We start from the raw sequence: 285,885 nt of genomic DNA on the forward strand, positions 1-285,885 counted from the left end.
GCATAGCCCTCATCCGGACGCGCATCTGACATTTAAGATGTGTTCACATGTAGAGCGTGTGCATGCGTGTGCACCTGTATGTGTGTGAGAGAACATGGGAATTTAAACATGTCTGAGTACATGTCTGTGTCTACATGAAAGGCATGATCAGAGGTTTTTCTTCTTACCATCTCCCTGAACGGGATATCAGAGTGATGAGGGCACTTAGTGTGTTGGTTAGTTTGCTGGGTCTGGATAAAAGAGATGCAACCGACAACATTCACTTCCTCTGAGTTAATTTTCAATTCTTGCTTACACTAACACACACCCACACACATCCCTACAAAAGCTCCTTTTCTGTGTTTCCTTTCACTCATTTTTATCTGCTTCTGTTAAAACTGATGACTATATGGTTCGGTATCCTTGTCTGGGTATTTTCTTCTGACTAAGTGCTGTGTCAGTAAGACTTGAGTGTGTGTCTGTGGGTGTTTTTCAGAGGAGTGGTGAGAGGGGTAGATCTACTCACTATTTCCTGTGTTTTAAAACAAGGTTGCAAGATAAGATCATGTTGCCATTTCATATAAATGCTTGTACCATTCATAGTTTATTATTAGACCTTAGGTTTTGGGAAAACAGTGTTCCTTAGGCATTCATTTTCTACTACTTATGCTGTTGTTATCTGCTGATGACACAACTGCAGGTGCAGCTTGGGTAACACTTAGTGTCTAGCCAATATATTTCAAGGTCTGCTAACATTCAAAAAATATTTTTGTATTTGGTAGCTGAAAACACGGTGAAAGCGTCCTCTACCCCCTTGAATAGTTTCATTCTGATTGTGTGGTTTTGAATTACAAAGGAGGATATTGACGGTCTTCACAGTCCAAGGAGTCCATTTTACGATAGTTATCGTTTAGACTGGAAGAGAGAAAGTTCTATAATGGGGATGTACAGCTGCCTGACTCCATTATGGCGTTTAGGAGAGGGAAAGTTTTCCAATTGGACTCCTATTGTTTGTGCTATGAAATATGACGTGCCTTATGTACCATTTTCATGGTTGTGTAAGTAATTGGTAGTTTTGTAAGTCCTTGATTTCTCTTTTAACAATCTCCTTCATGTTGCTGTTCCAGGGCACAGAGTGAAGATAGAAGATTCCCAGAAGATGCAGTTCTCGGACAGGCTGTCAGAGATTGAGCGCTACCAGCGCAGTATGCGAATAGGCCCTGTAAACAACCAACCCCGTCCCATTCATCAAACCCACCTCAGCACAACACAAGGTGAGGCACCCTGACACTTAAAACCACAAACAACCAACATTCCACTTAACCAAACAACCACAACACTGTCCAATCAGCTCTCATTAACCCCCATTTCTAGAAGTAAACTATTTGAACTAAACAAACATATTCTTGCTCATTGAACAGAGGATGAGTTATCTCTAATACAAATCAACATGCCCTTCACCCAGATTTAAAAACAAGTCAAGAGCTCTTCATGTGGATTTCCAGAGCTGGGGGCGCTTTCCAATTTTGTTCTACTAATCAGGGGGCTCTTATGTGTTGGCAATCCAATGGGTAGCTCATGTCATATCTGTCCCTGCATAACCTGCGTTGGCGGGTCCAGGCCTCACAGTGTGCAGGGTTGAGTCTGTGGCCAGGTGGCATGGTTGGTACTGCCAACCCAGCTTGGCCTGGATGCTGAAGCTGGCCTCCGCACACCGCACACTACACAACCGTAGGAATTTAACAGCCGCCTGTTACCTTGGCAATCACGTCACTCTCAGGCGCGTTGAATGTGCAGAGCGAGGGGGGGCGACAGACTGAGGTGTGTGTATGCTGTGGACAGCTGCGTGGGTGATGGCTATAGTGAGGATGAGTGTTCAATCTCCGTCATATGTCAGAGCCTTTTTAACAGGATGCCATGTCTGGAAGCACGCAGACTAAACACACACACACACACACACACACACACACACACACACACACACACACACACACATGCTCGCGCACGCACGCACACACACAAACACACACACACACACACACACCACAACATACACAAATAGACAAACACATTGTGTGCCCCCCTCTCCAACCCGCTCTCTAGTTCTCATGCTAACTAATGAATGTCATTACCTTTGTATCAGCATGTTTCTGGGTACAGGAGGGCTTGTTTAGAGATCTGGGATGTGTGTGGGTGGAACTCAGTGTGTCTCACTGCCATTCTCTTGTGTTTGGCCTTGTGCTTAGCTTAGCCAGCACTGAGTGAGTCACCAGTTTGGGCCTATCTAACAGCTGACTGTGGAAAACACAGCGTCTTTTACCCTGTTTCCCCATGTTTTACTTACTGTTAATATTGATTTTCACTTGCACAGCTTGTACCGCAGAAAGAACAAGACAGCCATTTTTAAAACATTACAGACTGGTTCTGCTGAAAATAAACACAATACAGTCACTGTGAGAAAAAAACTTCTGATGTTTTAAAGGGGCGATTTTAGTTGTATAGGTTGTTTGTGAATGAAAAAACAGTGCCTAAGTTTCTTTTGGGAGCTGTAGGTTTTCTGAGGGCAGACTTGGATAACGGTTACAGAGAGATCCCGGGAGAGGTGTGCAGACTTGGTCCAGACGGCAGAAGAGCAGCTCTTTGCTCTGCTCCCCTCTGCCTTGCACAGGATTAGGGCAGGAATTAGGACGTCATAGACTTGTCAGGCATCAAAGGGCTGTGATGTTGCAACACACACACGTACAGTACATACTACCTGAGCAGACACAACACATTAACATCAGTTGGATCTGTCAGAGACAGTGAAGGCCCGCAGCTTCACGTTACAGCCGCCAGTGTCTGGAGGCCGTCTATAAGAAGTGTGTGAGTGAGACAGACGAGGGGAAGGGCTGTAAAAACCACACACCTTAATCTGTGGTATTACCATCATGACGGCATACCGCAGGGCAAGAGTGGTAAAATAATTAAATAACAGAGCAGAGGGCCTTCCTCCCTCCCACTTCATCTATCAGTTGTAGTGTCTCAGCAGCAGACTGGAAATGTATGTGGCGGCGGACATCACACACAGCACTCCTGTATCTGTAGGATCACACAAAGACAGCAACACTACAGATTTACAAGGAAAGCTCAAACAAAAATAGACTTGATGTAATAAATCCCATTCAGAGACACAGGGAGCTGTTTACATATCAACAGCACACTCGCTCTGCTTTGGCAGCCATGCCAGACACTGTTGTATTTTGTAGATACTTTAAATCCCAGGGCCTGTTTGTTTGAGAATTACTGGGTGATGGATCGCCCATCAGCACGTTATAATTAAATGGATTCCCGTCTCGCTGTTACAAAAGATGTTTTCCATTATCCACGTCTGTAACCTTGCATTTTGCTTCTTGAAGACGACTAAATAAGAAGAGAAGTGTCATCTCCTACTAAAGCCTCCTTGCTTCATTTGTTGTCTGTGCTATGAAATACTGTCTCAGTTTTTCTTGTCAACAAAACGCGTCTCCAGACATCTGCTTCAGGTTCCTCTGGATTTTGAAGTCACACAGACATACAAACATGCATTCGATTGCACCATAGGCACATTGAAATACAAGACACACATACACAACTCAGCTAGTGTTGTAAGTTCTCTGTTAGTGCCCCAGACAGACAGGATAATTAAGAGCTCATTACAGTGCATGCAGTGACAGGATTCCTGCATGCTGGCAGACACTGCATTCGCTGCTTGTTTTTGTTCTTTTGTGGCCACAGGTAAGCCTGCTAGACATGTGGAATGATTCTTAGCAAGGGCGGAGGGAGTTTGTGTCTGTTTCTGTGTGTGTGTGTGTGTGTGTGTGTGTTGATGTGTGTGCAAGCGTGCGTGTGTGAAAACACATGGTTCAACTAGTACAGTCAAGCAAATCTGACACTCAAACAAGCAAGTACTAAATTGTTATTCTGGTTTTCAAAACCTCAAGTGAGGAACGTGTACATTATCGGTGTCTGTGTGTGGCAGTTTTTTTGTGTCTATCTAATGCAAGAAGTGGTTAATACTTAAAAATTTTGATAATGCATTTATGTTACATGTGCAGTTATTTTTACTCTTAAGAAAAGCAGACCTTGAACTTTTGATTTCCTAAAATGCATGATAGAAAACAGATCAAGTTCTACCTGTGCTCGACTTGAAATGTAGACAAAACTCAACAAGCCCCTGGCACAGCCTCTGACAGCCGAGACGAAAGCAGCTTTTTTGATCTTAAATGTGTTTTAACAGTAAGAAAGGGAAAAAGAACTACAGAAGCAACTTAATCATCCAAAAATGAGTCAAGGGCACTTTTGAGGTGGTATCATTCAACATGTTATTTCTTCCAACACCTGTGTGTTCTTCTTCTGAAGATGAATATGAGATAGTAGCATAACGTTCCACCATCAAGTCAAGTGCTCAACGCTTTGATGAGGGCCCAAAAGTGTGTGTGTGGCTGTGTGAGAGTGTGCCTGTCTGTGTGAATGTGTGGCCATAGTGGTTATGTTATTGAAAACATAAGAATAATCTCACAGAAATTATATATTACATACTTAACTATTTAAATATACTCAGCATTCATCCGGCAAAATTCATTAAAAAAAACAAAAAAACACTTCTATTAATGAGACTTTTACAAAAGTTGTTACCTCAGGCTTCCTCCCGCACGACTGACACACATTTGCTGCAGCTGTGCTTTGGCCCTTTTGCTCAGTATGTTTAGGCTGCGGCCGCTGGACTGGACTTAACTTGAGAAAGTCTTGTTTGATGGAGGACCAACCTAATGCAGCGGTGCCCCTCCCACCTTCTCCACAGTAACCACACTGTTTACTCCACATAAACAAGCCGGCTGCCCCCCCAGGTTTTAGGCTGAACATCGCAACTGCCACGGCATACTAATTCACACATCAAGAATGACATGATCAGCCAATTAGAAGCAAGAGCGAGACAGGAAATTAGCACCGTCAGGTAGCTGTGGTGTGGACCTTTGAGTATAACCGTCACGCTGGTTGGGTTTCATGCTGATTCTGCCAAACCCAAGCAGGAAGCCGGCCCTCTGAGGCCAATACAACCAAATGAGCAGGAATTTGAACCACTTTTTCAGACACTCTGTTTTACTCCTTCGCTGCACTATTTACATAATATGTCAATGGCCACCACATAGTTTATTTGTTATGGTGCCTGAAAGTTTCACTTGTGGTTACACTTTTCTATTGACCCTGAGATGATTAATTCAAACTGAAAATGTTTTTGTTCTTCAACAAAAAAAAAAAATCTTTTGAAGCTGACTCCTAGGTAAGAAAAAGGAATGAAAAAGAGAAGTTAGAGTAGTTTTTTTTTTTTTTTCCAGACTCAACTGTTTGTGTAAGTTTTAATTTCACATCAGAGTCTGGCTGAGTTTTACTTTTCAGCAATTACAGAAACGACATGTGTGCCATGAACAGTCTCTATTGAATGTGGGGAAAGGGTGGAGTGGACGGACGACGAGCTCTCAAAGAGAACATGGGATTTTTCAGTCCATGTGTTTGTTTTTGCTCACGTTATAAGTGAGGGCTCAAAAGACGTATCAAATGTCCCACATCGCTGAGCCAAGGCCATGTTCCTCCCCTCTCTAACACGCTCTTTCTCCCTTCTTCCCTCGCTGGCGTCTTTCTTTCTCTCTTGCTTGCTCTCTTACATTCTCTCCCCATTGCGACGCCTAAGGCCTAAGCGAAACAGGAAGCCAGCACAAGGACCAGCATTCACTGTGTCTCAATGACACGCTTCATTTCGGCAGGCGCATTACATGTCTCAGAGGCGTTGCTGGATCCGGAGTCACGAGGATAGATGCCATTTTGGCTCAAACATCTTTTCAGCTACCCCTTTCATCTACTCATTCAGTTCAAACGCAGTGCATGTGTTTATTTGTGTCCTCCCCAAAACTACACTGGCACCACCCCAAAGCTCTTACTAGTAATGCAGTCGCTGCTTCTTCCCGTTTCGACCCCGGCCTTACCCACTCCTCAGCTCCGCCCAGGGGGCTGTACCCCTTATTAACAGGGGTAATCTGTGCCTCTGGTATTGACGTTGTCTGCAGGCCAATCAAAATATTTGAAGGAAATGTTTATTTTCTTGAGCGAATCGCACCAGCTGCTTGGAAGCCTCTCTGAATAAGGCCATTTATGTGTAAGAATTTGCCATTGTGAGGCATAGTGCAGGACCTCTTGGTGACTGAGTGCTGATTTGGGCCTTTGCACTGGAAGTGGAGGAGCTCCAGGGGAAGCACAGATCTTACACATGCTGGGTCCACTGCGGCTATAGGTGAACAGCCCAGCCCACCCCCTCTTTGATTCTGGCATCAGTCTTAGTCCTAATTGCCACTGCAGGAGGTTTGGAGTTAAGTATATTGTGGAATCCAAACAGCAGGGCGCAGAGTCCTAGTGATACTACATGGTCGACTGCTGCTATCATTAGAGGCAGAGCGTCATAAGAAAAAAAAATTCAAGGGGTTGTATAATATTAGCATAATTCTGTCCTTCACAGAAATTAAAATATTGTTTCGCGTACATCTGAGGAAAAACAGTACTCTTCCCAGTACTTCTGTACAACCAATGTGCTGAGACTGCCCATGTCAACAGAGCTCCGTGCAAGATGTCTTGTAACAACTGCATCATCTCAGACCCAGAGCAAACAGCCCCTGTCTGTGTCAGCCCTCCTGCGGTGTGGTTGATGAGTGTGAAGCAGGGTCCCACGCGTTGGGCCAGTATGTCCCCGACCCTCCTTCGCTTCCTGACAGCTTGGCTGGACAGGCTTGCAAGTGTCCTGCACTTCACAGGTCTGTGCTGCCCCTGCAGTGTCTCGCCTGAAGGACCCAAAAATATCTCCCTTGCACCCATCAAGCATGTTTTTCCAATACTGGTCTCACTCTGGTGAGAAAACCACCCCTCCTCTTCCCAGTCTGTAGTGCTCAGTCAGCAGAGGCCAACCTGTGACAGGAAGGTATCTCAAATCTGCCAGATGTCAAGACATGTTGACAAGTTTTTAGACCATGCCTAAGATTTCTCTGACACAGTCAGTGACTTTCTCACAAATACAACCCAAACCTTACCATGCGCTAGATAAAGACTTAAATGTTGCATTCCTACAAACGGAATTTCTCCACTGGCTTTGTTCGTATATATATTCTCGTATTGACCTTTTGTTTTTGTTTTTTTACTCTAGCCCTGTGGCAGGAGCAAATGGACACCCCGGCTTTAAAGACATGCAAGGTGGAGGAGGACTTAAGACCATGGCCAGGTGAGACATTGCAATGTCAATCTTCCCTACTGTTGAACTACAGAATCAACTTCTGTGTAATGTTTTGGTTTTTAAGACTTTCTATAATTCTCTTACTTTAAGCTTAGCTCCAGGCCGACCCCTAATTCAATATGAATTTGAAGAAAGAACTTACTTTGTGTGTGAATAAGAATGTTTTTTTTTTAGATCAAGATAATCTGGCTCTCATGACTGCCAAAGACAGATCACACCTTTCAAATGGGTTTATAGTTTGATAATATCCCAGAATGAACTGAAGAGTTACAAACAAACTGATTTTCATTTGACACACTGAAATTATAACATCCAAAACTTAATACTGAAGAGGAGAAGCGGGTAATATGCATAAAGCTCAGGGTATGCCAATTGCGTTGTGACAATTATGGAGTCTGTTTCGTGTTGCCTGTAGGGCCCTCCAACACCCCAGAACATTCCTTGAACATCACCACCCTGCCTTCAGACTTCTCCTTCCATTCCTCCCACCAACTCTCCCTTTCATTTATGTTTTTGGCAATTTGGATCTTTGCTGCTGCCCAACAGCCCCCTCAGTCTCATATCCTTCCCTGACCCAAAAACCATCACACCACACCACACCACACCACACCAGACATGCTGAGTCATCCACTCATACTGTGATGAGGACAAACATTCAGACACACAGTAGAACTAGAGAGTGAAAGTGGTGTTAAAAAAAGAAAATCCAGACCATAAAGAACATTTACAAGAGTCAATGTTATACATGATGATGCTTTGTGGACTCTAAGCTTTATCCTTACCATAACAGTTCACACGGTGTAGGGTCAGCAGAGAACAGAACACATCGTTGACTTCATAAGGAAGTATCATATCTCTAATAGAATGGATTTACTTAGCAAACTTATTCATCATGGCACCTATTGTGTTGATGCATTAGGAAAATCTCAGTTTTTTTGTTATCACAAACTTCCTTTAACCTTGATCGAACACATGTTGGGGACATGCAAAATCCTCTGTGCTCACTTGATGATATGCCTAACATGGATGAGGCTTTGGGGCTGTTGACCATGATGCCACAGTACAGAGGTGATTATTATTTGCATTCAACATGATGCTCAGGCCTCAAAGCCTTGTCGCCTAAAAAAACACCTGGAGATCATTTGTGTTCATTTGGGTCTCCTATTCTTTCGCCTGCATCACAGCAGATCTGCTCGGGCATTATGTGTTGCTTTGTCAACATCAACCTGTTATCAGCAACTGCTCGTCCCGATGGCATCCTGTGCTCGGGATACCAAAACCAGTCAGCAAATTAAAACAAGCTCTCTACAATCATTTCAGTGCAGCTCTGCTTCTTTAGGTATGATATAAAGGGAGAAGATAAGAAAATATATTTCACTTCACCACATGTCTTTATGAAGCTGGTCAACGCACCAGGGTTTGCACTCTCTCTTTTCCTTCCCTCCACTTATTTGCCTGAGACACCATTCCCTCAGCGCTGGCAGTCACGGTTTGCATCAAGCCTGAATAAACATTTCACAGGTGAGCGCCTGGATTTGCATCTCCCCATCACCAGTCACCACATGTGGACACAAACACATACACACACATAACGCTGAACACAATTACACACACAGACGTGACCGCCTCAAACTTGTCCTTATGTTAACAACCAAAATCAGTTTCTCCCATATGCAAATAAAGCAAACCTCCTGTCATATCTGGGTTACACGCTTGACTGTGGACTAGTGGACTTCTTGAGCTTAGCAGAAATGAGGGGGAGGTCTCCACCATTGGTGTTGCTGAATTAAATAAGTGTGTGGAGCTATGCTTCAAAGCTAGAGGAGAAAGGAGACTGCTGGAACACTATGTTCTCTATAAAAGCCCTGATTCTCAGCTACCCGCTTCATAGACTGGGAACTTCACAGACAGCAGACTTTGCCAGCTAGCCCTCTGGGGTCCATCCCCTCTCCTGTCCCTGCAATTTAGTCAACACATTTCAGATGAGCCTAATGGAGATCATGTGTGGTTTTGGGCCGCAGAGGTTACAGGCAGCTACTACAAGGCTCAGTTAGGAAGACCCTCTCTGCCAAAGATACACCACAGTTACCACAGCCACAACAGCAAAGCCTGTACTTATACTGGGTGGGGGAGGGTGGGGATAGAGTAAGGTATGCAACATGGTTAAAAAGTAAAAAAAGCAGACTCCAAAGCTTAACTTCTAAATTACAAAGCAGTTTGTTCAGCCCTCTCCTCCAGAGGGAGCTACTGTTCTGTACAGAATTTAAGGTGGCAGCAGGCTCCTCCTGGCTTAGAGCCAAGAGCTTGATGTTGCACAAGCCCATTAAGGTGTTGTGATAAGTGTCCAGTCGAGTTTCCCCTGACAGAACACAGGAGTCGATCCCCACCGCAGTTTGGACGACACATTTCCACCAACTTAAATTAAATCGAGATCATATGCAGGGTGGGCTGCCGCAGCCAGAGCCCTCAAGTCCCCACGCCACACATCCCCTCCCCAACTTCACCCTGAGGCCTAAATTTAGCACGGACCAGAGAGGAAAGGACAAACAGAGAGAGAGAGAGAGAGAGAGAGAGAGAGAGAGAGAGAGAGAAAGCAAAGCTTTTTGGGAGTCCAGTAGGTATTAGTGGGCCAACTCCACTTCACCCGAATCAACAGCAGCTGAGAGCTTGGATTTTCCTCGCGTGAAATCAGATATGCAGCCCGACTCCGGTGCCTGGTAGACTCTGGAAAAAGAAACACCCTCCCCCCTACCCTCCAAAACCCCCTCATCCCAAAAAGATGAGAGGAAATTCAACTGCAGAAATGTGTTGTTGAAAAAAATGTAGCATAGCAGGGGCCATGGAAATAGCAAAAGGAGACTTTTTTGTAGTTGAAAATGGACCCTGTCCTCCAGACATAGGGAAAAGACATTTGAACAAGACTGTGGCACGCAAGCTTGGCATTCTCCCCCCTCAGGGCTGTGGCGTGCAAACGCTTGCTATTTCTCAAATACAAGCCCTCTTTTCTCTGCCATCCAAATCCCCATTTTACACTTCCAGTCATGTGGGCACACATGCGGACAAACAAATAACCCTGGAATGAGATGTGAGTGTATGGATATGTGTACAAGCAGCAGGTGTGCAGAGCATACTGTATGTTGACATTACAGTAGGTGTGATGAACAGACATTGTGCTGTACCACCAGGTGAAGGGCGTTTACAGCTACAGAGTATATCAGTTTGGCTACTGGCCACCTTACCTTCTTACAAAATATGTGTCATGAGTGCAGAGTCTTGACATGCTTAACCTGCCAGGCAAGGATTTCATTTTCACACCTCTGAAGGACAATTACTCTTACCAACAAATTCTATATTGTTTAACAAACATAATACAGCTATGGGCTGAATAGACTTATATCTGAAGCTCAGGATATATAAGCCACCTATAATACTTTTAAGGGTAGGGGGCAATATGGTGTTTGACTTAGCAGCCCAGCTTGGTGACAGTACAGGCCCCCAATATCAGAGAAGCAAACTGCCAAGTCAAGCCCTCAAGCAATATTTCTATTTCCTCTATGCCAGCTGCTTAAATTAGAAAGTGCGCAGTGAAATTGAAGTCCTTACAGCTGCGTTCACACTGCTCTGTTACCTGTGAGAGTACTCTGTGTGGTTCACTCTGACAGGTCCTAAACTGTGATTCACATTACTTTTAAGGGATACTCTCATAAAAAAACATAGTTTTCCTTTGTTTTTCTTTCTTCCCTCCCTCCCTCCCTCCATTCTCCTTCTCTGTCTACCTCTGATTGTGACCGTCTACTTCTGTCACATAAGTATGACTTGTGATGAGTTGCACAACAGCACAACAAGCCATCACTGTTTATATAAAGCACCCCTCAGCACCTACAATGACTCTTTTCATTGCGCCGCAAAAAGATAGAATAAGTAAGTCGCCCTTCTTTAGAAGGGAGGTGAAAAAGCCATGGCAAGGGGGCCTCTTCATAACTTCAGTCCTGTGCATGGGGCTGTGGGTTGATGTGCTGTCAGTGTTCGATGACTGTTTTAAGGAAAGAAAGTCTCAGTTCATTATTTTGAGAAAACATTTCCATGGCCAGGCATATCATGGGAAATCTGAACTCAGAATTGTGGGTTTGGTGGAGTTTTTCTGTCCATGAAGTCGTTTTTCAAAATGAAAGAACATGATAAATCTCTGGGCTCCTTGTTTCATTTTCACAGCAGTTTGTTTTTTTTATCAGTGTCCAAAATCTTGATATCTCTTCAAAACTTTGTTTCTTCTTTCTGCCAACAGGGACTACAGACCTCTTCCAACAAAGGACCAGCTTTCCATCTCTCTCACCACTGACCGACCCACGCTTCTCAGACCCCCGCATGCACTATCCCGGGGCCTTTCCCTACTCCACCAACACCTCCAGCACAGGCATCAGCGGCCTCAGCATGTCAGCATCTTCTAGATACCACACCTACCTGCCACCCCCCTACTCAAACAACCAAAGCCAGAACTTCCAGTCCAACTCCTACCTGTATTACGGCACAGGCTCAGGGTCTTACCAGTTCTCCATGGTGGCACCTGGAAACACCGGGGGAGAGCGCTCCCCCACCCGACTGCTGTCCTGCTCAGGGGCTGGGGGCACAGGGACCAACAGCCTGATGAACCCGGGCCTGAACAACCAGAACGAGGGGGTGGAGGCTGACGGGAGCCACAGCAACTCCCCCACTGCTATGAGCGCTTCAGGCCGTTTGGATGAGTCCGTCTGGAGGCCTTACTGACTGACAGACAACTAGACAATTGAAGGGTTCAGGAGAAGTGAGGGAGGAAAAGTAATGAGAATGATGAACAAAAAAGGTGATCATTAAAAGAAAAGAAAAACAAACAGACATAGAGAAAATGTTGCATGTTTGACTTTTATTTCTCTGGCACTCGCTTTAAAGACTTTCTACATTTTACCAACTCTCTCAAGACTTCTGCGTATTTTGTAAATATTGAGTAAGTTCCTGCACTGTGCTACCTGTACTCTTAAATGACTATAATAGCCATAAAAGTTGAGATTATGTTCATCCTCACCTGTCTGGTGTAAACAGGTATGCATTAAAGACAAAAGACAATGGCTGTATGATCAATCCAATGGCCAATGAATGGGGGGAAAAAACACAACAGACATTCTTCAGACAGACTCTTCAGACTGATCCAACTCACTTGGTACCTGGAGAGGAGCAGCTGCTCACTGAATGATCAAGTGACACCGACATCTTTCCAAAGCATGGCTCTACTGCTGAAGCTATTGTGCCTTTTAAGCTTTAATTTCTGTAAAAACATGAAATATAGACAAAATAGTGTTTTTGTCATCAGCTGATTACAGGGCAGTTTTAGGTGCTTTAAGTACTTTCTGTACCTATTGCCTAATTTATTAACCAAATGAAAACATCAGCCTTTGGTGCTATGGTAGGCAGTGGATGTTTCAATGCCAGTGCTGCATGTTTGAAAGAGAAGCATTGAATCTGTCAGAACGTACACGTTTAAGGAGTTCCTTCTCCATTTCTGTGTCCTCAGTGTATTGAGTTTCAACAGGACAAGAGCTGATGGTTTGAGGAATGTAAAAGCCTAACACAGTGGGTTGATTATTGGGTCTTCCTCGCAGGAATATTTCAATCCTGTTTCGTCATCTTTTTACTTCCTCTTTATTCTTCTTTATTTAAGCCCTTTTTTTGAAAGAAAAGTCCTTATATGGCATTCTGTAACTGGATGACAGTTTACTTATATTTATTTGAGCCAAATTGTGAGGGAATGTGTGCATATACCCACAATCCTAAAGCATTTCTCTCTACCCTTCCTTTTAATATACATTTACAGTATATATACCATATTTTGTTGTTGAGCATAAATTTGGATTTTGTGTAATATATTGCTTCTAAATTATAAAAAAAATAAGTTTTAATGTAATTATATTGTCTTCCAATGTAGCTTTGATGCACTAAAAACCTGTATTTCTAATGAACCATGCCAAACAATTTCTGTTTAAAAGATTGAGGATCTAGAGCTGTAATCTTTGAAACTATTTCCAAAATTGCCTCCATTTCTAAATAAGCCATTTGCTTAATTTTTGCACTATGATTGAACATATTCTTTGTCTTCTGTTTGGTTTTGTATTAACAGTTATTAGAAAACGTTCCATACTTAATAGTCAAAATGCCTTCAAATGTATGGCCAAAACACACTTAGTGTGTCCTTTAAGTGTCCCTGATAAATTCTCCACCATAAGGTTTATATTTCCTGATTAGGCACACGCCATTTCATCTGTATTAATATGCAAAACATGTTTAAAATGATGAGACCTGCATTCCCACACCACAGGTGTGTATATTCCTGCTGTCTGGAGGGCCTTTTCTCTGCAGCTACACATGTGAGCCCTGGAGGAGGAAGAGTATGAGGATGAAGGGATGGCAGAAAGAGGAGGGGTTAAAGTGATATCTTCTTACAACACCAAGGGCAATTACAAAAAAAACCCTCCCCTTGTTGTTCACGGGCTCCTTTGTTCTGGATAATCAGTGAGTGCTTTGAAGTTTTTATAGCCCTGGTTCTGTCTTTTCAACTTTAATATACTGATCATCAGTGCCAAGGGCCAAGGCTCTGCCACTAATTCATACATCTGCAATGATAACCTGGGTATAGGAGATTTAAAAGGCAGTGACAGCCGGTATTAATGGTCTTTGACAAGAAGAAAGTAAGATTCTACTACAAAAGTGAATAGTGATCCAAAAAGGCTTGCATTTACAGCTCAGGTACAAATAAATATGCAAAGTGTTTTGTAGATCTTACATACATACAGGCCTTATCTCCCTGTTTCAACAATGTGTATCAGCGTCTCGTTCCTCTTTACATGTTGTTTTAGAGGAAAAGCATGTTTCTCTGGAGCCTTTATAAGGTAGAGGTATGAGGTACTTTATTATAGGCATAAAAAAAAAACATGCAGCTAGAGGAACCACATGTGTACTGATATCTGTGTGGTTCCTTTAAAAGAAAACCAAAGAACTGCCTGTAATACTGTCAGAATGTTAATGCTGGGAACGATGTGAGGTACATAACTCCTGTCTTGACTGATCTCTGAAAATCATTCTTTATGCAAAACTAGGAACCCAAATGTACAACTAAGTTTCATTTAATTGTATACTGGATTCAAGAGCACAATGTTACTTTTTTCCTCCATGTTTCTCTTTACAGTATGCCTTTTTTTTCCTTTTCATATACCAAAATGTTGATGTGTCTTGTTCCTTTGATTTCACTTATGCTCAAAGCATGTACACCTGATACTGATATGTTAATTTAAAAATCTCATCTATGTATGAAATGATATTGTTAATTCTTCCATATTGAGTGCTTGTAAAGTTTGCGGATAATGTAGTTTTTAATCATTTTAATTAAAAAAAAAAAATTGTCTCACTTTTGTCCTCATAACAGCTTTTCATTCAAAGAGATATTAGTAAATGAGCTTCCAGGAAAGAGTTAAAGAAATGCATGATTTTTCTTTCAGGTAAAAAATAATGTGCCCTCTGCGCTATTCTGAAAATCCCACTATTATCAGATTTTAGGATCATCATTCATAGACCATACTCAATTTTCTATAACAACAATTGCATATCATGGGAGTTCTCTAATTTTGAGACTAAATGCTTGGAGGTCTGGATACGTGGTATTTCATAGTTTAACATGGGTAGGGGGTAGAGAAAGAAAACAATTAACATGGAGGTGAAGGGTATGATTCACCTCCTGAGAGCCACCATCACATCAGCTGATAGACATTGGGAAATCACTGGACCTTATTTCACGCCATCACATCCTGATACAGCAATTTTTGTTTTCCTAACTTCTTCTTCAGCCTCATACAGAAAACGCTGTCAATACCAGTGCCTCCATCACGCAACCCCAGCAGTGTGTTGGTAGTTTCCCTAGCTTCAAAAATGCCTCAGCTGTCAACATGGTGGTACCCAGAGCGTAAATAAAGCACAGCTCAGGAATCCAACACCACCCTGACAGCCTCCATGTTAGCGCACGTCTGCAAGTTGTCACTTGTTAAAAACAATGAAGGACAAGTTTGGAATGTCAGACGTCTTTTTACCAGCTATGTGGTTGTTAATTTATTCAGCTCTAATGAAAACTGTTTGGCTCATTTGAAGCTAAGATCACAATTCAACACTTGAGGTGGTACCTTGTAGGGTGGTCTGAATTCAGATGTCTTGTGTGGTTAACCTGAAATTGAATACCAACAATTATTTTCTCCTAAACTAATGCCACCTGTTGATGTACCATGAAAGGGCTTTCACTTCTTAATGTTTTGATGTTTCTCCTTTTAGTTGATCACTGCTTTATTTCTGTGGTTAAACTCTCTTGTATTTTTACTCGTTTCTTGTCTCTTTTATCCTTTCTTCTCTTTCACTTCCATTCTTTGTTTCTGTCTGGATGGCTGCTGCTGTGTCTGCATCAGGCCTTCTATGGGGGCAGTTTTGGCAGAACAACAAAAGCCTCAGGTTGCACACACAGCCTTGATACACACTGTATTCAATTAAATCAGTGCACTCAAAGCATTTCCACACACGCACAAGGAACTCCCACACGCACAATCCCCCTGCTGACAGAACTCACACCATCCTCCACCTACCAATCCTGAGCACCACTTCACAGCGTGAGCATGTGACGGATCAGCATCGTATTAAACATTCCCTAACTCTTCCAGGTCTCATCAGAGAGCAGCTCTATGAACCTCTCCTCGCTGATCCCCTATCGCTCAGGAAGCACAAAGAAAAGATGATAAGCTTTCAATTAGACCGGGCTCAGGGGAATTTTCCAGCTGTCTTCACACACTCTGAGAGACCCGCTCTCTAGTTCACATGTGGGGAGCAGAGAAGCGCTCATCTGGTATTCTGGTGTCTTTGTCATGGACATACATGATCCGAGCTGAGGTTTTTTTCATCTTCTCTCTGCTCTGTTATAATGTTCCTCTTCAGAAAATTGTAACTCTCCTGGAAAGAGGGGGGGGGGGGGACTTTTTCCTAGATGAGGCTGCCTGTCTGGATTTCATTGTAGTCAAAGGCATAAAGAATTGGTTTACAAGACAACAGAGAAAATTGCTTTTTAAGTGGATGAAATATAAAGAGAACTGGAAGAATGGCCGTGGATGTCACTGAAAAAGAAAAATCTAAAAACAATGAAAATCATTGAAGACAAATACTTTGTTGGGTAAATCATTTGCTCTGATGAACAGCAGATCTGGATCTGATGTTCTTTTCTTGCAATCGAGCATTGTCTGAACTTTATCTGAAGATCTTAAGATTAAAGCACTATTTATAAATTCAAATGAGAGTCAGACAGAGAAAGAGAGAGAGAGAGAAAAAGAGAAAGAGAGAGAGAGAGAGAGAGATGCAGGAAACAGAGAGAAGCAGTAAAAGAGAGGGTAGAGAGGGAGTGTTTTGGAAAGAGCTCAGAATCATTAAAAACCTCTCATTTCTCATGAGCACAGTATCCCGTGTCGCCTCTGTGGTACCTGCATAAGAAACGCATTAGGGCCTCCACTACAGCCGCTGACCTCTCCTACCCTGAACCCGTGAGAAGAAGCGGGCTAGAACCGGCTTGGTTTGGGTGCCTGGTACATGACCAGAAGTCTATTTTCTAACCAAGCTGGTGGTGGGAACAGAGGCTGCCGTCCAAAATCAGGGTTCCCACAGATTGACCGAGAAATACAGGGGCCAGGGGCTAAGAAACCGCGAGAGCTGTGATGCAACTGTTCTCACACTGATGACTGGTGCTGAATTGGAGACAGAGAGTGGGATACTGAGCGAAAGATAAAGAGAGGGAGAGCGAAAGAGGGCTCTTCCAGTAAAAACGGGATCCCAGTGAAGGTAGTTTCTCATCCATGTTCGGTCTTGAGAGACCTCTCTGTGTTGCGATACTCCAGGCAGATCTCAGTTCCCACAGTGGACTACCTCTCCACGGGGCTTAGACTCTGTTCCCATTCAGACCCAGAGGATAACTGAAAGCCAAAAAGAGGCACTTTCAGAAACAGTATCACTATCAGATCGATCTATAAAGCTGCCACCATAAATTTAAGGTCAAAATCGTGTGTGTGGGAGAGTTGCTGAGCGATCCCACATCTCAGGTGATCTGAAAATACCTGATGAAAAGATGAAGATTGAAAGAACGGCATGATTCGTTATTTACTCCTGTGATCTCAAAGATTATTATTTTTTTACTGACTGCACTTAGACCTGACCTGTAAAGACTAACAGTCCCGTTGGTAGTGTGTGGTGATCTGAACAGTTTGGAAACTCTTTAATTAGCTCAAGAAAAATAGTTTTGATCATTGTCATAATCAGTTATTTTATGGGTTCAGCTTCTCAGTTGTTAGGTTTTCTGCTTTGTGTTAGTTATCTGAACATGTATTGTTTTTGGACGGTTACTGGGACAGACAAACAAAACACATTTTAAGATCTTACCGTGGATCCCAGGAAGTGTGAGCTTAATTTTTCACTATTTCTGACATGTAATGGTAACATAATCATTAACAAACTGGTTGACAGGCAAATAATGAAATGAAATTGATGAAAAAAAAAAAGTGATTGTATCAAAGTAAAAAAGATATGGTTTACAATTTTGAGAAATGCTGAATAATTAGCATGAATACAGCTCCACTTTTGAGAAGTCTGATTTAATTAGAATAGAAGACAACACCCAAATGTACATATCGGATTACATGCAAGGATACTTCCTGATAGATATGATAAGCAGAGTATAACGCCATGAACAATAGCTTCAGTTGGGCCAAGTCTCCTAGTCTGAAGAAACCTAGACGTGCAAGTGAGTCAGAAGAGGGCAGGGATGTATTCATAAAAAATAAAAATAAAAAACACCACTGGTGGCCCTGTGGCTAAGACTTTGGTTAAAGGGTTTAATGTCGCTACGGCCACAGCACCCAACGTTTATTAAGACGCCTGAATGGCTTATTGAGATCCTTTTTTATTGCATAATGAACACAGCTTTCTCTCTTCTGATCAGTTACTAGTGAAAGACAGCAGAGTATTTGATTTGAGGGGATACACATTTGAAATGTTTTAGCTATCATTGCTGGAAAATATGATTCTTTTCAGATTTTGATTGATACATATTCATACACTTTACGAGGATCCCAAAACATGTTTGTAAGACGGTGGGCCAATTTCCCCCAAAACAAGTACTTTTCCCATACAGATTCATGAGAACTGAAACTATTTTTTTTTCTGTTCTTTTTCTCACAGAAAAAAAATCTAAATAACGATCTGTTCATGCAAGCACTACTTCCTCTATAAAACAGGAAATGATCATACACACACACACAGACACACTAACACAAGGAGCTCAAACCCCACACATTGTAGCTCCCTGCCAGGCTCTCCCCCATTACGGTGGGGTCCATAGTGTATGTGCGTGTGTGTGTGTGTGTGTGGGGGGGGGGGGGGGAGAAGGATTCCCTTTGGACCAGGTCTCTGCTCACTTCCTGCTCAAGCAGGGGAACTGTCTAAATTGGCAGTTCACACACACTTTCTATCTTCTTTAACCCTAACTTTCATCCATGTGTGCAAAACTAAACAAGGAGCACTGCTCAAGTCTGTTTTAGATCAAATGGGAACATGAATGATTATCAAAAGCTAGTCATCTCTTCCTCTCTTATTTCCACTCTCTACTTTGGAATCAACAAAATCAGAGTCTCTGTCCATCTAAAGGAATATCATTCTTCAAATGACCAACTGGACAGATGACTTTTTAACCAGAAAGGACTCACAGAGCTGGATCCAAGTCATTGAAAACCTCTGACAAAGCCTCCTCTAACACAGAAGCTGTTAGAGAGAGTGACAACATCAAAAATATCTTTGTTCTTATTCTGCTTTCTTAGAAAAATGTCTCTTTCACCATCATTCTTATATCATCACTCTTTCCTGAACAGTCAGTTTTAGTGTTGTTGCTATTTTGATCACCATCAAGACATCAAAGACGAGTCTGAATAAATCAAACTTCTTCTGACATCCAATAAAGTGTCAGCTATTGTTATTCTTAGACAGGTGAAATTACTTGAAGCCAACATACTCGTGTTCCTGTCTCTGGTCTGCACTGTGTGTGTGTGTGTGTGTGTGTGTGTGTGTGTGTGTGGTAGTGTCACACACCCCCGTGTCTGGCAGTGGCTGCCCCGCAGGCCTCTGCTTAGCAGTTCCCATGATTCCATGGTTCCACTATAGTGACAGTGGACTTCCTCAGGGGACACCTCCCACTCACTGGTTTGTTTTCATCCTTAATGGGGGATCATCTTTCACTCTTAATGGTGTGTGCGTGTGAAGTAAACAATTTGTGTGTGTGTGTGTTTTTCTGTGCATACACCTGCAGGAACAAAGACATATCAAGACATATCACAAGGATGACTTTGTGTATATATAAGTGTGTGTGTGTGTGTGTGTGTGAGAGAGAGAGAGAGAGAGAGAGAGAGAGAGAGAGAGAGAGAAGAAGAAAGACACACACATTCATGCAGCAAAATGTTGCCTGGTTTGCAGACACTAGACACCTTGATTTCGTCTTTGTTTTTGCCCATGAGGCAAAGAGGAAGATGAAGGAAGAAATATAGCTTTGAGTGTCTGGAGACGTCTGTAAGGGAGCATTCATATTAGGAATAATTGCTTTTAAGTGGTGAAATATTACAGACAAATGGCCTGTGGAACAAAGAGGGTTTGTGGGGGAAAGGAAAATGAAGCATTTACATCCAGGGCCTGGTAATGAGGGGGCTTTCCTGAGAGATGACAGCGAGGAGGAGGATCAGAGAGAGAAAGAGCGAGACAGAGGGAGATAGGGGTGAAACAGAGTGATGCATCAGATCAGGGGGGTGGTTATTACAACACTAATACCAGACCAGTGTTTTGGCTGTAAAGAAGGACTCACACTGTGATGCTCTGGCAAAAGCATCATGTGCATTGAAACAAATACTTTTATCCCCCACTCTTTGAAGCCTACAGGTGTTCCTGCTTCATGAGAGGACCTTAACTGTACCTCAGCAGGGGCTGCAGCAGCAGAGCAAGCCAAGGATTTGTAGTCTGGGATGTCTTTGTGTATTCTGCCACTTTAAGAGGTGCAGCGTTCTGGCAGGCCATGGCAGACCTGAACATAAACACAGCCAGTCTTTAAAAGCCATCAATCAAACAGGTTGAACAGGGAGTGAATCCCATCAATCTCACTCACCGAGACAGACACAAAAAGAGATTATCGAGGACACAGAAAGGAATAAAATAGTTTTTTGGGTAGACGTCAACTTGGTAAGGCAGGACTGCCTCTAGAAGTGTTATTTCCATAAAGACAATATTTATTGCGTGGACACAAAACAAGAGATTCCTCCTTGTATTTTATGAGGAGTGTCATTTTACTCTATTCCACAGCCACCCTGTAATTTTCCCAAAGAGTGGCCCTGCAGTTTTCTTTTGTGGTTTTTGGAAATGCCCCCACTTTTCCGGCCCTGCTCCAATTTTCTTTAAATACAACCGTAATTGGGTTGATTTCCTACCTCCGGCCTGGTGTGGAGGGGGTTGGGGTAACAAGCATTGGTGGGAGCTAGTGAGGGCCAGGCAAATGGGACCTCGCCCACGGCAGGCGATCTGCACGCCTGGGTGGCAATATAGTTCTGACTTTTCAGAGCCAGCACCACTATTCCCCAGTTTGAAGGCTGTTTATAGGCAGATCCTGGAAGCGCATTAGTAGAAACTGCCATAAAAGCACACTCAACATCGTGATATACAGAATCTAGTTACTGATACCTGAATGCGACTGAATCATGAGCACTCACACACATCATAACTCTCCCCCCAAAACATTTCATTTTTTGTCTCGCACACATCTAGCACACCCCCGCCAACAAATCTTGTAACATTATCACAAAGGCATTCCAGCCTGCAAATCAAAACCAGTCTCCTACAAAAAAGTCCTTCCTTTGTGATTTCTCTGACGGGCAGACAGAGAGGAGTGTGAGTGTGCCGCTCATCAGGCAGGCGTGAGTAATCAAAAAGGAAATAAGACGTAACGTCTGGTAGAGGGCCTTTACTGATCTGTAGCCAGCTCATTGTTTTGTTCTTCTATTCTTCCCTGCTTGGTTGGCACATCAGGAGGCAGCCAACCAAAGAAACCAGTTTTGATTTTTTTCCTGGTCTTAGAGAAGATCTAATTTGTCCCCCTTGTAACACTCAGGGACAAAAGGTTGATCCGTATAACCTGTGTAGAATAACCACAAGTAGTAAGAAACAGATGTAACGTGATGAAAGTAGGGGAGTAAAAAAAAAATGCATATTGTTAAATCAGGTCTAACTCACCAAGGTATACTGAAATTAAAAACCCAGATTTCAAACCCCTTTAAGGCTAAGCTTAGGGGCCAGAGTGGTTGAGGGGGAAATATTTACTATTTACTAAGTCTCATCCTTGTGTCGAGGAGATGTTGATTTTTTCTGTAGCTAAAAGCAAACCAAGGTCTGGCTAGTTAAAGTGATACCAGGGCCAAATGCAACCTTTTAATATAGATGGAGAGACAGTAGTGGAGTTTGTCTTCTTTATGATCGCTGGAGTAAAACAGACACACTTCCAACCAAAGCAAGATCCTGGCGTTTGTGGTTCAACCACAGGGGGAAAAGACCCAGTAGGCTTCCGTGCATGAGCGCTGGTGCAGAGAGAACACAGGGATGCTTCCAAAAGTGGCTCAAGTGCACGCGCACACACATACACACAACGTGAGGCCTTCCCGGCAAAACGACAGTCATCCCGGTGGAAAATTACTGTAACCCATGCATTAAAATTCAGAGTTTTGAGGGATCGCAGAGACGTCGACATTAAAGACAGACGGACCATCAGGAAACACACCACACAATATGCATAAAGCAGAGGAGTTGGTTTGGCAAAATGAGTCAGTACAGCAGCACACAGACTAGTGGAGGGGAATCATCATATTTGTGTTATCCACAAATATGATGTTTCTTGTGAACGGAATGAAAAAGTTGTGTTATTATACAATAATTTGTATTTTTTGAGTTTATGGAGATATCTGCAACCTGTAATAGCAATATGCCTGTAAAAGTCTACAAACAAATTGTACAAAAAAAATATAGTCGGGTACAACGTTAAAGCCTAGCCCCAAATGAAATAGTGTTCAGCATGGCGTCTTTCTCTGGAAAACAGACTCTAAAAAACTCTCATGAAATAATTTGTCTCTAAACTGACAAGTACAGCCTCCCACCCCGAAAAAAAGGAAAAAACTCTGAATTTCTTGCTGGTTAAGGCCTGCTTATCTGTTGCTGAACAATGCATTATTAACAATACCGAGCCATAGGTCTCTCCTCACTAAGTTAACCTTACAAACATCTAGAACTCCTGGAAAAAATCGTTGCACGTTTGTCAGTTTGAGACAGGGATTTTAAAAGTCTCTGGACATCGCACGTTTACAGGGTGAGTGTGCCACAGCTTTCACTGCTCATTCTATCAAATTCCCCAAAGTACAAGCTAATCCAGCTCAGGGCTTACCAAGACAGCAAAATAATAAAAGCTTAAACTAGCAACATTAAATCAGTCTTTGGCTTTGTGATCTCAACGTGTGTGTTCTTGATGCGCTGACAGGCTGAAGATGTTACACTGATGTCTAATAAATGCTTAAAGCATTTTGACAGAGCCTTTTGTTACTTACTTAAACCACGCTGCTTGCAACAACCTAATGGAGGTCTAAAAGCCATTATGTTAGAGGGCTTCACCAGCACAAACTATGCACACAGGCTATGAAGGAGCAGCTAAGGGCAATCAATATATCTCTCCTCATTCTCCTCCATTGTTAAAGCACAATATGGGAGCATACACAATGGCTGCTAGTGAGTAAATTGGTCGCTGGTTAGTCCGGAGAAAACAACAGGAATTGAAGGCGAGCACCTGTCAGTCGTTTCCTTTTACTCCAACTACAAGTTGATTGCCCATTTGCTCTGTTTCTTTGTGCCATGTTGTATCTAATGTATTCCAGTAATCTTGTTTGTGTACCTCAGCTGCCTCTGACAACTGTTCCAAGAAAAAAACAACAGCCGAAGTCAAAAAAGAGAGGAGCTTCACTGTTAGTAGGGGCACGTAAGCGTCTGATGTCATTTTGCCATGGCGACACGGCAGGGAGGTTCCTGTTGGGGCGTTTCTCTTAGCCAGGCGGACCTCTGCAAAGGCTGGCATGAAAATTATTTTATTTTTTTTTAAAAGCCAATGAGATGGCTGTAAGAATCAAGAGTTCAAAGACCTCCTCTATCCCCCTAGGTGTGCTTTATAGCCCTGAAAGGGAACCTGCTAGTTCACTTTGCACAAAGACAATCACATTTCAAATCACACACACACACACACACACACACACACACACACACACAAACTCACACACCTGGGATGCATACACCTAGAACTTGTTTCCTGAGTAAAAGGAACAGCAATGTGGTTGAATTATGAAAAAACAAACATATATAGACACTTAGTATAACACACATGCACAAAGCAGACGCAGCAATAATTCACCAACTACCAGACAGATATTTGCTGCAGGCTCTGACACACTAACACAACATGAAGTGCAAGGTAAATCTTCCTCTCTGTGGAGCTAAGGTGGGGGTGTGGCTGCTGACAGAGCAAAGTCTTTCATGTCTAATAGTTTTTCCATCACAGACAAAATAAAACAGGCCGCTATTGTAGTCTTATAAAGAGACTAAACAACCTCCACAGAGGCCCCAGGAGGCATAAAATACCTGACGTCACAAAGTGTCTTAAGTACACAGCTGATGAGGACTCGTCTTTTTCTCTTTAAAACCACTTACTTTAAGACCCGCATCTCCCTCTATCCCCTGACTCTTACACACACACACACACACAGGCATACACGCACTCACACAAACACACACACATGCACACACACACACACACACACACACACACACAACCTCTGTTGTGATTCCTGTGAAAAAGTGCTGATCATGAAGAGGAGATAAGAACAAACACCCCAGGATAATAGTTGCAGTCAGATTTGATCCCCTCATGCCGGCTCTCTGTGGCGGAGTACCCTCTAGTGGTAACAATGCAGAATGGCACTTTTCCTACTTGAATTTGTATCCTTAAAACCTCACAGCGCCTCTTTTACCAGCCAACAGCCGCAGTTAACCGCAGCTCTGCCACAGGGTGTGACTGCAGGACCCAAATGGGGTGAGTGGCAAGCATGGGAAGGGGGTGAGGCTGCTTTTTGTGGGACACCCCAGGGGGTCCACCACAGTCCCCTATCTCCCCACCACAGTAGCCACCGAGCCCTGGAGAGAGAAAGCCACCCCACCACACTTTAATGAGGGTTAAAATAAACAATGTGAGCACACAAAACCCACCCTGACTGGTTGACTGCGGGCACAGCACTGGGGCAGATAAGCTGTTCTGTAACTTCGTGGTCTGGGAGCTGATGAAATGGCTGATGCCACAAAGAAATCCACTATGAACTCCTCTTGGTAACATTAGACCATTACAGTGCACAAATAAGCAGTGTCACATGTCACAGAGGCAGTGTGCGTGCATCCACTGGAAGACAGGCGCTTAAGAACTTTAGACACTGAATTGACATTTCTGACCTTCCTTTAATTGATATTCACCACCTTTCAAACTGTGATACCCTCACATGAAGGTTCAGTCCACTTAAATTATAAACTTACCCATTTCCCTCTCATTGTGTATTGAGGCATGTGGACACTGCAGTTTCTTAGCCAAGGTTTAGAGATATCCATCTGAGGTTTCTGCAACAACAAGGTTTTTAAATAATAATAATAATAATAATAATAATAATAATTATTATTATTATTATTATTATTATTTTATTTTATTTATTTATTCAACTGAAATGTACTAATATGCAAAAATAATATTAATGTGTGTGTGTGTGTGTGTGTGTGTGTGTGTGTGTGTCTGTGTGGAAGCTTTTCTTAAGTCAAATGTCTTGAATTGTTATAAATTAAACTTCCCAACAGTAAGAAACAAGTTCACAAATAATATTGGCTCAACCCTGACCTGCTACACCATAAACATTATGGCAACGGTAGGCCTACTTATCCAATAATATTACTGTGTGTCTCCCAGTCTGTATTTCCTACATAATGAGGAGTTAACTTCTGCTTTTGGGCATTAAATTATCATTTTGCTAACATCAAATCACAAAATGTTTGGCTACTGGTAACGGGGTTTTATTTAAATTGTGGTTTGACTATAAGATAAAGTAGTTTTTCCACTCACACTGTGGATTACCTTAAGAAACACAGAGCAATGTTTATAGTTTCTAAACATTGTGAGTACAACAACTTTTGTCACCTGCATTGGATTGGATTGGCAGATGAAATCCTAGACGAGTATTTTGGGGAATTTATTGTAATTTTGATTAACAGCATCTATTGAATTATTACTTATTACTTGTAACCAGGGAACAATTTATTCTAGCATTTGCTTCAAATTAGTTGAAAAACTGCCCAGTTTCAGTGCAATTGAAACCATTTACACACACCAACAAGGGCTATAATATTCTCGTGTTTCATTCTTCCCTGCAGTGTGTCACTCTGCATCACTCAGCATTTGATGTGTTTTTGTTCCAGTTATATGCTGCTATTTATGAGTAACTATAGCCCACCTGACAAAAAAACATATTGCTGCCAAAAACAACGTACAGGATGATGGGTTGATGACAGTTTGCACAAGTTGAAGAAGTCTGGCAAGAGAAACACAACTTGTTGGTGGATCAAAATATCCTCCATGCTCTTGCTAACTGGTTGCAGACGAGGAGTGTTTCAAAAGGCGCCCCAAACTGATGCCAAAGTACTTTCTGAATAAAAGCCAGCGCTGGACTGGGAAGAAAGTTTGGCTCAAACTGGCTCCTTACAACTGGTCGAACAAGACATGACTTTACACCATCCCCATGCCCGCTTTAAAAGGTCTACTACATAATTTCCCCAAACCATTACCAAGCTGAAAAGTAAACGCCAAAGACACAAATGGCAGTGTGTTCACTCTGTTTTGACTGACTCCCATGTGGTCAGAGGTGATTATGGAGGACACACCTTACTCAAGTAAAAGTGAAAAGTACATGATTACTAAAACAATTAAAAATGACATGTGTATAATATTAAATTCACTGTTCAATAAGTACATTTACTGGAATAAAGTCAATAATTTAATTCATTATTTAATTCAATTATTTATTTAATTTTAAATTGAAATACTTTAGGAACAGCTACTCCTACTTAATTACATTTTATGGTACTTTATATTTCTACTCCACTAAATCTCAGACTTACTTAGCCATACTGTCTTCTCTAGGATTATCTGATTTTCCAAATTAATGAACACATGCAAAACCATAAACATCTACAGCAAAAATATACATTTTATTAATGCAGCTTTGATATAAAACTCTCAGGGAACCTTTTACGGTACTTTTAGAAGACCTACTTAAATTACATATAAGCCTATAGTTGACAATAATGACATAGGCCTATTCGTACATAACTAAGGTTTAATAGACTAGGCTACTTTCACATTCACACTGTGTTAACAGTCATTTTCCAACCATCTCTTGTGTGCATAGCAGAGCAACAGATTTAACCTCAGACGGAGTTTTCCTTCAGCCTAATAATGTGTATCATATTATGGTATTCTACAGATCATTTACTCACTGCTTGGCCAGACTATCATTCCCTCATGTTCACTGTTAGCTGACACACACCTCTCCTCCTCCACCTGTTCCTGCATGACAGTGGAGATGAAGAATGGCTCAGGGACTGCAGTCTTTTTTCATTTTTCGGCATCTCCATTATCTTCTTTTGTGTTTGCGCATCAATCCATAATGGATGGATTTGAAACTCATGTCCTCTGTACAGTGTCACTTTCTGAGCAGTAACAAACAGAGTCTGAGAGGGAACAGTGGAGAGACGGCCCTGTAGGAGGCGTGATTGGACCAGCTAACTGTCATTTGAAAGAAAACAATCAATTGTGTGCCACTTGTGTCCAGTGAGTGCTGTGATGTGCTCTAACCAACATCAACACACCTCGTGGTCTGTGTCTGGCGGACAGCTGCTATCTTTTCTCTTTCGGGATCTAACCACAATACAATAATCTGTCAAGGTCTTAAAAATAAAATAATTCAAAAAGGAATATTTGGGGGGAAAAAGTTTCTCTTGCTATGTGTCTGAGATACTGTTTTGTTATAAAGGGTGACTGGGAAGTGAAGGGAACAACTGCCTCATTGTACTTCTTTCAACCCTTGAAAACTTTTTTCTTGGAAAACTCAAAATGCTTCCATTTAAAAATTAAAGATTTTGATGTATTTTCACACTAAATGGAAGACGTTGTTTGTGGCCTTGAGGCCTCAAGGCTTATTGTGGCTTATGTTTTAAATTGATAATGACAGGCCTGTCTTGTTGGCCACAGTGAACTTAGAAAACCTACACTGGAAAGGAAAATCCAAGTTATTCTTGTCTTTTCATATAAAACCTTCAAAAGAGTTTAGGTAATGTGCAATATTGGAGCATTTTGGACAAATAGAAAATAAAAAAACATACCATCACAACATCAAACTTAACTAAGTGCCAATGCCAATATTCATACGAATGTTTTTTCCCCCCCAAATAGATGACAGGGGAAACTGAATACAAAGTAATCTATGCAGCCACTTCACAGGTGCACAGAGTCCATATGCAAAAAAGGTTTTTCACACATTGTAGGCCCAAAACCCAGTTGGGATATCACTGTGTACCCTTGAGTGAGCTACTTTACAAGAGTCAATATTTAGCCAGCTGTATAAATGGGTGTTGTGTAAAACCTACAAACTGAACTGGCATGCAGAGAGAGAGTCAGTGCCAAACAGAAAAGGCTGAGTGGTGAAAGCAACACAGCTAATTGATTTACCTGTTGACATACAGTCAAAACTTGAGTTTAGAGAAACAATACTCAGCCTCATTTTCATTATCCAATTACACTAATACACTCATCCTACTTGTAATGACTGTGGACTGACTGATATCCCATCGTGATATGTCTTTTCCCCACTCATACACAAACACACACTGAACACGCAGTGTCTGAATCTCCTCCCTGTGAATTACAAGTAGAGACTGTGCCTGTGTGATCACTAGTAAGGAAGTAGGGAATGTGTGAGGCTGAAATATGAAACTTTAATGATGTGGAGAGCATCCAAAAACTGCACGCCCCCACACCTTTTTTTTTTCTCCTTCTCTTGCGAAACTTTGGCTGCCATCAGCTCTACAGAATAGACTTGTTTGTGCCTCAGAACAGAAGGGAACTGGCTGAAAAACATCATCAAGCTTTCAGCCAGAGGGTGTCTTTAGGGGGAGGTGGAGCCCACAGTGGGTGGACACCCACATGAGACATTCCATGGAGATGGAGAGCTGTAAACAAACAGGCTTTAGCCGAGCGGTTCCCAAACCTTCCTGTATCAATGGCCTCCAGACAGGTTCAAAACAGAGAGCGAACAAAGATATTCCAATGGTGTTGAGATGTTTTAATACAAATGATATGGTCCATCTATGCAAAGCTTCCCAAAACATTTCTTACAACATTTCCCTGTTTTATGGTATATTACTAGCAGGTTCTAAAGAGAACTTCCTTTTGTATTTATCTGCATGGAAGAACAATCAGATGCTCGATATCTCGGTACCGGACTTGGAAAATACATACTTTCTGACCCAAACTCAAACTATAAATCCTAGATTCAAATGTTACAGTATTAATGGCTTTTCAGAATTTACATTACACCTTTTTGATTGCATCGTGATAATTCCTGTATTCCTGACTTTTGCATTAAATGCAGTGAAGAACTTGGTACCCTATTCTGTGAAGGGAATGTCAAAAGTTCTAGATGTTATAAACTGATAGGCAGTAGGTAGCTCTGTTTTTTAACATATACATTGAAGATGTTTGAGTAAATGTACCAAAGTGCCAACTAATTGATGTAATAATGTAATTTATTTTAAGTGGAAGGATATTGGGTTAAGGTAATGTCTTGCAATCTGGTGTAAGAAAATGTACATTTATAATTAAAGAGTTAGGGTTGAGGAACTTTATAAGCTGTGGACTCCTTTCTTAAATGTTATAAACAAAATAAACAAGATTCTGATCAGGCAAGGGCAAATGACACCACTGACACTTATTATTGAAAACTTGTACGACAGCTAGTCTACAAAAGGTTTCAATAGACCTAGTGATCAGCTGGTTGGTTGCAGTTTATTACATTTTTTTAACTGTACTTTATCTGTTTGTGTATGATTTTATCAATAACATTTATTTGAGATTTTTCTTTTGCCAATGTTGTTGTTTTATTGGGGGATAATGTTTTTAAATGTTTATAAATGTGTTTTTTTGTGGTAATTTGTAAATGAATTTAGTTTGAAAAGTTACATTAGACTGCTCCTTTTAATTCACTACAGATTAAAAAATGACATCTATACTCTGACTCTGATTCATGAAGAATGATGCATTACAGATTCAATTTGAGAATTTGAACACATCACAGTAGGACAGATACAGTACAAGTATATTCGTCAGATTCCTTATGGCTTCAGTTTGAGGAACCTGCTGTTGAGCATGCTGACTGACTGTCACATTGTTCTGACTCACTCAAGATACTTTAATAAAACAGAAGAATGTTTTACTTATGAGTCACCCCAAGAGAAAATGTTTGCAGTGAAGATGGCCCAATGGTCTGGTGGAGTTTCCTCATGTTAGAGGTCAGACTGCATAAATACTGTATGTGCTCATTTAAAACGGCCGTAAGAGAGTAAAATATATCGTTTATTTCAATGACAAGCTTTTCCCTAGTGACTTTAATTGGCTTTTTTTCAGAAAACAAGGGAGGACTCAAAGATTTTTCAAAGCTTTGCAGCTCTCAGGCAGCTCTCATTGAATATTCTTCTCAACACTCTGGTCAAGAAATATTCTACCAGATCATATAAATAGTTTAAGACGGTCAATAAGAGGCTTGATTGTACGGTTTCGAGAGTCAGCTATGACCAGTTTGTCTACTTTTATAGTGATGCAAGATTTTCAAAGATGTTGGGTCTTACAATGTTCCTTTATTTTGAAAGGGTAAAATGGGAAGTTCCTGTTAGCAGTAACCTTTTTGTAGCTCTAGAAGAACACAAGTCAGAGTGCCAATAAGAAGTTTATTTCAATTCAGTCAATATTGTTAAAAAAAAAAAAGCCATGACATAGCTTGGATATCTTCTTTAACACACCAATGCAGTGATGAAATTATCTTAAAAAAAAAAAAAAAAAAAAAAACTCTCCTGCAAAATGTCTGATGAGAAGATCAAGTAAGGCAATGTGAAGATGGTCCATCTAGAATCGAGTCTAAGAAAGTAACGAATGGCCCATTTTCCACTCAATTTTGATATAATGTATAAAATTTACAAAATGAATTCCAAGAAATCCCCCAAAAAATATTCAATATATACACAATTCCTTTTATCAAATTTGTTTGATAACAAACGTGGAAAAGCATGACAATCTGCAGAAATCAAAAACAGGTTGTGCTTTATCTGCACTAAAGCACTTTTGGAGCTACCGTTTCCTAACATACATTCACTAACTTAGAAATCAAGATACATACTGAATTGGACCTTGTATATATATCTCAATGGTACTCCTTTGGAACAGTTTTTTCATAAATATCTTTAGAGTCGCCATGCCTGGTGCCTGGTTGCACATTAGTGCCCTTCATTCTGTATGCTATGGAGACGATTACAGTGAGAACATGTGGTATCTTTTGTTGTTGGTTTACATAGTCAGACTTATTCTATCCACAGTGAGACCAGAATAAATTGCCTCTTTTTGATCCACAAGGTGTAATCCAAACTACCGCTACAGTCAGCATGTCTGAGTGAACACTTTCCTTCATGCGTCATAAGAGAAGAAAGAATCAGCAAGCCTTTCACTCAATGTCTTAGTGTCTTTATGAACACTTTGTATGGCAATGTGGTGATTAAAATATGTACGCGCATCTTCATAAGCTTGAGGATTCGTTAGCTACATACTGTTGAATATATCATAGACCTCAGGTTAGATTATTCCTGAGTTACTTATGCAGCCAATAAAGAACATTTCCTACATTTCTACTGAGCTAAGCTACAAGACCTTTTTTTAAGTTGAGAGAATGAGGAAAATCGTAGCATTAAACCAGGTAGCTTGTCCTGCAGTTACACTTATTTAGATTTATTCTAAACAGCTTAGAAACAAAGCAAAGCATCTCTCATTTGATACCTCAACCACTTTGGATTCACTTCAGCTTCTTCTTAGACCTGAAGCCTAAAACACTGAAGCGTCAACACTGTTTATGATGCCTCTAATTAAGTCAAGACAGGAAAAAAAAAGCGTCTCAGTGTTTGTTTTATAGCAATTCTAGAAAGAGCTATTTCAATAATGAACAGAAAATAAACAACAACATTGTGTGACCTTCTGCCTGCATGCAGACAAAAGGTCAGCTTGAAGGTCACTTATCAGGGAGTGTGTCTGACGTAGCTCCCAACATTGATAAGCTCTGATACACGGATGGGTGCTTATTTGTCACCTCACAAAATAAAAACAAACAAAAGCAATTAACAAAGAAAGAGAAACAAAGTTGACCAGTGCTGAATCAACTAAAAAGGTCTTTGTGTGGGAATGGGAGAAAAAAAAAAAGCTGGCAAGGGTTCATGTGTTTGGGTTTGCTCTAGATGAAGAGAGAAGGAAAAAACAGTCCAGAAATGTTTCTTTCTCATGGATGAGCATGTCAGTCCCGGTGCAGGGAGGGGGAGGTGTAGGGTTGTGTAGAGGTGGAGGTTACAGGGCGGGGGGGAGGGGGGGGGGGGGGGCAGAAAAGCTTATTTGACCAGCCTCTTGGCTACGTCACCGTAAGCTATCTCAATTTCTTTGTCACTGGGGCAAGTGTTGGTGAACTCCTCTCGTGTGTAGGCGTTGTTCAGGTACTTCCAAATGGCAGTCATCTCTTTGGGGATGTCAAAGCCTCTGTACTTCTTGGCCACCACCTGGAGGAAGGAAGTAGAAGTTATATGTCTACCCAACTAAGCTATGAACTGTTAGAAACTCAGAGCACCAACAAAATAGATACTACATTTAACCTTTATAAAGCACTGTAATGCTGCTGAGGCCCCATGTCCACCTAGTGTTGGAAAGAGCTGGCCGTGCGCTCGGGAGCACTGGCATGAAGCGTTTGTGCACTAAGATGAAAAGCGTCTCTATGACAACATTCTTTGGTGACTTCAACAGCTCCTTTCTAAAAAGATAAAAGATCTTCAAATCGAAGCGCAATAAAAAAGCCGCGCAATAAAAAAGCGGAGGACTTGGAAAAACACACTGGGTGCTGTGCTTTTTGTCTGGGCAGCCACCTGCTGTGGCAAACGCACTATACTCTTTGAAAACAATAGAAGAAAGATGCTGGCACTCCAAAAAAAATAAATAAATGGGTGGACACGGGGTCTTATGCTGTTGCTTCATTACCTTACTTTATGACATATCTAATCTAACAAAGATCATTAAACAGGAAAATACAACTTTGAATAAAGAATTATACAAACATTATGTTGGCACAGTAACATCTCAAAACACATCCGATTATTCAGTCATTTTCCAGTAAGTCATTATTGCCTTAAGTTCTGGGTAGTATTTTACTTCTCTCACAATTAGAACTATAGTGAGGGACATAATAATTGTGATTAGGCTTTTTAAAAGAGGGGAAAAGTTGCGATATGAAATTAAAACAACTCTGCAAGAAAAAAAATACCTTTTTAAAAGATAAAAGGTCATTAATATGTAAAAGATCACTTCAAACAGAAACAAAAGGACCATCCTAAAAAAACACTGTCCCCCTCCAACAGCCTTTTATTATTTAATGTAACACAGCATACTATGTATTTATCAAACAGACAACTACTACAAAACTGAAATCATTAAAATTGTATTAATTAAGTTCATCAACAGAAAATAATTGTACAAAGATTTTGATATTGGAGTAATGTTTAAAGCCAACTATTGAAAAAAAAGATAATTTAATCAAGTTAATCAGAGAGCTTTGTTAGTTTGGTTGATTAAAAAAAATGTTCCCTGTTCTATCAATATTACTGTTACCAAAACGACATCCATGTATTTTGCTCACCTTGACTATATGCAACTTGGGCAGCAGGTTACAGTCAGCCAGAGTCATTTCATCACCGTCCAAGAAGTTACGAGTGGAGACCTTGATGTCCTCGATGCTGTTGTGGTCGATCTCATCGGGCAGTGGTGAGCGAAGATACTCGTCCAGCTTCTGCAGTGTCTTCAGAAGGCCGCGCTCAAGAGCTGCAAAGAGAGACAAGAGTTATTAAAACAGCACAACGGTTTTAATGTAGGGTCAATTCAATATCCAGCATGGGCACACAATCAACTTTAAACTGTTTACAGACAGTAGCTGTTCCAGAGGCTTCCCTTTTCAAGCTGCTACACTTATATGCTGATCAACCACATGGGGGCAGCATTTCATCAAAAGCAAACTACTTTTGACCATTATGCACACAGGAAACAGACATTTTATGAACACATGAAAACTCAATCACAAACCATAAAAGTGAAAGTGAAATATAATGCCCTGCTACCTTAATGAAAACCATCTTTGAGAAGCTCATTACCAACGACTAATGTCAATGGACTTTACAGGTGTAGTACATTATCCTTACAATCTTTCCAACTATTCATTAACTATTCCTTCTATTGTGGAGAAATATGACATGAATGTGCTTCATGCTTGATTTGGTAGTCGCATAATAGATTTCTACTGTTCCTTTGGAGAGCACTTATCATCGAAACCATCCGAATCAGCCTCAGACTCTATTGACACAGCCTCGGCTTTCACATCAAGCTCACCATGGTTCAATATTTTCCCAGGGAGGAGAAGAGCCAACTAAAACAAAATCTGGATATCTGTTAAATACCATGAATATCATTCTAGGGAAATAATTCAAAACATCGTTTTATCAAGAATGCAACAGAATCAGTGAGACAATAGACTACATATTTGTAAATGTATGTCATGTATGACATGACCTTTATAGAACCAAGGCTAGATTCAAAATCCATAAGGAAGAGAGCCTGAGTACTAGTTTATTATCTGGTTTAGCTGCTTTGTTGCTTCAGAGAACTCCACCAGGTGAGACGGGAAACAAAAGCTCTGCATTCTGCAGTAAAGGCTGTAATGCACCAATCAGGGCCTTCACTCCCAATGTCACGTAGCAACTAGAGAACTCTCCCTTAAACACCTTAAAGGGTATTCTTGCTGATAACCTGGGTGTTTGTGTGTGTGAGTGCATGCATGCGTGTGTATGACAGACAGAAAGACGTAACTTACCTTCATTTCCATCTGGTTTTGAGTTTTTAATATAAGCTGAAAACTTGGCAAAGATGTCCATACCAGCTGTGTTTGACTCTGGGTGTCTTGCACCAAGCTTGATAAATCTGCAGGGAAACACACATACAGTTTAACACATGACATATGTATTAGAGGTGGGATAAAAAAATTATACAGTATAGTATCGCAATATTTTGGGGGGCAATATTATATTGTCTCATGGCAGCCAAGAATCCATATTTTCAATATGATATTGTAACTGCTGAAGGGGCTGCACAATTCTTTCTGAACAAGCTGCGTTGTTAAGAATTTATGTTATAGTTTGATTAGACTGAACAGACTGAGAATTGTATCTTATTTGACAAAACCCTTCTTGATTTAGTTTAGTGTAGTGGATATAATATGCAGTTAAAAAGCTATAGTATCGTATCACAATATAGTGTATCGCAATTCTCAGCATATCGCAAAATGTAAAAAAAAAAAAATCACAATAGAATCGTATCGTGTCTCGTGATAATATTGTATCATGGGGGATTCCCACCCCTAATATGTATACACCAAAAAGTTAAGCTAACTTGGTAGTCTCTATATTATCCTCACTGTCATTAAATCAACAAATGCACTACTTGCCCTGTTGAATGCTATACTTTAATGTATTCGTGTACATCACAGCGCTGATCAAAACAATTATTTCCCTTAAAAAATTAAGTACATCATTTTTTTTTCCTTCTTGCAGACGGACATATTGTTGATTTTGAGGGATTTTTTTTTAATGGTAATTTTTCAAAATAGCAAACACGCAGTTTAACTTTTATTTTCAAAATAAATCCATACAATGCTGCTGCCCATCATTCAATTCAAATAGAGCTTTTAGAAGCTAACATTGTGCTGATAGCTTTGCTGCAGGGGTTAGGAGCACTAACTTGGGTGGGCAGAGGACATCTTCAAGGAACTCCTCGATCTTGTTGACATCAGTTTTGACCTCCCCGTTGAAAGTGACAAAGGGCGGGTGTGTGCCTGGGGCCAGGTTCTGGAGGTCAGCAGGCTTCCTGAAAGAGAAGTACAGCAACTTTAGTGACTGAAGTGACTAAGCCATATCACCAACTTAAACTTTTTTTATAAGATCTATCTAAATAAAACCGCAGTTCAACCCCGTATTAAGAATGATATGAAAGTACTATAAAAGAAGATTCCTAAGTATATGAGTAATACATTCACTTCAGACAGTTCAAGCAGATTCAAGTGTTTAAGAGGCTCTTGGGCTCTCTGACAGCCTACTGCACTGTAAAGCACTTTTTCTCTTGTACAATAGCTGCACAGTGATCTATCTTTAACCATGTGTGTGTGTTTGGTCTGTCTCCATGAGCGTGTGTGTGTGTGTGTGTGTGTGTGTGTGTGTGTGTGTGTGTGTGTGTGTGTGTGTGTGTGTGTGTGTGTGTGTGTGTGTGTGTGTGTGTGTGTGTGTGTGTGTGTGTGTGTGTCCCTTTCTCCATGCAGTCTTCCAACCAGCACAGATGTCTCTGGCAGGCAGATGCCACTGACACAAAAACAAAAATGAGCATGTGTTGACTGATTTGTGTGAACACAACTGACTTGTGAAATCTGCAGAATCCAGACTGTTAAATCCCATAACACAGCAGTGTCTCCTTGACTGCTGGAGCCGTATTTATTGGTGTTAACCAGCAGACACTGTGAATCAACTTTGATCTAATGCTGCTAGCATCAACAACTGTTAACAAGACTCTTAAACAGTCCAGCTTGACAATGTCAACACTGATCGCTGAATTCTGGGACAAGCCATCTAAGGGCACAAATAAAGGGGAAGTGACTTAATCTCTCCGGCATGCAAAGGGGAAGTGGCACCCTCACCCAATGATATCACTGAGGAGTGGATAATATGTTGCCTTGAGAATAACAGGCTTTTAATGAAGAAATAAATAATAACACAATGGCCCTGAACCAAGAGAGACTCAGTGTTTAAAACACATCGACTTATAGCAGTGTCATGTGACATCCTTTAACAGACACAGCAACATGCACTGCTCTTCCATTTAAATATGACCATAACAGAACCATAAACATGGCAAACCAAGCCTTTATAGAATAGAAAACTCATAGTCTAAAGCACCAAGTAGTCACTCAAGTTGAACAAAGGATTGTTTGAGCACCAAGGGGTAAACAGACACAGTCAAGTAGGCGGACATCCTTCATTGCCTTTTACAGGATATCAGCAAGCTTTGTTTTATGTAACACTCCCTCTGCCAGGCAAACTACATGCAAATAAACTCCAAACTACACCCTCAATCATTTCCAAGCAAAAAATCTCTATTCAAATAGACAGCGCCATCTTTCTGAGCACAGTATTGACCGAGTCTATCCGTCTGCATATCCCAGAGGAGAAGGTTCCAGCTGGAGATCTTCAAGCTCTGGGTCACACACAACGAAGTAAACCATATAAACCAGAGACATCTGACCATGCCTGAAAATAATCTGGCACTTGCACGTCCTGCATAAGTCCAAGTTGGAAAAGAAAAACATGTAGGGGGTATTTAGATGAATCATACGCATAGAAACATATTGGGTTTGGTACAGAGCTTCTGGTATCCACATGTGAACGCTTGTTTTCTTCCAGCTGGAAAATAAAATTGCACTTCAAATTGCAGAGGATCACAGTTTTGTTTTGATGCTAGGATTGAAATAACATGTTCCCTACCAAAATCTAGGCAGGAAGTAAGTGGAGTGAAGAACCTTAAATAGCCTCTCCAGAATATGAAAGTTCAGCTTACTCCAACCTTCCCTAGCCTGGGAACGGGTCATGGGAAAACCAAATGAGCAGTGAAGAGTCAGTGAGCATGTCTGAGGTGATGCTGGATCAAAGCTGTACAGAGGCCTTCGCAGAAACACTCAAGATCTAGCAATCTTCCAAAGGATTTTTTTTTTTTTTGCATCTGGATCAGCAGCCAATGAAAGGAGCTCAAGAAGAGAAGGATATGGAGAAAAGGGAAAAGAGATAAGGAGAGAAGGAAGGGAGAGGAAATGGGAGTTGGACCCACCTCTTGAGGTCCACTGTGGTGACGTTGAAGACGACTCCTTTGAGCCACAGGATCATGAAGAGCCTCTGGGAGAAGGGGCAGTTCCCGATGCTCTCACCATCACTTCCCGCCTTAAATAAACAGACAGATAGTGAGTTAGAAGAGACACAGATTAGCTATCAGAAGTGTACGGCACTAGGCGCCATTCCTGAAGACTGAGTGCACAAATGGCACCTGTTCACATCTTAAGATACCCGTAAGCATTAAGCACAGGGTGGGACCGTCTCACATTAAATGATTACAAGCGTTAAACACAAGAAGACAAAGATCTCAACATTATGAAACAGGTCTATTCCACTGATCGCTCTTGGTCACTAGAGGAGAGTTAAAAGGAAAAAAAAGATCACATCTCTGTTGCACAATTTATGGCCTAGAGCATTTTACTGCAGCCAGTCACAGAGGGCCAAGAGACTATGATTCATTGATACACATTACGGTATTCCCCTCCCTAAATGACTTAAGTAGGAAGGAAAGGAGCAAATCTCCTTGTTTTAAGTACTTCAGCACACTTTCCCTCCATAACAGTGTAGAGCTGCTGTCTAAGAGTAAGAGGAGACCTCTAGAGGGATTCAGAGTAAGTCAGCCTCTTGTTTTCTCTTTTGCTACAATTCACAAACACAAGACTGAATGGTAGCAGCAGTGATGGGATCAATACATTTGGTGTGCTTCTACAACTTCATGCTCAGTGTTTAGAGCCAGAACATGAACATGCTTAGAAAAAAAATGTAACCACAAGTTTAATTATGAAATGAAATATTAACAGAGCAGTCAGGTCCGTCTGCAAAAGGGTAAGAAAAAGGAATGGCAGCTGGATTTTACACACACAGTTTTAAAGAGAAAGGCACTGGGAGGATGCTGCCAACTGTCAGATATCTCATGTCCTCCCTACAACAATTCATCTCTGTCACGCACTCTCTTTATCCAACTCTGAATTATCCTTCAACTCACAGCCTTTTATGGTTTGCAGAAGGTGCAGCAGAGGACAAATATGGTTTGGAGTCTACATCAGAAGCCAGAATAAGCATTTCATTTCATAAACTTAGCTTTGTGCAGTATCTTAATGAAATCAGCCTTTGTACTTTTACATTGAACCCTACATGGGCAAATCCTTGGTGTAGCAGCACGTATTTGTGTGTGTGGAGCTCCCACTGTGTGCACACACACTGTGCCTCTCGCCTTTCTTTTTCGGCGTTCTGCAAAGCTGAATGTGAACTCACACACTGGGACACGAATGGCAAGTTGTTACGGACTACAAAGTCACAGTGATGCCGGAACTTTGTTATGTTAACAGGTGTTATTTTCCTTCTTAAAAGATGTCACCATACATACTGTACATTACAACATGAACATCATAGCTCTGTGTGAGGTCTGTTGAGGTAAGCCATTCTCCGAGAAAGGCAGGCCATAAAAGAATACACCTTATTCATCTATTCACAAGGGCAGGCATTAGGACATTGAAGTATCGTGCCACTGGAATGTCCCTCTTCATTCAGTGTTTTACTGTTGAAAGGCCTCGGTTAAATGCCTAAAAACTGTTCAGTGTTTAGTCAGCCTTCTCTTTCATCAGTCACTCTTTTCCATTAAACTGCAGTTATTGCCTCTGTGTCAGTTTAAATTACTTCATATTTGTCCCCACACAGTCTCTGTTATGTACATTGCTGACAGATTTCTAATGAGTTGTGCATTACAAAAAACAAAAAATCGAATTAATGATCGAATCAGCTCAACAACTGTCTTCCAGATCTGTGCAGTATCAGAGATGCAGGTTGTGAACCGTCTTCAATAGTGGACTTTGTTCTCGAGTGTTCAGCCCGCCTAAAAGCTCCTCGCTGGTGCGTACAGCCTGGCTGCTGTTGTCCTCTGTGTGACGCCCAGTGGGATGGCTCTGTTTGATCTGCCTGCTGGCTCCCATTGTACTGAGCCTGTCCTCTCCCTCTCCCTCTTCCCTCTCTCAATTCAATATCTGAAAGCGTGGATTAGAAAACCACTTTTGTTCAGCTAATGAAAGTCCCCATTTCACCTTACATGATTAATTTCTAAATTAAAGTTTTGCTAAAGAAATGTTGCTGGTATAACGGCCATCACTAGACTAGACTAGCATTAGCCGATTCAGAGAGGATCAGAAGGACCTCAGTGGGATGATAAGTCAATTTTCCCCACAGTGCTTCACCTACAGAGAACCATTCAGTTGTGTTTCAAGAAGGGGGGGGGGGGGGGGTAATGAAGCACAGCAACAGTTCCCATGGCAATGACCAGTCACATATGACATGGAAAGCACCAGTGTGAAGCATTAAGGGGCTTAGACTTCATGATTCTAGCTAAAATGTGAATCCCGATTTTCATCCTGTGTATTGAGGTCATGAATCTCTGATGCGATTCTTATTTTTTCAACGAAAACAATTTTTTGCACTCAAAATAAAAACACGCGCCGTCTAACAGACACAAACAATAATAATAAGTGGGAGTTTAACTTTAAAGTCTCCTAAAAAAACATCTCTTCACCTTTCTCATTTTAGAACACTTAAAGGCACAGTATGTAGATTCCGCCACCAGGGGGCTCTCAATCAATGCAATAACAAAAGATTACTTTGACGCTGGCGGGGAATCTTAGGATTTATCTCTGCTTCTTAAATGCTGGAAAGTTGAATGGCAGAATCATAGGCTAGTCGGTGGCCTGATTAATGAATTCAAAGTATCTTTTGCTTTACGCTGTGTCAATGTGGCTGATAAAGCAACTGGGATAGTTGTGAAGCAGACAAGAGAACACTTGAATTGATCTGAAAGCGAAGGGAAATAAGAGCAAGTGAGTCACAATCATTTAGAAATGAGATCAAATGTATGCATCACTCGAGATTGAGATTTTATTAACGATTAATTGCGCAGCCAGGGATTTACCAATACACAGGTAAACTGTCTGAAATGAACTATTTTTGTACAAAGGAAAATATAAACCACATGAAGCTATAACATTTCTAAATCAAAAAAAAAAGGTGTTTTCTGTTCTCCACAACAAGCTGCTTTAATTTGAGTTCTGGGTCTCAAGTGCACAGCAGCAGCAGCAGCTGAGAAAGACATTTCACACTCTTCTTTCTCTCTCAATCTGTTCCCAGAGTCTTGGCGCTGCACACTGGAGTCTGCAGCAGACTCCTGACTCCTGCACTGCCAAAAGCACTGACAGCCCAGATCTGCTGCGAAAAGAGACGGACCGCTACAGATATTCATATACAGGAAACAGGAGTGAATTGGGCACTTCAGGTAGTGGGACAACAACAAGTGGTAATAGATGCTTTAAGTGGTAGGCTGTGTGCTGCCAGGCATGCTGCTTGATTCTTCTTCTTCTTCTTCCTTTATCCCTCCTCCCTTATCCTGGGCCCCTCTCTGGAGTTACTGGGGGGTTGGGCATTTGGGGAGGAGGGAAGAAACTATTTCAGAAATGTCCTGTAACTCTGTAACTCCATCCACCAAGGAGGGCACTTTGTTTAGTTTCATGACGATGCTGTTGAAGTTGTGTTGCTGCTGCTTGTGGCGTATAAGAAATTGATGTCCTACATTTCAGTAGGTAATCCGGAGGAACCACCCAACAATAAAGTGATACATTGCTGTCAATTCTTTTTTTTTTTTACAATGTTACAATTCACTTACATCACTTACATCAGAGAGTTAAGTACAACACTAATCTATTCATACACCATCACCGAGGCAGTGGGAGCAATGCGGGTGTCTTGCCAAGGGACACTTCAGACATGCTGCTCAGCTGGGAATCGAAGTACGACCCTACCAATTGAGCCACAAGACATTTGTATAAAATATACAGAAAGTGTGTCATTATGACTTTATATACTGTGCAAATCTAATGTTGGCAAACTCAGAACATATAACCCCCTTTAAACTGGATCTGTATATGAAGCCACTGCCATAAAGCTAGTTTGAAAGGTTTAGGTCAACCCTCCAAACGTTGTCGTCCTCCACCCTGTTAATGCTTTCCAAAGTGCTATTATGGTGTGACATTCACAAAAGGGCTTCTGGAAAACCTTCTATACAGCTACAACAACACAAAGTGCTTTTTGTTTGTAGAGTTTCTGGGCCGATACCAGTTTGCACTGGGGAAGAGAAAAAAAAAACACACCAATAAAATCCCACCAGGCAAGCAAGAAATGATTGTGGACCCTTATAAGGTAAGGCATGGCAGTTGAAAAAGACATTTTCCAAGAAGTAAACCAGCAATTTGGTTCCTAACACCAACACCGTTCTCAGCAATGCTTAGCCGTGCCCAGTTTGTGCCTCCTCTGTCTGAAACAGCTCACATGTTTCAGAAGGTCACAACATGAAGAAGTAGAGTAGGGTGTTCTGGCACAACTTCACCAACTACAAAAGGTGCCTTTAGAGTGAAAGGCTTGAAGAGGTCAAAACCCTCCAGCAACACTTGTAGTATAAATATCAACTTTATTAAGTCTATAACGGTCAAAACATGCAGAATTAGTTTCCCCAAATGTGAAGCAGCTTCAATAACGTCGGGGACACGGAAGTAGCAACAGCTGACTACTGCTGACAGACTCTCGAGCTTTATTTAGGCTCATTGGATTGACCATGAGTCAACTCATGCCTGTTTGTTTAATGCCAAACACACACAGCTGCTGTGGAGGGTGTGAATCATGCCCAAGTCGGATGTTATCTACGAGGCGGTGTCCAGGACAGCATGGCCCCGCAGCAGTACAATGAGACCTCAGTCAGCAAAGGAGCAGCGATGTCTAAAACCTTTTCTCTACTCAACACACAGTTCATGGATCTATATCACTTCCCTTATCATCCCTCATCAGACAGTGATGGAACGACCAAAATTACACATTTCAGGAGTAATGACAGCGGTTCTAGGCCTTAACTTTATAGATATAACAAATTGTGACCATGTTCTCAGTTAAAGGTATGTGCACTTTTAACAAGAACAAAAAGGTAAACCTCTTCACAGGTCCATTCCTATTAAAATGTTACTAGCAGGCATATAAAAATCAGGGAGCAATTCATTAAAAGTCTCATCAAGCTCACTGGGCAATTTTCCCCAATTATTATTTTTTTTTACAAAGACTTACAGCCCTCATCAGTATCCAAGACACTTTGTTGCCGGGTGATGTGAGTTTACAGTTACAGTTGTCAGCATTAAGACAATATATCCTGTTCAGGCAGGGCATGGTCCTCTCAGTCTCAGCTCACAGTCTATTTTTAGCAACATAGAGGCCCATTCTACCCTCCCCAACACACTTGATTTTCTAAATTGGGTGGGCTGCACAGCAAGTTCAAGACACACTTTGACCGAATAAGGAACTGACGATAAATTGAGCAGCTTTCCTCCTCCTACTCTGACACACAGCAGGAATGTCCGTTTGAGATTGGGCAGCCATGGAAACCTCGAAGCAACGCCACTCCCTGTTAGCTGGACAAGTACTCAGACTGGGATGGGGTCAGGACTGTGACCACACCAAGCAGTTCAACTCACAGCTGAATGGCTCACTATAAAACTTAGTTGACTTTGCTGGAGTGAGTCAGGTTGAGGGCGGGGGGACTAAGGTTGCTGGAACATATACTGCCATTATGTCCTGCTGCAAAGGCTGGTCAGAGGCTGACACACAGCAGCTCTACAGCTGGGGGGGAAGTGGCTGAGACAGTTTCTAACCTCTGTTCTTAGACATAAAACCCTGAGTTTTCCAAGTATGATGTGAAAAGCCTTTACAGGCCACTGACGATTCACACTGCTGATATATTATCACTGTTAACATGCCAAACAAGTCAATTATTTAGTATTTCAAGCCTCCGGAATAAGGCTACTAGATGTTTGACAACTTCCAGAGCCTGATTTATATTAAACTAAATGAGTAACATTTCTCAAATATTCAAGCAGCTTCAAGTCAAAAACATGCAAAAAAACACACAGTACAAATAAATAATTTGTGAATAAGAGTGTAAAGTCAACCGCGTATCTAATGCCAGCTTTCAGTACACAACAGATTAGATTTCAGTCATTAAGTTTGGCCGCATGTTTGAATGAGCACTACACTGGGTGGGTAATTAGAAATGAGTCTTGACTTGACCAGCCTCAGACAGATGAGTGTACAGAGGAGACCGATTTTGCCGGAACATGGAAATGCCATCACATCCCTGGTGTGGCTCTGACTCACGCTGACATCACTCTGTGGAAACTTCAGGACTTCCAGCCAGACAGAGGCCTACTGTGTTGGAGCCCATGAGGGCTGTCTAAAAGTCTCCTGTTTCTGTGGAAAGTTGGAGAATGAAGCCTAAAAAGAGGCTAACTGTATTACCATGATAAAGCCAAAGAGTCAGCAAATTCAACTTTGTTTAAATGTTTAGCTTAAGTGTAAAAAATTATTTTTACACTTACTTAGTTTAGGTTTCTAAAAATGGGACACGACGGCTGTATGGTGGTGAATAATGCAGATCCAAAGTGATGGAGAAAATAAGCAGACAGTCATGTGGGAGCTCAGCATGAACCAACAGTCACCCTTTGCACTGACTGTTGTTTCAAAGTGTCCAACACAAACTATGAGCCACATACTAAAGTCGGCCGCAGCTCTAACTCTCCACCCACCAACACGCTCATAGACACTGTCACTTCTGTATTTCCCTCACATTTGCATAGGAAATACAAAACTGGTATACTCCACTTCTCTATTAAAGTATCAAAAATATCTAAACTGGGGTTGAAAAATATTTATTTTCAACTCAACGGACCCCCTGCAGCAATTCCCTCTGGACAAATGTTTCAACTTAACAGCTGTGTGACCCAGCCTTTGGCACCAACACAATGCCGGCATGCTATCACAACATATATGACAAATATGCATGGCAGCAAATTCTTGCACGATGGCCACACAAATGACAGCCTCATCAGTAATACTGAGCAGACAGTGTGTGTGTCTCTCTCTCGCCACTCTTTGCTTGCTAATGGCTTTAACCTGTAGGTTCTAGAGCCCGATCTATTAATCGGCCAGCCAATAATATCAGCTGATATTTGCATGTCCAGTACCTATAGGTATCGGCTAATTTTATCACAGATATGCGCTGATATTACTAGATTTATTGACCTGTCAAATAGTGTTTCATTTGTATCATTGAATTACACCAGCAGTCCCCTTCTGGCCGTCAAGAGCCGAGTGTGCGATATGGATTACAACACGCATCATCACCCTCCAGACTGTCAAGCAGTGATGCACGTACAAGCACTGTTACTCTCCAGTTGAGTGACCATCTTTTCTTCATTTTATATATCTTTGCCTTGAGCGTTTGGTAACCGCATTTGAGGAATCAACGCAATAAATGTATATAACTATCTCAATCTTTCTCTACAGATCGAACATAGACATAAGAAAGATATTGGCCGATATATCGGTACTGGATTTTTTGTCTCCCCAATATCGATAGCAGTATCAGCTCCAAAAATTCCATATCTGTTCAGGCCCCAGCAGATTCTGAGCCATTCAGAGACATGCTTCCTTATTCTTTCAAATCATAGAAATCACCGAAAAAACATTAGGATTATTCACACGACACAAGCCAATAAGTTGGTATGAGTATAAACTTGTAAGTATTATACAAGAATAGACAAGTCTAACATTTCATTTTAACATGGAATAACTTCAAGTGGCAGATCAAACCAATTTTTTTCAATGAATTTTGGCTAAAGTTGTAATGATCACAATTTTGATACACGTAAATAATACAAATATTCCAGTCATAAATGTACGATAAATGATCATCTTTCCACTTCTCATTCTCCTGACTTAAATTTGAAGGGCTCAATCATTCTTTAAAGATGAATAAAGCCTGGATTGTGATCTAGGACACTTATGGTCCCCTGTTCGTCTTGAAAGGAGGATGATCATGAGTCAGGAAAAACGCTTCGTCATCCTATTCTCCATAGCACTCCATACACTTATCTGCTGTGCAGAACATAGCTCATGAAACACAAGTAGACTGGATCATGTTGAGAAAGGTTGAGTTACATGTGTAGCAAGCAGGGCATATTCTCCTCCGTTAAGGGGTCACACAGCTCTTCTGACAGGGAAGGTGATGTAACAGAGAGGCAGAGGAGGAGCAATGGGCTTGTATTCCTCTGTATTCTGATCTGGTGGGTTAAAGTTGATGACATAATGTGGATAGCGTTTAGAGTTGAAAAGTAAAAAAATACACAGACCCATGAACTAGGAATCAGTTCTTTAAAGTCTCTGACCTGAGGTAGGCCCAACACCCTGTTCTTGAGCACAGAGGAGAAATATCTCATCAGTAAGTAGCTTCCTGTCTGGGCAGCACTAATGAGGGAAGCTTTTCCTCCATGTGCTACAATGAACAAGGCTTTACTTGGAGATACATTGTTAAAAACATGATTTCATACAGCACAAATACACAGTCAGGTTATATTCTACAGACACAAACATAAGAACGTCTTTAAACACTGTCCCATTAAAATAAAAAGACAGAAAAAAACCCTCTCCAATTTGGTGCATTACACTCCGCCAGGTCGATGAGGCCAGTCAACCAGACATTAACGATGAAGAAGCAGGGTCAGGAAAGGTGCTGAAAAGCAAATTCACTGTGCAGTGATAAAAACATCTCCCAGCAACAGTAGAGCACTCTGCAACAGCAACATCCCATTAATTATTGTTCCCTAACTCGTGATGCTGACTGCAGCATTGCTGTATGATCGGGAAACATAAACTGCCCCATTGATTTTTCTATGAAAAGGCAGTACCTAATTGTCTGGGATATGACCCATGAGGGAGAAACATGATCAAATTTAGAATAAAAAGAAACACGCAAAATCCACTTGAAATGAATGCAAGTTAAGAGCTTGATTACCACCATCCACATGGGTTAACCTTTGGATCAACTTTACTGGTTGAGAGTGATCTTCAACCATGCATGTAAATTCATGAAGCAGCATTGCCTGGACTGTTGAACAAGGTCATTGTGTTTCATAAAACAGCAAATCACAAGGCATAAGTCACATGTTGACGCTGACAGCACAATATGAAATGTGCAGCTTTCTAATAAACCTTTTGTAGGGAGCACATGAAATGGAATATATTTTCTCATGTCCAGAGGAACAAGAGTTAAACCTTCAGGGACATTTCATTGTGTTGATCATTGACTGTTTCTACAGGGTTGTCTGACAATGCATGTGATCATCCCTACAGAGGTGTTCTTTGTTAGCATGTCTCTGGCATGCCCAAAGCTTCGGTTGCCACGGTTCCCATGGGACTGTCCCTAAGGACACACACAAACATAGACGAGTTCCAATGCCAACCAGATTTAAGAACACTTCTGTTGCTGCTGACAGAGTCATGGACGTCTGGCGGTGGCAGAAGGCTCCATAACCAATAGTGCAACCTTGGCACACTTGCAGTTAAAAGAGGCCTATACAAGTAGAGATAAAGCCAGCACGTCTGTGTTTCTTCTTGACTCATGTGTATTCTATTTAACAGCATACAGTCAGGACACACTCTGGTAGTGGATGACTCACTGGTTTATCACCTGAGAGATGTTAGAGGCAGAGCAGCTTTCTCCAATTCAATCAAACAGTGCTGGAAACAATAGAAAGGAATTGAAGGACCTCAGTTAATAAGAGGAAATATTTCAGATACTTTACAATAGGGCTGGGTTGTCAAGAACATCATGGTAAATGTTTGAGCTTGTATTAGCGTGTTCGCACTACTCAAAGCGCTTTTACACCGCCTGTCACACCTACAATTCAGGGTTTGTCTTGACCAAGGACACATCGGACATGTTGATGCTGGAGCTGGGGTTTTTCAATGGGTAGTGAGCGTTCGCAAGCAGAAAGCGGCCATCTGTAGAAAAAGCACAGCGCCCAGCATCTTTTCTTCCGGGCGCTCTGCCATTTTCGCGCGGCCGCTCAAGTAGAAAATCTTGAAACTTTCCAGAAAGGCGCACTGCCCGAGCACACAGCCCACGCTTTTCTGCCCTGAAAAAACACTTGGTGGACACGGGGTCTAAGGCTTTTATTAACAAACGCAATTATGTTGGATAATAAAGCACAATTAATATATATATATGTATGTATGTATACATACAAAAATATCAAAATATAACCTACGCTATTACAAAAACATTACTTCATATGCAGCTGCACTTTTTTAAATTATTTTTTTCATGACAGAATTAAGAACTTCCCAACTATCCAATCACATAAATATGGAAGATTTCCAGTTTCACATTTACACTCTAGCCATATCCTTCATGTTAGTGCAAATTTAAACAGATATGGGTGGATGCATCTTATCACCCTGTACAGCACACAGACTACCACTCATATCAGCAAAACACTATCTAATCTACTGTACTGAGATGAGTTCAAGGGTCCATTCTCACTATTACTAAGCCATCATAGCATTTTAATTTGCAACTGACAGCAATAAAAAGATGGCAATGACAAACTTGAAGTCCACGCCCCTTAAAGATGACCGAGGTTCCAACTTCCCACATAATGTGACAACAAAAACACAAAGTTGCATAATCATCAAATAATCTCTGACCTGGGACAGTCAGCTACTCTAAACGGGTAAACACTGCTCAGTCTGAACATCCAAACACTGTGGAAACTCGTGTTCTAGGAGCACAATTAGTCTGCTTTGATATGTGGCAGAGCCCTAACAGATCTCACACTGTTGTGTGCGGAGAGCACACACAGTTTGTTATCAGCTCTTCCCAGAGGCCTGGCTTGCAGAAGTGTGTCTATAGCAACCTGTGTGTCTTCCATTGTCTCACATGGCTGTGTTAAATACGGCATAGTGAGAACAACGGCATCAATAATAGATGTAGACAAGTCATGTCAGGCACTGGCACAGAACATATAGCCTTGCAGGTTGTTAGCCTATCATGCATGCACAAGGGAAAACTCACAATGGAAGAAATGTCTGGTTGGTAAACAACGGGCTATACAGACAGTCTGAGGAGGGAGGGGCGAAAGAGGAAGAGCTGGCCACATGTGTTAACCTTCCTGGCCAGGGAATGATGTAACCTCTCCAGCAGGCTGTGAGAGGTTGTTAAGAGAAATGGTGCTGCACAGTTTGTTTCCATCTATTGGGCCTCTACAATCAGGGGGCCTGTTCCTTAGCTCCATCCAGACCTTGATAAAGTGTCTTCCCTTTCAGAAGTAGACAGAAACCAAATGTAGGAGAGAAGTTTTTCTCTCAAATATAGGAGAGAAGTTCTTTTATCCACAACATAAAAGTCACCCTTAATTACCAGCAAATGAGTACAACTTTTATAGGCCTGAGTTTGAACGGCAGCCTAAGAAGTGAACATGATACACAATATAACATTTTCAAGATTTCAATAGATGTAGCCTAAACAAAGCAGAGCTGAATATAATCCCCTCTTTAATTAAGCTCACTACAACTCTTACATGCAGGATTTGTCAAGGTTTTTCCGCCAAGTGCTCGCTGTACTGCTCAGTGACAACATGGTACACACCCTCTCCCAGTCGAATGAGGACCCCATTGCTCCCTCCCAGCTCAACGCCCCCCCCCCCCTTTTACTCCTTTCAGCCATTTTCCCGCCCTGAAGCAGAGCAGGCTGAAGAATGGAAAACAGCCATTCACAACCCTCCACCTTCCCCATCGTCACTGCTGAAGCATGGACAATATGACGCATGATTACAGTTTTAGGAAATCATGTAGTTCAATGGTCTTAAAATCCATGAAGAGACCTGATCTGAGGTCCATTCATCAAGCTACCTCATCAATCACAGTATCTCAAAAGGAAATGGTGCATTCAGAAAGCCACACCACCGGTTATATCGAATAACCCCTCCAACAACAGATGACTAAACATACTGTATGTTACTATCCCTCAATTCTATTCCAGTGTATTTTAAATTAAATTGAAAAAATTGCAGAACCACACAACTCTTTCAGGTATATTTGACCTCAGCCTGGGGGAACACAAGGGAGGGAACCCAAAACTTAACTGAAAAATCTATCACAGCATCCAATTATGGGTTGAATTGAATGAAATGAATCCACTCCCAACAAAATCAAGCAGGTTTCGGTGCTGTACTTTTTTTTTTTTTTTTTTAATCAATCTTGACACACGTGAAAAGGCAAGTGTAAGAAGTGGGCAAATGATATAGTGATGAATCTGCTGCTGAGGACCACAATTACGTTACCGAGCTTTTGTTAACGCAGGAAGCATGGCAGTCTCCTCTTCCCTCAACACTGTATCCGCCCTTCTTGTGACACTGCAGGCTCCACATGGCCACAGGAGCCATGAGCGTTTTAAAAAAAATAAAAATGAATCTTTATTTTCTCAAGTTGGAAGAAAATCCTCTATGTATCAAATACAGACAACCCGGCGAGTTTATCGACAACGTGAGCCTTAACAATGGAGCTAGAGAAAAAGAAACTAACCTTAATTCATTTCGAGGATGCTTAATATGACATTTCATTCCCAAATGTGTACTAAAATGTTTAGTAGTTCAGTAAGTCAACATGAAAAACTTTTGCAATGCGGTTTTCTCTGAGGTCTTACCTTCACGAACAGCTCGATAACGGGCTCATTATCCGCCTTCACACCGTTCTGCGGCACCGACAGCGACATACTTGCTGCTAAAATGTAAAGTTTTGCAAACAAAGGTTAGTTTTTTCTTCTGTCCACCACGCCCGGACTCAGCTTGATCCTCTTCTCCACCACTCTTTTTTTTTTTCCCGCACTGAAGCCCAGTAGGCGCTTTTCCCCCCTCTCTCCCCTAAGGAGGACCTGGTGCTGGCAGCAAGAAGAAAAAAAAAAAGTGTGTTTCAGCCCAGCGGACAAGGAGGCTACGGTGAGTGCTGGATACGATTTATATCCTAACTCTAGCTAAGTTACATCCACATTACTGGACTCTGAAGCTCTTTATGCTGGTAGAGTAGTGATGTCAAGAAGGGCTGAGAGAAGCAACGGGAATATTTAATGCTGTGACGTCATCAGAAGCGCAAACATGTAAAATGTGGGAGGGGCTTGAGGAGGGAGTCTCCTGATTGGGAGGAGGCAGAATGAGGATGTCTGAAAGCTGCTTTACAACAAAGAGTAGGCTAAATCTGTGTAGTCCTACAAAGATATTCTGCATTAAATCAAGAAATAAATTAATTAAAAAAACAACTCCAATGTAGATTGTAGTCTTGTTCCGTTATTTACCATTTTGTTTTGTACCTTTTGCACAATTTAGAATTTATTACTGTAAATATTATTTATCTTATTTTACCTCATTTTATTTGATCTATTTTACCTTATTTTGGTTGTATTGCACCATGGGACGGAGACAAACGCAATTTCGATTCCACTCTGGCATGTTTTGAAATTGACAATAAAGTTGACTTTTGGGTCTGTGCGTTTCATTTAAAAATTATATTTCTTTAAATTATATTGACCTCTGCTTTGGTTTTTCTTGAATACTAAAAATGTCTATCAAATATATCACATTAAACTATCAAGGATTTTATAGTGAAGGACATTTAGGTTTAATTAGCTGATGCTTGTGAGCTCAACACATTTGGTTTTATTACACGACTTCCAATCAACATTTCTGTTAAATACTAATCTTTATTTTCTTCACCCACCAACAGAGCATTACCAAGTTTTAGTTTAAAAAAAATCTCATTTAAATCACAAATGACAATCGAAAAATTAGAGAGACACTTCCAATAAAAAAGGTTTTAATTCTGAAAGGATGACAAAACAACAAGAGCCAGGGGTTCTAAATACAAATCAAATAGCAGTCCAACAGAGATTAGCTTGGTGAAGGGTGTGAAAGTAAAGTTAATTTCATATCAATCCATTGGGGAAAAAAATTAAAGCATACTCTGTAACACGAGATTGTTACTGACCATTTCAAAAATCATAAAACATCACGTTAAACAATGCCAAAAAACTTCTAAATTGTTATAGTATGGGACACGACTTTCTGTTACTGCCTTTAAAAGTGCACAGTTGTACAACTGTTCCCACTGATTAAAGGCATGAGTAGAAGTTTTACGTTATGTTGGCTTTTTGTCTACACTCCACAAGATCAGTGGTTCATGCACATCAGAGACTTTCACTGCACATGCAATCATTTCTCAATGGAATCTACTGTAGGCTTTGGAAAACATTTTCTAACCTCCCTAACGCATACCTCTGAGCTTAAACCATTCACCTGCTCAATTTAAAAATATGGACAACACAAGCTTCTTTACAGTATAGATAATACCCCAACTGACAAAGCAAGCTCTTAATGACACACAGTTCAGAATGTATCAAACCAGTAAAAAGGAAACAAAAGACTCAAGATTTAACAATTTTTACATTCTAAAGCTGAACCAGGTTGATGACAAACATCAATATAGAGTTGAAAAACATTATTGAGAGAGAACCCCTCGTTTCAGGACATCTGTGATGGAGACATCTGAGCCTTCCTCATGGAGCGCAGGGCCTTCTCGCGAAGGTGCTTTTCCAGGTCATCCAAGCGGTCTTCTACTTCACTGTCTGATTCCTAAAAGACAAACAGCATGAAATACACATTTTTCCCCATTTAGTTGCTTAAAACAATTACAGAATGATGGTGCTGGGGGAAAAAAGTTTATCAACAAAATCTAAATCTCCACTTCTTGTATACAGCATGTTTCCTGTGAGAAAGCTTGGTAAGTAAAAACACAACAAAAAACAGGGTTAACCTTTCTTGACTCTCCATCCTCCTCAATGCCCTGATTCTCTTGTCCATCTGCAGTCGCAGGGCCACTGCTCTTCTCCTTCTTGTGTTTCTTGTGCTTCTTGTGTTTCTTCTCTTTCTTATGTTTCTTTTCCTTCTTCTTCTTCTTTTTCTTCCCACTTGCATCAACATCCGAGTTCTGTGTAAAAACAGGTCAACATAAGAACTCAGTTGAAATGACGCATAACACCACAGGAACAATGATGGACACATTGTGTTTATGAAACATTTTCTTTTTCAGTAAATGTTTAACAGGCCTCTTTTGTTTATGTAGTTCAGAATATATTGAACGTGATGTTGGAAGACAAGAAAACATTGGGTAATATGGTTATACTATGACCATTCTGGCTTGCTACATAAACAAATGTATATTATTTAAACTGCTACATGACATATTAGAAAAGTTCTATATCATTAAAATGGGGAACTTTGATATCACTTGTAGTCTTCTCAAGTTTACATAGACTCTAATAATTATGACCCTGCTTGTATGCAGTCAATTCAAAATAATCACACTTGTCAATAAGCTGCTGAAATCAAACCTTGCTTGGGGATTGACTGCCTGATCCACTGCTGGGCTTTTTGGCAGGTGGCGGAGAACCACTGGCTGAGTGAGATGGTGAAGGGGAGGCAGATGCTGGGACTGGACGTTTCTGAGCTGCTGGTTGAGGGGAAACAGACCTAGATCTAGAGGATGCTCTTCTCATAGGCTGTGGACTCGGAGATGGCCTGCGGATGACACAAAGGTGACATTAAGTAGGCGGAGATGACACATGTATGAAACTTTTTTTATTCTGACTAAATCATAATTGAGACGAGGATAGCTGCTTTGATTACCTCTGGTTGTTGTGTGGCTCTGGAGTGCGTGACACTCTGCGGATGGGTTTACCACTATGTGAAGGGGACTGCTGTCTCCGCTGGTTTGATGGAGATGTACTGGACGTTTCATAACGTCCCTTTGGACTGGGTGAACCCCTGACAGTGCGACTGCGGTTGGCAGGAGATGGGGAGAGGCGACCGGCTGCTGCAATGGGGGATCGTGTGTCCCTGCTTGGCCTGACAGATTGCAACATTGGGCTTCTCCTGTGTCTGGGTGGAGATGAGGACAATGGAGGTGTCCGTCTTCTTTGAGCAGGAGAACTTCTGCGCTTAGGGGACCTGGAGAACCGTCGCTTGGCCCCTGGAGACGAGCGCTTTGGTGGAGAAATAGACAACCTCCTTTTCAGGGCAGGCACAGGTGAGGGGCTGTAGCGACGCTGAATAGGAGGAGAATAGCGTCTGGGGGATGGAGAACGACGGCGAGGAGGTGGGGAAGGAGACCTGAGGAGCACCAAATTCAAATTTCACACCTCTGAATTTTCAATTACTAATATTAATGACGGACGATTGAATATTCCCATACCTTCGTCTGGGAGGAGAAGGAGATCTGCGACGACGGGGGGGAGAGGGGGAGCGACGTCTGCGTCCAGGGGGTGATGGAGAACGTCTTTTCCTAAAAGAGTAAAAATCCAAAACATTTAACAAAGGAACACTGCCAACAACTTGTATTTTTGTCTATCAAGACAAAACATACAGCGAAAAAAAACCACTGTTTTAAGTGTTTGACCTTGGAGAGGTATCTCTGTGTCGCCTCCGTGGGGATGGCGTACGGCTGCGTCTTCTTCTGACTTCACCATTTCTGGCACCTGGCCCTGCTGTTTGCCTCTTGGGCCCCTCATCATCCGACGACGAAGACCCTGTATCTGAAACGAAACGGACAGAGAACATCAACCACTGTTTTACTCTCGCCTAACTGTCAGGGATGAGGAAAGCACACCAAAGTTAGGGCTGGGGCAAAGCTTCAAAAGTTCATGACACAGTGAGGTCAAGAGGAGATTGACAGAGACGTTGTTAAAGAGTATGGGGGAGAACATGAGGGGATATAAATGCTTATAACCTGAAGAAGACTGACGATTCTGCCTGCGATATTGACGTCGCTGCTGCACGGAATCTGCTGTTGTCCCTTTCTCATTTTTATCCTCCTCTGAAATGTAGAGCATTAAGTGTCTCATCATTGTTTGTAATGCCAGTAAATCAGACTGCCATGAAAAAGTGAGATTTACAGAGAAAATGTATATTTTTATGACTGCTGCTAGAGAACGTCAACACAGCACAGTGCATATGATCTATATGTTTTTACAATGGTGTAAAATGTTAGTTTAAACTGTGTTTCGTCATGTGAGGATAATAAACCAAAATGTAAAGTAGTTTTCAATATGAGAGAACTCAAACAAGGTCTTTGGACATGAATTTACACATTTGGCTTCGCAAACTAGGCATTTTTGTTGCCTTAAATGTTGAGTGACGAAACATCTGTGTCAATTTCTGAAGATTGGAAGTGTTTGGGATCTGGACCATTCATCCCAATTTGTAAGCTGGAGTCCATTATGGTTCTTTGAATAGAATTAATATATTGCTTACCTGACTCAGACCCCTCAGAAGGTCTGGGCTTGGCATTATCAGATGGCGAATCAGCTCTGCCTCCTTGTTTACGCTTGAAACCTGAAAAAAAAAAACAAGGAGCCAAGACTTTTAGATGCACTTCAAATCAATTTAATCATCAATTATAGCTCTGTAAATAAGAGATCAGTCCTCAACTAATGCACAGTAACTACTTGGTTTTCTGTAACCTAACTAACAAGGGAATTTACGCATAAAAAGACTGTCATTTATGGGGCGCTGGTGTCACAGTGGGTATTGCGCACGTCCCATGTATGGAGGCTATAGTCCTTCAAGCGGGCGGACCGGGTTCGGGTCCGACCTGTGGCTTCTTTCCTGCATGTCGTTACCCACTCTCACTCTCTCTCTTTGATTTCCAGCTCTATCCACTGTCCTATCTCTCCAATAAAAGGCACAAAAAGCCCAAAAATAAATCAAAAAAAAAAAGATTGTAATTTAGCAATTTAAATTTCTAAGAACTAACAAGCTTAAGGTGTCATGTGGCTCTGAGTACACAGTTAGACAAAAAAAAATGTGAAAGGACAATGAACATAACATATAGCTCATACCAGAAGATCTGGCAGGTGATGCAGAGCCTCTGCCTCTTCTGGCCCGTGGAGATTGAGACCGTCTGTCCTTCCCTGCAGGGCTATTGGAGGTGTCAGGATGAAGGACCTGTTTTCGGGGTGGTGTGTTGGATATCCTTTTCATTGCTTTTTTTGGTGAGCGAGAGCCAGAGGAGCTGCTGCCAGAGGATGAAGCAGAGCGAGAGCGCCTCCTGTAGGAAACAAACAACATGATTTTGAGAGTATTTACAAAGTATAACTATTTACAAAGTATAACTGGCCACACAATCGTCTGATTCTCAGTAAAATAAGGTAAATAGTATGAAAAGAAGAAACGAAGGAACAATATTTAAATATTATTTCTTTAACCAGTGGGTTACAGTCACTGACCGGCGGACAGGGGAGCGTCTATGGCGGTGTCTGGGGCCAGGGGGACCACGTCTAGGGGGACTCCTTCGGCGAGGAGACATTCTCCTCCTTGGACTCGGTCTTCTACGAGGGGAGTATGATCTGAAACGGCAAAAAGAGAAAGAGAACATAGTAATCTCATTTATTATTTCAAAATAGTTCTAAATTCTCCAAATATCTGACTTCTGAAGAACTAGAAGAGTTTAACTATCTGTACATTGAGAATTACCTAGAACGTGAGCGCCGCCGGCGAGAGCGGGAATGAGAACGAGAACGGTGGTGAGGTCTTTCCCTCCTACTGTCTTTTTCTTTTTCCCGGGACCTGGGCCTTTCTTCTTTCTTGTGAACCTTCTCCGGTGAGGGTTCTTTGACATCAGTCACAGAGTCTGCTTTCACCACCTCCACAACATTGTCACTGCAGACCAGAAAAAAATTTAATAAGTAAGTTTATAATTTTTCATCCATTCAAGCCTATCCAACCTAATCCAAATTCAGATTAAAAACCTAGGATATATATTAGTTTGGATGCAGCCCACTTTCCACCAGTCATGACTGCTACACAAAATGATGCAATTTCAAAGAAGACAAAAGAACGCTTACATGCACTATAATACAAACTGTATTATGGGTTATTATAATACCATACAATTTGAATTAATAAAACACCACTAAGAAATTGGTGGAGTAAGATATTCAAATTAAAAAGAAATATAACCTATAAAAACCTATTGAATTCAATAAAAAATATAAGACTTAGAATATAGCCTTTCACTAACCAAGTGGAAGAAGTTTCTTGGATTACTGGTTCTGGCATAGCTCTTGGTTCTGATGTTTCTGGCTCCACAAGCTGCTCCAAAGGTTTCGTGGGCAGTTGCATCAAGGGCGGAGGGGGTGAACCGCCACCAACTGGGCTGGGTTTACGTCTTGGGGAGCGGGATGCACTGCGTTTCCTTTCTCGCTTCACTGGTGACCTTCGCCGTGGTGACGGTGATCTTGTCTTCCGCCTTGACAGAGATGAAGTAAAGAGAGAATTACTTTTCATGTTCTGTGATAAATACCATCCAACTTCTGTCCACCGATGTCGAGACAATGTCCTTACCTCCTCGGGCTCTTAGACTGAGCCCTCTCTCGGATTTCCTTCTTATCCTCATCAACCTTCTTCAGAGAAGCAAGCTTCTCCTGCTCAATCTTCCAAAAATAAAATAATGGGGGGACAAAGAGATAGTTGTTATAATACTTGTCTCTGTTAAAGCTAACAGAAAAGGTTATTGACTTCTAAAATAAAAGCATTTTACATACAGGTGGTTGAGAGCTCTATTTTACCATGACATTGTCAACTTTATACACTAGTCTTAAACTGCCCGTACTACTAATATTCCTCACTCACAGTCACTTAAACCTCAAATTCATGACCTTCTGATAGCTAACAAAGGTATTTTGCAAAGTTATACCTTTGTGAAAGCTCACCTGTCTCTGTTTAATTTCCTCTTTCTTCTGTTCCAAGAAAGCAGAGGGGATACCAGCAATATTCTCCTGGGCACTCAGCAACAGGGGCCACAGGTCCTTCATGAACTCCCGGGCATTCCTCCCATTCAGGAAACCTGTCAGGTTGATCTGCATCATCTTGCTATCTGGGTGCTGTAACACACACACGAAGGAGGGAGAGAAAAGACCATATGGACATTGAAATAATGGATGGTAAAATATCAGGGGGAGGTAGGATCCCACAATTGGGCCTACCTACCTTCTAGTTCTCACTAACTTTACCTGTGACTATATAGTTAATCACATTAAAAACATGTAAAACTGACTAGGATATTTAAGCATACCTGGGTCCATTAACCTATCAAAATAAAAATGTGATTGATATACTCACAAACTCATGAAACTGAGAATGCGAGCTAACTGAGGGGAGACTTTTCTAGTGGAATACAACTGCATGCAATACTGCCCTTACACCCAATTCTGATTTATTCCTCAGATATAAACTCTATCAAAACAAACTCAAATAACACAAAAATATATCATGTCATATATTCTGTCAATTGCATTACCCACTAGTGTACATATCTATGTCCCTACCCACCCCTCTTTCTTTAGTCTCCCAACAGTCTACACAATCAGGAGTTAAACAAATAGCCACAATACAGAGTGCTTAAAACCCAACACTGCAAGTACAGTTCCGGTGTCTTCAGTGAGTCCCGTGGGATCAGTGGGCACGGAGCTCCCTTGGCTTGCTTCCGCCTCCCTACTGCTTGAGACTCAACCACCTTGAGCTTAATGTTATATCATTTATCTAAATTGCAAGAGACGAACAAGCAATAATGAGTACACAGTTACACAAAAATTGAGTTTATTTTAAACAAATGTTATTGTGAGATACCCTAATCTCAATTAAATTACCCTCTGATACTATAATGCAACAGTTCCCTTTTAACTTAGCTTTAACAACCCACCCTATCCCAAAAAGCTATGGCAAGTAAATAATAAAATGAAAAGCTAAAAAAAAAAAAAAAAAAAACTAGACTGATACTTTTATGTTGCAGTGCTTGTATGAAATATATCACTTTAAACATACAGGGTTTGGAGTATCCTAAGTGAGTTAAGGACAATGATGAAACTTATAGCCATACATACCAACACATGTTTGGAAGTAAACTATGGGATGGATCCTCTTAATAGTCTAATGCAGGGTACTCTGTAAATTATATAGGTTGCACCCCCCCATGTCACAAGTAGTTTTTTAAGAAAAGTCATATATATATAAATAAAGGTAGATAGCCTACAGGGAAAAAAAACAAGTAAAATCTACTTTATACAACAATAATAACTACGTAACATCAGTAGGGCTTGGCACTACAGCGGTGATGGCAGAAAGGATGTTATGGTCAAAAACATGACCAATGTGAAAATTTTAACAAATTGACAGTTTTTAAGAGTAACTTACGTTAAACTATAAGAACACAAGCCACACATCTGACCCCAACTGACAGAGGCGGACAGAGATTCAAAGTAACTGTTAAGAAAAATTTGGGATCTGGTCCAAATCTTGGTTGTTGTTTTTTTTTGTTGCTGTCCTGCAGGGGTTGAGGTTCTCTACTTGCTAGAGTGATGTACAGTAACAACTGGGGGTGAGTTCAAGACCCCCTCACATCACTGTTATGTATGGTTAAAAGTGCAATGGAAAACACTTCTGACCACAACATACAGAGGTCAAAATACTGGTCAGCTTGATGTTAAGTTTATCTAAAGCTAATCTTTAAATGACGTATAGAAGGTTTACGATATTCAAAAAGGCTGCAGCACATTACTGAACGTTCCCGTTTTAAACTATTGTTGCAGTTCGATTAAAAGGCTCTCGGCAGATAAATGATGCAATGTAAATACGTACGGAGAACATAATCATGGCATTGTTTAGGTGTTTCTTTCACTGACATTATATTGGTAATCCCTGCATATAACTCACCTCAAACCACACACTGCATCATGAAGGGAGAGTTGGGCTCAGTGACTTTGGGCTCAGGAGAGAGCTAATTAGGTGTTGGTGCTATACTTCTGATGCAAGGTATAACATCCATATTGGTTCAGGCCTTTTAAATCATAAATCACATCATCATTAGAAGACTGCTGAATAAAGGCACTTTTTCACATAACAGCAAAACATGGTTATGCACAAATCAGTTTTCTACCTATTGTTACTTTAACCCATTCCATTTCAATTTGACTAGGATGTGCAATTATTTGCTGAGGTTCATCCTCACTAACAAATGCCCTCAAATTTATGATAGCTTTGAAAAAAAAAAAAAAACACTCATTAAAGACATTACCTTCTCCTCAAGCTGGTTAAATATGAACTCTATGACGACATCATCCTCAAATCCCAGAATCTCGGTCACTCGTTGAGTAATCCAAGGTTTGATGACTTCTAGGTTCACTTTGGTCATGTCCACCTAAAAGAAAACACAAGCAAATCAAGGACCCCCAATTAAAAAAGAAAAAAGAACATTATGTTGACCACATTGTTTACATGGGAGAATTTAGTTACAAGTGTTTAAGCAGAAGTTTTTGTTTTTGTATGAGGATGATCAAATTACCTTCTTGTCCAGACATTCTGCAAATTTCAGCTGCTTCAACAGTTTCTTCTGCTTGTTGCTGAAACGATTGTCTTGCTCCGCACTTGTGCCCTGAAGAAACATCATCACATTCATGTTAAAAAATATAATAAATTATATTAGAATTAAACTCAGTTAGTAACATTTTGCAAAACTTTGAATTAAAGTTTACTTAATTAAACTCTACCTCTCTCGTAAACATGTGACGTGTATTTAAAAAGATAGTACACATGTGACTACAGCACCGTGAGATATTTACACTGTCAACCTGAACCCGGATGAGCTAGCATTAGTGTAGCTAACAGCCTGGTTAATCCTCCAAGGGAACCCGGAAGGCTGTTACCCACAGCATCCACACTGGTCGGTTAAAGTGCTGACATGACCATACTAACGAAACGGATTTCATTATGGAAGCTAAACACACTTTTGGTCTACTTGTGGTAGGTTGCGTTCGCGTGGTCGTGACACAGACACAGAAACGACGCACCGACCTGGACGCCATCTTTACTGAAGGCTAATAAATTAGCAGAAGCATGCTAGCAGGATCGGCTTGTCTAATTCCTGGAAATGTTTCTATCTACTAGTGAATACAGAAACAGCAACAGTGCGCGTCGAAGAATCATAACAGAAGGCTATGCTGTAAAACAAATCTAATTACTTTGCAAAACCACGTCGTCTCTAGTCGTGTGCAAGTTTAAACACGGCTAATGTCGGAAACCAAGATGTTATTTATCAGCTCATAGACGGAGCCCTAACCGTGCCGTGTCTGGCCCTCCAACTAAATCCATATTGCAAATTAAAGTTCTTACTGCACACAAAAAGTTTCTATCCGACTTGACAGCAAGTTAATAAAGCTTGTAGATAAAATAAAATAACTTACGCGGAAGAATCCCGCGTCCATTATTGGAGATAATGGATATTAACAGGCGCTGTGAGAAGGACGTGCGTCTCCGGTGAAATCTCAGAAGCTCGTCGGGTGAAACGAGCGCCTCTACAGGACGACACCGGCATTACACCCACTGTGTTAGTGAAGCGCAACACCTGACGTGTGTTATACATCAAGTAAACCAGTAACTCCATGTCATGAAATTAAATGAACATCACCAGAATACATGGAAAATCAAGACTTTTTTTTAACACATGAACATTTTTATTATTCAAAGTCTGATTCAAAGTACACAGCATTTTTAAAATAGGCTAAATGTTTTTTTTTTGGAAGTAAGTAATCCACAGTAGCCTAATAAATATTTTTTTTGTTATTCATACTCCTTCATAACCCAAATCACACTGCTGAAAAAATAATAATAAAAGCTACCTTTTAGATGCCACAGCAAGGGTAGTGGGGATGTATACAGTGTGTATTTTCATTATAGAGACTATTATTACTCAAGACTGCTTTTTAAAACAGCCAAATTACATATAGGCTAATAGGTGATTACAGTCCAGAGTAGAAAGACCAGGTTATTCAAGGTGATCCAGAAAGTAAAGCCTATCCAATATTTGTTACTGTAAATGTACAACGGCTCCATATTGTGATGCACATGTTCACAAACAGTGTAACAGAGAATTGTGTCATTGGATGTGATTAACGAGACAGTTCTTAAAACTTAAAGAAAACAAGTACTTTTCTCTTTCATCTGAGGCAACATTGCCATGTGTAAAGTGATGCCTTGACTATAATAACAATTAAAAACAACAAGGATGAAGAGAAGCTCTGACTTTGACAGTATATGATCCCCTGAAAAATACTGAAATGTCTGTTTGAGCTAATACATATTGTGTCATATTTTACACTGTATATCTGAGGTTCTGACTCATGACTCAGAAACCATACTTCACAAACAGTCCCTGGCTCATATTTGTCATATACCAGAGTAACAGATGCTACAGGTTGACAACTTGTGAAAGTGAAGTGGAAAGTAGTATCTTGTTGGGAAAAAAAAGACTGAAGAGAAGTCAGGAATAGGGAATTAATCAAAACAGGTTTTGCTAGCTGACTGGCAAACCCTCATTGGTCCTCTTTTCTCGAATGGAGCGCAGCATGTCTGACACCAGCTCCTCAAGCCCAAAGACTGGTGCCCAGCCCCAATCTCTCCTGGCATTAGAGTCATCAAACCTCACAGGCCAGCTGTCTGCTGCAAAGTGACAAGCAAGATGACCACATTACTTCCATCACATCATTTTAATTAAAGACAGCTATGTCAGAATGAATGTATAACTCAATGTGTCAGGTACATCTGAGAAAAAAAACACAAGTAACTTCACAACCTGACAGATAAAGCTTTAAATGCCACCTATTGATATGTAAACTCTGCTATGACATGAATAAAACATGAACAAATTAAAAGCAAATATTTCTTAGATGTAAGAAAACAGATTTATTTTGAAATAAGGTGCTATAATTTGTAAATGCTAGAATACAATGTCAAATGCATAATAAAGTCAATTTGATTCACAATAATGGTTAGACGAATGGTTATTAACCTCAATTAGTTGTGTTTTTATAGGTCTATAGAGCATGCTCTTTTGGGCTTGTCAGTTGTACACCAATTTGGCAAACTACCATATTCAACACTAAAAGAGGTATCATCCTACATTCATAAATGTTGCACATGTACAGGTATGTGTACTTGTGTACATGTTTCAAGTCGTACCAATGGTCTGGCGGACAGAGTCAGGATTGTAGGTGACCTTGAGGTAAGGCAGATGCTTGCGGATTTCTTGGGCCACCTCTTCCGGAGTGAAGCTCATAGCGGCGATGTTGTAGGTCCTCAGTGAAAGTTGGCACTCTGGAGCCTGCATGAACTCTACTGTCGCACGGTGGCAGTCAGAGATATGCATCATGGGAAGACGGGTGTCAGGGCGCAGGTAACACTCATGGTGACCTGTGCTGAGAGCATCATGGAAGATTTGCACTGCATAGTCTGTGAAGAGAGATAGCATGTATTGTATTGTAGGTAGCTGTAACAAACCATTGTAGTCGTGAATATTTGGGAGATATGCAGATTGACATTGAGTGATGTAATACCTGTAGTTCCCCCTCCAGGCGGTGTGTTGACTGATATAACACCTGGGTAACGTAGGCAGCGAAAGTCCAGACCATATTTGTGATGAAGATACTAGAAAAAAATGCAACAAATGTTGAGATGTAGTCATGTTTTACAAGGTGTATGGGTTTGTGTCAGCATTTTAAGATAACATCAAGATTAACCAACCTCCCCCATCAGTTCTCCATGCACTTTTGACACACCATAGATGGTTCGAGGTCTTTGGACACAGAGGTCAGGGGCTGGATCACGTGGAGAAGAGGGACCAAATGCTCCAATGGTGCTGGGGACAAAGAGGCGTAGGCAGTTCTCTAAGGCCAAGTCAAGCACATTATGGAGGCCTATAGGTGGACAGAAAATGATCCAAAAAGGAAATTTAAAAAAGGGTCAATCCCTATGATAGGCAATACATTTAAATGGTGTTTGTATCCAGCAGACCTGTGATGTTTATCTTGCGTGCCAAAGCCACATTAGCCTCTCCAACAGCGCTGAGCAGAGCGCTGTAGTGGACCAGCCAAGTCACACGATTGTTTACGATCAGTTCTCGAAGATGTTTGTAGTCCAACACGTCAGCGTAAACAAATGGACCTAATGGGAGAAAAGATAAAAGAGGGAAATAAAAAATAATAACAAATGATTTAAAATGGACGGAACAAAATGTGAGTAAATCGCAGCTTAAGAAAAGAGGTTTTGCATACCACTGCTGACAACATGAGGTGGAGGCTTCTTAATGTCCGACAGGATAACATTATCTGTTCCGTACTGTTTCCTAGACATTAATATAGACATGTTATTAAGTTTCTGATACTTCGACAACATTAAACGTCTTAAAGAGTTTTGTATAACCCACCTCAGTATCTGTGCGAGTCCTACACCTAACTGTCCCAGACCACCTGCATACAGAGACAAGTTTCATATTTAGGCTGGTACATGTTTACTTACTAAACAAGATGATGTTTCAAGTTTACTATAAAAAATGAAATTTAAGTTTTTGGTCTTTGAGTTTTTTTTTGTTTGTTCCAAAGCTTAGTCATGGGACTAAAAGTGACTGCAGGCTATTATTCTCCCTGCATCACCCATTTGCTCTTTAAAATCACCAGCACTGTCTGTGCGTGCTCTATTGTGATGAGGCTAAATGGGGTCCTGCTACTGGCGCAGACTGAAAACAAGTAAAACAGAAAAAAACACAGCACATATGGCTACAAATCCTCCATTTTTGTTGATGAAACTCTATAGCTCCTTGCTAAACCACTATTTAATTAAATATAAACATAACATCTGCCTGTAAGGGTGGGAGTAACTCGCACAGCTCCCTTTAACGGTTTTCTATAGGAGGCACTCAACCCCTATTGTAACAGCTCTGCAGTCAACAGTACATAACAGTTAGATTTGAAAGCGGTAGAAAACAATGGTAGCTTGACTAGACTAGTACAGCTCTTGGTTCAGTGAATTTATCCTAACTTTATCCTTAATGGATGAATGTCATGAGGAAGCAGCTATGACATGAGAACTGTGTATTACCTGTGATGAGGACACGGGGGTGTTCCTGAGGAGTGGGGGATGTGCAGGTCTCTTGATTGTTCCACCTGCTCATCTGCCTGGGCAAACAGCTGAAGCTGCGACCTGGCAAACCTCGCACCCTGCTCAGACAACCTCGGCAAAACATGCCCAGCACAGCCATAGTGGGCACACAGACCCGCACACCTGGTTGCATGTCCAGTAGCAGTTCTTTGAAAAGTTAAAACAAATTGAACTAGAAAGAACTGGTTACCCAGAACTTCAATATACTGATAACCTTCATGGCTTTTGTTCAAAGAATACATTTATTTAAATTAAATTACAGGAGGATACAGACAATATTTTTTACCTGTGTGAAAATCCAAAATACCAACAGATGAGTCTCGGTCCAAAACCAGCCGTGCAACTTAGTAAATCCCGAACTATTGCTCTAAACAAAATGACCAACTCTGACTATGAGGTCAGTTTAGTAAACACATTAACTACTGGTTAAATAAGCAGGTGAAGAAAGTCATGCTGGGTTGTGTGGTCCTTGTCCACTTTGTATAATCACCAGCTTGTGGCTCTTGACTAAAACAGACTACAGTCTCCAGCTTGCAAAGCTCCATGTGTGCAAACATGCTGACTTGCTGTGCACAGGGATTTGTATTGTGAAGAGTGTTTAGCTGAGCTTAACAGGACTGGGAGGTGTGTCACATATACAGCTTTCCTCTTTTGATATTTATGAGTGAATATATGACAGAATAAATAACCCAAAGAGGATGATGCAACATTTTGAGAACCTTTTCAGCATTTTTAAAGCACCCAAATATGGTTTGAAAATGCGGCCTCAAAAGACATTTTGAAAGAGTAAAAAAAACCATAATAAATATTTAAATGTGATTGGTTGTAAAAGGAAAAAAAAGCCACAGTAAAAGGCATTGCATATTGGTTACTTTTCTCTTTAAAACATGCTCCACATGTTCAGGCTGAGACTCTTCAATTGTTCAGAATTGTCTGAATGTTCATCAGCTAAGTGCCAGCTTTCCCCACTCAATGACCATGTTTCGTATTTCCTCCTGAGCCTCTTCAAGGTGACGACTCTGCTGGGTCCACCTCAGGAAAAAACCTGAGAATCAGAAATGAGCATAAGTCAGTTTTAACACTTAAAGTCCACGAATGAGTATAAATAGCAAGGCTGTAGGCTTATATCACAAAGTAATTTTTATTTTATTTTATTTTAAAGTAATTTAACCGGGAGAATCTCATTCAATTAGATTAAGAATCTAATTTGTAATTTATAATTTGCAATTTATTTCAAGGATAGCCCCTTGAGATGCATCATCTCATTTTCAAGGGGGTCCTTACAAAACATAAATTAATCATCATAATACAAAATCAAAATAAAAGGTAAATCCAAAACATAATACCAAACATTTAAACACAGAGACACCCACACCACAAACAAACACACACTCACATTCACTCACACTTAATGCTCCCCCAAGCCTAGCCACCCACCAACCAGCCAGTATTACACAATCAGAAAAATTCTCAAGAGAAAAAAATAATAAGAATAATAATAAGAAGAAAAAAAGAAGGAAAACCTCTGCATAAATATATGCATACACACTATACAGTACTTACACACATAGTGTACGCAACATTAAGGCACAAGGTACAGAACAGTACATACATGTAGATGTGAGGTACATGAGTGCAAGCAAGAGGAGAACAGGTCCACACAAACTAAGTTCAACAGAGAAAGAAAATCAAAAGCAAGAGCAGGATGTTTGACAATGAGTAAGTAGAGATGATTTAAAGATGTGATAGATCTAAGTGAGCGAGGTAGGTTATTCCATTCTTTAAATTTAAATGCACTGCGACCAATTTCTTTCCTGATTCTTGGTGTGAGGAAAAATAGATGATCAGTATGCCTTAGACTATACTGTGAACTGAAAGGGATTAGAAATTGTTTCAAGTACGGAGGAAAATTAAAATAGATACATTTAAAAGTAAATAGTGACCAATGAAATGTCCTTCTGGACTTGGGACCCAGCCAATTCAAGGACTCATACATTAGGCAGTGATGGGTCCTATATGGACACCTCAGAACAAATCTACAGAGACTGTTGTGTAAGATACTGAGAGGTCGAAGATTTGTCTCTGAGGTGTTCCCATAGATAACATCAGCATAATCAAGGATTGGCAGCACCAATTGTGTCACGATTCTTCTCCGGACTTGCAGTGAAAAACATTCAACAGAACGATAAAGTGATTTTAGACGACCATATATTTTCTTAGAAATTGAGTTGATATGAGGTTTGAAAGATAACTGGGAATCTAGCCAAAGGCCCAAATATTTAAATTCATCTACTTTTTCTAATGCTGTTCCATCCAGGAAATTAATATGCCACTTTTTTGTTAAGGGCAAAGAATCTGGTCGAGTGCAGAACAACATAAAATATGATTTTTTCTTATTCAGAAGAAGCTTATTGACAGAGAACCATTTTTGGACTAGATTAAAATCAGATTGTATTGAATATTGAATTTGTGAAATGTCCGAACTGGAGGAGTATATTACAGTGTCATCTGCATATAAATGAATTTGACAGTCAGAACAGACTTGTGAGAGGTCATTGATGAAGATGGAGAATAATAGAGGACCTAAAGATGAACCTTGTGGCACACCTTTATCAATAATCTTGAAGTCTGACTGGCTGCCCTGAAAAAAAACACATTGACTTCCATAATGAAGAAAAGAGTTGAAAAACAACAAAGAGTCAGTAGAGAGACCAATAGCATGTAGTTTATATAAAAGGAGATAGTGATCAACAATGGGAAATGGGAAAGATTTGAGGCCACAATGATATTCCCCTACCACCTTTTTACAACTAAAATCAAAGTTGATTCTTGACTCTAAGTGGATGATTGTGTCAAATGTTAATAACATTGGGCTTCATTCACAAACGGTTCTTAAGAAGGAAATTATTTTTAAACGCCATTTTCATGCAATGTTTAATCTGCAAAATGTTGATTCTGAATATAAACTCAGCAGATAGGTAAGAATGTTTCAAACGTATGCTGAAAATAGGCTGCACGGTGGAGCAGTGGTTGGTGCTGTTGCCTCACAGCATAAAGGTTTCAAGTTCTAATGCAATGTATGCCATGTCCATATTCTCCATGTGCATGCATGGGTTCCCTCCAGGTACTTGATCGATAGATTCATTGGTGACTGTAAATTGCCAGTGGGTGTGAGCGTGAAAGTTTGTCTGTCTGACTGCTGACCAGGATGGATGTTGAAAATAGAACACTTACTCCTGATGATAACAATAATCCACCTTTAAACACCAGTAAATTTACAAATCTGTCACATGTTGCATTGTTTTACAGTAGAAGCTTTAAGAATAAATATTAAGTCTAATCATAATGTGTCTCCATGATGATGAGATATGATCATCTTTCAGTCATGTATTTCTCTCAAATTTAAGATCAAACTATTTTATTTCACTTCGCCGGGTGTGTCCTTTTCTGATGTCTTTATTAACTGAACAATTGATATCATAATGTATGTGTCTGTGGTAGACTACTACTGACACTCCTAATATAACATAATAATTGTTTCTCACTTATATTAGCACTGTTTCCATATAAGAACTACCAAAGTTTCTCTCACATTTGCAGTTCAGTGTGAAATCGTAAGATCATAAGATATTAGTTTAGGAATTCCTGACTTCTCTCTTTTTCTTTTCATCAGTGTGAGTTCTGTGTGTTTTTAGTTTAGTTGTTTTTAGTTTTTCAGTTTATTTGAATCAGTGACAGTGTACAACAAAAACATTAGTCTCAGAAGAGAAGGGAGCTTATCCAGTGACTAGAGGTATCAGCTAATTATTTCTCAGATATGGGCCGATATTACAAGATTTATTTACCAGTCAAAGGCCATTTCATTTGAGTTTTATTGTATTACAGCAGTTCTCTTCCTGGCTGTCACCAGCAAAATGTGCTATTAGTTTTAAAGCAAGCGTTATCAATCAAAACATGTGCAGTTACTTTCCAGTTGAGTGACCATCTTGTCTTAATAATACTGCATATCTCTCCCACAGGGGTTTGATCGGCATTTAAGCAATCAACACAATAAATATGTATATCCAGATCTATCTATCTTTACAGATCGAACATAGATCTAAGAAAGATATCAATATCAATATCGGTATCCAGATTGGTGGCGCCATAATTTACATATGCTAATAAGGAAAAACAGGAGGTTATGGCTTCATAAACTCGAGAACACAGGTGCAACTAAGAGCACACTCACTAGGCAATCCGTACCGTGCCCAAGCATGCTTCACCCTAAAGTCCAGTTCCTTTGACCAGTGTGAGTGCTCTGTACCGTGCTCAAGGACGGTACACTTTCCTTGGCCCTGGCATACTTGAAAGAGGCATGCTTCAGAACGGTACAGTTCAATCGTGCAATCGTGCTTAAGCATGGTACTGGACAACTCTGCCAGTGTGAATTATCCTGTTCAATAAACAGGTTCATGATTCTGCATTAGATTTTCATTAGAAACATTATTCAGATTACACATTTGATTAAAATGTACATTTGGCCCATTCCTTTCAGGTGTTTGGTTTCTCAAGTAACTGAGTTGATATATAAACTAAGATATATGATAGGAATATGGGCAGAAAAACATTTTTTCCAGGACATTATGATGTCACAGTGAAGTAGAACTTTTACATTTTTTTGTAAAAAAGCAGCATTATTGAGCATCAATTTTAAAATATGTCCTCCAGGAAATCATTTGATATTGAGTTCTTATGAATAGGTATGACATGAGGTTAGTGACACTGACCTTTGTGTTTAGTTCATCCTTAAGAAAAAGTTGAGTTTTGTGCCAAATAAGAAGACATTTTAAGCGCAACAGAGTAACAGACAACTTCTGGCTGTCACTGGCAAAGTGCATAAAAAATATTTTAAAAAATCATAAAAATAATGAATATACACAACTCTGTATTCATGTTTAAAGTTACCTCTCCAAAGCTGCAGGGACTGAGGGTGAACTGAGGGCCAGATTGCTAGCTCAGTGGGTTCATAGAGCGGGTTAGAGTAGTAGTCTCTCTCCCTGGGCCTCAACAGAGCTTTGAACAAACAGTGAGTCCTTTCCATCACTCCTAGAGCCCACCTGAGAGAGAAGAACGAGGTGTAAGGTAACTATCTAGTCTCAAGAAGAAAAATATATACTTTATTAATCCCGTGAGCGGAAACTCAATCGTTCACTCTGTTGTTGAACATGATACATATACTTGTGCACAAACAGGATCCTATGGACATGCATTAATGGAGAGATGTCAGAGTCAGGGGTCTGCCCACAGCGAGCACTCCTGAGCTGGTGGGGGTTCAGTGCCTTGCTCAGGGGGACCTCTGCAGTGCTCAGGAAGTGAAACTGGCACCTCTCGAGCTACCAGACCAACTTCCGGATTGAGTTTGCACCTGGACTTGAACTGGTCACTCTCCGGTTCCCAACCCAGGTCCCTTCAGACTGAGCTACTGCCGCCCCTAAAACATCAATTCCCATTTCCGGGCCACACAGAGAAGTACCACTGACCTCTCCTGATGGCTGTTGCACAGGAAGGTGCCAAAGTCGGAAGCGTAGGCCTCAGTCGCCAGCCTTAGAAGCAGTGCCTCAGAGAAACCCAGTGCCAAGGGAAACTGACGCCAGAGTTGCCACACACAGTCCAGCAGCAGCAGGAAGACGGGGGACTCCTGCTGGAGACGGGCGTGTGAAAAAGCTGAGTGGGCACATCGCTGCATGAATGGGTGTCCTGCCTGGAGAGAAGAACACTGATTTACATAAACTGCCAAACCTGTCTAGTATCAATGTGTATTTGTGTCAAGCATATCCCTCCAGATCTGTTCAGCCCACTTATAGCTGTTTTTCTTTTTATTTATTTTTTGAGGGGGGGGAGGGGTTCTGATTGGTGTAGCACCCAGTCAAATACTCCAGTCCTGAGGATGCAGTTTGGGACTGAGCTTTCTAAAACTTGGCCAGCTTGATTGTCTGCAGGCAGGGTTTCACACAATTGCAATTGTACCTCTCAAGTTGTTATTGCCAATGCTGTTTCTAAAGATATATAAACTATATCAATTGTCTATCAGAATGTATATGCTGTTACCACGCTAAACAAAATCAAGGCACCAGCTCAGGTACCTTGGACTGGGCAAGCACAGTTCTTATAAGATCACAAACAAATTCCAACATTTTTTCCTTGTTAAACTTAACTAAACAAACATAAACTTCCATAATGTTATGTTTCTGTTGAAGGTAAACATATACAAGGATTATGGTTTAATAATGGACGATTAATGTTTAGCTGTGACTTGTTATGCCGTTTCCCTGAAATCTACATAAAGTTACAATGTACGTGTTAAAATAAATGTTTGGAAGGAGAAGCAGGTTTTGTAAAAATCCATGCCCACCCATGCATTAGACTGAATATGACTTTTTTTTTCTCTCGCAGCATTTCCTTTTCTTGAGGGGTAAACTGTGAAGCAATATCTGTGAAGCAAGATATTTGGTAATAACAGCATGAAGAATAGTGCTTGAAAGAGATCTTCCTTTGGATTTAAAATGTCATCTTTATTGAAATGTTATGCAAGTCTCAAACATTATTTCAGACACAGACTCAGTAAATCTAAAGCTATTCAATATTTTCATAGGTGCATTATAGGGTTTGAAAAACATAATTTAAAATATGTGGTTACCCTGTCCTAATGCTCCTGTGTCTCTATTTCAAGTCCTGTTCATATTTTTTTAAATGTACAGTTCAAATGATACATTATACATTTACATACATTTTAGATTATTAGACACACACATAAATACACTCACCTGTACCCACTCCCTCTCTAGCAGAGCCAGAAAGCCCTCCAGGGAGCGGCAGTGTGGATCCATGATAAGCTGAGCCAGAGTGCTGATGAGCAGAGTGGAGTCCTTCCCTTCAGAGCCATGTACTAGAACTGAGTGTCCGTCCCTGGCCAACACAAATAGACAGCAGTCCTTAACTTAAGTGCTGCTGACAGGTTTTAATTGTTGCATGTCTTTTTTTAAATTATATTTTGTCCTTGCATTTATGTCCAGCCATGCTATTTACATATGTGTCAAGTGTACAAGTGTCTCTTTAGACCTTCTTGATTAAATAATGATGATAATGTGGTTAAGGTATTCCAACTTTCTTGTGCTAAATTGAAGCTTCTTATGTGTTGTGTTAAACATAAATTATTGTTACACATTTGTTCACAAGATGTGTAAGGATCAATTTGATTCATTTTATTGGACCGACGCGTTTCATACCCTGATGAAGGCCACAAACCAAAACGCGTCAGCCTAATAAAGTCAATAAAATTGATCTTCATACGATAAGTGTTGCAGGAGCTTTTTGACCTCTTTCACTCTCCATTCATCTTGGTATAGTTGGTGTAGTTGCCAGAAAATCCTACTCTGCTTTGCATTTTATTTTACAAGTTAGAACTTCCTATTAATTACCCTACTGCCAAATTTCTTAGGGTAAAAAAAAAAAAAACAGATTCACAGAAGGGATCAAACTTTGCAGTTAGACAACAATAGGTGCGCACCATCAGTACCAATAGCACAGACGAACACCTGGTTGGAGTTCCTACCTCTCCACACACTCTGCCAGCAGGCCAGCAGTTGAAAGGGCGGTTTGGACGTAAAACAGCCACTTTGAATTCTCAAGCTTACTAAGCCAACGATCCATATTATTGGACTCGTCACCACAGGCCTCCACCAGCTTAATCAGACTCTCTTGCAGCGCTTTACCTCTGCAGACAACAAAAAAGTGAATGAAGTAAGTTTAAAGAGACAGAACAGCATCCACGACTCCTCAACCGTTTCTCACATACACACACTTTTCCATTTGTCTGTGCAGTCTCTTCCAGCAGCTGTAAGAGGATTTGGACTCAAACCCTCCACCTGTCATCCGTGCCTGCGTCGCCTGCTGACTGGAGCGTGTGTCAATAATATAACCTTTGTCTGAGCCATCAAGCACAGCCTGGAGGAGGTCCTCGTCTTCTTTGCAGCGCTTCCTATTGGCTCCTGGCAGCGGCTGACTGCTGCGCATGATTACCTGCAAAGGTTTTGTTTGAATGTAATCGTTACGTTTTTTTGTATGAATTGTAGGATTTTGGTCAGGGTACATAAATGAGACGCTCACCATGCCATTCTTCCTGTGATAGTAGCAGAGGACAGGGAAGCGTCCCCCCTGTCTGAACTTGGCAACCTTTTTAAGCATGCTATCGTCTATGTTCTTTGGGACGATGACAGCTGGAGGGTAAGAGGGACACACTGAGTAGTCTCTGTTCACAGTGCTCACTCGCCATCGATCATGCTGCAAACAGAGGAGAGAGAGGATCAGGAAGAGAAGTCACAGTTACACATAACCAATGAATGGTGACGGAAAAAGTACACTTTCATGTATTTGTAACCCTTTATAATCTTTGTACACTACCAACTGAAGTTTCACGCTAACCACCCTGTTTTGTGGCTTTATGTCAAAAGATACAAAAGCTCTGCTGTTGAATTAGTTCACCTTCCTCCTATATACATGTAGCACTTGCTTCCTGCTGAATCACAAAATCTGAACTCAGAGGGCAGAGCGACTTTGTTTTTCCACTCTTGATTTACATGACACAAGTGTGACATAAGACTACAAGAGGCCAAAACTAACACAAAAAGTACATTTTCACCCCAAAATGGCAAATTTCTACCTGAGGGCAAAATCATCAGACCATTTCACACCATTTGACTCTTTTATTATCTTTGAAATTTAAAAAAACATGAAAATGGCGACTCAAAAACTATCAAAAAATCAATCCTTCTTCAATAAGACATTACTGCTGATCAACCCAAAGCTTTTTTGAGTTTATTTTTCAGAGCGTAGATTGATTGTTACATCAACATTTTACAAGTGTTCTATTTAGCCTGTTTAAGAAGATTGGATTTGTAACGCTAAAGCTGAATACAAAATATGTTGAATGCAATGTAGTGTATTTGAACAACATATTTCTCCTCTTTGATTAAAAAGGTGCACTGTTAACACATTAAGGCAAATAGTTAGATGAACAGGTCTGACAGAGGAATCTTTTTTTTTAAATCTAGCCCTACATTTGTATTGAATAGGTCTGTAATAAAAATTAAAAAAAAACAGAAGTGAGCATTAGAGGAGCTGGTAGGCTATTTTTCAGAACAATGAATTACCACAATTTAAAATTTGACATGAGACATATAGGCTCCAAACAAGTTCTTCAGAGTGAAGAACAGACATGTAACTACGACTGCAGACATGTACATGTTCTTGGAACATTATGCCTGTAAAAACACACACAACAATGTTGCCCTCAGGGTCGGCCCCTCACCATAGTGACACACTATTTCCCAGAGGAAGGTTCATGTCTATTAGGCACGTATTCAAGCTGTGTGCAGCACATTCTGGAGTTCCGCGAAAACAAATACAAGCAAAGCAACAGGGATATCCTGCCTCCTGACCCATCCTCAGTTTCCTGGTTGGATTGTTGTTATAAAAAACTGTCTGTATTTGTGTGATCATATTATGTTTTTCATTCCTCCACAAGAGAAAGAGACATACGGAAACATTTCTGTTTTGCTTACGAGCTCCTTCATTTGACTGTAGAGCTTTTCAGTGGATGAGAGACCCCACTGGTCCTGCAGGCTGAGATCAGAGGGTCTGTGAAAGAAAGGATACATCTCCGAGGCACAGTCCAGACAGGACAGGGTCTAGAGAAAGAACACTTCATCAGATTTAAAGCCCACAAGAAAGGAATTGTGTATTTAAAGAGAGGACATAAAATGAGAACAAAATACTTATATCCATGTTTGCTATATGTTACAGGCTTAGAAGGTTTAGCATATTTTTTATTATACCTCAATAGAGTGTGCAATATTGAGACACTGCTCCATGCCTGGGATGTCAAGCTGGAGCACACGCAGATCTTTACACTTGATGGTTATTGTCCCTGAAGATCCAGACATCCTGGGGGGGGGAAATTAAGCAGAGCAATTGAAACAATATGACCCTGCCACCCCCAGCTAACCTGTTTTGAGTGTAGCAGTGCAGACAGTGTGACTTGCAGCTGTAAAGGAAGGCAAACCTAGTCAGCTGGGCTGTGTGGGTGGGGACATTTTGCAAAAGAGTTTTTGTTGACCAAAAAACACCATAATAATTGGTTTCAGCGATGCTTAGACTTGAAAAAAGAAGCTGTTAGGAGTTAGCAACACTCAACAGTGTGTGTAGAAGGTGACACGAACATTTGGTTGCTTAAGTCTAAGTGAGCACATTTTATATTTCCATTATCTGTGAGCAGCATGAAGCAGACACATGGCAACACAAAGTATGTCCAACCTTTCACTGTGGCCTGCATTAGAGAAGAGGCCGGAATAGGCCGAAAGGTTTTCCACGCTGGTTGAAAAGATTTGAGGAATAATGGAATTAGACAATCAGAAATAATAGCATTCACTGGAACAGTATACAGACCCCTTTGGTTTTGATAAATGGTGTTATTTGTTTAAACAAGACCGAGTTTTTAACAATAATCCTCACAGAAAACCTTTGTCCTATGAAGATCTTTCGCCCCATATTAAATGCTGTAATTAGTGGTTGTAAGCAATGAAAAGGGTTTCATTATGCAGAGTGATATTTAATTATGTGGAATGGTTATATGGCTGTCATAGCATATATCTTCAGTTTATGATGAAGATAGCCTATAGTTGGTCAATTATGTTCATTGTTGCAGATATGAATAGTCCTTCTCTCTCACCTTTTCTCAATAGCGTCGATGTTCTTGAGGAGCAGCAGAAACTGCCGGGTGCCCGTCTCCTCCCTGTCCGAGAAGAGCAGGTGGTGGCCTGTGATGCACAAGGTGCCTCTGCTCGGAGGGTGTAGCGGCTGTCGGAGGACAACATCCTCCACATTGGCTGTCTTGATGTGTTCAGAAAACTCCATCAGCTCCTCGTCACGAACCAAGTTCCTCTTCAATAGACGTGACCCTGCACTTGGGACGTGAAAACGCAACTTCAAATGTCTTCCTCGCCTCTCGTTAAGAAAAGCAGACTCCGTCCCCTGTTATCTCAGTTGGGTAGCAGCGCACTTGCGCTCTGTTTGTTTAACGATGAAGTTCTTATAAATAGATTCATTTTTTTTCTTCAGATCATAGCCAGACCCCAGTGGCGCTTAAACTTCACTCACACATGGACATGGCTGAACACAAACCGTTTTGCTTGAGATAATAGAAAGCGGAAGTGCACGTTTCCTGAGAAAAAAGCAACTCTGAAATGTGTCACAAATTGCTGGTAAACTATGGGGAGGGGGGGTTTGGGGGGCAGCGGCTTTGGGCTTGTGGTAGAATGATCAATGAGCACTAGATGGCAGCACATTCAAACGTAAACCCTCTTTGAACGCACACCAGACGTGACAAGGTTTTATTTTGGCCCCACTCTGAAGTGGTAAAAGAAGTGCTGGAGTTATTTAAACAAAGACCTACAGCAATAAAGCAGTGCAAACCATAGTTTTATAATGAAGCAAGTATAGCCTCAAACATCAGTTTGTCAAAGTGGTGCATACTAGCCTATTGGTATTACTAGTGTACATAGCCTAAATGTAGGCCTATTGTAACATTAACTGTAAATTGTTCATTATTATTGTTCTTTATGCATCTTTAAGTAACTCGTGAGGAACACTCATGACAACAATACTTTTTTTGGACTGTAAAGGTTGTTGTGGAAGCAGAGAAACTCAAGCTTGTCTCCAAATTGCCAGAAACATTTATTTTTTTGAAGTGATTAAACAGAGTTAACTTTATGCTATTGTTTTTTTTATTATTATTATTATTATTAGAGAGACACCTGGAACGTGAAGATGTTGATTCCGGTTATTTAATAGCACACACTTAAATCCAGCGTTTCTTTTCCTATTCGGGATGGGCGGTCACTGCGTCTCCATATAAAGGAGGTGAAGACCTGTTGGGCTTTTAACCGCCCTGCTGCCAATCCAGAGAAGCGAAGTGAACGCGAAGTCCCAAGCACCGCCGTCATCACTGCGCCAATGGACTTCAAAGAGTTTGGAGGGGACTCCTCCGAGGGGGAGACTGAGGACCTGGACAGCCTAAAAGCACTTACAGAGAAGCTGAAGCTGCAGACCCGCAGACCATCCTATCTGGAGTGGCAGGAGCGGGTACAGAGTCGATCGTGGAAGGAGAGTGATTCCGCAGACAGTCCGGGATCCGAAGGAAAAGCTGTTTCTGTTCCTGCGACTTCGAGTAATGAGAATTCTCAAGTGGTTGTCCGCAACATTTGTGGCTTTGATACTATTGATGATGCTTTGGAGTTCCTAAGAAAGGAGCTGGTAAGTGATGTCACCTTTTTTCACAAAAACAAATATACTAAAAAAAAAGGGAATTTTAATGCACAAGCGTTACCTCTAAAAATAAAAAGGAACTCCAAAGTTTCCCATCCACATGTGTGATATATATAGATGCCAGTCTCCCTATGGTACAGGTGTAAGTTGTCAGCTTTCCATGAATATCTGACTTAACTTAGGACTTCACAGAGTTCTAGTAAAAACAGTTTGTTAAATAATGTGATGATCTTTGTTCCCACTATCTCAGGCTGCAGCCCTTACAGTTCACATGCCAGTTTTATGCACACTTGAATAATAATAATAATAATAATTGATCCTTTATTAATCCCACAAGGGGAAATTCAGTTTTACTGAATAAGATGATAATAAACCTTGGAGCAGAGCAATCCTACTCCAAACTCCCAAGTATTTTTTTTGGTATCTCATTGACTTTATCTTCAACCTCCCTCTCCCTTAACCCCCTCACTCCTGCTCCTCAGAGGGAGATGCAGGTTCAGGACAACCAGCTGGCCCGTCAGCTGATCCGTCTGCGGGGGGAGATTCACCGGCTGAAGGTAGAGCAGGTGTGCGATCGCCACAAGGAGATGCTGGACGATGCAACATACGAACTGGAGGAGTGTGATGAGGAGTCAGACCTGCTGTGTGACATCCCTATGAAGGCGGCCTTCGCTCTGTCCACCCCACTCAAACACCTTGGCCTCACCAAGATGAACATAAACTCCAGACGCTTCTCTCTGTGTTAAAAAGCCCAACCTACTTATCGCTGACTGAGGATATTCTCATCACCTCCTCTGTATTTGTGTAGACATATGAGGCTTATTTTTTTCAGAGGAGTTTTGCCGATAGAATGAAGGGGACCTGCAAGCAAAGTGCTCTGAGTTCAAAAAGAATAACTGCTATGCACCTCGGCTTGACATACAAACGAAAGCCTCCATCTCCAGTCAGCCTTAATACAGACACTTTTTCCTGGACTGAGCCTGAGCCTCTCTACTGCTGCTGACTTCATAGAGCAATGCTCATCACAGTAGTAAGATTGGGCTGAAAAATAAAAGACATGGAATGGGCATTATGTGAAACATCTTACTCCCAACAAATGGCATTGTAAAACAATGTATCATAAGCCTTAAATAAGTGTAAAGTTAGGAGGTTGTTTTAGGAATATGACGACGCTCACTTCAGTCTGCAGGAGCTCTTCAGATAACTACACAGCTAATAAAATTAGATCAAGGGGTCCGAAACAAAGGGTTGGAGCCTCAGGAGATGTTTGCAGGATAAAACCATTTACAAAACAGGAACCAAAAAGTATTTTTCATTTTTCAAGCATATCAAATATTATTAAATCTTTTCAGGCCATTGAAATCCAATGATGAACATCTGGAAACCCCTGTTTTACATTTCCAGTAAACCTTACATACTGTGTGCTCTGGCCTAGTCAGATGAATGTCATTCTCTACTGCAACATACTTCAAACACTGGAGTTTTCACAATAGTACTGTTCCTAACAGTATCCTCAAAAAATGTAGGGTTCACACTCTAGCTTTTTTTTTCAAACCAAAAATATCTCCTGAGCCTTGTCACTGCAGTGACAGGACCCAGGAGGCAATGCCTAATGTATTTTATTTTCCATTACTATGTCGAGATGCTGCAGAGCACAGAGTAGTAACCATATATGGCTGGACAGTGACCAAGTGTATCTTACTATGCAGTGGGCAGTTTAGTTCAAGTTGAATGATATATTTTATAACAGCATTCAAAAAGAAGGAATAAAACACTTTTGAGGAGTGATATATAGATTATAACTGCTATTTTCACTTGTATATACAACACACTATTAAAGAGACTTTGCTATATGTATGTTGCTTGTGAATTTTATTTTTTTATTTTCCAATGTTGTTTTAGACGTGCTGTGGAGTAATTCTTTACATCACTCTTATCTTATTCAGGCTAAATGTCACCCCTATTCCATCAGATCCGTCCTCATTATCCGTTCTCAGTTTTGATGTCACCCTGCATTATAGGATCTTCTTTCTGTCCATGAGACATGCACGACCCGGTGTAAAATCCACACATATGAATGGAGCCCTAGAGGCATGTGTAGAAACACAGACATTGTTGGAGATAATTTGTTTTACAAGAAACCAAATATGTTTCTGCAAAATCTGTTCATTGTGTGAAATGAGAGCACTACTAGAACTGCTGAGATGTTCACAATGTGGCGTACTTCAGGACATGGATGAGGTCATGTGAAGTCAGACTTCAACAGTTAAAATAAGTATCAAATGGGAAATTTCAAGAGGCAGAGTTTTTTTTTTTTTACCTACAGGCTTTATTCAAGGAATGCCTTTCCAGTGAAATGCCACTGACTTATGTTTCTTATGCCACTCAGCTCTGCCCTGCAGATACTTTCCTTTGACCTTTTCCGCATATCATACCACATGTCATATGAGCAGAGGCTGATAGAAGAGTGTACATAAGGAAAATGTATCCCCAGTTTGTTTAAACTCAAGTCAATGTTGGATATGGTTAAATGCTGTACTGTATGATATACATGAGAAGCATAAGCAAAAAAAAAAAAAAAAAAACACAACACACTTGAAGGAGGCCAGCACCTGCATTTTTGAGGTGAGGGTAGGAGGTCTGGAAAACTTTATGCATTTTTGATAGTATCTCTATTTGATTGCGTAACAGAATGTGATTTCCAACCACATTTGGAGGTAGTGACAACTGTAGTTGAGGGGAAACTAGGGATACCCTTAAAAGTTCATAATGCCTGTCAAAAGATGATGTCTAAAGCGGGTAATCATTTTATGATGAATGTGAATTTAAACTGATAAAGTTTTACCTTCTGATGAAATGGAATGGGTGTGAAACTGCATTTTTTCTAGATTTATTGATGTAACATCATGTTACATATATCAATATCAAAATGTAAAAAAGTGATACTTTTGTTTCCCACCCTTCTAGATTTACACTCTCACACTTATATACAGTATATGTTAATGGAAAAGAGAGCGTTAAAGTGGTTTTTATCGCAAGTGACACTTAATCTATGCTGAGGCAGTCTTCTGAGTATACATCTTTGTGCACTTCCTGTAATGTTTGGACTCACTTCCTGCTGGTGCACACTCTGAAGCAGCAGTCGTTCACCACAAGAGAAGCGTTGCAGCCCACAGAGGAGTTTTCAGCAAAGTAGAAGATGCGACAGCACAGGTTTGGAGTTGTCACATATCTGCAAGTCTCGTTTTACTCATGTCTCCACTCAGGGTGAAATGCTGTGGCCCAATTTTAACTGAGAGCTTTGGACATGGTTCATCAACTGATTGACATTTGTTTCCTCTTTGGTTCTAGTTTTGTCTCTTTTTTTTTCATCTTTACTAAGTTGTGAAAACTGGTTTGCTGGCCACAAGCAAGTTAGACCTAAACCACATATGTGATTGATGAAAATAGCCACTCTGCAACCACAAAGCAGCAAAAAAATTCTGTCCCGAATCCTCCAAGAGCTTCTTTAATTTGCATATCTGCAGATATCATACATTATAAATTATTATCTGATGAAATCCTCCCTTGCAGGTTAAGTTCTTCTCAATTAAGGTCACAGACTCACAGATGTTACACACATAAAAAAACATACAAATATAACCTCACCACTGGCTTGGAATTGTATTGGAACATTTGTCTTGGCTTCCACTTTGGGAAAGGTGCTGTCCTGACCCCTTTACAATGGAGCCTATAAAGCTCCCCGTGCTCACACACAGCTGCACGGTGAAGCACCTGTTAAAAGCCTGCAGAGCAACCCTCAACCCTCAACCTCCCAACGACAGGAAACTCACCTCAGCTTCTCTAAGCAGTGTGTACAGTCACACATCGACATTGTTGCATTGAGTTGGCTATGAAAAGAGAAGCAGATGACGATCTTCACAGCCTCTTTTTGAAGAATTTGTATGACATAAAGAACATTTCTATGGCAGCCCTTGAAATCTGATGTTATTGGATGCTTGACGATTCATTTATAAAGAGGTAAGTTTTATACTTCGGTGTGAGGTTTAGAATGTAGAAAAAAAGAACGTTCAGATTGAGAAAAAAACATTTCCTTGTAATATACAAAAGTTTCATTTATAATATGCTATATAAATCAGAGATGTTGTGGGCTGAGATCATTGAACCTTTAAGAGATAATGTTATTTATATTAGAAATGAACATCTTGAAAATTATAACGTCAACATCCAGAACAATTAACAAATCAGCTTGAATACATTTTGTTTCCAAATATGATTAAAAAAAATGCGTACAACTGTCATTTTGTTATGTTGCTGGATTTTTTCATCATCACTGTCCAATTTGTCCAATATTACAAAGAGGACTGGAGCACATGAGGACATTAGGATGCTTACTATAATACAACGTGCTGAAAATGATTCATATTTTTGAGTTCTTTGTCAAAATCGGACGTGAACTTCAAGCTTGTTAGAGTATTGTTTGTATAGTTGGTTTACTCTAAAACATATCTGAATTCAGGAGAAGATGTAGGTGATGACGACGAGTTAAAGTGCAAAGAGACATTGGTATGTGCACATTTTGTGGTGCAATTTCTAGAAAAAATCGAATCTGATTCTCTAATGTAATTCAAAATCTTTTTTTTTTAGATAAGATAAAATAAGATAGGACCTCATTGATACATCAATGCCTTGTGAAATTAATTTAGCCATCCACATACTTCACTGATGATGCCAGCCAGGGAAGTAAAAATGTCAAACGTCCTGTGTCATTATTAAAGACCTCACTTCCACCATCTACATACCAATAATACTCTGCCAAAGATAACAATATTAAGTATTATTTTGGAGAGTCCTTCAGCAGATCATAAAAAGTAGAGGGCAACCCCTCAGTGGAAAATGCTGACTCTGTGTGATTCCCTGAGTGCTGGCCAGTAGGCGTATAGGGGTGACAATCATTGAAAAATAAAGAAAACTCCTCATACCCCAGTGATCATGCTGTGATTGGTTCCTCAGGGTCTCAGTACAGTGGTGGGTTGTTATTGCCGGGTCAGGCGTCCCCAGATTTTTCTCACGGCTTTGAGCCTTTGGGACAGACGGCCGCTGCGATTAGCCCACTGACCCTGTTCCATGAGAGTTCCAGTGGGAGCCAAGTGAGCTTGAGAAAGCTGGTTTGTACAGAGCACCAGAGTAAACCACAATGCAGAACACGTGCAGACATTGGATTACATGAGATTAGTTTTTGTACTGTTTTATATTGAGCCTGCTTTTCACATCAATTCTCATTTTTCAACACGTAAAGGCCTGTGATTTAGTTGCCTGTAACAGTTATGGATTAGATTTATGTGATTTTAAATGACTTTTTTTCCCCCAGGTTTGTAAGGCGTTTAAAAGAGTGTCAAATGAAAGCTTTAACATTTTTGAGCCTCTTAATTTCACCACTGAGCCTCCATTTTGAAGTGAAACCCTGAGACATTTCCGACTAGAGGTTTCAGGAAAATAAAATGTGTTAACTAATTTTGCTGTCACACAAATTTAGCTGGAATTAAAAAAAAAAGAAGCTTTTTTTTAATGTTTGGTCTCATCTTCAGCTAACAGTAGTTGATGTATTCAAATAAAAATGCACGGTGGGATGTTTGAAAACTAGGCTAGACCGCCAGGACAGAAGTTATTCATGTAACATTGTAGCTATTTAAAATGCGCGTAAAAATAATTCCATAAGATGCATTTTGCCATTAAAATGAGAAATCGTTATCAATGTAGCACTTCATACCCATACAATACCCATTACAAATATCTTTGACCTTTACATTGCAGAAAAGATGGGATGTAACTGCAGCTCAGACTATTCAGACAGTGACTGGATCGAGAACTTGGATGAAATCTGTGATCACTGCAACTGTCCCATACCTCCCCAGTCATGCAATCCAGTAAGTGTCAATGTACTTTTTGTACTGTTTGTGTTGGTGTCAGTATATTCACATGGTTGCGTATGGATAGGCGTCTGTGTGTAAGTCAGCTTGGGTTGTTCTTGAGGTTAAATATGGTGGCCAGAGGTGAAAAGGTGTCAACATGACCGTCATGTTGTGTGAATTACAAGAATATTATGCAAAATACAATTGTGTGCTGAAGTCCAGACAAGTTGTATAACTGTGTTGGACATGTGTGTGTGTGCGCGCGCGCGTGTGTGTGTGTGTGTGTGTGTGTGTGTGTGTGTGTGTGATTAAATGGAAGTTTAATTCTTCTCCCAGTGTTGTTGTTTCCTCTCCATGAGTGAGATGATTAGATTAAAAAATAAAAGAGAAAACCACCTGTGTGCACCTCAATACATCTAGACGTTGCGTCTCCGAAAAAAAACCAGACAAAACTATGCTAAGAAATGACGCCTGCCTAAAAAAAACAGCAACGTTCACATCTCACTGTGGATGTCACATGTGTGGTGCCTTGTTTTAACACATACTGTTTTGTTCTTTGGAAAGTAGAATTTCAAACACACTTCTCATCATGTTTTTCTCAACAGTACACTGACCAGCTGATCTCATCACAATATTCACCTCCCATGTCTCCTTTACCAGGTAACAAGAAACAGCGTACCTTTCTGTTTATTTAATTGTTGTTGAAGTGGCTTCAGGCGCATGTGAGACAAGTGTTCGCTTATTGCTTTTGAAAGAGTAGAATTATGTGAGAGAAGACTCAAAGAACTTTTTAACTTATTTCTTATCGGTAATAAATTACAGACACAGATATATTAGATGTGTATTAAATAAACAGATGTTTTTGTTTATTGTCAAAAAACGACAAAACATAGGGAAATATAGAAGACTGCCTTATTATTTTTCTATGGCTTATGTCCAGTCACAATTTATTTTAACATATGGGCATGTATTATGTATTTCACATTTCAATCATTACTGTCTTAGTTTGTATTCCTTAAATTATGAAAGAGTATATAGGATTATATTTATCATTTTGTTTTTTCTTCATGAATTTCTTTGCTTAAATGATATTGTTTCTATGTGGTATTTGCTAATCAAATAACTACAAAAATACATTTTATTTTTACAAAATTTAAATTGGTTACATCATTGTAGGATATAGGTGTGAAGTAATTCACATTTCTAAGTCTGGAGCTTCAATTTGCCTTGTGTTTTGGCTCATCTTTTATATTTTTCTGAATGTAAAATCTAATTTAAATAGCTCCTTTTGGTGTTACACAGTAATCATGAAACAGTTCATTATGGATAGCTGATATGAATGGTCAGCAGAACTGTGCCTTTGATAACATTATCAATAATTACAAGCAACACAAATTCACACGATATGAATGCTTTAGAGAGAATGACGACTCTCCATTCACCATTACCATCAAGCCTTTATCAGTTGCTATTTATCAGCTAACAAAAAGAGAATAACATGAGCCTTTCTAAGGTTTAACTGTAATATTTGCGAAAACTTTAAAAACTCAACTCATTTTGCAGACAACCTTGTGGTGGCCATATACAGTTATGAACCCAAACACGATGGTGACCTGGGCTTTGAGAAAGGCGACAAACTCAAGATCATCAACAAGTAAGCTGCTGATATAAATAAAGCTTGGTTAAAGGAATATGATAAAATAATAGGACCAACCTACCATGCAGTCACCTGAAACTTTAAATAAGTGTGTTGGACTGCCATGAATTCAACAAGATAACCCCTTGAATCCTTTTCTGCTATGATAAATACATTTTATCTGCTTGCACTTGATCTTTATGATGGCCCAGCGGTCTGAAGCACATGTGTATTTTTTGTCTTGGGACTTGTTGCATGTTCATCCTCTAAATCCAGCTCCATGTTTCTAGTCTCTCTCTACTGTTAAATATTGAAAAATGTCAGTAATAACATAAATATTAGCTACATAAAGAGGAAGGCAGTGCACATTTGGGACTAACAATAGCAATAGTAGAAAAAATGTAAAAAATGTATTATTTATTTTTTCAAATTAAAATATGGCTCCAAAAGGTGAACATTTAAAGAATGTAAATGTGATATAATTTTCCAGTGTGACTAGCTGAATTAAAGTTTCATTTTATTCAGTCCATCAAGGCAATGTAAGACCAAACGATCCTGACCTCTGTGATGTATTTAAACATTTTGGAAGCATTTTGATTACATGTTGTGCTTCACACATACAGTATATAGCCTAACTCGTGTTTTTGTGGTTTTATTGTAATACTATATATCAGTATTGTTTAAAAGTTTGTTTGTTTTATGGGAAAATTCATATCAATCATATCTACACACCTGGCACCATATATGACACAGAGAACATGCATTTTAGTGAGGGGTAAAATCGATCACATTTTTACCATTTATAAACTTTCACAAAGTTTGTTTATTGTCATTTATAACTTTCCAGGTAGATGTGGTTTTTCAAGGTGAATTTAGTATTTTGCTTGTAAAATACTGGCTACAGCCCAAATGTACTGTAGATATTAAAATCAGATGAGAATGAAAGTTAAACAGATTATTTATGATGTAGTGTTTTTGTGTGTTGTCTTAACTTTGACTACTGTGAGGCATCACAGCCATGTAAACTCACTCATCTCTTTGGCACCCAGGGACGATCCAGAGTGGTATTTGGCAGAGTCTCTCACCACAGGCCAGCAGGGCTACATCCCATACAACTTTGTTGCAATGACCACAGTGGAGACTGAACCGTACGTCATACAGGAAACATGATCATACTTCTCTCATCTTAATGTCGCTCAACCACAACACCATTTCATACTGTGCATGATGTGTCCCTGAGGGAAGGGAAGTGGTTAGCTCAGAGGGTGAAGCATGTTGTGTGTTTGTGCTGCAGGTGGTTCTTTAAGAACATTTCTAGAAACGAAGCCATGAGGCTCCTCCTTGCTCCTGGGAATACGCAGGGCTCCTTCCTGATTAGAGAGAGTGAGACAACCCCAGGTGAAGTCCTCCTTAAGTCATTTTATACAGTATACACCTAATCAAAGTTTATATGTCACAAGGTTGCTTTCCAGTATGTCTCCAATGGATTTACACATGTTTAAAGGTTTCACATTTCAATAGGCCTATATTTGTTAATGAAATGAGAAACTGCATAAAGAAAGAAAAATACTTTTAATATCTATAAGACCCTCCAACGCCGGTTTCTTCTGGCAGCATATATAAAACAAGACTCATTTCCTCAACACAACCACCTTCCTGTTTCCCAACTCACTTCATCTATGTTTAATTTCACTTCTGCTTATTTGTTGATATGTTCAGACTTGTATCAGCACGCTATGTGTTGCATCAATCAAAGTTTTGGTAGAAAAAATTGCACAGACCAAAATCTGGTCAACACATAATACAATGAGTGTAAGGTTAGAGTTTTCAACTGATCTCGTTTCTTCTCAAGATAAAACAGATTTTTTTTTATTGCATTGGCTCAAAATTCATTATATTTGCACTTATGTTTTGTGAAACCTTCAGCATGTCACATTCAGTTATGTCTCCTCTATGATCCAGGGTCATACTCCTTATCAATCAGGGTCTTGGACCACAACACTGGCGAAGGAGTCAAGCACTACAGAATCCGCAACATGGACAGTGGTGGCTTCTACATCACAGCCAAGATATCCTTCAACTCCCTGAAGGAGCTTGTGCAGCATCACTCACGTGTGTACCGCCTCTTGATCAAGATAAATGATCACAAGTATCTTTCAGACTTATTTTGATCTTGTCTCCTCCTCTCTGCCATCCAGGGGATGAAGATGGCTTGTGCACAAAGCTGGTGAAGCCATGTCAGTCGAGGGCACCGCAGAAGCCCTGGTGGCAGGATGAGTGGGAGATTCCTCGCGAGTCTCTGAAGCTGGAGCGCAGACTTGGAGCAGGACAGTTTGGAGAAGTCTGGATGGGTGGGTGACAGAGAAGATGAACACATTATATAAGATTTAGAGGAGGAAAGGTTATTCATTTAAGTTTAAGAATACTACTATACTTCATTTCTTGAATTCACTACAATCATCAGAGCACTCTGGTATGTCGGAGTCTGACCCTGTTCACAGTAAAAAGCCTAGCTGCTCAGTTACAATGTTGCCTGTACTGCGTGTCTACTAGAAAGTATTTAGACAGGGTTTTTTCTGCAGCGTATGCAGAACAGTTTCCTCTACACAACCCTAATTGTAGCCTTGTATAAAATGGTATACTGGAGATGGATTTATCTCTGTTATCCTACACCCCTCAAACTACAACTTTTCAGCAAGTCACAGATTTAAATTATATATTTACAAAACCTGCAAGAATGACATTTGCCAATGTGGAGCATTTACTTAAACAAGAAGGCATAATATTTTGATGACAGGGGTATCAGTTGAAAAAAATCCATGCCACGACCCCCTTATTATTCAATTGGACGCTTATTTTCCAACCTCGTATCCCAGCACAATTCACCATCCCACAGTATACGAGCTAAATATTGCCAACCACAGAACTTGTCCTCCTTTACATGCTTCTGAGCACTGTTTACAGAACCTTCATGCACATATTTAGGGCACTGTATTTGTTTCTCCAACCTCATACAAACACTGGCTCGAGAGCATACTTGAATAATGGGAGTGACTGTCATTGCTATGAAGTGTTTATTTTGGTTAGTTAACGTGAAAACAAGTGAAAATCCTTAATGGCAGAAAGATTTCCATTGTAGATTAAAAAAAAAAGAAGGAGGAATGCTTTGAATAGTGACCATTTGCTACGCTTCATCCATGGTGTGAAATGTTCCATGCGTGATGTTACTGGATAAGAAACTGGTTGGCTGTGGGTTTTGTTGTCAAAACATACAGCAGAGTAAGTGTACCAGAGCTGGAATGAGATCCTGTTTGAATGACAGTCATGTGAAACTGTTATTAGTTTAGCTCATATTCAATCACAACTCATGACATTGCCACTGTTCTTGTGACCTGAGCAACCTGACATAAAAGCACCTTTGGTTTACTTTCACTTTAAAAAAACATGATATAATTGATTTATAGCATAGCTCTTAGGAGTTCTCTGTTGGTTGTTCCAACAGGTTGGAATATTTTACCATCCAGGACTATTTGGTGGATTGACATTCACACGTATACAGTTTAAATGCCCATGTTCCCCAACGGATGACTTTGGATGTCATCTGCAAATTCTCTCTGGTCCCACCAACAGATAAAAAAGTCTTTATAAAGAACGAAACATGACTTTGATCAACTGACACAATTTCCCTGTCTGAGGTTGATATTGTGGGATTGATTGGAATGTGCCACAACTCCCAACTTAGTCACCTGTATGAATTTAAATATTTTAGTCCTTAACTTTTCCTCTCAAGCCAATAGTATGTCAAATGTATAATCCGCTTAAGCATATACTTCGTCTTTGACTCACAAACTGCAAAACTAAGGATGTTCCCTTCAGCCTCGACTGTCATTTCCATTTAATGCTAATTAGCCATTGTTAGCTGACTTATAATCTAAGTTAGAACGCCATTAATGGTCAACATTATGCAGTCTGCCACCTGCATATGAGCATTGTCCAGATAGTGTTTGCCTTAATACTTAAAACTATTATGCCTCAAAGAGGTGCTAGCAAGGCAGCAGTGTCTTAATTGTATCAGTGCCTCATAGAAATGCAGTAATGTTTGTTTCTTTTCAGGTGTCTACAATAATGAAAGAAGGGTGGCGATTAAGAATATGAAGATGGGCACAATGTCAGTGGAAGCGTTCCTGGCAGAGGCCAACATGATGAAGAACTTGCAGCATGCACGCCTTGTACGCCTCTTTGCTGTTGTTACCCAGGAGCCAATCTATATTGTCACAGAGTACATGGAAAATGGTGGGTAGAACTTCGAAAAGGTCTGTGTCACAACCTTTTTGTCTTTTAATGCTGACGAGCAAAAGAGAATTCCAGATAACACTGAAAGCATCAAAAAGAAAGGAAAACCTGGCCCCCGGGTATTTCCATAAATTTTAATGCTCATTTCGAAAGAACCCTTCTGTTATCATAACTGCTTATTCCAGTTCAGTTTCATCACCAGAAATATGCCCAAACCTGTCGGAAACAATCATTTCCTTAATCTCCCGCTCTGTTACCTTAAACACCAAAGAAAGAATTACGTAAGCTCTGTGCCTGGGGGAAACGCTAAGGCAATGCCAGAGACATTCAGGATCAAACATGTTGATCTGTAATCAGATACTGAGAGCCAGGGCACATGCTTGAACAAAATGCTGGGCTGCCCTATGTGTTTGATCCTTTTCATGACTCATTACGTTTTCAGACTTGGGCTCCACCTCAGCAACTCTGTAGAATTACCCTTGATCACAAAACCACAGCGTCACACTTAATATTTGTGTGATAGAAATACATGATTCACATGGAACTGGAACCATTCAGTATAATCATCTCATGTGATTGTAGATGAATGTGCGGAACACTAAATAAGGGAGCTAAGTCATGAGCCTTGCCTCTCCAAGTATGCTGCTCTGCTGAAGTGGCCTGCCTTCTGATAGGCTATTTTCAGCATCACCTCATGACCCTTCTGTATTCACCGCTCTGCGCTGAAAATTCAAAGCAAACATGAACTCTCACTTCTTTTCCAGGCTTCTGGTGTTTACTCACAGAGGGGAAGTTTCTCCTGGCCGGTCTCAGGCGAGGGGTGTTAGATTAGTAGAAGGTGATTCACCGGTGTATTGTTCACCCCTGATGAGACCTGGCTCCAGCGTCTGTATTACAGACATGCATTCACAGACAATCCCTAACAGATGCACAGTCACATGTACACAAATACCTGAACATTATAAGGTCACAGTAGTGAACAATCTTTAACAATGGCAGTGTGTTCAGCATCTTGCAACTGGATCTTCCTGTCCTCCCCCCCTTCTTAAATAAAGAAATGAAAGTTTTACTACTGCTAATCACGACATATCACAAGTTATTAATGTTGATAATCCAACACCTAAATCAAAATGCATCAGCCACATGAAAGTGACGCAATACAGCTTTCATTTTAGCTTGAAAGGCCTAAAAGTCTTCAGTGAGGTGAACAATCACAAAATGCATAGGGAGAATCTGTCACTAACACAGCAACCAATGTCCAGCTGCAGTGACTGGAGTGCCTTTGTGTAGTCGAGCATGTGTGGCCTGTAAAACACCAGCAGTGGCCCTCCGTGAGGCTGCCTCTTTGTCTGGGATCCACGTGTGGACAGGACACAATTGCAGCCTCTGTTGTCAAGAGAAAGGATGGCTCGGAGTTCCCGTCTTTTCAATTTGTCCTTTTTTTATTACTGAAGACAACAAAGATGGAAAATAACAGGCGTGTCATCCTAGCTTCCTTTTGTGACCTTGACAAAGAGTGTTCCTCTGGCTCTCAGACTTCAAAAGCACTCTTCCGGACTTAAACAGAGGAGCAAAGGCCTTCTCTTTCCTGGCACGGTCATTCCTCTTAAAGTATTTCCTTCAGTTTGACTTGGTTGGCTGGCGTGCAGACGTATTGTTCTTTGTAATCAAACGCAACACAAACTGTCAACTGTCAGAAACCATGCATCATGTTGACTGATGCTTTGTAAACATCCTCACAGTGTCCCCGATTTAATCTGCTATTCTGCTCCAACTCTGTCTATTTATACTTAAAAGCTATAAAAGTGCTAATAACCAAGAGAAATATCATCACGCTCTAGGACAAAGAACTTTTGACTGTTGATTCTCTTCTGCACCTTCAAGTACGAGACAATAAACAAGCATCTCTAATAATCACGAGTCACCCCAACCTATTCTTTATTTGCATTTGGAGTCCACCTTTTGAGGTGCACATGATATGTTAGACATTTGAGCTTGATAGGCTAGTTTATAAATTGTTTGATTTTCTATAGCTTTTTAACATACTTCTTATTTTCACAGGAAGCCTATTGGATTACCTAAAAACAAATGAGGGAAGCAGCTTGCCTATGAACACTCTGATAGACATGGCATCTCAGGCAAGTCACAACTTTCAACTATCATTGTGTGCGTGAATGTATGTTCTACTACTACACGTCTCTGATTCTGCTTCAGTTAATCCACAGCTTCCTGTTTTCTCAGCATGATCCTAAGAGAAAGGAAACATGGTCACAACACTTGTCTTGAAATAACAGAGCTGAATAGGTGTGCATATGACGACAAATGTTTTTACTACTCATCTAGGCGCCTACTCAAAAAAAACCCTCACAGCACACGTTGAACTGTATTCCTTACTGACTATCATTCTGAATTACTCTTGCTGGCTGACATTAAAAGCCAGAAGTTTTAGCATGGGGCTTGATAATACAAGATAACACAAATGTTTAGCATTTTTCTGATGAGAAAAAAAGATACTACTTTCAACATGACTTTTCAATTTAAAGATTAAAAAAGGGAGGGTTAGCTAAAATTAGCACAAAGACATGAAAAAGGGGGACAGTGTAAACTGGTAACACAATCCCCTTTTCAGGAAATCTTCAGCTGACTCATTGACAGATTATATCTGATCTAATGAATACATAGTGTAACTGTGTGTTTTCTAAGTTTAGTAAATGCCTGTTTTTTTCCCTCTGTGCTAAGCAACAACTAAACAAAGAAAGAAAGAAATAGAAAATAATAATCAGATAATAATAAATAAGATACTTTAACTGATCTTAAAGGAGGTTCTGGTAGGTATTGTCTAACCTGGAACAGTGCCAGGACAAGCAAGCCTCCTGCAGTTTCCAGTCTTTACACAGGTAATGGCTCTAATTATATAGCATGCAGAAATGAGAGCAGTACAAATCTTTTTTTTTTACCTGAAAAATACTATTTCCCAAAATGTCAAACTCTTATCATGCCCACTTCTACTGACTCCTTAGAATGTTACAAGTCAGTAGAAGACGTTTGACTTACACAATTTTAAGGTGTGGGAACGGAAAATACAACCACAGGAAGACAGAGTGAAGTTTCAACTTCAAGGCAAGCCAAAAGATACTTTATGCGAAGTTAAGCCTTCTGCATTGCTTCATGCAGTGGCTGAGTTTAGAAGGGGCTTTGCGGTGAACATGTTTAACAGAGTGATGCTTTAAAGTCAGACAAATGCACTGACTTAGCAGTAAAAGTGCTACACTACAAATTTAACTGATCATGTTTTTGACCATAAAAATTCAAGTGATCATATTTCTAATTTCCCAAATACGTATATGTCATGTCTGTGATCAGATGAGTTGAAGTTCAATCAAACCCGATGTCAGCTGGGAGCCTAAAGCTTAAATCTAATGTAACCAAAACAAATAAAGGTTTCTGGTGATTCAACTATAGGAAAATAATTAAACAAAGAGTGAAGAGGCGTAAGTAAGTTCCCTGAGTAGGAAGCCATGACGACGGTGGAAGTTTTTGAAACACAAATGTCATACGAACATCTCACATGTCTGAGAAGACCCCTAGGCAAGTGGGACTTATGTGATAGATTCTTATGTCTGAAACATACACCGGTGACCCAGCAAAACAGAGAGAGTTGTTTGAACACACACAAACACAAACTCAGACACAGACACTGAAGATCCTCACAGCTATGTTTCCTCTGAAGTCTGCCAAAGACAAATTGACTCATGTAATATTTGGTTGAACCAGAGACACAGTCTTTAGAATTATCAGCCAGTCTGCAGTGAGTCAGGGCAGCAGCTCTTAGTTTCAGGAAGTAAAGCATGCACAGTGGTGTACCTGGGTGGAGAATAAGGTCAAAGGAATTGACCTAAGGAAGTGGTTAACTCCCTGGTTTGGTACTCTTTCTCTTCATCTGTCCAAATTTACACAATATTAACACAAGCACAGGTTGCTGACAGTCATGTTTTTCATGCTTTAACACACACACACACACACACACACACACACACACACACACACACACACACACACACACACACACACACACAAATGTAATGCGTGTCTAATAATGTGCTGCCCCCTGCAGGTGGCTGATGGAATGGCCTATATTGAGCAGAAAAATTATATTCATCGAGACCTGAGAGCAGCCAACATCCTGGTGTCTCATGAACTCATCTGTAAGATTGCTGACTTTGGACTGGCAAGGCTGATTGAGGACAATGAATACACAGCAAGAGAGGGTACATAGCAGTTCACTTAAATCCGCTCTCTAGCCCACTCAACCTTTTTTTTTTTTTTGACAGGCTTATGTGATTCTCATGCATTTTCTTATAAGGCATTTGTTTGTTGGATGAATTTATCTTGGTTAAAAAATATTTACTGCAATCAAAACTGATTTCCTTTTTGAGAAAAGTTTCCTCTTTTTTTCAAAGGTGCAAAATTCCCCATCAAATGGACTGCTCCAGAGGCCATTAACTTCGGCACCTTTTCTATAAAATCCGATGTGTGGTCATTTGGGATCCTCCTGACAGAAATTGTGACATATGGACGCATACCTTACCCTGGTAAATTCTCATTCACAGCAACCATACTACTACCTAACCACCAAATTACAAATCCAACACAGATTTAAAATGCTGAAAGAAACATATTCATTGTCTCCTCAACAATTTATCTGTTGTTCAGGTATGTCCAACCCAGAGGTAATCCAGAACCTGGAGAGGGGCTACAGAATGCCAAAGCCAGAAAATAGTTCGGAGGGGCTTTACAACATCATGTGTCTGTGCTGGAGGGAAAGTCCAGAAGACAGGCCCACCTTTGAGTACCTGAGGAGTGTTCTGGACGATTTCTTCACTGCCACAGAGAGGCAGTACCAGGAATAGCCATGACAATGCAGACGGACTTACAGACATGCAATAAATACATTCAAGTTAAAGGCACAGCCTTTGAAGGTGGGTCGAGGATTTTTTTATTTTTTTTGTTGTTGGACATAAGCCTTCATGTTGACAAGATTCAAGCTGAGATCTTCAAAGTAAGAGTACTTTTTTGTGTGAGTCTTTTTTTGAAATGGCCTTATTGAACTTATTCAGTCTTGTGTGGAGCTGTGGAGCTGTGGAGCTGAAACTCTTTCCCAGCTGGATCACAGCAGAGCCACAGCAGACAGAAGAGCTATAATGCTGCTTGGAGAACCGGGGAACTTTATGATGTATTTGAACAAACTCATTCCTAATATGTTTAAACTGTCAAACTGCTGTATTTGTTCATGTTGTTTTTTTTTGTTTTTTTTTACCTCTGCTGTTAAATACAATGTTATCCACTTCATTTACTTCCAATAAAAAATGTTATAATAGTTTTTGTATTAAACGAACTAGAACTCATTGCATTCATTTGAATTTTATGAAATCTATATTAATGCTGCATTCAGGGTACTGTGATCTTTGAAGCTGCGTGCTTTTGATACTATTTTTGATATAGGCCTACCAGAAAATAGGACAACCATTTCAAAGATGCATTTGTTATTGTGCAAATAGTTTTTGAAAAAGTTGAATATGAGGTAGCCTATCTTTTCTTCTCGATAGCACTTCAACTCTTCTAAATATGTGTAAGTGTTTATGTGTAATACTAAGATTCTTATCAAACATGGTGCATTATTATAGAGTTACTAACACACAGTATAGGATTATATAAAAAAGCTAGCCTGCTCATTGACAAGCTGGCTGCTTAGTTAAAATTCTGCTTAATAGATAGATAGATAGATACTTTATTGATCCTGAGGGAAATTCAAAGCATCCAGTAGCAGGTTACAAGACGTACATGGCATGAAACATTTGTTACAAATTAAACCACAAAACCGACGCCCCCCCCTCCCATACATATATATATATACATATATATTAACCCGAAAAAAGATTTAAAGGATACCCCTAGATGAATAAACTGTGCAATTAAAAATAGACTTATACAAGAAATGTACATAACCTGTGCAGGGATAAAAATTTGTAATTTAAACAAGAACCTATGATCAGTTGAGGAAAAAATCTGTAATTAGACCTGAATATAAACAAAATAAAAACGTGTTGACCTTCTGAAGTTGTGTTGTTTGTATATGTACAGCAATGTTTAAAAAAGCAGATAGTGCAGTTATGCAGTTAGGTATGGAAAGGCTAATCCAAAAAGGTCGTAGGCTTACATTGGATGCTATTCTAAACTAACTATTTGACTGTTATACGAGGATTATTTAATATATATAACATAATACATATATATATATAATATAAATCTTAATACAGCAGGCTACTTAAATAATGAAATATACACTCTATATATACTATATACTCTATATATACTCTACACTCATGCACTTTAACTTATGTTAATACTGTCCATTTACAACTCTGTTTTTGCACATTTAATCTTTTATATTTAATTTACAACCATCTACGACTCTGTTTTTGCACATTTACATGTAATCTTCCATATTTAATCTTCCTATTTAAGACAAGTAATGTTAGTTAAATCCTGGTGGTATATAGTCACATTCTTAGTTTTGATATTTTTAGTGCTTATTTACTTTGTATTTAATATTATATTATGTTTAGATTTGCTAACATTGTGTTTTTTACTCATATTGTGTGTTGGACAACCTGCTGCTGTAACACCACAATTTCCCAGTTTGGGATCAATAAAGTAATTCTATTATTTATATATATATATATATATATATATATATATACTATATGCAGAACACGGGCTTTTACATAGGGATATTCATATCAACAATTAAGGGATCTCACTATTTAATCACAACAGTGGAGTTAGTTTGTTCGTCTAAATGTGTGAAAATAATAGACTTTTATTGTGTAGTGTGGGACAAAGGCAGCACATGAAGTATAGCGCCCCCTGTGGAAAGCCCCTCACATTACACCCTCCTGGCAGCACATGAAGTATAGCGCCCCCTGTGGAACGCCCCTCACATTACACCCCGCTGGCAGCACATGAAGTATAGCGCCCCCTGTGGAAAGCCCCTCACATTACACCCCGCTGGCAGCACATGAAGTATAGCGCCCCCTGTGGAAAGCCCCTCACATTACACCCTCCTGGCAGCACATGAAGTATAGCGCCCCCTGTGGAACGCCCCTCACATTACACCCCGCTGGCAGCACATGAAGTATAGCGCCCCCTGTGGAAAGCCCCTCACATTACACCCCGCTGGCAGCACATGAAGTATAGCGCCCCCTGTGGAAAGCCCCTCACATTACACCCTCCTGGCAGCACATGAAGTATAGCGCCCCCTGTGGAACGCCCCTCACATTACACCCCGCTGACTGAAACAAACTCTCCGCCTCTCGTCGCTGTTGTCTCCTGCGGTGTGTGCGCTGAAGCCAGCCAAACAGCACTAAAATGGCGCTTACTTCCCAAGGAACAAAGAAAAAAGTTTGCTACTACTACGACGGTGAGTGCTTTTATGTATCTGTTTGAAAACACGACGGATGCGCTAATGAATGAAACCCCGCGACATTTGCACCCACAAAAAAAAGGGGGTCGCACTTTGTTTCACCTCATGCTAACCTGGCACGTTAGCTAACCTAGCTAGCTTACGTCGCGGGCGGTCGTCTACATCTCAATCTAACATCCTGCCGCTAAGTCCACACAGAGTGTGTGTGTGTGTGTGCCCCACAAATTATGATATCTTATTTAACACACCCAGTGCCTTTGCGGTAGAATTTCGCGCGTTTACCTCTAAAATACTAGTTCTTAAACTAGATTAGTTAAGGTGACTAGCTAGAGCGCTAACAAAGGGGATACGCGTACTTCATTAACGCTACAACAAAGCTAACATTCAAATGGGCCATGTCGCTTACATCTAATGCCTGGTAGTGCTGATATAATAACACTGGGGTCGACTGTGTTCACCACGAGTGATAAAGCGACGTCCTGATCGTGTATCTGTGTACTTTGTGGAGTTTAATGAAGACATAGATGACCGTATATGTTAAGGGTTAATGTCCGTCTGCAGCATCTTTACAGACGAGCTTGATTGTACCTTTGAATGTCTGCACGATCCTGCTCTACACTGATTATGCATGAGGTTTTTTTTTTGTGTGTGTTACATTTGTAGTGATGCATTTAAAAACATTTAACATTACAACCTGTTGTGTTTTCGTTTCCCTCCTTTTCAGGTGATGTTGGAAATTATTACTACGGTCAGGGTCATCCTATGAAGCCCCACAGAATCCGCATGACTCACAACCTGTTGCTTAACTATGGCCTGTACAGAAAGATGGAGATCTATGTAAGTTAAATCAACAGTACAGTGCTTTAAATACTTAAGTTTACATCCTGTTTTTAATGAAACTAAATTGTGTGTTACAGCGTCCACACAAAGCCAGCGGTGAGGAGATGACTAAGTATCACAGTGACGATTACATCAAATTCCTTCGTTCAATTCGACCGGACAACATGTCTGAGTACAGCAAACAAATGCAGAGATGTAAGTATGGGCAAAGAGTTGTGGTTTTTGCGTTCACCCTCATCAAACTCTTGGAGGAGAGCAAAAAAGGGTGATCACGTCTCTGCCCTTGCTTTACAGTTAATGTGGGAGAGGACTGTCCAGTGTTTGATGGCTTGTTTGAGTTCTGCCAGCTCTCAGGAGGGGGCTCCGTCGGTACGTTGTTCCTCTTAAAATTCGTTCCACTCGTGTTTTGTTGGGACAACATTCGTGCCGTCTTCGCTCCCAACAATCTGTTGCGGTGTGTACCAGTTGTAGTTGCTAATGCCCCCCACCTCCCTGTGCTGCAGCCGGTGCCGTCAAGTTGAACAAACAGCAGACCGACATTGCTATCAACTGGGCTGGAGGCCTGCATCACGCCAAGAAGTCTGAGGCCTCAGGCTTTTGCTATGTCAATGACATTGTACTGGCCATTCTGGAGTTACTGAAGTGAGTAAAAAAAAAAAGTCCTATCATAGGATGTTTGCTTGGGAGGGGGTGATTCTTTGTGTGTTTGAACACATTATCTTTAAGTCTGACTTTAAGAAAGAATTATATCACAAACTATACGTCTCATCTCAACAGTTTTTGGACTGAAATTATTATTTCCCCTCTTTCCAGATACCACCAGCGAGTTCTGTATATAGATATTGACATCCATCATGGGGATGGTGTGGAGGAGGCATTCTACACCACAGACCGTGTTATGACAGTTTCCTTCCATAAGTATGGAGAGTATTTCCCTGGCACAGGGGACCTGAGGGTAAGCCTAAAAGAAATATTCAACAGATAAACTATTTTCTTCATTGTCATATAGTGAACTAACTTCTGGCCTGTTCTCTGCAGGACATTGGTGCTGGGAAGGGGAAATATTATGCTGTGAATTACCCACTGAGGGATGGGATTGATGATGAGTCATATGAAGCCATATTCAAACCAGTAAGTTCATGAAGACATGTTGACTGTGATGTTTTTGTAATTCAGATCTCCCTTGATGTATCAATCTGAGTGTGAATATCTTGTTTTCTTGCATAGATAATGGCCAAAGTGATGGAGATGTACCAACCCAGTGCAGTGGTTCTGCAGTGTGGAGCAGATTCTCTGTCAGGAGACAGGCTTGGTTGCTTTAACCTCACCATTAAAGGTCAGTTGACGAAACATAATGGTCCTCTGATAACACTGTAAGCAAAGAGGTTTGCAACAACTGTCTTGACAAGTTGAGAAGAGAGTCCAAAGTATTTTCTCCATGCTCTTTTGCTTAGGTCATGCCAAGTGTGTTGAGTACATGAAGAGTTTCAACCTGCCGTTACTCATGCTCGGTGGAGGAGGCTACACCATCCGCAATGTGGCCCGCTGCTGGACGTATGAGACTGCTGTAGCCCTTGATACCTCCATCCCCAACGGTGAGTCTATAGGTGTATGCTGTATTGGATATAACCAGCTTGATATGGCAGTTTTAAGACATCCCTCTTGGCTTGGGTAGTTTCCCTTACTTCTTACAATTATTAGTGAAGAGCTACATTTTGTACAGTTTGCTTGAAATGGAGGTATTATAGACATGAAACATTGGTAGCAGCCTCATTCAAACAAGTACGTGACTTCATATTTATTTGATTTTGAAAAAGCTATTTGTAAAGTGTATATATTCTCACTTTTGAACTTGACAGAGCTCCCATACAACGACTACTTTGAGTACTTTGGACCAGACTTCAAGCTGCACATCAGCCCCTCAAACATGACCAATCAGAACACCAACGACTACCTGGAGAAAATCAAGTGAGTGCATGAGGTGGCCAATAGTGTAAAGGCTTTTTTTTCCCTCTTTGTTTAAAATACTGATTTGTATTATGCATGTTGTGCAGCATCAAGCAAGTCATAATCCAGTCTCCTCATCGGTCAGCAGCTCCTACATGTTTTGTATTGTGATATGAAAGTTGAAACTTGGCCAAGTAATTGATAAGTGCCTGTATCTCTACAAATAAAGATCAATTGATTGATGTCTGTTCATAGTGAAATAGATTTAGCTTCTGGTCAGTTTTTTTTAACCTGTATTCTGTCCTGTAGGCAGCGCCTGTTTGAGAACTTGCGCATGCTACCCCATGCCCCAGGGGTTCAGATGCAAGCCATTCCTGAGGATGCTGTGCAGGAGGACAGCGGGGATGAGGAGGAGGATGACCCCAACAAACGCATCTCCAGTAGGAACACCTCACAAAGTCACACCATATGTCCTGCAGTCAAATCTGTGAGCCATGTTTTAATCCAACCCTGTCCTCCTGTTACTGTTTAGTCCGTGCTCATGACAAAAGGATAGCATGTGAGGAGGAGTTCTCCGACTCAGAGGATGAAGGCGAAGGCGGCCGTAGAAATGCAGCCAGCTTCAAGAAAGCCAAACGGGCCAAAACTGAAGGAGAGAAAGAGGGAGAAGAAAAGGAGAAGAAAGGTGAGGAGGAAACAAAAGGTATCTATTCACTTTTTTTTTTTTTCCTCATTTTCTCATGTTAAGTTTGAAACAAGGGAACTTTTTAACATTTCTTATGAGTTCACATTTTAAGTTAAATCATCCCATATGATACAAAGGCTATGTTTTAAGATCTATGATTTTTTTTTTTTTTTTTAAGAAGTAAAAGAAGAAGAGAAGGTGCCTGAAGAGGAGAAAATGGACACATCAAAGTAAGACACACGCAGCATTCTTAATTTTGTTGTCTAGGTTGTGGCTTGTTGGGAGTGTTAATTATATCCTTACTCTGTGTCTCTTCTAGGCCAAAAGAAGAGTCCAAGACACCCTGAGGTCCTCCGCAGTAAATTATGCCAGCGCAACTGATCCGGACGGATCCTTGTTTTTTCTCTTTTTTCTTTTTTTTTTTTCAAGCAAGATTTTTTGGATAACTCATCTTTCCAAGGGTGCTGCTGTGGAAATCCATGAAGGACTATACCTTTTAAATGAGGCCTCCCCTCTCTTGAAATGGGACAGGGATCCAAACATGATTTTCTAGGTCACCTTTTCAACCTTTGCTGTTTATGGACTGAAGTCAGTCAGTGTTTGAGTATTGTTTTTGTATGCCTTCTCATTTTATATCCTTTATTCTCTCATGCTATGTCATTTGCCTTCCCCAGTGAAGCTACTCTGTAAAAATGGCTTAGTACATGTATGCTTTTATATATCTGATGGATTTAATTTATTTAAATCATAGATATTTTGGCTACTCTGTTTTGTTTTTCAGTCACACTCTTTTCCTGTCTTTGAATATGTAGTTGAAGCATGTTTATGCAATAGATCTTTTTCTGTAATACATCTGTGTCACTGGTCTTGCCTGCCACGGTCACCAAGTGTGGTAGAGAGGGTTGCTTATACCTGAATACCTTTTACACGTCACAGTTGACATATATTAGTCTTATATTTTAGGATGTAATTTAGTGTGCGCCAATTACTGACAAATTGACATCTTTGGGAAGTCTGTTGGACTCCTGCCTCGCTGAATTGAAGGTGTTTGAGTCCTGTCAGATGAGTGCCAATGTCAGGGTTTTATTCCAAGGAAATTAGGACTTGTATGTCCAGTAGTACTCAGTGTAAGACAGGATTCAAGATAAGTACTGGACTTCAATTGTTGTATATATTTATATTCTGAAACATGAGTCATAGTGTTCCACAAGAGAGCGTGCAACTGTTCTATAAATCTGACCCTGGTGTGTGTGTTGAGCACACTTTTAAAACCAATAAAAAAACTGCCCTAAAAAAGATACAAAGCTTTTTTTCTGTAATTTAATTAGAAATCAGATTTTAACCTTTCTGGTCTCAAGAAAAAACATCATTTTAAAAAGCAAACAATTTTAATATTCAGAAACCACTTACAGTGCTGTTCTTTTTCTTTCGTTAACAGTATGCAAATAACATAATTCTGGACCTAACCAACAGCAGAACTGTACCAGGAAATGATTTCCCTCCAGAGGGAATAAAATGCATTTGGTTTTGCTGTTAAGTCTTTAAAGTCGTCTTACGACATGACGTGTAACAGACAATACAACAAAGTCAAAACTGACAGTGCGTTTTCATCAAGTCGAGCCCAGCAGTTTCCAACCTATCTCATTAGGTTTATCTGCTTCAGAGCCATTCACTCCGTTCCACTGCCGTGCTGGACTCCAGCAGCTCATCCCGCTCTGCAGGCTCTGCTTCAACATCTGTTTGTGGGTCTCTTGCCCGAGGTGTAGGCTCAGTGTGAACAGCTCTCTGAAAATGCACCTGAAACACATTATATTCAAACATATCAAGAAGCCATCTCTAAATTATTATTCTAATAGATAAAGATTCAGCAAGGGAAATGTAGTGAATAATATAGACGTGTGTTTAGCAGCTAAAGCAACAATTAGAGGACATGTAATACAGGCTGACTTGTAGTGTTTGGCTGCAATTATTAAAATTTGATTGAAAACTCACATCACACACAAAGTTGACTCCTTGAATTAGCATTTTGTTTATACAAAATGCTATTTCAGGGTCAAAGGTCAAACATTGACAACAGTTTATTCATAGAGCGATATTTACATTTTTGATCGGTGAAGACCAGGTGAAGATACAGCCAAAGGGTAAATATACCAAAGTGCTGTTAATGATGTGTGCTTCTTAAACTTCCTGCTTTAATTTTACTTTCAAGATCAAGCCATGTGCTTGTGCACTGAGACAGCATGCGATAAGAAACCACAGTGCTCTGTTTGCTGAGCCAGAAGATCTCAACCACTGGCTTCTTGTGTCTTTATTATATTTAGTGTCGCGTTGCTTTTTTTTGTGCACAATAAGTAGGCCGGGCCAGTTAAAGGTTAAAACTTCAGCTGGATTGAATGTGTTTTTATTTCTGGAAACTATGCCAATTCTAAGCCTTGTACTAAAATTATGAGATGAAGCAGAATTACTTGATAGTTTAAAAGTCTGTTTGCTGATTTTTGCACTCTATAACAGCACCGTTATTTGAACAACAGACAGGCTGGAAAGTGCTTAATCTTGTAAGATTAAATACTTGTTCTTCACAAAATAGAGTATTTTCTTCCATTTCAGTTTATTGGTTTTCTGTTTGGTAAAGCTGTAGAAGTGGAGTGTTTCAAAATAGAGATCCGCTAATTGTGTAAATCAGGGCCAATACCTATACCAATGTGTAAAAAAAACAACTGAGTGATTTCCAATGTTTTTTAATTAATTCTCATCAATTGGACGTGTCTTTTGAGTTTTGATGTCTTAAAATTGTAGCCAGTAATCGCTCCTCTTGAAATGTCCCTGGAACATGTCTCGCATACGGTAAATCTGTGATCTTGAACTCCCACACTTCCGACATTTTCTTTCATTTTTGATTGACCATGAAAACCAATCACTTGATCCAACAGCTGACTCCTTCACAATAAATAAAATATATTCTCCATTCTGCAGTTATACTAGCCTGCCTGCTTTAAATTGATCGATACACCAGATATACATCAGCTGCTAACATTGGTGCATGTCACATTTTTGGACGATGGGTCAATGTCTGTCAAGGAGGCTGAAATCCACCGATACCCTCTGTGTATCCCTGTATTAAACTCATTTCCCCCGTACTGTAAAACCTTCATATTACTACAAATGAACATTTATGCTAAAACAGATAACATCTCAAGCCAGTGTCTGACTGAAATCGCTTGTGGGATAAATACCACAATAATCAGTCTTGAAAAACTCTTGCACACTTGTGACAGAAACACTATGACAAAAAGTGCAGGTCTAGCAGTGTCAGTGATCTGAACGCAACTTACCGCCTTGGCCCGGATCGGCCTCTTTCTGCACGGACAGAGGTAAAGGAATGAAGTACAGACAGCAAAGCAGCGGAAAGAGAACACTGTTTCCACCACGCACATCAAGATGAGAGGCACCCACAGAATGATTGTTGTGCCCTGAGTTAACACATACAAACAAAATCATATAACTAATTAATGAAAACTTTTTTTTTTTTTACAGACTAATTCAAACATATCCAAACTTACATAGATACGAGTGGGATCAAAGGGGCATTCGTATGTGATGCTGGCAGAGGAGCCGACATCTTTATCAGGGAACGTACAGTGTGTTAGCAGGCTCCATCCTTTGTGAATTATGGCTTTAACAATAGAAACCGACAAGCCCAGGATGGAGGCAACTGCCAGTAGACCTGCAATGAAACTGAAGACCAGCAAGACCCACTGCTGCAAGGTACAAAAACAAAATGAAAATGTTGGTGAAAACACAACTCTTAAATCTTCATTGTGCAATAGCTTGACAATACAAAAGCTTTTCAATGTACAGAAGAATTATGAAATAGAAATTCCAACTGAGATTATGCTGAAAAAAATTATTTCTACATTTGCATTTGCCCATTTATTAACATTTTGAATAACTTGTATTTTCTGTGACTGCACTTTCCATGCGTTCACTCAAAAACAACGGCAAGTTCTAACAGGAGCCGGAGAATGACAGATACATGCTGAATGGAGAAACTGCAACAAAGAGAGGGGAGCAGTATTTACCAGGATCCTGTTTTTCTTGTTTTTGGACAGGACAATGGCTGTTATTCCACTAATGATTCCCTAAGGAGGAGATGTTTCGTTATAACCAACAGAAATTCAGTGACAGATGATCATTACTACTCAAACAGGTCCTATTTAAGGATTTAGAACTAAATACATGGACTTTATTTACACATTTGTAGCACGCTTGGATACTGAGTTTTATGTAATAGCAACAAACCATTACATACTTGTTGTGCATGATTGGTCTGTCATAACCTACTTTAAATATCAAATTACTCCATAACCACTTAATGCACATGTTCTTCAACTTACCACCAAGCCAGCCACGATGGCAATGACATTAGAAATGGCATATTCCTTGGTACTAGCCGTAGAGTGCAAATTGATATGTCTGAGCACAGCGCCATGCACAAGTGCTCCGAGAAGAAAGTTGACATGGCCCACCAGCACCAGCCCCAGCCCCATCTTCATCAGGGTCTTGTTGTCCTTGAGGCTGGCACAGCATACTCCTAGAGGAGAAAGAGACATTTTAAGCAACATGGCCTTTGGGAAAATGTGAAAAGACTCATAGCTAGCTTTGTTTATTGTTTGTACAAAGGTCCACATTGTCAGACTAAAGCATGTAATAAGCTGTGTGTGCATCAATTGTTGACAGGAATCAATGTGGTGCTACAAGATGTAATTACAGTACAAGCATACATATATTAAAGTAAACTGATAAACAGAACAAGCTGTATATCAAGTGACAACTTGTATGAGAGCTGACTTCATTGCAGGGAAGCAGTTTCAGCAAAGTCAAAAGGAAGCGGGTCGGTGGTTAGAACAACGTGCAGAGCTTGAGATAAAAGGCAGTTACCACAAAATATACAGGACCCCTGCAGAGGCGGGTGACAATCATCTTCAGTGCACTGTGCAAGGGATTGTGTTGCACTATTTTGTTCATTCCTAAAGGGCAAGAGTGAAACACCGACCCAAATGAAGGCCCCTCCTTATTACCAACAAGGCAAAGCTCTGGGAGGGGTTCAAACATTCAACATAACCTTTCATCTGACCTATGAGGGCTCAGGTAGGAACAGAAACCTCCAAGGGGCCTGTCTCATTCAAGCTGAGTTCTGTGGAAAAACTCACAATGTTTTTGGTCATAATATTTGTAAAACAAAGTTTGCTGCCACTCAAGTACAAATTATCACATCCCGTCAATCTAATTAACAATAACACCATGATATGATATTCACAGTATTTACATGTTGATGAAGTGGATGTAAGTACACTCATCAAAACGAATTCCTTGAAACTGAATACTCTGGTAGACTATACAAAGGCACCATATACCTCTTGTAGGCTATTTAGCTCGGCTGTCTCCTATTTTTACTCTCTTCACAGTCAATATGAATGTAAAATGTGGGCTTTACTGTAGTATAGAGATATATGTGACCAAATGAACACAACAATATGTCCCAGTAGGCAAATAACCAAAATGTAGGCGTCTTTCACTAGAGCTCGCAGACCACGCCTAAAAAGTTTAGTGCGCAACACACCGATATATTCTGAAACGTTTTTGAAACACGATTAAAGTGCACTTACCTAAATTTACCATGATGTATTTTATGTCCTCTTAGATTTCATTAGTGTACAAGTTATGTTGGAGTCATTTTTGACACCTTTTTTTTCCCTTAACCCTCCGCTCCTCGTATAGTTGTCTTCCTCTACAGCCGCTCACCTGCGGAAAAAACAATCGTAACCTTCCGCCTACCTGTGCGGAAGCTCCGCCCCCCCCTAGCCTTCATTCACTGTAAGAGATTACTGTTTGGGGAAAGCATTTAGTTTGAAACATCTATTAGCTGTTATTTAAACAGACTTTTTACATTTAAACATTATAGCAAAAATTCTGACTATACTGTAGCCTATATGAAGTGATGAGTCTGGTATTTTACCTGCCCTTCTGTAAAGCGCTTTGAGATAACACTTATCATAATTATGATTGATTAATGAAGAGTTTTTATATATATATATATTTCATAGTCTTTAGGATAGTGACACATATTTTTCTTTGTTTGCCTCAGAAATGTATAAACTAGTAGGCTATAGTAGATCTTGTGTTACAGTGAGCATTTATAATAGTAATTTGAACAAGTACAAGACACCACGTTCCAATAAATATCAAAGAAAAGAAAAAGTTGTGTAACTTACGATGCATATCTTTCTAGCTAAAAGAAGACAAAACTAAAACTAATGAGAAATAGTTTATAACTTGCAGACAGTATAAAAACAAAAACTGTTTGTGTGCAGAGAATGAATGACTAAATAAACAGTTATATTGCAGTGATTAAGTGATTAAGTGAATAAAACTGACAATTAATGACTTTACCTCCTGAGTGTTGAAGCACACAAACAGCATAATTAACTGCTGCCTACCAGACTTGTTAGCTTAATTGCCAGCACCTGGTCCTCCTGCACAGAACCTTTTTAATGAGACACCTGGCCTGGACAGTGATCAGAGTGGTTGGCCCACTTGGAGGTTTGCAATGGGGATTGTACAGTTTTTTCTTTGCATGTTTGCTGGACATGTCATCACTGTTCAGTCAGTAATACATGAGCTGGATGCCAGGTTCCCTCATGATTTTGCAGGCTTTTTTGACCATATCAGGCCTTTTCCAATTGAAGGAAATTTAGATTTGTTTCCATATGACTCCATCTTAAGCTCATGGCATCCGACTCCTGACTTCAACATGCTTGCTGAATTGCCTCCCATCATGAACATTCCGCAAGTAGAGGTGTTTTGTGATGACTCTAAGCTAACCCTGCTGGTTGATAAGAGGTCTAATGGTGTCAAATTGGCTGGAGAGGAGATCCAGTTGGGTAATGGCTGCTTCAGCAATGGAGAGATGCCAAATCAATTTGTCTTCACTTACAGTTTGGATGAGTGTGGAACAACACGTGTGGTAAGTTCTTTAAACTGCGGCGTTACAGATTTCTTTATTCCCACAGCTTTTTGTGGCTCTTTCTGAGACAAGACTCTGTTGCAGATGCAGAACGGTCTTGGGATGTTCACCAATACTCTCCACTTGAACTCCGAAAATCCTCCCAACACCTGGTGGCCAACGCCTTCCTCAGTGCACATCTCCTGCATCCCACAGAGGTCAATCAATTGTTTACTTTAAACATTTTTAAAGGCCACAAAAAAAGCACACTAAAGGAGGCTTTATGTCTTTTCAGGTCATATAATTCTCAAAACTTGCTTGTATCAACTGCATTTCCAAATGTTGGCGAGACCTTTAATATCAAAGCCATGAACCGTGAGTAATATAAGTCACTTGTGTGCCTGTATTGTTGAATCATTTTATGTACAATATATCTTTTTTATTTCTCCCCCCCCCCCCTTGCAGCATCCTGGTATGGCACCGCTGACTCTAATGTGTATAAAAGAGGCCAGGTTATCAACTTTCAGGTGTCAGCCAGAACCAGGTATGATCAGGAGCAGCTTTTCATCCAGTCCTGTCATGTCTCTGCATCTCCTGAGCCTTGGATTAAACCCAGACATGCAGTCATAATGAATAAAGGGTGAGAAGCCACTCAGTAACAAGTTGTAAAATGTGTCCATGTTGTTAAAATCACATGGTATATCCTCACTCCCCACCAGGTGCACAGCCCTGTTGGGTTCTCCTCATGCTGCTGTACAATTTGTGACCTCCAACAGAGCTGATGTGGTTAATTTTATTCTGAATGCAACTTATAATATTTCTGAGGTAAGGTTTCCCTAGTTTTTTTTTTTTTTTTTTTCCTTTTTGGCCATGTTCATCTGTATCACTTTTTTTTTTTTATTAAACTCTCCTCCCCTGAAGCTGCACATCCACTGTAGGGTCCTAATCTCAGACAAGGGTGTCACTGTTGGCTCCAAATCCTGTAACTACAATGTGCTGAAGTCAAGGTAGTTAAATGTAATCTGTCAGTGACTAAGTTTACACTTTTTTTTTTTTTCATTACTTCATGAGGTTTTTTTACATTTCAGATGGGATGATCTGAGTGGAACTGCAGATGTGTGTGACTGCTGTAGCTCAAAGTGTAAAGGCCTGCCAATCAGGCATCTTGCTGAAGGTCAGATTTTTTTTTTTTTTTTCCCCTCACCCCTAAAAACTGTCTCAATAAATGACATTATCTGTTTCTAACTGAAGTTATCTGTGCCGTGTGTTTTAGATGCCATGGCTGTTGTCACCACTGGACCCTTCGTCATTGTGGACAAAGAAAAAGTGACAAGTCCTGAGCCTTCAGTTTCTGATCCACAAGAAACCCCCAGTCTTACTGACTCCATGCAGTCTGACTCCTCTGACGCTGCAGCTACAGACTGGGTTGTTGCTGGTACTACTTTATCGAGACGCAAGTTTTCTCAAATCCCACGGGGTGTTGTGGTGGTGAGTGAGGACCCAGTTGCTAGACTGACCCTTTGGCTACCTGGACACATACAAGAACATGTTGAGACTCTTGGTTTGGCCTCTGTAGACAAATTATTACAGGACATTCCTGATCTGCAGCCTTCAACTATAGTTAAGGAGTCTATCATGAATTCAAAAACAAATACTGGAGATCAAAAATTGAATTTAATTACCCTGGTGGATGGGGCCATAAAGCTCCCACATCTGGAAGAAGCAGCCATTAATGAAGAAAGCAAGAGAAAAAGGTGGTTTGAACCAACTGGAATGTTTAGTTCAAAGTCTCCACAAGAAGTTGTCACCTCTCTGCCAGCTGAGATACCCAGAAATGTCCTCAATAAAGACAACTTTGACAAAAGTAGAGCTGAAAGGCAAGCAGCTGAAGCACCCAAAGAAGGAGCATATGCTGCTCCACCTATAATTCGCACAAAACTTCAGTTGTCCAATGGTGCTGATGGGTCACAGGTGTTGAGTTATGAGGAAGAAGAGCTGAATCAACCAGAGGGGAAAGCTGTGACCACAAGAGTTGGGATGGAGGGAAAGCGGGAACGCAGACCAAGTGCAATGTTTCAAGCTTTCCTGGATTTGTTGAGGTTTCTTATGTTTGGTTAATTAAAAAATAATTTCAGGTTTGATTTGCTCTTATATGTTGGTGTGTTTACATGTGTAAAATCTGACTAACTCATTCTGTTTGTCTCTTTTATTGCAGGATGAGTGAACAAGAATAACTGCAGCTTTGTAACATGTTCTGTAATACTTTAAATTAATAAACTATTGAAAAATTGTAGGCGAATTTGTTTTTTTCTTTTTAAATTAAACTGGTAGGCTATTTCATGGTTTCCGGTATAAGCAATGCAGGTTCAGACTTCACTTGAAATTAAAAAAAAAAAAGTCAAACTCTCCTTTTTAAACGCAATGCCTTTCATTGATTAAATTGCGGCTTCATACGTCTGGAAAAGTCCACAGTAGTTTGTCCCTTCTGTGAAAGCTTTTGTCTTCCCACCCAGATGTCGCTGTGGGGAGCCGGGCTGTGTAGTTGGGCCAGTACAGTGTGCTGCTCTCCCTTTTATGCCGCATGCTCAGTGAGTGAGTGGTTCTTGTTTTTTTTTTTTTTCCTCATCCTAAATTTGACCCTGGCCACTATTTCCTCCGTACCGCCGCTCTCTATAAAGTGCCCATGCGTGTCCTTACGCAGTCTCTTTCCCCGGCCACAAAACAACCGTGAGTGTCTAACTCACCGTTCTTGAAAAACTTAAAATAAAAATAAAATAAAAAATATAAAATCTACAAAATCTTTATAAAAACAAGTACCGCAATACTTAAAGGAAAAACAAACGCTTATTACAAAAATAGCAAAACATTAATTTAAGAAAAAAAAAAAAAAAACACCTGGAACCAGGAGGCCTCGGGTTTAACCCGAATTTGGCGTTATTAAAGGAAGAAACACTTCAGAAGACCTCGCTTTATACCGTGATTTTTCCAGGTTCGACATTTTTCTGAGCACGCTTGAGCAGAGAGCCAGCTGTCAGTGTCTTTATTAGGTGAAGCACAGTTCGGACTCGGAATATTTTCATACCGGCTATTTTTCTCACGCCTTTTTGAGGGAAAGGGGAGCTCTCCGTTCAAACATTTAGTGGAGTCCGAGATATGAACACAGCAGCTACGGGGAGTTATCCGATGGCTTCTCTCTACGTTGGCGACCTGCACCCCGACATCACGGAGGCTATGCTGTATGAGAAATTCAGCCCAGCCGGACCGGTGCTCTCCATTCGAGTATGCAGAGACATGATCACCCGGCGATCCTTGGGATACGCGTATGTTAACTTTTCCCAACCTGCTGACGGTAAGAGATGAAAAGTGTGTGATCACTGCATAGTTTGAGCATGTTACCTGCATGTGTAGAAGTACACGCATCATACAGATATGAACTATGTCACCTTATGCTGTCAATGTCAATAATCTCAGTCTGCATTGTGAATACAATTAGGGAAATGTGTCTCTTAATTAAAAAAAAGCATGACCTTGCTTTAATTATGTTTGAGGTGCTATTTTTGCTTTTACTTTTAAGACATCCATAGCAGTTATTTAGGCTGGTTGAAGAACTAGTTTGACCCATATAAACCGGGCCCAGTTCTTGTGTACTCTGCTAAAAATGTGAGAGAAATCCCTTAACATATGCAGAGAAGACAATTTAAGTTAACAGAATAGAAGTGCCCATCACTTAAATCACAAAATAAGGGTGTATGTGCCTATTACACATCTAATGTATTAATTCCAAAATGACCTATTTCTGCTCCTATTTAAAGGCCACAGAGTAAAACCAATTCCCATTGCCCTCTGCTTCTACATTCACTGAAGACGAGGAACAAAAGAAAAGCACAGCTGAGCAATAGTCCCTGCTTCATCTCTTTTTATTTAAATGTGTGTTGTCTGGTAGATGCAGTAATATTAAAAACGTGATCCTATTGTTATTTCGATTTTACTCCATTGTAAACCTGTATCTTGTTAAGGAATAGGTGAATCATATGGTTGACTTTCCTTGTCATAGTTTAACCACTTGAACTGCTTCAGATTGTTAATCCAGTCTCATGCACAAGTGTCTCTCTTTAACATGTAACAAATGTGAGGAAGTGTCTTTTCCAGTTGCAGCCAGTGGCATCAAACCATTGAGTAATAACAGCAGATGGTGTGGTTATCTTTGAAGGACTGTCACATACTGTTTACATTTTGTGGACTTTTTTTTTTTTTTTCTTCGATTGTTTCATTGTGAAACACCTGTCACAAAATATCTGTGCACATGTCTGGAACCAAAAGCCAAAGTAATGAGGGGTTACAAATGGCTGCATTCCAGGAAGGTAGTATAACTCACTTGAGTAAATGTAATAAGAGCCACAAGTGAGAATACACCATTTGTTATTGGAGGTGTAGACATGGGGGGGATGGTAGCTTTTTTGTATTTACATGGAGTCCCTGCACGTGTCTGTAGGACAGGAGTCTTCTTCCTTTTAGTGCAACAAAGAATATGGACATTAACACAACTGGAGCTGGTCAGCTGATTCCGTGAGAGAGCATATAGATAGTTTGCAACTTTGTTAGATTGTTGTCGTGCTGTAACCTTGTGAGTAAACAGTGTTACTCATCTGAGCATTCTAGTTGAATGTGTTTCTTCCCCATCAATGGTAGAGAATGCTCTACTCTCCCTCCATGCCAGCACATACCTCACAGGACCCCTCTCTAAATATAGAAGGTCTTTTCTGAGCAGACTCCAATTTGCCTGCCGGTTATACTTGAAAGTTCCTAACATGTCATTAATGATTAAGTAACTGTCAACATTTAAAAACGATATCTTAGTGTGGTTGTTAATGACATCACCTAAGGTAACGACTTTAATATATGATTTAGATGCTAAGATTCCCTCTCTGAACCTCCAGAGGTCCATATGTTTGAGAGTAAAAACACACCTTATCTGAACACACGGGCTGTGAAGTACAATTGCGAGCCAAACTGCTGATGCCAGCAGACGCAAGGCAGCTCTGTTTTGTTTACCAGACACTTTTAGTTGGAAAGCCTGCACTGTGTGTGTGTGTGTGTGTGTGTGTGTGTGTGTGTGTGTGTGTGTGCGTGTGCGTGTGCGTGTGTGTGTGTTTGTGTGTGTGCGCGTGTGTTACTGTGGAGTAAGTGAACAAAGGGATGTTTGGCATGTGTAGCCACATGGACATGAAAGCCTATATTTGAGTTAAAGCAATAAATGGAAAGAGGAATAGTAGAAATTCTGAAATGAAATTGGGCCCAAAGAAGACGTAATGATTTGATAATCTGACAGTTGTTCCAAATGAATAATCAACACCATAACTAGTTCTATTGTTGTTCTGTACCATTGCAACGGGCCTAGGTGGTACTAGGCCAAGCAGCATGTAGTGAGTTGATCGAAGGCAGCCATGTGCTCCCAGCCTGCCCACTGCAGCTGCCTCCACATTTGTCCCAGCTGCTCATCAGCCACATGGCCCACTGCAGTAACTTTACCGTGATACATGGGGCTGGTAAATCGTGGGGCAGCAGGGATTCTACATTGAAGCAGCATACACTGCACAGAAGGGGAAAAAAACGTTTTAGTACAATCCAGCGTTTGTTATTGTTGTTATTTGAGTGTTTCAAGGCAGTGCTCATGTGATTTAAAGGGATGGCTAGTTGTCACATAGTAGTTGCATGATGCATTATATGAAGTAACATGCTGTAGTGACTCACATGTTTTCAGACTTGCTCCATGTAAACAAACACCCATGACCTTTCCCCTCCCCCACCTCTCTGCCCCTTCAGCTGAGAGAGCCCTGGACACCATGAACTTTGACGTGGTGAAGGGAAAGCCAATCAGAATCATGTGGTCCCAAAGAGACCCCTCCCTCAGGAAGTCTGGAGTGGGCAACGTGTTCATCAAGAACCTTGACAAGTCCATTGACAACAAAGCACTGTATGACACCTTCTCTGCCTTTGGGAACATTCTCTCCTGCAAGGTACAGTTGTCTGAAAGGTGACTGTGGGACTTTTCAAGATGATTGTTGTTTTTTTTTAATGCATTTTATCCCGATTTTTGGAGACAAAAAGTCATGCTTAAAGGTTTCACATGAATAGAGCTTCATAAGTAAAAAAAAAAAAAAATTCTCCAATATTCATTCCCTGTATAAACAAAAAAACAAGTCACACTGTTGCAGTCCTTCCACATTTTGTAAAAAAAAACCATCCTAATTTGCCTTGTACAGACATTTGAATATGGAAAACCCGTGCCACACTTATGTCTGCCTTTTAAATACAAACTACAGCTAGCAGCCTGTTAGCATAAAAACTGGAAAGAGGAGAAGCAGTTAAAGCTCATTTATTTACAAACTGGTCACGTCTTGTTGATCAGAGTGAGAACGGTCAAACCTTAAATATAAAACCTCTAATTTGTGTTTATACCACAAAAGAATCACTTACCCACAAAATATTGTGCTTAGTTTTTGTTCTGCTGTTCTTATGAAAGTCATCAGAGTTATACAGTACTTAGGTTGCACTTTTAAGGAAGGTATAGATTTTATCATTTAACTCTCTGCAAGAAAGCAAAAGAGTACCTTGCCCTATAGCTCTTAAACTGTAACATTAAGATTAAGTAACTGCCGGGATGAGTCATGATGCCTTTCTAATGGATACATATTTACCTTCATGTCTTCCCCTCCTACAGGTGGTATGTGATGAAAATGGCTCCAAGGGCTATGCCTTTGTCCACTTTGAGACCCAGGATGCTGCTGACCGTGCCATTGAGAAGATGAACGGCATGCTTCTGAATGACCGCAAGGTGTGAGTGTCTGATCATCTAGGAACTGGGGTCCAAAGGGGGGTCGGTTGTTGATAGTGTTATTAAAGAAATGAAAAAAAAAAAAAAAACAGCATAAACTTAACGTTTTTTTCCAATGTTAGTTCAGACATTGCAGCACTTAGTGAGTATATGGTAGTTATGGCTATTGCCTTAAAGTATTACACTGAGATTCCTTATGTGTCTTAGGGTATAAACATGACTGTATTTCACTTGTGTTGGGTGAACTGACTTTTTGTGTCTTCTTTTCAGTTTTTTGGGTTTTGTGTGTAAATAATTTGACTAATAAACCCACCTCTCACTACCACTAGTGTGAAGATAACCTCTAAACATATAGATAAAAAAAAAAACTAAAAACTTTTTATATATCCTAATCTTTCCTACAAGACGCATTTCTGTTGCCTCATTTGTCCACTCGCTGGTCACCGGTCTTGGAGTGTTTGTATGTGTGTGTGTGTATGACCACGCTTGTGTGTTTTAGTGATGGATCGAATGCAGGAATGCAAAACTGGATGTCGGAAGGAGAGAGAGGTCATCATAGCAAGGTATATAAGATCATTTGGTCCTCCTGAGCTTTCCTTTGTATTGTGAGACTCTGTTCCTCAACCCCTCTCCATCCACCTCCTCATCAAGTTTTGGACCAAGAATTAAGATGGTTGTCACTGTGTTGTCTAGCATGCCAGCATATCTGCCTGCCTCTGGTGATATTAACAAAAGTTGGATGATATTTTTCTATGTCTACACTTGGAATGATGAGTCACATGGGGAAAGGTAGCTGTGAATTTGTTTTGTGGATGTTGTCCCTGTACTCTTTTACTCCCTGTGCTTATGTGGTCAGGTCTTCCTCTGTCATTGTCGAACTTTCCCAACCTGGAAACCCAAATGAGGATTTTCTTTGAAAGCAAACAGCAAGTGATGGATCCTGGTTTGTTTCTCTCTGTGTGAGGACTGTTTTAAAAGAGTGTGTGTTGCTGCTTTCCCTCTATTTCAGGTTTGTGGGTCGTTTCAAATCTCGCAAAGAACGGGAGGCTGAACTTGGTGCCAAAGCCAAAGAGTTTACCAATGTTTACATCAAGAACTTTGCCGACGATGTGGACGATGAGCGGCTGAAGGAGATGTTCGACAAATATGGTAAGATCGGACAACATTCACTGGCAGCACTCTGTTGTTCTAGTTGTGAAATCTTACACGACCTTTAACATGTGCAGGTAAAACACTCAGCGTAAAGGTGATGACTGATCCCACCGGCAAATCAAGAGGCTTTGGATTTGTTAGCTATGAGAAACATGAGGATGCTAACAAGGTACTTTAGTCTCATGGAAATGTATTAAGTTGAGTTTCATTAGTAATTCCCTCTTTTGATAATGACTTTCATCCGAAGGCTGTAGAGGACATGAATGGCGCAGAATTCGGTGGTAAGACTGTGTTTGTGGGCCGGGCTCAGAAGAAGATGGAGCGGCAGGCAGAGCTTAAGAGGAAGTTTGAGCTGCTGAAACAAGAGCGGATCAGTCGTTATCAGGTATGCAGAAAATAAGCTCTGATCTCTCTCTTAAAATATAAATTCAATCAGTCACTTAGTATAAACAAGCTGCTTTTTTTGGTATACTGTATGTTTCATGACTGTATGTATTTTTTTCAGGGTGTTAATCTTTACATTAAGAACCTTGATGACACCATAGACGACGAGAAACTGCGCAAGGAGTTCTCTCCATTCGGATCTATTACAAGTGCTAAGGTGAGAAAGTTCATACAGAGGTTAGAATGTATATATTTAATCAATATAAATATACAGCAACAGCATGATTTTATCAAATGCCTGAAGTCACTGAGGCACAATGTGTTCTTTAGGTGATGCTAGAGGAGGGTCGTTCCAAGGGCTTTGGCTTCGTCTGCTTCTCCTCCCCTGAAGAGGCCACCAAGGCCGTGACCGAGATGAATGGACGCATCGTTGGCTCCAAACCCCTCTATGTGGCTCTTGCTCAGCGCAAAGAGGAGCGCAAAGCCCACCTTACCAACCAGTACATGCAGCGTATCGCTGGAATGAGGGCCATGCCTGCAAATGCCATCATTAATCAATTCCAGCCCACGAGTGGCTACTTCATGCCAGCAGTGCCTCAGGTGTGAGAATGAACTTCTGTTAAGAACATGCTTGCCATAAATGCTAAAATCCAATTAATGTAATGTAAAAAATGGTTGAGTTGCTATGTGTTTAATGTGAAAGGGGTCGCTTAGACATCTACGGATAGTTATGACTTGACATTGCATGTCTCAGAAGCTCTAAGCTTTTTGGTGAGATAGCATACTATTTTATTTTGGAAAACTGGTTACTTTGCTGTTTTGGTTCAGTGTCATCAGGAAGACAGATCTTTTTTGCACTAAAGTTCTAAAAATCTGATGCATGCAAACTGAAGATAGGCAAAAGAAACGACTAGCTTTGTAGATTGTGGACCTGTAGCCTAAGAGCCAGATGTTTCATACAGGAGTAAGTGGAGACCAAATGTGGAGCTATAAAGGGAGTTAATACAAGATAAATATTTGCAAAGTGGACAACTCAAATGAAACACCTATGTTGCATAATGTCTTCTGAATGTGTTAAATAGTATCTACTATGCTTTCGAATTGATCATAGCAGGGGTAAATATGTCAGTGTTTACAGTCAGAGTTGACATACGCAATCTGTTGATGTAGATTTAAGATCAGGTAACAGTTTTTTTGTTTAATTTTGTATTTCAAAGCTGAAGTGGGTTAGGGTTCCCAAGATTTTCAAGTGACATTTTTTACCTTTTTTTCCAGAGGACACTTTGATCCTTTGGTTTCCATGTAATTACCATGTTAAAATACTAGACAATACAGGAGTATTTCAGCAGAATATGCTTTTTTAGTGACATGTAATGATACAATTTTGTTACTGGTATCCATCAGGCCCAGAATAGGACAACATACTATGCACCCAATCAGCTGGCCCAAATGAGACCCAACCCCAGATGGCAGCAACAAGGTGGCAGAGGTCAAGGTAAGACTGTGCCACTTTATGATCATGCAGCTGCCCTTAAAATACACTTTCTTAAACTTTAAATACAGAGTTAAATTACCGTAATAGATAAATATAAAAAAAATGAATTTCATTCTTTGTCTCTGTTACTGTCACTAGGGGGTTTCCAAGGGATACCCAATTCACTACGCCAGCCAGGACCCCGTGGCAACTTGAGGCACATGTCTCCTGGTAGCACACAGGGACCACGAGGTGTGTTCATTAATAGTAATTGATCCAGTTGACACTATCAATTTGCATCATCATTTCATTGACACTACATGAACTATAAAGCTGGTCAAGATACTGAGTTCATGTTTTTTTATCTTCTCTTCAAGCTGCTGGCCAGGCCATGGCTCCTCGTCCCTCGATGGGAGTCCCCGGCGGCCCCCGTGCCATGCCTCCTTACAAATATGCCACTGGTGTCCGTAACCCAAACCCCCAGGTTGTTCAACCTATTGCTTTACAGCAGGTGTGGAAGAAATACTAGTCAGATCTCAGTGTGTTCCAGTCATTTCAAACAATCAAAGCTTTACATATGACTTTCTAATTTCTTTCTCTGTGCCCTCCAGGCTCAGCCGGCTGTACATGTTCAGGGCCAGGAGCCTCTCACAGCCTCCATGCTGGCTGCTGCACCCCCTCAGGAACAGAAGCAAATGCTAGGTACAAATCCTATAACATTATGCATTAACTCTGATGCTTTTCAGCCTTCATTAGATTTGATTGATTTTTTTTTTTTCTGTATTTTTCCAAATAGGTGAGCGTCTTTTTCCACTGATTCAGTCCATGCATGCCAACCTGGCAGGAAAGATCACCGGCATGCTGCTGGAGATTGACAACTCTGAATTGCTACATATGCTGGAGTCTCATGAATCTCTGCGATCAAAGGTACTTTTCTCCCTCCTCCACAATGCCACATGTATGTCTTTTATCCACTTGTTACTGTGTTAATTTACTTTTGTCTTGTTTTGTGTTATGTTACTACAGGTGGAAGAGGCTGTTGCTGTGCTACAAGCCCACCAGGCAAAGAAAGATGCCACTCAAAAAGTGGGTGGCCTGGCTACTACAGCTCCACCTGCTGCCACATCCTGAAAACTGTATGCTGCAGTAAGTTGACATGATAATAAAAATCAGTTTAGCTATTCTTACTTGCTGATTTTGTCTTTACAGAATGTAAGCTTTAAGATGGTAACGAAAAAATCCTTGTTGTTTTAGGACACAGAAAACTGAGCAGAAATGGGGAGGGCCTTACTATGGCGACTCCAAACACCTGACTCCTCTAAACAACTGTGCAAAAGAAAAGAAAAAAAAGAAAAGAAAAATGTAATTTAAAAAAATCTACTTTAAAATTTTGAAAAAATGTTACAGTTCATAATTTTCTAGTTCTGTAATTATTTTAAACTGCATACCAAAAGATATAATACTAATACATCTTGAATGGAGGCCCTTCATTCTGTGGCAATGGACAAAAAACTTTTTCTAAAAGGAAACGAGCCTTGTTCTTTTTCTTTGCTTGACAGTTTTATGTTTGATTTGAAATGAAAGGCTTCTCCATGCTATCATGTTATCATTGGTGTGTGGTATTCTCAATAAAGGGATGTTACATCATGGTTATCACTCTTGTGTTACTTTAATGCCTACATTTATTTATTACGTCTCTGTTGTATATGTGGGTATCCACACTGCAGGAGTAGCATAAAATATATTCTATAGTATATACCTTAGTCTCGGCCCAATAGTTGTTATGGAGGATGTTATTTTAGATGTTACCTCTTGATCTAAGTAAGGAAAAGTAAACCTTTAATTTTCCTTTAAAGAAGTGATATGAACAGATGGGCCTGCACCAATAAATAAAGAGTAAATAATATTTGTTTCTGAGTTTTCATAAAAAATGTTGGGCCATGAATTGACAAAACGGCAATCAGGATCTGGACAGCAAATTGAAACTGCAGAGCCACATCTATCATTTTGCATGGATTGATATTAAGCTCACAGAATGATAAATATCCAATGTACTGCATTTGTAAATAAGAACAATGTTTGTATTAAAAAAAAACAATTTTATAGGTTACAATCTCATGGTCGACCTGTCTTTTGATATAGTTATCCTTTGATGTTCAACATTTTTTATGCAACACTTTTTGAAATCTTTTCTAAATGTCATGTCTAGGATTGCAACCAGTTGGCTAAAAAACTTGTGAGGAAGGGAAGGAAGATAAAGGTGCAAGTCAGATAAACATTTAGGGAGTGGGTCATGATTAATAAAGAAAAGACAAAAATACAAGTGGTATAAATCCCCGGGCTTAAGAGGGCTCCCTGTGTTGTATGTTAGTCTACTTTTAAAACTACTAATGAACTTTTCTGGAAACAAGATATGGTTCATAACCCTGGACACATGTGTTTTCTTTAGCAATGGCTAACCAAAAGTTATCTTTACTTATGTTTAATAGCTCATCTATAAGAGTTAGTCATTCATTATAATTCAAGCTTGAACATTGGGGACTTATTGAATACAAAAAACACAGATGTGGCAGATAACATGAAGCATGGGTCTGTTCTAGTGTAGGTGAGTCACGTGTAACAAAGAAGAAATTACATCATGTTAATTAAAGAAAAATTCCAAATATGTCAATTCAAGTAACACTGAGCTTGAATCAGCTAGTTCAGCTAAGGTTTAACTATTTTCCATCCTGGATCATTGTCACACTGCTTATAAAAGCTTGAGCTTACCATGAAGTCCAAATTTCAATTTTCAACAATAAGTCCAGCCAACATCCTTTTTATTATTTACAACTGTAGGCCTACCTCTGAAGATGCACAGCAAAACAAACAAATTAAAATATCACATTTTCTGAAAATGGGTAATTTAAATTGTTCAAATACATAGATTTTGCAAAAAGGTAACAGATAGCCTAAGTTTAGGATGACATCACGAAATGATGAGAGAGAGAGATTCAACTTTATTGTCATTACACATATACAAGTATAGAGTAACGAAATGAGGTTTGGCATCTCACCAGAAGTGCAATAAGCAGAAAGTGCAAGAATCTGTGCTATGTACAGTAATTACAAAATGTACAGATGTAGACTAAAACAAAATGAATTATTGGGTATATATGTCTGGATTAATGGGAAATGATAGAAACAGACCTGAGCTTTTATATTAAAGTTGCTGACGTAGTTCTCTGCAATTAAAAGCTTAACTATCACAGTTAACCACACAAAGTGAGTTGTAAGATTATAGAGGGATTCCTCCAACAGGGGGCGCTGGAGGAAACGTAGACATAGGGAGGCGGGCTTTAGTCTGACTGCACCAATGACAAGCAGCTTGGGGTCACAGTTGAAGGGTTAAATCCAACATGGCGGCGAACAAACGAGTGCTGTATGTTGGTAAGTTACCGGGTTTTTTTTCATGAAATAAGTTAGTTATCATGTTTAAGTAACAGTAGGAAAGAAACGTAGGACATTTATTTACATGAAACTAATTTCACAGGACTAAATGTGTAGAATTTCATAAAGATATGGACTAAAAAGCCGTAGATATGAAGAGATTTAGCTGGTAAAACGTGAAAGCTTCAGGTCAAAACATGGCAACCAGGCTGACTTTTCATTTGGTTTTGTAGTTCCCAAAATAAAAGTTCGACACGTAAACAAAAGTAATGAAATAACATCACACTTAATGAACTAATAAACCAGACTTCAGCTTTTGACTGGGACATGAACCTGCTCCTTCAATCCGCATGCAAACACTTGTTGACTTTAATCAAAGCTTGTGATGTGTTTCTGTCAGGTGGACTAGCAGAGGAGGTGGATGAGAAGGTGTTGCATGCAGCGTTTATTCCGTTTGGAGACATCACAGACATCCAGATACCATTAGACTATGAAACAGGTAAGATGAAGGCTTTTCCTGCTCTCTCTCTCTCTGTTACTGCAGTAAAACACTAAAGTAAGCATGTGTTTGCTCTTCTTTCAGAAAAGCACAGAGGATTTGCGTTCATTGAATTTGAATTGGGAGAGGTATGTACTTGTAATACATTTGTCCACCCTTATTATTATTATTTTTTAAATAGTAGTTGTGCCCAGGCCATCCCTGCTCCCCCTGAAACCGCCTCAGCATGACTACATTACAAAGTCAAAGCTCCACAGTGGACGTGTCTGTCACACACTGGCTGCTCCTGAGTGAAAAGTGAAGCGTGCGTTATCTTCGCTGTTTGGATATAATGCAGCTCTCCCCTGTGTGGATAAGTTCACAGACCGCAGCGTGCTGTGCGACGACGTCATGAACTTCATTTACCGATTGTTGATGAATGCAGACACAGTCAGAACCGGCCGTGGGACCTGATCAGGTACACTCCTGACCATAAGGGCTTGGTCCGTATGGACTATGTTCTGCTGCACTAAAAGTCAACAGGCGCGTAATGCCTGGCGTTCCTTCTGTGTGTGTGTGTGTGCACATGACTGTTTGTGTGTGTCGGTGCATCCCTGCGGTGCTCCTACATGCAGACAGCAGAGAGACAGGGAAAGAAGCTGCAGTCACACCAAACGTGCTTAAAACAAGGTTTATTTTTATTTAAAAAATCTTAGATCTGTAGGAAAAAACCCAGATTATTTCACAAGCTTTACAAATCCCCCCCCACACACATTTGTGCATATCCGTGATAGTCCGCGTTTTACAGCAGCTGGGTTAACTCTGTTAGCTGGTAACTTTGCTACAAGTTTACTGGTTCAATATGCAAGAATATGAAATTTCTTAACTGTCATCACTGATCACTACACATGAAAACCAGACAAGAGAAACATACACATGTCTTTAAACACAAAGCTATGTTGCACTTACAGTTTCAATAAAGACAAACATTTCTTTATACTTTACAGCAGTAAAATATAAATGTAGTAAAGCAGGACCACTGGTATTGATTTTCATATGGGTCATGGTGGTGGAAGATGGGTGGTACTGGTGTGACAGACGAGTGGTGTGCCATCAGAGATGCATGACACAGGCCGCTGAATAATCAATCAATCATTATTTGTATAGCGCCAATTTACAAAAAGTGTTATCTCGAGACGCTTTACAAAAGAGGAGCTGCGCTGAATTTACACCACATGTCGCTGCTCCTGGAGTGGCATGCCATATGCTGCTTTTTTTTTTTTTGATCTGTGGGCTGCTGTAAGATGTGTTGTTACTTTCTGATGCAAATAGTAAGATTTTAACAGAAGAACCAAAAAAGCAACATCAGGGAAAGCTTGGTTTTAAGGGGGAGATAACCAGTCATTATTATGGCTGTGATTTAGCGTTGAAACAGGAATATGAACTGAACTAATTTATCAGGAACCTGTTTTCACATTTTAGTCAGAAAGCTGTAAATTCAATTTACACACGGTTTGAATTGACAGTTGAGAAAAAAAAAAGTCTCTGATCAAAACCTAACAGGCTGTGGCTTAGTTATAAAATCAGTTTTCTCTCAACCAGTAGGTCAGGGGTTCGATCCCAAGCCGCAGCCACATGTCAAAGTGTCCTTGGGCAAGACATTGAACCCCAAATTACTCTTGCTGCTGTCAGTGGCTGTCGATGTGAATGAACTGGATAAGTTAATACTGATGAACACTTAACATAGCAACCTCTGCCATCAGTGTGTGAATGTGACATACAGTGTAAGAAGCACAGTGAGCAGTCAGAAGACTAGAAAAGCGCTACACAAGTCCACTTACCAGTTAACCTATGCTCCTTTTCTTCAACAGGATGCTGCAGCAGCTATTGATAATATGGTAAGTGGATCATATTGGTGCACATTTGTCAGTGGTGTTTTATTTCTAAAAGCTTGTCACTACAAGTGTACCCAAAAAGCACAGAAAGAGAGATTGTGTTTTATTTCTATTTGTCTGCTAGAATGAGTCCGAGCTTTTTGGACGAACTATCCGGGTCAACACTGCCAAGCCCATGAGAATCAAAGAAGGCTCTTCTCGACCAGGTGATTGATGAAAGCCTTTTTGCAGAAATCATTTGACTGGATGTTAACTTACATCTTTTAATTCTGATTGAAACTCTGCTTTCTTTTTTTAGTTTGGTCGGACGACGACTGGCTGAAGAAGTTCTCTGGTAAAACCACAGAGGAGGCTGAGGGCGAGGGCGCCACTGGAGAATCAACCAACACTGCAGCACAGGAGGTGAGGCGGCTTTCTTTTTCTGTGCTGGTGCTTCTTCTTTTCTATTTTAAGATAGTGACATAAAGGATACATTGTTTTTGCAGGACGAGCCTCCCGCTAAAAAAGGCAGAGTTAATCCTCAGGTCTACATGGACATCAAGATTGGAAACAAGCCAGCAGGGAGGCTACGCTTTCTTCTTCGGGCTGACATTGTTCCCATGACTGCAGGTGTGAAAGCCATGTGCTCATCATTGCATCTTTGACAAAAACAAATTTACTATAGCTGCACAATTTCAAGTTACAAGTGAGAGTCTGTAAAGAATGAACAACACCATACAACAAATTCCAACACCCAGTGTGAGATGCTAGTAGCATCACCCTTTGAAAAAACAAAGTATGGGTTCACAGACATTTAATAAATCCCTTCTTTTATCCTACACAGAAAATTTCCGCTGCTTGTGCACACACGAGAAGGGATTTGGCTTCAAAGGCAGCAGCTTTCATCGTATCATCCCTCAGTTTATGTGCCAAGGAGGTGACTTCACAAACCACAACGGCACCGGCGGCAAGTCGATCTACGGCCGGAAGTTTGACGATGAGAACTTTGTCCTCAAACACACCGCTCCAGGTAGGAAGTTTGGAGGGCAGCTGTCAGATTGCATAGTGTGAGGTCTCTCTTTGGATTAGACCCATGGTTAATGTTTACTAGCGGATTTTGCAGATAGCTGGCCAAACCTTGTGTCTCTTGTGCTTGCAGGACAGCTCTCCATGGCCAACTCTGGGCCAAACAGTAATGGCTCTCAGTTTTTCATCACCAATGATAAAACCGACTGGCTTGATGGCAAGCATGTGGTGTTTGGAGACCTGGTGGAGGGGATGGATGTGCTCCGTTCAATGGAGGTAAGGGATGAAAGGCTTTGGGCTGCAGATGCAACATGATTTCTTAACATGATTACATCTTTGATTCCTGTTTCAAAGCGTGTATACAATTATTATAAGAGCCTCAAATCACTCAAAACAGAAAACGCTCTCTCTCTCTTTCTCTATCACAAAGGCTCTCTATACCCCTGTAACTTACATGTGTTTACACATAACCACATTTTTTCCCTATTGTGTGAGCAAATATGTCCAGGGCCACATTGGGAACCACCCTCTTTACTTATTCAAGGCAAGGACTACTTTGAGTGACGAACCACTCAATTATGTTCCTTTCCTTTTTCTTTGTAGCTCGTGAAACTTCTCTGATTTTGTTAATTCAAGTGTGATTCCATACGAACTAAAACATAGCATAAGTATTTGAATTCAAATTGAGTGCAAAGAAATAAAGGAGAAATCATGTCTCATACTGATTCAGTAAAAGGCCAGTGCAGTTCACTGTTCAATACCCAACAACTCCAGACAGGGAAGAGGAAAGAGAGCGGGACTGTGCGTTTGAAGAGGTGGAAAGATGTGATTGGTATTTCTTTGTGCCACAGTTCACAGATACTCCAGTCTGTGGTGTAGTTCATACACTTCACTGAAATGTATTACTATACTGAGTGATGTTTTATCTCATGAACAAACAAAGATTCATACAAATTTGACACTTCTCTCCATTTTCAGCAGCTCCATCTCACTCACTTTACAGTTTATCAGTTCATTTATTTCATACTTGTGAAAAAAGGGTCTGAATAAATATGTCCTTGTCCTGAATTTTGTGATGCTATTATTAATAATAAATTAAAAACAATATGAAGATCTTCACAGATTTCCTATTTGACTGACAGTTCATTACTTAATGACTCCTCACAGTGCTGTTATGACATGAAGGGTAAAGTGAATGAGAGGACAGCAGTGAAAAGAAGTTAAATGATTTTGCATGTTAAGAGGTGAAACTGACCGTGAATACATTAATCCTGCTCTTCACTGTTTTTAGTAACATTTTGTGTTTTTCAAATATTTAGATTTTGTGAAGTTTGATTGTTTAGTAATAAATCAATTATCGCAGAATCGCTGTTCCCTTGCTTATACTGTTACCTCTATTTAATTTACATGTAGAACTGGGGAATAAGATGAAATCACATGTAGTCACTGGAAACCTATGTGAGATGCATTCTGCCATATTAAAAGCTGCGCACCTGTGATCATAACCCAGCTTAAAACATGACTATAGCTCTGAAATAATATGTTCTTTAAGCATAGATAAATCCCTCACTTCTCATGGCAAATAAAACATGTACAGGTACGACTGAAACCAAAATAAGCAGAAGTAAGAAGCTGCTGCTTTGAATACAAGAGGTGATTTTAAAACGATGATATTTTAAGGATCATCTGAAAATGTAGTTGGTAAATCTTGACTTCAGTAGCAAAAATATATATTTTTTATATTTGAGTTCTTATTGTAATAATTGCTAATAGAGGTTTAAGTCAATCATGCTGCATTTTGTAAGTAATGTAAATTTGTGTTTCCTTTCTGCAGGCTCAGGGATCAAAAGAAGGCAAAACGAAGCAGAAAGTTATCATCTCTGACTGTGGAGAATATGTGTGAATGTGAAGACTGTGTGCTAGTTTGTACGTGTCTATGGAGACAGTGCATGAATGAGAGAGCAGGAGTTTGTTATTGGTCTTTTGTACTTTGTAATGTAAATATTTCAATAAACTCCCACTTTTTTATTAAAGAATCAAAATCCAATTTCTGTTGACTTGTTGCAAATTAAATATCACATTGATCTTCTCATCGTTTTTATTTATACCTTTACTGATGCTTGATTAACTATTTAAAATGCTTATTTTCCCTGTTTTATTTTTGTTAAGAATAAATGCACAAACATTCAAGTAAAGTCGGTTGCTACATGAATGTAAATGATTTTGTAAAAACAATAATTGTGAATGTTGAAAGAAAAGCACGCTACAAATATAATCTGTGCTTAAATCTCGTTTAGGTAAGTTTAATTCTATTTGTATTATTATTAAAATGATCACGGTCCGTGACGGGGAAAGTGAGACGAATCCGTCGTCGTCTACTCTTGGAACTTGAGTGGAACAACAAATATTTGATAGAGCAGGGCTGCCCCACCTGAGCAGGTTGAGTGGAGAGAAGACATGGTAGGCAGACAACTCCACCCACTTCACTCCCGTACTGTTGAGAAATCTGCGAAGACTCATTGGTGATGGTTATCCCAAACCTCGTTCCTCCTGCTTCGACACTGAAACGCGATAAAAAAACATTTTAACTGTAAGTATTCAAATGATTTTTTTGTATATTACTATACAGGATAGCACCGCGAACATGTTCGGATTAAGTCAAGTCCGTATATTTGGATAGTAAAGTGTTTAAATTGATATTTTGGAAACGCGTAATTGCGCACGGAAAGTACGAACCTGGAAGCGTATTTACCCGAGTAGAAGGAAAGCGACCGGTGGATTTGAGTGAGTTGTCCGACTGTATTTCAGGACAATAGGTTCTGGACGCTTAATTTCATGGTAAAGTTTAGAATTTAGAAACGTTTGAGACACTTTTAGGTGCACACTTAGGTGCTCGTTTCCCCTCAAAGATATGTCGAGACTGAAATCCTAACTTTGCCTTACTTCAGTTTACTTCTTTGTCTTTACTTTGTACTCTATCTCTGGTATGACTGTCGTTTCTTTTTGTCTTAGAGTGACGGTTACTCGACTTCTGTCCGTGCCGTTTCAGCTCAGAAGTGCTTTCTCTGTCTTCCATCAGCGGGAAGAGCAGACAGACTGTGAACAAACCTCGTCATGAACTGGGCATTCCTCCAAGGCCTCCTCAGTGGAGTGAACAAGTACTCCACAGCCTTCGGCCGTGTGTGGCTTTCCATTGTATTCCTCTTCAGGGTCATGGTATTTGTGGTGGCAGCAGAGAAGGTATGGGGCGATGAACAAAAGGACTTCAAATGCAACACAGCTCAGCCTGGGTGCCATAATGTCTGCTATGACCACTTCTTCCCCGTGTCCCACGTCCGGCTGTGGGCACTGCAGCTGATCTTTGTCACCTGCCCCTCTCTCCTGGTGGTGATGCATGTGGCCTACAGGGAAGACAGAGAAAAGAAGAACAAGCTCAAGTATGGCGAGAACTGCCGCCGTCTCTACCAGAACACCGGCAAGAAGCGAGGAGGCCTGTGGTGGACTTATGTCCTCACTTTGGTTTTCAAAATAGCCGTGGACGCCACTTTCGTCTACCTCGTCTACCACATCTACGAGGGTTACGACTTCCCCTCGCTCATTAAGTGTGAACAGAAGCCCTGTCCCAACAAAGTGGACTGCTTCATTGCTCGGCCCACTGAGAAACGAATCTTCACCCTCTTCATGGTGGTCACCAGCCTGGTCTGCATCCTTCTCTCCATTTTTGAAATCGTCTACCTGGTTGGCAAACGCTGCCGTGAATGTATCAGCTCGCTTCAACACTCTCGCCATGACATGACCAACAGAATGTCCAGTGGAAGCAACTTGATGGAGTCAAACACTTTGAAGCTTACAGACAAAAAAACACCCAACACACCTGCTCCTTCATACAGTGTTGCCATATCTTGAAGATAGTTAGAATAAAGACTTTATGGAAAACAGAGATGGAAAAGTGTCTTACCTCAAAATACAGGCACTTCCTTAAAGACTTCCTACATTTTTCTTCCAAGAGACTGAATTACGATTGATGTAGGTTTTAACTGTTTGGTTCTACACTGCCAGAAGACATGTTTCATTGAACTGGAATGTGCACACTGTGGGGTTTGGGTCAGAGCAGAATGTACAGATGAAGTTCCATGCATAATGAAAAAAACGTGATGCAGTGTTGGATTTAGCCTTGATAGCAATTACATGAGTCACCCGATGGCCTAGCGAGTGGTTTTACAAACACATGTGGTTTTCTGTGTAAGAATTTTCCCCTGCTCACTGCCCAACATCCAAAAGTTTGCTTCAAACAGAACTGTCTTTTCCTTATGCACACATTCATATGTGACCCTGTCAATAGTGTACTTTTCATAATTTATCAAAAGGTTTGGACCATTTTTCTGTTGTGCAAGTTACTGTTCTCACATGTCATACTGCATTCTGTAAACAAGCAGCAGAGAGCTTTGCAGCGTAAATGCTGTGGTGTAAACAGATTGAATGATTCCAGGATGTGCATAGTTCACAGAACTGAGATACACATGATTGCATAGTTGTTCATATTTTTTCATTAAATATTTTTTTCTTGTTTAAACATTGAGTATGTGTTTTCATTTTTTCTCAAGAGCAAGATATCCAGTTTATAAAGGCCCAAACACAGAAGTGTGTACTGCATTTAATGTAGAGCTATTATTTTAACTGCACAACATGTTGAAAAAAAAAAGTCTTTGCATAACAAATCAGAATAATGTAAACCAGACAAAGGAAGTTCTGTGGTTTAACAAAGATCTCAGACTTTCTTTCTTGAACTTTTTCCATGTGTTCCTTAAAGTTCTTCCTCCTCTTTGGCTCACAGATTGCCCTGTTGCTAGGAGCAGTACCTTCATTGTTTAGCTTGATTGGTGCTTTTAGGAGGGCTGATTCATCCGTAATGGTGTGTTTGGACCCACCCATCGCTGGAATTTGTTAATGCGTGTAGCCTCTGAATGGATGATTCCAGTATTTAAACTGCTACATGGGATTATGGAGATGTGGTGAGAGTTAAATGGCATGTTTTATCACCCTTGCCCTTTGGTATCTGCCTCTGAAAGTTGTGCAGCCACCTCAGTACCTCAAAATGAAATGAATATATTTTCTTCTGCTCAGAGCCATGAAGAATGATTTCATAACATTTGAAAAAAAAAAAAACCTCAAAACCACAGTACATCTTTCCACAAACATAGGAGAGGAGAACCTGCAGACACTTCAGTTAACAGGCTTCATTGAAACTGTTAAGTCTATTTCAGTAGACAGTAGTTTCAATGAAGATTAACAAGTGAGGCCTGTAGAGTGTCTGAGCAAGTAGAGCACAGTTTCAGGAAAGGAAAAGTTGCTGCCAAAAAGTCATTAGTCACCTCTGCTGTAGTGGGGTGGCAGCAGATATGTCACTGGTAATCTTAGTCCACAGCCGATAAAAGCAAAAATGTCTGATCAGAGAGATTCATGTGGAGGAGGTGAAAAATATGGTCTTTTGTTTAAACTTAATCATGACAAGAAGTGATTTAATTTAAATCATATTGTCACATTCACACTGGCTTCTCAAGTTCTCAAGTGATATATCAAATATTATTTAGTATAATATCTACAGGACCTTATGACCAAGCTTTACATTGTGCCCTTTTCTTTGTTCATAATGTGTTTGCCCAGCCTGAATGGGTAGTTCTCCAAATGAGCTCAAGATCACTCCCACTTTAAGACCCTCCCAATTCTTCTCGGGTAGTTTTTTTTCTCCTTGTCCGTGCTTTCTCTGCTCTCTGGTACATTTCCTCCCTTTCACAGTTGTTGTAGTGAAAAGCGATTTGTTTATCCTGTTGTGTAGGTCTGTCTTGTCAAAACTTGTGGCTGGCAGAGGTTGAGTCACAAGGTGCATTCCTCCAGGTGTGTCCCTGCAGACTGCCTGGACCAGTTTTTCATCTGGAACCAAGAAGCAACTTTTCTTCCCCTCCCCCACTCGAATGCCATTTTTTGGTGCCCTGAACTGCTCTAAATGTTGTGACTGCAGATGTTTCATTCATGTGTTCGAGCTTTGGATGGCTTTCTTAAAAAGCACAGCTGGACTTGATCCTCCTGAGAATCTTCTGAGAGTTGCAGCACTCAGCTGTGAGACTTTAAAATGGAGTGTTTCATGAAGAAAGGACAGACTACAGCAACTCTTTAGAGGGCTACTTCATACTTTCAGTGTTGTAGAAATGAAACATTACAGTTGAGAGTGTCATTTCTTCATAAATGTAACTATACAGATGCCTAATTTGCTTGTGGTCAACCATATTTTAGGCTGGTACCAGACTACTGAATTTCTGCCATCACATCTCATTTTTTGAGTAAACAAAGTAAAGAAAAAGCTATTCAGATTATCAGGTTTTCAATCCAAACATGACTTTTCACGCCTTTTACGTTACACTCTTGTAAATTAAAGTCACAAAGTTGATATAAGGGACAATTTGTGGATGTATTTTTCTCCTTAGAAGTGATGGGTTTGGTTGGGAGGCGTTACTGTTGTGTGCCTAAAAAAGCCCATTGAGACATTGTGTGTGATTGTACTGAACAAAAAGAATGACTTGACTTGACTAATGATATATGAACTTGTCTTTAATCCTTTCATGTAATGTGAATCCAGGAATTCTAAAGGCTCACACATGGGCACAGGCCTACAAGAACTGGCAAGTTCTGGCACAGCTATGGCTTTTGTTCGGGCTAATATTTGATCATCCCCACAACATTCATGGACTTCAATTCATTCACAAACAAAACCAATAAAGGGCTGCTTCCCTTACAGATGCACAGTGAAGAAGCCCCATAAGGATATCTGATCTATAAAGTGTAAGAAAAGTCTGTTAAGTTAGGTTGTGGGCTTTAAAAGATTGTATAGAGGAGACAAAAAGTGACAGTCTGATGTGACAGTGAGGATGAGCGTTTGACAGTGTCATCTGAGTAGAGCTTGGCTGGAAAGACAATAGGGGACACAATACGCCTTGTTGGCACTCCTAGGTTATGGAAAAAAAAAGTACAGAAAAAAGAGGAACAGGGAAATTGGATATTTTTTCTGGTTACCTGCCAACATACTCTGTGACAAATGAACTGATCTCCCTACTCTGATCTTCTCTCTAGCATGGCACTCAGAATGCTATAAGAATCTGCAATAAAAAGTGACTGCATAAAAACAACAAAAAATGCATTCACCTCAAGGTGTGTCTGCTGACGTACAGTGATCTGTTGAGACATGGCGATAACCCTTCCTGGAAACTTTAAACAAAAAAAAATCTGCTGTCTCGAAACGTTTACAAACAAACCATAGGACAGTGCTCTGCCTTGATAACTCTCTGTGATACACAGTTTAGTAGAAAGATACTGATAGGATACTGTGAATTAAGGTGCCTTTTTTGTATGTAAGGCAAATGTTGTTATTTATTCTTTGATCGTGGTGCAATAAAACTAAACTGTCCCTCGGTTTGTAACAGACCCTCAATGACCTCTTGTGGTCTTAATATTGCCATTAACAGACTAAAATCATATGTGGTCTTAAACCTCTAAAGCTGTGATTTGGTATTTAATTCCGTAAATGATTTTTTCTTATGACATGATTGTATGCCTATTTGCAAAACATATCCAAAGTACTTGAATACGGTCTATGTGAGCTGGGTTTACTGTTATGCAAAAAATATTTGAATTGCAACCTAACACAGGCGTGTGAGTGGGAGAAAGAGAGGGGAGCGAGAGAGAGAGAGAGAGAGAGAGAGAGAGAGAGAGAGAGAGAGAGGAACATCTGGGGCAGCTCCATTCTTTCTTCTTTAACCCCACCCACAGGCGCATTTCTCAACACTGCGCTCCTTTACCTGCCGAGGGGAGCCGGATCTGTACGTTAAAGGACTAAAACTACAATAAAGAAACAAGAAACTTCTCGGAGATATCTAAGTCACGAGTATTTCACCCAAGAATGGACTGAACATTCTGTTGGTAAGTAATGAACTCATAGTAGTCTAGTGATCTGTCGATGTGCCTCAGCTGAAGTTCACGCTTGAGCCGAACTTAAATGGATGTTTTCAAATGTGCTCATAGTATACCATAGTGTGCGAGACTATCATTTGTAAAAGCGAATGAAGAAAAGACACGTGTCGGTAAAGCGCCATAGCTGAAAAGGAAATAAGGCTAATTTACGCATACAGTCTGTGCGTAAAAGTCTGCTTTACTCAGACATATTCAGGTGTCTGAAGTCTGCTTTTTATGTTTTACACATAACCATTACATAGCTGTTATTGTTGAAGTAGGCTCTTGAATTAATCTTTGTAGGAAATGTACAAGATTTATCAGTTAGGCTACTTCTTAAGATACGTATAAACTCAGGGTGTGTTAAAACGTTGGTCCAACTTGTTTCCTTGAAGAACAGCTTGGCTCCAGGCCTGCTTATTACTGTGTTATTGTTGCTTCAGGGACATTTTTAAGAGACCTGTAGGAGGTGTTTTCCCCTTAAATTGTCTTTGGAAGAACATCTACTAATTTAAAAAAATAATAATCAGGGTATTCAGTAGACAATGAAAACATGTTAAACTATTTTTTTTTATTCTGATGTCCAGGTCTGAAGACAAAATAGCCCCAGGAAGAGAAGAAGGGAAGAAATAATTTGAGTGCCAGCCGACATGGACTGGAAGACCTTCCAAGCCCTCCTCAGTGGGGTGAACAAATACTCCACTGCGTTTGGGCGGGTATGGCTGTCAGTGGTGTTTGTGTTCAGGGTGATGGTGTACGTGGTGGCAGCAGAGAGAGTTTGGGGGGACGAGCAGAAAGACTTTGACTGCAATACCAAGCAGCCCGGCTGCGCCAATGTCTGCTATGACCACTTCTTCCCCATCTCCCACATCCGCCTGTGGGCTCTTCAGCTCATCTTTGTCACCTGCCCATCCTTTATGGTGGTCATGCATGTTGCATACCGTGACGACCGCGAGCGGAAGTTCAAGGCCAAGCATGGCGACACCAAGACGCTATACAGCAACACAGGCAAGAAGCACGGCGGCTTGTGGTGGACCTATCTGATCAGCCTCTTCGTAAAGACAGGCATCGAGGTTGCCTTCCTTTACATCCTCCACCACATCTACGACAGCTTCTACCTGCCAAGGCTGGTCAAGTGTGAGGTGTTACCCTGCCCCAACCAGGTGGACTGCTACATCGGCCACCCAACTGAGAAAAAGGTCTTCACCTACTTTATGGTTGGAGCTTCGGCCCTCTGCATCGTCCTGAACATCTGTGAGATCATTTACCTCATCTCCAAACGCGTTGTAAGATGCGCAAACAAGGTTAAGAGGCGCAGTCGCAACATGGCTGTGCAGCATGACAACTACAGCGATGACCCCTTCAACAACTGCCACCTGCGTGTGTCCATGGGGTCTGACCTGAAAGAAAAGCCTCCATCCTTCAAGACTGCACTCAAGTCTCCACACAGACCTTCTGGACTCAGACTTGAAGAGAAGATACGGGCCTCTGCTCCAGACCTGTCCACTTCTTCGTGATTGAAAACAAAAGCAGGCCAAAGGGAAGGAGATGAGCAGTGCTTGTGTGTTAACTCAATGACAAATCTCAGAAAACAGACTCAGAACTATGAGCCAGAGTGTGTCAGACCCTGGAAGTTGAGTCATCTGAACTGGATTCATCCTGTGGGCCCTTGTGTCTACATCTAAGACTCTTTTTGAGCGTATATGGACTTTGTTTTCCAAGTCAACATCCACAAGAATTACAAGTCACAGAGCCAAATTGATTTGTCTATGATATGTGGGTTTCTTTGAATACAATAAAGGCCTGTGTGGCTTTTCAGCTTCACCCCTTCACCCGTATTAGAACATTCCAGTGTGGTTTCTCTGTCTTTCTTGTGATAGGAGGTTTAACATGGGAGGGGAAGGAAAGGAAACACTGCACACAAGAAGACAGGACACACCTGGCAGAGGTATTCACCCACACTGCCAGTGTCTATAGTGCAGTGTGATGGCGCCTTGTTATAGTCAAGTGTTACCTACACATTTCAGAGATATCTTTTTCTTTTATTTAACTGAGATGAAATCATAGCTTTCTCTAATTTGCTGTACTGATGACTCCAAGTCATGAGAGATAGGTAGACCATTCTGCTGGAGAGTGCAGACACTTCTGAGTCATGGAGTTATGCCCGAGTGATACTTGAAGGTGTGCAAACTGACCAAAACGTTGTTACTGCATTTATTTTCCCAATTAAGATTTATTACAGCAACACGCATATATCACTGCCATATTTCTTTAGGTAAAGCCTTGGTGGGCATTTGCTTGCTCTTATGACACACAGCCTCAAGTTGTTCATAGAGTGCCTGTGCTTTGGCGTGCTTGTACACAAAGTTGCCTCATCCAAGACCATTGTTGATTTAAATAACGCAAAAGGAATGCTGCTGCTAGAAGTCGGAGCGCAGTGTAGAAAGGAGGAAATGTTGAACAAACAGACAGCTCGTTGAACTACTACATATTTTTATGAATCTCTCATAGCTCGATATGGACATTTGGTGGAAAAATGTTTTCTGCACTGTTAATAAAGTAATTTTTTTAAATAAATTAAATTTATATAATATCTTTTGAATGTGTTTTCATTTTCTGAATTGTCCTTACTGACTGCTTTTTGATAGCTTGAGTTTAATTTTAATTTTGGAATAAGGCTTTCATTGAAAAACAACCTTTAGATCAATTCCCAGTTAAACACATAACTTGTGGGAACAACCCATATCTATATAAACTAAAGACGTCGACACGCGGTAGTGCAAACACTTTTATCCCAAAATATGACTTATCCTTCTTATTGTATTAAAGGAGTGGAATGTTTCCATTGCAGCTGACTCATTACTAAGTGTCTTGTCCTGCACATCACCAGTTACATCAATTAGCATTTTACCTTTTACGTTTCTTGTGAAGAATCTCAGTCTGCCTGCTGGACTTGTCCATCAGGTTTTCATGAGGTGTGGCAAAGAAAACTTTTTTTTTGTTTATTCTGAATCATTTCCGCAACAAACTGCCTAATCACCACAGAGACTGCTAAAGATAGCCCTCATTTAAAGGCCTTATATTGTGGCTTCAAATTGTTTTTTCCTAAGAGATCTGTGGATCTGATGTTGACTAGAAAAGGGCAGAATTGACACACCCACTGTAAATATTCAATTAAGTAACAGCACTCCTTACTCTGTAGTCCTTTCATTGCCCTAAAATTTGTTTCTGATCAATTTGCCGAACACGTGTACAAGGAGTTTGACTCTTACTTTTCTGTTTGGCATTTCTATTCTTTTATCTTTCATGCAACTATGTGAAACTTTGAAAGCAATTTGAAAGCTGCAGTGCAAGTTGTCATGAGGTGTCTCCCAACACTGAAAATTGTGAGTCAGCGAGGCATTTTACTTATGAAATCGTTTTATTTTTTTTTAACTCACAATATTGTTAAATATGTACATCATTAATTAGAAGACAGGTTTTTCAAAATAAATATCTAACCAATAAAGTACAACTAGAACTTCTACATGTAAAAACAATTCTGTGAAATCAGAGAAGTACTGCACATCTGTATTATTTCACACATCGGTATAATACCCAAAATCATACATGCTGAATGTGTTAGATTCTCCCTTTGTCTATTAAAATAACAGTTTGAAAACAGTGATCACTGCATATTAAGGATGATAGAAATCAAAACAACACTTCTGCCTCTGTATGACATCAATGGAGAGTTTATCTTTCGCTCTGACATCTTAACTGTTGAACTTATTACTATAAACAAAATCTGTGCTTCTATTTGGCTCGCCCCCAATGCCCATACAGCAAACACACTGTTTAAAAGATAGGTGAAGGCTTGTGATGGGTCTAATATTAAGGATTAAAGTGATAAGGCACTGTTCCAGCTATGCTTTAATGTAGTGCTCATCTGATCAGAGGGTTTATTCTCAACAGTGGAAAGACTCTCCCAATACTAAATAAATATTCTTATACATGTAAATGAAAAGTGATTCCATAATTATAATGAGGAGAACTGAACACGTAAAAGATGAGTGCTCCAGGTTGCATGGTTGTTTAGTCTGTGTGGTTTGGCTTTCATTTACAGTTTACAAGTGGCCTGTGAGACTTTGGAGTTGGTCTTTCTGTTGAGGGTTCGACAGATGAAAGCTCCAGCATCCATCAGCCTTGAGAGGTCAACCCCCTGAGAAGTGAATAAAAAGGATGGAAAGTCAAACTTGAGAGAAAAAGAACTTCTTCCTCATAAGCAAAAGCAAATAAACAAAAGACTCATGAATGAATTAAGTAAACAATAAGTCAGTGTTTTCTAAAAAAAACCCCATCTTTTCAAAAGTTATCTAAAAATTAATGTTAGCAATCAAAGCAAGTATAAGACACAGGAGGCCAGAGAGAAGCACTTACTGTTTGAATCCCAAGTCCATGCAGCATATAGACTACATCTTCAGTGGCTACATTCCCAGAAGCCCCCTGGGCATAAGGACAGCCGCCCAATCCAGCTACTGAAGAGTCCACCACACTGATTCCCATCTGCAAAAACAGAAAATAAATTAAAATAAATATATTAGACATTGTCCTTTTAAAAGACAACCAAAGTTTCAATTTTTCTGAGGATATAAAAAACCAAACTAGAACCCGACTGACCTGTAATGCTACAAGGATGTTAGCCAAGGCCTGACCGTAGGTATCGTGGCAGTGCACTGCCAGAGCATTAAGTGGGACCTCTCTGCTCACTGCTTGCAACATTTCAGTCATGCTTCCTGGAGTTCCCACCCCAATAGTGTCACCAAGGGAGATCTCATAGCAGCCCATGGAGTACAGACGCTTAGCTACCTGCAAAATAACACAAAGTTTGGCTTGTTTAAACAAAAAGGACAACTACTTTAAAAAGACTTTAGCCTTCATTTAATCTTGTACATATTGAAAACTCACATGTGCAACTTTTTCAGGTGCCACATTGCCTTCATATGGACATCCAAGCACACATGAAACATAACTGGGGTGACGAGAAACATCGATGAAACATAGCAGTAATACAAAGCAAGCACTAAATTCAAATGATTTACTGTTTTGTTGACAGTTAGGAAACTTGTAATCCTACCCTCTTACTGGCACACCAGCCTCTTTAGCTGCTTTCATAACCTCTTCAAAGCGCTGTAAACTCTCATCCACTGAGCAGTTTATGTTCTTCTTACTGAACAGCTCAGATGCAGCACCAAATATGGCAACCTCCGAAGCACCAGCCTTCACCTGAAGTGTGTCAGAGCAAGGAAAGGGATATTTTTCCTCAATACCTTTAGACACAGCTGTGTATAAAGAGCTGGACGTACAGTAAGTCATTGTAGCTATTATAAAAGAGTGTTGAATTATGATGCTTGACACTCACTGCAGACTGGAAACCTTTGAGGTTTGGGGTTAAGACCGGGTAAGACACGCCAGGTCTCTTACAGATCCCCTTCATCACCTCCACCTGGTCAGCCATCTGACATAATGGCAAAAGGGGACAGAATGCAATTAATGCCAGGGGTAACAACACTTTCTGACTGCTCTCTACGGGCTGTGTCTCAACAACTTCCATTTGAAAAGCTCTAAGAGAGGAAAAACTCACCTGCGGAACCCACTTTGGAGAAACAAAGCTGGTAGCCTCAATGACTGTAAGCCCTGATGCTGACAACATGTCAATCAAATGTATTTTTGTCTCCGTTGGCACGATGGTCTAAGAGTGAAAACAGGGAAATAAAAAGAGGAAATAAAAGACGACACAAGGGCAACACGGATATTGGCCTTTGCCTGGTTACATAACACATGAGCAATGCACCTGCCCTGTTTCAATAAAACATTTGAAACAGAGCAGACTTGAAAAAGTCAGGTCTAATCACACATGTAAGATATTTCCATTCGTAGACTAATGTGTTTGTTTTCTGGTTATTAAATGAAATATATATTTTTATTCGCTACCTTTTCATTCTGTAGACCATCTCGAGGTCCCACCTCCACTATCTTCACCTTTTCAGGAAGAGCTTGGCCTGCTCTTGCGCCTGCCTACACAAAAACACAAAAACATTTAATGCATACATTCGGGTTTTTATAAGTTGCTTAGTGTCGAGCTTACAACAAACTAGGTAACCAAATGCATGTAGGTTACTGAACCTGGAGGACGCTTACAGTAGGATGACAAGCCTTGCTGCAAACTAAACTTTCACTATTACCAGGTGGAAGATAACATCTTTAGAAAACTCACTGACTTTACCTTTGCTGCGGAACTAAACGCCAAAAACTGTTGACCCATTGTTGAACTTAAAGTGCCTCTGTTGACTAGCCTCATGACGGCCGCCATGATGGTCCAGCCTCCAGTCTGACGTCACTCTCTTCTCGGGAGGGGAGGAGTGGAGTGGGCTTTTCGTAAGTATAGAAAGGGCGCCATCTACGGGCGTGGAAAAAGAAAAGAAAAAAGCATGTTAGGGAAAATAGGGAGTTAGAACCATATTTACAGGGAATAACTATGGCAAGCCGTTCAGGAAATTTATATATTGAATGAAACTGAATGAAATTGAATATATTGAACAAAGACTGAATATATGGAATGAAACTTTGAATATATGGAATGAAAATTTGAATATATATGGAATGAAACTTTGAATATATGGAATGAAACTTTGAATATATGGAATGAAACTTTGAATATATGGAATGAAACTTTGAATATACTGAATGAAACTTTTAATATATGGAATGAAACTTTGAATATATGGAATGAAACTTTGAATATATGGAATGAAACTTTGAATATGGAATGAAACTTTGAATATATGGAATGAAACTTTGAATATATGGAATGAAACTTTGAATATATTGAATGAAGACTGAATATATGGAATGAAACTTTGAATATATGGAATGAAACTTTGAATATATGGAATGAAACTTTGAATATATTGAATGAAGACTGAATATATTGAATGAAACTTTGAATATATTGAATGTAGACTGAATATATGGAATGAAACTTTGAATATATTGAATGAAGACTGAATATATTGAATGAAACTTTGAATATATGGAATGAAACTTTGAATATATGGAATGAAACTTTGAATATATGGAATGAAACTTTAAATATATGGAATGAAACTTTGAATATATGGAATGAAACTTTAAATATATGGAATGAAAATTTGAATATATATGGAATGAAACTTTGAATATATGGAATGAAACTTTGAATATATGGAATGAAACTTTGAATATATGGAATGAAACTTTGAATATACTGAATGAAACTTTGAATATATGGAATGAAACTTTGAATATATGGAATGAAACTTTGAATATATGGAATGAAACTTTGAATATATTGAATGAAGACTGAATATATTGAATGAAACTTTGAATATATTGAATGTAGACTGAATATATGGAATGAAACTTTGAATATATGGAATGAAACTTTGAATATATGGAATGAAACTTTGAATATATTGAATGAAGACTGAATATATTGAATGAAACTTTGAATATATTGAATGTAGACTGAATATATGGAATGAAACTTTGAATATATTGAATGAAGACTGAATATATTGAATGAAACTTTGAATATATGGAATGAAACTTTGAATATATGGAATGAAACTTTGAATATATTGAATGAAACTTTGAATATATTGAATGAAACTTTGAATATATGGAATGAAACTTTGAATATATGGAATGAAACTTTGAATATATTGAATGAAACTTTGAATATATGGAATGAAACTTTGAATATATTGAATGAAGTCTGAATATACTGAATGGAAGCTGATTTCATATCTCTCTATCCACCAGATACCCTGCTGAATTCAGATACCCTGCTGAATATGCTCATTTTACAAAATTACGTCGGCTGAAATATACCAATATTATTTAGAACTTCAAAACATTTTTGAAACAGCTGTTCATACTCAAAATGATATGAATAATTTGGAATGTAGATTGCGTCGCCTTGAAGATCATAGTTCAATTATCGGAACATTTTCACTGCATTTGAGTAGTAATGTTCAACAAAACATTTCTGAGGGCACTTTGTGCATCCTTCTTGAGGGATTTTTTGAGTCTCTTACGGAGATGTCAGCTGAAAAAACACTACAGACTTCCATTCCATATATTCTAATTTCATTCAATATATTCAACATTTCATTCCATATATTTAGACTTTGTTCAATATATTCAAAGTTTCATTCAATATATTCATTTCCTAAACAGCTTGCCATAAATAACTGACTCTATAAATAAAAAAATACATTTTTTTTAATAAACGTGAATCACTCACTTTTGTCTTTCAGACTTTCTATTGACTGTTTGGCCAAACTGTCATATTCACATAAAAAACACATAAAACTTTCCTTTGTAAAGTATGTAGATTCTAAATACAGCACAACTAATTCAATTGCATTTTTTTTTTATTGGTTTATTTTTATGCGTAAATGTTCTTCGGAATAACTTTTTGCTGTTAAAAGATTTGAATTCATCGATGAACTCTTTCAAATGATACAGAATTAAACAGTATGTACAGAAGTAATTGCTTCGATTGTCACCTTTATTGAATTGGATGGAAGAATGTTTTTAATATTTGTATCTTATTTGCTATTGTACCTTATGTTTATCTTCTGTGCAATGCTTCTTTTATGATTTGATTTATATCCAATTTCACTTAAAAAAAACAGGACGAGACAGACACAGGAACATATAAAAATATCTTTATCGTGTCAAAAAGTAAAAAATAAATTATAATTGGCTTTATATCATAGTGCATATCATAGTCAAACATAATCATGAAAAGCACGGCAACCATGGAACACTGAAATAGACAGTCTGTTTTCAACTTTTCCCAAAGTGGGAATGGAAATAAAAGATGCATTATTTTGTCCTTGTCACTATTTTTTGCTCAAATGTCAGCTAGTATCTGGCACATAGTTCCAAAAAGTAGCAAAGGCATGCATACAAAAAACATACTTTATGATCGAGTAATCATAATTATAATAGGAGCAAATAATCATGCTTTGGATACTGCATATCTTTATGAAGCTAAACAAAAAACACTCCATTTTGTCACAGAGGTGAACAAACCTTAAAGTAAAGATTAACCAGTTGCATTTTTAGACAACAAATATAAGATAAATGTGTGTATTTACAATGAATCACATATTCTATGCATAAATTCTCTCACATGGCTTCAGTTCAGACACACAGAATATTGGCACTCAATACCCCTGCCTGCTTCGACACACAAAAACACTTTGGTTCCATTTCATTGCAGATCTTCATCACTGTCGTCAACTTGTTGGATGATGAGGTCAGCCCCCGAGTCTTCAGCCAGGTCATCATCATCTGTTACCATCCAGCTGCCCTTGGTGTCCCCCTCCTCCTCCCCGTCCACCCCCAGTAACAGGGCCGGCTCATCATTTGTCCCCTCTAGACTGTCCATGGGTATCTCGTCACAACCCACTTCCTGGATGCATGTGGCGCACATGCGATAGCGTCGTGTGCCCTCACACACCACATGACCGGTCTCCTCTGTCACTTGACATTTACACTTCCTGCACACCAGCTTCCTGGCTTGATGGATCTTGTGAGAAGAAAGACAAAAAAAAAAACATTGATACCATGAAACTGTATGTGACTATGTTTACTCCTGGTTACTATTGGTGTGGCTATAACGGATGGTTGTGAAGACTGATACACAAAAAACCAACGCATTTCTTGTTATTTAACCCATTGCCTGAGCCTAGATTGAAAGCATTATCATTACTTATACTGGAGATGTAAAAATGGAGGTCATAATTTGAATCAAGCAAGGATTTTCTTGTTGTAACTAAACCTACTGTTTCAAAATGGCTACGAAGATGCTCCAGGCGAGTAAAGCGTTTATTGCAGGCCTGACAGGGGTATGGCCTCTCCCCAGTGTGACAGCGCAAATGACGCTTCAGATCTGCCTTCCTCTTCACGGTGTGTGTGCAGAAGGGGCACTTGAAGCGCATAATGGGGTTGGAGTCTGAAAAGGGGGAATAGAAAGTATTAAGAGCATTTGCTTTCCTGATGATTCCTCAAATATCAACAATTATCTTTGATTGATGGCAACACTCATGCCAGTATTCTACTCTTTTGCTAACTTCTCTGAAGCTAGAAGTGCTATTAACCTTCCATATTTCCACATACGCTCCAACTCACCTTTATTAAAATGTCCAATAACTCCCACGATAGACGGTAAAGTAGCATATAGCTCCTCCGCTTTTTCAGCTTTCTGTGACCTTGCCTCCTCAATGGCCAAGTCTTCATGCTGGTTTGAGCGGGTGCTGTAGGGTGTTCTCCTCTTGGTTCCCCCTTTACCTCGCCGCCGCTCTGTGACTGGCAAAGTGTAGAGAGGATCCTGAGGGTCCTGCAGGTCATCTGCTTCTGCATTAATGTCATCAGTAGGGCTATTTGGGTTCGTATTTAGGGATTGGGCAATTGTCTCTTGGTCTGACTCCTTCCCCATGAAGCCAGATTGGGATCTAGAGTTGTCCCGGGTCCAAAGAGCTGGTGGTGGGCTGACAGAGCAGGGGCCCTGCTGCTGCTGCTCTGAGGTCTCTTCTCCTGTTCCACTGGTGAAACTGCAGGTCTCAGACAAGCTGTGGCATCGTTCACTGTCTTCATCTTTTACACTGATGTCCAAGGAAGATTTTATGAAGTTCTTGCAATAGCTGATGACATTGTTCATCTGCAAATAGCTGGCTGCAGACATCACCTCAATCACATTGTGACTGGAGAGGTCAAGCTGCCCAGAGTAGATGAAATCAAGGATGACGGTGAAAGTCTCAGGGCTGAAGACATCAAAGGTAGCGTTGACAGAGTCGGACAGCCCATCCGGCCCCTGGGACAGCAGCATGCGGAAGTAGCCGCTGCTGGCAAACAAGACATTGCGGTGGGCCCTGAAGAGCTGGCCCTCCACCAGCACATTGCAGTCACAGAAAAGCTCTTGGCGTCGCTGCTGGTTAAGTTGCTTGAGCAAGTTGTTTTGGTGAGCCACGGTGATGTCAGCAGTGTTGAACCATCTCTGAGGTTGCCTGCAGGAGACAAAAATAACAGAACCACACTTTCTGTCTTCAGCAAAGAAAAAAAAGTATTGTGCAAGAGCATGACATAACATATGATTTGCAATTCTTTTAGACACATTGCTGAAATGGAGTGACTTTCTTCCTTGCAGAGCTAAATTAACAGCTACAAATTGACTGATTCTACACGCACACAACATCTGAATACTAGCCTATATTATTTTGGAAGGACGCATGTGCTCCAGGAGTGTGATTCATGGGACATCTGACATTATGATAGTCAGCTTACCTCGGCCAATGGTTACTATACAGACACCCTCTTGAAGTAAATTACAATTATCTACTGCCTTTGTTTCTGCACTGGCCCACTTCCAGCTCCGCAGGAAGCCCGCCCCTAGGAGCCTACTCTGCATAAAGATTGGCTGGACGAGCCTTCAATCATAACCTTCTTCTAATGGGCTACACCCGACTCCAGTCAGAGAGCAGCGGGTGACAAAAAAAAAAAAAAAAACCTGTAATCATCCCTGAGGCACGCTGAGGCACGCGTCAAATCTCTGATTTTGCAAACACGTCAGGCTGATGGGTGGAGAAAAAATAAAACTGACATAGCCGGACATGTCATTTCAAGAGTAAAAAAAAATATGCCGCAACCTCACCTTCTTCCTCTTCCCAAGTAACCTATTTAAACATTATACTGAAGACTCTGCATGTACAGCCTACAGTGTTTATTTGGTTAAGCTCACAGGCAGGTTCCACAGCGCCCGTTAACCCACGGTGAAACGCCCGCCCGCGTCACTCCATGCTGCTCTTCATGTCACATTGAAACCGAGTCTGATGTTTTACCCGAGCTATCCGTTTATTCAGACATCAAGCGACCTAAAAAACGACACCGGAGTGCTGCAGTCCTGCGAGAAAAAAGCGGGCAGCGGCGCACCAGAGCAACCCAGTCTGTCCTGGAGCGACGCCCACTTCAGGCTCCATCCAGCACACAATAGAAAAAAATAGACACAAACCTACAGCAACTGAGCATTCTGCTATCAGATGGATAGATAGTGCATTACACGCGGGATAAGGCGCGCTAATACGCCCGTTTTCATGTTCCCCACCACCCCCACTTCTCGCCGGAGGTCCGGAGCGCAGCGAGCAGCGGGGAGGATTTGCCTGCTGCCCAAACCCAACGACTCTTTCCCAGGCGTGAGATGTCAGCAGGACCCGCTTACGCCCCACGAGATATTCCTGACAAAACCCATCGATACTCACTGGTGACTCGATTCACCCGGCGCCCGATAAAGTCTACTCGCCCCCAAGTCCGCCACCACATCCATGTTTTATTTTTTTTTTGCGTTTTCTCTCTGCTTTTTTTCTCGTCCAGGGTCCACACTCAGGCACTTCCTGTTCAGCCCTAAAGACCGAAACCCGGTTAGAGCAACTGAATCACTGTGCTGACGTGGGTGTTTATTAACTGGGTGCCCGAGGGTTCAAGGAGCCATTTAAAGCCCTAGTGCACCGTTTACATGCACTGTTTGGACACAATATATTCAACACTGAAGACCCAAGTGTGAAAAACATTTAATACATCATTTTGATTTGACACTCAAACCATCTAGTGACCATATGATAGTGGTAGAGTTCCTTACAATATATCAATATATTTTTAAAGACACATGTTGTTGCCTAGTTGCTTAAATGTAAATCTACGTAAACTTCCTTATTAAACTAGTGAAGAGAAAAAGTTTCATTTTGATTTGTCTCCCAAATCCAGTATGAGGTAATCACATAGTGTAGTTGAAAGTGCTGAAGTCTGACATTCTTTATTATTTCACAACAATTTCAAAACATCCCAGTTTCACTATCTCTGTAAATAATATAACAAGTGAAACAGTCTATACTGGCTCTCTTGTCAAGTGTTTTGAGATAACATTTGCGATGAATTTGCGCTACCCAAATAAAAATGGATCGACTGATTGATAATAGAGTCAAAATGCAGGTTTCAGTTTCTTCAGTAAGAAAATCAATTTATTCTTTTGTTATGGCTCACAGCTCTATACATTCAAAGAGAAAAATGAATTGTTAATTTGAAATAATAATACAGGGAAACCCCAAAAAGTGTACGTGTTTCTCTTACAACAGTACAGTGGGAATATGGAACATATAGAAAATGAAGCATAATAAAACAAAGCATTTGGCTCCACTCAAAGTTTCAGGTATAATGCGATATGCAAAAATGTGGAGGCTTATATGGTTCCCTTTGGCCCGGTGATTTAGGAGAGGATTTGATGGTAACACAAGCAGGAGATTCATCATGAGGCAGTGCCATTGGAAAATCCAGTGGGATTCATGGACTGCCAGCGCCAAAGATCCTCACCTGCAGAGGTACAGAAGTAAGAATCAAAACGCAGCTGTGAAAAAAATGAATAAAGAAAGACATGCAGACTTTTTGATGAAAAATAAGAAACTGTTGAAAGCCAGTTTTTTTTTTAAAGCATGTCCTTACACATTCTTTCCAGGTCAAAGCTGGCCTTCCAGCTCAGCTCCTTCTCCGCTAGACAAGGGTCAGCATAGCAGGATGCTATATCTCCCCCTCTACGTGGGGAGATTTTGTACGAGATCTTTACGAGGACACATTAAAAACAAGGTTTAGGCTCCTCATAGCAGCTTGGTCATTCTTCAACACACAGGGAACACATTAAGTATGGTTAGTTCTCCAAGTTACCTATTGGAGACAAAGTACTATCTCCTAAACTAAAGACTATTTACTTTACAATAATAAAGTGTCTGCTGACCTGTCTCCCTGATGCCTTCTCCATGGCTTTCACCATCTGGAGCACTGAGTAGCCTCTTCCTGTTCCGAGGTTGTAAACCTTCAAACAGTAATGCCAGCAAACATAAATATATGTAGACAAGAAAAGAAGCTTCAAAATTCTACTCTTTACGTTCTGTTCTCAAACTTACTTTGCATCCGCAGTCTTCCTTCAGTTTCTTCAGAGCTGCTATGTGTCCTTTTGCTAGATCTACAACGTGGATATAATCTCTCACACCTAGAAAATAAAAAGACACTTTATGAACCTTACCCAAACAAGCATTTAATCTGTGCACTGCATGTAAGGATCTTCTTAATTACCTGTCCCATCAGGTGTGTCGTAGTCATTCCCAAATACACTCAGACACTGTCTTCTTCCAATGGCAACCTTTGAGAAGGATAATTGAACAATGCAAAACATGTTAAAGGGGACATATTGTGAGAAATCCACTTTTACAGAGTTTCTGAACATCTATTTGAGTAACCTGAGTGTCTACTGACCCACATAATGTGAAATAAACCCATCCAGTCCTTTGATTGTGGTCTGCGTAAGTCTTACAACAAAGATAAAAATGCTCTGTTTGTAAATTTGTGATGTCACAAGCTGGATTCTGGTAAAAAAAAAAATCCCTCCCCTCCCCTGATATCTCCAGTTGTGGACTCCATCCCGAGCCTAAAACAAAACTTTTGTGCAGATCTTCCATTTTCAGTCTTGCTACAGAGGAGTGATGTCTACCAGGAGGGGGGGGGGGGGGAGGGGAGGGGGGGGCTCATTATATTTAAAGAGACACACACACCAAAACGGAGCATTCTGAGAGAGCTGGTTTATACAGGGTCACAAATCTCCTCTGGTGCTTGATTCATGTTATATTTTGACCAAAGCAGAGCACAGATGTTTCATTTAGACCACAGGGGACTGTTTGAAAAGCTGGAAAAGGGGGATCTAGAACTACAACACACTGTCGGATGCACATTCAGTGTCTGATATAGCAGTGAATTTGGCAATGAGTTTGTCTACCTGGGCAACATATGGCAGCAGATTGTTAGGGATACCCTGAGGATCCTCTCCTATCAGGCCAGATGAATGAGCTCCAATTGGGTTGAAATAGCGTAGCAGCACCGCGTTCCAGTCCTGCTCACAAAGAGGCAGGAACGAGACAACATGAATAAATAGTAATTGTGTGTTCATATGAATGCTGTTCTTCTTCCTGATCAGTACCTTTTCAGCTTTGCAGTGGTCCATGATCATCTCCTCAATGAAGTACTTGGTCTTGCCATAGGGGTTGGTGCAGCCACCAACAGGGTGCTGCTCATCGATGGGAAGGTGCTGAGGGTCTCCGTACACTGTGGCAGAGCTGCTGAAGACCAGATTGTGCACCCTGTGAGCCTGCATCACCTGGGACACACATGCAAAATGCACACAAACACGGCACACGCGTACAGTCATTGGCTGGTGAGATAGCAGTCAAAGCGCATGCACACCCACACCTTAGGAGTTAACATCTATGATTTGGTAGACATGGTGGGCTCCACAAATGCAAAGGAGTGAAGGTGCAGTGTTAGAATTAGCCAACTCAGTATCAACGAACACACACAGTCAACAATCAGCAAAACAGTTAAGAAACACATGCAAACTATGATCAGTGGAATGACTGAGATGGGGAGAAGTACACATTTCATGGTGCACAGATGGTGCCAGAGCACATGACAAAAGTGAATACTGACCTCAAGCAGGTTCATGGAGGCGGTGAGGTTGACCCTGTAGTAGCGTAACGGCTGCTCCACTGACTCCCCTACAGCCTTCAGACCAGCAAAGTGCATCACTGCACTGAACGAATGCTACAACATAGATAGATGTACAGTGAGTGTCGTGGCTAATGTGGAATGTCTTTCTATACTAACATGTGTATGACAGTCATAAGTTACACTAACAATTTGAAACACTTGTATGTTGGCCAGCATAAATGCTCCTTAGTTAAAAAAAATAAAAAACACCACACATTTTCCTTTTTTAATTACTAAAAGGAGTCATTGCTAAAAAAAAAAATTACTAACTAGGCAAATGAATTTCAAAACAGCTGATGTAACTTTCTGACCTTTTTAAAGAGTTTTTCCAAGCCTGGTTTGTCCAAAAGATCTAATTCATGAAACTCAATGCTGGTGTCCAGGAGCTTCTCAATCCTAAGTATGCTCTCTGGAACATCACCTTCTCCTCCAGTCACATGAAGACAAAGTACACACACACAAACACACACACACACACACACACACACAGTATAAATATTCCTCACTAAACAAACGTAATCGAAACAGTCAAGTTTATGAGGAAGTACAAAGGTATTCATCCACCTTGTGTTCCAAGCTTTGGAGCTTACCTCTTACAGCGTTACTGAAGTTATCCACTACAACCGGCTGGAAGCCTGCTTCTATGAGCTCCACCACACAGTGACTCCCAATGTAACCCGCTCCACCTGTGACCAGCACCTTCTCTGCCATTCTTGGACCTGTCAAAACACAAAATACAGTTGCATGCAATCAACCCTCCATTCAAAATTCTGTTGTTATTCTACCCCTCGCAAAGTTTTTCTGTTCCTCAACAAGCAGATAACTTGAAGCCACATTTAAGACCTGTTCTCGACAAACAGGATATCCTATTGTCTGAGCTGGACAGATCTGTTACCCACCCCTTTTGTCCCACGTCAGCTGGATCGAGCCTCAACCTGTCAAACCAAACAATTAACAGTCCCTGCAGGATGAAACGTCAGGGACAACATCTTCTAATTGTTGCAAGCTATTCTTATCTTTTTAGAGATCTTACATTAGTTCTTAATCTAAATACACTTAGTTGAACATTGAATTACATCATTTTAAGCTTTTATTCTTTTCAAGACTACTACCTTGAACACACTAAATTGAAATGGGAATGTATGCTGCTTTGGAAAAGAAGCTGTTTTATTATAAACTCAATTGGTACTGCAATGTAATCCAGGAAACAAACCAATATCACAATTACTTTGTCTATTACACAACTGTATTATACAGTATGTTTGGCATTTTGACACCAGGCTACACAATAAGAAATAATAATGAAATATTAAATGTGCGTTTTTCTCAGTTCTACTGAACACCAAATATCTGCGGCCATTGTAAAGCCCAGTGAGTTATTGTGCACGTCAAAGTGTCAAAATGAGACCTCAGAGTTAAATGATTGAGAAAGTCAGCAAAATGACTCACGTAGTTTCCCGGTAGGTTTTTTAAATTCTCGTTTCCCTCGGAGTCAATCGGCAAAACTGGCCAGCAGAATGAAGTTAGAGTGGGGAGGATTAAAATAAAGGTTTACCTGTCAATTCATTCTGAGGAGTTTCGCGACTCTCCTTCTAGACTTGTTTTACTTCCTGTAAAACGTGGATTAAAGGTAATATTTACTGTTAGCGCACCATTTCCTGTAAGTGATTTTTCCAAAATAAAACCCCATCGTCATCAAATTCGCCGCACACCACCTCCAAACCTGAAATATTACCTAAACAAACGCATCACAGGGTTGTGAAACACAATGTTGGGTCTCAAATTAAACCTAAACGTCTCATTTATCTTCGCATAATTTAGTGTGGTATTTTAATGTGAAGAGTAAAACGAATCAACACCATACACTTCTCTAACTTAACAGTCCTCTCAGTCCTCTGCGCAGGTGCGTCACAGCCTCACATGCCACGACGTCAGATAGCTCTTTAACAAAGCCCCGCCTTTGACGATTCACACAGGGAGGTGATTGTCCCGGGTATTCAAGTTTGCAATGTCAAACATACCAGCAAATAAATAAGTGCCACGTTACTGAGAGAGGAAATCAAGAGCATTTTCTTACGTAAAGCATTTATAGGCGACAGCAATAGCAGTTTATTAACAACTAAATATTGAAAGCCTATTCTGCTATTTCAAAATAGCCTATACAAAGAGAATTTACCCCCAATGTAATAAAACCATAATGTAATGGACTGACATCTTATCTTACATGACATAGTTTCAATATTTTTTGTGTTCAGTCAAGATATTTCAAATATTCAAGCCAACATTTTAACAGTGTTAAGTCATTTCACTCATTCAGACTACCTAGGACTTTATAAACAAACCAGGAAAACAAACGTTTACAATAAATTCAGTCCCTTGTGTGATTAATGATACATGTTAAATGAACATTTAATCAAATTTTTTTTTTTATAAAGGGATATTGTTTTGCATTATGTGTGTTTAGCAGATTCTTGTATATCCTGTGTCATTTCTGAAGCCCATTTGCAAGTCCTGCCCTGCCCAGACTCTGGCACATGAAGAAAGAGAGAGGAACTGGGACAAGGTAAAAAATGAGACTAGTCAGATACCTTTTCAGATGAAGTTTTCTGTCTTCTCCTCACTGCAAAGGCTGTCTCGTTGTTAGAATGGATCTGGAGCTGGTGAAGAAATCTCAAAGAGGAAAATGAAATGGAACAAAAAATCAGCAGGGATACATGGTAATAATAACAACACAGGAACAGAAGGGAACACTTAAAGCTCAGAGGAGGAACAACATGTGACTGTTTGACAGAACAGAAAACAAGCAGGAATGCCGTCTTTGTTATAAGTTAGACTCGGCTTTTAAACTTATTACAGTTTCATTTTGATTGAATTTAGTGCCTTCATGTTTTTACATCTCCGGGATATTTGTTTCTGATTTTTTTTGTAAGGATGAAGTTCCATAACATGGCTCAAATTTGCCTGCATGTCTGTATATGGATAGGCGTTTGTGTCTCTTTTTCCCTCCGTTCACCCCCCCAGCACCGTGGGTGGCTGCGGCTGTGGGAGGAGGGTGATGGCTGTGCGGAGTGCAACCATCACCTCTGTCCTCTGGTCCCTGATGACTGCCCTGCAGGTCAGGTTCAGGATGTCTGTGGGTGCTGTGAGCAGTGTGCTAACGTGGAGGGGCAACAGTGTGACCCAGATGGGGCTCAGAAGTTCTATGGAAGCTGTGGAGAGGGCCTGGTCTGCCAGCGGAAAATACCAAAGAGAGACCACAGGGATGAGCCAGAGCCTGCATGTGTATGTCAGGATAAGAGCCCTGTATGTGGCTCAGATGGAAGGACTTATCCAAATGTTTGTCAAATGAAAGAGGCCGCCAGCCGCCTTAACACAACCCTCAAGCTCACAGGAAGAGGACCGTGCATTTCTGGTGACTGCACTCTTTTATCAGTTAATTGAAGTTATTTGAAGATTTTAATGCATGTTTTAGTTTAGGTGGAAATGCATTTGGGATTTCAAAATTGAACCTTGGGATATCCTCTTTCATCTGCCACAGTTCCCCACATCCTGCAGGGGCCCAGAAACCTCTCAAACTACACTGGGAATGATGCCTTGTTTGGCTGTGAGGTCTCAGCTTACCCGCTTCCAAACTTGAGCTGGAGGAAGAAAGGTCTTGAAAACACCCTGCCAGGAGATGATCCTCACATGTCTGTCCAGGTTTGATAATAGTTTCATTTGGTTGCCTTCATCAAAAAGTTTTATTTTTGTATGTATTGATGAGTGGCATTTGACGCAGTCCTCTTCACTTTTAGGGCTTTTGATACCGTCCGCTTAATGGATTAAGTTATTTTAAGTTAAAGGGACACTTCACTGCATTAGCTGCAGTTCGTATGCCAACAAAGAATCTATCTAAGTACTTATCCAGATCTGAATGATGAAAAAGCAATTAAAAAGGACATGATTTATGAACAAGCAATAATTGCAGATCAGATTATTGGAAAAGCAATGAATTCAATGGAAATCTTTTTTTATAGTCTTTGGAAATATATCCTGAAATTGTTGCGCCTGCAGATTTGCATATCAAAGAGGACCACACTATTGTTCCTGGGAGAGGTCTGTGCTCCCTGAGCGTGCCTCTACTTCATCATGAGATGATTGTTTCTGTGTTGCTGGTTAAGTTTTCAGCAAGTAAAATTCTAAAGATTAAGGATCCATTGTTTCTGGAAGTTGACCCTCACTGTGGACCGAAAGTCAAGATATCGCAGCCTCTGCCACTCAAATCTGGACTTTACTGTTCTTAACTTTTTTAAATGAGATCTCCAGCTTTGTAGAGGAGTGATACTAGACTACTACACTACTGGAGTGCAGGTGATGGATGTTTGTCTGTGTGTCAAGGCTGAGATGAGAAAAACAAAACTAGTGTATTAATAATGACCATACCAGAATCACTATAAATACAAGTTAAGTTTTTAAAATTTATTTGGGACAGTTGATAGAGTCGGAAATCAGGGAGAGAGAGAGAGTGGGGAATGACATGTGGGAAAGGAGCCACAGGCTGGATTTAAACCCGGGCCACCCGCTTGGAAGACTACAGCCTCCATACATGAGGGGCGCACACTAACCACTGCAACCCCTATTTACAGTCCTTATCTAGAAATTATTTGAATGTACTGAGATGGAATTACACCTTCTTTTTTTTTAGACTCGAGGGGGTCCCCAGCGCTATTCTGTCTCCACCTGGCTTCAGATACAGGGTCTCCACACCTCTGATTCAGGGGTCTACACTTGCATCTCCCAGAATTCCTTGGGAGAAACGTTTGCATCAGCAAAGCTTGACGTGTTGAAGCAGGGTGAGTATCTTTGAGCGTCATACTGCAAATTGTACACTGTCCAAAGATGCATTTGGTTTTTGTGCTGAAGTAGCTCAGTGGAATGGGAAACTATTTTCTTTATTCACTGATGTTTATTGAAAGATGGTGCTGTTATTATTTTTCAAATGGTCCTTTGTGTGTTTTCCAGAGGTGGAGATTATAGAAGACAAAGTTGAGGAGGAACCTGAGCACATTGATTTTCCAGAAGGAGGCAGTGGTGACGACAACAACTGGCATCAGAAACCTCTTTTTGATTAATTTAAGTCCGTTTTTATAACAAGATGCCAAAGACATACGGCAAAAGTCTTCGAACTAACATAAAGAATAATTCAACATATCTTAAATACAGGGCAAAATGTTCTTTTCAGTTACAGCTACAGGAATAGTTATCACATCCACCTTAATCACCTTCTTACTGTACTCTTGCATACAAATAAAACACTCTTGTATGACAATATTTTGTATGATCATCATAAACTAAATAATAAAAACCTTACAGCATCAACATTCTCTTTGAATGTTCAGAACATTCGTGCACTGAGGGAATAAAGAGAGTAATGGAGGGAGTGGGAGAGGGTGTGACCATCCACAGGGTCTCCATCTGATTCTCTTCATCTCTCTCCACCTGAGTGCCAGTTAATCCTCCCCTCATCCCTCGACTCCCAGCTGGATACACTGCCTCCTTCTGAATGGCAAGCTGCATTAACGCCGAGGAACTTTCCCCTGCTGTCTGTTAGTCAAAGCTGATTGGAGATTACAGGCCTGCAGTGAAAACACAGCCCTCCATCTCATCTCAAATCTCTTTTCACTCCCTTCTCTCCTTTATCTCTCCTTCTTCCCTTCTTCATTTTTTATCTCTGTAAGCCCAACCCTCCTCTTTTTCAATGTCATCAACTTTCGCTTACCACTTTTTTTTTGCCCCTGTTCAGTGCTCTTTTTGACAGCTCAATGACAAGAAAGATGAAGTAGAGGAACAGAGAGAGGGAAAAAAAAAAGGCTGCCCCTCCTGAGTGGATCCAGAATGATGTCATGGGGGCATTTGTCCTCCTGGTGTGGAGGCTTCCCTTCCCCTGCTAATTACCTTGTACAAACTCGAATCTGATATGGCGGATATGAGGCCCAAATACAATTATTGTGGGCTAACAAAGAGATATTGAGATTCAGGGAATGAGGCAGAGACAGCAAGTGAGATAGGAGGAAAGGCACACGCTCTGCCATGCATGCACATATACAAACAGTAACAACATGCACGCACACACGCTTGCATACCCACCCACGCACACACAAACACAACCACTTGTCCTTCCCCTCCATTCCCTCAGATAGGCTAATGTTATTACTCGGGTAATTATCCTCATTAGTGCCAGCAGCTGTAGAAAGCCCATTGCTTGCTGTTCAAACTCCTTCCCAAACCTTTCTGTCTTCCCTTCCTTCTTTGTATCAAGATCTCATTTAGAGACTTTTGTCTCCATCCTTGTGTGCTAGGTGGAGGCAGTTATAAAAATAGAGCAACATCCAATATCTACTCAGCCAATGATGCCACTGTTTTCTAAGCTGTTTGCAAGCTTCCTCCGCAGGAACCTACATTAGGCCATAAAATGAGGAACATTTGAGGAAGTGATCAATATTCATAAAGTAGATAATAGTTTTCTGTAATCAGACAAATGTGTTCACACAGAAAATGTATTTTTATAAACTCTACAACTACTTGTTTGTTTTTATGTGTAATTTAAATTTGAAACCTTTCAGGTTTTTTTATTTGAACAATTGAACACAAGGTGGCACTGTTTGGTCATATAACTACTATATACTACTGCTACCTTTTACACTGCTCTCTTCTCTTTACTATATGAGTTTCTTTTTCTTATTTTCAACACTCAAAAAATATATTGTTCACAAAATATTACAGGTTATAGTTTTTGCCTGCACATAAATAAATCTTCTCCCTTTGAGATGGCTTTGAAGGATGAAAGTTGTAGTGTTTAATTAAACTGTTGCCGGTATATTTATTTTAACATGTTTATATAAAAGAACCCTGAAAATGAATCCCTTCACGCTTTCTAAAATTATGCTCTACCTGCATCTTTACACTCCAATTATGAGATCAAGAGCTGAAACCGGCTTTACACACAGCGACCCCCTCGCTCTGTGAGATTGCCTTTTGTTTTATTGCCAGGGGCTGTTGCGGACAGTAGGTAACCTGTATACTGCTAAGCCCCGCATCAGGCGCTAAATGTCATGCATAGCCTGTTTTTATTGGCAGATATGGCCTGTTGTGCCCTTCTCCTTTTCCTGGACACTATTGTTAAAGAGCTGGTTGTTAATGCTGCTGACCAGATGGGCTCCTTCTCCCTGCAGCTCTGACTGAGGGTGTTTACTATGCACTGGGCTGTGGATAACAGGTGAGACTGCTGCTGGCTTGTCAACCAATCAGAGAGCAGCAGATGTCTGGCCTCTGCCCGTAAACCTTCATTTGGCATTTGAGGCCTGATAGGAGTGGGTTTGATAAAAGTACTGAATCAAAGAGAATTCTGGTTTATATATCTCCTTACAAAAGACTATCATGTGAAATGGTCATAAAAGCTATGACACATAAAAACCTCCCCGGTCCCCTCTCCTGTAGCAAGAGACTTTAATCTAAATAAAGACAAATACTTTTTCTGTGTATATAAATCTTTTGATTACAAACTGCCGAGCTATTTAATTTTCTCCTCATAGAATTCAGACGTCATTTCCAGAGTTGTCCTCTGGTCCCTTGTGTGACAAAATGTTTCCAGCATTAGCATGAGTAAACAGGAACATTCCTTTCTCTTTGCACAGCAAGCCATCTCGCATTTCTGCATTTATCATGCAAACCGCACAGGTAAGGCTAAGGTCTGGGATTGTTGAGGAGCTGCCTTTTAAAGCTTTGAATCAATCTGCCTTAATGGATGACCTGTGTCTGGCATACATGTATGGATTAGTTTGGCTGCAGCACCTGTCCCTGTTCTGTCAACAGGAGATCAGGTTACTGGCTATGCATTCACCTGGCTGACAGATCTTCCTGTGATTGACAATACGCCTGTCTTTGTTCACTGCTGCTTTCACAACACTGATGTTGCATAAAGAAAGCCACAAGAAAAACATATTCAAAATATGTTTAGAACAGTATTATACACTTTCTTATAACTCTTCATATTTCCACAAAGCTCACATCTGTCCTCTAATTTCTCAATCCGGCCCAGAGGAGGCCTCTCAGGTTGATTATGAGTTAAGCTGCCTGGGCGGCCCACTGAAGCAAGGCTGAGGCTGGGCTTAACATCCTTCCAAGGACAACTTGTATGTTACTCGGCACCTGAACTGGGAAACAAATCTCAGTTAAAAATGAGAGGAATACTCTCTCTCTCAACGATGCTCCTGGGTATAAAGATTTTAAGATTACATGATATCTTAGCATTCGCCCTTTCTTTTTTTTTTTTATTCCAGCTAAATACTTCAAAGTTATGCATATCCGGAGTCCTGTGATATTAAAGAGAACTGGGAAATAAGAGCAGCTGACAGCATATCAAGCATATCTTCTTCACACTAGACCTGTTTTGTTCTCCTAATCAGCATGGATATCTCCTTTGAGATTCTTGGAGTACAATATGGGGAAAATCTCCTCAAAAAAATACAAAAAATAAGTCATGTTAGTTTCTTTCAGAATGTAAAACCAGCTGATTGTTACAAAGCATCCAGCCAGCTTTAACATTCACTTGTGTGTAACCATTAACTTATGTTCAAACAAAGACATCTTGTCTGTATGCTCAACAGTTAAACCTTTAAAGCAAGGCTCAACTCGAGATACAAACATCATTCTTTTTTCAGTTAGGAGTCAAGAAACCCAGCTGTTAAAAGCCTACTTGTTGTGAGTTATATTCCTGATGCTGTCCTGCCCCACAATTATACTCACTGTCATTCCACTATCTCTGATGATGAAGTGATTAGCTAGTAACTGGTATGCTAACCACAAAGCGAATGGGTGATGGATGGGCTAAGTGATAGACTAAGGCAGTTGGTTGGGTGGCTTTGTCCTGGATCTCTGACACCTTCTATCTTGTGATCCATGCAATCTCCCTATTGCCTCCATCCAACCCCCAGTTACCCCCACCAGCTGCCTCTGACCCCTCGTCATAGCGTTGCCTCTGCTTGCCATGTGCTGCGAGTCAAAGGTTTCCCACCTATCGCTCATCAGAATTGAAGCCCACCATCTCCTGCCCCACGCACTAAATCACAATCAATCGCTGTGCAGACAGAGATGGATTGGGACATCCACGACCCTGTAACTTTCAGTGAGGCCCCCATCCTCCAAAGGGCTGCTGTCACTGACAAATAATAGAGGTGATTCTCAGAGGAGTGAGCAGGTCAAGTCTGCCACCCCTGGAAGGAAGTTTATACAAAGCAATGGAGGGAAACTCTTTTCTCCTTAGGAACAACAGTCACAAAAGTCTAACAGCATGTCTGACAGAAGGCTGAGTGTCAGAGAAAGGTTTACTTTGATGCAAAAAATGACTTCATTATAAGTTTCAATTCCATCTGAATGTAATTAAGTTTGTAATAAATAAATGGAGCATATCAATATGGTGTTTACAGAGACTCTTCAAAAGTTAAAGAGGGCTATATCAAACCTTTGTCACATAAAAGTTCAATTTTAGATTTTTAGAGATAATGCAAGCATTTGGCAACCACACACATGTACCTTCATCTGTCTTTGTTTTTTGTTTTTTTTACTATAGGATAACGTGCATCAAAGTGTGAAAAATTCAAATTTGGGTCCGTCTGACAAGCTAACCTTAAAGAAGTCCAGACCTTTGAAAGAGTGCCCTATATCAATAAATCATGACCACTTATCAACAAGCTGGAGAAGCTGGAATATATTGATTCTTCCAGATAAACATTTATGCTAATGGATAAAAAGTTAATATGGTCAGCAAAATAATTATCCTGATAACATTTCCAATTGTCTTAAGACTTATGTAAACCTATCTGGCCTTAACAAACCTATAAACCCCATTAGTTACCATTTAGGGGTGCCATCAATATAAAGTACTTGGCTGTGGAGCGGCTGTGGCTCGGTCGTCTCTCAACCGGAAGGTTGTTGGTTCAATCCCCAGCTCTTGCAGCCACTTATCTGATGTGTCCTTTGGCAAGACCCTTAACTCCAAGTTGCTCCCACTGCGTCTTCAGCACCCTATGAAGGTGTATGTTAATACTGATGAACTCTATATACAACCACTGCCATCAGATGATAGATAGATAGATAGATACTTTACTGATCCCGAGGGAAATTCAAAGCATCCAGTAGCAGGTTACAAAGACGTACATGACATGAAACATTTGTTACAAATTAACCACAAAACCGACGCCCCCCTCCCATACGTATATATTAACCTGAAAAAATTTTAAAAAGTGTGTGAATGGATGTAAATGTGTAGGTGTGACCTGCAGGGTAAAGCACTTTGAGTAGTCAGAAGACTAGAAATGTGCTATACAAGTCCATTTACCATTTATAATGAGGCAATAAGACACATACACCATAAGCTCACACGCACACACACACACACACACACACACACACACACACACAACACGCATACACATACCCACATAGATACATGTTTTCTGATTTTATTGTATTTGTTTGTATGTTATCAATAAGATAAGATGCTTTACTTTTCCTGCTCGCCTGCTTCCCCTTTTTCGTCACTCTCAAAATGATACATTTGGCCTCACGTCATCATGTGTATCTGAAGAGATGTTGTCTAGTGCTTCCTGATTTACTTCACATCAGACTGAGTGATTGCATCATTCACATGAGCATTGACAACAAATATCATTCAGACATGTAAAAGTCTCTATGATGCCATAACACGATGATTGGGTTTGAAAGATCTTATTTTCTATTCCATGCTACGGGCTTAAGGAGGATCATTCACATGTAGATGTGTCCTTGTGGAAGTGCCTTAGCTATACAATTTCCATTTAGATAAGGTGTATACACAAATAAAGAAAGGACACTGGGTTCTTCATTTGATTAACTAATCATAGCCTTTGTAATTCCACTCGGAGACCTTGAAGGGCATTGCCTGGCTATGCACCCTGATTAGCCTATGCATGATTGCTGCTGTGGCACAAATCAGTTCAAGTAACTCAACTCCATACACTACACAGTGGCTGTGATTAAACAGCCGATTAAGACATATGGTTTCTGTCCATTTAATCCCTCTGGTCATTGTCTAAAAGAGAGAAAGTCCAGTTTATTCCCTGATCAACAATAACTGAGCACCACAAGAATTGAAGTGAGAGGTGATTAGGGTCTTTAAAGCTCCATGGAGTGTGGATGCAGGTTGTTTTTGATTAGCGCAAATTTAAAGGGGACATTCTGTCCTTACTGCCTCTCACTGGAGATGGGAATTCATTATCTGATGCTTAAGCCGAGGGAGAAAAAAGACACAGATAGCCCCAGGATAGATGTAATATCTTTAAGCTAGAATGGCACAAACATGCCAAGCAAGGAAGATTCTGGTTCATAGCGTGTTGACAAACCAAACAAAACACTCCTCAACCTCACAACGCAATCCTCCAAGTACTTTAACCCTCTTCCCACTTCTCTGGTAGCCCCCTTCATGCCATGTCTGTGTATCATCTGAAGGCTGTATAGAAACTCTACAGACCCTCTCCATGACTGATCTCTTTTGATAGAGCTCATTATGCAAACTGCTCCCAACTCCCACCGCATAATTAGTGCTTAATTAATTTGAGTGAAATCTTTCATCTGTCTGTGTCCGGCCAGCTCCTTCCTTCCATTTACAACATGATATTAATTTCAGAAGGGGGAATGGTAGCCCAGCTGATGAAAAGGCTGATATAATTAATCAAGTACTGTATCTTTTTCCTTCATTTTTTGCAGGAATAATAATAAGTGTGATGAGCAGAGTCTGATTAACCCTATTATTCTCCCTAATTAGGGTGATCATTTAATAATCAAGGAAGCAGCATAATTATAAGAGAATGCAAACCATGCCCTCTAATGAAGAGTTTGCCAGTTGAGAGAATTCTTGGTTTGGAAAATGTCAATGTTCAAAGTCAAAGGTCATAAAAAGGGCTTTTTATGTACATATGTCAATTATGTTCTTAAATACTTGAGCCCTGAATTTTTCGTACATTTCCTAGATGCTATCAGGGCTATATGTACTTTGGCTACATCTTATTAAAAAAGAAGTGTATGAAATATTTAACTGACTAGGCTTAGAGTATATTAGTCATAGGCTACGATGACTCTTAAGTAAACTATTGGCTTTTGATAAATAGGGGAACCTTTAAAAAAAACCTCTTATTCACTCTTTGCCTAGTTTAAAAATGAGAAAATTTATACAATTCTTGAGTCTGTAAAATAAATTCTTAACTGGATCAAGCAGCTGTTAGATTAGCAAGAGAGAGTCCAGCCTTGTTCTTCAAAGGTAACAAAATCTGAAAAAAAGCAAAGAAAAACGTTTTACAATTTATAAAATACATAATTTTATTTTAATCCTGCAAAAAAACAAACAAAAAAAAACCAAAGAGGGCTGATGCGCAGGTCTTTTTATTGAACAGGTAATGTTGATGGGTTTCTCCCTTCAAAACCAGGTTGCGATGTTTTCCACACAGTTGTTTTTTTAGAGCCTTACTTGCTAAAAGACAGCTTTCACTTATAAGTAAAGGGCTGCTTTTCAGTACCATGGACAGCAACCAGTCTACTCCGAGGGGGCAACAACCAGTGGACAAACCTGCACAGGGTTATAACTTATATCATAACATTGTGGGGAAAAAAAGTCTGATAAAAGGGGCAATTATGTTTAACAGATTTTTACTCTAGATAAGTTTACTTATAGTTAAAGCCTTTGAGGAGAATGAGAGATATGTAGCTCCATATGTTAATAGATTGAGGATATGGCCCATTAGGCCAGTGAGAGTCCATCCTTCATGCTCCTCAATGATACAGCTGCTGTCTACACGTTCATCAAGATAATGGTGACCTCGTATATGGAGTCCATGAGCAATGGCCCTGATTTCATTTGTTCTTACATGGAGTCATTATCAGTATCATTACAATCTTCAGGGAGCCAGTGAGCAACAGAGGATGGACCCTTTTTGTTGTCTTCTTGTGTAAGAAATGTATTGACTACCAACCCAAATGCCTGTCAGTAAGATCCTTTTTATGCTGGCTTCTCTTGCTACAGCGTGTGTGTCCCCTCTACTTCTTTGTGTCTGTGAGGTGTGTGCGTGTGTGTATGTGTGTCTACATGAATGTACCTCAATTTACTCCTCTTCACCCCCATAGTGCAGCTGTGCCTCAGAGGACTCTTGTGAAGTAATTGAATGAGCCGGGGCAGGGGAAACCTGTGGAAGCGAATGTGGTGCCCGCTGGCCTTATTATCTGTAATACGGCAGTCGCTCTGCCTGCGCTTTCTCCTCCGCTCATGAATACAGAAATGAATGTGGTGGACGTCAGAGGTGAACGCAGAGGGGAGAAACAGGCCAGAGCCGTTTTAATCAGCTCCCAGATAGAACAATCACTTTATCCACCTCCACAGCTCAGAGGTGAATTAGTGTTTAACATTCCAGGGCATGCTTTCTGACAGGGGACTCTACCCCAAACAACCAATGGACTGTGGAGATTATCGAGAGACACTCTGATGCCTTTGATGAGTAAATTAGAGCTAAACATGCCCCTGGGACTCCAGCAAGTGATATGCCTGATATGCAGGAAGACCTCTTTTTTTTAAGAAGAGGCTCTTTACAAGGAAAAGAAAATCTGCTGTTGTCCCTTTGAAGCCTTTTAGTTTACATGTCTGTGCACAACATTCAAAATAACCAATCAAAGCACCTATTGTTTTCTCGGAAATGATTAGCAACCTCTTGCAATTCTTGGTATTGTATTTTATATTTATTTTCTTGTAAATTAAATCATAAATCATAATCACTCTAAAATATGCACGAGAGAATATAGTTGACATGGAGAGCATAGACATTTACATTCTTTGCAAAATTGTACTTGCCAATTCCACAGAAGCTTTTCAGAAACACTATTTCAAAAAGCACAAAACATCTGTCCTTGTCTGCACAGGGTCATCAGCATCGTTACCAAAAGTACAGATGTCACCAGGGACATTCCCAGTCAACACCGAGGTCCATTAGGCTTAAGTAAAGAGCCATACCACTTTACTGGGCTTTTCAGAATAACCTGCTCTTGTGGGCATCCTTCTAAAGTACACTTAAAGTCTAGACAGTGACTGCAATGTTACTCTCATGGCCAAACAAGCAATTTCCCCAGTGACCTGATAGAAGCTACAGTCGGACTTCTTTTTCTGGAGGCTCAAACAAACCTTTATTTACTCCTTACAAATGCAGCCAGACAACAGTTTTATTGTCATCTGCTGACTTGACTGAGACTGTCAACTGATGGACTTCCAGGTCCTCATCGAGAAACTGTCATCGGGAATGTGACACAGACAATAGAAGAGGTTTCACTTAGCTAAAATTCAAAGATTTTAAATGAATAAACCTCACCACTTTTGAATGTCAATCAATCGATTAATCATGTATTATTCACATAGTGCCAAATCATAACACAAGTTATCTAAGGACACTTCAAAAGGATAGCAGGTTGAGCCCATACTGCTTCATATAATGGTCAATGAATACGGCCGTTGGTGACAAGAAAGAGCACAAATAGCATCACAAAGGAGAAGATACTTGCTTCTGGACCCAGGAGTTCATCGTTCCATAAAAGCAGAAGAAACAAACAATTAATGTTGTCTTCAACCATCTATAAATAAAAGTGTTAAAATGCACATCCTTTCAGATAAAGAATATATACTTGAAGAAAGATAAGAATGGAGGAAAACTTGGCTGATCTCTCTCTTAATTCAGAAATAGCTGAAATGGCTTTTAGACCCGACTGTATTGAACTATATTTAAAAATCAATCAGTTCATTAAACTCTGGCACTGTTGTTCTACTGTGTCATTGTTCCTTTTTTTGTGGTGCCTGCCTGCTCTGAGTTTCAGGGACAAAGGCTAAAGCCGAGGCTGTGCTGTGTCCACAGCCGGCCTGATTAAATCTGGGTCCCTCGCTGGCTCTCTCCGTGGTGCTGAAAGAGCCCTCTATCAGATTACACACAGCCAGAATGGGACCTCAGCTAATCCATTACAATAATTGATTGACAATGCATTGAAGGTGACCATGTAGTGAGCACCAATTACAGTCATGTCCTATTGCTCTTTCAAATTGGCTCGAGTTTGCCAAGCACATGGAGCCAATCATTCATGTGGGATGTACAGGATGTTTCTCTAGGCTACATTTATGGTGCAAATAAGAATAATCTAATTTTTTGTGAAACAGCCAAACTATCCCACAGCTCCCTGGGTAACATGAGAAATGTTAGATAGAAATAACCCAGCCAAATGCATGCAAAGAAATGCAGTAAACAGCTTTGTATCATGGAGGTGAAGTTCCTCTGCCTGTTTTCAGAGTGATTTCTTCTCCTGTAGGTGGTGCAATGAGAGCTATGAGGTCAGAAGATCAGAAAAAAAGTCTTCTCATATTTCTGGCTTTAAAGTAAAACTATGAACTATCAGGAAGGGAGCAGCTAAGGCTGTTAAGGGACTGTTTGTAGAAAGACCTGTCCATTTTAGCACATTGTGAAGAACAGCACACTGTTTCAATATTTTGAAACAATACTTATTCTTATATCTTCAGCTTAATGGTTTACTCTTATAAGTTATTTGGAAGTATGGCCTGCAGTGGTTACGAAACTCAAAGAGACATTTAAAAATCCCATAGAATGCGAGCAGATTGAGGAGGATAGCTGAGCCATGCAGCCTTAAAGCAGCTGTATGCTAATTAGGCGCCTATGCTTCCCGTCCGCCAGGGCAGCACGCGCCACTGATCAAACACGCGCATGCGCTCTTCCAACCAAGCCCAGCAACCCGGCCCACGCGCCCCTCAAAAAAAAAAAATGATCACGGAGGAAAGAGGAACTCGTTAGAATGCCATCAAAGCTTGTAGTCCCAACAAACCACGACTAATATGTGCAGACTGAAAGGACAACAAGCAACAGAACAGAGAGGCTGAACCCACACAAATTAAAACAAAGTTTCATAAAAATAAAAAAAACTAGTGTGAGCAGCCAGTGAAGCTAGAGGAAAACAGTTTTTTTTTTTTTGTTTTTTTTTACAAAAACAACAATGTGTTGACATAGACTACCCTTAAAAAAAGCAGGGTTACTTTTAAAGTATACACTTGTGAATTATGATACACTTATTAAAATGTTGAAAAGTTTGGTTCCAGTTTAATCTTTTTTGAGGAGCAATCTAAAACAATCTTCTTCTTTTTTTTGCACAAATCTATCATTGCAGCCTATCTATGTAAGCAGAATAACGGTGTGTTTTGAGGCAGGTGAGAAGGCACGGGGACAGAGGCCTATTGAAAGGAACGCGCAGGCCTGCGGCTCAGCTCCGATTGTGTAATTATTTGACTTGGTCATACTGCAGCTTTATGCAAATGAGGGGAACAATGTACGACGATGGAGATTAATTCCTCCCTGGTCTGCCGACTGAAAGGAAAAAGAATGCACTCTGCCAAGTGGCGCAGTGCAGCCTTCATTTAGCCATTAGAACGAGAGAGAAAAAGGGCAAATACACAATAAGTGAGGTATGCACAGAAACCATAGGGGGGCTGGTATAGAAAATGGGCCACATTTTTGTCGTAAAAATGTTGTCTTTGTAAGCAAGGAAGAAGGGTGCAGAACAAGACTCAGTACTTCAATGAAGTAGCCTATTTGAGTTTAGTTGGAATAAATAAAACGTGAACAGATAACTATAACTAATAAGATAAATAACAGACATTACTTAACACGCAGCAACTTTACTTCTTTTACTTTGTAATAAAACCAATGCAAACCTAAAGATCTTAAAACTGTAATTCTTTTTTCAGGACAGTGAAAGTACCAAACAATTATAAAGATCTCGAACCATATTTGACGGCTTAATAAAAAAACTACAGACAATATCAGGTAACAACAGCAGATTTATTTGAGCTTTATATATATATATATTTGCAGAACTTTACAACACAAGACTCCAACGCGGCCCTCTTTGTCTGATTCCGCCCAGCACGCGCCTAGCTGTTGGCCAGATTGGCCGTGAGTCCCGTTTCACAGTTAAGAGGTCAATTTGCCTTTCAAACCAAAAAGAAAAAGACAGGGATATCCACGCACGGGCAGACGTGGCTATTGTGCTCCAAGAGCAGAGGGCCTTCTTATTACTTATGTATGCAGCGAGATGTCTGATTTATATGTCGAGTTAAACTACCGAGACAGACACGTGCCCTAAAATAAAGAAACACTCCCTCTATAGTGTTTATTTAAGACATAATAAAATAAGGGTCTATAAAAACAGACTTATATGGTTAGAAGGCTCGCTTCATGTGCGTATAAGTGGCTGAAGTATGGATAAAAAAAAAATTGTTAACTGTGTGGAGGCAAATTTTGAATCCCTGAAATAAGAAAACGTGGTGTTACAGTTTTCTTTAAGTGGATTACTTTAAACAGCATTACAGCCGAACTTAAGGGTAACTGATATTTTCGTTTATATTAACAAAGCTTGTCTCATCCCTGTCTTAATTCTAAATTGTGATGATCGCGGTACTGACGGACATTTCCTTTGGCAGTGTCGGGGCCCCCAGAGGAGAGCCACAAAGCCGTGGCACGTGTGCAGTTGTATAGGGGCCCATCAGACCGTAAAAGGAGGAGGGTCCCGGCGTGTGCCTCTGTCGGGGAGGGGCCGGGCGCTCACATTAATGTAATAAACCGCCAGTACATCTGCTAAGCTATCTGCACATCCTCCAACGAAATCCACCAAACCCAGACTCTAAGCCCTCCCACAATCAAATCCACTGGGACTTTGGTTTCATCTGATTGGTCGGGGATGCTGCAACAGGGGGGGGCGAGAACAATAGCATCATTCCGGCATAAAAAGAGTGGAGCTATGCCTTGGAGACGAAAACATTTCAGCAACAGAAGGATCGATACTGGGGAGATAAAGTCCCATAAGCTTCTAGTGTTGCCATATTTTTAACAAACCTGGATACTTGAGACTTTACCCACCTCCCCGAAGTGCCTTTCCACTGTAACTCGCCAAGATGCCCAAAGGATTCCTGGTGAAAAGAAACAAGAAATCTGCACATGTTTCCTACAGGACTCGGACAGATGAAGATGACTACCAGGAGCATCCCATCCCAGCTGCCTTGCCGAGTCACACGGACCCCTCCCCGCCGATGTTCGTGTTGTCTGGTCGGCACCACGCTGCAACATCACCGGATTTCACAGCAGCCGAGGCGCCGGTGCCACGAGTAGAGAAGCCGGCGCAGTTCGGCAACCCAGAGGCGGTGTGCCAAGCCCTCTACAGCCCCACCCGGCCCATCAGCAAGGAGCACGACAGGGGATATTTTGAGCGAAGTTTCAATCTGGGCTCGCCCATTTCTGCCGAGTCATTCCCCACACCTGCCTCCCTCTCTGGCCTGGACCACCTCCTGTACGCACCGGTCGACCTGAAAATCGGCACCAGCAACAGCAGCCGCAGCGGGACCACCAGCAGCCTCCCGCCTCCGAGCAACAGGGTCGGTGCCAAAAGACCCGCAGGAGACGGCCCAGAGCGCAAATCCAAACCCGCGCCCAAGAAACCCAAAGCCATCAGAAAACTCAACTTCGAAGACGAGATGACGACTTCTCCAGTGCTTGGTCTCAAAATCAAAGAGGGGCCGGTGGAGATGAAGCCGAGGGCTCACTCCTCCGGAGGGGAAAAGCCTTTAGGGGAGTTTGTATGTCAGCTGTGCAAAGAGGCGTACGCGGATCCTTTCTCCCTGGCTCAGCACAAGTGCTCTCGAATCGTCAGGGTCGAGTACCGGTGTCCCGAGTGTGACAAGATGTTCAGTTGCCCGGCGAACCTCGCCTCTCACCGCCGCTGGCACAAACCCCGGACCACCGGCGCACCGGCGATGTCCCACGCACAGGGCATCAAACCTGAAACGGCCAAAATGCCTCCTCTAGGCGTCAAGTCAGTCTCTGATGAAGCCAAAGACATGAGTGACAGAGACACCCCGAGTCCAGGTCTGTCCGAGTCGGGCTCTGAAGATGGTTCCTTTGACTGCCAGCTCTGCGGGAAGAGGTTTAAGCGACAGGCATACCTAAGAAAACACATCATGGGACATCAGACCCTGCAAAAGAAAGTGCTGGGGGAGCACGGGTTTCAAACCAGCGACCGCGCGGCAGAACAGCCTCCGGTCTCATCCTCCTTCTCCTCCTCCTCAGCATCATCATCATCATCATCATCATCATCATCATCCTCAGAGGAAGCCTCGAACCAAAGCCCTCTCAATCTGAGTCCGGTGGACTGCCTGCTGTGCCCGGTGTGCGGAGAGAGTTTCAACAGCAGGGCCGGCCAGGAGAGACACCTGCGCCTCATGCACTCCTCCCAGGTCTACCCGTGCAAATACTGCCCCGCCACCCTCTACAGCTCGCCAGGGCTCACCAGGCACATAAACAAGTGCCACCCCTCGGAGAACCGGCAGGTGATCCTGCTCCAAATGCCGGTGCGCCCCGCCTGCTGAAAACAACACTTAACTTGTGCCTTTAATGGAGAAAAGTAAAAAAAGAAATTAAAAAAAAAAAAAAGAAGAAAAAAAAAAAGGTGGCTTTAGGGTTGGAAAAAGAATCTGTGATGCTCACTGCCATAACTTTAGGCCAATGAAAGGCAGGACGGTTTGATGTTTAAGTGGTGTTTAATGAGGTGTCTTTTCCATGCCAATCAGTGATTGTTGAATGCTTCTCTCTATATTTGACTTACATATAGGCCTATATTGAGATTTTTTTCTCAAATTAGTTTATCATGAAAAAAAAAAAAAGAGTACAAAGCGTTAGTTTGACTGTTAAAGGGTATTTTTCTAGCACAGCACATGTGTTCAATGATAGCTTCTAGACCTAAGAAATGTCTTTAAAATCTCAGAAATCCTTTCCCCCATCAAAGCCTTTTCAATTCACCGACCGTGACTGCTCTATCATTGTAGCTTTACGCCAGTTTGTGAATGACAAAACAACTTTGTACTGGTGGGGAAAAAAAAGAGTGAGTGAAACGTTCCCTGTTTAGTAGAACCACAAATGCCTTTAGTATACAGTAAGCCTAGTCCGAGATAGCCTACACATCCAAATCCTGCTGTATAACTGCCTTAAAAAAAGTCAACAGACTGTTTTAATTTTGAAAGCTGGCACATATTTTTTATTATTATTGAAGATTGTTGCAATATTTTTCATCATATGTTTATTTATTTATTTATTCTAATTATTTTATGTAACTTATTGTTGTGTTTGTTGTGTTTTTTTTTTCTTCTTCTGTGAATCGTTCTGGCAGTTTACATGTCGTATAGCCAAAATGTTTTTTCTGTTTTTTGGGTCAATTTTACAGTATGAGTTGTGATAAATGTCGTGGGTCGGGTTTTAATCTTTAATCTCCACAGCTCTTGTAAAGGAAAAAAAAAACGTAAAGCTCTTACCTTAGATGCAATCTTTTTTAAGGAGTTATTTTTCTTAAATGTTGGCTTTTATAGCGCTTTGATTGTATGTGTATATCGTTGTTGTCTATCGAAATAAAATATTTTCAAAAGGACATAATGTCTCTAGTTTCACTTCCCCCTCCTGAGTGTTAAAAAGTATCGTGGTCCTATAACAGACTTTGCAACAGAAGTTAACATTGGCTACACCGGAAGAAAGTTGGACAGTAGAGTTTCTTTTTTTTTCCAGCTTGTTGATCCAAGTTTTGATCGTCCATTCCGTTTTCTAAAATTGTTTCCTTTTTTGAGATAATCTTGGCTGATGGTAAATCATTGTCACATGGCACTTAAAAAATGCAGAATATATTTTCTTCGCCTATAAATAAGACCCAGCCTACTTTGAGAAGTTTGAAAAAGACATCTAGTCTTAGTTTCATGACTGAAAATGATTACACAGTGGGCTGATTTAAATAAATAAAACTACATAAAGATATTACTTTGTATCCACCAATAACCTATTACATTTCAAATAAACATGTTTTCCATTAACTACATTTTTGAGGAGGTATTTCATGAAATAGGCCTACAGACATTTTTATTTAATACAAAATGAAGGTATGATTTTCCTTCTAAACCACACCGAGGGTTCTAATGATATGCTGATTTTCATAGCCAATCGGGATACAAAAAATCCTGTAAACACGTCACACTAAAAGTTTCATCAAAGTCAGCACACAAAGAGTGTAAGTTCTCTTTTCTCCTTTGCACTGACCCATCTCACACTGGGTCAGAGTGCAAAAAGATGCGATTATTTTAACCCACCAAAACAGGAAAAAAAAAACTCTAGAAGCCCCCTTGGCCTTCGATTCCTCGTTTATCAGACTGATTAGTGATAAATCATTGCTACAGTGGCTCAATAGACGCCGTTTGGTTGCCACAGACAGGCACTTAGGGCCTAATCATAAATTCCCTACTTATTACCGTGTCAGGACCCGACAGGAGGACAAAGAGGTGCTGGATCAGAGCTCACCTCTGAAGCAGTAAAACATCTGTCTGCTTTACAAGACTCGTACAGTTCGATTTGTGTTGGTTTTCTACTGATTTAGGACACATCAGGGCTCAGTTGGCTTCACATCTGACCTCCAGAACCTATAAAGCATTAAGTCAGCTGTAATTTAGCAAGAAGCTTCAAACTGTGCCACTTCAGAGTTGCAGACACTTGCTGTCAGCTGGAGATGACCCCAGTACAGAATCAGTGTTAGAACCATAGACTGTGAATATTAAGGTAAGAACTCATCTTATCTCTCTAACATAATTGAAACCAGATAACACATTTAGACTATTTTGAACTACAAACTCTTTTTCTTTTGCTAGGATTGTTCCCCTTTAATACTCAACACCTGTTTTATCCCAGAAAACACACACTTTTTAATTTATACATAAATGTCACTCCACCTTAAGGTGACAGAACATCAAAACAGAGAGCTATCTTAAGTGTGAATATAGACTACAGCCATCAGTGTAACACATATAATAATACAATCTGCTTATCAGCCTCTGAGTGGTTAGGACACCCAGCTCCTGTTTGTTCTGCTGTAAACTATCTGAGAGTCTATTCTGAGCTGTGAAAATGAGGCAACATTAGGCTCCTTTCTCACACATACAGTTTTAAGGCTCCAATTACGGTCAAGTGCTTTCTTGTGCCTTCATGTGACCCAGGCTAGACAGGTCACCTGTAGGTGCTGCAACCATTGCACCTGTACCTCCTGTCAAGGATCCATTATGCCGGCCTCCCCTAAGCGGGGCTGAACAGCAGGGGAGACAGATGGGAGGAGGGTCAGGTTACCCCTGCTGCTGCTAGTGGTGCCAGGGTCAGGAAGCCCATGGTAACAGCACCATCATGTCTGCACACACACACAAACACACAAAACCCACAACCACTACTCTTCAAAATCTGAGGTTACACAATAAGCTGACATGATGTTGTTGCTGTTGAGGCAGAAAAACTACAAAGAAACGTAGAACTTCAAATTGATTTAATGAAATGTTTCAATTTTCACATTTCTAATAAAGATAGCAGGACTTCGGTCATTAAAAACAGTTTGATATGTTGACAGGTAATGGTGAAATCTTCAAGCTTTTTTTCCCCTCTTTCTCTTATACAAAGATTATATTACAGGCATTAATTAATATATTTCTATTCAGAGGTGGCTGAAGCCCTCAAATTTGACACAATGTACAAGGATTTCTAAAATGAGAAGAGAAGAAAAAAACATACTAGAACTAACACTAGCTCATTTTCTTCACGTATATAAGACACACAATCTTTATCTTGGTCCAAAACTAACATCTCCAGCAACTAAGCCACCAAAGGGGGAGCACAGACCCCTTCAACAGACATCATCTATAACCTACAATCTTTAGATCAGCATCCTACGAGGTTCCTTCAAGTGGCTTTGGGGAAAATTAAAAAAAACCATAGATGTGATCCAGGCTTAAATAGCTATACATTCTTCAAATAAACAAAAGCACAAGAAAAATAAAGATCTGTCAATACTCCTGCTGTTTGGATTCCCCATTTTCTGCTCCAGGAATGAACAAACAAAAGGAGGTGAGATAATGAGCTGGAATGACAGGAGAGCATGGGGAAAGTAAGGCATAGTCGTGCAACAGATGGGGATAGTGTTGCAGCTTGGGTGGAGCCCTCAGAGGGTGTGTGAGTGTGAGTGTGTGTGTGTGTGTGTGTGTGTGTGTGTGTGTGTGTGTGTGGGGAACACCTGGCTACCATGACAACATGAGCAGGCAGGTTGAAGAAGTGAGAGTGCCGGTCTGGTTGTTGCTAGGAAGGCCGTTGAGAGTTCAGCTCTGGCATGCCGTCTAAACCAACCACCCTCTCCCCCTGCAACCCCTACTGGAGGCCTCAGAAGGCGACATGGGAAAAGAGAGAATCATGGGAAAGAGGGGGGAGTTGGTGCCACTTGATTCCATTCACAGAAAAATACGGAGTAGCACACCACGTATAGTAAAGACTAAACAGCCGTTGCCACCATTCCAAATCCATCTGTTGTTGTTTTTCTTGTCGTGGGAAGCATGAGACGCAGATCATTAGAATCGCAGGGAGGAACAGTTTGTATTAGAGCGATTACAAGGAGATGAGATGCAGGGTGGCCATGATTATTCTCAGACAATGAAGAAGAGAAACTAAAATCAGATATATAGGGACTAGAGGTGGTGTGGGACAGCATCTTAGAGGACAGACATTTCACAGGCACTGTGAGAAAGAAGCTCCCTCAGGAACTCACACATACATACACACTCACACTCGACACACAAACACCAGTGCATGGACTTAAGATTCACCTGAGGCTCTGGCGGTATATTTCCTCTAAACAGCACATGAACACACACATAAAACAACTTGACAGCAAAATAATTCATCAAATAGTCCTTTCTATATACATCAACAAATAAAACTTAAAGCAATTTACATCCAGGAACAAAGAGAAAACATTCAATGGTAGTTAATCAATGACAGTGAGTGCAAAAACGTCGGTCGGAAACGTTGGAATGTCGATGTCTCGGATCCAAACGACAAGGAAACTGATAGCAGAGGAAAGAGACAGGAGGAACTTATTCAATTACCGGACTAGAGCCCATGTTAACGACATCAGAAAACAATTACAAACGCAGTTTTTTCTCATTCCAGCAATGTTGCATAAATCAAATCGTGACACAATCCATCGGAATTCATTTAAAAAGGAAATCTAGAGTTAAAAAAAGAAAAACAAGTTAGATAGACATCATTGATTGTCCACTCCTGGTTCAAAACAATTTAAAAGACTCTGGGTACATACTACATGGACACGCTGCACAGGAAGTCTATGTAGTAGTGCAGTGAGTACAAATCATTCTGGGGAGGTTTCCCCATGCATTAGATTTTATCCCCTCTTCACCGAAAGGAGATGATCCACAAACATTGTCCCAACTGGTGCTACCGAGCAGGGCATCATTATCCTGTCACTGACTGACTGGTATCTTTGACACAGAAAGATTGCGACAGGTGCAGAAGGAGGTAAAAAGGCAGACTCATTTATAAATGGATACCAATCTCATGTGCAGTTTTTGCATGATGCCATTCACAGCAGTGTCATTCAGTGCTTCCCCACATGAAGTGTTGAGATGTAGAAACAGGGTAAAGCAGTCCCCCCCCCCCTAGTAAGTAAGAACTTTATTCTCTAAGTGCATCGACACTGCACAAGAAAATAAAACACAAAAATGACATTTGCTTTAAGACTTCTCAGTACAGTCTTCCTATGCTGCAGATCATCAAGCTGAAACCACTAGATTGAACATAAATAGCTTAGTCACATGTCTATTCAGATTTAGTAGTCAAACACAATAAATGGAAATGTATCAACAATATCAATGATCGCCACTTAAATTAAAAATTGCAATATGCTCCAGTTGCATGTTTAACATGACACAAAATCAAACAAAGAGAAACGAGACACGGCAAACAAACAAACAAACAAACAAACAAACATAAAAAGACGACTCTTGCAGTCACGGCTGGGTGTGTGAGGTTCTTTCGAGAAAGATTAAAGGCTGCATTGAGGAAAAAGGGGGACGGATTGAAGAGCTCAGTTGGAGGATTTGCTAATAGCGCTGGCTGATCGGCGCAGTTTTCCCGAAACCCGGTTCTTTGTGGCACGGGGCATTGTGGGAGACACCTGGTCGACAGAGTCCGTCGTTCCTATGGTATTTCCAGCTTCGGTGCTCACGCTGCCGGTGAAGGAGCCTGGGGCAAGAAATGGGAGGGGAAATGTGTTTATAGAAAATAAAAAAACAATGCAGAGAAGGTCAGACATGATTGTGGCTTATCGGCCTTTGTGTGATGGCTGTTTATCCCAGCATGCTTTGTCATGCATATGCTTCTCCCAAAATCAAATAACCCACTTCATAGGATTTTCACCAACATTTGAGTATAAGGATTTGAGTTTTCCTCCTTTAATGATTAGAGTAAAAAGTGAAAATCAAACCATATGTTCAGAATGACATGCCTTATTCACATGCTGTAGGAAAGCAGAGTTTGGTCAAAGAGAAGCTACCTCTCCCACCCAACACATTTCTTAGATGCTTATAAAACATAAAAGTGAGTGGTAACCTTGTAGCTGAGGGCATTAAAAAGTATTCATTTTGTTGTGTGACAGCAGAATGCTTTGAATGAATATAGAATTACACATTATTTTCTTGTTGTGAACATGTGGAGCGTTCCCATTGTCGAATATTGTGCTTTTCAAAAACTTCCCATCCATGATTACGGGATCGCAAATAGTAATACGCTGGGAGGTGAGCATCAAATGCTGGCAAGGACAATCAAGGATTGTGAATGTGGCTCAGTGCGCCCTTGACCAGCCCCCTCCCCCCCTCACTCAATGCCTCTAGTTTAAACAACTTTTCTGCTTTGTCGAGGTGGCATCTGGTCGCCTATTTTCTTTCCTGTCCTTTTATTTCCTGCCATTTTTCTGAAGCATCTCAAGTTGCAGCGGCTAAAAGGAATGGCAGATGGCTGGAGTAACAGACACGCAGCAGCACAGTGGACACCGGCAGCATCCAGGGCCGCAGCTCGCAGGGAGAGGAGGGCTGGGCTATAGATGACACATTGGGGTGTGTATTGTGAAGGGCTTGAGGGGAGTCAAGGGGGTCCGAGCGCGTATTCTCAAATCTGCATATGAAAATAAAAAAGGGAAGAGCTAAAACGTGGGCTGGCCTTATGGACAGAAGAAATGCTGCATTCCCGTATTCCTCCACTCATTCCTTCAGTAGAGTTGTTGTTTTATAAACACTTGGCTTTTATCCACTCAAGCTACATGTGCTGTAAAGATTGAGGATAGAAAGGAAGAAGGCAACCACATATTAGAGCTAATATACACAAACAATCACGAGGTCCTGTTCACCAGCTACTCAACAGACTTCCCTTTTCGTTTTACAGCCATTAAAACATGCTGCACTAAACAGCCATCACTCCCACTGTGGCACGTAATGACTGTTGCTGAATCGGTTTCTATAAATGATGTTCTTCACCGTATGGGCTTGTGTGACAATAGTTTTCATCGTAAATTACTGAATGAAAAATAATGTCTTTATTATGTTATTATTTCCAAGCATGCCCTCTCCTTACTCAGCCCAAACCACGTTGGGCTCAGGTTAATTTAAAAAGAGGGAACAAAACAGGTAAAGACTAAGAAAAAATAAAAATAGAAGAGTCTTTAAATGGCCCTGCCATCCCATTGGCCCTCTCTGCAGCAGTTCAAACAAGGCTTACGATGACAAAGACGTCTTCCAGTGCGGCAGGTGTTAGTCTCAGTCTGCCCCAGGCAAACAGGCACACTCCAACAGGAGGAAATGAGAGGGGTGGAGGGATGTAGGAGGGGGGGGGGGCAAAGAAAGAAAAGAAAAAAGTGTTTGCTGGGAGAAGAGATAAAGGCGCGCCACATGCAGAAGCGAGGGCCAGAAGTGTAGCCGTATTGTTCATGCTGATACTTAGTCAGGTGCTAATTGTCCCCTCCGTGCATCACTTTCAATTATTAGCAAGGCCTAAACAGTAGGACACCCCAAAATAAACAGCCTGGTTTCTCTTTTCCATTCCCTTTGTCAGAGCACTGAGTAAATAAAGCGAGGTTAGTGCTGTATGAAAAAAAGAGAGGTGGGGGATAACAGCCATGTTGTGTGAACGAGCGAGAGGTAGGTAGTCCTCTGGACGGAAACAAGCTTCCGGTTCTGACTCTTACCTTCGCCATTAACAGTATTTGGACCTTTAAGATATTTTTAATCTAAAAGGGAAAAACAGAGTAGAGTATCGTGTGAGAGACTAGTGGACATACACCATACCACACTGCAGCAGAACACAACACACCGCTGCTGAAAAGTCCAAAATTGGAGGGTTGGAGTGGAGAGACATTCAAACAGCTTGTGTGGCGTCCATGTTAGTTGTCACTGGAAGGTTAAAAGTCAGACAAGGTTAACTGATTTTGTTGGTGAGTAGATCAACAAGTTGCTTTTTTTTTTTTTTTTTCTGAAGATGACAATCTGTTCAATTCACAGATTTCAAAAAGTACGTTTTTTGAAACCAAAGGTAGGAATGGTGGGTAGGTCACATGGCAACGACAGGCTGAGAAACATTTATCCCCAGTGTTACTGCAAGAGAGGGTTAAGGTGAGAGTCAAACATCCTGGGGTTCTCAAGGGTCATGGGAGCTTTCAAGTTGTTCTACCAATGAGATGGAAGTATTACTTTCTCATGCCCAGTAACTCATTTTGAAAAGTTAAAAAGGTTAACACAAAATGACAAAAAAAAAAGAGCAAAGCAGTGGAGGTGTAACATACAAAGAGCAGGGCACTGTGGATGGATTCTTACGACAGATGGACAAGCTCATGCAGGAGGCCATGACTGGATGTGAGTGAAGTTGCATTCAGGGCTGCTTATGATACTGGCAAGCCAATATGGTAAGGAGTTGAACAATCAACAGGATAGAGCTGAGGTTAGATACCTTACTGCTAAGTAGTGTTGCCCTCTACATTTACACAGTTACATGCAGACTGTTCATATAAATCTGAGGCTTGCGTTGCTTTTACAAAATGTCTATATGAAGTGCAGCCCTGAGCTGTTTGACTGAATAAATCGATGATGTTGGTGGGCTGTGGCTGGGAGTCATGCCTAATGTTGAGGAAGCAGGCAGAGTCTTACAGTCCAGTTTGGCCCAGGGGTACTCCATGTCCCAAACCATCCCCGGCCAACGCCTGCACGCTGTCATGGAGTATGGATGACATGTTAGTGGCAGCAATGAGAGCCAGAACAGGGTGAAATGGACAGACACATGGATGGACAAACTCTCATCCCCCACCCCCACCCCCTCCCCCCTCCCCTCCTCCGCCTCCCAATGACACACACACACACACACACACACACACACACACTGGGTCAGTCACAGAGAGCATGGATGTGCAGTAGCACTTTGATGAAGGGTGAGAATGAGGAGCAGTGTCAGCCAACCATCATTGCACTGATGCTCCTGTGTACTTAAACTGGACATTTTGAATGAAGCATGCTAGATATATCATACATTGTTGCATTTTATGAAAACACATTGCACATGTAGTCTTGTAAATTACACAAATCATCGACAATAGTAATATTGTATGTTTTGTTGCTCTGTAATTGGAACAGTTTTGATGATGCTAGTTTGGGATCTTTATGAGGCGTATGACTGACATATTTACCTAGTTTTCACATTCAGTATTAAATATTTTTTCTTAAGAGCAAATTTCCAGATTAAACTATAATTTGAGAGTAAAAAAAGTGAACGTTACAGTGTTGGTTTATTTGTTTCTTTTTAGGTTTCTTATAATTCAGAGGGAACCCAAGTAGCCCTGGTTTTATGGCTGCAGAATAACAAATAAAGTGTTTATAAATGGACCAACAAACACATACAAGCGCAATAATCTGTTTATTATATAAACTGACTCTTGAAAATGCTGTTCAGGACAACTTTCTGCTACAGTTAGGGTGACACCTTACAAGCCACCCCACATCTGATGCTATGAAACATTATTCTTAAGCCTTGATACTGTAACGTCTCTGTCTAGTCATAAAGGAACTCCTGGTTGAAATAGCCAACAACTTCAGCTACATTTTCTTTCTCTGTCATTTTCTTATAACAGCTCCTCAACCTATTTCTTTCATTAGTATTTCTCTTTAGGCTGGTTTGGTGCTGAGGCTGAGAGGAGGTGACTCGAGGTCAGTCAGGAGAGATTTTACACATGTGCAGGAGAGACAAGCTTTAACATGGTAATGTCTCTGACCATCTCTTGTCTTTAAAAGCCTGAGCTTCACACAGACACACACACACTTTAAAAAAGTCAGACATGTATTTTGCACATGCCATCATACATGATGAAATAATAAAGAACCCTTAAAGGATGTATGCACTAACAGATTTGAAAATGACACAATGGTGTGGTTTTGAGGAGTGCTTTCCATGTCAAAACAGAGTGTGTGTCGGGATCCGATAGAGTGGAAAAGTGCAATCCTGTATTGATTTCAGTGCTGTTGCAGATCGATCAGAGCTGCTACAAGTAGGAAGAACAAGATAAGACACGTTTTCCATTCTATTCATCATGGACTGATAAGAGTGCTGTGCTGACATCCGTATGCTGCTGTTTGTCAGTGGGGTCTCTTAAGTGTTGTTGAATGAGCTCATGGAGACACGCACACGAGTGTACACACACAGACACAAATGCACTCTGTAAAGTCATTTAACAGGGCTGCTCATATTCATAGAAAAGTAATTGCATGGAAAGATGCAGTTTGAAACAAGAGATGAACAAAGTAGCGTGAGTGGGGTTTGAGGAAGTGGAAGAAGCAGTGTGTTTGAAGTCAGTCAGATAATGTTAAGCGCCGGGCCCCTCGTTTGATATTCAACAGTGAGCGTAGGCGTAGAAGAACAGTGGAGGGAATGAAGAGGAGAGGAGGCAAGGGGTACAAACAGGTGTGTTGGTTATTAAGGAGGAGGAGGTAAGAAAAGATGACCAAGGAGGGCAAAAGAGGGCATGGGAGAGAAATGCTTACATGTGAGCAACAGAGAAAAGGAGAGAAAGAAAAGAGGTTAAAGTGATGGAAGAGAAATGACATTAAGGATGATAGAGGTGCAGTGTAGTTCATTTCTCACCTGTTCCACTCATTGGATAGCCAGGAGAGGGGGAGAAGACCTGTGAGGCGAAGTCTTCAAAGGTCATGACCTCTCTATGGTTCTGAACAATGGCCTCCAAGTAGAGTGCTCGCTCCTCATAGCTGGAAAGCTCTTGTTAAGAAAAAAATGGCATGTTGGAGAAACAAAACATGGCAGGACAATTTGTAACCTTTTGTGTGCTTACACTCAATAATGGCACAATGTGTCAGTTAGGACCAAATGACTGCAACAGTTAAAAATCCAATTTTTTTCAGAGCTGCACTACGTATACATGCATGTTGAGAGTGAGCTGAGAGCAAGAGAGCTTTGGCAGGCTGGGTAGCTCCATCATCAGCGACCCAGCCAGAAGCAGAGATGGAACAATCAGCCATGCCACACATCCCCAAATGAGAAAGCAGTCTCCAAAATAATCATAAAAAAGAGAGAAAGAATACATGACTACTGGCGTGTTGCTCCAAACCTCTCCTGTCCTCCCCTCTCAGCCCTCTCTTCTCTCTAATAGAACCCCTGCTGCAGGCAGCATGTCTAGGACCACCCTCCCCGATGTGCTGCCTGCCACTTCTCCGTGCCATCAGGGGGAAAATTGGAGCCATTTGAAATTCAGAGTGACAAGCAGCGACTGGAGCCTGGGCAGCCAGCATGCAGGATGGATGTCCGGATTTGAAATGGGAAGGCTTAAATAATTAAATAAATAAACAAACCTGTAAAATGGCGGTCGGGTGATGGTAGAGAACATTTTGATGGCAATTATCACGTCATTACCAGAAATATATGGTGCAAAGTCTGTTGTGGAATGTAGACAGAAGGTGGATGAAATATGGGGCAGGAAAAAATTGGGGTGAAAGGGTTTATGTAATGGCATAATGATACAAAGCTCCTGTGAGATTAACTGTATGTGTGTATGTATGACAATGAGCCCGATTATTCAAACAACTATCTGTTGTGGCCATTTTTCTTGATAGACAACAGCCAACACATTGCTAGACAAACAAGTATTGTCACTTTTACACAGACAACTCTAGTCTCTCAGCACAGAGGCCCCCCTCCCCCATATCTCATTATGACTGCCAGGGTGGAGTGGCACTGGTCTGCTGCTGAGGCCAAGGCTGAACCAGGCTGAGCTCAGATAGGCTGGACTGGGCCGAGAGGCTCCGGTCTGGGTTAGATAGATAGGACGAGACAGTGACTGGGCAGGGGGCCTGCAGTGGGCACATGCCGCCACAGCGGGGGCCAAGGCAGCCATGACCAATGGCTTTGAGGGAACCGTGGCAAAGCTGGGGTGACGGGCACCTGAGCCGGGAGGCACTAGGGGGTTCCATGGCCAAGCTGCTCACAGGGACAGACGGAGATGGTCAGAGAGCAGAATAAGACAAAGGAAAACGTAATAAAGGAAGATACGAAGTAAGCTGGACTAAATGGAAGTGAGTTTCTGTTCCAATGTTATTAATGTACCAATGTTATCAAAATACTAGTAAATGTAGCTGAATGTGTGGCTCAGACAGAAATAGCTGACTACTGTGTAAAAAAAACTGCGGGACTTTTTAATTTTTTTTTTTAGCAGTTTGATGCTAAATAAAAGTATTGAATGAAAAAAATAAAGTAAAAGCTCATATTCACAATCTTGAGAAGGAAAAAACATATGACCAAAACTGTATAAAACCCTGTTAATCACATAATTGTATTTAACTAACTAACTAACTGCTCTCTAAAGGACAAACATCTCCATCAGAGAGATACAGAGTAGTATGACTTGAGGGAAAAATCTGCACTTTCTTCCCCAGTTCTATATCTGCCTTCCAGTCATAGCTGGGTATGCAACGTCACTGTTTTCTGTCACTTGCTCGAAACAGTATTGGACAAAGAGTGGGCATCCTAGTCTCTGCTGCCATGGAAACTTGGGTCACATCTCTGTGTGGTGGGTCATATCCAGGCTTTTATGGATGACAGACAGAGAGAAGGGATGTTTGTAAAAGAACAAAATGTGCCCAAATAGGTAATAAGTAGAAGACAAAATAAATTAAATGGAAGGACTTAATGAAAAGAAATGAGAGACGTTAAAAGAAAACTGACAAATAAAGACAAAGAACGAGGAGAGAGAAAGAGAACCTCGGCACAGCGTGGGTCAACAGAGCCATATGGCTGTCCATTATCAGAGATGCAGATGACTGGAGGCCTGTTATTGAGATTCCTAAAGCAAATATTGACTCCAGCTGGAGCAGACGCTCTCTCTGACTCTGACACACGCCTCTCCTCCACTACTTCCTTCCGCTGCCCTCTATCCAAGTAAGACAAATGGATTAGAGTGGGTGAGAAAAAAAAACTTCAAAAAATAAAATGAAGGGAGATGGTTTAGAATTATCGAGATGAGGGAAAACATACGACAGCCTGCCAGAGAGAAAGACAGGCAGCGAGGAAGGTAGACTAATAAAAGGTATTTTGGAGATGAGTGAAAGCGAGAGCCATAATCAGCTCACTTAAGTAAATGTACGATGCTATCTGTGGGTAAAAAAATTGCTGCACAGAGATCAGACCTGATGCACAGTGAGGGGTAATCTTGTATTTTCTATCCCTCACACACTCCCTCATCTTCCTCTTTTTCTCTAATTACTAAGCCATGGGCACAGCTTGTTCCCTTGCATATGCACAGATGCTGCCTCCATGCAGTAACTTAATCAAGGGACATGTCGACATAAGTGACGCAAAGACCATGTCCATGTCATGGACACCAAACCTGCTGACACTGACCTACTTTTGTGAAAAATAAACGGCAGCTTCTGCTTCTGACAGGTGCTTCAGTGTTTGTTTCTTGGTCAAGCTTCAACAACAAAATACAAATGGTTAAAATACAAATATTGTGTGTTCTAAAATTATTTCTGGTGAACTCCCTTACTGTGTTGAATAAAGCGTCACTGTATTCAGAGATATGAACAATTCTCATAAAGCTTGTGATGGCATAGATGAAAAGAAAAATGCAGGCAGGTCTACATTTCCACAGATGGAAAGCAACTTAAGTCACCCATGACATAACTGTCATTTACAGCTAAACTGGGTAGACATGCAAGACAAGCCGGTGTGTGGGAGGAGAGTGTTTTGCACCACTTTGGGAATTTCCAAGGAACCCCTATGTTCCACACTGCTGACTTCTTATTAGAGAGAAGAGAGAGAAATAAATGCAATATCTAAGGAGCATGACAACCACTGGGGTTCTAATGAGGAAAGAAATGTCAGTGAGCGAGTTGATGTAAAATAAGTTTAGTCAGTATGACTGTAGAGACATTTAGGTTGTGGTTAGGGAGGTAGGGAGGAGAAAAAAATCTCAGATCCAGACTATTAACTACAACATTTACACATTTGGGCTAATGTTTTTTAAATGGATAACAGCCTGTTCCTTGCTTGCCCTCTCCCTCTTCTGTCACAAGTGAAGACAAAGAAAGGGACTTGTGGTTGGCATGTGGTGTGTGAGTAGTTGCTTATCCAAAACACATACAGTACAGCAGTCAACAATTTTACAGGTCAATTATGCTGCTAACTTGCCAAAACAAAACAATGCTGTATGTTGCTGAACAAACATCACAAGACAGAATAAAACAACATATGTGTGTATGTGTATGAGTCAGCCTGCGTGTACATGCATATGTATCTGTGCATGTATGTATACATATGCATGCCTGCTGTCCAGATGGCGGGGGGGGGGGGGGGGGGGTGTAGTACTTTTGGGGAATGGTGGGGTCAAGCATCTTTATGGATCAAAGCCAAGGTCAGGGCAGCTGCAGTGGCCCATGTTCAAGGTGAATGGAGGCCTCAGATGGCTCTTCATTAGCAGGCTGCTCAATCCCTGCTGGACCCCATCGTCCAACCACCACCAACCCTCATCATCATCTCTCTCCCTTCTTCTCTCCGTCCACAGGGACCCGCCTGTCCACTGGGATCCATTTTGAGCCTTGCATAACCCCACCCACAATCTAGACACATACACATGCTCACACATTGGTGTTTACACACACACACACACACACACACACACACACACACACACACACACACACACACACACACACACACACACACACACACACACACACACACACACACACACACACACACACACACACACACACACACACACACACACACACCCCAACCACACACCATTCCTTAAAAGAGCTTTTGTTGACCTTTGAACTGGTGTCTCTCTAGAGAGCAGCATCCATACCATCCAGCAATCGTCTTTGTGCTTCTCAGTGTCCCTGCTGACAAAGGGCCTCACGCCATCACTGGCCTCTGACACACTCCACATCTTTAAACACACACACACAGGAGATAGGGACATTTCATGACTTCCGTCAATCCACCTTAAGATAAAGGCACTTAGTGTAATGGGAAATATGCAAACCTGTTAAACTCAATTAATATGATAACAAAGGTTTAGTAAAGATTGACCTCATTTAACTCTTTGCAAGATAACTATCTTCTGCTATAGTTAGGAAAGAAACGTTTCCTATTTGTCAATCCAATGTCCCACACTTCTAACGTAAAATCCAACAGGGATATTCAAGAGCTTCAGTTAGACCAGTGCTGTGTTAAGACATAGAATAGATTCTTAAAAAGGTTCTTATTAAAATAGTTTAAGAACCACATGACCCCTGTGTGACAAGCCATCTGGAGCTTACCAAATGGAAATCCAAGGATTCAAGGAGCAACACTGGAAACCTCAAACAGTGAATTGCATTGGTTGTAGTATCATGTAATATGCATGGTTTGAGCAACAGGGACTGGAAGGCTTCAAACCAAAATGTTAAGGCAAGAACCTGTTTGATGCATTATTATTACAAAATAAGAATATACTGAGACATATTCTTAGTAATCTTAACCTTCCTTAAGTAACTATTGCACAAATAAAGAACTAAATATACAGACAGAAAGAGACCCAGAGACTCTCACACACATGGATAATCTGTTGATTATCTGTTGAAGGCAGGGCAGAGGGTGAAGGTCTAGATTATGCAAAGGAGCATTAGTAGGGGTCTTGAGAAGCTCCATACTGACATTTCACTACTTAATCTCCATTCTGTCCACTTCGAAGTCACAGAAGTCAGAGGACGAAAAAAAGTGAGGGTGACTCCTGCCTGCCCTTTTGTCAAGGATGCTTTTATTATTTTGACTTCTGTCTCTAAAGCTTAGATCCCTGACTAACAAGAGGGCTAGAAAGCAGGCAAGTGAAGTAAAATGTCTTCACATAGCCCACTATGATACATTACAATATGCTTGGAAATCTGTGCAGCATCTATCAACCTCACACAGATCATTTCAACAAGGAAAAACTGTCGGTAGAAAGGGAAGACACCAACAGAACACTCACAGAGGAGCGATCCCTGGTACAAAACTGAAAGTCATGCACTATTCCATGTCAAACATACAAGTGACAAAAATCATAAAAAAATGGAGAATGTAAATATAGGATGAGAATATTATCTATAAATTGGGAACACCTAAAGCTTTAAGTGACCAATAATAATAAACTAACTGAAAGTTAGCTTGAAAACATGAGATTTGAATTTGGATTTACTGTTAAAGCTTCATCTGAGTCAGACTGTCAGCAGAGAAGTTACTGCAGAGGAAGCTGGGCTAATAGGAAAAATCAGACAGGAACCCTGTTTGGGACAGTGTGGGATGGCAAAAAACAATTACAAGGAGATCAGACAGGTTTGAAGAGGAGGGCTCATTCACATACTAACATTATGTAAGTTTCCTTAACAAAAAAAAAAAAAAACTTTTTCATTATAACTGTAGGCTTTACCTCATCCTTGAAGAGGATATATGACTGACCATCAAACCGCATCAGTGAAGTTTTACTTGAGGAACATTTAAATGAAGTCCAGCGCTATATATCCCAGTTACCAACACTGGTTATGGGGGAATGCTGACAAAAGTCTGTGAGAGACTTTAATGAAAACTAAAGAATCCTTTTGCAAGGGGGGAAACCATTACTGGGCCTCCCCAACAGCAGCCAAGGTTAATCCTGTTTGTAGAAGCACTGCTGGCAAAAGGGGCTCTTGTAGTGAAGAGGGACAGTTTATAGATGAGGTGGAGGGTGCCACTAGGTGCTTGACCCCCTCCTCTCTTAGCCCCACATCTGCCCATTAACCTGGGCCAATCAGCTTGACCTTGATGAGGAGAGGAGCTCAGGAGTAGCTCACAGCACCATTGACTCCAAGCAGTCACATAATTGCCCTGTTAAGAGGAAGGGATGTTGGGGTGCTTGGTTGCTAGTGTAAGCAGGGTAAAAAAAAAAGCTGTCATTATGTTTTTCATTATTAATTGTTGAAGAACATGTACACACTCTATGCATGTTACTGGATAACACAATTACTTTCCAACCATTATATATATTCAGAGGTTGTGTCTTCGGATCAGTGGTGAATTAAGAGGGAAAAGGTGTTTAATTTGAGTAATGATCTAAGGAAAACATTGGTCGGACACACCTTTAAATGACTTTCATACAGGTTGCTGTTGGCTACCATAAGTGGTATTGGCAGCAAATTGGTGTAAGTTGATCTTGCTTAAAAACAACAGGGGATAACAGTGCCTTCTCCCAGAGGAATTGCTATAGAGACGCAAATTAGACTGCATATGGATGAACTGTTACTCATTATGGGAAAGGACAAAAGTGGCATCAAATGACAATAAAAGGCTGGGAAATGAGAACAGGGAAATGCACTGGTAGAGACACAAAAACAAGGGATAGAACTATGGAGAAAGAAGGTGGAGATGGAATAGAGGGAGGAGAGAGACAGAAAAGAGGATGGGAAGAAAGAGGGATAAAGCCGAGCAGGTGTTGATTGGAGAGAGGCCAGGCGGTGAGTGCCAGCGGTACCTGTTGTCACAGCGAGAGCTGAGGTGTGAAGCTCGTCTCAGCAGAGGCCCTTAGAGGTGTGAGGTGATTATGGGAAAACGGGGAGGAAGACAGAGACATTTAGATGGAGAGACATTGAGAGAGAAAAAGAGAGAGTGAATGTGGCAATAAAGCTGGCTGCTGGAATAATGGCAGAGAGGGAAGGAACAACAGATTGAGATGGATGGAGTGAAAGTGTATATGACAGAAACCTGCCAGTAGGGTGACTGTATCGTGTTGGTGTGTGTGTCCCATTCACATTTTATACGGCAGCTACTCAAACCCTGGTGTCTCATTAAACAGCTTTTTGCTGTAGACACAGCAGCAGGACAGAAAATGTCTGAATGTGTCACAGATGCATTATGATGAGTGGAGGTGTTTGTATGTCCATTTTCTGGGTGTGCATAGAAATACACAACATTACATGCTCTAGAGAAATAGCTGCTTTCAGAGAGTCTTAACAAGTAGCCTAATTAGGAGGAGGTCCAGGAAACAGGAGCTCAGGAGCCCCAAAGGAGTCGGGTCAAACAGTAAGCCCAGGTTAATGACACCTCCTGAGGGGTGAGTTTCTCACAGCAAGAGCTTTCTAAGCTCCAACCTCCACACCTCTCTACCGTCCATCTGGCATTCAGACAGCGGCATGGGAAATTATGGCTCTGACATCACTCCTAACATATGACATCATCACTGCCTATCAGTGAGTTCACGCAGGTTTGCCATTGCAGCAGACAAAATCTGATGTCTGCTAGCTGGCATGAGCAGTGTATTTATGAGCTTGACTGGTTGAAGTAGTCACCCATTTTCTCACATCTCTGGCAACCCACCATTCCTCTTGGGGACACTTAAAATCGATTGCTGCTCCACAACAAATCAAAAGACAAGCACCTACAAGAAAGTCAATGTTGACCTCTAAACTTTGTTCAGACCTACTGGTTGTTGGGGCTTTGCAGCATATAAATGATGAAGCAACAAGTTCACAACACAGAGAAACCGTATGGCCACAAGCTACCTGGTGACATCATAATCACAATTTGTTGTTTAACACAACATGACCATCAAAGCCTGCTGGGCTTGTGTATTCAGATGAGCTGAGTCTGTTACCAATCTCTTTTTCAAAGGACTCTGGTCTCCATTGATGAGTCGTAACACAGCAGCCTTAGATGTGAAACACAATGGATCGACATGATTAATCAAACACAGGCCCATTATAGCCAGACAGTCACACAGGCCTCCACCGTGCATTAACAGAAAGTCATAATAAGATGAGCAAAAAGGCTCATAGGGAAGAAGATTAACAGATACAGTTCTGTCACTGGGTGAGAGTTCTCTCTGAAGGTCCCCTTTGTCAGTGATGATGGCCAGGGTGACATGAATGCCTCAGCCTTCTGGAAACATTATTAGGTCAGGACAAAGGTGTGCATCTTATGAGCTATCTGAGGTGAATACGCGTCATATTTTTTTCTTCAGTTCCTGATATTTGAATTGTTCAGAATCGAGACAGGGAACAAGAGCATCTATCTGATCTCAATTTGAACTTTTAATAAAAAGTCAAAGATGAAACAGAAAAGAGCACCCTGGACCTTGACTTTGATCGAGATCCATCTGATTGCTTTTGAGGCATTTCACCTTTCTTTCCTCAAAGTTTAATGATGAAATTTATACTGTGATAATAATTATCAGGATACAGACCCTAAATCAGTTTCTGCCCACCTGTTCCCAGCTCAAAGAAGCACAACCAGCGCCCTGATGTTCTATAATCTATTTGGGACATCTGAAAAACAGTGACACTTAAGTTACTCAAGGATAAGGGCCAACTCTGGGTCATGCCAAATGGCTCTGATTTTAACCATACGTTAACACCGTTCAGACAAGCACTGATGAAATATTAAAACAAAATGAACAGAGGCTTTTGCAATTTTAATGATGTTTGTGGCATGTGCAACAGAATAACTGTGATGCCTTAACGCCAAGCATCTCAGGCTGCTTCTCCACTGAGACATGCTGCACAGTCTCTTGTTCCTTTATTGCCCCCTCTATGAAAGGTTCATCGGGCCAATTAGTCTGCCTGGCTTTATGCAAAATGACAGGCATTTAGTGGGAATGGTAATGATTAGTGCTAGTGCATATTAGGTTACACATGATCACAGCTGTGGTGAAAGCACAGAAAGGGTTATAGTTACTGAGGGCAAGGGGATTTTAATTTGCCCTCCTTTTTTGATTTAGGACATTTTTCAATAAATACCATTGTGATTAAAATGGCATATGTACTAGTTTGAAAATGACATTTGCAGAAATCAGATACATTTGTTGTAATTGTTTTAAAAGTGAAAAATTCAAGATAAAAGTTTTTTTAGATATAAAAGTTTTTTCATTTTGAAGGAATATATATTTATACATATATACAGAAATGTACATATGTACACTGTATATATATATATATATATATATATATATATATATATATACACACAGTATATACATGTACATATATGTATATACATACACATATGAAAACAAATAAACATGCAGACAAAATCTTGACACAATGAAAAAAATGGACTTCTGAATTGGCAACATCTTTTTTCCTAATCCTCGCCCCTGGGCTATATTGTGCAGTCAAGCAGGCTATTACATGGCAACAATTAGGGGGGCTGGAGCCCAACACCTGGTTGTCTCATATTCTGGCCCTTCGGTGGCAGCTGACTGTACAGTCTCACAGCCAGGTGGCCCTCCTTCAATGACATTAGCTAGTCACTCCAGGGTTAACAAGGAGTCTGCCATCATCCAGTGGGCATACATAGAGCTCCATTCAGAATTGAAGCTTTTGTAGTGGAAAAGGAATGATAGAGACAATGTTGTTATAAAAACTTGTTCAACACAAGATCTCTAGCAGAGAGCCCCGGATAATAAAAGTGACCTCGAGGGAGGGGTTGGGGCCTCTTGGATTTGTAGTCTAAGTTCAGTGTGCTCCCTTGATTGGCTCAAACGGAGCTAGCAGCACGTCAACTGTGCATCCTGCAGATTATAATGGACCTTTTCATGGGTGGACAAAAACAGATGGAGGAGCGGGAAGTGCTATACATCCACACAGACTTGTGATGATGTGGGGGGAGGCAAACTGGATTTTGTCAAAGTCGGCAGATACAAAAACAAGTGGGTGTAGCTAGAGCGGCCTGGCTATATCTGTCTGCATAAAGCCCAATTCCAAAGCCCCCTGGCTTGAAGATCTAAGGATAAATAATACTCATTAGAATAACAAAAGCTATAGATTTGTACCCCAATCAGCCAGAGTCTCATCAATAGTAATTAGAAGCTATACATAACTAATGAAGATGTGTACACTACATTAAACAAAGGTACTGAGGACTATTGTGTATCTAAATAGAGAGTGTGGGATAAGTGGACGTCTGCAGCACAAAGCCATTCTTACATTATAGTCATAATAATAAGACTAAGCCGTATGAATGCTGTGGACATAATAATTTTAATCATGCGTTGTATAAGACTAAATTCTAATATGTACAATGAAAAAAGATACATATAGATTTTTTAGATAAGAGGATCTCATTACATTATGTTGTTTCTGTGTCTGCAACCGCCAATCAAATACTAACTCTTCGTCTGACATCAAACTCAATATTATTACAGCCTGGTATAAGACACGGGAAGATTCGTCCAAGTAGATCTCTTCTAGCCACAACCACCACTTGAAAATAAAATACAGAGACTGCTCATATTAACACATCAAAGGCTGCTCTCACTGTAAGAAGAGGCAGACAATGCACAGAGATGCATACTTAAATTATTTTGTTTTGTTAGGGCTTTGTTTGCCTTGCCTTGTTTGTCAATGCAGAAAATTCCATTTAGTGCAAAAATGCAAATGTTGCAAGGCACAAGGACATCCTCTAAAAGAGAACAATGGACACAGGCCAACAGAAGAGCAGGCACTGCCTTTGAACCATTTAAAGAGGCATTAATGTGCAACTTATAAATAATCAACTAATACTTTCTTAAAACAGCCAATTAAGTCTGTGACAATATAAGCAAGGCAGCCATATGTAGAAAGAATAAGAGCAACACTAGTGCCATGAAAAAAATAGAAAATTCATGGCCATTTAGGGACAAAGGGACCCAATAATGTCAGAAGATGTCTGCACAAGAGTCCTGAAAAACCTAGGGCCACATCAGAGACCAAGAGATTCCGGTGGAGAATGATGAGTGACATTTCAGTGACATTTCCCAGCAGCATTAAATGCGAGGCTGTCTCGAGACAGCGTCGGAAATATCTATGGATATGCTTGCATGTGACACTGCCGTTAAGGCTTGCAGTTTCTTTCAGGGGATGGCCTCAGCTCTGGGGCCGGTGATGAGGAGCATGGACTCTGGGAGATTGAATGGTAATCACTGGAGCACAGATAATGGATGATTGAAGGCTCTCTCTACACCGCTGTTGGATTTCAATATCAGAGGGGCCCTAGAATTGGGATTCTTATCAGGGGCGGTGTGTCAAACAAAGGAGAGCTGAGCGTGAAATATGGGGTCTAACTCAGGCACACGACCATGGCGATTAGCACAAGGATAAAAAAGGCCGCACAAACAAAAGAGGGCAGCCTCAGCTGGACAAAGGCCTGTCCACTGCCTTGTAACAAGAGACATGGAAGGAAGAGGGGACATAAAAGAAGGGGAATAGTTGGTGTTTAAAGGAGGACAGGACAAGAGTTTTGCTGAGATGGCTGAAAGATGAATCGTGACAGAGATGACTGTTAAAGAGAGTTCCAGATTCCCTGCCTCTAAAGAAGAATAATGGACCAGCAGAAATACAATATACCCCGCCTCATACACATTCACAACAAACACACATTATCATCGATGTATAAACCCAAACACACACACGGTGGCACCAGGCTTCAAATCTCTGCCAAGTCCATCAAACAACAACAACAACAACAACAACAACACAAAAAAAGACAACATTATTCCCATGTATCTCCAGATTCCAAGCGATTCAGTTTACCAGGAAGCTCATTAACCCTCCCTTCAAGAACCCTAGACAAAAGAGGCGGAAAAAAAAACATAACTAATCAATGAGAACGCACCCATTGAGGAGGGGGGGGGGGGGGGGGGGGGGGGCAAGAACACATGCACCCATTTGGATAACCTGAAGAGCCAACAGCTTTTCCTTTAGTGTAGAGCTGGTTGGCTACGGGGCGGAGAAAGAAAGTTCATTAATTAAACAGGACTAGGGGGAACAGATGGAATGGCTAGCTGGATGCTTATCACTTAAAGCAGACAGACAGTTTTTACCCGCATGTTTCAAACAGCACCACCACATATCAATCACATTGCTTCTTAGTTGGTTCTAATCCAGTGGTGACACTTATTTTAGGGTATTTTGGCAGATGGACAGAGACCAATGATCCATAAGCAAGAAAGCCACTTAAGGAATGTAATTTCTTGTTGAAACTAAGCATGGCTATTAATGTTTTTATGTACAACCTCGTACAAAGGTTCTGGTACTGATGAGTGTTGATATCAAACCAAAAACCTCAGTCATCCCTTAAATATATGCACAACCAATTTTGGATCATCACTCAATTACAAGTCTTCTTTGTTCATGTGTATGCAAAATACAAAAAAGGGAATGACAGTCACACTGTCAACTCTGCTGATATACCTGTAGGAATCGAATCTAATGAGCTTATAATTGGAAGAAATGGCAGATTTTTCCTAAGTGGCCACAATGTGACACAGCATGGTTAAACAACATTTAAAGGTCAATTTAAGAAAAAATAAATAAAAAAGTTCCTTTTTTATCATTGTGGTTTAATTTTTTTTAATTAATAAATAATAGCCTTTGTAATGGCAGAGGCATTAGAATGGAAGCAGCTTCTATATAGGTACACAAATTCACAATTTCACTAACAGGCACAACAGTTTGACACCAGCAGTGTGTGTACACTTCCCCAGGCGGGGCTCTGGGTCCCTGCTGTTGGCCGTCTGGTTCCACGCCTGCTCTACCTGTGTTTAAAAGGGGCAGCGCCCATACGGCTCAGACCTCAGAGTGCAGGCAGGGATGGGCTGGGCCTCCAGGGCTTTCAGGGTGTTGGTGCCATGCAGCGGACGCCTTTTGTTACAGGCTGGGTGGCAAGGAGGAGGAGGAACTGATGTTGGGGGGTGGGGGATGGAGAAAAAAAATGAGTAATGCTATGAGTCATTCTGCATGAGCAGCAGGGGAGGGAGACAGAGGGGGGGGGGGGGGGCAAAGAGAGAGAATACTTTTGCATGTTGTATGAAGCTAGACGCCATATGCCATCCGAGCTGAACTGCCTCCTGAGTCAGGGCTCTTGGTTTGACAGGCCTGTGCTTTCCCCCTCCTCACCCTCTCCTCACCCCTGGAGCTACCCCCTTCTTCCCCAACTAACACCCTCCTCCCTCTCGGCCTTCCTGAGCCCAAGCACTGGGACAGGCAATTGCTTTGGTTGTGCACGGACTGCGCTGTGTGTATTTCTATGCGAGTTTGGGGGGTTGGTGGGGTAGACTGGGGGTACTCAGTGATCTGAACACATCGACATTGTCGTGAATCCCTGCAGGAACAGCTGGTCAGCTGGAGAGAAGGGCGGGAGGGGGTAGGGATAAGGAGGGGAAAAAGATGGGAGGCAGTGCGCTACACTGATAATGGGATTAGGTTAAAACATTCGGTGAGGAGGGGGGCCAGGGACAACACCCCCTTCTCTCTGTGTAGCCCCTAAAATACTGTGTGAACTCACACCCGCTCCATCAAAGCCAATGCCAGCCTTCACCCAAACCAGGCCACTTCAAGAAAGTACACTCAAAGTCAGAATTGGCCTCCTCACCAACCCCCAACTAAAAGGTTGAGTTAGTAATACAAATACACTTTAGTGCGACAAGTATGGTGATTTCTTTAGCCTCAATTGAAGATTTACTTGGTATTATTTGCAACATATTTTCCACCCTTATGTGGTCAGCCATGTTTTACATAAACAGGAAGTTGGCTAGTTTTACTCAAAGCAGCTCAGACCATTACGTGAATCCAGCAAATAATGTCAGGTTTGGCGTCTCACTGTGCCCAGTCAAGCACTGTGTTCCACACTGATATAGGCTGCTGAGTATTATCTATGAGACTGCCGACAGTTATGGCACAACAGCTGGCAAATTAGACCTATCAGTGATGCTAAATAATTCATGTGAGACAACACTAACATGGCAGATCCTATTCATGACATCCTATCATGCATACAGGCGCACTTTCATCTCTGCTAGGTAAAGAATCTTACAGTATACAAAAGAACACATTGCTCTTCAACAAAGACACAGTGAGAGTGGGACAATAAGTTGCTCAGAAGGGGTGTGAGAATGTGTCATTGTCAATGCAGTGACTGCAATAATTATGGGGTGGGTGGGGTGGGGGGGGCTTTACAGCACACAAAAGACTGAACACAGGATGTCATATATATATAACGTCCATTGGTTTTTCAGCAGACATCCATTGAAGTTATGTACATCTCGTTTTGGTGAACGGGGAAGGTGGGGGACTGTAGAGATGCTCACATAAGCATCAAAACATGGATGTCATTCAGCAACTTTCTGGGTTCCCCTAAAAAGATTTAGGCTCTCTCTTTTTTTTTTTTTGCTACTGCACAACTCTCTCACACACACACACACACACACACATATACAATACCTAAAAGCCTGGCTCGCATGACTGCCGATGGGCAGAAACAGATTATGGTTATTGATTGTAGCCTGGAGATGGATTTGTGTGTGTGTGTCAGTACAGAGGATTGGGACTAAGGGCAGTGTGCAAAAACTATTGATTCCATCCAGTAGGGAGGCTGTGTCTCTGAATCAAGGTCAGTTCCTCACTGTCTCACCTATTAGAAACTTGCAGCCTCTCCAAAAAAAAAACACACACACACACACACACCACTTAACAATATCCCCTAAGAGTGATGGAAGCCACATCAAACTCAAGTGTATATGAAGAGAAAGATGAATCCCAGCTTGTGGATAAATACATTAGGTCAGTGACAATATGAAGGATCTTCATCATTCATCTTACAGCAGACAGTAAACAAATCCAGAGAGAGGCTGAGTTTGGGCGACACAAACAAACTCACTGTCTCCTTTAAGTCAATATGTTATTTTGCATGCAGCGATAAGTACCATTAATAGAGAAACAATTATTCAATTATTCTACTTTGTTGCTGATGAATCGGTAATTGGAATGGTGGTTGGATAAAATATAAAATTGGTTTAGCTTGAACATTTTGTGGTTAAAATTTAAAATGTGGAAGTGAAGAGTGGACTAGCTGCACTTAGAACAAAGCCAGACCAGCCGCATTTTCCATCCGGCACGTAAATAATAGATGATACATTATGAGTTGTCTGTGAAAGGCTTGTGATATGATGTCCATGAGGCCATGGTGAAATCTTGACAGAAGGAATTGACACAAATTCAAACTGACAATGAGAGATGGAGACAGTCTAAAAAAGCTTAAATTAAACTAAACTGAAATCAGAGACGAAGAAAAGGGAGATAGAGAAAGAATATGTGATGAGGAAAATGGCCTACACTCATAGCCTATCTGTACATGTATTTTTTTTAAATGTTCAGAGCGGTCATTTTTCAATATCAAATCCTATTAGCCTGAGCGATACTCTGATTGTTGCAGCAAACTGCTGGAGTCCTCTCGAGCCTTGTGACAGAGCGGGAGAAGGAGCCACAGTGCCATACTGGCCTTTTATCTGGACACACAGGGGTCATATAGCCTTCTTTGAAGAAATATTCAACTAATTACCTTGGAGAGTGGCCTCACAGGCAGAGAGCAGACTGTGGATTGTTGAGGCATTGTGAAGGGGTATACTGAGGATGAGGATTTTCATAAAGCACGAAAAATCCTCACACACACATAAAAAAGGTTGGGTCATTGTTCCATCCTGTGACAGATAAATACCCCCATAAGCTGGAAGAATGACAACTGGAGAGTGAAGAGTTCGAAAGGCTGGTGCAAACAACACCACCTGCCACAAAGATTCTGTTTTGTTTCAGGTTCATGCCTCCGCTGGATTTTTTCTCAGTCAGGAAATTCTTTGATAACAATTCTCTTAACTTTGAAGTTTTCACCTAACAGAGTACTCACAACAATACTTTAAATAGTTGACATAGTATGTCTATCCTTACAACCTCTCTACTTAGGTAGACAAACAGCGGGAAAGAAACAGATACTAATGCTGGCAGCGAGCTTTGGCTGGCACATTTATTCATCTCCTCTCTTGGAGTGTGTGAGGCCTGGCTGCCTATCAGTGCCAGAAGTCCAGAGGCAGCGCTTATCTCCTCTCATAGATCATGCCTTTGTGTTGTCTGCTCCTCTGCTAAGGAATGCCAGGTAAGGCTTTTGTGGCCCACCACAAGTCCAGTACTGTCCAAACCCCCCCCCCCCCCCCGCCCCCTGAGGCTCACAGAGACGAGCAGCCCTGTCTCTGCCCCCCCTCTGGCACTGAGAGTCACACTGGGCTAATTCACTTGGCGTCGGGTAACAGACATCTGTCACTCAGGATGCCCTCAGGGACACACAGACAGGGCCTGATACACGGTGGTGGTGGGGGGGGAGGGGGGGGAGGGGGGGGGCAGTGTATGTGATGCACTGTGAAAAGCATACAGGCACATACATACTTGCACACACAACTGTAAACACCATACACCCCTGTGTAATTAAAGACAGAAAGCTTCTTTGGTTGTAACAGACAATGCTATCATGTTTTAGATACAGTTTAAAACCAGTTTTTACAAATGTAAATTTCTTAAATCCAGTACATACTCTGTCAACCAAATTGAACTTCCTTGAGGGAGGTTCCTATAGCAACAACCAGAGGGGCAGCGTGGTTCTGGTGAGGCGTTGCTGTACATGCTGTCCGAGAAGGAGCGGGGCGATGTGGGATATCAGATTTCCCCCTCCAGGGGCCATCCTGACTCTGCCCCTCCTCTTACCCCCCAACTCTTTGCTGCTGGCATTCACATGCTAATTCATCTCCATTGGTGATTACACTCCCTTTAAACCAACTGACAACTACAGCTGGAGTCATGCTCTTAACGGCACACCGTTGGATGGATGGGTGGAGAGATGAGAGTTAGGGTGTATATTTGTTTGTGTGATTGTGCATGTATGCACTTGTATTTGTTGACGATGTTTCATTTTGGCTCTCCTTGCGCTCCATAAAACAGTAGTGATAGATGATGACACATTATCAGTGCCTCTGCTCAAAACAGCTCCACATAACCTCCCATGATGCTCCAGGCTGTGAAACAGCCTCAGCCTAATAGCTGTATGTAAATCAGCCAGCCCATAAAGATCAGCGTCAGCACTCAGCTGAGGACGCTGGCTGACGTGACAACCACGCCACATGTCTCAATGAATTTACCCAAATGAGCCACTGGTGGTGCTGAAAATTAAAGATCAGTTGTGTTAAACATTTAATGGAACCATTTAAAAAAATGGCTCTAAATGTGAGCTCAAAGCCTTAATGGGCTCAGCTGTAATGTAACCAGTGGTTGACTTTTTTTTTAAATTGCATTTTTCTGTCAAAAAGTAATTCCTGTATAGGGTAGCAAACACAAAATGAAGCAGAAGGCATTGTAAGTGAAGGATACAAGCTCTGGTAGAGTGTCAGTCGGGACTTGACAGCTCTACTGGCATTGATACAGGTGGCCCGCACCAGGCTTGGCAGCAGCTTCCCAGTAATAATGGCGCCATTAAACAGAGGCCCAAAGAAAGGAACCTGGGGAAGTTAAGAAAAAATACAGAAAAAATAAGGACACATCAAACCTTTCAAATTGATCCAAAGTTGTTTTGTTTAGGCTCCTTTTATTGTAAAGAGGTTGATTCTTCTGATTGTGTGTTTCTTTTCTTTTCTTTTTACCGTTTATCCATCTGTTTGGGCCAAGGGTTCAAGTTGAAATTGGATTTTTACTTAACTTTGCATGACAACCACACATATATAATGCAAATCAATGTTAGGTAAATGAAATTAAAATGACAATCAATACTAAACAATGCTCTACCGAACAAATACAAAGGGGCAATATGCATTTTAGCAGCAGCCCGTGAGTGTGTGTGTGGGTACACGCGCCTGTTCATGCATATTGGAATCGGGCCCTTAATCACTGAAGCTCAATGGTCGTTGACCTGGAAGTTGACGTGAATGTCAAAGTCTCTCCAAAAGGTCCTGCTGTCTACAACTTGGTAGTTCAGCTTGAATAATAACCAGTCAAATTAAGCACAGAGTGGATTTAACCAGAAATGATACAGACCAATGAAGTTAATCACAAGCCAGAAAACTTTTTTTGACACTGTGTAAAGTAACAACTTGAATTAACTTTACAAGTTTGTGGAGTTGCAACAAGTTAACATGGTAGAATTTTCAAGTCAGTGGTGTGATCTCCATTCACATAATGACAGTGCTCAATCAAGTTTTTTATAAAACTATTATTACAACCTTTTGGGGTTCAGTGTTAAAAAACAGAGGCGGAGTATCGAAGGAGCTTCTTTACACTTTGTTGCAGAATTGTTATGTAAAAGTGGCTCCCATGAGGATCGAAGATTAAAGCTAGCAAAAGGAGGATAGTAACCACTTCTAAAGCACAGACCCACAGTGTGGGTAATTATGCATTGCAGGGACAGGGGACACTTCAGACTATTTACATTAAAACCACAAGAGGAGAAAACAAGACAATACGCTGCAAAAAGTGAATAAGAAATATGAGAAAGGAGCTGCTTCCAGAAAAAGGACTTAAAATAAGTGCAGTGTTGGATCTAGCCTTTATGGTTCTTGGAAATAAGGTAGAAAAAAATAAATAATAAGAATTCAAATAAAATTGAATAAAAAGCCAATTAAAGTAACTTATTGGTAATACACGTTAGTTCACCCTTCCTATAACCCTCTAGTTGCCAACAGTCTGAGTAAAATCTACTGGCTGTCATGACTTACCTGTGGTTTCTTCATGATCTGAATAAAAAACATGTGGTTCTTCATTGGGTAGATGACTATCAGCACGTCGCCAAAGTCAGTTGGGATGATGCCACGTCGGTAGTCCCTGGTGTGCTCTGACCACACTATGTGCACCTCATCATTTCCCAGGTGACGCAGCTGCCAAACAAACAAAATCAACCTAATCAAGAGGCTGGCCAGTGCAGGTAATTTCCATTGCTATGGTGATGATGACTAGAACACAAATTTAGTGAGATTAGGGCATGTTTATTGGTTTTCCAGGCAGCCCTGATCATCTCTGGAGTGAACTGAGGTTTAAGAGGTATAAAGAAGGTGTTGCCTGATACTTCTACAATGTACTACAATATACTGCTAATTGATAAGTTGCCAATACATAAATATATATAAAAATGCAGTTAGTGAAATTTGTCAGTACGTACATCAAAAAGCATTTTACCATGTTTCTTTCGATGCAAGCACTGTTGATGTATTAAAAGGATGAAACACAAATGTAGCAGGTGGAAGGAAAAGCTGAGTTGGTAATTTAAATCAAACCTAGTTTGAAAACAATGGTTAAAATACATGTCCAGGCACTGGTTTTGACTATTTTTATAGCCTTTTCATTATAAATTCAAATTGCAAACACAAAATGCACGAAATTGAGCATTTTAAAACCAAATAATTCAAATCCAATTAACTTTACCCATCAGAGATTAAATTGCTTCCAATTCCCACCCTATTCACAGACACAAATGAAACTAGGCAAGGAAGGAAAATACACTTAAACGACAGGAAATTGCTGATGCTAGTTTGAAATAGGTAAACAGCTTTCCTCTTACCAAAGTAAAATGGAAGGACACGGCTACATAATATTCCCTAGGTAGATCACTTATAAGCTTATAAGCTTGTAGTCCAGCGATGTTTTCTGGGGTATCATGGACACTGAAAAGTGAGCCTCTACTCAGAAGAAAACATCCGCCAATGTACGGTGGGCCTAATTAGCCATTAAGAAGCATGCCCTCGCCACCAAAAATGCAATTAGCACATTCTATTATAAGCCCTTAATTATGGTAATACCGTAATCTTAAACAAATCCACGGCATGCTGATTACCGAAGCCTGCCAGTGCAGTCTGTCTGTCCAAGGATCAGCAGGTACCAAGCAGGTCAGTCACTGGGACAATTTCAAAGAAAATGTTGAATATGCATTTGCACTAGACAATCAACATGTTAATTTGGGTTAAGATATTAGCATTTGGATGATCTTAATCAAAGTTTAATGAGGATGCTTATGCTCAAGACAATCATCTCCTGCACCAATTTATTTACTCCCTTGTTACTAACATCCACATGTTTGAGACTTCTTTAATAAAATGTGATTCAAGTCAAAGGCTCTTGTCCAATTAGCCCTATTTGACCTCCCACTCAGCAAATGGGCTTCACACACATGGAGACAGGAGACCAGAGGACCCCAGAACACAAGAGCCCCCTTATAAAAAACAACCTGCAGCAGCCCAGTTAAGCTTTAGTGCCAGAGGGTGAATGTGATAGCCAAGACATTTATCTAGCTCCCTCTCTCTTTCAAAGATGCACATACACGTATGCAGTCTACACAGCCTGACCCCAACCCTGCAGGTCACTTCTATAACCAAATTACTGAAGCCAGCTGCTACTGCTGCAGCCTGCACTGCCCTAAAACCCACAATTGGATTGAGGAATTCATGGTTTTCCGTCTTGTCTTTTTGGTTTAGCCGTTCCCCTACAATCGTCTACGAACAGGCAATCTGCCAAGCGAGAATTGCCCCATCCATTGCTCCCTCACAGTATGCCTCTTTGGTTACAGGCAGCAAAGGGTGACTGCTGGACTAAAAGTGTCATTTTAACAACAGGGAAACATCCCACAGAAAAAAACACTTTCCAATTCTTCATACCACTTTCTCTTCTGTCTGCCCCAAAATCTTTTTTTCATGAACATTCGTGCATGCAGTCAGACTGCCAATTTATTTGTTGCCTATGGCTGGTGTGTGGATCTGTGCAAGGTGAGCATCAGAAATGACAGAAATTCCAGGTGAAATGAATAGAAATGGAGTTGCAGCACACTCCTCTCTTGGCATGGCAGCCCCTCCTGCACCTTTCTGGAGGACTGACGTCCAAATCTTTACTCAGTCTAATTTTGACAGTCTCTAAGGAGTAGTTCCAGATAGGTTTTGTAGATGTAGGGGGTTATTTATGAGATGGAGAAGTGAAGATCTGTAGAGGATTGGAGGGGGGCTGGATATGATGAGAGCCTGATGAATTTCCCTCCTCAGCAGGGTTCTGTATGAGAAGATTGGCAGCACGGGCAGGGGCCTTGCAGCTCATTTCTTTGTGCTAACTGCTCCTGGTGCACTACAGCTCAGAATCCCACTGCAGAACCCAATCGATCGCTCCTGTGGCGGCAGCAGGAATTGGATAAAAGGATCCTGCCGGCATCCGGCCGGCGCCTGCCCTAGCAGGGAGAGCTAATGGCTGAATCCAGGCCCTGGTCACAGCCCGCAGGGAGGGGTGCATGGGCTAGCAGAATCACAGTCATTACCACCACGGCACATGCCCTCTCTTCACTCACGCGCCTGCAACTCTCTACTCCTCAGGCCTGCCTGGCTGGGGTCACTAATCAATGCCCGCACTCTGAAGTCACACCTCCTGATCACAGCTTAACACAAAGCTGAAAGCTACATCAACATACTGCTATGGTCAGGCAGGACTGTGTAGCCATTTGACTGCGTCAATCAGGAAAAGTAGTAATTTCTCTCTTACCTTGATTAACCCTGATAACTTTGGGTGGGCAATTTTCAGTACAATTTATAATAACTCAAATGTCATAAACAAGTAGCAGTTGTCTGAATATAAAATTAAAGATGTTAAAGAGATAATAAATACAAACAGGACTTCTTACCTTTTTGGTGAGGCAGTCATCAGAATCAGATGGCATACGAGTGGAGACATGGAAGATAGCTTCCACAGTGGAGGTAGCATAATAAGGAGCTGTTAAACCTGTGCTGCCATTCCTCTGTAGGCCACCCATAAAGCCACAATGTGTGGCCAGGTCCACCTGAGGAATACAAGTAGAATTTAGTATGTTCCGAGTGTGCCTGAATACCTGTGTGGAAATAATGAGAGCCAACTGTGGACACTGAGAGCTTGTTTGGGTGCATTTGAGGGTGTGGTTGTCTTCACCTCCCATCCCAGTCCAGACACAAAGTCTTCATACGCCTGGCTGCCGGCGCTGTTCGACAAAATGGAGCACTTGTCCTCTTGTCCCTCTCCGATGTAAAAGACTGCAATCTTGTGAGTCTCTCGGCTTCAGATCAAAACAAAAAGTAAAAATGATCAAAACAGAACAATAAAATGGGGGCTAATTTTATAAATGACAGCCACTTAAAAAAGCTTTGACATGAAAATGCAATGACTCAAAACACTACACCTTACTTGGCAAGGTAATATTGTGTGCAAGTGTAATTGAGATGAATAAAATCAGGACAACAGAATGCGACTAAAAATTCTTACATTTTTCAATTATCTCTCTAGCTTCAGTAAGATTAAAAAAGGTAGCAGTCCCCCTCTACTTTCCCTGTTTCCATGGCAGTACATCATGCTGGAGTAGATGGAGGACACTTTGCATGCTTGCACACAGTTTGTAATTGCCCAAACCAAGTCTGACCATCTGTGAGAATAAGGTCCAATCCTCAAGACTTTCTTGAATAAGGTCTTGTCATTTGTGATATGTTGAGTACTTACTGATTGGACATAGAGAGAAACTGAAAGAGTGGGCAGGAGGAGAGATAGCTGGAGACTTCCAAGGCTTTGATCAGGAGGAGAATGTACAGAAATCACAAGACGGACACAGGACACATTATGAACATGATATAACATAAATAATTACCACTGTCTGGAATCCAAGTTCTTCAGTTCTCTCAAGAGTTTAGAGTTTTTCTTCAACAAATGGAAACTTTTCCTGTTTGAGAGAGAGTGCTTTTTAAGACATGATAATACCAATTCTGTACATAAAACACAATTCAGGAAATGGGTATTGTGGCAACAATGAAAACTGTTTGAAAAAGTAGCATTATCTACAATACATTTTTTGGGGAGTCAAGATTAACAGGGGCATAGTGGGCACAGGTGCAAAAAGCAATCTCCTACAAGCTGTGTGCACGTTGCAACATCACCATTAAGAGGTGTAAGCTTTTAATTTTCGGGGAAGCACTGCAAAGATGTGGCTCTGAGAGGAAGACCTTAGTGAAAACAGCTGGGCACCTTTACCCTGTGGAGAGGAGATTAGAACACTGCAGACTCCAGTGTGCTTTTAACTTCAGCTTTTCAGTCTTTGAGTAATGAGTAAACAGCTGCGATACTTGGGAAATTAAGGAAGTAACTTGGGTTCAAGTATAGACTTACGATGTTCAAACAATTTTGTTACACTTCTTCTCTGGTAATTCTGCTACATTTAAAATGTGTTTTACAAATGATAAAGACAACAGTGAATATAAATACACAAAATAACTCTGTATGACTTTTTAAATACTATTTTTTGCCTGTTTTATCACTTTACTCCTCTTATGTGCAGATAAGGCAAATGATCGTAGCCAATTTTAGTTGGTAGGTACCTGCGGTCCCAAGAATTCATGCCAAGGTCATTAAGCAGCAGGCGACAGAAGTAGAAAGGAGCTTTTGGTTCCTGGTGGGATGGTTCCTTCTGGCAGGCAGCCCGAAAGCTTACGTCAGCATCCCACCTCTTCACTTGCTCCTCCTCCCTCTGAGTCTGACGCAGAATGGCCTCCAGGATGGCACTCTCTTGCTCCAGGTTCATACCATGGGGTGAGGGGGCAGGCTGGTTGAGCCTAAGTTGTGGCTGGGGCAAGCATTCTGGGCTGCTGTGGCCCAGGTCCTCCAAAAGCCTATCCAGAATATCTACTTCTTCCTCCTCAAAGCAGTCTGACACTGAGCATTTACTTTTGTACAGCCCCTTTGTTGGAGAGTTCTGCTGGTTCCCGCTTTGACTGACAGCTGTGGTAGTTGATACAGGGATATCAACTTCATTAAAAACTCCCACGTCATCAGAGTCTTCATTGGTGGTGCAGTAAAGGATTGAGCCATCCCATGAATATTTGCCCGATATGTCCCGGACAATGACCCGCACTTGGGAGGAAGGTTGGGGGGGCTGTCCAACAGTAGGGGTCTCAGAAGGAATCTGCAGGTAGGACACCAGCGTGCTTTCATTGAAGACAAACAGCTGCAGGTTGGGACTTTTGAAGACCTCAGAGGAGAGCTCTGAAGACTCCACGTATGGGTTGTCATGATTTTCGCTCACTAGACTATGGAGAAGAGCAGGACCACCACTCAGTGGATGATGGCCCAGATGGTTCACGAGGTGTGTCATGACCATCCGCGCTGTCAACGGTATCAGCTCCATGTTCCGACGTCGCTTTTCTGGTGGAAGATGAGGAGAGGTGTATAAAAATAAAGACTTTGTCTCTGAATTGAAGACATGTAAGAGTAAGACCACTAAAATGTGATCATTGGTAAAAAGTGACTGATGGACTTAGAATAAAAAAACTGCTCCTGCCGCCATCTTAAATAACATGTCAGACTTTACTAACCATATTTGAAAAGCCTCACATTTGTGTGTCGACATGCCTAATCTAATTTATGATTACTAATAGGGGAACTTTATTCATCCATCACAAAAGCTTGGTGAGCACACCTCTTAGTAGGTAATATCTAATCATGAGAGACAACTTTGAAAAGCCCATTGAGTCTTCTTACAATGGCCAAGCATCTGAACTGGCTGAGTGCTAATGAGAACCACCTTCTTTACAGACTGCTTAACAGGACTCTACTTATTGAATTGTATTTATGTAAATGCACAGGTTTTTACTACCAAGTGAAAGGCGTGCCGTGCATTATTCTGCAGTGATGTGGGGGAAAAAGACAAGAAGATGCACTCTTGTGCCAGTCCTATCAATACCATCATCCCCCATCAAAGTGGAGAAAGCTCTTTAGAAAGCAGGCCAAGCTGCATTAGAGATGTGCTGGCCCTTTGATGTGACTTGATCAATATGAGGTGGGGACATGAATATAACTAGGCCGGCACTCTTTGGTTTGCCCTTTTGATAGTGTTTTGTTATTTCTAAGACTCTGTGCAGCTGTGCACCAAAAGAACAGAGGTGTGGTGAAATTTCCTGGCAAAAGCTACTGTTCACATTTCTAGCATTGTTCCAGCAGAGAGGTCCTCTGTATATTTGAATAATAACAACTTTTTAGAAATTCAGTACATAGTAGGGGAGAGGGGAATACATTGACTAATGGAATCACAAGGTCACAAAAAAAGAAAGAAAAAAAGGATCAGATTTTTATCAAAACCCTATAATGGGTCTTCTCTCTAGGGCTGAGTACTAATGTGAACATTCCATTCCCTGTGATGGTTGATTTTCTTTTCATACTTTTAATAAAATATTGACATTTAATGGAGTCTCCAAATGGATGGGCTTTGAGTTTCCTTTTCCCTTTAATCTTTTTTAGGGGCTAAATATACGTGTATGTGGTGCCTCAGAAGTGTAGAATGAATCTATAATTATACGGATGTCGAAGTGTGATCAATGTCAGTCATCTGAGGATGAGCTAGATTGTGACATCTGTCAACTAACCGTCAACAAAGCTTTTACTGTCTCACGCGTGTTTGCTCAAATATGGACATACTAACATGAACGATGAAGCGTCATTTAAGTTGCCGGCAAGTGAAATCCTCCACATAGCAAGAATAAAAATGGAGATGAGAACTGCTTTATGAACTTACCCTCAGCTACAGTGAGCAGGCTCCCAAAGTCAGTGCTGGTTGTCTGGGAAGGTGGCGGCTCAAAACTCTTAACCTGACCCAACATAAGATCATAGTCAGTTGACAAGTCTGACAGGCTTAGGAGGTAGTGGCTCTGTTGGGTGTGCAAGTTGGAGCCGGCCACACAGCAGTGCAACACCTACAGAACAGTAGAAAAGGGACATGATTTAGAGATTATATCCAGGAGAAAGATGCCTACATTGATCTTTTACATTATTACATTGAAATACTCTTTGATGACAGAACTTGAGCTATGACGTGCAACAACACCTTCTTGTTAGATATAGTGGTGTCTGGTTAGACGATGCACAGTGACACCCTTACAGGCCTGTTCTAGATTGACAAGATCCAGGAGCACATGAAAGGGGAATATATGGTCTATTTACATCAGAAGGCATAGGAGGAAGGGGAGAGAAAGGGAGAGAAAAGAGGGTCTTTATTGTCACTAATCCATTTCTCCTGTGATGTGAGTGTATCGATCTACATAACAGATGGCAGAGCATCCGTTGGCAGGGCTAGATAAGACACACTGGGGCAGTTGATTACAGCCATTGGACAGGTTTACACTGTTTGATTTAATTAAGACTTTATCCTTGTGCTCAGCTCGTACTACAAACATGCACACAAACACACCTGTACACTGTATTATCTGAGTGGAATTTACGTTCCTCTATATGAATGGGTAAAATATATGCCTAATGTATGTAAATGAGGGGGCCTCTCATTCAGAGTAGTGAAACTTGGGTAAAGCCATGCAAAGGCTAATCCCATTCAGTACACACATACGCTCATACTTGGCAAAGACACGCTGAGAAAAGCATGCTGGCCCTGACATCTGAAACAGTATTGTGTGAGGCAACGTAGACAGTATGTGGATGATTCCACCAAGCAGACCTCTGGGTGCACGGGGGAGGGATTGGAGGCTTGATGCTGAAAAGACCTGAACCAAACAGCTGCTATGCCAAAGCACCAAAGAGGTTCCTCTATGGAGAGGTGGAGAGACAGAAGGGGAGGGGGAAAACCGAAAGCTGTGCTTGACAACGAAGTGACCGCACTTCTCATAGCAACAGTTTCTGTAATGTAACACAGTGAAACATGCATACTGTGCTTAGCCCAGCACAGGTTGTATGGATATATGAGCGTGCCTATGTACACATGTAAGTCAAATAGGAAAAATGCAAACAGAATCATGCAGGTGCACACATGCACAAATGCACCTATATCTTCTCTGCTTCTCTCAAAAACACACATACCCTCTCTCCCTTACACACTCATGCACATGCACACAAGGGGGGGGGGGGGGGGGGGGTGCAGCTGGCTGCTAAGGCAGGCGGAGAAAGCAGATGGAGACACTTGAGCAGAACTCCAGTGGACCAATGAAGTTTTGTATAATATTGCACTTTAAACAATCTACTTGCTCTTGGACAACAAAACAACCTTACTTTCAAGAACAAAATGGCATGACACCACCCTTTCTACTTTTAGTACATGTTTTGTGCTAGTGTTTGATCACCTCAGATGGAATTAATTTTTAAATATAAGACTGTAATTAAAGAAAGTTGAAACAACAAATGAAAGCTTCCTGCTACCTTGTCAGTGACACTGGCCAGTGATGGAATAAAAAGGAGATTGTTTCATTGGTGCAGCTTATCTGTGTAGAGAATGATAAGCAGCCAGTGGATCTGTAGAAATGTATACAGTTTTTATTGCTTGATAAAGCAATAATTTTGTCACACCTTGTAATGCCTTGCTTAATTTATTTTTTCCAATGAAACTCACTGGGGCCATGCCTTTGTGTGCTGATAGACAACCAATCATGCCTAATTGTCTTTGCTTTCATAGCAGCTGCAGTCGCTCTCATATTAAGACATATTCCATTCAAATGTTCAGGGCAAGCATTTATAGCCAGAGCTTATCACGTGGACAAAGGGTTCTGTTTGAATAATTGGACCATTTCTTATCAGGGGTGACATCCTTACAAAGATCTGCCGTTGACCGCATCTGCCCAGACAGGAGGGAATGAATAATACCTCATTCATTCGTGTCTGAAGCTTGGCCCTCATCCTCAGGGTCAGACCATAAAATAAAGGGTTGAAGACACAGGGAAATTGCTTGAATACAGAATATTTGGCCTGAATAAAACAAGTGTATGCTACAACAAACTAAATTCTAAGAGTTTTACTACATTTGATGAAATACCATCAGAATGAGTCAACTTTGGGTGGCTGCCTCTATGCTGCCAATACTATAATGTGAAATGAGGCATATTCATGAGGTCATGATGGAGGTGAGTCCAATTAAAATAGCCAGCCCATGTGGTGGGGTTGGGGGTGGAGTGAAGGTGTCAAAGCTGAAGTTATTGTCTGTGGGCCGAGACAGATCTTGTGTTTCAGAGGACTTTGGTAAGAGGCCATCCATCAGGTCTGCAAAATGTTACAGCGGAGGATCCAGTGAGGCTACCCACCCTGTAGATGTAGTCCAGCAGTGGGGCTTTGTGGGATGTGTGGTCCTCCAGCCAAGGCATTGTGATCGGTTCCAGGAGCAAGCTTAGTGGGACAGCCATGCACCACTCCAACAGGCAGAGCAGCAGGGACACCATCAACTGACAATGAGCAAGAAGAGAGGAGTCATTTTTTCAGCTTCTTTTTTCAAGTTTAAGTAAAAAAAATGGATACCTTAGTACAGCAAGAAAGAAAAGGAAAACATCGACACAGAAAGTCTCCCACTATGAGGGGCATGTATGAACAAGTAAGTCAGGAAGATTTCAATTGCAGTCTGCTTGAAATTATCAGGAGTACATCTGTGAAAATGGCTATAGATAAGAATGGCAAAGACAAAATACATGCAAACAAGAGAAGGAAAAGAGAAAATCACATCAGTAGAAACATTCCTCTGCAAATGTACCATTCCAACATGATAGATCAAAGGCCTTTAGATGTCAGCTATTCCATGTCCCCTCCTTTCAAATATGTACCTTTTTGTCAGCTTCCACTGTTGAGTGCTCTGCGCTCGGCAACAAAAAGGCTATTGTGGCCACAAAGATCTGTGTTGGGACAAAACAAGGCGAAAGATAATTTGATGACACACTTCTATTCATCAGCTGAGTCACGATCGATGCTAAAATGGATTTGATGCCACAGGAGTTAGAGTATGTTTATGGATGAGTAATAGCTCATGCAAGACTTTCATTTAAAGACCTAAAGTGACATTTTGGGGATGTTACTTAACCTACATGTAGTTTGTTCTCACAGTTCCCTAATGGGTACTAACATTTCAACTGTGTGAACATGTGTTTGTGTGTATTACCTCAATGATTTTCTTCGGCAGAGATGACTCCAATCGCTGGAGATGTTCCCAGTGAGAGATGAGCAGCTGAAACACGTCACAGGCTACCTGAGCTACTGCTTTGTTTCCAAACTGCACAAAGAAGCAGAAAAAACTAGAACTGAATTATATATATAAAAACAAATAGCTGTAAAAGGACAGAGAATACATTTAGAGAAAAAATGTGGCTGTTGAACCAATGTTTTTTATTTATAGCTAATGTGAACATTAAAGGGCAGAAGAAAGCTTTTATATTATTAATGAATGATTGAGAGAAGCTTTTCTTGTGTTAACTTCTGTAGCCACTCATCAGATGTTCTTCGTCCCTTATTTACAAGGATTCGTTTTTAATTGAGAGTAGTTCTCTCTGGTTCCAAAATTACAATGACGTTGTAATTTGTAAGTTGTAAGGTCAAGAAGAAATCTGTACTCCTATGCGGCTTCTCACCGTAAACAAAAGGGCATGGAGCGTGAAAGCCCGAGCCACCAAAGTGCTTCCAGAGGGGCGTGGTCAAACCCAGCTCGTTTGCATTTAAAGTCACAGCCACAGAAACAGCCTGTTCTGAGCAGGGCTCAAATAGAGGGGTTTAAAGGCATGATCGAATACAGGATCAGAGGGGAATTTTAACTCATATACATGTTTTTGGGACATCTGAAGCCTATTTAAGATTGTTGAAAAGGAGTATTATATGTGACCTTTAAATAATATTAAGTAGCTACCTGATAGGCAATGACTATAATGCTGTCTTCAAGAAGTAACTTTAACACTATTTGTATGACACAGTTGATGTTATACTGCCTGTCTGATGCAGTCTTTACAAGGAGACACCTAGTGACATATTTCTAAATTAGACAACACTGCACACATAGACTCATAAGCTCAAAAACATCTTTATTTAAATCTTTTCTGTGATATGGGTTCTGGACACAGATTATTTTCCTATTCACAGGCTTCACTGTTTCTGTATCTTCAATAGTCCCCACTGAGTGATACTTAAAAATTGAACAATGCCCCCCCACTGTTGTCTGATTTTTGTCATCCAAATGCACAAATATTCTAGACAAGGCAGAGAGACATTGCTTGTTGAAGAAAAAGTTTAGGCACAGACTGACTATGAGAGAATTTTGAGTAATTTACCTAATGTGTATATAATCAGCATAATTTCATTTTCACTTCAAACCATGGCTCATTTTCTCCAGGCTTATTGGAGGAAAGATTTGAACTGTTGACAATTTTCTTTCAAATGTGGATTTCTTCAGTGATTTGAAATTCTTTGTGGAGAAATAGAATTTCCCATTTCTTCCAGCTGAATGCCTCTCAACATGTAACAAGGGCAGACAATGTGGGGAGTGCAGAAATGGCCAAACACAAAAAGGGGCCCTGAGAGTTCAGCACCTGCTTTTAGAAAAGAGACTCTCAGTGGCACTCTTCCCCCTAGATCCCCCACCCAGCCTGTACCCTCTATTTTTGGGCTGGCTGAGTCTGTGTGTCAAGTTGTACAGGGGAGTGATTACTGCTCCATTAGAGGGGAGGGGGGGAGGTGGTGGTGGGGGGGGGGGGGGGGTTTACTCGAGCAGGAAGCTGGGAGATGTAGCTGCTTAAATTGGCCCACATCTACTGCAAGTAGCATGAAAATTACGCCACCGCCCAAAACCCTTTTCCATGAAAAAAAAACAAAAAAAACAGCCTCCCATGACTCTCTGCATCTTTTCACTCAGGAGAAAAAGTGGGTTTTTACAAGTGGGTCACATCACTGCACGACTTTGATTCACACACCTTTTTCGGCTCACTATATTGAAATTGTTCTTCAGTCTTTATATGTGATCAACTGTCATTTTTGCGAGAGTTAAGCCCTAAAGTGGCTTTAATGTAAAACAAAAATGACTGACGAACACAACACTTCTGCAACTATTGTTTTATGATAATTGGGCGAACAGTGATTCATTCTATTCAAAATATTTTGCTGCTTTTACAATGGCCAACACAGACCATGCAGTAAGCGCTTTGAGAGAGTGCAGTTGTGTTTCACTGATCACATGGTACACTTGAGTTAGCAGATCTCAAACTGCAAATGCGAGCTTATAACTCAGGCTCACTTTCCCAAAGGGTCACTGACCTTTAGTGTTACTCCCAGAACATTGATGGCATCTTTAACCTGGTGGTGGATGTTTTTTTGCATCAGCTCCTCACACGTCCACAGACCCAGACTACATACTGCAATGCACCTAAAGAACACATAATATAACACTAACATTATGAATAATACAATTCCTGAATTGTACAAAATGTATTGAGAAAAGCAAAGGACATAAAAAGAAATCCCTTTGTTTAATAAACAAATGCATCCCAGAGTTTCAATGATAGATTTAAAACTTCATTACAAGTTAAGCACATTCCCATCATACAGAATTGGATGTGCTCTGTGTAGTCTTTATATTATGCAGAGTTACACTAAACACTTTGTGAATTTGTTTAACAAGTTTACACATAATAATCCTGGGAAAAATAATTTGTGATTACTTTTTACTTCCACCAAATTCCACCAATACTGGACACATACCTTGCCCCTTCACAGTGTTCCTTTGTTGCAGTCTCTAGCAGGATGTTGACCAAATAATCCTAAACAAGCAAAGACAACTCAAGTTTGAAAATTGTTTTCAATAAAGGCTATAAACTCTTAATATTTGTTAAAACTTGATACCTCTTATCATGAGTTAAAGACTTCCTAATGTCTCAAACATGCTTGACTGACTGATATCTTTCTAAAAATTACAAATCACCATTGCAGTGACTAGTTTTTGATTTTTAAAACGTCATTACTGCTTACATCCAGTAAGACTCATGCGACCATCTACCTTGATATCCTCATTGCCTGCAACAATGTCATCAGAGCCAGGCACACGCTGCAGTATAGGAATCTGGAGGTAAAGATTGGGGAAACACACCAGGGAGCCCAGGATTGTCTGAGCCTCCATCCTTGGAGCCTGACAGAGATGAGAGGGGGGTGAAAAGCCAACATGCTATCATTAATTCCCTCATGCTATATCAACAAAACCCACTTCCTGGAAACAGGAAGGTCACTATCTTGGGAGAAAGGATTGGAGGGACAATCTCACAGAATTAACCGAGAGTTCATTCACTATTTTGCTGATGTTAAGCAGAATCTTTGACACACGGTAGGCATTGGACAACAAAATGACTGATGTCTTGTGGACTCCATGTTAAAGCAGATAGTACATCATGTTTTACAGGATAAGCTTCTATTAACATTTTCCAGATAAGGTCTCTGAATAAGTTTTGAATTTGGTTGTAAAAAGGAAAAAACACAACACGTTTGTAAAGATCAACACAAAGCCAAAGTTCCTCAGAGGAGATTTAAAAAAGACGCTCTGCTTTTAATACCAGTTAAAACCAGTTTTTATCTGCAATTAACTGAACTGTATGTCTTCAATACAGGTCAACCATGTTTTATTTATTGGCATATCATTTAGGAAGTACAGCACAATATGAATTTTGGATAGATGTAGCTCAACTGTACAAAAAAACTACTTAAGTTTCTCAGGAGGAGCATTTGCATCTTAATATAGAACAACGCTCGGTGCTATTATTTGAAGTCAGAGATATCCAGTCCGACAATGAAAGTATGGGTGGAAGTTTTTTTGTGCGTCAAACTCTCTTAAATTATAACTAGAATTCACAATACAAATTGAGCCTTTCAATTTCAAAGCTGAAAAATATAACAACTTTCAATGGAACATTGTTTGTTGATAGAACTATCAGTCATGAGTTGGTGAATAAATCTGACATTAACAGAGGATTTAACGCTACCAGGATTTCTATACTTTGCAAAATGTTTTATTCTTTGTTGTCATGCACTAAAGTGGATTTCTTGAAAACTTTGACACATTTGTCAACTTTTGTTGTTTTTGAAGTTGCATGACTCTAGATTGGTTCACATATAAATCTGAAGTGTGTGTATACCTCTGATGAGCCCGAGCTGAGAACACAGGCGGCAGCAGTGATGAAATCTCCAACAAGCATAGTGAAGCCTGGCAGACCGAGGAAGAAGAAACGAGGAGAGCAGGAACGGACCATGGTGTTCAAAATATCCTGATGACAAAATGCACGCACACGCACACGCACACGCACACACACACACACACACACACACACACACACACACACACACACACACACACACACACACACACACACACACACACACACACACACACACACACATTTATATTTATGTTATTAGCTATCAGCAACTGACTTGACCTAATACATGAATTCAGGAATAAACTGCTATCATTACTTTCAACTGGAAATGAATAATGAATAATAATTGGTATGAGCAAAGGAACTTGTTAGCGTGGTTGGAGTCAAGGCAGAAATATTTTTTTTGTAAGCCACCATGTGAGAATCATTGCAGGGAAAAAGCTTTTTCTCCAACAGGTAGGCTTAGCATTCTGAGACAGTTTAGGAGAGTAAGGCACTCAACTGTACATGTCACCAAAGGACAGAAGAAAATCAGAGTGGGAACGAAAAGACGAGAGAGGGAGCGAAAGAGAGAGAGAGGGGCAGCAGATGGATAGTTCACAGAGAATAAGAGGCAGAACAAAAGACCCCAACTTTCATGAGTCACTTGTTTATCCACACACAAGCAAACCTGTAATTAAAGCCAGAGACAAGGTATTGTTTTGCTGAGGTACGGGTGGCTGAGTGGCAGATGGGTGCTCATTCAACATTGACATATGCTGTACTGCAGAGGGCTCTGCACAAACTGCTCAAGTATGTACAGTGTAACACCATGCTAGACAAGAGCATGAAAAGCTGTCAACAGTTTCTCCACGCTACGGTCAGATGGTAAAGCAAGCTGCAGCTGAGAGGCAGAGTTCCTTTGAATTACAAAAACACAGTTTTGATTTTTGGATAATAGGAAAAAAAAGACAAAATATACAATTCAAATGAAGTCAACCAGGAAATTATATGCATATATATAAATATGTATATATATATATATATATATATATGTATATATAAGAATGCAACTACATAGTAAAACAGAACATAAAACATTAAACATTGTTATATCTCTTATCTGAGACATGCGCCTGTACATTTGTGTACAAAGGCAAGGTCCAAGCAGGAAACACCTGCCTTCTTGACCATAAACTTGTGTAAATTGGACAGTTCAAACATCAGCCTGTTTCTAGCTGAACAGAAACATACAAACACACAATCTCTTTCTCTCAATCACAGACACATACAAACACACACACATGCAGGCGCACTGTCTCATTTATCTATCTGTAGCGTTATTATCCCGCTTTAGTAAACAGGAAATACAAGTGAACAACAGAGGAATAAAATAAACAGGCTAAAGCAGCAAAACGAAGTCAAACTAACACGATGCACCGAATGTGGAAAATTGCAGGGAAGAGCTTTAGGATTGAGGGCCCATTCTACCCTCATTTTGTTGGTAATTGACCTCTGAAACATAATGTGCAGTGCAGTCAGAGGTAATTAACATGTAACAAACTGTTGCTTGATTGCCTGAAGTGAGCATTTTAGAGGAAGCCACAAAAAGAAAACAGAGCGTTTTCCATTGTATGTGTAAGTAGAGGGAACCTGGTTTGAGGTGTGTGTATAGTGATGGGAATTGAGCTCGGCGTGTGGCTCTGTGTTGGCAGTAGGAAAGGCCCCCGCATCAACAAAAGGTGCATTAATGTAACTCTGAATAGAGCCACCTCAGGCCTTTTCATTTGGCCTCATCTCCAAGAAAGCACATGCTGCCCACCTGCTTGTCCCTGGGGTGACGGGGTTCAGTCCAGTATGACATCACTCTGCACAACATTGCATTTTTTTGGTCCCTCTTTCTTTCTTTTTCTCTTTTTTATTACATATGGATGTTTCCAGTTAAGTGTTGGTAAGACTTTCTGTTGCAATTCAACGACACTGTTATCAATATACGATAAGTATCTGGGGGTTTCCCTTCACAGGCTTTTTTGAAAGGAGATACACAGGAGTATATAAGGAGATAACCCACCTGCACATCTGTGAGGGTGGAGTTATAATCTACGGCCACATTTTTGATTTAGAGTTCAACTGTCTCAATGTAATCTGACATTATATGAATGATCAAAGACTTCTATTTAGCAGTGACAAGATAGAGTAAGTCAAGGAGAAGCCAGCTTTGTTCTCAAAACAGAGCTAAGGAAAATATCAGTCTACTTGTCCATAAATAAATATTAGAAGTTAATAACATGTGGCTAATATATTGTGTTTACTAACGCCTATGCAATCCAAAGTTGTGCACAAAAAGGCTTTGTTTGTGTGCACTATACTTTTCAATATTTGCTATAAACTACTGCAGTCCAGACAGTAGACCTATTAGATAGATTACTGCTATTGTGCTACGGTCATGCCTTTGTGAGACCAGTGACCAGGGAACAACCAGGACAATAGCCCTGACCTTGGCACTCTGTCAGTTAGAAGAAGAATCTCTCCACAGGAAGTGTCATTTTTCTCTAAGCTAAACTGAATTTAGTGGTAAGGGTTTTTATACTGGGATTCCCTCAATTGTCTATTAAACAAAACTGGTTGATGTAAATTTGATGCCACGAGAAACACCTAAAGAGAAATACCTAAAGTTTAAAGACAAAATTGCCATCTGTAAGCTAGAATACTCTCAGATAAAAATACAAGCTGTGAATAAAAATCTAAACTTGACTCTAAACATTTTATAATGTCATTATTTGCATTGCCTGGATTGATGTTGTCACTTAATCTAAATTAGTGCATGAAAAAATAATTTCATCTAAAAAAACATGTGTATATAAATACATAAACTTGTTTGCAGGATTCAGAAAAAAAATATATATCTTTTTGCTCAGTTGGGGGTTGTGAGTAAAGGCAGAGAGGAAGGAGGAGGGGGAGTGTAAGAGCCACTTTCTTATGTTAAGCAGGCGTGCGGCTGTCCTCTATTGTGTGGCGTGAGGACTCTTTTCTCCGGCCAATTTGAGCATGCTTCAGTGGCCAGCCTGGCTCTGGCCCCCCCGACGCATTATACAGAGCCACAACAAAAGCTGGAGAATGTTGCCGGGTCCCTCAATGTGCCCCCCTCATTGCTCTACTCTACACTATGTTCCCCAGTCTCCCCTCCCGCTCCATCACACACTTGCATACACACATGCAGGCAGGCAGGCAGGAAGGCAGGCCAGCCTACTCTGGGCCCCTGGCCGACGTGTCAGTCTAACGGAGCGCGACAGACGTCAATCCTTAATTAATCACGTATACGCGGCAGGGGCTCAAAACATTATTTAACGACATGGAAAACATTCTAATAAGCTTGTCGCACTGCCAAGACGCAATAGAAACCAAGCCAGGAGGGCATATACATACACACACAGCACACAGTTGCTTCCAAAACACCCCCCCCCCCCCCCACTCCCTCCCCAACCACACACACATTTATCCCAATCCTTTGTTTTTGGAGACTCCATTCATCTTTACTCGGCTTGGTCTGGAAGAAATGGAGCCTGGCCAGATTTAAATACAACGAAGGGTGTGGCTGAAGCAGGTGGAAGATGCCAAAACATAGAAGCATTCTTCATCACCACTGGTTGGCACACAGTTTTCAAAATCACTAGCTGCATCAAGGACTCAACATAGTTACTTTGCATTGCACCTTACTGAACTTCTTTTACATGTAAATAAAAATCTTTCATTGGACCCATTTAGTTGTAGATTATTAAACGCAAGTATATTTTATGAACATTAAGAAGTAATAGTTGATTAGGAATCAGTGCAGTCACTTCACACAGGGAAAAAAAAACACAGATGTATATACATCACAAGAGTTTGTCTGGTGTTCCATCTAGTGGTGAAAAAAATAACAACTGGCATTTATCATGAAGGTGCCCCCTATTGGCTGACTGTACCTGGTCGTCGCTGGTGACGCCCTTGTGAATGATGTGGTAGAGGTGTACCAAAAAATCGCTGTTGGGGAGAACATCCTGTTGCCTGGTCATCATCTCACAGATCAGCTTGTAGGCCTGCAGCTTACCAGCCTTGTACTCAGCAGGCAGCATGGTTGCCTGTGGAGGGTGGAGAAACGTTAAGTGTTCTTATAATGAAGAGTTCAGTACTTTGAAATGTTCAACATCTGCATTTAATGTTGAAGGGATGATGGGAGAAGTTTGTGGATTGTTTTTCCCGCGGTAGAAATGTGTCAAACTTGGTATCAGTTGTAACCAATGAGAATCTAATGTCAACACAGCAGCCTTTTTCCAACAATAAAGGAAATTCGACATTTCTGAGTTTTAATTGAATATTTCAGATTTTTTTCCTGGAATAATACAATAAGATGTTGACAGATGTATTGTGTGTTCAGTCACAGCGTCTTCCTATGTTTCAGCTTACCATTTTCATTTTGTTCTATTTAATTTCATGTAATCAAATTCCTTCTTGAGCATTAAAGGCGTCTCCCAGGGAAACACCTACCACATAGTCAAACAGCTACTTCAAACATATTACCAGACCTTTTTTTTTATTATTATTTTTTATTTTAGTTTTATATTAATTATTTCTGGATGCCTTATACTACTTAACATTACCACACTTAAAATCGTACCCTCAGTACCTGGATGGCTTGTAGCACATTATTATTCTTATTCCCCAAGAATTCAATTACTGTGAGTGTTGTCTGCTGTGTCTGTGTGTTTTTAATACCCTAAATAGCCAGGAGGCCAGCATTCGAAGAGGAGGGATGAAGGCAGGCTGAGGTGGAGAGGACTGGTTGTCCACACTGATCCCAAGATTGTCCCGGATCTGTAAGCACATGTTCATTGAGGCAATTAACAAAACCACCATGCATGATCTCTAAGCATTTATGTGAGAAAGTACAGGAGAAAATTCTGTTGACCTTTGGTTTGAAATTCTATTTACATTTTCATAGAAACTGTTTTCTTACATAAACAGGGAGATAATGAGAACACAAACACATTGAAACAAAGGGTACTTTTGTATCATATCATATTTTCTAAATGAAATACAACTCTAAACAAGCAGAGTTTTTTTAAGCTCTTACTCATACCTTTGCCAGCTTGTGCCAGAGCTCATAAAGACAGGAAAAGACCTTGGCATGGATTTTAGGGCATCGAATGCTGTTCACATCTCCAAGGATACCCAAAATCCTCCTCCACAGGACAAAGGCAGAGTCAGCATGCCAACCAGTCAGGGTCCCACCCGCAATGATGCTGACATCATCAGCAAGACACTCACTGCTGTCTGCAGAGTCAGAAACAGAGTTTGTGGAGGTTTGAGTTAGAGAATGATTTACCAGGTAGCACCCAAAATATATATTGGCACCTGTTAAAATTGAACAAAATGCAATTTCATAGAGTTTATGGGATTCGGTCAACAAATGCAGAACACATCTTCTTCTATATATTTCGTTGCTTGTCTGTAACTATTGGAAGATAACTAAACCCTCAAACCATCCAGTCAATGTTTTGAGCACTTGTTGACCAATTCCTGTTATTTACCTTGTGCATTATTTTCAACTGTGTCCAAGTACTATCATTGTCTAATGAAACTTATCAAAGCACTTGAACACTTTTGGAATAAGGCACAAATCACATGCATCAGCCAAATAAGGTTGATTTGTAGGAGGACATTGCCACCTAGTGAGCAGCAGAAGAACACGTAGGAGTAAAGGGAGTTAAGGCTCAGCTTTTTAATCAAATGTTAGGTTCAACTAAAAAGAGAATAAGCAGGAATGCATGTTTGTTTTTAAGGAGAACCAGAAAAGGCAATTTCCCTAATTCAATCAAGAAACTGAACAGGATTATCTGGGGAAATGAAAAACACGAGCAAACATGGAAATGAGTGTCTTGAAGCAAAGGAAATAAAGGTTAGGCTGAAAAACATGGAGATGCAAATGAGGACTATGTGATCTATATAATGAGTAGCAGCTGGGGAGCAGTACCCAAGTGATGTGGCATGTGTAAGACAGACTGATGCATGTTGTCATCCAGAGGGCACTCTGTGTGCACCAGCAGGGCCGGTGAGGAGGGCGGGATCTGGGGGTAGTGGTAGTGGTTGTGGTGGTGGTAGGACAAGGATGCAGAGTGGGGAGAAAGGGAACACTCAGGACCTAAAAAAAACAACAAGGGGAAAAGAATAAAACTGGGTTTGAGGAAGGGATCATGGAAAAGGGTGACAACTTCATGATGATCCCAACGGGGAACAGAAAGTTCACAGAAGGCTGGGAAGGGTAAAATGACAGTGAGGAGGAAGGAGGGTGACACTAAAAATTAAGAGTTTAACAAAACTAATGTCTGATAATAAATCATATTGTGAGTATTGTAAGAATAAAAATAACTGCCACTTACAATTGTTCTGTCAGATCAAACTGGGGAGCACAGGCCACTTTTTCTTTGAAAAACTTAAACGCAAGACTGACACACAAGCTGTCCGGAGCTTTAAACAATTACACTGCTTGGCTAGAGAGGTATTGTATCAGATACTTACAAGCAGGTTCATTTCCCTGAGTGGGACAGTCTGTCTGCAAATGACTAATCCCTCAAGGGCAAGGTTATAGTAAGAACTATGACCCAGCTGGATCAGTACACAGCCATGAAAAACTTAGAGGACTATTTCAAGTTAATTTTCCTGAGTGCTAAATGCTTACAACGGATTGCTCTATAAGTAATACCATTTCTAGTGTTGTTGCTGGATAAAATCATTTCACAGACACCGAACCAATAAGTAATGAAAAACAGAAAAAGACAGTAATGACACGTTTACTTTCTTAATGGCCCAATGGGACTGAATTCCACAGTTCTATAGCTAACCCTGTAATAATGCTGCTCCAGACAACAACACAATACAACTATTTTAAAGTTACGGTCAACTTATTTATCCTGAGAAGTGATGAAGTAGTTCCAAAACATATTTTTGTCGACTGTATTAGATTCTAAAAGTAATTTATTGTAGGAAAAAAAAGGTGTTGAAATAGCCAAATTGCTCATTGTGGGTTTTTTTTTTTTTTTTAACAGTTCTATTACCTGCGAGAGCCTCATTGTGGCTGAGAAGCAAACTACCCTGGCTCTGGGGGTCAGATGTCACGTCCATGTGAGCTGACTGTGTGGACTGAGTGTCAGCCTCATCATCAAAGGCTTGCCAGGTACCTTCGGCCTCGTTGAGGTAGCCGTTGGACGTCTCACTGCTTATACTCTCACCTACAAATGTTGGATGAATGTGGTGGATAAACAACATTAAAAGTGGAAGAAGTTCAACTAGAGAATTATGAGAAGGAATGGTCTGGCTGTGTATGGATTATGAATCCATGCAAAGAGTAGGTTTTTTTATGATACTACAATGCTGGGTTTAACTTGTATATTTACATTTAAAAGCTATAATTCCTCACATCAATTTTAAAACACAGCTATGCAGATATTACAGTGATCACATCTTAATGTATTCTCTAACTTTTCTCTCTGAGTTTGGGTCTAGAGTAGTTTGTGTGTCCCTCAGAATTGCACTCTGTCTCGGCTGGACTGCTGCTCTGCCGGATGAGGATCTGAGAATAGAGAAACAAATATTAAAGAAGACTTCCTTGTATGTGGAACTCCTGTTACATCAAAGTAATACTTTACAAAAGATGATTCTCCTTACCACTGGTGGCTCACTACTCTCTCTCCTTCCCTCAGATGTCCTGCTATCAGAGCCACATGAAGTAGGGGAGTACTCTCTCTTCTGGGCTGAGGTGCAACAAGGGATTATATTAATAAAAGAGAGTTATCTTACAGCAGCTTCTACAAAAAGCAACATGTGTATTTTCTTCATGAATTTCTTTCTTTCTTCTATCTGTCATTGTAGTTGCTTCAAACAATGCTGAACGTTACTACTTCTTTCTTACATTTTATTGTATGGCAAATGTTATGTGTGATAAATGGATCCAGTGAAATAGACAAATACAACAGATGAATAAAAGCCATAGATCAAATTCTCATGCCCTGTTTCCCTTTTCCCTTTATAGGAGCAAAACAATTCAATAAAGACATGAATAAAGGGATGTAGAGAGCTATATTAATGTTTCATTTGACATGTAAAGACGTCAACTGGAGTGCCCAGATTCTACCTGGTAAAGTGTCAGACACTTGTTGGGTGATGTCTGAGGTGCTGCTGCTACGTGGCAGAGGACTTTCTCCACCTCCAAGCTCCTCCTCTCCTCCACATTCTGACAGCTGACACTCTTCCACATCTGACAGACAACAGAAAAGAAGTGCAGTTGGTTAGGCGGAGTCACAAGACCCAAAACAAAACAAAACACGAACACAATAAATGTAAACACAACAAAATATGGCATTTGTTATTTTATGGATTTAAAGACACGGTTTCTGTGACGTGAGCATTGACAAATTTCTTAAAAATAGGAGAGTGTAAGACTTGCACACATGCAGTAATGATGCAGACATACTGTTTTTAAACTGTTTTAACTGTAAGTAAAAACAAGAAAGCCTTAAGTTCCCATTAAAGCACGATCCTCTTTGTGCTAAACCCATTACAACAGACACAGAAATGGTTTGAATATAACAGATAGTGACAGATGCACAGAAAGGAAGGGCGTAGGTCATCAACACACAAACACACATGCAGCTCTCAGAATACATTTACCTGAGAGTCTATGAGAGCAAGCAGAGTTACCAGAAGAGATACCAGGTAAGAAAGAGCTCACAGTGTGGAGCAGCATAGGAACACTTTTAGCAGTTGGCAAAGCCTCGCATAGATGGACACAGTTGCTGATTGACTGGCTTCGCTTAGCTTCCATCAGAAAAAAAAAAAAAGACAAAAGAGAACAAAGAAGTGATAAGAGAAAAGATGAAAGGGGAAGAAGACCGTAATCAATACAAGCAGAGTACATGAGAGCAGAACCAGATTTTGACCTGAACAAGGTCAACTCAGTATTCATTCAAATCTGAATATGACTGACAATAAAAAAACAAAACACATTTGAAGTCGTGGAAGCTGCAAATTCACAAACATGAGAATGAAGGTATTTTTTCTGTATGTTTCACATGTTGTGTATATGTGCAAGGTGTATCCTCTAACAGACACTTGTTGGAGTTTACATTAGTCAGTATCTACCCCCTTTTGGCCGATAGTTGTTGTCCAGCAGATAAACACGAGATATTGAATGTCCCTCGATTGAGCTGCGAGACATCATACTAATGATGATGCTTCTTCATATGTTGTTGTTCTCATAGTTGTGTCGATGTTTCTCTTACACTGTTTGGATCTTTACGTTACTCTAACATCATTGATCTAAACATCAAACTTAACTCTAACTCAGATGTTACATGTTTATGCACTTATAACAGGGTCAAATTTTACGGGTAAAAAAAATAAACAAATGAAATGTGGTTAAAAACAGCAACTAGCTAGCTGGCTAGCTGAAGTGCTGTATTCATCCCTTGCTGGTAAATGGTGGCATATGATGGGAATCTTAAATTTGTATATATTGGTCAGTAAAAATGAAACCGTCCATCAATCTGATCTGGAGGGCTCAAAACTAGACTGGCACTGTCTTCTCTGTCCATGTTGGCTCACACAAAATAACATAATAAAATAGATCACACCTCAGTGGCAGAGTGAGAGATGGGCTGGTTCTCTGTTGTTAGAAATCCCTCATTTGTACCATAATAATACATCCAGCTTCTTTCTTTCAACAAGTTCACAACAATATTAGTTTGTATTTGCATGAACAAGTGCAGCCAAGTTTTGACAGTTGTCATTGCCGAGGCATTGTCATTGTATCTGGCTGGTACTTCAGACTTAATCTCAAAGAGAGCAATGAAAGAGGACAGTTCTATTCTCTGTTTTCAACACACTTTAATTATGCCTTTCAGCAAGAGAGATACATCGTCTCTGCTACAGCCTGCCACTGCTTACCATTTATGCATATTAATGAGCATTAATTACACTCTTAATGAAACTATCAAAAACTGCCGTTCAATTGATGTGTGGGCTTTTCTTGAGGACTAGGGAGGAGGGCTGCCAGGCCTTTGAAGATCAATGTGGGAGAAATCCAATTAGGCCAAAGAAAGGGAAGGGAATTTGAAGCGGTAGTGTTTAATGTCCATCTTGGCTTGCATGAGGATACAAATAAGCAGACTAACAGAATAGGTGCATTAACATGCACACACAAAACGCATAATAAATGTGTCAGCACACACACAAACATGTACACAAATCCCTTCTAAGACTTCATCCTTCAGGCACAAACACATCTGCTCCTAGCTCAACAAGCTCATCATTTTAGTGTGTTGGTGGTAATTGGACGGGCGGAAGGGCAGGGAACGCAACGGGTTCATCTCTGTCTTTTATCCTCCATATTAAGATTCTGTCTAGACAAAATTAAGACGAGCAAGACAAGCACTGCAGCTAGTTACCTCTCAACTGCCTTCTAGCTCAACTTATAATTAGCTTGCCACATTGCCATCAGATAAGGCGTGTTTGCAGTGTCCAAACTGAGCTAATGACAATGAGTGTCCAAAGCTGGCCTTTGACATGTTGTCAGGGGGGATTGTGCTGTATGACTGCAATTGAGCTGACATAGAAACATGTTGACATTGGCCAGTGACATGTGAGGGGAACAATGGGGGCCATCTGCTGGCCTCTTTGTCTTTGGTGTTGGGCCTTTCAATGACACCTGGACTAGGGTACACATGGACCTGTCTGAAGGCTTACACACACAGTCAATAAAACCGGTGGTCTGAGGCTGTGCTCCTGAGGCTTATCAGCTCTGTTTTGTTGGCTTACACAAAGCAAAAGATTAACACAGCATGTGTATAGAATAGTGCCTGTCTTATAAAAGTCACCCCATTGTATTTCATTTTTTGCTATGGGGACCTACAACAAAACACTGTAATCAATAATATTACAAGTATTTACCGGAGGCCTTCTGTCGAACATTGTTACGTGCTTTCTCTACACCTGGAGCTCCCGATGTAGTGGCGGAACGAATCCTCATGGGCTCCTGGACTCCTGGCCCGCTCTGCTCCCCTTGATTCCGCCAACTCAGTGAGAAGGAACGCGCTACAGCTGCTGCCTTCTGGGAGTCCTGAATCACTCCTGCAAAAATAAAAGACTGTCTCATTGCAAAGGCTTTTGCACACATTTTGTATTCACAATCAGCTATCGATTAGATTTAGCACCATTAACCTCTAAGAAAATGCAAGACAATTCACTGTGGGAATTTTAAGGATTTCTATGGTAATGGTATTCAAGTTTTCTTATTTCATTTTTTTCTATATTCTTTTAGTTCTTTAGAGCAAGTCCTAACGTAACAGCTCAACTGTAAAGTTACTAGGATCTTTCAAGAGGTCATATTTAAACCTTGGTTTACCCAAATATCAACATCTCAATTTCTTCCCTAACTTCTCCCCCTCACCACGTCCTCTCTGCTTCTTCTCCTTCTGTTCGCTGAGTTTGTCCAGAGGCAAGTTGGCCATGTCCAGGCCATAAATGGAGCGTGCCAGCACAGCCGTCAGCGAATCCATGATGCTGGCCCACTCTGTCACCAGCTCCTCCCAGCAGGTAAGAGAGGACAGCACTGCCAGCAGCTCGTCCCATAGTTCCCGGGAGATGAATACGCACAGGTTGGCCCGCACCCACGCCACAATGATGGTCTGCATGCAAGATGAGACAGGAAAAGATGCGTTACATTTGACAGACAATGTTACAGTTAAGAATTCCAGGTTAGTGTTCCATTTATTGCTGAATGTCAACACCCAATAACAAATTGTGCTGGTCATTAACCAAGAAAAACTAAACCTACCCTAAAGAGTATCGAGGCTAAACTTTCAGCAAAGCTGTCTTTTCTTTGGTTTTCCTGTGGCCTCTTCATCACCGCCTCTGTGATCCTCAGCAGTACCTGCAGCAACTGTTCCCTGTTCAACACAGATAGCAAATAAGAACAGAGTCAATCAAGACAAAAAGATAGTGATAGAGAATGATCATATAATTCCCTCCCTCCCATGACATTTAGGAAACATGAAGGAATAACTGGGAAAATCTGTCATGTGTATTTCCTCATGTCACTGACCATGTCTGTGTGTTCATCGTGTGCTCCATGATCATGTGCCTATAGATGCTGAGAACACCCTTGCACACTTCAACCTGGTTGTCCAGTAGTTTTGGTACATCCTGGCACGGCTCCAACAGGAACACATTGGATGAATTGGTCAAGAACACCTTCAAATATAGGTGCATGAACAAACAGAAGAAGGAGCAAACAGCAAGACACAAAGACTGAGTAAGACAAGGTAACAACAGAGAGAAAATGTACATTAATGTGTCATGTACACAGTGAAATTGTAATCACAGAGTGCTGTCGTCACAGGATATAAACACACCTCTGACCACTTGTACAGACCTGTAGTGTGGGCTGGATACCAGCTTTGACGTCCCTGTTCTGCTCCTCTGTGAGAAAGCCACGACTGATGGCGCTGCTGAACGAGTAAGTCCTCCCCCAGCTAGAGGACCGCTTGTGGCCGTGACTCTCTATTACCTGGTAGACGAAAGGTGATTGGTCAGTAGACATTAGCAAAGACACTAGTCCACACATAGGCAGGTTTTTTTTTTTTAAACAGAGGTTTTCCTCCTTCGTTTTAAAAAATAATCCTGTGCACACACGCTAAGTTCTCAAAGGTATATGGCCGTCATAAGCATGCCAAGACAAAAAGGATGTCCTTGACATGCAATTTTTTCCCCGCCATTTCTCTGCAATGAACATTTCATTTACAAAGTTGGCCATTTATGCGCATCTGCTCGTCAACATAGTGGGAAAGCAACTGTGTATGTATGTGTAAGCATGTAAAAAGTATAGTTAGCAATGTTAACACCAAAGCTAGTCATGTAAAGTGCCAGCATCGCACAATGACACCAAACGGAGGAGATATCTGCTTACAGTGTGATGCTACAAGCCAAAAACTCTGTTGTCCCTGTCTACACTTAAACACCTTTAACAGAATTTCTGAAAGTCTTCACCATGGAAGGAGTTTTCCAAAAGATTTGTTTCAGTGACCTAAAATGCAGTTTGTGTCTATACAAAAAGCCAAAACGACCTGAAATACCTACAATTTTAAAAATACCCGCCTACGTAGGTGACTAGGCTTAAGAGAAAAAACACTTAACATAGAAATACTTCTAGTGGAAATTTTCCAACCGGACTGGCGGGAAAAAAACCCAGAAAAAATTAGTGCAAAATATGTATGCTTTTGCACATCCAGCTCACCCTGAAAACTTTGGGACATTGCCAGGAGTTCATGTGAGTTAAGGTTTTAAGAATGACCCTTTTCCAATGAAATACAACCCCTACAAATGTGTCCCTTTGCAATCTGTTAAAGGTGCTTTGTGTGACTCACAAAAGATTTCAACTTGTTTATTGTATGTACATTTTTAATTTCCAAACTAGGATTCCTTAAAAGCGTGCACTAAAGGAACTAGTTCAAAAAAGTTACATTGCTAAACCTCTACGACCCTCTTACTCCAAAACTTTTTTTTTTTAGTTCAATGGGTTTCACCTGTGCATGCATGCTGTTTGCCTCCAGGCTAAGTATCTGTCTAGAGCTGTCGTCCACTTCATCTTTCTGGGTGTTTTTGTCAGGCTCTGTCATAAAGCTGGGCTTCTCCTGCAGGATCCACTTCCTGTACACTTTGATCACCTTCCTGGTTGCTGATGCCTCACAGGATGGCAGCAGGAAGGCCTAAGGAGAGGGAATATTGACTTCAAAACTTATCTATAACAGCATTGTTTAAAGTTTGAAATGTTAGCCTGGTAGGACTTTAAAGTAATGTTAACAAACGGCCAGCAGAGGGCAACACAGTACATGTTATCGCAACATCAGCATCCAGCCAGCATTCATATCATGAATGAATGTCACTCTTTTTTCAAATATGAAAAAAAGAAATATGGCTTGGTGACCATAATGTACCTGGTGGAAGACCTCGTTGACAAAATTCACATTGTCCCTGGTGGACAGCAGGATTGCATGCACCATATCATAGACATAACGGTGCTCCTCCTCAATGCTACACAAACTGGAATCACTTGGCCGTCGGTCTGACAGCGTGCTGCTGTTGGAGTGGCTCTTCTCAGGCTCCCCCGCTGGCCCAGTAGGATCCCCATCTGATGTCCTATCCTTATCCTGGCTGCTACTGCCTGCAGTGACAGTCTGGGCATCAAGGAGACACAATCAGTACGTTTACATGTAAAAAAAAAAAAAAAAAAGTAAAAACCTGTTTCAATACCAAAGAGTGCGTGCGCAATGGGGCTGCTTCCATACTATCAAATAATTGGTCGGTCACTACACTAAAAATTGACTGTGTCTATGGACATCTGTATGGGGAACAAACATCTATACTCGCCATGACAATAAAATATTCCAATTTGTGTTGTATATTGTGTTATTTTCAAAGGAATTAAAGTTGATATATGCAAGTTTAAATAAGTGTTCTCAGATGTTAAAATGTATAAACTCTAAACTCACTGCCACATCATGCTCACCTGGATGAGTTTGGGAATGACCTCAGTGCCGTTCTTGGTGCCCTGCACCGCGACAGCGCTGCTGACATACTTCTTCTCCAGGAAGAAGGTGACCAGCCAGGTGATGAAGGCCACACGGGGTGCCAGGTACTGATCTCTGGTGCAGAAGGTGCTTTCATTGTTTCGTGTCACTGGCACGTACAAGGGTTTTGGTCTGTGGTGGGGTAGGTCTAATTGAGCAAAACAATGGGGGCAAAGTGGAGGATGATTAGAGAAAGACAATTGAAAGAGGGCATCAGAAGAAGAGCATGGGAACAAGCTGAAATTGGAGGACTGGATATTTTGCTGTTGAGGTGCTACAAAATGTGTTCACTTAACATAGCTTTGGAAACTGAACAAGCAGATAACATTTTGTACAGCAATGTTTTTCTATTGCTCACTTGTTAAACCATACATTTTTTGTTTGTGTTGTATTGGAGTCCCGTGCAGTTTTTAATTTTGCCTTTTAATTTCACGCAGCAAGCACGTTTCTGGGGCCAAAGGGTATACCACAAATGCACATTAAAGCGTGAGAAAAGTAACACTGTAGAATATTCGAATTGCCCCCCGGGGACAAATAAAGTTTTATGAATTGAATTGATAACCCATTACTTTTCACCATTAAGCACGGGGAACACATATTCTGCTAACAGTCAAAGCTGTATTAGAGTCAAATGTCAGATTATTTTAATACATTGTATTTCTATTTTACTAAGTAGAGCTTTCACCTCACAAATAGCCACTCTTGAGTTTGATTACAGGTTATACACCTTAGTAGAACTAAACCAAATATAGAAAATTCTGTTGAAGAGGCTTTGGCAGAAAGGCAAATATATACCTATATACTATATGACAACTTACCTAATAAAGGCTTGTAGAGATTTGTATGCTTGGTGAAGGAGGGGAATAGATGTGGAAGGTAGTACTTCTTGAAAAGGCTGAAGAGAAACCTGAAGCCAGTGTCCTGGTTTTCTTTGTTCTTCCATTCTAAACTGGACGCCTGGCAAACAGAGTACAGAAACAGACAAGGTCAGGCAGGGAGAGGAGATGATTCCAGCATCACTCCCACAGTGGCGGTATAGTGTTGGCAACACAATAGTTTCAAGGTTGCACAAACAAAGAGTACAGGGCTATGTGCAAGAATAAACAGACTCTAAACCACTTAACAACTGATATGGCTTTTAGTTTTTTACCTTATTGTTGTACAAGAAAAGGATTACAAACTACCTGAGTGCTCCATGTAACACACAAGTCAGCTTCTCTTTTCAGCACTTTTATGGGGATGTTTGTTTTTGAGGGAGAGCCCATCCGCTAGGGTAGTTTAGTAACTGTTGAATTCCTCCAATCAATTTGTGATAAGTACAACCTGATCATTATAAAAATACACACTGTCTTTAAACAGGTGGTAGTTTTCACAAAAATGATGTCCTGAGGTAGGGACATTTGGTTTATTTTTCTGTATAACATGGTAAAGCCACCATTGTGTAACAAAGTATTAAACTAAAAGCAAAAGACAAAATAAGGAAGAAGTTGTCTCACAGAAAACGTGTTTATTTTAAAGCCTAAAGATGGCCATTCTAAAACTAAATAAGTCAACAATATAACAAATCTCCTGAACTGAATTTGTGTCTGCAGGAACGACACAAATGACTAGGAGTCATAGCTATGTGTCACTCAATAAGGTAAGGTGCCAGTTAGTAAGGTATAATTCAAGTCAGTAAGTCATTACGGTATCAGTCATCATGTGAAGTATGGTGTCCATTAGTAAGTCAGCAGGCAAGGTATCACTCATCATGTCAGGTATAGTGCCAGTCAATAAATCAGGTTTACTTATACTTCATGTTTATGTTCAGCTTGTTGCTTTTGATAAAATGAGTCAAAGTTGTATTCCATATCAAGAAACAAACACAAATACATTAATAAGAATCATACTCGTAAATCTGAAGGGACTTTGTTGCTGGATGAGTTTTTCTGATGGGACCAGCTGCAAAGCTTTTAGTGAAAGTTGTTACCATCATGAATGCACACTGAAAAAGTGTAATTTGCTTTTGTGACCACAAGATGGCAGACAACGTGCCAATGAATGATACCAACAGGTCCAAGTTTACAATTACTAATTATTATGGTGCAGTAGAGCTAAAATGTAATGTTGTTATATGTGCACACAGGGCCTCAGGAGGTTCATAGCAATTCAAACAAAAATTTACTGAAATAATTAGAGGTCATGTAGACTGAATGATGTGTTGTGACTAGATTTGACAACTCAACCACTGATCAGTAAGAATTATGACCATTACCAACAAACATTAATTCCTTTTTTGTATCCCAGCATAACCAGTGCCCCTGCATTCCCCACGTACTGAAAAAGGCTTTAATTCAACATAAATTATGTTGTGATAACCACATTGATGATTTTTGTGACAAATATATGTGCATTCCCTTCCTAGCATTATTAATTACCTGGATGACCATGTACTTGAGAAGGGTTTCAAGGATGTAACAGGTCTGGTCATCTGCAACCTTTTCTCCTACCACAGCTGGAAGCAGTGGAGTAATCTCCTCAGGCACAACCTTTGCTGTTCAGATCAAAAGATACAAAGACCGCAGTTAGGTGTAGGAAACCAAGACTCTGTGTTCTGATGAGAGTGGTCATAAAGGACATCTAGAACAGTTCTCAGAATTTATGCCATCAAAAGGAAGAGCATCATAGTCACCATCAGCGGGGTTGGAGAATGGGTTGTAAATGATAGTGTCAAGAGTGCAGGGCCCTCTAGAGGAGAGCACAGCGGGGAATCCTGGCACCAGACAGGCAAAGATAAGGAACTGCTCCTCAGCACAGTTGTCCCTCAGGGCCTGCAGCCACAGCAGGAAGAGACGGATTCCCTCACAGCGGATCTAAGCAAAAAAATAGAGAATATAAACAAAAAACAGGAAACTTCAACAACATAATAATTCATGAAATCAGTCTTTAAAGCTCAATATGATTTGGGATTTCCAGATTTTGCAGCATTTCGATTATTATTATCGGGCCTCATGGGATTGATGACAGTGATTTACCATATCGTGTGTCAATGAACAGCACTTACTTTGAATGAATTTCCAGTGTGTAGAAGCTTTTTTAGAATAGAACCTGAAAGAAGGAATAAAAAGCCTAACTGAAAAAAGCTTTCACAAACCACATATACAACGCAAGTCTTCTACACAACAAGCAAAAACACAACAAGCAGCACAAAGCTGACAGTGAAGGATTCGCTTATCATCCCTCCTACAGACAATTGGACTTGATGGTTTGCTCTGACAAACAAGTGGGGTGAGTGGCAAGGCTTCACATATCCCTGATGAAAATTAACACCAGTTGGCAGTGATGTGCATTCATGAAGGCAATTTTGGTTCCGCTGTAATCAAATGAGACATTGCTCTGACTGTTAAATACCTTGGGCGGAAGAGGTCTGCGTGTCTGTGAATTAGTCTGTGTCTAAACTTGACAGCCTGCAGACAGAATTGTTCTTATAAGGACGTTGTAGGCTGTGTGTTTACAGGGATTTAAAGTAAAGGAGGAATGTTTGTCTGATGGATTTGAGTGTTGGAGTTTATAAGTGGGCTTTGTGGTTCCTTTATCATTTTCCTACTCAGATTAAATCAATACTTGTTTTTTTCTTGGAAACATTAAGGTGTAAAAGGTATTAAGGTATGAAAACCTTTCATAGCTCAGGAAATAAGGAATTAGAAGGAAGAAAATGTGTAAGTGCTTTTCTTCAGCTTTTAATGATCAGTGTCAGATGTCAGTTACTTTGCAATATGCACTTAGCTACTGGAGAAGGACACTACAAACCATTAATGTGCTTCCTGACATATCCTACCAGCCAAAATAAATTTTTAACAAGCTACTCAAAACCTTTCAAAAATGCTTCCAGAGGTACAATAAGATAGAAATAATGTGAAAGAAAAGTTTTCTTAGGAATTCAATTAGACCTTAGGTATGTCAAGAAGCAATCAAGCCTACTGTCAAATTCTTCTCACAGCAGAAGTACACTGTGATGGCACAGCCTCTTGACCAGTGCCACAAGTACTGATGATCGCAGAAGAAAAGTCTGAGCTCAGAGAAAGACCAAGAGGAAGCCTTGCGGCTCTAATAATTTGTTGTCCATGACTGACAAAATGTCTGGGGCAACCAACCCCCGAGGAGTTTTCATATTTGAAATTATAAGCCTGAGGTTAAGGCCAATCTACAACAGTAATCTAGACCGGAATCACTGCTGCCAACGGCTGACAAACAACAGTGATAATTGGGGTTATCACTTCTTGCGAGGGTTTTCCTTTTTGTGTAGGACAGAAATCATGCCAGCATAATTCAATTACTTATTTGCATTTCAAATGAAGAGCTCATTTGCATTTCCCATTTGCATCCCCTTCTACGACTAATTATTTTCTCTTCCTTATGGAAGGCTTAGGCATGGCAGTGGAGCAAGTTTTTGTCCTGAAGTGTATCTCAGAGGTTACAGAACCATAAGGAGGAAAGAAACATACACAGCACATAACTAGCTTTAAGGTGTGACAGAGAGACAAAGCGCAGAATTCAAGGAAGTGCCAAATATTTAATTTGGTCGGCGATAAACATACCTATACTGTGAAACTGCCATCGGTTGTAGATTTTCTCAGGCAGGTTTTGGAGAATTTTCTGAGGAAAAAAGAGCAAAGGAAATTCAGTGATACTAGTAGTTTTTGTTATAATGAGGGAAGCACATTACAGCAATGAAAATAACAGAGAAGTTGCATTAGAGGAGCATTATGTCAGAGAAATCTAGTGAATTAAATCCTAAAATGAACTTACTATTGCATCAAACATTAAGGAAACATGCTATGTCAAAGTGCTGGCCTCTCTGACAACAATGCAGCAGCCAGTATGTCCACCAAGCTGAATTTCTGTTCGGAATGGTCTGTACATGTATTTGTTTTGACCACAAGTAAGTGGTTTTTAAGGCACCCCCACACGGTTGCAAGATATGTGACCAGCTATCACGGCAAACCAACAGGTCTTGCAGCAATGGAAGTGGGCAAGAGAACTGGTTCAGATATAACTGATTCTACCAGACCTAAAAAGCCTCTGCTTTTTTATAAAAAGCTCCACAACCAGAAACGTGCTAAAACTAGTATAAATATTGGAGATGCTTTTGAAAAATGGAGATGTTAAAACACAGAAGTTTTCAGACCGATGCAGAGCTGGCTAAACACTGAAGCTTCCGTATTCGCGACATGGCACTGCAGGTATGCATCCACTCTAGGGAGGTTAGGGCCAGGTGGAGACAGCTCTCTCCACTGTTATGAATTTGGACTGCAATTCCCATTTTAATAGCCACATGTCAGAGAAGAGTCGATTTCTTTTAATGTTAACATAGTAGTGACCAGCCCTAGGTTTTACTGAGGAGTTTAAGGTTGTTTTTTATGTCTTATAAATCTTGTAAATAAAAAGATTGGATATCTAATGATTTGTTAATCAATTAGATTTAGGTTATGGACAAGACATTTAAAGCCTTTGCACTGTTAACTTGTCATTTGCAACTGTATGTTGATGTTTTAGAAAGCCAATAAGGGATTTAACAATAAAAAACACATTAATTAAGAAATACTGGACACAATTGTTGGTTTTGAAGTCAATTTCTCTTTATGTGATACTAGAATAAACAGTAGGAAAACAAAAGCTGACTTTGTTTTGGTAGGCGGCACAAAAGCCTTACACATTACCCTTTACTTGGCCTAGCATGTCAGCATATCCCTTTGAAATGGGAAATGTCATCACCTCCCCAACAATCATTTTACAACTCAATTAGAGCTCCCTAACCTTTCAGCAGCCTATCATTATTCTCGAATGCACCGACAGGTTAACTGGGTCCCTCTAGAGAGATGGAAATAAGGCTGAGGGCAGCAGATGTGTGTGCGCGTGCACGCATGATTAGTTAATAGTCAGTGCACTTAGCAAATGACGCCCCAATGGCTCACTCTTCATCAAAACATAATCACTGACCCAATAAGACTTCATGATTGCAATGTAGAGGTCAAGCCTGCCCTTTGCTGCTTTACGTATGAGGCTCTGACCCACTCAACCACACAACCAACTCTGGCTGACATGATACACAGCTCATCTGCCGTTATGTCTGAAAACAAAGAAGCGAGTGATACAGAGCATGACAAAAATGTCCATAAAAGAACTGCAATGATTAATACCTTCAGAAATATGTTCATGACAGAAAAGATTGTTTTTTACTTTACTTCATTCTATTGTTTCAGAGAGCTAAATGATCTGTTTGGAAGTAAATACATGATTGTAACAAAATAGAAGAGGTTTGACAGACGGCATCTAATAACTCTTTTTGTAAATCATTTCACCACATTATGCTGAGAGCTATGGTGGCCCACAAGTCATCTCCTCTTTTGAGTGTCTCAGTTTGTCAACAACTTCCTCCTCTCCTTGTCATCCTCTTTCTTTAACTTTCCATTCTTGTCCTCTGAGAGTAAATCCCGGTTATTATCAGTGACAGCAGAGATACTGAAAGACATACATCACTTTGAGGGGGCACTGGATGACTATCTGTGCTGTTCAATTTCTCTCTGATCCACAGACGTGATGATTTGCGTGTACAAGCGTTGGCTGCACCTTGCTTTTGATCCCACATGGGATTATAACGTCTCCCTACAGGCTCTATACTGAACTCCTTCACAGTCAGTCTCCTTGGAGCAGCAGACACATTATACTAGGGGTAGCACAGCAGGTTGTCCAGCATAAGCCTTTCACTGTGTGTGTGTGTGTGTGTGTGTGTGTGTGTGTGTGTGTGTGTGTGTGTGTGTGTGTGAGCAGACACAATAACACTGTCTTTCTCTCTTCTTACAGAGCACCAGGAAGGGGAGAGTGGGAATGAGATGGAGAAGCTAGCTCAGAAAGACTCCCTGTGGAGCTGGAATGGCGGTAGTAACAATGAGGAATTTACTGGCTGATACGAAGCGAATACATGGACTGAGGGGTTGGTGGAGTTACTCTAATCTGCAGCCATACTCCAGCATAAAGATTGGGGCATTACTGTGGTGCAACTACAGCCTTAACACATTTACATGATCCGCACTTAGGTTTCCAGTCGCAGGCCCTGATCATGCCACAGAATACACTTCCCCAAGAGGTGGTCTTGCAAGGGCTTTATGGCAGAAGCAACAGACATACAGTATTTAAAGATTTTTTTTTAGTAATTTACATAGTGTTTAGGTTTTTGATAAAGAGATTAAAATATCATCTGAGGACAATGTAATCTCTTGAGGGAAAAAAAGACAATGGAGACAAAACTCTCACCTTCTAAAATAAATCCAACTGAGACCCACCCAGACATACGTGTCCTCATCAGAGAGTGTGTAAATCACTTAACAGACAGATTTGATAATGTTGGGAAGGAAATAATATAACGTCATTAAGTTTAAACTTCCTAAATGGGAGTGCCGATAGCTTAGAGGTTAAGTCGAGTGCCTCATTGCAGCTAACGTGGGTTCGAAATCCAACCTCGGCCCTTTGCTGCATGTCTTCCCCTACTCTTTCCTCCCAACATTTCCTGTCTCCCTTCAGCTGTCATATCCAATAAACGCAAAAAAGACCTTTATTGGATTCATTTTATAAAAAAATAATAACTTTGCCCTAAAAGCAACATCCTAAAATAACCATACCCCTGAGAACCTGACAAAGAAAATAAGACCTCAACTCTAAAGTCACTTGTAGGCATCAAAAACCCTTTAAGACAAACATCTCTGCACACCTGCTTTGTTTAAACATGCATAAAAGGGTAAGTCGAAACAGAAAAGCCAGAGCCAACCAGAGTGCTTATTTACATGCTAAGCAAATTTCTTAGCTTGGTCTCATTATTTGTTAGTCAAGTCAATTGGTCAATTTACACAGACAATATATATTGAATAAACTCTCAAATAGAATATCATAAGCCAAAAGCCCTTTTTAACATTTATTTAAGAATGATAAAAAAAAAACAACAACCCTTAAGACATTTTCATTCTCCTCTGTAACCAGTTGGTGGCAGCATCAGAGCATTCAAAGTCCTTCCCATGCATCCAACTGCCACTGAACAGCCACCTTTTTATACTGTAGCATTTCAGCCAAGCTGTAGCAGCTCCTCCAGGACAATTTTTGAATTCATTGAAAATTATTCATTAATAGGCATGTTGCATTTTAGAAACTTGAAAGCTAAACTAAAATTTACACCTGTAAAAATATATTCAAGTGTCAATAAGTTACTTTTCTTACACATTCTATCAAATGTGCCCCAGAAGTTGGTAGCAGAGGCTAAAATATAGCCTTAGAACTCAAAATGAATTTACTCTGTTGGCTTTAGCCCCCTGTTGATAATCTGCCAATCATAACAAGCACTGCATAACGAGGAGGCAAGGAAGAAATCACTTAGCCCTATGGTTCATTTTAATAAAAGTTAGCAAACAAGTAGAGAGCAGCTACAACCTTATGTACATCAAAAGGAGTACAATTACTTTCAACCGGATAGAACAAGACTGTGCTATTAATTAACTACTTACTAATTATCCACTGTTATTTACACCAGGCTCTAATGGTGCATTTCAGAATGGCATTTAAATAAATGAGCATTTAGTTGTATTTGCCATGAGCTATGGCTGGTAGATAATAATATTTCACTCACATGGAGTTGGTCATCATTGTTGAATGCTAGATTTTTGGAAATCTGGGAAAATGCAAACCCATAGAATGAATTATAATATATATAATATAATTAAAAAAGCAATGTGTGCTTAAAGCCACCTTTTCTCCTTTGTAGTTTTCCTATCCAAATGTTTTGTTTGTGTGTGTGTGTGTGTGTGTGTGTGTGTGTGTGTGTGTGTGTGTGTGTGTGTGTGTGTGTGTGTGTGTGTGTGTGTGTGTGTGTGTGTGTGTGTGTGTGTGTGTGTGTGTGTGCGTGTGCGTGTGCGTGTGCGTGTGTGTACGTTCTTGTGATTCTGACATGTTTTTCTCAAACTAGAAACATAATGTTGGGCAGTGGACATCTTAGATTCCTGACTCTAGCATAAATAAAAAGTAAGTAATTCCCATGCCTATTATTTTCTGCAGTTTTCAAATAAACAACAGCTATTTCACAACAGTCCATCAAAAATAACGTTAAGTAGGTTTAATGATGACTGTTGAATGAAGAATTACCCAAAGGCAATTAAGAGGGTTAAGTCTCAGGTCTAAATGCTGGGTTTTTACAGAGAGGATGCCAAGGGGAATTCAAAATGCTGATTCAGGTCCGGATGAGGGACGACAGGTCATCCTAAGGTCATATCCTGGAGAGAAAGAATCTGTGCACAGACTTCCCTGTGAGCTTCATATGTCTCAAAGCTTCCCATAACCTGTCCCATAACCTCAGTGGCACCAGTATCAAAATGCTTACAGACAGCAAGAGGTCATTTACAGCCACACAGGAGTGTAAACAAACCAGGGTCGCTTTAGGCCAGACCAATCTGGTCCTGTGACACAAATAAGAAAAACATGTTTTCTATTACACAGTGGTCTCATGAGGTTTCATTTCTGGAAGCACACCTAGACATTCACTGAAGTGTCTGTCTCAAATGGCAATTTGTCGAAACAGCAGCTTGATTTGACACATGCATAGTTTGAATGCATCTTGACTCCGTTACAAAAACAGTTGTAAAAGAACCACAGACATTGTCCAACCGACAACAACGTTTTCTCAAAGCACTTTTAGTTCTGAAGCTAACTAGAAAAACAAAACTGAAGGGGAACTCCAATACTAAATAGCACAAATAACTTTATTGCATTAGTCTAAAAATCCTTCAAAGGGCTGATGTCTGAACACAGATTTGATTACTTAGGGACAAATCGACTTTTGTATTCGTCTTGGTCTTCACACTTGCACGTCGGAGTTCTCTTGCATGCACTGCCCACCAGGAGTTTTCTGTGACTAAACCCGCTACCTGCCTGCCAGGTCCTGTTACAGCCTCTTCACAGCATGATGTTATCACCAGCACGCTGATTTGTGGTAGGAATTATTTGTCACTGCTCATATGTTATCATTGTACTTGTTTTACTAAACACAGTACTTACTATTATATTTAAAAAAGCTTCAGTATTATTATTACAACGGAGCATTTATTCCTTTAGAGTCTGCCTTCTTACAAATGTTTTCACTCAGAGGAGGCTTTCTAATTGCTGCTCTTCCGTTTTCACTTTTTTTTAACACAAAATGACTCTCACCAAAGTATAAGCCCACTCTAGCTCTCTCTCTCGAGCCGTGTTCACACTTTCACAAAACTCCTGAAAAACTTGTAAAGGTTTTTAGGATGAGCAGCATGTGTGATCACAAATAGCCACATTTTTCAAATCAGACTTAATCCAAAGTTTCTCCTGCCAGGCCCCTAGTATTTTGTTCCGCATGAAGCCTGAGTCAGCTGATGTTACAACGCAGCAGGATATCATCAGGAGAATTCACCTCAAGCGAGTGGGAGGGGGGTTGTGATGTTTATTCCATGTGATCTGTGCATGACCATAGACTGTAAAGCACAGGGCCGTTGCAATCTCCATGCACATAATTGAACAGCTGTTTCATGTTTTCTGGTCGCAAGTCTTTTCTGCTCTTTTCTTGACATTTTGATTCTGTCTAACTACACAAAGCATTGATAAAAAGACAAATACTCTCATTATAGCGCTATATAGCAGAGTGTTTCTTCGTCCGTTACTTCCGCATTATTCTTTCTATTCAAGGGGTCGTCCTCCTTCATTTCTGAAGAGATTTTCAGGAGTGCATATGTGAAAAGGGACTCAGAATCACCTTGTGGTTGCCTCACCTTACGTATGCAACCTAAGCTTTAGTTTTAAGGTAGGTAGATTTACACCTGCTCAATGTTTTCACACTTTCTATGAGTGTTAAGAATAAAGACTAACTTGTAAAGTGTTTCCTACTCTTGTTTCTGTCTTTGCTTGCTGAATTTGTTCCCTTGCCTGCATGAGCTTGTTTTTTTTCCCCAGGGAACTGGCTAACTGGCAGTTTTATAAACACGTGTATTTCTTTTACAGTCACTTGTCACACCCGGATTACCCACAGGTCTTCATGAACTTGATATTCAACTTCTAAAAAAAATTAGAAGTGGCAGAGATGATTTAGGTGTGTCAAAATATGGGTGGTTGAAGTGTTACGCAATGCAGTCATTTCACATTTAAAATCAATGAGACAATGAAACCCCAAATTTGAAATAAGAAAATGAACCTTTTTCTATAATAAAATGAATAAGTTAAAAGTGAAAGAAGGTAAGAATAAATGTTGCCTTCTCATAGAGTTAAGGGCTCTGTCTCTCTGCCAGCTCTGGTGCACAAGCTTACGCTGCATGGTGAATGCCTTGGTGGCAGCAGACACAAAGAGATCTGGGAAGGGGATGGCGGTGGCTGCAGGTGGCGGTGGGGGTGGGGTCTTCCAGCAGAGTTTAGGGGGAGGGAAATAGATCCCCTCCTCTAGATATATATGACTAAAGCAGGCTAAGCATCAAGGCTCATACTCCCCCACAGCTACCCAGTAAAAAGGGGGTCACATACCTTATAATGATAGAAATGTAATCCTAACATAGCAATCTCAAATCAAACACACAAACAGGAGACATGCACACTGCGCTGTCATGGCTGTTTTCCATTCGTAGTCTACTTTACACACTGCTGTTGTGATTGTTCAACTTCTGTGACTAAAACAATAGAAACACTTTAGTGAAAAGTCCTATCGTAAATTGAAAATGTAGGTTTATAATAACAATGCCATCAATTTAAATTCTAATGGGCTATTCATTCATGACTGTTGTTGGAGAGGAGAAAATGTAAATGTACATAAAATCCACATGCCTCATCATATTGTATAGTTCATCTTTAACTGTCCTTTCATTGTGTTACATAATACAGCCTCTACGGTTCCATGATTAATCGTATAATACAGCCAATGATATCATATTCTCGAACACATATGATCAAGCATGAATAATCTAACATTGCATAAGGTAATGTCTGCACAGAGTAGAAGTGCTCTGGATCAAAGGAACTCTGTATCTGTCCTGTACACAGCGCTCAAAGTGAGCTTATCTTCTCAGTGCACGGGTAAGAGCACACAACGTCACAGGCAGGGGCTAAAAGGGGACAAATGAGGGTTAAGCTGCTTTCAATGTTAGTTCTTTTTGAAAAGATGACTCCATAAATATGTAGGAGGCATAAATCCAGGCTTTATTCACAGGTTAGATGACTGGGTACATTTGGATGGACAAGGAAGGTGTGTTGGTGAAGAGTGGAGGGAGTGTGTCATTAAACTGAGAGGGAGAACAAATCTTAATAAACAAATGTAATTAAAGGTCCAATATGTAATATATCTACGGAATTAAATCATTCAATGACCTTACTATATCATCAGACATTAAAGGAACATGCTATGTTGAAGTGCTGGCTTCTCTGTCAACAACGCAGTAGCAAGTATGCCCTCCTTCTGAGTTTTGATTCTGGTGAGAAATAGTCTGTTTTTGTTTTGACCAGAGAAGTAGGCGGTTAAGACAAACCCCACATGGCCATTTTGGACACCTTTCGATGTGCCCGGCCAAGCGTCCAAGTGAATTGGTTCAGATATAACAGATTCTACCCAACCTAAAAAGCCCCAGCATTTTCCTAATAAGCTCTGTGCTTTTGAAAAGATGACTCGGACAGAGAGAGAATAGAGAGAGGTTAGAATGCAGAAAGGTTTCAAGACTGATGCTGAGCTGATTAAACACTGAAGCTTCAGTGTCCACGACATAGCGACCTGCGTGCACATTGACTCAGGGAGGAGTGGGCGTCGGGGAACAGCTCTCTTGAATGTTTTTAATATGGACTGCAGTACCAACTGTAAAAGCTACGTATCAAGATTTACATAATGCTCCTTTAATTAAATGATTATGTTATCTTTCATACTGCAAAGTAACAGTCAGAATTCTAACTTGTATAAATTTTACTAAGACTGACCTGAGTCTCAAAGAAGGCCATCAACATAATGCGCGCACTTAACCGCATTAATAATAAACATTAACGCACTTAAACGCATTAATAAAAAACAATAAGTCCCACTTAGACAGAAAATTATGTTATCTGATACCATTAGAAACAAGTCTAATTGTGCTGTCTGCTTATCTGCAGACATATCTGACAAGCAGGAATCCGTATCAGATAAACAATAGAGTCTGGACTGATGCTAAGGTTACTCTCACATAAGTTGGTCATTTTGCCTGAATCCAAACTGCCAACAATGATTTACTCTATATTGGACGTAATGCAAGGAAGGCAAGGAAGAATTGGGCGGCTGTGGATCAGTGGTAGAATCGGTCGTCTCTCAACCCGGAAGGTCGGGGGTTAGATCCCCAGCTCCTGCGTGTCATGTCCAATGTGTCATTGGGCAAAGCATTTAACCCCCAAGTTGCTCCCACTGCTTCATCAGCGGCATGTGAATGTGCATGAATGGATTATTAATACTGATGGACACTTTACAAAGCCATCAGAGTGTGTGATTGGGTGTGGATTGGTAAGTGTGACCTGCAGTGTTATCAGCGCTTTGAGTAGTCAGAAGAAGTCTGTTTACCATTCATCATTTACCTCCACACAGTGCTTGCAGGTGTTTAGAAAAACTAGGACAAGACAAAGTGTACAAAGAGGGACAAACAGACTGGCCCCCAAACTGCTGCCATTCTTGCAGCCCTGCCCTGAGCAAATGTAACCGGAGATCTGGCTGTTTGTATTGGAAACTGGAGCCGCCTGTGCAGTCAGGTGGGGAAAAAAGGTAAGGGACTTTAACCTGCATGTGCAACATTAGAGTGTTCTGAAAAACACAGGGAGGGGCCACAAAGCCAACAATACCTTCCACACACAGACACAATACATCTGTCCCATGATTTGCATACACACCTAGGTCACTAAGAAATTACCTTAAAGCTATGCACCATGGAAACAATAGTCCCAACCCAGAGTTCAACAGAAAACTGTTTAGGCTGAAGACACCATCAGTGTAAGATAAAAGACACATGTCTGTGCACAGTGTCTCCAGAAGTTTGAATGTGTAAATTTACCATAGGCTTTCACTAAGTAGATGACCTTCACCCATTGGCTAACAAGCCCTATGTGCACACTGTCATGCTGCTCTCCTTATTCTTGCTGGGCAAACCCAGTTTAACATAATTTCATTACGATAACAAGCAACAGAACATCAAAAACACAAACAACTTACTTCAAAAATAAAGAGGATAGAGTCCAGCTCCTCCCTTTGAGATTTGTTCCCTGAAAGATAATGAAAATACTAAGGTTTTTAAACATATAACAGAGGTTATATCACATTAGCCTCATCAATAATGTAATGCTAATATAGGCCATTTGCTGAACACGTATTAATAGAAATGTGTGTTGCCAGGATAGCATACTCCCTGTGGGAATTAATACCCTGCCCCACGTACTTTGAACACAGAGTTATACTAGGCATTTATAGAAATGTCCTCTCTATGAGTTTATGCTCACAACACTGTATACTATGTGGGGCCAGAGGGTAATAAAAGCCCTAGAAGAAACACTTTCCATAAAGAGCAGGGAGAGGGTTAATTATTGAACCAGAAATGATGATAGATGACTGAGTGTGCAGGACACAAACAAGACAAACAGTTTGTACTCACCTTTTTGTTTTAAGTTGCTTTCCAGTGTGATGAAACTTTCATAGAAGATAAAATAAATCTGAGAACAGTTGATTTCAAAGAACCCCTTCAGTTCACTCTTGTCAATGACATCTGTGGGGGAAAAAAGAAACACTTGTTAAAATCAATCTTATTAAAATAAGTTGAATAAATGAAGACAGCAAAAGTCCTCGTTGTTGGGATATGGATCCAATCTGAATCAGGGCAATTAAGTTTATACAAATATATCTTGAAATCACATTCATACTGAAAATGTGTTATTGCATTACAGTTAAATGAGACATTACAACAAAGCACTCTCTAAAATAATCAATAAATGATTATATAGAGGCTTATAATACATCAATATCCATTAAAGCTGCTAAATGGCTCTCTTTTTCATTTAGAAGTGACAATGTTGAACTTCACTGCTGCACAGATCTCTTTTCAATCGCTTCCTGTTTTCCAGTTTACATTTGTTGGACTGTAAGTCAAATTGCTTCTCTTCTATTCTTCACTCAGGCCCACACCTGCAATAAGGGCTGCAGAATAAATCGTTTACAGTGCTCTTGCAATGTAAGCATTTTTTTTTTTTTAAATGTAACTTTTATTTCACGAGGTAATTAACCCATTGAGCTCAAGATCTCTTTGACAAGGGGGACCTGGCCAAGAGGGCAGCAGCACACGTCATAGTAAACATTACATGATAAAGAGACAGTTTACAAACAACAAGTTAAGAGAAAACCTCAATTACAATGTGCAAATTGGTTTACAGATAAAGTGCAGAGTGGTGATTACAATTCAGAAACCCAGACACTGTCCAATTGTCTTTTGTTTTTTGACTTTTAATATCAAGCCAAAGGCTTCAAGCGAATAGAGATCTGCCATTTTCAAGTCCTTTTAGAGAAAGTTCCATGCAGAGGGAGCATCAAAACTGAATGCTCTTTTCCCGAACTCAGCACCGACACGAGGAACAGACAGTTTAAAGACAGTTTATAGCATGCACAGCCGTTACATCACAGGGTGTGGTATGAGAAGGTGGAAAAGTTTAATTTGATGCTGGTGGAAAGGGAACAAAGGATCTCATTTAACATGACCAAACTACAAGAAAAGTCTGTCTGATATCACATTAATCCATTCATCAGAGCACGGCGCTCATAAATGCTGTGGCTACAGAACCTGACTATTCATTGAGCAAATATGCCACTGAATGTAAACTTAGAGAAAATATATATATATGTAGTGCTGCTGGCGTTCATATCTAAGAAAAGACAAGCCCCTTTCACATTTCCAAGACTATTACACAGCGTCAACTGTAAAATGCAGCGTGCAAAATGGTGGGGCCAAATCAATATAGTAACAGAGGCTAAACCGCATCTCTGTAAACAGCGGAGCAGACAGTACAGAGAGTTCTGTGTGTGTGTGTATGTGTCTAATGTTTGTATGTCAAACCTCTATTGCTTTTGCAACGCTCCAACGCTGTGCTAAATCCCTCACGTGGACAACAAATATTATGCTCTTGTGGGTTTCAGTGTAAAAGTACACATTCAGTAGACAGCGGAGCTTTGTTACATTGCTGTTGCAGAATCCCTTTGTCAAAAGAGCTACAGTTACCTTTATCAGAAATGAGTGGCACTAGGCTTGTCACACTGAAGTTGATACACCACTTTGTCATCCATTCTGTTCACAATCTATCCAAGAGTGTTAAGACTTCTTTACCATCCCTTATCTGTTGATGGTGTGATGATGGAAAAATGATTACTCTTAAATGTATACAGTTGGTCTTCCTTTACACAGTTAATGACCAAGAGAAGCACGATATAACATGTCTGTGGAACAACACATCTTGATTTAACCAATATGCTACTGAACTTATGTTCAACAGTTGTGCAGAAATAACTCCACTCCATGTTTTAGACGCTGCTCTACAATATGTTGATGACTGTTTATTTGGGAATTTTCAATAAGTTAGTTGTGATAGTTACTGTTCTGAGCTTGCATGAGTTTGGGGATTATCTCTTGTGGTCATTTGGGTAAGAAGAAGTGTGGTCTGGATCAAGGCCATGCTTAGGTTCACTGATTGCCTTGGGGTGTAGCAGCAATAATTAATGAGGGAATTTGGTGGTACATGTAGAGACACTAAAAAACTGGCACTGGCAAAAAGTCTTCATTTAATGCTTTCATTTGACACACTTCTAGTACTGTGGTAATGAGATAGGCCTGGTCTGAAAAATCAAATCTAGGCCAGGAGGAGCTCTGGCACAATGACAGCAATTAAGATTCACCTTCTGTTGCCATTTTTTTCTACCGCCACATGGCAAATTGGATGACTCCCAGAGGCAGTCCAGCTCATGGGGAGTGCTGGAATGATGAAGTATGTGACAAATACTCAGATGACTTATTTACCCTGAGATTAAAGCAAAGATAATGAAGATGAATTAGCGGAAGATCAGGTAAAAGTAGAGACTGTGCTAAGTTTTAAAAATAATCGACATGGGCAAAATTACGTTGGTTAGAGGTTCTGAATGTTGGTTTCGATTAATTTCCGATTAATTTCCCAGCTCTAAGTAATGGTCAACTGACACTACAGCTATGGCTAACATATTATCTTCCCTTTGTGATACTTTTTCATTGCGAACAACATTAATTTGATGTTACATTTTCCAGTTAACAGAATTGTCACTCAATACACGAAAGAATGCACTGAGAGTGCTCCAGTATTTGGAGGGTGGGTCAGTTTTTATATATCATGCTGCACACACTGCTCACAGGGCCATCTTGTGTACTCCAGCCTTCATACTCACTGCTCCCCATCTGCTCCTAAACCAGCCGCTGGAGCATGACAGATAGAAGGAGAGTCTTAAGGGGGAAACAAAAAATAAATAAATAAAATCAGACCATCTGACAGGGAGCAAGGGTCTCGGACTCTAACCTTCATGGAAAAGGCTAACAAGACAGTGATAAGCCTCCCAGTGGTAGAAGTAAAACAAAGACAGTCAGAATCTGAAATTCAATGTGTATCTGTCATAAAAGGTTTCTCTCAAGTGTGAATAAATTATGTCAGTGTCTGTGTCAAAATGAATAAACAATTTAACTTTACATAGGAATTTGTGTGATGCGACTTACACAAGAACTGTCAGGGTTAATAAATTGGTTCCTTTGGTTACTACTTCAGATATCTCTGAGGAAGCTATTCTAGTAAATAAAAGCAGTTACAACTATAATAGGATAAATTACAGCGAGTGAGGACTAGAATATTTTGTATGAACTGTCAATTACAAACAATGTACTGTGCCAATAATTATCTACTGACCGAGATCTGCTTTTTTCCTGCTGTCTGTTTAAGACCGACTTTTTGGTTTGGTTGAAAAGCATTTTGAAGCACAATATCCAGTGTGACCCTTCACTCAATGGCCTATTCTGACTTCTCAGGTAACAGCATGCGAACATGAAGAGGCAGAACCTGTTCTGCGGGTCCTGGGAATGCAGGGGGTGACACTGTATCCTCTGAACCCAATAAGATAACTTTGTCCTTCAACTGACTCCCCTCCTTCTGCAAGACTCCCATGTCACAGCCAGTAAAACTGCTCTGGATGAACAGCAGCTGAAGACAGTTGAGATCATACAGGACTGCTGTGGTGGTAGAAAATGTAGTTTGTAACACTGGTGACTGTAGCTGAATGAGCTGAAAGCTTAAGCTCTCTTGTCTTCAGAACCCCTCTGTTTAAGGAAGCAAAGTAAAAGCCAAGCTTAAATTATGTGATTCACACAAATTAGCACTTCTTGTAAAATAGAGATAGCTACAGAACTGATGGAAGGGAAAGACAAGGGAGGAAGTAAGGAGTTCTGGGAAACATAGCCAGGTTCATTAACAAATCAAATACCAAGGGTCAATTGTTGCCCAAAATGCTATCCTCTCATTATACGTGCTTAGCAGAGCTAAATACTCAACTTTTGCTCATAAGCTGCCTACACCATAGTAAGCAGGCTTTTTGAAAGGGTTATTTAGTCAGCCTTATTATTAACCAATTATTAACTGCATGAACAATCATCTAGACTGCTGACAGTGATAAAATAAAGATGCAGACCTACAACTTTCCCTAGTGAAATTAATAAACGCATGCCAAACACACCAGCCCTGACAGGTTTGGGTTGGATGACATTATTCCCCATTGTGATAAGTTTCCTGTTAATTGTCAGGGAAGGGCAGATGTTCCAACCCTATGTGACAGGACCAGCTAGAAAAATAATAATGTGCAGACAGAGTTATGGACCAAAATTTCATAGGCGGAAAAAGTAATTGTAATATAACTTTTCTTGTCTTTATGATAACACTGTGTATGTTAACTACACCACAAACCAAAATGCATCTCGATTAAAGGGAGGATGTGTAACTTTTTGATCCAGTAGATGTCGCCCTTAAGCGCTATCATGAAACTAAAACAAACTGCAGTTTTGCTACACCTCTGCCATACTTAAGTCTCAGCTCTCCTCCAGCAGCACACCTCCAACCCCCCTCCACTCAAGTTTGTAAGAAGGAGACACAATTTTCCTTTAATCAAGCAGCAATTGCCTGTGACCTGCATCAGGGCTCCAGAGTGCGACCAATTTAGCGGTAGTAGTGACTGTTTAACTGAATGTGAAATGTAGAACAAGAGACACATTTAGCATTTACACAATTAATGGTTAATGTAGACAGGGTGAGCTGAGACAAGGTCAAACTCCTGGCCTGAATTATTATCCCAGTCCACTCCTGTTATTTGTTATCCCCCATCAGGTACATAAAAAAAACTGAAATCTTTCTGTGAATAACAAGTTTGCTGTAAATTATTTTTTATCTTTTGTTGTTAGCCTTGACAATGGGCATCACACACAGGATATTTAGCAGATTTGTGTCTGTGCACTGGCTTCACCTGTAGCACGTCAGGCAAAACAAACAGGGAGCATTCACTTAAGGACTTTATCTTCAGTAAGCAGTGCTCCCTAACAGATTTGGTTGGCCAAATATACTGCTGCAGACTACAACAAGCAGTAACATTAATAACGTTAAGTTTCTATTGGCGTTTTAAACAGCCACCAGCTGTTACCTGTATGATAAATTCAGACACGGTGAGATGTAACGGAGAAAGATCAAAGCAGCGTTTGAAACAAAGTCACCATACACTAACGACATATCAACACTTAATTACCTGTTTCTCTTAGAAAGTTTGTGAAACACTTTTTCTATTTGTAGAGCAGATTATCTATGGGGCCTTTACGCACTGCTGCCTTCTTTTCACTGAGACTCTGCACAGTGCTATAGGGACAGTACATTTATTTCACAACATGTTGAGACATTTTCCATCGATCCACTGATCACATGCCGCCCAAACCATGGGGGGTTAGATCACGGGTCAAGTGTGATTCATTTCACCACTAGTTGAGTCCCACACAGTATTATATAACCCTATTACATGCCTTGGTACATAACAACTTTACATAATGTAATGACCAAAAAGAGGAAACCACCCATCTGGTTGACAGAGAAGCATAGTTCTGATTTTAAAAACCTTAATTAGTAACTTTTCTGTTGCTTGTTATCGTAATGAAATTATGTTAAACTGGGTTTGCCCAGCAAGAATAAGGAGAGCAGCATGACAGTGTGCACATAGGGCTTGTTAGCCAATGGGTAAAGGTCATCTACTTCATGAAAGCCTATGGTAAATTTACACATTCAAACTTCTGGAGACACTGTGCACAGATCCCTGTTCAAACTTAACCAGCACACAACACATATACTATAAGTACTAACATTAAATGTTCAAAGGTTGTGTTAAACCACTTTCACCTCTTTAGAAACAGACAATGTATGCGTTTATACTGCCTGAAGCAGAGTCATTAATATGCCATCTCACACGCAAAAGCCGTCTAATCAGGCCTTTGATCAGACAGACTCATTTGCATTAGGCTGTGCTGGCTAACACTGCAGGTGCACTAGATTCTTGCCAGAAAGGAGATGAGAAGAGAGAAAAGACTGATACGTTTCTTTGGCAGGATGCTCAGATAAGACACAGAGGAGTCTTTAAGGGTCCCAACAGAGGGATGCCTTGAGGGTACCAACACACAGTGGAACGGTGCTTCCCTTACTTAGTGATGGTTTGCAAACAAAAAAGAACAACGAGGACATATAAAAGACTGCACCAGAACAATCCAAGAGATGATCTCTATTGGGAGTTGTTTGGAAATATGCATGAGGGAGAACCCAAAGGCTACTGACGGGCTAAAACTGCCTTTAAAATGTTGCCTTTAATTGATTAATTAACCTTTTTCCACAGAAATGAAGTTACAAAAAACACATTTAAATGCTAAACTATATTTAAGTCATCTATTCCCCTGAAACTCTCTTATAAATACGTATAATAAAATAGAAAATTGAATGCAACAAACAAAATCCCTTCTTAAATGTACATTATTGACAATTCAACTCTTTAATTGAATGTAATGTTGTTGTAATATTTTCTTTAGTCAAAGAGAAGACACAAGAAGAATAGACGAGACAGTGCTTTGCTAACCATTGCTGGATGAAATGGTTGATATTTGACCACAGTGAAATGAGTTTAATCATAAACTTATTGAAACTAGGAGGGCTGAAAGGAGGACAGGTCTGTCACATGATGCAGTTAACAGTGTTACTGTGCAATAGGTAGCAGGCTGAGCCAAATACAACACAGCTGTTTTTAATTCTGTTGATGTTCTCCAAGATGGGCCAGTCTGGAGATATCGACTATAATTGAGCACTTACAAAGCCAAATTGATGTTCCTTATCAAAGGGCCAATTGGAGCCAAGTCACTCAGTTTTCTCTATTATTATTGCTTCATCTTCTATGGATTGGTTTAGCTTATAGCTAGGCCTGCACTGCACAATTATTTGTATCTTAATTGCAATCACAATTTTGAGCCTTCCCACAATCAGAGAAACAGGTTTCTTATTTACATTTAAATTGTGTAGAAAACTGTTTGTGGTCATTTTGAAAATTTGAAAATGTTGACCCAAGTTAAATCATTGTTTGGTGAAATATCGCGTAATCTCTACCTTATATTAATGGTTGTTTACATACAACGCACACAAACACTCAGCCTGCAGCTTCACTCAGGGGCTGTAGAAGCTACTCCCACCCCCTACTTTGTTTCCTCTTTACCTGCAAACTGTTCTGTTGGCAATATTCATTAACAGTAGCTGACGATCAAATGACCCAACTACATTGTTTTAGTTTCTTTTGACATAGTTTATTTACTGTCGTAACTTTCGATCAACTAGTCAGTTTTGAAATTCAAACAGGAAATAAAGTACACTCAGCATAAGACAGTATAAAAGCAAAAATAAATAAAAAATTAGCTCAACAAAGAACATTTTGCTGAGTGCATCTCTTAGCTTAATTGTTAACTCTAGAAACAGCTACTTCTATATGATCAATGCTCAACTCTTACACTTCAGTTTAAAAACGTTTAATTTGAAAACCTTATAGTTGTTGCTGCTTCCTGTTTGTATGCAAAGCCAGCACAATGCAATGCAATGCTGGATTTTACTACAGATTTGTGGAGCCTTACACATAACACAAACAACAACAACAATATTAGTTATGATAATGAAAATATCCAAATCAGCATCGGTATGCATCGGAATTTGATTGGAACTGAAATATAGTGGATCGGTGCGTCTCTAATTGATAGTTGTGCTTATTGGATGCTAACTTATCCAACGTAGCTCGGATCAGAAATACGTGACTCGTAGTATGTTGTTAATGGCATACTAACAGTCAGATTAGTAGGCAGTATGTAGTATAAACTGCTTGAGTACATAAGAGGCAGTATGTTAGTGGTTTCGGACAAAGCTAGTGATTAACGTAAAGCCAGGCTAAAGTAACAGAGCTAAGAAGGTAGCTTTACTTAAGACAATATGGGCTACAAAATACAGTTAGGCAGTCTGTAACAACTAGACATTCTTTAAAATGTCAACAAGTTTGTGATGTCGCTTATGGAGTAATGGGAAGTTCAGGGAAATATTACAGCAAGGTTACATCTTAAGTCTTATGATCCAACTTTACTCAAAGTGCATTAAACAAATCCTAGAAGTAGAATCATTTCAGTATAGAATCACTATGAAAAGGGCTTTCCTGTAATCATAACACTTTGGTGCATTTAATTTCATTATGCCTCTGAGCCATATGCTGCATGAATGCCTCTCAACTTAGAGTCGGTGTCTAGCTGTGTAACAGATTGTGGCCTATGGGTCTACACAGCGCATGGTGTGAAAGACTAGTGGCAGAACTGACCTGACCTTAGCTCAGCTTGAGCTCACACAAGAGAGTGGCTTATCTCAGCAGCTTAGCACTGTAGAGCTGTTAAACTGGCAACTTTCACTATTCCTCCTCAAAGAACCCTTAAATTCCAATCTTTGTCAACGCATGGGTGATTTTTGCCAATCTAAAAAAATATGAATTCTAGATTTTAGGGACGTTACATGGGAGGCTGACAATATTCAACAATAGAGCAAAATACAACAACAAACTTCTTGCTTTTGGTTTAAGAAGCTTTTGCTTTTATTGCCCCTACAAATGGAAGGGTTCCCCTACCCCAAACTAAACCTCCCATCCCTCCCAAAATATTTATGGAATTTACGAAATTCATTTTCATCCGTTATATTTCAGTGTAGGCCTGGGCAATATGACAAAAAATGTTATCACGATAAAAAAATTCATGTCAGTCGATATCGATAATTGCCAATAATTATTTCTTTCAAATTTAAAAGCTGATTTTTGTTCCTGAGTGAAAGTTGAAGAAACCAGATGGTAAATTATGGTTTAATTATTCTTTAATGAAAGAACATGACAAACTGTAATTAAACAGAAACATTTCACCATCATAAGCTCAGTGCACGGAGCTGGAAAACCCTGATATGACAGTTTGCTGCTGGGGAGTCACAATTACTGGCCCGCTGCTTACTGAGGGTCAACACCATAGACTGTTTATATTATTTACAATACGGTCCACACTACCACTCATTTCAGACGTTTGGATGTTTATTTCCTTCTGTGTTTTAATGGGTCATATTGTTTCAAATGGGGGAAAAGTGAGTGTTAGCTATTTTAGCTGCACTTCTCTTCTGCCAGACTACAGCACGGAGCGGTCACACTGGCCAAACGAACTGGACTTGAAGCGTGCTTCGGCACGGTACGCATGGCCTGTGTGACCGCGCCCTTAATTGACACACGAGTAAAGCATGCAGCTCTGATAGTGCAAAAATAATAGTGAAGACCAATAGATCCATATTTTACAACACTGTGATTTTAATGTTGTTTAAAAATTACCTATTTCTGATGATCTGGAAAGATTGTTGTTTGATAATATTAGTCGTACAACAGACCACAAGTCTCATGAGTCAGGTCACAGATCTTTGTCACAGGTCATATCATACGTGCCAGAAGTGGCACTCCGCTCTGCTTCATTCCAAATACGCACCAAGGCTTTTATTTTGACGGCGCCAGCTCTACAGAATGGATCGACCCAGACAGTAAGTCCGACAAGGAAACACACAGAGGATCAATTTATAAAAAAATAAAACACAATATACAACCATTCGATTGTGTATTCCATCACTTTATCAAAATGATGCCAAAACAGGCACCAAACAAACCTCAGAAAGACCAAGCAACATCAGGGCATGAATTTCAGTGTGGTATTGCAGGAATCGAGCACAAAACATTAAATTCCTGCAAGTCTTCCTTTCATAATGCGAGAAAACTCTTGCATAAATTAATACACTTCCAATGCTTTTTATAGTTCTCTGTAGAGCCGTTTTCACATATGCACTACGGATAATATCTAGATAACTACAGGAGGACTGCTCCGGACGACCTAGGCATTCACATATGCTCCTCACAGCTGGAGACTAGGTAAGACGTGACGTAAAAAAAACAACGCGGAAGTAGCAGCCGTAGCAACAGAGTCCGCTACACGACGCTATAATGAGAATATTTGCCTTTATATCAATGCTATGTGTAATCCATTGGAATGACAACATCACTAAAGAGCGGAGAACAACATACTGAGGAACAGAAAACAGAATGCAGCCGTTTAATTACGTGCACGGAGATCGTAGTGATCGTGTGCAGACACTTTATGCACCGTGCAGCAGTGTATATAAACGTCACTGGGGTCCCATTGGCTAGAGGTGAATCCTCCGGAGTATATGCTTTCCTCCTTCTCCTCAACACACACGTGAATACACACATGCATGTGGGCAGGTGAGCATTGAATAGCATAGGCGACTGTGTGCATGGTGTGCTTCACAGACTATAACTGAGCTGTCCACCCAGGTATAGTTGCAGACAAGGATTTTTATTTTCTTTATCAACATAAGATTGCCATCCACCATTGATAAACTAATGGGCAGTCTCCTTTTTGTTCGCACTCCTCGCATCCGTGTTGCAAGCATAGGCTGTTTTCAAAACTGCGTACTATACTACTAGTACGTACTAATTTGGCCAAAATGCAGTATGCAGTATGCAAACAAATGCGAGATCCGCAGTATGCCAAAAATACCCGGATGTCATACTGATTCTGGAAAAATGTACAGTATGCATTGGACCAGTCTACCTCGCGTACTGTCTCCCAGAATGCAAAGCGCCAGGTAAATATTTACAGTCAGAGAAATGGCGAAGCGCAGTATTTCCACGGCGGCTGAGACTGAATATAAATATAAGTACCAATTACCAGACAACATTTGTCATCATTTGCTTTTGTTTCATTATAATAACGTATAATTTTTATTTGGTTAACATTATAATTTGGGCCCTTAACAAACGTCAAGCTGGCGTATAATGAAGTTATGCCTGCTAACGTAATGCTAAATATCACAACAACAGCAACGCTAGCATGCCGTCACCATATATACACAGGCAACTTTACTATTACGCCAACCTAATGTATATTTATTAAATTAATTAAGGGACAGAACAGGACACAGAGGCCCTTATCCGTTGGCGAACCGCCAACGCAAAGCCTGTTCAGTGGCCGCAGGAATGCAGCTCAAAAGGGATTTGAGTAAGTGGACGGTAAGTTATTATTGTTGTTAAGTGAACTTAGCTGCTAGGTAAGTTCACTTATCTACAGAAAGTAGTGTGATAAAGTTACATCTTCGGAGGTACCAGTGTTCTCATACAAAAAGGCTTTTACTGTTGTGTTGTGATAGAGAGTTTGTGAAAGAGCATTCCCTGGTGGGGAAAGTGGACAAAAATACAAGGTAGGGATAAGTAAGCTGCTGCCTTCCAAAGGTGTTAGATCACCTGCAATGACTTTAATTTTGCCTTTACACAAGCTGTGTGTGTGTGTGTGTGTGTGTGTGTGTGTGTGTGTGTGTGTGTGTGTGTGTGTGTGTGTGTGTGTGTGTGTGTGTGTGTGTCAGGAACTGAAGGCCCCCTGAACGGGAGTGAGCACGGAGGGAGGAGCGGCCACCGCTGCATCCTGGAAATGGTATGCCCTGATGGACGAAGCACTGGGCTGGAGGCCTTCAGTAACGCCTCTGGTCACCATTGACTCATCAGGCCAGGATGTAGTGGTGGTCTCTCCTCCCTCCCCTCAGGCAGGTGAGTGTTCCGTTCCGGCACGGAGCAGAAGAGAGCCGGAATGGATTAAAATACTGAAGCAGTTGAATGAGAGGGATGAAGAAAGGGAGAAGCATTGGATGGAGAAGGAGCAAAGGCGAGAGAGAGGGGCACTGGACAGAGAGGAAAGGAAGGAGAAGGAACAGCTGGAGAGAGAAGAGAGGAGGGAGAGAGAGTGGAGAGAGTGGCTGGAGAGGAGGGAACGGGAAAATTCAGAAAGGGAGGCAGAGAGACAAAGGGAATTGATGGAAATTGTTGAAATTGTTTAAATTAAAAAGCAAAAAGGAATGTGTGGAGGAATGATTAAAATTTTAATAAAGTAGTTCCATATTTTTGTAGTGTCACTACTTAGGTCACATACGCTTAAGCGTTCTGAAAAGTAAACAGCTAATTATCCTATATTATTTATAAAATCTGCCTGTATTCATCTCTGAAATACTTATATTCTGCCCATATAAGGGTGGATGAGCCAAACAGTCCTGGGTAAAATAATATATTTCAAATGAATGGTGAACCACCATTATATCTTCACATTTTTTTCTGTACAAAAATGACTGAAGCAAAATGTGAAACAGGCACTTTTATTAACAGAAAATGCAATGTGAACATGCTCATGAAAAATTATATTAGTGAACAAACAAAACCTAAATCGCCATAAATACAAGTAGTGGAAATGAAAATATATATATTAATAGGTATGGTCCTCCAGGGCTTGGATGACCCCAATAGGTGCAGAAACTTCTGCTGCCAGCCTGTTCCTCATTATTTCCTCGGGCATTTGATCATCAAGGTGGTTCGGGTGGTCATCACCCTGGTCATGGAAGGCCCCCTCCTCCACCTCTGGCTCGACCAAATCCCCATTGTTGATGGAGAGGTTGTGGAGGAAGGCACAGGTCGACACCACCGGGTTGGCTTGATCTACAGGAAAAAAATCAAGTTTAATGTAGCTGTATAATGAAAAAAAACATGATTGAATAGCTTGCATTACGCTGCTCTTCACTTTTGTTTTCATTATTGTCTTAGAATGTCCATACCTGTATTACTTTGCTGCTTATATTTAATAGCCACTGCTCTGCACTTATTCAACTAGTGTGTTAATTTACACATTAATGCTGTCTCTCACCTCCAGGGCCTTGAGGAAGATGCTGCGCCACCGCGTCTTCATCATGCCAATCGCCTTTTCCACCACACACCGTGCTTTGGCATGATGCCGGTTGTATCATGCATGAACATGGTTTTGCACCGGCTCCTTGAATGGGGTCATCAGGCTGATTGGTGCAGCCAGGCAGGGATACCCCCCATCCCCAACAATACACCAGCCATGAGGGGGGTACAGTCGGTTTACATATAGAGAACTCCACCACAGGACCCTGGCATTGTGGACAGAGCCCAGAAGTCCTGTGAACAAGGGTGATGTATTGTGAATATGTCATTGTACTTGACACGGTACAGGACAGATTATGTTGAAAATGCCTGTCTCAAACACTTCTGAAATGTGACATCACAAATTCAATTGTGATTATACAATATATTTTCAAGTAATTACAATGTTTACAATCATGAGAAATTCACACATGAACATAATGACGTTGCAGTTGTTGGGTGTCAAATAAAAATCCCAGTAAGTGTGTGAGTCCTGGTCCACATTCACTTTAATTGTATGTGCGATGACTGCAACACCTTTTCCTGTGAAACCCCAGCAGTGTTTGGTGGACTTAAAGTGAACCCAACCTTCCATAGGTATTAATGTTAGTACGGTAAATGATGACTGAATTATTCATTGGATCAACAATTTCTTTAGCAGTGTAAGCTGTACTGTACTCATACATTTCTGACTTTCATTTCTACCTGTATATGTATTGAGGAAGTGGCCTTTGTGATCACACACCACCTGCAGCTGAATGGAATAGAAGAGCTTCCTGTTGAACAACACAACATGTAATTGATAACCACTCACATTGATATGGGATTAAAAACAGGTTAATATAGGTGGTATTTTGTATGCAGGTTACCTGTTAACATAGTCTTCTTTGTTTGCTGCAGGTGGCTTGATTCTAATGTGTGTCTCATCAATGCTGCCAGCCACTCTGCAGAAGACATGAGAGCCAGCCAAGTGGGCAAAGCCTTCCCCTATTCCCTCTAGCTCATCAGCAGCAGGGAGATGAACCACCCTCTTCATGATGCTGATGATACTTCCAGCGACTCAATGAACAACATCATGAACCGTGGTGATGGGGACATCAAAGGCTCCTGACACCACCCGATACGAGGTGGCACTGACCAGCCAGTATAAATATATCCCCACTTCGAGGTCTCCAGCCATCGTCCTTGGTGTATCCCAGACACTCCACCAAGGCCTTCACTGTCTGCCTTGACAGATGGAAGTCTTTCTTTAGTTCTCCATCTCCCAGGTAGAGGCGGACAATAGCGCTGTGGCCATTCAATTGGAGGTATTGTCCTCGCAGTCCACGCTGAGTAGGGACAAGATGTTTCAGTTGTCTGAACTTGTATTTCCAAAGTGAGAAGTGTTTAACCATTTATGAAGTGTTTTTTGGTTACCGATATAATACTATTGTTAATTTGCTGTGAAATTCATTGTTTGAATTTAATTCAATGTTAAGAAATGAAGTGGTTACTAATAAACATACTTGTCACACAATAGTATTTATTGACTTATCTGAGTATATACCATCAATATTTGAGGTGAGGAGCTTACATTAACTTCCTTACATAATCCCGGTTTACCCTTACAAATATTTAATGTGTCCTACTTACATGGTCTTCATTTTGTAATTGGATAGCCAGAATGTTTCTCCTGTTGGCAGCTTGTCGTCTTCTTCTTCTTGCCACATTGTGTGCATGAACCAATGACAAATATGACATTTTCTGATATTTATGTGTCTTACCACCTCGGATGTTCCTGCTTTTTCGACTGTCCGATGCATGTGCCACATGTGGACAAGCTGCTGCAATTACAGGGTCCTTGGCTTGCTCTCTTATTACATATTATTCACAGCTGTGTAAAAGTTAAACCTGAATGCTTGAAAAGTATACTACAATGTTAATAGTATACTTCATAATGTAATGAAATAAATTACCACAAATAATAGCATGCTAATCATATTTCAACCACGGGTGTTATGTAGCCTATAAATGACATAAGATGAGAGACTGTTGACTGTTTTATTTTAATTATGTTAATTCTTTTGTTACATGGTCGATAATCAAAGTCAGAGTAAAACAAACATACTACCAATTAACAAGTTGATGAAAAGGCACCCAATTTCATTAAAGCAGAATTACAAGAATGATGGAACGTAGCCTTCGCAAGATGAATGAGATCCGTCTCTGTTACATTTACTGCGCCCTGATGACAATCAAATAACGCTGAATTAACTTAGACCCGATGTCACACGTAAATGTTTTTGTCCCATGTAAAATAAGAACAATCAAAATTAAGCACTTGTCAGGTTACTTCACAACACCGTAGCGGCGTTTACCTCCAGATGGGCCGTTGTTTACTTCCGCATTCCAGGACTGGAAAACAGTTTAACCGGGCCAAGCATACTGCAAAATAACCGATGACTGGCAGTCATACTACATACTACTGTTGAACGCAGTATGCAGTATACAGTATATACTGCATACTGATTTAGATATTAGTATGTAGTACGCAGTTTCGAAAACAGCCATAGTGTCTGACACGTGCCCTGTTTTTTTAGTTTTTAAGCTGCATGACATTAACAAGGCTCACCAACAAGCAGATCATAACAGACCCGAGAGCTATATTTCAAGTCTTGCATTATTTAGGCAACTTTAAACACTAACTGCTGCGTATTGTCAAAAGATCACACACAAACAGGTATAGAGATAAGGGAGGAGTCAGGGCAGGACAAGCCGTGTGTATGATGGGCAGTGTCGGGCAGGTTAATGAAAATGAAAATGAGTAACTAGATACAGTTACGAGTTTCTACTTTTAAAAACTATTAAAAAGTATCCGAGTTACTTACTGAGTTACTGCTTACTATACCACTACAAAAGTAAATTCCTTTTTTGCTTCAGTCCTTATATTAATGTTCATATTATTTAGTGCTGCTGGTGACAAAATTGTGGTGGGAAAACTCGCACATTTAAAAAAAAAAAAAAAAAAAGAAGTTATTTTCAATTTGTAGGTATTTTACCAATTAGATCTCTGAAGACAACAGACTCAACAGTTGATGTGAAACACGTCGCCGACAACATATCTATCTATCAGTCTACTACTCTGCCTTACAGATCGCGTAGCAGGCTGTATTTTAAATCAAGTCAGCGGTTTGTATGGAGTGGATCATCCTCGGTCTGCCAAGCATGCACCAACATGAGCTGAACTGCCCCTGGGTCTCAGGTCTGCAGGGTTAGGCTATCAAGATGGGTGTTGTTGGTTTAGCTCGGTGCTTTGGTCTTTTTACGTTAATTTTTCCTTCCTGCACAAAGACTACAAATCACTGCTATATTCTTGTCATTTAACTCGTATGTCATGTAATGTCTGTATTTCCTGCCTGGCCTGCCGAATAAATGTCAGTGAACTTTTATCTGGTGTTGTTGTCGGCTGTTTCACATGCCTGTAGTAACGAGCGACTCGCCGTTTTAAATGTCAGTAATTGTGACTGACATTGTAATTGTGAGTATTTAAATGTGATCAAATCTGGAAAGTCACTAGATATCTTACGATACTAGTAACCGCAAATAGTAGTGGCTTTACAGTGATGTGTTATGTTAGTAATGGGACTAACTAATATGTGACTGCAACCCCAGAAATAAGTAGCAGAATAAAGCATTTTTAACAGTATACATAATATTACCTTTTATAAATAGGCTAACGTAGCCTATTTCTTAGATAATTGTTCAATTCTACCTTATTTGTTGGATGGTTTTGTCGTTTGTTTGGGGAAATGGCATGTTAAAATATCAAAGGTAAACTTTATAAAACCACTGTAAACAAAATGATATATCATGTAATGTACTTATACACTTTTCATGCATTAGTAGTTTTCTCAAACTAAAAGGAATCCTGCTATCCTGCTGATTTGAATAATCAGCAGGATAATAATAATAATAATAATATAATTATAATTATATGGTTAACTCTAAATCTTTTCCGTAGAAATTTAAATGAAATGCTCAAGTCAACAAACAGATAATGTTATATTCTTCTGATGGTCTCATTTAATTTTTTTTAGGTCACAAAGAGGCATCAGTATTGATTTCAGTCTGTTTCTTGACCGGACAAAACGTTTCACAGTATGTTTAAGCTTGCCTAATTTGAATTGCCTTTGCATTTTTGAAAAGGGAAACTGTGCCTCAGATCAGAAACTATGTTCAGAACTGCAAAAAAAAAAAAAAAAAAAACTGTTCCTCCTCTCAATACTGTAAGCAAAAGCTAAGTGTTTATTTTCCTTAGTCTTTAAACGTGGAAATCCATAACAGATTAGCTGGAGCTTGGTCATTCAGAAAGGCAACATTAAATATAAATCCACTTTGAGGTTGACTTGAATGGTGTAACAGTAAACTGTTGGTCCTGAGCTAGGTTTGGCTATTACAAAAGCAGGACAGGTAAACAATAACTAGACAAACTGGTTTTTCATGTGCGTGTTAAACCACACAGATATCCACAGCAGGACACAGAGTGTTTTCCCTATCTCTGGGTCTCCATCGGGCCAGCAGCTAAAAGAAAACAGCCTTTCATTCCACACACACCATGTGATTTATATCATACAGTATTTCAAATTTGCGTTTTAAGGAACCGCTGAAATACACAACAGACTCCAAACAGACTATTTTCATTCCCCAAAACTTTCTATGACATATAGATACATATCTTAAAGGTAAACTAAATGTTTTAATGTAGCCATCTGTAACTTTATTATTAATTTGATAGTTTCGTAACACCAAACGTCTAACCATTTACCTTTGATTTCATTAGAGAAAAATCAGTTAGTTGAAAATAAATGAAATAAAAGTATGTTGATGTTTTCGATCAGCAGAAAAACCTAAAAAATATTCAATGACTTTTCTTAATATGCAATTTCAAATTGCAGTGATATCAAGACAAAGGACTTATTTTTACAGCCAAAATCTTGTAGTTAAGAGGAAGCCATGTATATGCTACATAAAAGGAATATAGGGGGGTTGATATTCGCCTTTATTTTTTACTCATGCAGCTATTTGCCTTTACTAACAGCTGTGCTAACTTACCCATTACACCCTGTGTCAGTAACTTGGCACTGCCAACTAAGGCTGTGTCTCAACATACTAGTCTCTTCATGCAACTGTTTACTTGCAAATGTTGGCTGAACATCTAGAGTAGATGTACAAAGCAAAGGTGTCTGGCTTCTTTCCTAGTTAGCCTCGGTTGCACCATCTGTATTAAAGCTACAATATATAGCAAGTATGGCTTTGGACTGGGTGGAGAATTTGGCTGGGTGAAATAAAATCTAAAAACGTTCACCAAAGTTGGTCTGAAATAAGTAATTGAAGTGGTTTTACCTTGCTTTTTATTTATGCAAAGATCTAGCAACCTTACATTCTTTTTTTTTCACTATGACATTTTAGATATTCTTTTTAAATTTTTAACTGCTGAAAGGGCTGCACAACTCATTTTGAACAAGCTGCATTGTTAAGAATTAATGTAGTTGGATTAGACTGAAATACTAACAGTTCAGATTGTGAAGTGCATGCAACCTTTTACAGGGTTTTACTTTTATCACAGTGTTGGCCAGTCTGTGAGCTTGACTCATATTGTGTAGAAATAAAAAGAGTGAAGTGAGATGAATAGACTGAGAAGTTTTTCTTGACAAAACCGTTCTTGATTTAGTTTAGTTGATATAATATGCAGTTAAAAAGCTTAATTGCAATATATTGTATCACAATTCTCAGCGTATCGCAAAATGTTTAAAATCACAATAGAATCGTATCGTGTCTCGAGTATCATGATAATTTCGTATCATGGGGACTTTGGTGATTCCCACCCCTAATTACTATATAGTTTAAATGTAAAAAACAGCTGATTCTGTACGTCCACACTTATTCTTTTGTCAAATCTCCTTCTCAAGCAGCCCCACAGACAGCATGCATCCAGAAAGAGCTAAAAGGCAAGATGGCAAAGTCATAATAGCAGAAGATGTGATCGTAAAGACAACGCCTGACAAAGACCTGTTTATGACTGTCTAGTGTCATCTAGTCTCAAATAGCTATAGTCTAACATATCTTCAACCAACCAAATGCTGCTTCGAGTTGCTTTGTATTTTACAATTTTGGAGTTTCAATTTATTGACACAGATTTATATTCAACAAAAAAAAAGCCTTTTTATCAAATCAATGTCAAAAGGCTTCTTCCATGATTTTGTACTGATCTTGTATGTTCATTATAATGCAGAACACAGCACAAAGATCTGTTAAGATAAAAATGCATAAGGGAGTCAAGAGACGTGTGGTTTTTATCCTTCATCACAAGAGCATACAGACTCAATGTCAATCAACTTCAGTGTGTCATAGCCTTTAAAACGAAACAGAAGACTAAAAGCCTCAAGTATCTGAAAAGTTAATAAAACCCAAATCAATGATTGCTTATGAAGGTTTCATTGCACCACACTTGATTGCCAATACCATACCTACATAGTGTATGGATAAAAGATGATAAGAGCCTGAAGTTATTCACAAGTCTAAGCTAAGAGTTTAACAAAAGAGAAGAACCAGAAGTCGAGTGATCTCAGCCTTTACTTCAGCCACACAGAAGACCTTCTCGAGAGCCCTTCTAGTGCTGTGCTCATTGTTTCCTTTGGTGCTTCACTTTGTGATTTCCTCTTATAACAGCAGCACTTTTCATTGACCTGGACTCTAGCAACACTGAGAGCACTCCCACAGAAGAAAGTATCTGTAATGACACTATATTAATTTATCTGTGGATGAGAGTGCAGTGCTTTCTTTAACACATTACACTTTCCTGCAATGAAAACATACACCTACAACCACAAATAAACACACCTGACTGACTATCAACACTTGCACTTATTAACTGTTGGCCTCATGCAGGTCAACAACAGACTCAGAATGGGCTTGTTTACACAAGTTGAAGAGAACAGAGGATAGGCTATAGCTTGGTCTTTTCAGTTGATTTGGTAATGCTGTTATTTGTCCTTCCACCAGAGTGCCAATGCTAAAGCTCTTATCAAGGCAAAGCACTTTAGCAAGACACCGAATTGGTTCTTGCCCCAGCAGGGATGACTAGTCTATAGCTTGTCTAGCACTCTGTCCTCCACTAGAAAATACAAAAAGAGGTCATTGAGGAAAAAAAAAAAAATTTCCCCAAGAAGAACCTACTGCAAACAGTCAAATTAGTTAAGAGATTTTCAAACAGGCCTTCATAATAGGAAAAAAAAAACATGTTTGTACAATATTGTCATGGTGATTAGAAATCACCAAATATGAATGAACAAATATTAATGAGTGCATATTAGCTTTAACTCAGTTTGTATGTCCAGCTGATGATCACATGTGCAACATGTTTGTCCTAAATAAAAAATACATTAAAAAACGGTTTGTTTTACATCTAAATTGGCAACAAGTAATGTCAGGGTAGCTGATAGCAAGCTTGAGCTTAACGTTATTTGATTGCGTCCAAAAAATGTTGTGAAAGCATTATCATTTTATCAAGGCCTCAATACAAAAGGTAAAACTTATAATTGCAATAAATTAACACTTTTACAATGTTTTTATTGTGAGTGCTCATATTGCTACTGAAATTACGATCAATTGCACAGCACTAGTTGCTGGCGATTGATCCATCAATATCAGTCTTTTTTTGGTAGGAATATTGTCAGTAGTTCAAACAGTGACGGCTGGATCTGGAAACGGGGCAATAGATGTTTGTGCCCCCATTAAGAGAAGTGATCAGGTGGTCTGCTGGGCTCCTGTAATTAACAACTTCAGCCAAATCCAGCCAGGCATGACCAGCAAATTAACATGCAGCAGCTTTCACACTCTATCCCACAGATCTGCTCAGTGAGCAGAAAACCAATACAGGGCCACTCTGAAAATAGCCCAGACCACAGACTGTCCTTTCAACTCCAATACCACTGATACTACAACTCCAGTTGTACAGCAAAGCCATAGACAATGAGACAGCTTAAAAAATATTTGGCTACGATTCTCACAAAGCCTGATGGACAGCGAGCTTAGACTGGCCCTTGACAAGGTTAACAAGGTGCTGTGCTCAAAACTCACAATGTTTGTGAAATATTCAGGGAATGTGAGTCATTTCACACGTAAAACTCTCCAATAATCTTTTCCATTTTATAAAATGCATGCATATCAAACAACTGACCTTTGGGTCCTCTTAAAGGCACATGCTCTATCTCTGACTTGTTTAATGTTTCTGTAATAAATACACTGTTATTGCTGATATTTAAAATGATAATACCAGGGAATTGGTCTTGACAGCCTCCCTTTTTATCAAGGAAAATTGCTATTCTTGCTAGTATAATGATTAGTATGATTTTTTTTTTTTTAAAACAGAAGATGCTGACAGGGGTGAAATAGCGCTGAAAATATTCCCCAAAGTCCCTGTCCATACCATCTCTCATCACAGCTTCCTGTCCACACAGGAATCACCAGCGCCAGGAGGAAATCCTTCCTTGGCTGAAAGCACAGTGAAATCAGGGTGGTTGGGGGGCATCAACACGTAGGCCGTACTATCAGCTGCTGGACAAACAGACCAGCCTTATCTCTGACTGCACATGAGGGGAAGAAAAACAGAGCTGTGTATTGACCTCCACTTTGGTTGAACTACTCTTGACATTGAAGGTATAAGACAGATCTAACCATATTAGCTCTAAACAGTTTTGCTCAAGCTTCTGAAAACTACAAATCTGATGCTGGTTGTTATAGATGAACCATTGTGCAAAAAAATCATTAAAACAGCAAACATACCACCATGGAAAATATACATGCAAGGATTCATCAAGCTGTCAAACAAATGGTTCAAAACCCTAAAAGTCTCAGTGCTCCTTTAATTCCAGAGACTGTTCTTTTCAACTGACTTTCAGTCCAGTTAATGTCAAATGTTACAATAAAAAAAAAAACTATCACAGCAGGATATCTTAAAGATTTGAGAATCATACATACTTTTTGAAGATACAACCATGACGTTTTACTGGTATCAACTTGTGACATGTGAGTCACATTCACAACAATACATATTTACATCCTTAATCAAGACAAATTCTAAGGGCGATACTTGAATAGAAGAGACATACTTGACATGACTAAAACACTGAGAACCACACATCTTACATGCACTTAAGTCTTTTTCATATCTCGTAATTCCCTCTTGACAACTTTTTTTCCACTCCACATGTATCACGTAATACTCACTATGGGGAAATGACAAATAAGCTTAGGTCCACAAAACTATAAAAAGGTCACCTTGGTTGTAAGAGGAGTTTAACTCAGGTGGGATGCAATAAAAAAAAATGCATAGATGAAAAACTATATTGTAACCTAATGTATGCTGGTTTGCCAAATTTGATTTTGCATTTAGAAAAAGTGGATCAAAAACAGGTTCCATTAATGTTATACAAAACTTTGTGGTGCAGCAGAAGTCAGGCTGCAGCAGAGCAACATCATGCCTCTGTTACAATAGTTGAGTTAGACAGGGTTGAAACAACATCTTTACAATAGTTTTATGACTGCTATATCCACATACACTGCACTTCCTTGTCAAATTCAATGAACACCAGACAAGTGTGGCAAATGTCCATGTTGCATGACTTTCAGATGATGTATCTCAGGGTAACTTACAGCAGCTTGACTTGCAGCTGAACCAGCAGACAACCAGCTGGATGCAATGTCTACCCTCAGTTCACCTTAAAGTTAAATAAAAGGTGAAGTGTGTTCTCCACGAACAGGTGAGCTAAAGAGCTGCATATACTATTTATAAAAAAAAAAAACAGTCGTATTGACTGACGAGGCAGAGTGGCAACATAGTGATGGGTCTCTCATCTGTTTCTCATTCACTGATAACACAGACAGCGTCAGTTAGCATTGGCTAGCAAGTTAGCCACCAGGGGTGCTAGCTCCCATTTGCTAGCATTCATGCCTTAACAGTGTCGCTTGTCTTATATAAATAAATATATATATATATATGTATAATATCGGGAAAACAGCAGGAACGTGACAAACACTTCAAACTGCACTGGAAGTTTTATTTTTTATTGTGCGAATGAATTTATCCTCTCAGCTAGCCTCCAGTAGTCACCGCAGTGACAGCTAACCTGATCGGCTGATGCCAGCTAGCTAGCTCGACTAGCTAACCCGAGGCGAAGCAGCATCGAAAAAAAAAGCGCTGGTGACATTTCCACTCACCCAACAGTGAACGGAGGTGTTTGAGTCGGGTCAGTACATCCTTCTTTGGGTCCAAAACTTTCTGTGTAGATTTCTTGACGTCTCCATGTCCCCTTCGAGTGAACATTCCGCTGTGAAATGAGACCGTGGGAGCTGAAATCACCTGCGTTTCACCATTCACCAAGCCTCCAGTGTGACTGTCACTTCCCTCACCACCACTCTATGCCTGCTCGGTAAACATTCAGCCGACGGCCGCTAGTGTCCTGTTGTCTGTGGGTGTATAAACACGGAAGCACCAGACTGACAGCGAGGAGTGGTGGACCAACATGAATACGCCTCCTTGTTTACAATCCTTCCCACCTTGCACCCGAAGTGTTTATTCATTCGTGTGTTTTATTTCTAAATCGTTTAACCTCTCGGGTTGGCTACCTCTCTTTTCCTTTTGAATGGCAACCAAATGCATTTTTGCAAAGAGGGGGTTTTTTACTCTCCTTCCTGCGCCCATACGATTACATGAGAGAGACACGCTTCAGTGCAATGGCCTGAAGTAGAATTGAGGTTGAATTGACTTTTGTCAAGTAGTCAACGAAATTGATTTCACTTGGACTACTGCCACACAATTCAGGTTCGATAAAATGATGTTGGGGTCTGGATGCTGTAATAGCCTCCAAGCGCCCTCTGCTGTTCGACGTGTTTCATCACAACATGGAGGCAATATGAATGAATCCTTTGGGTAATTAATTTGTTCATGCAACGCACTTGGACAGCCCATGTAGAAAATTATTACAAGGAAGAGAAACTTTCAAAGGTGGCTGTTTTCTTTGACCTCTCACGTGTTTTATATATTTGTATAACTTAAGGTTCTACCAAAACGTATAGGGTGTTGCATTTTGGTCTTCCTAAAGATTATTTTCTTAAGATAGCTCTTGTTTAATATCTGGGAAGACTACCAAAAATAAACTTTTCACATTCAAGGAGAAGAAAACACAACAGAAAATAGTTGTCAATTCATTTCATGTCATTTGACCAATCTATCTGTACAATTATTCAAAGGCTACAAGAAAGAATTATTACCAACCAACCACACCGATTGTTTTGGTTATTTAAAAAAATAAATGAAGTCACCTAAAATCTGCCAGTAAAGAAACACTATATTAAATGAGTCTAATGTAATGAGTATATTAGGCTTTATGACAGTTTTTCATAGCAGACATTTGAACTTGTCAGTTGTATGATAAAGATAGGTGCTTAGAGAACTTCAATGATGGCTGCAATCCATTAAAGTGTTTCAATTTCAAGGCCCTGGTATGGATAAGTGGCTTACTTATGCAGCACTATATTGGAATAGTCAAGTGTTAAAAGGCTTAAATGTCTTCTGTATTTTATGTTAGCAAAGTATGAATGTAAAATTTACATGTTTGATATCCTTTGCAAATTAACAGCTATACTGATGCCTTAATTTTAACATGCTTTAGTTAACAGAACCCCCAGTTACATATTTTAATGCAATTATAATCAAAGCATGTAATAAAATATTAAGTGCCTCCCTTCTAATTTCCAATGCACTGTATTGTTACAATAGTTATGATGAACCAGGGAGCCTAACTTCCAGATGAAAGAAACTTGTGTTTTTTGATATTCACACCTCTCTACAGTGACACTTCCAAAGAGAGAAAAGGTAGAAGAGCTTCACCACTTATTCAAGCTGCTGCCACTTGACTTTTTAAACTTGAGCCTGTGATGAATGAATGTAAGAATACAAGGGATTTTTTTTTTTTAAATAGAAGAGCTCTCTCTTACAGTTGGAGTAAACTTAGGGCTATGCTAGATTGAACAGAGTTCAGTGTGCTCAGGGCTTTAATGGATTCTTGAAATAATTTCTTCTACATGGTTTAGCAGACGGCGAATTCCATTTTGTGAATGACAAAAAAGTTTGTGTACTCTCAGATGAATCTCAAGCTTGAATAAATTGGATGCATCCATTAATCAGGCCCAATAAACCATTATTTTTGAGCAATCTCGTACTTTCACTTGTCTTAACATATCTGTCTTACTTTGGTGGTAATTCCTTTTTTTTTTTGGCCAAGCTGGGGAAATGATTTTATTTACACATTTTAGACACATTTTACTGAAGACAAAGCTTAGACTACAGAATCAAAATGAAGTTAACATTTGGGACTGGTCAATTTGTTTCAAACAATTCCACTCATAAAGAAACAGTTCAGACCAAGTCATTTGATTGGACAAGAGGGTTTCCATGAGTGCTAATTTAGACAGACGGCCTTTGTTTGGATTGATAGCCATTTAGAACCACACAGGCCACCATAGCGTGACTGCATGATACATTTTAATATACAGATAAGTGTAAGTATAAGACGGTCTGTCTGCATAGACTCACAAAGCTCATGCAGCAAGGGTGCCGAAACAACTCGGCAAAAGTCCCATCCTAGTCAAATCTTTAAATAAGTACTTTTGTAGGAGCCAAATAAATAAATAATGAACACTACTATATGCTGCTTGTTGAACTGTAGTGTAAAAGCAATATCGCACTCAAGGTTGTGATGCTGAATATAAGCACTCTGTGGTTTTCATTCACTGAATCACCGCTGTGCTGATATTTATTAAGTCACTCACTCCCCTGTGATGTCTCTTATATAACTAATCCACTGTCCCTCCACATTACATATCTAAGACACAACATGCCGTTATATCAAGGGAAGTCATATTAAAGAGAAGGCTCATTTTTAATTTATTGTACTTACAAAAATGAAAAGAGACGCTTACAGTGAAGTTCTGGGCTTACCAGGAGAGGGCGCCTGAATCATTCGGTTATCTTATCCTCTAACATACCAATGCAAGCTGCACATATCGTCAACTTTATGTTTCCATAAATGTTTTCATGAATAAAAAACACCTCTGCTGTACACATGGACTGATTTAAATTTAAAAGCATTTCTCCAAAGAAAGGGAGAAAAATTATTCATAAAGCCATAGCAGATGAAACTTTAACCAAAGAAAAATATCATTAAGGAGTCATTTTTGTCGTATTGTTTGAATAACATTGACAGTGTCATTGACAATTGTTCAGAAGACGTCTTTGAAGGATCTTATACTCACAATAAAGAAGGCAAGACTGCATTTTATTTTATCTTCCACCCCCACAAACTGAGCACTGTCAATGTTGTGAGAGTCTGCCTCTCTTTTTCAAGGTTCTCCACAATGAATGTCTTGAATGATAGGAGAGGGAACAGAGGCTAGTGAGAGCGCAGGCCATAGAGGAGGATTAAAAAGAGGAGTAAAATCAGCCTTTGCCCTGCAGTTTGGTATGACACTCATTATCTGAAGTGGGCCATTCTAAGAAAGGAGGAGGTTGCCTGTCACAACAGATGTTGATTACACAAAACAGGGTAGTTTGGGAGGATGCGTGAATAAAACACGAGCTCACACACACATACACAGGGTTATTGTTGGTGCTTTGTCACCAGTCTTAATTGATTGTAATCACCATTCCTTCTCGGCAAACCTCCTCTGTTCTTGAAGTGTATGGCTATTGCTCGTTATCTGAGACGACATGGACACACAATAATCTATCAACAATAACAATGGGACTAGATGTTTTCCTTCTCTCTAATCCTGCACCTGGAGATATTTTGGGTCCAGCTTTGCAAAACATAAAATAAAGTAATAGGCTACAGTAGAACAATTCATGAAAACAGTGTGGGGCAGCATACTTTGGAGTATGCTGCCCCACACTGTTTTGTCTCAAAGATAATTATCATTGAATTAGACCAATATGGCTCCAACTGTGACATTATTTTTGAAGGAGATCTATTTCAAAATGGGACTTCCAGAGTGTAAACCATTATCATAAAGTCTTGTTATACAGGCCTAAAATTGGCCATTGCAAGAACCTGGCAGTGAAATGAAGATCTCATCTTGACCAAATGGTGGCACTGTAGCCTTAGAAATGGGAAACTACCTTCTCATGGCCAGGCCGTCGGACTGATTCCAATCCAAGGTTTGAAAAGCACTTGTCTGCTCTAAATTGTTCTTATAAAGAGCTTGGAAATACTTGACTTTTCTCCTTATGTGGTTATGGATTTCCTTTTTGTACAATTAAGTGCCATTAAAAGCTAATGTATCCTGTTAAACCACATTAAGGTGTTGGGCTGGACAGTGGCTCAGTTATCCTTCCTCTTACTGTGAATAGGCGCTCTCTCTTTTTTGAGCATTTTATGAAATCTGTCTTTGACCATTCAGAAACTTCACGATGAACATGATCAAAAGGGAAATGTCCACAGTGGTTGCGGATTCTCTGCCAGTGAGACCACCCACAGACATGGATGAGCTACGGAGAAATGAAACGATGAAACAAAACCTATCTGTGTTTGAATCAGTCAGGCTCACGCATACACTTTATAATATAAAACATTCATTTTTATTTTAAGTACAATATTTTGTATTATTTATTAATTCTTCAATAGTCAGTTAGACATATTTATAATTATATAATTTGATTAAATACAATGTACTAATTAAATACATTTTAGACCAACTGAGATAAAATAGAAGCTATATACAGACAACATTGATGCATTTTATAAACGGCTGGATTTTTTAAAATCACACACAAATATAATCCTATCATTTGAGATGACACCTCCCACCAGGGGTCGTCATGGTGCCCTTCACCTCCAAGGTTATCGCACAATTAACAAGTTCAAAGCACAGTGCTTATAACTGTGAAGCTTATTGGTTTCATTTTGAAATATCAAAAAAAGGAAACAAATAATGAGGAAAATTATCTTGGTCCCGCATTGAATTCTTGTCATGTCTTGTATTTTTTAACACTACAAATACGATGTTCTGTATATGGATATTAGCAATTTCTGAATCTCATGTTTGTAATGCACGCTGTAGTTTGGAGCACATCTCCATAGAGGTTAATGAGGGGGCACTCTGAAGTAATTAAAACAAGAGCATTATAAGGCAGCAGTTTCACATAAGGTACTCATAGCCATATACCCCACACTTAATTAAAACTCTTTGCTGACAGCATTTTGTATCATCTCAGGTAATCTGCTGTGAAATTAATAAGGAGGGGAGAATTAAATGACTAATGTTGGCAAAGAAAGGCTATTTTTCCTGCAGTATGCATGACAGGGGTCCCTATCTGAATTGCGTGATCCTTATTGCGGTGAAAAATACTTCTTCAGGTTCTCACCGTAATCTGATTTCAATTTCACTTGTGGTGTGACACTGTAGCGACCAGCCGGGGGGACGTTTAATTGAAACGTCCATGCTTTTAATTGGATTCTGTTAAGATGTGAAATTACCTCCTGAATTACAGTCTTGTACCTTTAAATGCTGATACAGGATGGTTTCCAGCGGTGATCAGTTAAGGAGCTGAAATAATGCCTCATTTCAGCAGTGCATCACTGTGCTGAGGCAAAAGAACATTCTTGAATTTAAAGACAAACTGTTCAATCACGGAGCATTGTGATTCAAAGACAGGCATTTATCTAGTGAAATGAATGTTTTTTTTTTTTTTAACAGGAAAGTGGTTTAGAGACAATGCACTACTTAAGCATACTCCAGCAGTACCAGACATGGGATCCAAGGCATCTCCTAAAAAATGCATTATCATTTCATAATCAAAATTTGACATTTCACTTTATCATGATAATATTTAGACCAAAAAATGCCAATAATAAAGTGTCTGCTAGATATCCTTTACAAGCCAAGTGAACCAGGCATTCATGATATCATAGTTAAGCTGAAGGCATCAGAGTCTGACATGCTCAGGTAATGTGTGGGTGGGAGACAGCAAACCTTCTTTCACCTCCTCGAGGGTTGTGCTCTTCCAACCTCCTACACCTCCTTTTTGAATTTTCCCATTCTAGGGCCCGTGTCACCCTGCTGTGGCTGTGCAAAAATCCTCCCTGCCTCCTCCACCTACATCCATGACCCCCTCAGATAAGCTTGGAGTTCATCCCTTTCACTGATTAGTTTGCTGGCAGATTGAATGCCCATGTCTGCAGCCCCGTGTCAGCCTGGCTGGCTCTACCTGTGTGTGGTTGGATCAGCAGGTGGCTGGCACACTGTCCAGCCTGATACTGAAACCATTATTTATACATAACAGTGTTCTGTGTGCTCAGCAAAGCCATGTTTCCCACCTCACAGAGAGTGTATTGAGGATAGATGACAGCCTTGGCTATTTCATAATTCCCAAAAAAAATAATAATAATATGCCTCCATTTATTCTAGAGATGTAATGTTTTGGAATAATTTGCAAAAATGTTTTTATGTGATTCTTGGATTCATATTCTGCGTGAGTGAGGATCCTGAAAACATGAGGTCATTAGTGACTTCTCTGCCAAAATTCCCCCTCTTTAGTACACTGTGTGGGTGTGTGTGAGGTTTGCGTGAATTCACATGTGTTTGTTTGTTTACTGTGCCACTGCTGGCCCAAGCTGGAGCCACAGGAGTGTGAAATAACAAGCACAAGAGGGATTTCACGCCTTTACAGAGCTGAAAAGGTAGTTTTTTTTTTTAGACAACTCAGGGTATTTCTATCCCAGACAAACTTTGTTTACTTGCCACTAGCCACTGCCTGCCGTACCGTATTTCCTAAAAAACCCATACAATTAAAAGCAGCAATATATATGGGTTCCCACGGGTATAGTGTGTCCAGGTTTGCTTATGCGACATCCCAGCCCTGTTTTATCGCTGTTATCAATAGGACATGGTGCATCATTAGGAAAAGACAAACAGCCCAGGTTCTTTTTTAGGGGGGAGCCATGCTGACAGAAAATCAATGCTTGGTTTCCCATGAGCACCTAATTAGTCGGACACTTGTACACTGTTGAAACACGGACCGGATCTCTTTGTCTGCTTCGTCGATCAGGTGAAATGCATGAAAGACACCTTCAGAGCTGATAAAGTGTCAGAGTGGTGAGGAGTGTAAACACACAAGTGACACTCATGGTGTAGCATGTCTCACACCCACTATATGCTGCGACGGCCATGATTTGAACTTTATCGGGAAACATTTCACACGGAGGCCAATAAATTCTTATCTAGTATGCCCTTCAGTCTCAAACATAACCCTAATGATATAATATATTCTTATTCTTATATAGTGTATATAAGGTCTGAGGCTGAGGCTTCATTTAGCTGGCCATACACAGGGTAAGAACACAAGTGCTGAATATAGAATTTCTTTAGTTGAGTGCCATGCAGTAGTCAGAACTGAATTGGTCTTACTGGAATTTCTGAACATTCTATAAAAAAAGGGAAGAGCTGGGTTTAAAAACATCTAAAATGTCCAATCTTATTCTATAACCTGTTAGAGTGACACTTGCGTATTTTCACTGTGGACAAGGTGGCAGTACAAACGCAGATAGACGAAGGGGAATAAAAGGGCCTTCTTATGACAAACTTTCTGGAAATGTCAGCCTTTCATGCTTTTGAGAAGACCTATTTCATATCTATTACAGCAGGCATTCTGTGTCCGATATTTCAGATTTCAGTCCTCCCCGCACAGCAAATCCTCTGCCAATCTTCCGCCCTTAAGAATCTCTGCCAGCCACGATGCATTATTCCCCCTACCTCCTCTCTCCCCCTTTTGATGTGACAGAACAAACCGCGACCTATTAGGATTAAGGCTTTGAAAAGATCTTTGAAGCCGCTCAAGGTTCCTTTAAACTGGGGAATGACAATATGAGCTGTGTGGCAGCAGATGCTGAATGGAGTGATTGCTAGTCCTCCTCAGCGAGGTCTGCTGTCACACAGGCTTACAAACACTCACACATGCGCGTGCCTCTGTAAATGCACACACAAAAAACCCTAACACAAACAACTTGCAGCATCCACCCTTCACCCAAAGCACTGCAGTTGTCTTTTACACTACATGTATTGTGCTCACAAATGCAGATTTGGTTTCTTTTTTCTTTTTTTTTTGCAGTACTTTGCTGTGAATTGTCAGAGCTCAGCTTGGCTCCGAGCCTTTTTCTGTATCTGAACTGCTGCCCAGGATAAAATCAAACAAACACGACAACACCTTGCCTTTTCTCCTTTAATGATCTCTTTCTGTTTGGTACACAGTCATGTCAAAATCATCATTGGAGGCAGGATGCTGAAATGTGAAGGACGGGGTAAACACAGAAGGAAGTGGGCTGCTGGAAACTGACATGAAAGACAGAAGTGGTAACCCACTTGTGCGTGCTAACGATGTCTGTAAGAGTGATTTTTTTTTTGTCTACTTAAAACATAATGACAAGCTATGGGAGCAGTTTATCAGGCTGAAAATTATAGGAGTTCAAGGTGTCTCATTTTTAAGTGTGAAGATCCTCCAGAGCACAGAAGAATTTTTATTTTATCTCGTGTATGATGCCTCAGCACTGACAGGACATCTGATGGTGGTGCTGTGATGATGGAATGCTGCACTGATGCGGAGGAGAGCAAATTAAGTAGAAATGGCATCTTGAAATGATACCTACACATTTGACTTCAGTCACACAGACATGGCAGAGTGCAAATACCATTACTATGCATCTCATACAATCAAAAAAGAAAGAATTTAGCTTTCCTTTATCTAATCAACACTCTGAATACCCCTTATCACACCTGCCTCACTCCCTGAGGTAGCCAAGGACAGATATATCGAATATTCAAACTGGGTGATTCCTGGAGAGATTTATCATGGCAAATTTCACAGGCGATCCTATTTAGATATTCCTTCTGTTTAGCGTGGGTGAAAATATGCCCTGGCGAGAGATGTCACTGCAAGACTGTCACTAGAGATAGCTGGTCTCTGGTGAAATGAAGCCATGGGACACACGGGGTAAAGGCTTCTCACAGCCAGAGAGACAAGTTCTCAGGGAGCTGCCACCATAGAGCACATATTGATCTGCCATTGCATCTTATCTTTGTGACTCTAGATTAAAATGCTCAACATTGGCTCTCCTACTCCCCCTCTCTCTGCCAGGCTGAAGGCCTTTCTATATCCCTGAGTGGAGGAGCACTAATCTCCCCATGAAGTAGTGGGAGCCTATCACTGGCAGAAAAACGCACAGTTCTCACTGCAGAAAAGGGGTAGCTCAAAAATTAACCAGCTTACAATGCTCCCAGTCTGAAGAGAAACTTAAATGGTAATCAGGTTTGATCTGTCCTCTGCGTCTTTTGATGCTAGAGGTTGTTTTCTTTTACAAAGTGTCCCCCCCCCCCCCCCACCTTTTCTTCAGGCGCTGTTATCGTAATCCAAACAATTGGCTGTTGTAACTGTGTGTTTTCCTCTTGTGGGAAATGGCTGGGAATCAGATCCTCTTGGGTCTTGTTTAATGTCCTGTCCAAATGAGCAGGGCAGAGTAAAGGCTCTGACAAAACCAGGAATAAAGGGGGGAAGCCTGGGCAGACAGACGGATGAGCCCCCAGGCTCCAGGGCTTTGACTTTGGCCAAACAAACGTTTGTTTTTCAAAGTGTTTTTATAGTAGAATGGATTAAGGCGGATGTGGACCAAAGCCCCCCCCCCCCCCCCCCCCCCCCCCCCCCCCACCAACACCACCCCTGCCCATCCGTGGTCTTGTCAAACGATGCATTGAGAGGAGCAGTCGCACCTGTTAGTGCAGCCCAGAGGAGCAGGACCAGGATGATATTGAGCAGGGCTTTGTGGGTATCAGAGTCAAAACAAAGCTGTCAGCCAGGGCTCATTCATCTTTGATGTTCATTGATGAGGAAACTGCTGGGCCTCAACAGGGCATTGTTTCCTCTAAGTGGTGCCCATTGATAGCCAGAAAGCCACGTTTGTTTTTAGTCTCTGACGGGTGGAGCTCATTTTAAAAGGCTTAATGGTGCATTTAACCAGTCCAAAACACTGTTCTTTGGAGCCCTCCTTGCACCATTGGCTCGGTCTTGTCTTCCTGCTTCCTAAATGGCCCATAAACAATAATAAAATGCTAATTATTTGTGAATGGCCAACACCGGTGGGCATGCCTCTATGGTGAAACCCCGGGCTCTTTTGAATGCCTGTTGGTACAAGTCAAGATCCAGAAACAAGGGTATTTGACTGTCATCATGTTTGCTTCCTAGCCCGTTCTGCACCTCTCTTTGTCATAAAAACCTGGATAGCCTTCATAAAGTGCATTTCTCATGCTATTGTTCAGCTAATCATATCCTCTCCAACAATTTCAGTATGTGACAAGATAAGATAGGGAATATTAATGCCATATCGTCTCATCTCAAATTATGAAAATGTGCGGCTGGGGGAGGGCATCTGGGGAGGAAATGGGAATCAATTTGTAGCGCTTCCATTCTGTATATTGCCTTGAAAAGAAAAACAGTAATTTTCCATGTTATCTACCTCCAATCCTATTAGAATCAGGTTAATTTAGTGGCAACGATTTCAAATGCTATCATATCGTCCTATCAGCTGATGTCTTTGAGTGCTCTCTGTTTGGAAGGTGTAGATGTTCAAATTGAACATCATGTCAGATACTGCATCTGACTGATGCATGATCTCGGAAATCACTTGTAGGATTGTTAACGCGGGAACACCAGGTTAATTAGATTCCTAATTGTAGGAAGCAAAGCGGTACACCTTTTAACAAAGAAAGTGTTACTGAAATCCTTGCGTCCACTAAGACAAAACCCCTACTTGGACTGACCTGATCTGTTATGCCTGTTTGTTTGTTTTTTCCTGGTGCCTACATTTCTACATTTCATTTCAAGGGTACTGCTTTTAATTACATTGGAAAATAGAGATGTTCTTAAAGCTAAGAGTACATTCTCGACATGTATTCATTTTTGTAAATAACATGAATTCCTACTCTGTTTTTTTTTTTTATTAAAATGGTTTTCAGATTTCAAAAGTTCCACGCTTCATGAGGAATGTTTGAGCTGCCTGCTCGGAATTTACCACTATAGATCTTGAATATATGAATATGAATGTGTCTTCCTCAAGAGCTCAAGCCCTTTTGTTGTGAAGAAGAAAAAAAATCAAGGACTCTTGCTTTGTTTCAGTGCAGAGATGTATCAAGGATGCACAGCCACATCTTACCTTAAATAAGGGTCTTTGTTTACACCTACAAACAGCGAAAGAAGCAGCTCTTGCATACTTTCTTTTCCTCTCCCTCCTGATTGTTTGCAAGCTTGATTCGCTTGGATTCTTAAATGATAGGCTCATATAGAGTCCCAGACTTTGTTTACTAGGAAGCATATTTGTTGGCTGCCTCCTTAAGCGTGAGGAGATATGCAAGAGCAATCAAATATTTCTATGGCTTGTATAAATGATGGTGGATGGGAGAGGAAGTTTGAATTTTTCACTCCTCATTTGTGGTTCAATTGCCAGAGTGTGTATTGCCTGTTTTTCCGGAAAGAAAATAGATGGCTTTGTCACTCAGTATGCATAAACTGTTAGTCTGTTTGTTGTATGCTGTCAACAGAAATGATAGCAATTCTATTTGTCTTATGAGAAAGACATTGTTACAAAGTCTGAATAGCAGTTTTCATGAAAGGGATTGTTTGTCCATTCTGAAGTTATTTTTGTCAGACATTATATGACATATCCCCATGAACCCTTTCAAATGCTAAAACCCTGTCACAATGTGATACGTTAAGAGGAAAGCAAAAGAGAAACATGACATGTTTTACATACAAAAACACTTCTGTCATTGCAAAACACAATTTGACACGCTGTCCTCTCACTTTTAATATACAGTGTACAGAGATGGTCTCAAGTAAAAAAAAAAAAAAAAAAACTGACAAAAGTTCTGGTAATTATGAGCTACTCATCAAACACTGATAGCACACCTCAAAGATTATTATATGTCTCTTTTCTGTCATACATGGAGCCTGTCCACATTTTCCTTGCAGTCTCATATCATTCAGCACTTGAACCAAACATATATTCTATCAAGACGCATGAGAATAGCATCCTCCGTTTGGCGCAGAGGAGGTGTGTCCCCTTCTATCTTCACGAGAGAGGGAGAGAGAGCGAGCTGGGGGAGAGAGAGGGTACCTCTCTTTTGTTCACTCCCCTCTCTAACTGGTAGTGTTTGACTTCCCCCAGCCAGGAGTGGGTAATTCTGGAGCCCTGTGTGAGGTTGTTAGATCACTGAGGCCCAAGACAGCACCATTCTTTGCAGACCCTTGACAGCAAATATGTGGTAATGATATTGTCTCCTGCTGGGTAATAACACACAATTCAGACTGCCACATACTGCAGTCGCCGGGGAAAAAATGGAGGGGAGAGAAAAAAAAGAATTACACTGAAGTACTGGAGGAAAATGACCGGAGAAATGTCTTGAAACCTGAAGTGCTATATTGAAAAAAATTCACTCTGGCAGGACACTGCAGTGGGAACAACTGCTTTATTCCCCTTTTCTCAGAGTGATGTTATACAACACCTGCTATCTGTAATAAGGAGCAAGGTATTTTTATCATGCATGTGTGCATGTGTACGACTTAACACTCTGAATGATCTTTTTTTCTGAAGCAGTCCTGACCAGCATATGCTTAGTACTGCAGTTAGCAACTCTGGCGGTTCAACAAAAACCAAGGCTTCAAATGACTAAAGCCCTTTGTGCCCATACAACACTGTGCATAGTTGGTGTTTAGTATAAACAGCTTTTTCTACTACGGAGACCTTCCATTGTTAACCAGACCACACTGGCAGCTTCAACCTTGACCTTTGTGTTGCTCCACTTGGTACTCGGCTTGTAACTGTCAACACCATCCATCACTGGCCAATCAGGGTCTGGGGTGGGGGCCGGTCCCCCCTGCTGTACTGTGAAATTGTGGCATGTGATCCTTAATGTGCGTGAAGTAGACATGGTCCTGACACAATGCTTCTAGCTTCAGGGGGGCTCCTCTGTCGTAGTCTATTAACCACCCGCTGTGTGCCTGGATGCCTGGATGCCTGGACTTATTCCTAGGGATAAGTTGGAATAATGGTGTTATGTCTGCATGCCTCCAAGACACAAGCCTTAGCCTTCTTCAGGCCTCGGGCATGCTGTCAATCAAACCCTGACCTGTAATGCTGAATGGAAAAAAAAGGATGGTTATTAAGGAAAATTTACTGATATGCAGGATGTTTCGGCAATCCTTAGCTCCAAATAAACCCTCTTCTCATGTTGTCAGAATAATCTTTTCTGGTCTCCTCTGCTAGTGTCCATGATCTTAGATACAGACTTCCCCTCTCTGTAGAGGATTAGAGTGAAAGAGAGAGGGAGAGAGAGATTGTCTCTCTCTCCTTATTCATACATTTGACTGCCAGAGCAGCATTGTGCAATGGGCTAAAATAAATGAGAGCACCGTGTAAAAAGGTAGCCTTGATACTGCGCGACTGGGTGCAAAAGGGAGGCACATTGAAACGGAAGAATTCATCTTTTCTATCAGCCCCACCGCTCACGAGTTGAACCAGGTATTCAAATGGGTTCAATCTCAGCCGCTCAGATTTGCATAACACAGACAGATGAACTCAAGTGATTGAATTGGGCTAGGTGGAGTGAAAAAAAAGGAAAGAAAATGAATTTCCAAGCGAATTAGGAAATGATGGCAGTAGCAAAGGGTATATTATTTATTTTTCACACTGAAATAATTACAGAATTAACCTTTCCTTCCAATGTGACAGCCCCCTAAACCCTTTTTATCACAGGGAATTTGATGTACTGGACTCTCTCAGAAAATAAAAATGTGATTCTTTCGACGAATAAAGCAGCATCACCTGTCATCTCCACTGTGGTGATTTCCCTTCCACCTGTAACTGTTTTCCATTGGTTCAAGTGGGTCAGGTGATCTGTATTTGTCGGCTAAGCTCCATCCAGATCACTTTTTTTTGTTTTCTATTAGTGATGTAACACTAATGGCCGTGCAACTTTCCCCTGACTGGCAATGACCACTATAGAGTCACAACACTGCAGGAGGGGAAAAAGCAATTTCATGGTTCACTCTGTGGTTAATGTGCTGCTGTAATCTTTAGAGAGGCTTGTCTTTTTTGTTTAAGTTTCACAGAATAAAGGGTTGGACTATCATAAACTCAGGCCAATTAATCACTGCGCTAAAAATGGTGGGAAGCCATCCATTGGGAATGAGCCATGGCGTAAGTGAGTGTCTACTTGGGTGTGTGTTTATGTTTGGTTTAGCGAATAAGTTCCCTCAGAAGAAGTCCATCCATTTTGTCAGTGTATGTGCTGACATCAGCTGATGTATATGTTTGTGTGCAGCATGTGTTTTTTTAGGAGGGAGACTTACTTTACAGAGTGTACCTCTGGATGTGTGTATGTTTGCGTGCTGTGCTCACACAGTCAGGTAAGCCTCTCTAATTGCTGCGAGGTGCATTAGCACTCAGCCACCTCTCTCTCTTTCTCCCCGAGTCTTTGTTTTTCCTCTCAGTGCCAGTCTGCGGGCCAGAAGACAATCAGACCAGAAGGGTCATTTTCTGCAAGAGCACACCTCCCTCCTCCAAGCCTCAACCGCTGACAGGCTCACGCTCGGCAGGAACCCTAAATTAACACTTGACGTCTGCGAGGCTCAGCCCTGATGAGGCCGCAGAGAGACAAAATGTCAGAAAACAAACACTCCATCATTTTTGCTTCATTTCCTCCACCACTGGAGAAACACACTCACCTGGAGGGCTTGAGAGGGCTGCAGTGACATTAACTCCCCTATCTGTTGCCATGGAACAGCCCTGGTGCCTGTATGGGCAGAGCTGGGAAGTTGTGACCAAATAAGAATGGAGGGATGCTGAGTAACAGCTGTTCATTTTGGTATGAGAAGCAACTAGAAAGGGAAATGCAACCATTTAACACCTGTTAGGTGAACTCATTTGTCTTTACACACTTAGAGATAGTAATTGTTTCATGACCTAGATGTGGAGTCTCTAAAATGTTTTGGACAAGTGAGAGTGTAAAGAATACTCAGAAATGTTAGTTTTTCTGAATTTCTTCCCATTATTTGGATTTGACACTTATAATTTTGACCAATGTGAAGTAAATGATTTGCTTTCCTGAGCACATAAACAACAACCCTTGTAATTATTCCTCACTGGGGATGTGCACAACACTAGGGCTCCACGCTGTAGAGTAGCATGATACTATTTGAAGCCTACTTCAAACACAGTGCCCCCAGCGAGTTACGATAGCGCCATGTCTATTTTATTATTTACTTTATCTCTTTGTTGCATGAGAGTTTATTTGTTTACATGAGAGGGATTGGAGGTTTGGTGATCTGAGCAAATTGCAGCAGAAAGTACTTCAGATGGGAATGACTGTAATTAGCGTGCTCTTAAATGTGGAACGCTCTCCTAATGTTTTTGTTTACGTGGGGCAGCTGATCTGTGACTCGTTGCGGGGGTGGCCCACAGGCAGGTTAAAATCACTTGTTGTGCCAGAGATCATCATTATGAGCTTACAATTGGTCAGTGTTGAGGGACAATCAATGCAGCGCCAGGTACACACTCAACAGCCAGCCCATGGTGAGAGACTTTGAATGTAATTTTGTATTTATATATTTATAGTTGTGTTTTCCAGAGTGGATAATTTGAAAACATGAGTGAATATGTGTGTATGTTTATCATGCTCAAGTTTAGGCTCATATCCTCCACCCCCTTTTCTAAGCTTACTGAATTGCCTTTCCTTAATCTCTACATCTGCACTGAAGCATATGTTCCATGACACTCATTAAAAGTCAATTAAGAATTTGCTGATGTGCCCAGTTATTCAGTCAGTGATTATATTTCACTGGAGGATAATATCCAGGTAAATTAAGATTTCGATTTAATTTAGACCCTGGTTGTCACTGCATCTCAATTTCACATCATGGAACAATTGAGATCTTATCATGGATTAAAGTGGGGGATATTACACCTAATTTGAAATATGCACATCTACAACTGCACGCACAGCTTAAGCATGCACCATGATATTGTGAAAAAAAAAAAAAAGGAAGAGTGAAACAATTAAGTGCCTTGCGCAAGATTCTCAAAAGGCTCCAAGATACAATTCATCACATTGGCAGAGGAATTCAGGGCGGAAACACTGCCTTAAAGAGTTCTTGAGAAAGATGAAGGGAGGCAGCAGAAGAGTAGGAGGCGCAAAAGGAGCAAAGACGAGACAGGAAGCTGGGGAACATTGCAAAGAGGGTGCCATGGTAGTCAGGTGACAGTAACAAAGTTGTGCTTGTTTAAAATGGAAATCTTCCCAGACTTCCTCCCTCTTGCCCTCGCTCCCTCCTCGCTTCCACCCTCCACCCCCCAAGGCCCACTGCAAGAGCTAAGCTCCGGCATCTGAAGTGGAAACACTTGAGATGGTGAAAGTGACAACATCTTAACATAAGCTGAGGGGCTAAAGTGAAAGTCGGAGCAAACTCTCAACCAACCTCTATTTCCACCCACATCCTTCACCCGTGCTCTGACATCCCTTTTAACACCCTTTTATTGCCATACAGTCACCATGTATGGATGCCGTAACATCCAACCTGCGCGTTCTTCATTGGAAAAGTTAGAGAGAGAGAGAGAGAGAGAGAGAGAGAGAGAGAGAGAGAGAGAGAGAGAGAGAGAGAGAGAGAGAGCTGGAATGGAACTACATGAATCAGAAAGTGAAGATGCAAGTTGAAAAGTTGAGACTAACAGAGGAATTTTGCTTCCTCTCTTCTCCTTCTATGTTTCACCATCTTCGTTGGTCCTTCCTTCCTCTTCTAGTCACAGGTGCCTCCAAACAGAACTGGAAGCATGTAATCCGCCCAAATCCAGCCTCTTCCGAGGAGTGTAAAACCAGGAATGTTCTGTGGGGGTCACTGGATTAGACAGAATTCATGGTGGTAGCTTGGCTTGAGAGGCGGAATTAGCGGAGTCGGGAAAAAAGGGAGAGAAGACTGAACTGGTTTTGTATTAAAATGAGCTTACCAGGTGGTCTCCCTCCCAAAAGTGGACACAGTGTGTCAAGTAATCTGAAAAGCCCTGGGTGTTTGTTGCTCATTGGCCAGAGGCCTGGTAAAAGAGAGAGCGAGGGAACGAAAGAAAGCGAGAGAAAGGGGGGGGGGGGGGGGGGGGGCTGGCTAGGGAGGTGGCACTGATGTGGCCATTGAGGCCTCAGTGAAATGTCTGTCAGGCTTGGTTTACCACAACCACAGCAGTGATTAGGCCCCTTTTGATTACAGGTTTAGTTTTCTGTCCATTGGCAAGAAAGTGAGAATGGACAAGAGGGAGGGGTAGGGGAGCAGGGTTGGGTTGCATTTGGAGACTTTAGGGGTGGGCGTTTACACACTGTTGCAGGAACACGGGAGGGGTGGAGATACAGGGGGGTGTATATTAATGTCTTGCACCAGGGAGCTCCTACGTAATTTCCCAGCGGGTCGTGGGGTCAGGTTTGTATTTAGTTAGTGGTAATGATCTCGTTAGGGATCTGAATGGACCACCGTCTAAGCCCATTGAGGACAGCGAGTGTGCCTCCCCATCCCCCACCTCTGCCTGCCTTGTGTGGGCTTACACAGCCCGTGAACTGTGATTAATGGACTTCCAGGGCTTAATAACTTGCAAAACAGTATTAAACAAGGGAGGCCCTGGGACAATCGGAGAGGCTACCCAGGCGGAGTAGGAGGTGGCTGTAAACAGTGCCCGGCAACAATTGCAATGCATGGAATTAATTGAGATGGGCCACTCACAATGCTACAGCTGGCTAGTGGCAGGGAGCCAGGCCTGGGAGAAAGCTTCACTGGTGCTTCCAGGTGGCCCAGACCAGGCCAAGCCTTTCAGTTTTGTAAGTGTTAAAAAATAGAAGGGGAGAAAGGCTACATTTGTGATGTGGAGACAGTGAGAGGAAGCCATTGAGCAGAGACAAGAAAGAGATTAAAGAGCACAGAGAGTGATAAGCAGATAATAGGGGGACACATTCAATGGAACAAGTAATCCTTGACATGCAAGCACAAATATGAAGCCTTTTGTCTCTTGTTTCTAATTCAAGCCAGAATGCGTAAAGTGGCAAAGCAAGAATAGGGATCCACATTAACACAGTACACAGAGACAGATAAAACACACTCATCTGTCCAAGTGCACACAAATACACAAACACATCACCAACTCCCACCCCTCAACACCCTTCCCACATCTCCTTGGCCGCCTTATATTCCTTTTTTCCCACCCTTGTGCCCTCTTGTTTGGAAACAAATGATCCCAGCACGGAGTCATGAGTACTGATGTGTTCAGACCACCCTCCACTCTGTCATAGAGCCCGTCTTTTCTCTCAAGCATTGGTGTGCATTTTATGCCAGTATAATGTATCTCAAATTTGTAAGTAAAGGCAAAGGGGACCACTTGTGTTTGGGGGAAAAAGCACTTTTTAATGGACATGAAAACGACATTGTTCTATTTAATATGAACGCCTCTTTTCAATAGATGGAATTTTAATTGACTGGTTTGTGGTCAGTGACTGTTGTGTATTTTGGATAGAAGTTTTGGTACATTTAAAAATCTATTGTTAACTCTGCAATTCGGTCCAGGAAATAATTTGTGGAAGTATGCTTGAAAATGAATAGCAGAGATAACAGTGATTGCCATTGTTGAGACAAACATAGTGCCAGCATGATTTTAGCAACTGCAGAAAATAGATACTGGCATGAAGCAGAAAAATTGCACGGTGTGTTTTCAATTATGGGTAATTATGAAACAATTTGCAAAGGATTTGATTAAAACATGAACAGGTAGTTTCTCCCTTCATGAGGCATGTTAAATAAATGTTTTTGTTTAACACAACAAAACCCTGTTTTTTTTTATGCTTTAATCTCTCAAAAAAAATTACTTGATGACAATAATACACAGGACATCTAGAATCATGCTGAAATATATGCCAATAAAAACATTAGGAGTAACTTTCTAATATTTGTTCCTCCTTCAATAAGATAAAAGATATCCACAGCAATAATAGAAAAAGTAGTTTAAACATGTTTGTGTTTGAGATAAAAATCGAAGAGAAAAAAAAATGAATAATTGCATAAATATAAAAGCAGCAAATAGAGGAGGCTTAGCTCATTCTGCTGTTTGACTTTCTCCTCATGTGTTTGGCTTTTCTCAACAGTGACTCATTTCCAAACGAGTGACACCAGGGTCATCTTAATCTGCTTTTCGAGCAGATCAGAGAAGTGTTGGACAAAAGCTCACTTCTCCATTCACTCTGGTGTAGAAGTGGAAGATGCTGTCAGAGTATTTGCCCAAACCCTTTACTTAATCAGCAGATGAGAGGTTATTCAGTTAGAAGCTGCTTTCAGGTTCCATATGGGTGTGTGTGAATAATCTGTCTGTGATAGAAAGTGGCTTAAAACAATACAACAACAGCAACACACACCTATATTATCTTTTTAATAAATAACATTTACTTGAGATAATGCCATGTGTAACTATATAAATGTTGTAAATGTATTAGAAATCTATTTCATGCAGTTGTTATAAATGTAGTAACGATGATATTTCATTATTCATTTTAATATGTGTGTTGGAATATGTGATTTTGCCATATCTCTCAATCTCCCTCTGTCACCTTACAGCTGTCGTCCGTACTCCCCCACCCCACTCACCCTCTCTTGCATCAGGGTGTGGGTGCAGAGGGTGCAGAGGGGGCCATGGCCCTGACGAGGCCGAGCAGGGGATTCACTGCTGTGTTAAGCCTCTGGCTCCCTGCTCCCTCCCCACCTCCTCACATCATGAATAATGGAAGAGAGAAATACATTTATCTTTTAATAGCCCCGGCCCCCTGACTGAGACAGTTCAGTCTGGCCCACACTGCCACAGCACTGGGCTGAGGTTTCTTAGCGCTGCCCTGACCCACCAATCCCCTCCCACCCATGATTGTCTGTGCTTCTTTTGAAGTTTGGCACTTCTTAGTGTCCTAGAGATGGGTAATCAGGCTTGATTTTGGAAGGGTCAATCCATCTTTGAAGGGGCGGTCATCCTCAAGTTCGACCAGGGAAGCACGGCTGCGCTCCTGGTCTTTGTAAGAATTACTGTAATTTCTTCGGAAGTGTGCACTGCTAAGTTTTGAAACTAATAGACTGACAAATGTTGATGAAGAGAGCATCTTGGTTGTGCTACGAATAAAGGGATTGTGTAAGAAGATGTTTAATGGAAATACCAGCTGTGAGATAATTTTAAGGTTGAAATATGTTGTTTATTTGTATTCATCTCTGCCACTGGCAGACAGGTTCTTACAAGCTGAAGACTAAAGACACTAAATAAATAAAAGTGTCTCAGACTGGATTGTTGAGACAAAGTGAGCTATTTAGATTGTCAAGTAATCCAACATCCATTTAGTGAATTCTGAAACTCCAGTCAATTTATTTCAGGATCTTTGATTTTTTTATTTTGATGAAAACACAGACACACAAAAAAAAAGAAATTTAATAAATATCACCACAAAAACTAGGCATTTGTAATAAATAAAGGGAATAACATATCTTTGTTGTAATATTTTCTAATAAGATACAAGGTCTTCAAATCAGCCAGGCCTTAAATGCGCTTCGTACCTGTGCACCATAATGTGGGAATAACACTGTCTTCCTCTGTTTAACTAGGATCAGGAGGATTTCAGTCCAGCCTCTTCGTTCTCATTGCTTACACATCTGTATGTGTGGGCTCTGGGGAAGGCAAGTGTAGCTGGATACCTTAACCCTCTGTTTGTCTACGCTGATTTGAGGCTCAAACAGCCTTCATGCTGACACCTGCTGTAAAACGGAGAAAAAAAAAAACAGGAGGGGGACTGAATCAGCCTACAGTGGCTCTGCAGTCATTTGATGCTGGATTTGTTCTACTCAGTACTTATTAAGTAATTATTCACACAACAATCAGATTTTTGCCTTTAGTGCATATTGAGTACTCAACAGATGTATCTACCTTCCGGAATGGTTTACATGTGTTACTTATAAGAGAAATGGTTCTGTTTTTTTCACTCTTGCCTGGTATTTGACTGACTAACTTTCTGAGGGATTTATGTAATAAAATACATTTTGAATGACATGACCCATTTCTTAATTCAAAAAAATACATAACGTTACATAAAAATGTATTTAAGAAAGCTTATTCTATTTTAAAGCTGCATATATCTTGTTTGTGTTTGCGTTTATTAAATGTCAACCCAAAAGCGTTTATAATTATTAATAGTATGTGTTTCTTGAAATAGTTTATTCACATTTTTTCTAATCACATTTTAGGAAGCGCTCATTTTATGTATTGGTATTTAATTTATTGTATCTCTCCATGGTATATATATATATATATTTATAATAATTTTTTTTAAAAATTTATATATAATTTTATATTACATCACAAAACTTGTGTGTAAAAGCTTAATTTTTTGTCACACACTTATGATCAGATTATCACTTGAAGTGAAAAATACTGGGGTACAAAACACACTTGAGAAACACTGCAGCTGACATTACATTTTAGCCAACAATAACAAGTTCAAGCACACACTTCTTCCCAACATGCCTCCTCCTCCCCCCTCTCCCAACACACACAAATACACAAACACTCACACACACGCACACACACGCACACACACACACACGCACACACACGGACACACACGTACACACACACACACACACACACACACACACACACGCACACACACACACCACCCACACACACCACCCATTGGGCACCAAACCCTCTTACCCACCACTCCCCTGAGCTTAAAGCCGTGGAGCAGCCCTTGTGTAGTCATGCGTCAGTTGCCCGGCGAAGGGGGTAAGGCCTTGCTAGCCGTGGCTGTAGCTGGGTCCTAGCCAGAAACTCCTCAGCTCCTTGCTCTGCTATATGGAAGGCAGAGAAGCTGAAAGCACCATTTATCATCACTTGTGTGGGCAGCATCACCACGGCAACGCTCGGGCTGGCAAATGCCACTGCTGTGAATACTAATGAGGCTCTTGGCAGGCCTGTGTTGGCGTCAATGGGGCCAGGGTTGTACTCTACATTTGTGTGTGTTAGTGTGCGCATGCATGCAAGCGAGTGCTGGGCTCTAGGAGGGCCACAGTAGAGGTAAACAGTCCAAAGGAAATCAATTAAGTGTTTCCACAGTGTTTGGCAAGCGCTCTAATCTTCAGCACCACATTTTAAAATAAGGGCAGAATCTGCCTTTAATACCTCCTCTGCTTTCTGCATGACAATAAACAAGCAGGCAACAATAAACAGGCGAGCACAGCAGAGCTTGACTAAGACCTCAAGTCTGTACTTTGAGGGAACACAAGTGAAGTCATTATTCATGAGTTCTTTCTTCCCAGTGCACTAGTTCTGTTCTGTTCTTACAACTGAATGTTGTCTCTTAAAACTAAATCCTTAAAACTAAATCCTCAAGGTTTTTATGTTGTTGTTTTCTAAATATTAGGTTTATTAGTGAAAAAATCTCAGATGATTTTAAGCTTTTTCCTGAATCCCTAAATGCATTGGAGGGAATGTAATGAACATCAGCTTGCACCTGTTTTTTTTTTTTTTTCTTTTATACTAGCTTTTAGTTTCAGCCGGGCCTTCACATTATCACCTGTCAGTGACGCTTTCCCCCTCTCTCTGTTTCTCTGTGACACTTGTGTTAGAGTGATGCTGAGAATAAATTGGACTGGAGCATGCCTGCTCTGCTCTTTATTGATTCAGGCACTTTGATTGAGCAGGGATCTAATCAATTCTTCAGTGGTAGTGAGACGCCAGAGTAAAATTATTCTTAGACAAACCCTTCAAACGACTTGCCATTAATTTGCCTCTTTACTGGCACTTGTTTGCAGGGAACGAGATGCCTTTTGGGCTTTCTCTGTCTATTAGTGGGTTTGGGCTCCTGGGATTTTCATGGGCTCCTTTTCTTGGGGGGTGTGGTGTTTGTGTGTGTGCGTTTGTGTTTTGTGTATAATACTGTTTATGTGTGTGTAAATTGGGGGCTGATTGGGCACACTATGCTTGCTCATCCTTACAGAGTGACTTATTAGTGCTAATTGGGAAGGACAGTTCAAACAAGCACAGAGGAGTGGTTG

The 285,885-nt window shown here is 40.6% G+C and overlaps 20 protein-coding genes across 48 annotated transcripts in view; 11 read left to right on the forward strand and 9 right to left on the reverse strand.

The window, feature by feature from the left end:
• The window catches only part of runx3 (RUNX family transcription factor 3), a 47,947-nt gene extending 33,245 nt beyond the window's left edge, over positions 1–14,702 (forward strand). Inside the window, exons 6-8 of one of the 2 annotated variants that reach the window (XM_020645004.3) lie at positions 1,107–1,253; positions 7,184–7,258; positions 11,556–14,702. In XM_020645004.3, coding sequence (XP_020500660.2) covers positions 1,107–1,253; positions 7,184–7,258; positions 11,556–12,034 — 701 coding nt within the window. In that variant the 3' untranslated portion in view covers positions 12,035–14,702. The remainder of the gene's footprint in view (positions 1–1,106; positions 1,254–7,183; positions 7,259–11,555) is intronic. The other variant, XM_065966182.1, reaches the window with a different exon arrangement.
• A 17,017-nt stretch (positions 14,703–31,719) lies between these two features.
• On the reverse strand, positions 31,720–50,773 carry clic4 (chloride intracellular channel 4). Its single transcript, XM_020645033.3, has 6 exons — positions 50,373–50,773; positions 37,779–37,888; positions 35,649–35,774; positions 34,726–34,832; positions 33,502–33,683; positions 31,720–32,374 (listed from the first exon to the last, which is right to left on the reverse strand). The coding sequence occupies exons 1-6, from the start codon at positions 50,439–50,441 to the stop codon at positions 32,210–32,212; spliced, it is 759 nt and encodes a 252-aa protein (XP_020500689.1). The 5' UTR covers positions 50,442–50,773; the 3' UTR covers positions 31,720–32,209.
• A 745-nt stretch (positions 50,774–51,518) lies between these two features.
• Positions 51,519–61,150, reverse strand: srrm1 (serine/arginine repetitive matrix 1). 5 transcript variants are annotated; one of them, XM_020645001.3, is made up of 17 exons: positions 61,011–61,150; positions 60,113–60,202; positions 59,846–59,968; positions 57,486–57,656; positions 57,118–57,206; positions 56,795–57,022; positions 56,248–56,433; positions 56,001–56,120; positions 55,614–55,822; positions 55,027–55,107; positions 54,503–54,589; positions 54,173–54,308; positions 53,969–54,058; positions 53,404–53,886; positions 53,109–53,295; positions 52,532–52,705; positions 51,519–52,343 (listed from the first exon to the last, which is right to left on the reverse strand). In XM_020645001.3, exons 1-17 carry the CDS (start codon positions 61,029–61,031, stop codon positions 52,332–52,334), a joined length of 2,487 nt encoding a protein of 828 aa, XP_020500657.2. In that variant the 5' UTR covers positions 61,032–61,150; the 3' UTR covers positions 51,519–52,331. The 5 variants fall into 5 exon arrangements, with proteins under 5 accessions (XP_020500657.2, XP_020500655.2, XP_020500656.2 ...); XM_020644999.3 differs by having other exon boundaries at positions 51,519–52,350; XM_020645000.3 differs by lacking the exon at positions 54,503–54,589 and having other exon boundaries at positions 51,519–52,350.
• A 107-nt stretch (positions 61,151–61,257) lies between these two features.
• On the reverse strand, positions 61,258–65,184 carry tdh2 (L-threonine dehydrogenase 2). Of its 2 annotated transcripts, none has more exons than XM_020645069.3 (9): positions 65,045–65,184; positions 64,699–64,905; positions 64,028–64,070; positions 63,876–63,946; positions 63,616–63,765; positions 63,346–63,518; positions 63,159–63,249; positions 62,785–63,054; positions 61,258–62,265 (listed from the first exon to the last, which is right to left on the reverse strand). In XM_020645069.3, exons 2-9 carry the CDS (start codon positions 64,889–64,891, stop codon positions 62,120–62,122), a joined length of 1,137 nt encoding a protein of 378 aa, XP_020500725.1. In that variant the 5' UTR covers positions 64,892–64,905; positions 65,045–65,184; the 3' UTR covers positions 61,258–62,119. The 2 variants fall into 2 exon arrangements, with proteins under 2 accessions (XP_020500725.1, XP_065822193.1); XM_065966121.1 differs by having other exon boundaries at positions 64,699–64,881; positions 65,045–65,177.
• zgc:154055 (uncharacterized protein LOC556036 homolog) lies at positions 64,978–76,026 on the reverse strand. 4 transcript variants are annotated; one of them, XM_020645065.3, is made up of 11 exons: positions 75,527–76,026; positions 75,112–75,168; positions 74,634–74,742; positions 74,361–74,486; positions 72,907–73,080; positions 72,596–72,819; positions 72,353–72,514; positions 71,565–71,706; positions 70,281–70,501; positions 69,706–69,857; positions 64,978–65,803 (listed from the first exon to the last, which is right to left on the reverse strand). In XM_020645065.3, exons 1-11 carry the CDS (start codon positions 75,709–75,711, stop codon positions 65,703–65,705), a joined length of 1,653 nt encoding a protein of 550 aa, XP_020500721.1. In that variant the 5' UTR covers positions 75,712–76,026; the 3' UTR covers positions 64,978–65,702. The 4 variants fall into 4 exon arrangements, with proteins under 4 accessions (XP_020500721.1, XP_020500722.1, XP_020500723.1 ...); XM_020645066.3 differs by having other exon boundaries at positions 72,602–72,819; positions 75,527–76,025; XM_020645067.3 differs by lacking the exon at positions 75,112–75,168.
• A 692-nt stretch (positions 76,027–76,718) lies between these two features.
• fam167b (family with sequence similarity 167 member B) lies at positions 76,719–78,974 on the forward strand. The gene is made up of 2 exons (XM_020645006.3): positions 76,719–77,109; positions 77,604–78,974. The coding sequence occupies exons 1-2, from the start codon at positions 76,810–76,812 to the stop codon at positions 77,865–77,867; spliced, it is 564 nt and encodes a 187-aa protein (XP_020500662.1). The 5' UTR covers positions 76,719–76,809; the 3' UTR covers positions 77,868–78,974.
• A 1,942-nt stretch (positions 78,975–80,916) lies between these two features.
• On the forward strand, positions 80,917–94,367 carry lck (LCK proto-oncogene, Src family tyrosine kinase). Its single transcript, XM_020645005.3, has 13 exons — positions 80,917–81,141; positions 82,936–83,048; positions 83,639–83,693; positions 84,597–84,687; positions 85,719–85,817; positions 85,964–86,067; positions 86,632–86,781; positions 86,868–87,020; positions 88,783–88,962; positions 91,024–91,100; positions 93,077–93,230; positions 93,423–93,554; positions 93,676–94,367. The coding sequence occupies exons 2-13, from the start codon at positions 82,941–82,943 to the stop codon at positions 93,870–93,872; spliced, it is 1,500 nt and encodes a 499-aa protein (XP_020500661.1). The 5' UTR covers positions 80,917–81,141; positions 82,936–82,940; the 3' UTR covers positions 93,873–94,367.
• Positions 94,368–96,290: 1,923 nt separating this feature from the next.
• Positions 96,291–100,767, forward strand: hdac1 (histone deacetylase 1). 4 transcript variants are annotated; one of them, XM_065966425.1, is made up of 14 exons: positions 96,291–96,442; positions 97,170–97,282; positions 97,363–97,480; positions 97,580–97,654; positions 97,789–97,927; positions 98,099–98,240; positions 98,324–98,416; positions 98,513–98,621; positions 98,740–98,880; positions 99,145–99,253; positions 99,542–99,672; positions 99,765–99,935; positions 100,096–100,147; positions 100,237–100,767. In XM_065966425.1, exons 1-14 carry the CDS (start codon positions 96,391–96,393, stop codon positions 100,262–100,264), a joined length of 1,473 nt encoding a protein of 490 aa, XP_065822497.1. In that variant the 5' UTR covers positions 96,291–96,390; the 3' UTR covers positions 100,265–100,767. The 4 variants fall into 4 exon arrangements, with proteins under 4 accessions (XP_065822497.1, XP_065822498.1, XP_020500671.2 ...); XM_065966426.1 differs by having other exon boundaries at positions 100,099–100,147; XM_020645015.3 differs by having other exon boundaries at positions 99,765–99,917.
• A 519-nt stretch (positions 100,768–101,286) lies between these two features.
• tmem54a (transmembrane protein 54a) lies at positions 101,287–105,742 on the reverse strand. The gene is made up of 6 exons (XM_020645017.3): positions 105,584–105,742; positions 104,312–104,508; positions 103,997–104,056; positions 103,478–103,675; positions 103,250–103,387; positions 101,287–101,714 (listed from the first exon to the last, which is right to left on the reverse strand). The coding sequence occupies exons 1-6, from the start codon at positions 105,594–105,596 to the stop codon at positions 101,577–101,579; spliced, it is 744 nt and encodes a 247-aa protein (XP_020500673.1). The 5' UTR covers positions 105,597–105,742; the 3' UTR covers positions 101,287–101,576.
• Positions 105,743–106,483: 741 nt separating this feature from the next.
• On the forward strand, positions 106,484–109,211 carry zpcx (zona pellucida protein C). Its single transcript, XM_065966533.1, has 9 exons — positions 106,484–106,941; positions 107,026–107,138; positions 107,216–107,295; positions 107,386–107,560; positions 107,640–107,745; positions 107,842–107,927; positions 108,009–108,094; positions 108,194–108,408; positions 109,136–109,211. Exons 1-9 carry the CDS (start codon positions 106,525–106,527, stop codon positions 109,142–109,144), a joined length of 1,287 nt encoding a protein of 428 aa, XP_065822605.1. The 5' UTR covers positions 106,484–106,524; the 3' UTR covers positions 109,145–109,211.
• Positions 109,212–109,604: 393 nt separating this feature from the next.
• pabpc4 (poly(A) binding protein, cytoplasmic 4 (inducible form)) lies at positions 109,605–118,414 on the forward strand. 2 transcript variants are annotated; one of them, XM_020645060.3, is made up of 15 exons: positions 109,605–110,269; positions 112,744–112,937; positions 113,642–113,757; positions 114,765–114,904; positions 114,982–115,076; positions 115,155–115,292; positions 115,413–115,508; positions 115,622–115,891; positions 116,696–116,786; positions 116,925–117,017; positions 117,143–117,276; positions 117,377–117,467; positions 117,562–117,692; positions 117,792–117,911; positions 118,020–118,414. In XM_020645060.3, exons 1-14 carry the CDS (start codon positions 110,074–110,076, stop codon positions 117,894–117,896), a joined length of 1,890 nt encoding a protein of 629 aa, XP_020500716.1. In that variant the 5' UTR covers positions 109,605–110,073; the 3' UTR covers positions 117,897–117,911; positions 118,020–118,414. The 2 variants fall into 2 exon arrangements, with proteins under 2 accessions (XP_020500716.1, XP_020500717.1); XM_020645061.3 differs by having other exon boundaries at positions 117,143–117,249.
• Positions 118,415–120,118: 1,704 nt separating this feature from the next.
• On the forward strand, positions 120,119–125,661 carry ppie (peptidylprolyl isomerase E (cyclophilin E)). The gene is made up of 10 exons (XM_020645070.3): positions 120,119–120,194; positions 120,595–120,693; positions 120,778–120,821; positions 122,544–122,570; positions 122,692–122,773; positions 122,866–122,969; positions 123,053–123,176; positions 123,391–123,576; positions 123,706–123,848; positions 125,407–125,661. Exons 1-10 carry the CDS (start codon positions 120,164–120,166, stop codon positions 125,473–125,475), a joined length of 909 nt encoding a protein of 302 aa, XP_020500726.1. The 5' UTR covers positions 120,119–120,163; the 3' UTR covers positions 125,476–125,661.
• A 346-nt stretch (positions 125,662–126,007) lies between these two features.
• gjb10 (gap junction protein beta 10) lies at positions 126,008–128,145 on the forward strand. 2 transcript variants are annotated; one of them, XM_020645051.3, is made up of 2 exons: positions 126,008–126,162; positions 126,585–128,145. In XM_020645051.3, exon 2 carries the CDS (start codon positions 126,687–126,689, stop codon positions 127,476–127,478), a length of 792 nt encoding a protein of 263 aa, XP_020500707.1. In that variant the 5' UTR covers positions 126,008–126,162; positions 126,585–126,686; the 3' UTR covers positions 127,479–128,145. The 2 variants fall into 2 exon arrangements, with proteins under 2 accessions (XP_020500707.1, XP_020500708.1); XM_020645052.3 differs by having other exon boundaries at positions 126,037–126,162; positions 126,622–128,145.
• Positions 128,146–131,372: 3,227 nt separating this feature from the next.
• On the forward strand, positions 131,373–133,411 carry gjb3 (gap junction protein beta 3). Its single transcript, XM_020645049.3, has 2 exons — positions 131,373–131,543; positions 132,161–133,411. The coding sequence occupies exon 2, from the start codon at positions 132,224–132,226 to the stop codon at positions 133,088–133,090; it is 867 nt and encodes a 288-aa protein (XP_020500705.2). The 5' UTR covers positions 131,373–131,543; positions 132,161–132,223; the 3' UTR covers positions 133,091–133,411.
• Positions 133,412–134,975: 1,564 nt separating this feature from the next.
• On the reverse strand, positions 134,976–137,981 carry hmgcl (3-hydroxy-3-methylglutaryl-CoA lyase). Its single transcript, XM_020645022.3, has 9 exons — positions 137,839–137,981; positions 137,547–137,630; positions 137,197–137,304; positions 136,975–137,070; positions 136,690–136,838; positions 136,521–136,584; positions 136,233–136,421; positions 135,993–136,118; positions 134,976–135,774 (listed from the first exon to the last, which is right to left on the reverse strand). The coding sequence occupies exons 1-9, from the start codon at positions 137,923–137,925 to the stop codon at positions 135,673–135,675; spliced, it is 1,005 nt and encodes a 334-aa protein (XP_020500678.1). The 5' UTR covers positions 137,926–137,981; the 3' UTR covers positions 134,976–135,672.
• Positions 137,982–140,306: 2,325 nt separating this feature from the next.
• Positions 140,307–144,085, reverse strand: zbtb8a (zinc finger and BTB domain containing 8A). 6 transcript variants are annotated; one of them, XM_020645032.3, is made up of 4 exons: positions 143,921–144,085; positions 141,798–142,672; positions 141,452–141,621; positions 140,307–141,195 (listed from the first exon to the last, which is right to left on the reverse strand). In XM_020645032.3, the coding sequence occupies exons 1-4, from the start codon at positions 143,983–143,985 to the stop codon at positions 140,878–140,880; spliced, it is 1,428 nt and encodes a 475-aa protein (XP_020500688.2). In that variant the 5' UTR covers positions 143,986–144,085; the 3' UTR covers positions 140,307–140,877. The 6 variants fall into 6 exon arrangements, with proteins under 6 accessions (XP_020500688.2, XP_065822647.1, XP_065822644.1 ...); XM_065966575.1 differs by lacking the exon at positions 143,921–144,085 and adding an exon at positions 143,678–143,914; XM_065966572.1 differs by lacking the exon at positions 143,921–144,085 and adding an exon at positions 143,674–143,914.
• Positions 144,086–144,455: 370 nt separating this feature from the next.
• On the reverse strand, positions 144,456–148,869 carry gale (UDP-galactose-4-epimerase). 3 transcript variants are annotated; one of them, XM_065966576.1, is made up of 11 exons: positions 148,801–148,869; positions 147,836–147,964; positions 147,557–147,672; positions 147,186–147,299; positions 146,680–146,856; positions 146,479–146,592; positions 145,782–145,848; positions 145,613–145,698; positions 145,444–145,521; positions 145,155–145,269; positions 144,456–145,025 (listed from the first exon to the last, which is right to left on the reverse strand). In XM_065966576.1, the coding sequence occupies exons 2-11, from the start codon at positions 147,954–147,956 to the stop codon at positions 144,961–144,963; spliced, it is 1,053 nt and encodes a 350-aa protein (XP_065822648.1). In that variant the 5' UTR covers positions 147,957–147,964; positions 148,801–148,869; the 3' UTR covers positions 144,456–144,960. The 3 variants fall into 3 exon arrangements, with proteins under 3 accessions (XP_065822648.1, XP_020500683.2, XP_020500682.2); XM_020645027.3 differs by having other exon boundaries at positions 147,557–147,669; positions 148,695–148,860; XM_020645026.3 differs by having other exon boundaries at positions 148,695–148,860.
• Positions 148,870–149,800: 931 nt separating this feature from the next.
• On the forward strand, positions 149,801–153,018 carry LOC109992413 (kazal-type serine protease inhibitor domain-containing protein 1-like). Its single transcript, XM_020644997.3, has 4 exons — positions 149,801–150,657; positions 150,784–150,944; positions 151,930–152,077; positions 152,247–153,018. Exons 1-4 carry the CDS (start codon positions 150,177–150,179, stop codon positions 152,354–152,356), a joined length of 900 nt encoding a protein of 299 aa, XP_020500653.3. The 5' UTR covers positions 149,801–150,176; the 3' UTR covers positions 152,357–153,018.
• Positions 153,019–164,193: 11,175 nt separating this feature from the next.
• insm1b (insulinoma-associated 1b) lies at positions 164,194–167,821 on the forward strand. The gene has a single exon (XM_020645029.3). It carries the CDS (start codon positions 165,298–165,300, stop codon positions 166,762–166,764), a length of 1,467 nt encoding a protein of 488 aa, XP_020500685.2. The 5' UTR covers positions 164,194–165,297; the 3' UTR covers positions 166,765–167,821.
• Positions 167,822–169,719: 1,898 nt separating this feature from the next.
• On the reverse strand, positions 169,720–263,194 carry ralgapa2 (Ral GTPase activating protein catalytic subunit alpha 2). 8 transcript variants are annotated; one of them, XR_010669079.1, is made up of 43 exons: positions 262,902–263,194; positions 239,863–239,973; positions 239,427–239,476; positions 229,762–229,819; positions 228,228–228,271; positions 227,856–228,036; positions 227,602–227,717; positions 226,003–226,141; positions 225,124–225,332; positions 224,552–224,791; positions 224,141–224,323; positions 222,991–223,125; positions 222,661–222,809; positions 222,394–222,505; positions 222,007–222,244; positions 221,508–221,687; positions 219,231–219,377; positions 218,695–218,817; positions 218,229–218,314; positions 218,043–218,133; positions 217,619–217,792; positions 216,538–216,705; positions 215,644–215,837; positions 215,280–215,378; positions 214,490–214,645; positions 210,525–210,653; positions 209,399–209,527; positions 209,104–209,162; positions 208,660–208,768; positions 206,525–206,635; positions 206,193–206,261; positions 205,683–205,820; positions 203,180–203,357; positions 200,991–201,813; positions 200,267–200,338; positions 199,561–199,684; positions 199,280–199,435; positions 196,347–196,505; positions 195,010–195,137; positions 177,428–177,549; positions 174,617–174,696; positions 174,492–174,533; positions 172,359–172,498 (listed from the first exon to the last, which is right to left on the reverse strand). XR_010669079.1 is itself a non-coding variant. In XM_065966080.1 (43 exons), exons 1-42 carry the CDS (start codon positions 263,005–263,007, stop codon positions 174,529–174,531), a joined length of 6,060 nt encoding a protein of 2,019 aa, XP_065822152.1. In that variant the 5' UTR covers positions 263,008–263,194; the 3' UTR covers positions 172,359–172,498; positions 174,492–174,528. The 8 variants fall into 8 exon arrangements, 7 of the variants coding, with proteins under 7 accessions (XP_065822150.1, XP_020500692.2, XP_065822153.1 ...); XM_065966080.1 differs by lacking the exon at positions 174,617–174,696 and adding an exon at positions 175,447–175,506; XM_065966078.1 differs by lacking the exons at positions 174,492–174,533; positions 174,617–174,696 and adding an exon at positions 175,447–175,506 and having other exon boundaries at positions 169,720–172,498; positions 262,902–263,185.
• Between the last annotated feature and the right edge of the window lie 22,691 nt (positions 263,195–285,885).

This window comes from Labrus bergylta, chromosome 18 (genome assembly GCF_963930695.1).
Source record: "Labrus bergylta chromosome 18, fLabBer1.1, whole genome shotgun sequence".
Lineage (NCBI taxonomy): Eukaryota > Metazoa > Chordata > Actinopteri > Labriformes > Labridae > Labrus > Labrus bergylta.

Coding starts and splice junctions, on each gene's coding strand:
- lck (XM_020645005.3), top strand. CDS start 82,941: ATGGGATGTAACTGCAGCTCAGACTATTCAGACAGTGACTGGATCGAG. Junction 85,818..85,963: donor ACCACAGTGGAGACTGAACC/GTACGTCATACA, acceptor TTTGTGCTGCAG/GTGGTTCTTTAAGAACATTT. Junction 86,782..86,867: donor GCTTGTGCAGCATCACTCAC/GTGTGTACCGCC, acceptor TCTGCCATCCAG/GGGATGAAGATGGCTTGTGC.
- zgc:154055 (XM_020645065.3), bottom strand. CDS start 75,711: ATGGAGTTTTCTGAACACATCAAGACAGCCAATGTGGAGGATGTTGTC. Junction 74,743..75,111: donor AATGCAGGCCACAGTGAAAG/GTTGGACATACT, acceptor TCCCCCCCCCAG/GATGTCTGGATCTTCAGGGA. Junction 65,804..69,705: donor GTCCCTGCAGCTTTGGAGAG/GTAACTTTAAAC, acceptor TCTGATTCTCAG/GTTTTTTCCTGAGGTGGACC.
- tdh2 (XM_020645069.3), bottom strand. CDS start 64,891: ATGCAACCAGGTGTGCGGGTCTGTGTGCCCACTATGGCTGTGCTGGGC. Junction 63,766..63,875: donor ACCTCATGTTGTCAGCAGTG/GTATGCAAAACC, acceptor TTCTCCCATTAG/GTCCATTTGTTTACGCTGAC. Junction 63,250..63,345: donor ATGGAGAACTGATGGGGGAG/GTTGGTTAATCT, acceptor ATTTTTTTCTAG/TATCTTCATCACAAATATGG.
- gjb3 (XM_020645049.3), top strand. CDS start 132,224: ATGGACTGGAAGACCTTCCAAGCCCTCCTCAGTGGGGTGAACAAATAC.
- hdac1 (XM_065966425.1), top strand. CDS start 96,391: ATGGCGCTTACTTCCCAAGGAACAAAGAAAAAAGTTTGCTACTACTAC. Junction 97,283..97,362: donor ACAGAAAGATGGAGATCTAT/GTAAGTTAAATC, acceptor TGTGTGTTACAG/CGTCCACACAAAGCCAGCGG. Junction 97,655..97,788: donor CTCAGGAGGGGGCTCCGTCG/GTACGTTGTTCC, acceptor CCTGTGCTGCAG/CCGGTGCCGTCAAGTTGAAC.
- zbtb8a (XM_020645031.3), bottom strand. CDS start 142,860: ATGTTGTGTGCGTGTAGAATCAGTCAATTTGTAGCTGTTAATTTAGCT. Junction 141,622..141,797: donor TATTGGACATTTTAATAAAG/GTGAGTTGGAGC, acceptor CCCCCTTTTCAG/ACTCCAACCCCATTATGCGC. Junction 141,196..141,451: donor TTCGTAGCCATTTTGAAACA/GTAGGTTTAGTT, acceptor TCTTCTCACAAG/ATCCATCAAGCCAGGAAGCT.
- clic4 (XM_020645033.3), bottom strand. CDS start 50,441: ATGTCGCTGTCGGTGCCGCAGAACGGTGTGAAGGCGGATAATGAGCCC. Junction 35,775..37,778: donor ACCACAGTGGACCTCAAGAG/GTGGGTCCAACT, acceptor CTTCTCTTTCAG/GAAGCCTGCTGACCTCCAGA. Junction 33,684..34,725: donor AAAACCAGATGGAAATGAAG/GTAAGTTACGTC, acceptor CTCTCTTTGCAG/CTCTTGAGCGCGGCCTTCTG.
- tmem54a (XM_020645017.3), bottom strand. Junction 104,057..104,311: donor CCATCGTGGCTGGCTTGGTG/GTAAGTTGAAGA, acceptor TCTCCTCCTTAG/GGAATCATTAGTGGAATAAC. Junction 103,388..103,477: donor TTGATCCCACTCGTATCTAT/GTAAGTTTGGAT, acceptor GTGTTAACTCAG/GGCACAACAATCATTCTGTG.
- pabpc4 (XM_020645060.3), top strand. CDS start 110,074: ATGAACACAGCAGCTACGGGGAGTTATCCGATGGCTTCTCTCTACGTT. Junction 116,787..116,924: donor ACAAGGTGGCAGAGGTCAAG/GTAAGACTGTGC, acceptor TACTGTCACTAG/GGGGTTTCCAAGGGATACCC. Junction 117,018..117,142: donor TAGCACACAGGGACCACGAG/GTGTGTTCATTA, acceptor CTTCTCTTCAAG/CTGCTGGCCAGGCCATGGCT.
- ppie (XM_020645070.3), top strand. CDS start 120,164: ATGGCGGCGAACAAACGAGTGCTGTATGTTG. Junction 120,822..122,543: donor TTGAATTTGAATTGGGAGAG/GTATGTACTTGT, acceptor TTTCTTCAACAG/GATGCTGCAGCAGCTATTGA. Junction 123,849..125,406: donor ATGTGCTCCGTTCAATGGAG/GTAAGGGATGAA, acceptor TCCTTTCTGCAG/GCTCAGGGATCAAAAGAAGG.
- ralgapa2 (XM_065966078.1), bottom strand. CDS start 263,007: ATGTTCACTCGAAGGGGACATGGAGACGTCAAGAAATCTACACAGAAA. Junction 228,272..229,761: donor ATGGCAGTTTCACAGTATAG/GTATGTTTATCG, acceptor TCCTTCTTTCAG/GTTCTATTCTAAAAAAGCTT. Junction 172,499..175,446: donor CCCCTGGGCCAAACTGGACT/GTAAGACTCTGC, acceptor TTCTTGCCCCAG/GCTCCTTCACCGGCAGCGTG.
- gale (XM_065966576.1), bottom strand. CDS start 147,956: ATGGCAGAGAAGGTGCTGGTCACAGGTGGAGCGGGTTACATTGGGAGT. Junction 145,849..146,478: donor TGCTGCCATATGTTGCCCAG/GTAGACAAACTC, acceptor TCCTTCTCAAAG/GTTGCCATTGGAAGAAGACA. Junction 145,026..145,154: donor CTTTGACCTGGAAAGAATGT/GTAAGGACATGC, acceptor GTACCTCTGCAG/GTGAGGATCTTTGGCGCTGG.
- insm1b (XM_020645029.3), top strand. CDS start 165,298: ATGCCCAAAGGATTCCTGGTGAAAAGAAACAAGAAATCTGCACATGTT.
- fam167b (XM_020645006.3), top strand. CDS start 76,810: ATGGACTTCAAAGAGTTTGGAGGGGACTCCTCCGAGGGGGAGACTGAG. Junction 77,110..77,603: donor AGTTCCTAAGAAAGGAGCTG/GTAAGTGATGTC, acceptor CCTGCTCCTCAG/AGGGAGATGCAGGTTCAGGA.
- srrm1 (XM_020644999.3), bottom strand. CDS start 61,031: ATGGACGCGGGATTCTTCCGC. Junction 54,590..55,026: donor TTCTGAGGGGTCTGAGTCAG/GTAAGCAATATA, acceptor TCTACATTTCAG/AGGAGGATAAAAATGAGAAA. Junction 54,309..54,502: donor GAATCGTCAGTCTTCTTCAG/GTTATAAGCATT, acceptor GTTTCGTTTCAG/ATACAGGGTCTTCGTCGTCG.
- zpcx (XM_065966533.1), top strand. CDS start 106,525: ATGGGGATTGTACAGTTTTTTCTTTGCATGTTTGCTGGACATGTCATC. Junction 106,942..107,025: donor AGTGTGGAACAACACGTGTG/GTAAGTTCTTTA, acceptor ACTCTGTTGCAG/ATGCAGAACGGTCTTGGGAT. Junction 108,095..108,193: donor AATCAGGCATCTTGCTGAAG/GTCAGATTTTTT, acceptor CGTGTGTTTTAG/ATGCCATGGCTGTTGTCACC.
- LOC109992413 (XM_020644997.3), top strand. CDS start 150,177: ATGAAGTTCCATAACATGGCTCAAATTTGCCTGCATGTCTGTATATGG. Junction 150,658..150,783: donor AAGAGGACCGTGCATTTCTG/GTGACTGCACTC, acceptor CATCTGCCACAG/TTCCCCACATCCTGCAGGGG. Junction 152,078..152,246: donor GCTTGACGTGTTGAAGCAGG/GTGAGTATCTTT, acceptor TGTGTTTTCCAG/AGGTGGAGATTATAGAAGAC.
- hmgcl (XM_020645022.3), bottom strand. CDS start 137,925: ATGGCGGCCGTCATGAGGCTAGTCAACAGAGGCACTTTAAGTTCAACA. Junction 137,071..137,196: donor CTCCAAAGTGGGTTCCGCAG/GTGAGTTTTTCC, acceptor CCATTATGTCAG/ATGGCTGACCAGGTGGAGGT. Junction 136,119..136,232: donor ACATCCTTGTAGCATTACAG/GTCAGTCGGGTT, acceptor CTGTTTTTGCAG/ATGGGAATCAGTGTGGTGGA.
- gjb10 (XM_020645051.3), top strand. CDS start 126,687: ATGAACTGGGCATTCCTCCAAGGCCTCCTCAGTGGAGTGAACAAGTAC.